At 40.5% G+C, this 203,635-nt stretch overlaps 1 protein-coding gene across 1 annotated transcript; it reads right to left on the bottom strand.

The window, feature by feature from the left end:
- Positions 1-35,968: 35,968 nt before the first annotated feature.
- Positions 35,969-168,090, bottom strand: galnt18b (UDP-N-acetyl-alpha-D-galactosamine:polypeptide N-acetylgalactosaminyltransferase 18b). Its single transcript, XM_049560129.1, has 11 exons — positions 167,070-168,090; positions 111,675-111,870; positions 104,588-104,754; positions 93,459-93,642; positions 90,632-90,829; positions 90,270-90,384; positions 59,992-60,177; positions 52,384-52,521; positions 47,456-47,551; positions 43,344-43,508; positions 35,969-37,061 (listed from the first exon to the last, which is right to left on the bottom strand). Exons 1-11 carry the CDS (start codon positions 167,305-167,307, stop codon positions 36,915-36,917), a joined length of 1,830 nt encoding a protein of 609 aa, XP_049416086.1. The 5' UTR covers positions 167,308-168,090; the 3' UTR covers positions 35,969-36,914.
- Positions 168,091-203,635: the final 35,545 nt, after the last annotated feature.

The raw sequence follows: 203,635 nt of genomic DNA, 5'->3' as shown, positions 1-203,635 counted from the left end.
TTATCCTGAGGGGAGTCATCAGTCATGCATCCACTAATGAGTAAATATGAAGAACATGGAGCAGCTTTTATAGACTTGTCTTTTTTTTGTACTCTGCGGGATTTGACATTCATATTTCTGCTCACCTCGCTGTGGTTTTCTGTTGAAAAGGAGATGGTGTTTCTGTTTATCAGCAGAATTTAAAGCAGAGAAAATAAACAGCTAAATATACTGTTCATACATTATACATTCATCCTCTGAGGTAGCGCACAACAGGTGAGTGTGTGCTGCATGGTCGGACATAGTAACTGCTTTAATCATATAAATATTGATTCGTTGTATTGGCATTTATTCTGCCTCGCAATAGAAGCCACTCAGCATTAACTAATATACTGAACCAGGCAGAAGTTTTTGAAAAAGCGCTGAGATTTCAGGCTGTTGAAAGGGTCGGACCATCACTCAACTCACTCAGTGTTGGAAGGTCTTTTCACCAAATTGCTGAATATTCATTATCCATACAGAGCACACTGGAGTCATCAATATTACTGATGCTGGTTTATGGCAGGATGGAAATAGCCCTGGATTTTGACATGACAAAATTTATGCTTCGTTACACACCATTTCCCTTTCAGGCCACTTTTGGAAAATTAGTGTAGAAATTGTACAGTAGCTGCTGTGCGTCATAAGACTGCTTATAGCGTGCGTGAAGATGTATTTATGTTAATCTGTATCAAATCATAGAAATTATGTTAATTCTCTAAGATCCTTAAACACATATAATCATATAATTTATTAAATATATGAAAGGATTTTCATTGAGATTAGGATTATTGGTTTTGTTGCAGTTTATGTGATCCTTTTCTCTGAATTATGTCTGAAGAATGACTCGAATAATGTCGGATAAATGTCTAACAATGCAGTGTTTTTTCTATTTATTGCCTCTCTTTCTCTGTCTTTCCTTTGTCCTATCAGCCACCCTGCTTCTCTGTGCAGGTTGAGATGTATTGACACTGATAGCTAACACCCACATAGTACAGACTTGAGTTTTGTTCCTGGAGTGCGTTACACGTGTTGACAGATGTCTCCCAGCATAGACTCAGACAGGAATAGATCCCAGTAGAGAGGAGTGACAGGGTGAGGACTCAGCTGAGCAGCTGGGAGACAAACTCCATTCATGCTGAGGTAATGTGACCAGGCCTGAGACCGTCTGCTCAGCACAGGGAGAGCTGAGCCGAGATGCTGCCTGCCTATCTCTCTAACTATCTGTCTGTCCTGCTACTCAAGTCTGCTCTGGGAAGCACTGAAGTCCTGTCTGCAGTCTCACTCTGTCAGCACAGATCAGAGTCATTGTAGTCATGCCTGAAATTTACCTGCAGCCTCAGTGGTTTATCTGCACAGCCCATCCTGAGAGCATCAACACAAGGGGGGAATTCAAATGTACCTTTTGCCTCTGCGTAACAAACACCCAGCCTGTTTCACAGCTTCTACAGTTTGAAATATAGTCTTGAGCATTGGCTCTTTCGCAGCCCTTTCAGATGCAGGGACAATTACACGACTTTTAAATTGAGGTGGTTAAAGAGGGACCAAGAACCAGTCGGGGGGGCCTCGTGGGAATTTTTTTTTAATAAGAAATAAATACAGCATATCATATAAACGGCTCTAAAGTGATGTAATATATGAGCTGAGTTTGTCATCAGCAAGTGGAGGGAATGATTGACAGTGTGTCACCTTGGTGAGATGCCTGCCAAGCCGCAGACCACCGTTAGAGACCAGCAAACAAAACCAGTTGTGATTTGGTGAGTCATTGCTGTGTTCCCAGCGACTTTTTTGCTTTTCATTTAGCAACCTACATCTCTTTTTCCAGTGGCTTTTCAGCCCCCAAACGTGGTACTTTTTTTAGATACCTATCCCTGTGTTTTTGAAGCAGCTTTTTGGGCAGTTTTTTACCAAGACATCGCTGCTTTTTTGGCTAAGATAGTGACCTGAATAACACCAATATTTTTTACAGAGACATTACTACTTTTCTTGATGGGATTGTACCCACCAAACAGGGTATTTTAAAACCAAAACATCATTTCCTAACTACAACCAAGTGGTTGTTGTGCCTAAAACTAATCACACATTAACCTCAGTGTAAAGTTGCAGTGTATTTGCAACACAATAACCTGCAAAGATAATGTATCTGTGGTTTGCAGAAACATTTAATGGCAACATTTTTTATACCGATTGGATTAGAATATGAATTATTATGAATACCAATCAAAAAACATCACATAGGCCTTGATTATTCATTTAACTTGTTTATTTTCAATACAAAAATTGCAGTATGTGTGTGTGTGTGTGTGTGTGTGTGTGTGTGTGTGTATTTATGTGTGTTCTCTGGCAGATCAGGCAGGAACTGACAGCGCTCTGATCCAATGGCGTTGGGCCACCCTGTGTCACCCCTTTAGAGATGCTCCTAGTCAGATGGGCTGAAGTGACCCTTCGCTGACATCATTCATCATGTTCCAAATACATTCTTATGAATAGATTATAAACTGGATGTTTTCTCTCTCTAATAATAATTTAAGGCTGGATTTTGAATATACCGTTCCGTACAACTGAACTGTAAATGATTGCTTAATTAAGCCAGATCTGCATTTATCGGAGTGGCACGTTTCAACTGCTAATTCTTTAATTTCAGCTAATTATCTAAACTCTTCATCCATACTTTTACTATTTCAGCTTTTCTGCTCATTCGTGAGCTAGTTTTCATGCTGTCTTTATTGCAACACATGGTGTTAGTATGTAACAACTGTCTCAAGGTTGCAGTGCACTGATTAGATATAATAAAGATAGGCATCACACCAATTTGTAATCCTATTTATTTATCTTTCTTTCTTCTTCTTTTTATTTTTTTAGACCAAATCATTTCTGTGTTTTATTTGAGTTGATTAGTTGAGCTTTCAAGATATCACACAACGCTGCTGGGTACATGTACCCCATGGTTGAAATCAGTGTAGTAGACTATATAGTAAAACACCTCATTTAGAAAAAGTCTCTATATCTGCAACCACACATGACATGTGTGCTGTACAACCACCTCCCAGCTTCATGAGAATTTGATTTTCTGTCATCACTAAATGCACGATAAAGGCCAGACTCCTTAGGTTGGCACATAGGAAATAATCAATATCAAAGAATAAAGGAGACTCAATCAATTCCACGTCTTCGGGCTCAGAAGAATCAGGGGCCAAAACCTTTCATTTTTATTCAGTGTCATGGGAAGAGGTTGAATATTTACCTGCAAAGTGCAAAGTCAACATTATACAACTTAAGATGTGACTGACTGGGAGGTTTTTCAAGTTAGACTAAAATTATTAATTAAATTTAGGGATTAAAACAGTTTTGAGGTAGGATGATTAATTCCAGTATCAGCAATTGCTCCTGGAAGAACTATATTTCTGTAATCTCAGAACCTCAACTGCATTTGAGCCTGAAACAAAATATATGCAAAGACAATGTATCTGCATGAACATACAGACACAGTCATCGTGGGAAAAAGTGTGCGAAGGGGATCAAAAAGAAAAAAAAGAAAGGAAAATACTGTAAAAAAAAAAAAAAAAAAAAAACATCCCCCAAACATTATTATTTTTGCATCCAAGATGATGTTATATTATTAGAGGTTAGTACTATCATTCCTCAGTATGGTACTGTAGTATCTGATCCTGTTACTGCTTCCACATCTTTTTCACCAACATGGAATGGGTTCAATTCCAGTTCGCTCACCTAATTTTAAACCATTCTTAACATTTTGACCAAAAATAAATTGGTTCAGACGCTGACAAGTTGGTTCCCAGCTGGAACCGGATAGTTGCAGGTTTTCTTACATATTCTACAGATTGGAGAGAAAGGATGGAGTCTTGTACATAATAGTCTTTTACATGTTCCTATCAATTATAGTTGGTCCATGCTCGTTCTTTAGATTAAAAACGAATATCTGTAATGACAGAACAAAGGCTCACAGTTAATCAGTGCAACCTGTCATCTTGCTGTTACTGTTTATTGTTAGTGCATTGTGAAACATTGACAATCCATCCTTATTTACAGTGGCTCTGTTCAAATCTGGCGGAGAGGCAAGCTGGTCTACTAGATAGCAGCAAGGTTCAAAGAATCCTGAGTGTATCTGGTTCAAGAACAAGAGCTACATTGGTGGAAGATACTCAGGGACAAATATCTCGTCAATTCTATGGAACTAAACATACTGGATCTGGTACTGAATCGGCCTATCTGGCACAGGCACAGGGTCCCAAAGTGTCAGGGTGTCACTCAAATTAAAATATAATGACCAGGAAGAGACTCAGAATGCCCACAAAAGATGTAAGTGAACTGCAAAGAGACACAAAATGACTACAAAAGGGGTAAAACAGCCTTTATGTAACACCAAACGACTACAAAGAGATATAATACCACAAAAATTCAATTCCTTTTCAGTTTTATTTATAAAGCCCAATATCACAAATCACAATATGCCTCAGAGGGTTTTACAGCATACAACATCCCTCTGTCCTTGGACCTTCACAGTGGATGAGGATCCAAGGACAACGCCCAAGGTCCAACGATGCTTAATGACTACAAAGAGATGCAAAACCATCACAAAGCTTGAGTGTCTTGTTTCTGTATAGGAGAGGTGGTGGGGCCTTTTGCATCTGTGTGTGCCCAGGGGCCCATTGTCTCACAATCCTCCCATGGTCAGTTCATTAAACAATGGACTAAACTCTCTGCCAAATACTAGAGCTAAGTACTTTGAGGTAAACTGGATCAATAAGAATATATGACAGCTAAAAATAATCACATCTACTGTAGTAACTCCAACCCCCATTTGTCATTGCACTGCAGAGAGAGTGTACTGCATTTGGATACTTGTGCAGAAATATATCGTTAGTCCCACAAATGAAATCTATTTTTCATTCTAGATATGATGTGATCTTATTCTCAAGTAACTCTAGTCGTTAACATTGCCGTTGATATATTTATATTCATGTATGATTACAGCATGCATAGCAATTAAGAACATCTTGTTTAGTGAGATGTAAACTAAGAGCTGCTAATAAAACTCTTGCGGTTATAATAACACGTCATGTGAAGTTACAAATGAACCCTTGATGAGGAACATACAGCATCCTTTAGATCAGCGGTAATACTGTGTGCTTGCCTCACAATGGCACTGTCATAGAGGCAAGATTTTGTGTCACTTTTGATAGCTATCAAGTAAACGCTCCAGACTCTGCCTTACTCACCCTTTTGAGTTCAGTTAGCACAGCACACTGTGTGACAGGATGTGAAGTTGTTCCTAGGCACTGTGTTGTGCTGTTGGTGTGGTATGGCACTGACTTGTCATACCACTTGTGGTCTGACTTTGTGGATGTTCTACGCCTGCAGACATCTACGCAGTGTAGCAGGAAGAAAAAGAGAGACTGCTGTCTGTATTTTTTTTTTTTATGAAACACTTCTGCTGTGAAGGATGTGTGTGTTTGGGTACGAGGGAAATGTTAGAAAGAAGTCATTTTTCACAGCATTTAAAAACAACAGCAAATCCTGAGCTATAAATGTTGCATGGTTGTCTGAACAGTGCAGACCATTGCCCTGCAGTACTCAATACACGCAAAATATCATAGCTAGAACACTATAGGCCTAATGGACCATCATGCTGTTGTTCAGAGAGAAAAAATGGACAAAATGGTCTTCTGGCTTTTCCAGCACACTGATACTTAAAATCCTTTGGAGACAAAATTAACTTTAATTCCATTTGATCTTTAAACATGCTTTGCTTTTCATATTCTCAGCAAATCCCAGGAAAAGACCAAAACCAGCAATCAATTGATAGTTTTGTCTCCAGCCAGAGCCTGATATAACTTGCTCCTCTGTGCTCCATTGTTGTACAAAAAAACCTAAATGAGCCACACTGTTGCAATGGGTGACATATTCTGTCATTACAATGAACATGTGCACTGTATTTTGATCCAATGTCACATACACCATTCTGCTGCCGTAAGTACTCACTAGTACACAGAATATATGGGAGAATATAGTCACCAACAAACACACTTTTAGTCCTGTTTGAGAGTCGTTCACTAAAAAACACAGTGCCCAACTGTTTGAGGAAATTATTTGGCCTTTTTAAAGATTTTCTCTTCGGTAGGAACAAATGGGCTTGAAGCATAGTAGCTACCATGACGTCATCCATTGGTTTGTGAAGCCTTGAGTTCAGCATTTTGGCTTTGCCATTTTGTATTTTGGAGCCAGAAGTGACCATATTTGGGTGAGAGTCTGGAGCTGTGGAGGTGCAAGAGGTGGATCTGACCAAGAAGCTGAGACACGATGGGCAGACGGCCTGTCACTCAAAGCAGCCGGCCCTTAATTATGTGCAAATTTAAGCTTTAATAAAAAGTAAATATGTGAGTTATATAAAAAAGGGAGGAGGGCATTAGCTATAGAGACCAAAACTGTTTTTGTAACAGGCTGTAAACATGTTTTTTTCAGCTGTAAAGTTGGGCATTGAACATGGGGGTCTATGGGGATTGACTTGCTTCTGGCACCAGCCTCAAGTGGCCTTTCAAAGAACTGCAGTTTTTGGCACTTCCATGTTGGCTTCATTTTTCAGCCCCAGGGTTAGCCACTTAGCTTGAAGCTGAGTGCCACAGACCAGGCCGTTCTCATTCACTGTTTGTACTTATAACTTCAAAAAGTAATGAGGTGTAATTCATACATTACCCATGTAATTGTGAGCCAGGTGGCTGCGGTCACGTATCCTGTGCGCTGCGGTCTGTCCTCTGTCATATGACTTTCGGGAGTGGAGGGGGAGGTCAGGTTACAGAGTGTAAAGAGCAACAAAGTCCACTAAGGAAGGAAGGACTGGTCAAACAAACACAGGATTCTGACCCAGGAGACCAGGGTTTTTGTCTTTTGTGAGACAAAAAGTCAGTGTTGAGTTATTTTAAGTTTTATGCATGAAGTCACATTTCATGATTCTTTTCCTAGACCTAACCTAACCGGTAGGGGGACTAATTCATAAGATATCAAGTGAAAGTCATGTGTTGGAAAGTCAGAAATTATGGTGACAGGGACTAAGACATTGTTGTTTATTGACAATAATAAAAATACAATCATAAAAAAAACTGAAGGCTTATCTTTTGACAAACTTGAGACACAGGGGCTGTCATGCTGGGGACGAAGAAAGATTTGGGTTGGATAGGACAAATGGGAATCTATTCAGTAACTTTATTATTACTCATATTTATTTAACACCTCCTGCACATTCAGCCAACCACCTTCATTTTCAACACTGGCTTGTTTATAAATAAAGTACAATAAATGGAACAAAGAAAGGATCGCTGACACGCAGACAACAAATCTCGAGCTGAGAAACAGCTCAACATAAAAGTGCATCTCTTAGGAAGATCTTGCTCTTTGTGATATTAAAAATAAACTCATATCACACTAAACCCGCCTCCCTCTGGTGGTGCTGAAGCGTGTTCACCAGGAGGGGGTAAATCTACTGGGACGTTTTGGCTCATGGATAATCAAACCCTTTTTACTGCACAGTGAAACTAATGTAACTGAAACAATAGTGCACAAACATTTTGCTGCAGTTGTGTGAAAAGTGCCTCTCATTTGGACACGACACCCACTTCTCTCTTGGTGAGCAGTTGTGTGAATAAATGTCTTCCTTTTTTCTCACTAAACATAACTTTTTTCTTCCTGAACATAACAGTATGGCACGATGCTTGCAATCCTGTCAGTTTTATTTCTACTTAACACCCTCTTGCTGCTCTGTGATTTTCTTCTCTTGATCTGGTGCTTCAAGCAGGGGGGAGGCAGCAGTTTCCAACAACAGAACTCCAGGTGTTGGATATTTAGGTAATGGCAGTTTATGCAATATGTCTGACAAGCAGATGGTTGAGTGACGTTTGATATCTGCATGTTGCACTAAATGCATATATTTTCATTCAGGGTAAAAGAAACCATGTCACCTTGAAATCTTCCTGTGCACATGCTGACACTGTAGCTCCATCTGAATACACCAGCTGTCCTTGGAAATTTCTTTAAAAATGTCAAGGCCACTCACTCATATGTTTTTAATTTTAATAGTATTTTCTCATATTTTCACATTTTATCTGTGGACTTCTTTCCTTATGTAACCATATGGCCTTCAGAAATTTGAATATATAAAAATCTGGGAAGCAAAAATAGAATGAAAATACACCCTCTGCCTCTCCTGTTGCCTTTCTATCCTAAGCCCCTCCCATCTGACGACCACAGGCATATGCACGCGCTTCATACAGTGACCCAGTTTTCTCCATATATTGATTTATATAATCTCATTTCATTGTGGTGCATTCACTCACCCCCTCCTTACCTCATTTCTCTGTCTGTTTATCAGACCACAAATAAGACACAAATTAGCTAGCTTCGCTACCTGCTAAGGAAAGTGGGCACTAGCTCTGGAGACTAAGCTGCGCTCAGTGTCTGTAGCAGCTTGAATTCAGCCAGCGCAAACCTCCCAACACCAGGTGTCACAGTGGGCTTGAGGCCAGCAGCAGTGTCAGGTCTGATCTGTGTAACAGCAGCAACAGAAAGTTTGCTGATTCGGTGGGGAATAGAGGCAGTCGGGTCTCCCAGAGCTGGGGGTTGCACTGGTTGGATTCGTGTTCCTGCAGCCACTGCATCCCTGAGGCTAAAATCAACCCTCGTAGTTGTCCCTCCATTGTGACATTAGAAAGTGCCATAACGTCTTTAACGTTTTGTTTACTTCCTGGATTTTTCCCGCATGGAAATTCTGACCAGTCAAGAGCAGCTTTCTGGTCCGCTTGTAAATGCTTCCATGAGAACACAAACCAACTCTAGTAACTCAACTTTGTAACAAAATTAGTCCCTGATTCAGACCAAAGCAAGCGAACTCTAGGTCTGAAAGCACCCTTAGACTCTTTTTTTTTTTTTTTTTATAAGTCTGTCTTTCTTTTTTGGATTTCTGGAATAGTAACTTTCACTGCAAGGCTCATCATCATTGAATCAGACTTTCACGGAAAGAAGGGATGTGCATATGCATCTGCATTTATAGAACAGCAAATAGGCATGGCTTCTCTCTCTGAAGTGGCCTGTGATTGGCCAGTCTTCCATCAAAAGCGTGAAAACAGAGCCAAGAGGAGGTGCAGAAGTCTGGTGTTCTCTCTGTTAACTTGAACTACAGTACACTCAAAGTTTATCATGGGATGTTGCCCAGTGATGCCAAAATTAAACTACCTACCTGAGCTTTACAAGGAGACATCTTAGTTTTAGGAATTTAAAGGTGTCTTGGAAATGTAAAGAATGCACAATGTAATCAGAGCAATTAAGCTGGTGACTTGTGCTAAGTGCTTAAGTCTCCATAACCTCTCAGATAAACTCCATGTTTACTCCAGTCTGTCCCCAAAGAAATTCTAATTACTTGCACAAATATGAATATTCAGAGAAACAGTGATGCCAAACTTATCTAGAAGAAATGTATGCAACACTGTAACAGTAACAGAATTATGAAGGAAACTGTTAAATTTCTATATAGCCTACCTAAAAGCACTCAACAGCAACATTTGTTTTGTCCCTAAGGAGAGAGTTCATATGAGCAAGAGGCTTTAGGATCCTGTATAGTGAGTAAACAATCTTTACGACATAACTAACAGACCAACTGTGTATTCTGAGAAGATTGCAGGCAACAATGATCCGAGACCTTTTTTATTTTCCAATGAGATACGTTTTACTCCCCCCCCAATGGGCCAACTAATGTGCGATTTGTGTGGAGTTTGGTCAGAAGCTGCGACCTAATGTGAAACTGGTTCAGCACCTCCCACTCATTTTGCTGTTGTGACTGAATCAGCCTCCTTCGATTAGGAGCCCACCAGTCTCCCTGAGTCTGTTGTGCTCCATTAAATCTTTAATGATCCTCTCCAGTCTGAATTAAGAATCCAATATAACTGTCAAAAACAGATGTTTATCTGCATGATACTGGGTGAACAGAGTGGAAAAATGAGCCAATCATTTTTCACCAAAAGCAGCATTAGACAGGAACATGGAGATGATATACTTCATTATTCCAGTGTGTCCCAGTTTTATTTATTCCTGAGTTAGGATGTTGCCATGCTTCTATGTGGTGGAAATTAACTAAATACATTTACTGAGGTACTGTACTTACAGGTCCGATATGTAGGATTTAGTGTCATCTGGAACTGAAACTTCTCCTGTGTGCCTAGTGCGTAGAAGAACTACTGTGGCCAACGTGAAAACACAAATAGCCCTATCCAGAGCCAGTGTTTAGTTTGTCCTTTCTGGGTCAACGTATTCTCATCCCATCTCATCAAATACCACTGCTTCGTCAGCAGACCTAACAGTAACGGTAAAAGCACATGGTTAGATATAAAATATATGTTTATATAAAACATCATGGCTTAGCTTAAAATAAGTACGGTAACTAATATAATGTCACATGTCACATGTCTCTACCATAGCATGTTACACATACTAGCACACTATGTTGTTATTCGAATAACTCCATTGACTTTTGGTTTCACAGGCGAAACAAACAGTGGGCTCCTGGGTAAAAGTCTAGTGTTTGTTTGAACCACACATTGGTGGGTCGTCCACTAATTGGAAGATCGGTGATTTGATCCCTGGCTCCGCATGTCAGAGTATCCTTGGGCAAGATACTGAACCCCAGATTGCTCTCGATGGCTGTTCTTTCAGTCTGTAAGTGCATGTGAATGGTAGCAGCTAGGTAGCCTCAGCCACCAGTGTGTGAATGAGTGAATGTGACATGAAGTGTAAAAGCGCTTTGAGTAGTCAGGAGACCAGTAAAGTGCTATACAAGTACAATCTATTCACCATTTTACTGTCCAACTCCCCTCCCACAATATAGGGACCTTCTGGCTCTTTATACTATAGTAGTTGCTGATGGTGTTACAAACTGCTGCTGGCAGGTGCATTTCATAACACTGCCAAAGGTGCCACTGTGCGTTGGTATGTAACGCACAGTGGCAGTATTTGAAGAGTTGAGAATGAGAACTGGTTGTCTGGGCTGCTGTAGAACAACGTGGCAGACTCCATAGGAAAGGACCCCCTTTGTTTGTCATATGCCTACAAAGTTGCGTGGTGATCCGTGAAACCCCTGAGATGTTATACACCTTTATGTGATGAGCCACGCCCTCCGCAATATTCATTGCCTTATAGAAGCTCAGTTTTAGTAAGTTTTCCAACTTTTGCCAAGAGGGAACTTTAGATATTGGTCCCTAGATTATGTTCACCGAGTTTCATGCAGGTCGGTCAAACTTCCTAGGAAGAGATTGATTTTAAGTGTTTTTCAAAAAATTCAAAATGGCGGAAAATCTATATAACCGGAAGTTATGGGTTCTTAGGCAGATTTGTTCCTCATGAGGAGAGGCATCTCTGTGCAAAGTTTCATGTCTCTACGACATACGCGGCATGAGATATGCCCATTGAAAGTATGCAATTTCAATTGGTTGCTATAGCGACCCCCTTTGGCCAATTGATGTAATATTGCTTCATTCACATCCTCCCATGACCCTCTACCACTGTGCCAAATTTCACATGGATTGACCAAGTCAGTGAGGAGAAAAACGTGGGACACACACACACACACACACACACACACACACACACACACACACACACAGAGTTTTCGTCGTTATATAGTAAAGATACGCCCCTACATTTCAGAGGGAAACATAAATTTTAACCCACTAAATTTCAATCAGGAGAGACTCATATTGAGTGAACGAATATTCATTTAAATGTGCACAAAAGTATGAGAAATGTCAACAGTCTTTGGCAATTAGACCCCATTGTAATGTATAGTCTAAGAAAGGTGGTGAAGCCATAGTAGAACAGAGAACCCTCCTATGGAGTCTAGATGCTGCTGGTGGTGATGATGAGATGAAGAGGGTGCTGAGGATCTGGATGTGATGAGGAGCTCAACCTGGGCTCTGGATATGATGACTGAAGGTGAATGGGGGTGAAGAAGAGTGTGACAAGTTTGTCTGAAATGACAGCTGACAGCAGCAGAGAGGAAAACATCTAAAGTTTGACAGCAGTAACATGATCAGCTGATTGGAGGAAGTGGGGGGAGTGAGATTGAGAGAATTGTGAATGAAAGCAGCATAAAGATAGTCTTTCTGATTGAACGTAGGCTATTTATCTGACAGCTATAGTCGCTGGCTACTTTTCAAATCAAGATTTTACTTAAAAAAAACTTTTGAAGTGGAAGGAGCAACCCGCTGGATAATGGCTATGCTGTCTAACCTGAAGCTTGAAATTGTTATATGGTGTGGAGAAGGTGGACCCAAACACAGGAGACAGCAAACCACAGGAGTTCACTCTTCATTCCAGGAAACAGCAACTGAACATTTCACCACCAAATCAAGGATCCCACCAAGACTGAACTGAAAACCAGGACCTAAATAGAAACTAGTCTGACGAAGTGATGAAGTGCAGGTGAAGAAAAAGCGTGGAGAAGCTCAGGTGATGGGAATAAAGTGATGAGGCAGAGGAAGAGGCAGGGAGCTGATAGGTTGGGAAAAACAAGCTCAGGGAAGGACTAATGAGGCTAATGCAGGGCAGGTGTGTGGCTGGGTAAATGAAGAATAGGCACAAACTGGGGGAGTAACAACAGGTTAGTGAAATTAATCAGGGCGGGGCTGACAAAGACCAAGGTGGGAAAACACACAAAGAGGCCGTTTGCATGTACACGGTGATTTTGATAAACAGAGACATCTTCCTTCGTTTGTGCCGTGTCGTTGACACGCAAACGTAGATTTCTCCTCTGAAAACGAGTCTTTCTAAAAACTCCGGCCAGAGTGGAGATTTTGGAAAACTCCGGTTGCGCGTTTGCATGTAAACTGAGTTAAACGGAGATAAACGGAGTTCTAGGCAGCCGACGTCACAGTATGCGCCGGAACTTGCGCCTGTGTCAGAAGTGTGACCTATGTTGCTATGGTGACAATGGATACATGGAAGGCTTGAGCTTCTCGTTACACTGCTACCTACAGGTTTGGCATGCTCTTGTGTATATATACATGGGTAAGTGTAAACGAAGAATTTTTTGAAAACTGAGACGTTGAAATGTCCGTTTATGAAAATAGCCGGCAATGTGTAAACGGCCTCAAAGACAGGAAATAAAAGCCGACATTACACATAAGGAGTGAATCTACAAAATAAAACAGTAAGCAGCTTAAACATGACTGAATATGAAACAAGGAAGAAACACAACAAACAAAGTCCTAGAGATAAGACTACAAACGTAAAAGCCCTGGATCATGACAGAAATAATCAGATATACACTACGGGGGTTCTTAAAATAATTTTGACATTCTTTGACTTCTACAAAGGTACAGGAATCAGTAATGACACTATCATTTCCCGACCCTTCACACACACCTGGATATTTGTGACATTTTGGGCCTGGATGTGATGCTTCTGCTTAACCTCTCATTATGACGCATCCAGTCATAAAACTAAGCATTTCCAAAGGTCAAAAATCATAAAACAGACACCAATCTTGCATTTGTAGCTCATCTGGCCCAAAAGTTAGAGCCAAAATGTTTCTGGGTGGCAGCCATGTTGGATTTTGCCACCATTGTCATCAGAATGCCAATCTGCGATGCCCCAATATTCAGATGTCTTCTAAATTAAGCTATAAAAGTACAGAATTTGGTGCTTTTATCACAAAATCACACAACTAATATGGTCTTTCATTGTGTACACTATGGCATGTTACACATTCCTCTATAAAGCAGAACTGGTTTAACATCACCACGGGACAGCACAGGGTAGGAGATATTCAGTGTGGTCTCCTTTTTGCAACTTTGTGTAAACTGTGAAATTTAATTTAAGAAAAAGCAACATATGCTGATAAAATGCAAACTCTTCTAGCTTGTGACCTCTTTTCATAACCACTGTGTCTGGTTAGTCTGATTAAGGCTCCTTGTCATGTTTCAGATGTCTATGAGCCTGTTAGCAGCTTCTCCAAAGAGACATTTTTCCTCTAAACTTCTAATATGGATTCATTTTAAGAGCAGTTTTGGGCCCCGAAGAAATCAAGTTCATATTTCAAAAACAAATCAAAGATTAGTGAAAAATTCATAATATGAATACAAATTTGGGTATCAGAACTCTGCTTTAAATGCAGGACTTTAATGGAATATTTTAGCACTGTTATAGTGGTACTTTTACTTGAGTGAAACATCTGAATACTTCTTTTAGCACTGGCTGTTATAGTTGGGCATTTTAGTGTGGCATGCTAATTATGGACTGTATTAACAAAGTGGCCACTAAGAAGAACAAGGTGATATGAGAGGCTATGAAAAGAATATCCTCATCCATCTTACCTTTATTTTCGCTTGACAGTAAGTGACTCCATGCTGAAAGGAGGAACTTATCTTTGTCTCACTGCGTAGCTTCTGCCTCACTAGAGACAATTTCCAATCAGCCCATTCAAGACACAAAGCTGCAACAGTTTGCAGTCTTTATAACAGATTAGACACACTGCATCACATCAGTCTTCTACTGGCACTCTGTTTAACTCAGTTACAGCCAACATCATAAAGCACACTTAATATATCATTGTTCCTGCTGTTCATCTAAGAGTCATTATGTTACTGCACCTTTAGGTTTTGTGCTTGAAACTCACACCCTCGCTCTCACCAGTGATCGTGGCTAATGAGCAAGTCACTGACTGCAGGATCATTTTGCAGTGTTGTCTGTATAAACTAGATTTATATACATCTAATTATTTTTTATCAAATATATATTGTAGGAAACATCATAATTGCTGCTTGGATTATGCAGAGGCAATATTTTACATGGAGGCCACATTTTCATACTGCACATTAGTTGTAGGGAGGTGGGGGTGGTGGATGATAGGCATACACAGCACAGGATTTAATTGCCTTGTAGCACTCAGTGATGCCCCAGGCAGTGCTGCAACACTGGAAAATGGAGCAGGTCAAAGTGCTGATATTTAAAGCTATTAGATATGCCTGTATATGTGGTCATTACATTTAGCTCAATTGCTATTTGACACGTTTACATGCCATGAATGCAATATTAGTAATCTACAAACCACATGCTTGGTCTTTGATTGCTTCACATCCAGAGACTATTAAAAGTTACTTAATACATTTACTGAAGTGACATGAAAGGTTAAACGTCTAATTTTAGTGAGTAGGAACTTTTCCAGTGTTTAAGTTTAACTTAAAGGTCCAGTGTTTAAGATTTAGTGGCATCTAGTGGTGAGGTTGCAGAACTGAATCTTCTCATGTGTGCCAAGGTGAATTGAAAAAATTAATGTGTCTATTGAAAGCAAGTGTTTGGTTTGTCTGTTCTGGGCTACTGTAAAAACAACACATTCTCACTCTGACCTCGTCACATAGCGACGCTTGGTCATGGACCTTCCATGTCCAGATACGACATGCAAGGTACCCTGGGTGCGTTGGTTGTTGATGTTCTGGGACGTCAAGTTTTGTTTGTTTTTTTTTTTTGTTTTTTTTTTTTTGTTACAGATATTTTTTAGGGCATTTTTGCCTTTAATTGATAGGAAAGCTCAAGGTGAAGGGGGGAGAGAGAGAGAGGGGGATGACATGCAGCAAAGGGCCACAGGTTGGAATTGAACCCGGGCCGCTGTGGCAACAGCCTTGTACATGGGAGGCCTGCTTTATCCACGAAGCCACCGACACCCGTCATGTCAAGTTATGCCTGTTACATGCATTGTCTTCTGCTTTCACAGGAAATTTACTGTTTACACACGGTCCCTTTCAAAATAAAAGCACTACATCAGTACAACAATGCAACAACTAACACACGTGGTTAGGTTTAGGAAAAAAGAACAGAGTTTGGCTTTAGAATCTTGCAGAACGAACACCGCTTTCCCAGGTGAGAGTCCGTTTTTGTTGGACCCATCCATCACCCCTCCCACCTGCCGCTCTCTGACTTTTGCTGCTTAACTTTCGTCCTTGGCTGGCAGAGTTATGTTAAACTATGACAGCGACCGGCTGCGGATCATGCAGTATCATCGCCAGTGTTTGACGCCCCATGTCACTGCCCAAAGCTGGATTTTGATGACCTCTGAGTGAGACTGGGTTGGGAGAAACAACATGGCGGACTTTGCAAGAAAGGACCTGCTTTGTATGTAGATATAAACGACTCATTCTAAGGTAACACAAACACATTTCTGATTTTCAGGTGATTATAAACTAATGAAAACATAGCTATGAACACTATATGCCATTTTTGCCAATGAATGCCCATAAATCCTACACACTGGACCTTTAAAGTCCCTTAAAATAACCTGAACTTGAAAAAGTGTTTTTCTATAACATTAAACAGTCATTATCTAACCAAGCAATAATTACATAAATGGTAAGGAACAAAACATTGTCATTGTCATCATGACTGTGTGGGTGATGTTTAATCATACTTGATTGACAGCAGCCTGCCAACACAAGCAAACAACTGCAACTGCCATCATATTTTTCAAAATATGTGTCTGTCTATTTTCTAGTCATTGCTTCAGGTGAGGGGCGACAGGGGTGAGAGGAAACCCAGCAGGTATAATCCCTATAGTCTGCCCCGTTGTCTTCTTCCACCAGGGGGGTGTGCTTATTTGGAGCTCAAACCACTATGGCTGGGTTATCTCAGTGTGGAAGAGCAGTGGCTGGATGCCAAGGTCCCCTGAAATTGCGAATTCTTCATCCTGTCTCTCAGAGTATGACCAGCTCCCCTTCATCTCACTCGAGGTGCTTGTATAGGTGATGGTCGTAACGAGATATCAGTCAGTAAATCAAGAGCTTTGATTTGTGGTTTAGCTCTTTCTTCACTCCCAAGGTCTGATACCAAGGTGTGTGGTGCTTTAGTTGCAAAACTGTCATACAGCGCGGCTATCAATCACGCGATTCTTCTCGCGCTCGTTCATGACCCTGAGTGACCCCCTCATGCTGTGCCAAATACATCCCAAATGAGCAACCTCACCTGTGAGTCAAAGAGTAGCTGCAGTGTTTATTGTGCAGGAGATCGAAGAAGTTGAAGCACAGTTCTGCTCTCTGCAGTCTGATATGTGCACACAACATTGACCATTCATCATGTAACAGACACTGTACCTCTGTGCATGTGTGTGTGTGTGTGTGTGTGTGTGTGTGTGTGTGTGCAGCTGTGTGCATACTGTACTGTACACATATACTTGTGGGTGTTTATCGGTGTTCCCCTCATGTTTTTTTTACTAACCGAGTTCATTAGCATTTCAAACAGTTTCAGCATCTAAAAATCTGTCACATCTCTTCTTTCAGAAAAACAAGATCAGAGTTGCTCACCCCGGTGTCTCATGGCACTGAGGTCATTTGTTTTTATTGAGGATGGCAGAGTGAGAGGCATATTAAAGAAGTGATTGTTAACGGACTGCGCTCTGCTTTGCTTTTGCTGTTTGAGTTCTCCCAAATGACTCTCTGGCCCTGTTTTATAAACGGGGCCAGAGAGTCATTCAAAGTGTCCAAATCTGCTTTCTGGCTAATGATCAATCTGTGCACACCTCTTCCTTTGAACCTCGTATTTTCAAATCTCCCGTCTGCATTCCTGCATTGTAATTACATTTTGTTTCATACATCCTGTGTGCAGTGAAACAAACTGGCCAAATTAAGAAATACTGGTCACATAAGACTTTCTTACTTTTGGGATATTTACTGATTTTATTTGAGGATATTTAACTTATCATTTTTGGATACTCTACTTTTTCTACTTTTTGGGGGGTATTTTATCAGATATTGCCAGATATTGATAGATTTTTTTTGTTGCTATTTTATAATTTTGTTATGGATATTTTTCAGCTATGTTTCTAATATATTTTTTGGATATTTTACATATTTGCCTCTGGATATTTTACCAATAATTTGCTTCCAAAGTTGCAATACAGAACTTTAAAGCCTTGACTTAGTAAAGGTACAGTATACTATGCAGGATTGTCAGAGACTGTTTGGATTCACGGCAGCACAGGTTAACATTAGTTAGCATTGTCTCCTCACAGCAAGAGGGTTCCTAGTTCGAATCAAGGGTGAGGGATCCTTCCATGTTGAGTTTGCATGTTCTCCCCGTGTCAGCATGGGTTTTCTCCGGGTACTCCAGCTTCCTCCCACAGTCCAAAGACAAGCAGGTCAGTTGGTGACTCTAAATCGCCCGTAGGTGTAAATGTGAATGTGAATGGTTGTTTGTCTCTATGTGTCAGCCCCGTGATAGTCTGGCGACCTGTCCAGGGTGTACCTTGCCTCTCGCCTAATGTCAGCTGGGATAGGCCTGGGCACGACCGTGACCACCAACAGGACAGGCGGTTGGGAAAATGAATGAATGTGTAGATTCACTTTCATTTCATCTTACTATATTTGCATTTGTTTTTTGGCGCCGTGTTTCTCAGATGGCGCCGTGTTTCTCAGATGGCGCCGTGTTTCTCAGATGCCTGCCGCTGATGTGTGGCACCTGGTTGCTACTTTTAGAAAGGCGACTGTCCATTGTTGACGGCCCAAAATTCCGAAGCCCTGTTAGTTAAAAAAATGTCCCATTGGACCGAATGCCCATTTCTCCAAATATACACACTAGCTGCTGTTAGACAACCCAATTAGCAGAAAAAAGCTACATTGTAAGTTTCTGTAAACCATGTATACGTTACATTTGTACATTATTTTGTAGAGAATATGTTCAAACTTTACATTTCTCAACAAGGCTGGGATGAATGCGTGGTTATGTTCAAGCATAAAAACCATTTGGTTATAAGTAAAGGTCATGTACTGAATTAAAACACCGATGTCTGGCGGCACAAAGACTGCAGAGAAAGAGGCGGGTGAAACAGCTCACAGTGTTTATTTTTGGAACAACAATAGGTTGTTGGAGAAATGAGCTTTCAGTCCAATGGGACATTTTTCGGACTAATGGGGCTTTGGAATGTTGGGCACAACAATGGCAATGGAACAATGGCAAAGCAACTTTATAAAGCCCGACCTCACCTGAGCGCGATGGTGGTGCACACCCATAAACATCTCAGGCATAGAAAATAAGAAGGAATTGAGGGAATACAGGCAGAGGGCAGAGTCTTTGCAGACAGATACACCACCACACTCTTCTAGTGGGTCATAAATGATGATTTATTTCTGTATATTGTTTTTTGGAAAATCCCGCATAGAGTATCTTTAAGATTCCACTGCAGCAGAAGCAAAGGCACTTTAAAATATGCCGAAATACTGTGTTTAACTATTTTAATTTACATCTTGTAAACTTTGGAAACATTCATACATTACTTTAAATGAAAATGGGCTCCAGTGGTAAAGGGGATCTAAACATACAATTCATTTTCACTGCGGTCAACAAAAATGAAGACTAAAGGCTTCATTTTGGATACATGAAAGCCTCCTGTTCAATTTCTGGCTGCTGTTTGCGATTATGTAGTGTCTGCTTCACAAAAGCAGCAGCTAATTACACAATTAGTGCCTGGGACTATCCTCAGCAAATGCAGGAGAGCTCAAAGGCACATTTCACTGGTGGATTTGTGCAGATCAGCAACTTCAGAGGAGAATTAAAACGTGGGTTAGTGATTATGAAACAGAAATGAGTAACAACATTCAAAAACATTTACCAAGGCCACAATTAAGTAGTTTGAGCATCTTTTACGCGTGAAATTCTAACAATAACTGGCAGTTATAAAATTAACGCAGTAGGAGTCGCTGACTGAAGTTCAAAGGGAATGATAAAGAGATTAATGGCATAAAAAAGGGAAAGGCTGCTTCACACAGAGCTCTTGGTGGCATTTAATCTAACCTGTCGACAACAGCTGATCTCTGTGTGAACCCTGTAGCTGTACATAATACACCTGGTCTTTCCTTTTGTTTGAGAAACGTGTCCCGCCACACTGATGTGCCGACAAACGTGTTCTTGACGCTTCTTCATTCACTTTCCAATTAGGAAAAAACTCAGCTGCATGACAACATTGACTTATCTGACCTAATCTCCCTCTCACACTGATTCCTCCCACTGAGACACCTGTCACACTCTCCCCTCCTCTCTTCTCCCCAGAGTTCAGCTCACAAATCCTCACTTGTAATCGTCATTGACTTCATTGATCCATCAGCTGTCACCTGTAAGTCTCCTGCTCACTCCTCTGGCAACTTTTATGGTCACTAATGATCTGCTTGCTGATTCCCAAGTCGGTGTTGTGGCCAAGCAAAGATAACATTGTTTTATCTTTCAAAGGAATAGTTTGTCATTTTGGGAAATTTGCTTGTTTGCTTCCGCGCCAAGCATTAGATGGGACAATCAATACCAAATATGAAGCTACGGCCAGCAGATGGTATCTTAGCTAAGCATTTGGGTCATGTAATAGGCTATTTTCTCACTCTGAGCAGTTGCCACTTGCCCGGGAGCCAACTGAGACTCCAGTAAGTTACTGGTCCCAGCCAAGAAATAGTCTGCCGCATAACCCACCGAAAAATGGTGAATTGTTCACCTCAATTTTTGTATAAATTAGACAAATGAGACATCATGTTTTAAGAAATGGGCTTTAGAGGTGCAGGTAGATGGATTTTGTAATCTTTGGACAGAGCCAGGCTAGCTGGTTCCCTCTGTTTCCTGCATTTAGCAGATAATTGGCTTCAGCTTACTTACCAATCTCAGGACCCATCAGTTGTGGAGTAGTCCAGGAATCAGTTCTAAAACCCAGAAATAAGTTATCATTTTAGCACCCTTAGTTCCCCCCTCTGAAAGTCAATAGGTTTTTAGTTAGTAACTAAAATAATGTCTGTGATTAACACAGGTTTCAGAGATTTTCACGTTTTGTTCTATGACACAAAATATGTCAGTAAATACCCTACTCGTGAATTCAAAGCTTGTAGGTGTTTTATAAAAGGAGATTGCTAACAAAGGGCTAAATGAGAGTAGAGAACATCATCTCTCCAAACACGGCTTTACAGCCTTGTTCTGGTGGTGACATTTGAGTCAACTGCAGTGTAATTTGTTTATAGCCCAATGCTTTTTACTTCTTGCAATTTGCATTTACACTTAAATAATAAAAGTGGTGTTCATTTATAAAGGTTATCTTGATACACAAAATTATAAATGCTTGTTTGCCACAGAGCTTATTTTCTGCAACAATCCAAGTTGAAAAATCCCACTGGCCCTTCAACAAGGGTCCCACGTTGAAAATGCCATCCCTGGAGCATTCTATTGTCTGATGACAAAACGTCTGGGGGCAAAGGCCAGTGTTTCAGGAGATCTGGTGCTGCCAATGGATATCCGGGCCAGAACTTCCTCTTCTGTCCACCGATCATTTCAGTGAATCTCTATGAAAAGATATCAGCATATGAATGCAGATCAATTTTAATAAAGGTAATATGAAGCTAAAGCATCATCAGACGACAGCTGATGGGTTCCAAGACAGTGATGGGCGAAGCAATTCTTTAGATGTTACTCACTAGAATCAGTTCATTAAAAAGATTTATTCAAAAAAATTGTTCACTGAATCGTTCAGTGCTTGGCGGGAGGAGTCCTGACTGTGTACTGTGTTCTGGAAGTGATTCAGTTCAGTACGTTCACTCAACGCAACAGAGTTGTTCTTTTGAACGATTCATTTGTGAACGACACAACAGTATTCCAAGATTTCATTTCGGTCAATGCATTCAGCCTCTCCACACAGACTGATTATCTGCCACTCACATGTGATTGGTCTATTTGGACTACAAATTGACAAACAGAAACAAGAAATCTTCCCAAAATCTTATATTGCTGCCTACAGATTCACACATGCAGATGCCTGTTTATAGAGAGCACAGACGTGACGGCAGCACAACGGTGCAGTGGTTAGCATTGTTGCTTCACAGCAAGAGGGTTCTTGGTTTGAACCCAGGGTGGGGGAACTCTTCTGTGCAGTTGTTGCATGTGTCAGCGTGGGTTTTCTCTGGTAGTCATAGTCAGGTTAATTGGTGACTCTAAATTGGCCGTAGGTGTGAATGTGAGTGTGAATGGCTGTCTGTCTCTATGTGTCAGCCCTGTGATAGTCTGGTGACCTGTCCAGGGTGTACCCTGCCTCTCACCCAATGCCAGCTGGGATAGGCTTCAGCCCCCCTGCGACTCCTAACTGTATAAGCGGCTACGGAAATGAAGAGTGTACAGAAGTGAGTGTGGTATCGGTCTTCTTATCTAACTATTGTGTTTCCTTAAAGTGTTAAACTTTTCCTTTAAGTTCTAACTGTGCCGATCACACCACATCTCCAAAAATATGTGTCGCCCAGACTGACAATATCTGCAATGTAAGAGCAATCTTTCGTTCAATCTCTCAAAACAAATGTAACCACTGTTTTGTTAGTGAAGCCGTGAAACAGAAAATTGGTTTTTAAAAGTCTGTATAATCCAGAGACAGGTGGTCAGGGGTTACTGTTTTGTGATTACATCGTGGAGTGAAGTGAGACGTTCAAGAAGTAAATATCACTAAACTGTTAGAAGCCTATATTTCAGAGTTTCAATATGGCAAGCAATCTGTGTTCCGAGGCTCATCTAATTGAGTTCTGTAAGGACATTCAGAAATAGGCTATTGATGGATTTTCTCCTGCAGTATATACTGTGGATTACAGCTTATTGCATTGTGTGTACCCTTGATAAGTTCAGAGCCAGGTGGCCATTGAAATGAGCCTCTCTCCTTCTAAAGCACATACCATTAGATCGTTGCTCTCCATCTGCTTGACAGATGCCGTTTGCCAGAAATTATTAATTTTGCATCTAGGTCAGCATGAGCTTTGTACATCAAACACAGGATAACATGAAAATTAGTTTAAAAGGGAGAGATACGAAGGATTTCTTCTACCTTAATTGAGCTAATGTCTCAAATGCAGTATTTCTCTTTAGCTTAAGTTGTGTCTGATTATTCAGACTCATCTAATGCAGATGACTCCTTTCAGTCTGCAGCAGATATCAGTGTGTATTATTTCTTTAATCAATTGGTTAGTTCTTTGGTTTGTAAAGTAGAGCAAAGAACTACTGCACACTGTCCTCTACACTTGGAAAAATCAGAAATTTATTGGGAACGTTTCAGTGCAGAGACCTTCATCAGGTTTATTTTATGATGCACCGACAAATTCCCAATAAATTTCTGATCATTGCATGTGCCAAAGACAGTCTGCAGAAGTTATGGCTCTATTATCATCGGCCTGTGGTCCTCTTCTTTGCACCTGTCGACCTACAGTTGTGCAAAAGTTTTGCTTTTTGTCAGAAAATAGTGGAAAATGCCCAGAACATACATAATGTACATACATAATGTAGTCCCCTATGGTTCAGGCCCCATCCAAAGTTCTGATACACAACTTTATATGCATTTAAAAAAAACAAAAAACAAAAAACAAACTTAATCTAATCTTTGCGTTTTTGTGAAATATTGGACATTTCAGAAAAACATCCAATATTGAGTTCAATACTGAGCAGTTGAATGAAACAATCTGTTCAGTCTGGAAGAGTAAATCTGGGCATACACTGTACAATTTCAGCCTGTTTTAGAAATGTTGTTTAATTCCAACTCCCACTGTACAAGTAAATTGTCTGATGTAAAGCCAAAGCTCACAATTTATGTGTTCACACTGTGCAATCCGATCGTTGAGCCACAACCTGAGTTTCACACTGTACGTGTAAAATAGACAATAAAACGGTCTGTTGGCCGCGTTGGACAATTGTCAAAAAAGATTTGTTTGAAAGCTCAGGGGTTGTGGGCAGGTAGAATTTGGTTTGCCAGCAGAGGTAAGGTTCACATTAATGTAGAGACAGACATCCTAAGAAGAGTTTAAAGGTCCATTTCTGCAAAAATGGGTCAGTCTAAGTTTTGATTTTCTCACTCTCTAGGTCTCTCATACATGCACAAGTTGGCAGGTGAGCAGCACCAACAAAAGTTGGGTAAAGGAGTGAGAAAAAAGACACTGACTTTTGGGAATCGACTCATGGCTCTGCTTCAGCTGTGTGAGAGCCTGACGACAGCCAACCAAAGTTTCTGACATGTCAGAAATTCACCTGAACTTCCCACGGCCGGTTGGGAGCAGTTGATCAGGCCATGTCTCCCCACTGTACCCTGCATGGCAAACAACGCCCCCACAAAGCTGAAATTCGGTATGAGTCGTGTGGCTCAAAAATCAGGTCAGAAACAAATCATATAGTGTATGCTCAGCTGAAGGAGACAAAACCCAAAGAAGCAAACCATTCATTTATTCATTATCTGAAAGTGCTTATCCTGCAACAGGGTCAAGGGGGGCTGGAGCCCATCCCAGCTGACATTGGGTGAGAGGCGTGGTACACCCTGGACAGGTCGCCAGACTATCACAGGTCTGACACATAGAGACAGACAACTATTCACGCTCACATTCACACCTACGTACGAGCAATTTAGGGTCAAGTTGCAGACTACTTTTCTTTTCAAATAAATGTACTGAAATACTCAAGTATCTCAAATTTGTACTAAAGAACTGTACATACTTAAGAAAATCTACTTAGTTATTTTCCACCCCTGCCAGTTACACCCAGACAGACAGGTTTATTGACAGATTGTATGCCTGGTGCAGTGAAGCAGTCAATCTGCATTCAGGAGTAGGATTTCAGAATAGCACACACTTGAAGGTGACAGTCACACGTCTTCAGGATTCAAGTGAGTCCAAAAAACAGATGACACGTCAACTCTGATGTCTGTAATCTGCATTAAACCACAAATCTTGAATACACATGCCGTGCAGAGCTCTTTGTGTTGACTTAGACAAACTGAAATCTTTGGGAGAGATATAAATCCAGTGGAAGAACAGAAGTGGGATAATCTTTAGCTGTGGAAGCCTTCGTGATCAATTCGTCTGTTCGGGAGGATCTTGTATCAAATGCAGCTCTGTGTGCAGGAGGACAAGAATAGAAATGGAGTTTTGCTCCGATGCTCACAAGATGTCTTTCTCAGCAGTGCTGCAGGAGTGGAGGGGCAGAGGCTCGATCCAGATTGCAGTGATTAGACATTGTTGGAGTGTGTCTTCGATGTGAGTTCGTGGGCTGCAGCCTTTTTTACTCATTAAGATGAAAGTCGATGTCTGAAATTCCTCAGGCCAACGGTCAGAGAGTGGGCTGTTGTTGTCACAGCAAAAAGGACCATAAATATGTGTCTGATCTAACCTAATATGTGTGACACGTACAGATTGAATCAGCCTTTGAAGTGTGATCAGATCTTCAGAGCAGGTTTCCCGGCTTTGCTCTGATTAACTTTTGAAGGATCTACTTGCAAAAAAATTATTTTGATTGCAGTTTATTTGTAGATTTTAGTTCAAATTTATTGATTTGATGTCACAAATGTGTGCAGACAGACACATTGACATAAATAGTATACAGTAGAGGCGAAGAAAAAAAATACAATAATTAAATACATTTTAGAAAAAATTAGATTTTCATCATATATTTAGCAGCTTTCAACTTAGTAAATCAAGATCACAATCTGTGAATTGGTAGCATCTGAAACCTGCTTCAAAGGAAGAATAATAGACACAAAGACTTCTCACAGAGGCAGACAGATTTAGCTTCAGGGAGAAGTTACTCAAAGCTAAAAGCAAATAGAGTGCAAATAATACAGTCAATACCCATTTTCACTGTCTAATCGGATTTATAAGCTTCCTCTTGGAGCCTCATCCATCACTGTCAGAAGCCAGTTAAATTAAAATGGATAAAATGTCACTATATATACATCCACTCACTTGTTAACACTTATTGAATATAGTACAGAAAAAGTATAGCAAGATCCCAGCTGCTCAGGCAATGAGCCGGATGGCGTTACGAAATATGTGTTTTTGATTCAGATGACTGGCAGAGATACAAAAACTGAACTGTGTGTAAATATTCAGGCTCAGTCTTTTTACTTCTGAAAACAAAGTGACTATTAATGAGCTGTTGTATTAGACAGGGAAAGGGAAAATATAACTCAAATTCATGTAAGTAAAGGGTTTTAATGTGCATTATGTGTCATGTGAAATGTGTCAATCATAGTGCTGAACCCACAGAAAATCATCACTTGACTCTTCAGTTCCTCTCAGCTCTACAGACCTTTATTCTTTATGTTCACTCTCCCGGCTCTCATCAGCATCAATTTCAGCGGCAAAAAAACGCTAAAACTCCCGCCATATGCAACCTGCTGAGCACTTAACAGCAAAAAGACAAAGTCAGTGACTTGCTGGTGAATATAGTGGAGCATTTAGCCTCTAATGAGACAGATATTTCTGTCAGGGGTTGGTAGAGACCAAAGCAGAGCTAAAAGAAGAATGTTACAGAATGTCACTATTCAACAGGTGACCAGAAACACAACTCTGCTGAATGTTAATGTCGCTCCGTACAACTGCTGGATACTAAATTTGCTAAGATCAAAAAATTGCCATATGTAATGTTGTGCTTACAACTTGTTCTTGGTGAAAACTCAGTCAGATGGAGAGAACACACAGGAGGCAGAGTAAGTTCAAATAAAGCACGGCCTTTACTGTTCAAAAAGGTAAGTCACAAACAAGGAGTCCAAAAGGCTAACAAAACAAACAAGGAGTAAGCAAAAATCCTTAAATCCAAAACAGGCTAAGTTAAAAAAATAAAAAATAAAAAAAAATGCTGGGAGTCAAACACAGAGATTGCTTGAAGGCTATAGCAAGAAGGAACAAAGACAATCTGGCAGAGACATGAGGAGCTGGTTACACAGGGATGGCTGAGAGGATAATCAGGCGCAGGTGAGTAGGTGGCAGCAGGTGTGGTTAATGAAAGGAAAACACAGGAAACTGCACTGACACAAGAGGTTAGAACTTCAAAATAAAACAGGAAATATAACAAAATCCAGAATGTAACAGTTCTGCCCCCACATTTTTTGGTGATTGATGCAACTTCAAAGCTGAAGTAGTAAATCACTTATTAAAGGGATACTTTGCCAGTCCACACAGTGTGAGGAGTGTGTGCAGATGTTTTAAGAAGTATTTTACTGCTGGAAAGATTGTCTTTTCATAAAGCTGGGTTGTCTCTGCAGTAAAAAAAAACAGTAAAAACAGTTTAATTACAGTAAAACCATAAGCTTAACTAAGTTTATGAAAAGATCTTAGGTGAGAAACAGACAATGCAGTAACAGAATCTTGTTTCATATTTGATCAGCACTGCCTGGTTTTACCTTCTTGAGCTGAGATGTTTCCGCCTCTCTTCATGATACAAGAAACAGTATGGCACCACTTCCTGTTCACAAACTTGTATACAGCCAAACAGTGCACTGAAATATGTTTTTGAAAACATTTTAGGCAAGAAACAAGCAATACAGTAACATAGCTCTTGTTTATTTTTGAGAGAGGAGCGTCTCTTCCTCTTGATCTGCTAATATACTCTTTGTGTCCGTGGTGGCAGGCGTATGCAAAATGCAGATGTACAATCTGCAGTTTGAGCAACAGCCCAGAGCCAGCGAAAATCTGCAGGATGGGATTTGAGTTGAGAGATGAGCAGGGAGATCTTGGCATCCGTGAGATGAAGATCATTTACACATATTACCCTCATAGTTATGATACAAAGCTGGTTGAAAAACAGCAAAGCATTCCTTTAATTATCCATCTTATAGGTTAAGTGAGCAACTTCAAGTACACTGTTTGGGCACATAATATAGTTATTTCAGCTGTAGTCTGTAGTTATGAATCCATTTTCACATTTAACAGTATTAAATAAACGGAGGAGTAGTATCTTAAAGTATCTAGTGCAATCTAATTTTATGTATTTGAAATAGTATAAATTTTGCTGCAATTTCTAGGACTTTATTTTGAATTATAAGTACCAGCAACTGGTTTACTTACAGAACAGTAAAAATTTTGTGCACTAAAAAATGTCTTCCTGGGTAATTTCAGATGATTTGCCCCTCACTTTCAACCTTTTCATGATGACTTCAAGCCTCCCCATGCGCTTCATTTCTACTGTAGCAAATCCCTTATCATTCCCATTACGCTCTTTTACCTCACATAGAGCACAGACAGATACGCAGAAAAAAACAAATAGATTTGTCAGCGTGTTCATTTGCATAGGTCAAAGCATTCAAGCGTGACATAAATAGAGCAAAGATTAAAGTTACATCTGCATCTGCGGGCAATTACATCCTGTCAGGTCTTTTCAGCTAATGTGCTCACCTATGCTCCGATGCCTGGGGATATCTCAGAATATGCAGTTTAGACTTGTAGCCATGGCAACGCAGTTACAACTCAGATTCACTCTCACATAAAACAATTAACAGTGACATTTATCCACATGTGAAGCATTTTGGCTGCGCGGTGAACATGAATTTCACACCCACATGCATTGTTCTGGCAAATCTGTTTTTCTGCTTAAACCCTCTTCCCTCTAACACTGTTGTCTTCACGTGGATTGAAAATGAAGAGTCATTTCATCTTTGGCAGGGTTTATGTTTATTTTCAACCGAGAAGTAGCTGCTTAGACTATTCCCAGTTTCTTTTTCTGTGTGTCGTCCCATATGCCCTGCAGGTACTGACAGCTTCCCCTCAGCTACCTGTGGCTCACCTGCAGGAGAGAGAACAGAGAAAACCTCCTCTCTGGATCCTGAGGGGCGTTCAGATATTCTCACTTCTGACAAGCTGCTTCCTTTTGCCATATGGTATTCAAAACTCTGCTGATTCCCCTGATCACACCAAGACTTCTGCCAGGAATATATTCCTCAATGTTTTATGTCTCCGTGTCGGGGGCAGAAAATAATGACAAGACATGATAGGTTGCCTCTCAGAGCATTCTGCCACAAGAGACAAAAGATGAATAATAGAGGTAGAGAGAGATACAGAAACACAAGGAGAAAGAGAGAGAAAGGTGGGGGGTGACTTAGATTTTATTTTAAGGAATAGCTCGACATTTTGGGAATTCGCTCATTTGCTTTTTTTTGTCTAGAATTCCTCAAGTGGTTGTTCAAAGAACTGCAGTTTTTGCCACTTCCGCGTTGGATTCATTTTTCCGTCCCCAAGGTCGCCACTTGTGTTTGATGCTCAAAATTTCATGGGGGAGGACCCCTAACTTCATTTCATACTTGTCTCTCCCAACGATGAAACAAAACCTACGCACCTCTGCCCAACAGCACAAAAATCAGCCTGCTATGAAGCCATGAACGTGACCTTAGATTTTGTGTTTTACAAAGCAAAATTGAGAAAGAAAATATTGGCATTGAAACACTTGCATTTAAAAAAAAACTCCCACTGAAAATTAAACACAGGCATTCAAAAAAATCCAAGCTTCCAGTGAAGAATCAATGAAACACATTCATTTTTTTGTATTCCGATGTATTTTTCAATGTCAGTCTTTGTATGTTTTTCCTTTGATTCACTCTGTTTCAGTGAGTTTTTTATTTTTTTACACTGACAGTTTTTTCAGTGACAGTGGTTTTTAGTTTTCAATTCTCTGTCACCATTTCGGTGTGAACTAGAGGGATTTGAGGGAAGCGGACAAGGAGAGTGTGATTTCCATACGATCTGCATGTTGAGGAGAGGATGTCAATCTTCCTGTTTCAGCTGTACGATCTGCAGACTCTGATATCAATGTACACCCTTAAGCCAATGACTCCTGAGTATATCATTATTTACCATAACTAAATTCATGGTAATTTGGCACTGTTACCAATTTTTCTACTCATTCAGTTACAATCAATCAATCAATCAATCAATTTTATTTATAAAGCCCAATATCACAAATCACAATTTTCCTCACAGGGCTTTACAGCATACGACATCCCTCTGTCCTTATAACCCTCGCAGCGGATAAGGAACCCCCCCCCAAAAAAAAACCCTTTAACAGGGAAAAAAACCGGTAGAAACCTCAGGAAGAGCAACTGAGGAGGGATCCCTCTTCCAGGATGGACAGACGTGCAATAGATGTCGTACAGACCAGATCAGCATAATAAATTAACAGTAATCCGTATGACACAATAAGACAGAAAGAGAGACAGAGACAGAAAGATGCAGGACAGATGGTAATGACAGTAGCTTACAACAACATTATTGAAAGTAATAATATTATAGTTATAGTTCTGGCTACTATGGTACAATATGTTGACAGCATATATTAGTATCTGGAGTATTCATGTGTGACAATAGTCGTGTATAATAACAGTAGAAGTATGACAAATGACTAATGATGGCAGCAGCAGCAGGAGGCATCTGGCAGGACCACGGCAGCAGCACAACCACACACGTCACGCTGTCCAGGCACCGCTGCAATATGAGTTAATCTGAGAGACAATGGAGCACAAAGGCTCCGGAGAAGAAGCCGAGTTAGTGACATCCAGAATGGCCGAGTTAGCAAGATGCAGTAATAGGATACCAGAGAGAGAGAGAGAGAGAGAGAGAGAGAGAGAGAGAGAGAGAGAAGGAGAGAAGGTGCCCGGTGTATTATAGGGGGTCCTCCGGCAGACTAGGCCTAAGTCAGCTTAACTAGGGGCTGGTACAGGGCAAGCCTGAGCCAGCCCTAACTATAAGCTTTATCAAAGAGGAAAGTCTTAAGTCTAGTCTTAAATGTGGAGATGGTGTCTGCCTCCCGGACCGTAACAGGAAGATGATTCCACAGGAGAGGAGGCTGATAGCTGAAGGCTCTGGCTCCTGATCTACTTTTGGAGACTGTAGGGACCACGAGTAACCCTGCGTTCTCAGAGCGCAGAGTTCTGGTGGGATAATAAAGCACTATGAGCTCTCTAAGATATGACGGAGCTTGACCATTTAGAGCTTTATAAGTTAACAGTAGGATTTTAAATTCAATTCTGGATTTTACAGGGAGCCAGTGCAGAGAAGCTAAAACAGGAGAAATATGATCACGTTTCTTAGTTCCTGTTAGTACACGTGCTGCTGCATTCTGAATTAGCTGGAGAGTTTTTAAGGACTTACTAGAGCTACCTGATAATAGAGAGTTACAGTAATCCAGCCTTGAGGTAACAAAAGTATGGACCAATTTTTCTGCATCTTTTTGGGTCAGGATAGCCTAATTTTCGCAATATTACGCAGATGAAAAAATGCAGTCCGTGAGGTTTGTTTTAAATGAGAATTAAAAGACAAATCTTGATCAAATAATACTCCGAGGTTTCTTACGGTAGTGCTAGAGGCCAGAGCAATGCGATCTAGAGAAACTATGTCATCAGATAAAGAGTCTCTGAGTTGTTTGGGGCCAAGAACAATAACTTCAGTTTTGTCTGAATTTAACATCAGGAAGTCGGTGCTCATCCAAGTTTTTATGTCTTTAAGGCAATTATGGAGTTTAGTTAATTGATTACTTTCTTCTGGCTTCATCTATCACTATCAAAGAGGTGCATAATTTGTCTTTAAGTCTTCCCTTGTACCTACACATTTCTCATGGTATAGGTGCCCAGTAAGCAGGGCTATAATTATCTATGTAACACTGGGGAGACCATTTACCAGAGGTGTGGACTCGAGTCACAAACTTGATGACTTTCAACTCGACTTGAGAAAATCAAAAGGACTTGCAACTAGACCTGGACTTTAACACTAATGATTCATGACTTGACTTGGGCTTGAGCTGTTTCACTTGAAAATACTTGATACCTTCCCCCAAGCCCAGAGATTTGAAAGTATGTTCAGGTTGGTTGTTGTATACGGCATCAAAGTACTCTAATCTACTCTTTTATATTTACGATATACAATTATATACATTTACATTTACAAAATATTACAAGACAGGACAGAAACATATAATTTCATTCTGTTGTGGTGATGGTTAATAGTGCTATATGCTACAACAGCACAATGTCAGCACTACCTTTTTTAAGATTAACCTCTTGAGACCTGTACTTTTGGTTGGTATGCATTTTTAGTTTGTCCTAGCTATTTGGGATCAGTAGGACCTGATAAGTATAAAAAAATAAGCACTGTCAACAATAATAATGTCCCAGTGTCCTTGAATGAGACGATAATAAAGTCCCAATGTCTTCAAACGAATACTTCCTCAATAACAGCGTCTTAGTTTGTTACTGTTGCTAGAATTGGTCAAATTTGTTGCCATATCAAACTACAAACATTATTAATCATAAATAAACAAGTTTAACCATAAAATGTGATCAGGGTTTGGACCTTGTCCACTTTTGTGTTGGGATTGGCTGCAGGCTGACTTGGCAGAGATGGCTGCCATCTTGTTTTTAGATGGATTAGTGTATTGTGCGCTTACTACCACTAGATGACTCAAAATAATGTCCACAAATGAGGACAACAGGTTTAAGTTTTCAGTAGAATAAAGCACAAGGTCAAATAAACCCAAAATGTGATGTCCTCATAAGGACACAGGCTCTCAGGAGGCTGAGCTCAGTTGCACTTGTTCTTGTAAATTTTATGACTTGTTTAGGACTTGAAACTTTAAGTTTAGAACTTGGGACTTGACTCAGAACTTCAGACTTCAGTGCAAAGACTTGAGACTTCCTTGTGACTTGCATGACAATAACTTGGTCCCACCTCTGCCATTTATGGAATTTCTCCTATATATATATCTCCTATATATAGGAATTTTTCCTCTCTCTCTCTCTCTCTCTCTCTCTCTCTCTATATATATATATATTTTCTCTCTCTCTCTCTATATATATATTTTCTATATATATATATATATATATATATATATATTTTCTATATATATATATATATAGAGAGAGAGAGAGAGAGAGAGAGAGAGAGAGAGGAAAAAATATATATATATATATATGGATATATATATATATATATATATATATATATATATATATATATATATAGGGGGCATGTGTACCCCCCAGTAAATATTATAATTACTGCCTAAGTATTTTACTGATACCCCAGTGTTCTTAATAATTACACTAAAGTTTGAATGCAGTCATTTGAAGTTTCACCTGAGCTACACACAGCTATTCTTCTATAACCAAATGTTTTAACAGCATGTTTGTACTAGAGTTTTATACCAAAGTCCCACTAATGAAACTCTGAAATTAGTGTAGCAGAGCCAGAAGAATTAAAATAATTTAACAAAGAACAACCACAAAGCTGTTGGGATTTAATGAGAAATTGTTTCCCACAAAAAATACACACTGCCCTTTGGTTCATGTTGTTATTGCACACTTTAGTTATATAAAAGCCCAAATCAGATCAGCATGTTTTTGGAAACTTTAAATTGAAGAAGCACTCTCCATAACATTAATACCTGTCTATTGTGACAAACTAATATGAATAAAATGTTTATGACAGTTGCTCCAGACAGGCAGAAAATAACCTGTTAAAGTCTTTAATTCTCATATCAAGGCAAATGTGTTTTTGCAAATGCTCAATCTCACAGAGAAGACAGACACATTATCACCCCGGCTTCATCGAAATCAGGCCAGCACTTTTCTGAGAGATTGTACGTGACTCATGCTCAGATGGAGACAGCTCCACAGCTCCATCACTGTGGGATACAGTTGGATGTATCTTTTATTCCACATTTACAGGCAATCTAATCTCTGCAGTGTACTCTGTGCCAAACTAAAAAAAAAAAAAACTATTTCAAGTCATTCTGTGGCACAAGATGACATGCTAAATCAACAAGGGTATGATAAATGTATGTATGATAATAGAATATTAAGCAAATGTACACACATGCATTCCCGATCTACAGTCATTTTAAAGATAAAAGCAATGTTGGGAAGGCGCACCAGCAGGCTATCAGGACGAGAGGTCATCTAAAAGAGGATGTAAGAAATGTGCATGGGAATACTGTTTTGTTGAATTGCTTTCATTCAAAACTTTGAGCATGCAGAGGCGCTCTTATTGCATATATTAAGGCGTGTTAGTCAGGGAGGTCCTTTTGATGAAAGTGGGTTTCCATGTATATTTAATGCCATGGTTTGCCGAGCTCTGCTTGAGTGTGGATGGTAATGAGGACTGGCATGTTGAAAACAGGCTGTGCCACTCGTCTCCTCCCCAGGTGCACACAACAGTCAGAGCAGAAAGCGGCCCCGTTTCTCAGCTTCTGCCCCTGCATTTGTCATTACAAACTGACGACAACACTTCCATGACTCTGTATTTTCTAAAACTGTGTGTGTGCACATGCACATCAGTCTGTGCCGTTCATTAAAAGGTCCCCTTTTAAAAGGCCAAATCTATGGTGGCCCCAAGAGTTCAGCACACTGCAACTAAAGAAAACACATGCAAATAGACAAAAGAAATGCAAATTGAGAAAACATACTCAAAACAAAATGCCCTGCAGATATGGGAACACAACTCCAGGCAACAACGAAACACAGAAACACATAAGTCAGAAATTTTATTATCTCAGGATAAACCCCTTGAGATTTATCATCTCGTTTTGAAGGAGGTCCCAAACAAACTCAACCCATCAAACAAATGAAACAGAACAGTACAGGACACAATAATATATAACACAACAATGACAAAACAAGCAACCAGCAAGCAATCATACAAACTAGATAGCAAGAAAAACACACTAGAGACAAAGGAAAAGGATCAGTCTGAAAGAGCAGCGATAGCAATTCTGCAACAATGTATCCTCGTGCAACAGTTTATATGATATCTAACAGTAGATAATAATGGATGTAGCTACAATGACATCACCCATTGGTTATTGGACTCCCATTTTGGAGCCTCAATTCTGGCATTTTGGCAGTCACCATTTTGGATTTTTTTGGAGCCACAAGTGACCACGTTTTGGCGAGAGGCTGGAGCTGCAGGCGAGGGATCGAAGCTGTGGACACTATATAAAAATCCCCCCCCCCCCCCTGTTTTTTGTACAAGGCTGTAAACACGTTTATCTCTGCTGTAAAGTTGGGCATTTGAACATGGGAGTCTATGGGGATTGACTGGCTTCTGGAGCCAGCCTCGAGTCGCCATTAGAGGAACTGCATTTCTGACACTTGCCTGTTAGCTTCATTTTTCAACCCCGCAGGTTACCACTTACATCTAATGAATTGGTGCCCCACGAATGGTGTCGTTGCGGAACATAAAGTTATGCAGGTTAGGTTGACCCTGGCCGCAGGAGATTTCTGTTCGCATGATACTGTTTAAATACATCTAAACAGAAACCATAATAGTGAGAGCATTCATTCTTTTTGCAGCAGAGAGCTAATGCTTCTGTCTTCCCCGTCACTGCATCATGACCTTACGTCATCTTACCTTACTTGCCATGCAAACGTGATATGATAAATATGGCGATATTTCCCCGTGAAGGCTGCAGGAGATTGTTGTTTGCATAATCCTGGATATATATATCAATCTGAAATAAAAACCATAATAGCTAGAACATTCATTCTTTTTGTAGTGGAGAGCTAAGGCTTCTGTCTTCCATATCATCATTGTATGCTTATTTGCATATGGTGCAAACCCAAGTGAAAACGTGCAAAACCACACGCAACTTTGTGTCTCTTCTCATAAAAAATGAGCATATCTCAAAAACTAAATAATGTATATAGTTCAAATGGGCTATGGAGCATTAGGAAATATTATGTTTATGGTTCTACATTTGATCAACATTTTTTGTGTTTTTATTTTGTAAAATCTAATGAAAAAACATGTTTGGTTTTTGCATTACTTTTACTGACACATTTTCAATACTTTTGTCAATTGTTGTGGTTTACTGACATACATAACCTTACAGCTTAGGTTGTACAGATCTTAGGGAGATGAGGCATTTGAAGATACTCACAAGAAATTAAATCACAGTAAGCTAAAATACCAATGTAGGCACTGGCGGACAATTTTTATTGCAGACTTCAAAGGGTTAAAACAACTTAAATTTCACTTAGTTTCACACAGTCCCGAACACTGGTCTCCTGGGGGAAAGTCCTGTGTTGGTTGTCCCATCCACCATCTCAACCTGCCTCCCTATGCGGACTTTTGCTCTTTATACTACCTGCTTGCAAGATTGCAGTCTTCCCGATTACGTGGGTTATACACGAATTGTGGTGCAATAATTTCTTAGGTGTATGTATGAAGAGTGCATGAGAACAGCCTAACTGGAACCATAGAAACTTGTTTGATAACTCAGTTGCTGCATTTCTTTGGTTGTGTTTCTGACTTTGCTGCTCATTTTGTTCCGTTGTATTCATGTTGTTAAATGCTGAAGAGGTTTTCTACACCTGCTTGTGTTTTGTCATTATGTTTCCAATGCATAGAACTCTCAGGGCCACCATTCACATCCAAAACAATCAATCAATCTTTTTGGGATTAATAGCAGATACCAGTCATTTTAATTTCAACAACAGCACAACCCTTTTTGTTCATTTTATCACAGACTGTGCCACAACAAAAGAAAAAAAAGCACTTACACTCAGTAGTTTACATCAGTTATTTTACTGTTATTATATTACAAATAATCAAAATATTTACATGTAGAAAATAAAATGTCATTTTCAGATTTATTCCAACATTTTCCCACAACTGTACAGCTGAATCGCATAATAAACCTACAAACCTGAGACACTAAAATAAAATAATTACAGCAGGGACAGGTTCAGAAAGCTTGCTACACGGTAGCAGTTATGAACAAAGTACAAAAACATATTGGACCCATTACATCTTTAAAGTCAACAAAAATCTGACCATACTGTATTTACCACAAAATATACTAAATATACTACCTTGTCAAATCTGCAAAATACCCGCCAACTATGGCTGATCCTGTAGGCAAAATAAAATGTTTAACATTTACGATGTGATGTCATCTCAGCTCTTCGGAGGACATCGTGGTGCTCGAAATGATTGTGTTCAACCATGCACCGCTCTTCTGTTGGAATCCTGCTTCTTATCCTTTCACACACACACTCACATGCGCGCACAAAAGAAACAACTCCATCTATTCACTCCAGTGTTCCCTTCAGCAGTTGATCATAAGGAGCTGCTAAACAGCACGTTTGTGATGAACCATTTCTGTCCCGTGCATTTCTGCAGAGCCAGTTGGTAGCCAAACTCATTGTCACTGCTCGCTACAAGCTCTAGGCATCTCTTTGATTTCCTGTTCTGAATGGATCCTCCCTGAAAAGATAAAAGCAGGCTGGTGAAAATTGTGCCAGGCTCCAGAAGAACAATTTGTGTGCACAATATAACTTGCCTCCTTTAAACCCACACTGCTGTGAATGGATGCGAAATGTGTGCTGCTGAAGCGCCCTGAGCTCTGGGCGTTTTGGCTGAATCACACTATCCTCATTGGGCCCACCAGATAGCATCAACATGGTTTCAAGGCAAAAACAACATTGCAATTGCCAGTGTAGTCATTAGCGCTCTTCCTAGCATGGCCAAGATTTTGAGAGAATACGCCGAAGAAAAGAGAAAACGAGACAAAAACATCTGGCGTTGAGGTGAAGAGAAATTGAAAAAAAAAAAAAAAAAGAGAGAGACAAATCAAGTTCACAAAACCCTCACAGTTTCAGAGCCACTCCAATATTGTTTAAATCAATCATTTGATTTATTGGCAATTGAGAAATGTGCCTGGAGGACAAGTGGAACCTTTAGTGCAAGAAGAAGTATGGTCCAGCAATTTACAAATTTTAATACGACAGCTGTTGCCAGAGTCTGAACAGAGTGAGCACATCAGCTCCGCAAAAATATTCCAGCATGTCCCGATGAAACGAGGCAGGATTTTCTCATTACAGTGTCAGGGCAGACCAAGGGCAAGAGACTGAGGAGGAGGCCTTCAACAGTCAATACAGAGTGGAGAGAGCTGCGAGGAGTGAGCTCTTTCCAATACTATAAGAGAAGTTCAGACAGACGTGGGGGGGAAAAAGACCTAAAGATTGGACAGGTTGTACAGACTGAACTAAATTATTCTTTCTGTATTTTTACAAGAGCTTGGCCCTGCCTGTGAGGTCACAGAGACATTTTATTTTATAGATAACAGATTGGTAATAACTGCTGAAAGTGGGCATTTATGGACCACTATGTGGTGGTGTCCTGAGCCAACCCATAAAAGCAGTGAATGGGGCAATCAATGCATTTCTTAAAGAGGAGATGAAACACTGAACAGTGTGATTGTGGTTCATTTAATTCTTACTTTAGGCAAGACATAGCGCTGCAATCAAAGTCATATTCACATAGATTTGCTAGAAAACTAGACAGTATGTCTCTTTTTCACCGGTGCAGCCACCTTTCAATGAGCTAGCGAGAACATTTTGTCTCCATAAGATTGTTTGCCAGTCGGAGTTGTTGAGGTAGAGTTGGTAACCTTGGTACAATACAATATGTTTTTTCCTCTGATAAATGTTTTATTCTCCAACAATATGTGTTTTTCATCTCCCTGTGTTCTGTTTTCCCATATGATTTCTCTTTCACACACGCAGCACACAACAGAAGATTGACAGAAGTGTTCTCACCTACTGGAAATACTCAGCTTGGTTTAGGTGAGGGGTGATGTCTGTGTAGTGTGTGCAGGAGGCAGGACATGAGACACACATGTAGCCAGTTCATAATTTGGTCATAAACAACTAAGTCTCTTGCTGTTCCATGAATTCGTCCATGTTGACGATTTTGGCTTTGGCCCTTACTGACAGAGGTTCCTGAATTTTATCATCTCAGTTACACATTTTTATTGCCATCTTTGTGTAAATGACACTTCTTCTTCCCCTGTGGATGTTTGTTTTCTTCTGGTTTTGTACCAGCTGCATGACAGAAAGGTCATTAAAGTGACTGAGTAAAACTTCTGCTTTATGATCATCATTAACCAGCCGAACATCATAAGCCAATTCTGTTGCTGAGGAGGGAGCTCGTCTTTGGTGTCTCCACGTCAAGGATAAAAGCCTAATATCAACACTGAGGAGACGATGGGCTCAGAAATTCAAAACCGAACTGGCACCACCAGCTGTGTAACCTGACACGCACAGGGAAACGGGACAGGTTCAAGTAGTGCTCAGCCTCGACAGTTCTTCTGATGATGAGTCACACTGTTGGTTTATTTTACCGCTGCTTTGTGATGCTGAACATGCCAACATTTGACTTGGCTTCCAGGCAGGAATGATGTTGATCATGATATAAGGTAGCATGTGGACGTGCCCACTGTGTTAGGCTCAGCATCTCACATTGTTGTTGTGGTCTGACAACTTGTTGGAGACAGTAGACGAGATATTACACGTGTGTGTGCGTCACCTCACATTGCCTTTGTCTCAGCCAAAAAGTTGCACTGAAAACACTGCAAAGACGACAGCTAATGGCCAACTCGCATGCACATTCTGCACCTCTGTGAGTCACGTCTTGCCTCAGGTAAAAATCTAACAAACAACATTCATATTGTTCAGTGATCAGCTACATCAAGCCAGATTTGTTTAAGATGCTCTGAATCCCCCTCTGGGTACACCAGCTTTCAGCAGAGTTGTAAATAATTGAACAACAGCGATTATACGATTAATATATTCTATGATGTTACAACATTTCAACCATCTCCATGACAACTGAACAACTCCCCCTGACGAGGAAGGCCACAAGTTGTCGCTGAAAGCTTCATTCAACAATATTAAAATGATTTTGTTAAGCTGCTGTTGGAGGGTCAACCTCAAAGCTCAATCAAGACCTTCATATATTAATTTTGATTTCTGCCTTTTAGGTTTTTAAGTGTAGAGCAGAGGTTAGTAGCCAAACTAGGACACATTTTAACACACTTAAAAAAATGTTTAGACATTTTGACACAGGCAGAAGTTTTCCAAGGCTGGATGAGATCCTCTCAGTGTTCGATGCAGGAGAGCACCTCAGCCTGCCAAAGCTTACAAAGAAACATTAAACCACCTGTTATTCAGAAATGACCTCACACTCTCGGTTGGTGCGTCCTTGGTTCTGAGTGCTGTTTCGCCCCCGGCGTACCTGCAGGTGTAGTTATTACTGCTGTTATTAATGTAAAACATTTTGTAAAATTTCATGTAAGAAACCTCTGTCAAAAAATGTTGACCTTTGAGAATAAATAAAAATGCTTTTACTTTTTTAGCCTGACCGGGATGCTCCTTCGTTGATGGTGTTACAGATTGAGTGACCCACAGTAGAGTATGTTCTGTGTGTTGAAAAAACTACAGCACATATGTATATTATACCAGACAAAGCCAGGTGACATCTAACAGTCTTATGCGACAATGTGTTTCAAATACAGTGTTTTTTGCTCCGAGAATGATGTTTACTGAGTTATCTGGGTAACTTCGCTGAGTAAAACTAGCCTGATAATAATAATAAGACTGAACTGTCTTTTTGTTTCACTTAAATTCTAACATATGATCTGAGTCAGTTAGAGCAACCCAGCCAACATTTGTATTTGAGGCCCAAGTGGGTAGTAAATGAGCTGAAAAATAGGCTGTATATGGGACTGTCCACAGGTTTCATAATGGCCCCATGCCAATTGCCCACTTGGTTAAAACCACCCATGTGGGCAGCTGGCATGGGGCCATCATGGAAGTCATGGACAGTCCCACGTAGGGCCCATTTTTCAGTTCATTTACGACCCACATGGGCCTCACATACAAATGTTGGCTGGGAAATGACATATTGGTCCTGCTGATTTCATATTCTACATAAAAAAGCTTCAGAAGCAGCTGCTATGAGCAGTTAAAGGGTAACTGATATAATTCAACCTGGATCCTCTTTTCCCATGTTTCTACGTTAACGTGGATAATGGAAACAATAGTTTTTAAACTGGTCCAGTAATGAGTGAGTCAACTGCAGCCGGCAGCTGTGCTACAGGCTGCGATGTAACACTCTGGGCATGTGTGCATCCCCTCAAAGTGCTTGTTTTATTGGCACAGACAGGCTCAGATTAATAATTAATGAGTGTCTGACACTGCACAGATAAACTTTTTGTTTAATCAGAAACAGCCCTGAAATCGGTATTGTTGAAACCACCAGGTTCCATTCAAAAAAGTGTAATTTTAGTGTGTACAGAGCCGGCATGTTTTCACAACTTTTTTTCAAAAACCAACCAAATCACCCGGTGAATATTGAGACAGTCAAAAAATGAACCATGGTGATTTTTGTGAGTTTTACTTTGTTTTTGTTTACTTTGAATGAAGTCTCTTTTACAATGATAAAATCATGGTTAATTAAAATGGAGTCTGGTGGGTTTGGCAACAAAGAGAACCTTATACAACGATGTCTGTCTCTGTAGGGATCCGTTCCATACTGTTGTCAGACACTTAAAATAACACATGCCGCGTATTTTTTTTGAGGCGCAACCGCTGTGCTCTGAGATACAGTAAATCTAGTTCAACTTTTGGAACACAGCAGAGCACACCGAATGTCATGTGATGAGGAACAACCAATCACAGCTGACAGATATCTTTCCTTTCTTCTGTAAATAACAGTGGTAAATATAGAAAAGTTGATCATTTTGGTGCAGAGCCGCCAAAGCTTTTCGTCTGTCCCACTTACAAACAGTAACAGGAAGAAAATCAGCTCTGCACTCAGAATTTCAGGTAAACAGGTTATGGTACCGTGCTTGCTGAGGTTGTTTAGCAACCTCAGATGGAACCTGCCACCATGCTCTTGAAAGCTGGCTCAAAAAAGGCACAAAAATAGCGCCCAGCACCCGACCTCGCGTTTCAAGGCGGTTTAAGACACGGCATGTGGACAGCCCCTAAACCTTTCAGTGTAAACAAAACAAGCCCTTATACTGGATGTTAACTGACAGTCTGCACAGGTTGCTCCAAGTTGACAATTACCAAAGTTATCCTTTAAATTTGTTACTTTTCGTTAGTCAGCTTACAACAACGTGTACAGCTGTATTTTAATCAATAGTTGTAGCTATTTTTCTGTCTCTTGCACAGAGATGACGACTTCCCTATTCCTAATCCTTCTCACAAAGGTCTGATTGGCCGATTGTTGTTGGAGGAAACATCAGTCCATTAGCGCAACAACAGATGTATTTGAATAACTGAACAAACCGAAGATGTGGGTGGAGATCAGAGGCCTGGAACGAGGCCAATCTCAAACCCAGAATCCCTGCACATCAGGAACAGAGAGTGATAAAAAGAGCCGCTGGGTTTCACTCATCCAAGTTCTCTGTATAATGTCTTGGTTCTGCTGCTTAAATCAACCTCCACGAGTTGGCTAATGAATGTATATGTGAGCACATACCATGTGGGAAGGTTGTTATTTGATTCAGGATGCTATGGTTTGCAAGGGTTTTCATTATATTTTACTATGCTATATACTGAACAATCAGTATTTGTTACAGAAAAATAAAAGGCATCACCCACACATGGCCACGAAACACACAAGCAGAACAAACCATACAGTCCCGCCCACTGAACATATGCTCGCTTTTCTAATCAGCACCTACCAACATGTGTCAAATCTTTACATGCAAGCACACAAAGTCAAGGCTTATCGAGATCACTTTTTAGTGGATAAAAAGAGGTCTGTGCAGTGAAGGAAGTGAAGGCATTTTGCATAGCTTACAGGGAATAGATTAAGAATTTCTTCAGTTTATCTGGTTTTGTGCAACATTTGAACTAAGAATAAAGACCAACAACAACCCTGTTCTCTCTAATTTGTACAGTGCTCCTTTTCCTAAAGTTGCTATGGCTGCATCAAGGCAATCTATTTCTGTTTGAGCCTGACATTTTGCACACGTGCAGTCAAAACTGTGTCAATAATTGATGCCATATTTCAGAGACATGATACACTCCAGCCTTGCTGATACGTCCCCATCCTGCTTACTAAATTATACAGAGTTAACTAAAATAACCACTTAAAGTTCAGTGTGAGGATATGTGGCGTATGAGCTCAAGCATGTAAAAACCTTTTCACACTTTGTGTCCATCACTCTGTAAAACCACATGCACCTGTAGTGCCGGTCCAGCAGTGACATCGTTAGAAAGAATATTGCACTTGCTATACCAAGTATCTGATATGAAGCACATTTGGGATGTTACACATGTTTGGCTGAAAGAGGAGCATAAATTATAATTAACACTGTACTGACAGCGTGGCAGACAACAATATGAGGTCTTTTGAACCCAAATCAAAGCATGCAGTAAATCCAATTCACCCGCCGTCACGGGGCATTTTGTGAGGTGGCTGCTCGTTCTGTTAAAACACAGTTTGCATGCGCAGCTAATGCAGAAAGACAATCATTAAGTTTCAATGACTCTGCATGTCTAAATGAGTTACAGAACTGAGGGGAAACTCCGGTCAAACAGTAAATTAAACCACTGATTAAAAGCTGCCTCCACAGTTGGTTTGTTGCTGCTGACACACTCAACAAATTACCTTAACTGAGGCTGAGTATAAGCCGAATGTTAACCTTGTGTTTTCTGACCGTGTGTGGGGGCTGTGTTTATGGGTCATCACCTGAGTGAAGAGCCAGTGGAGCTTCATGCGTTTGGCTGCGGCGTAGCTGCACTCGATGAGGCGCGGCCTGCTATTCACGTCCACCAGGCACTTGTTGTCGTCGTCGTCAACGGTGGGGCTGAGGAGCCCGATGTGGAGCTGCTGAGTACTGGTGTAGTACACATTCTGCAAGACACACCACATCCCGCCATGAGTGAACTGTGTAGCGCTGTATGTTCAGACTGCTGTGGTTGACATTTAGATAATGGTCCTTCCAGAGCTGTATGTGAACATACAGGTAATAAACTATGCAGCAAATGAGGCTTGCTCTTGGGTTGTCTTGCGGTATGAAAGACACATTTACATACACTAAATATGCATATTTATACGGCCATGCTGGCTGAATGGAGGACGAGGAAAGACAAGGCAAGGCACACAAAAGAAGCTCATTATTAATTCAGGATTGGGGAGAAAACCCGAATAATTGTGCCCTCTCTGATGGTTTCCCTCCTAACTACTTTTTTGCTCATATTTAGCTGACAAAAACTGAAAATCATTTGCAGGAATAAAGCAGGAGTAGAATGTTTTATATTCAGAATGAAAAAGGCTCAGTGGCGTAAGGATGAGAGTGAGGAGGGACGACAGAGTGGGAATTTGTGGATTGTATTTACAGATAGACTCAGCACTGCTCAGAATCTGTTGATGTAATGCTGCCTTTAGTTTGGCGTAGTGCACACAGAGTGATAAATGATGTCGGAAGGAATAAGGATGGTCTTTATATGATAATATTACATTGTTAATTTGTGCCTCTTACAGAAGTTGAATGTAACTGAGTACTTCTGCGCTGTATTTAAAGGGACAGCTCACCCAAAAATCAACATACCTGTGGTGCTATTAATCAATTTGGATTGTTTTGGTGTGAGCTGTCAAGTGCTGGATTTTTCCAGAAATGACCTGGTTACTCAAGATATCCACAGACCTTAATGTGAGCAGGTACATGGAGGAGCTATTTTCTTTACACCAAACTGCACCAGCCAACCATATCACAATGCAGAATTGTGCATCTACTGCCAGCTGACCTAGCACCACTGAACTAGCTAATGTTACATCTCAGCCGAGGAGGACTCCATTTATGTTTACATCTCGCGCTATCACGAGCACGAGCCTCTCTTCCATGAGTAGACACACACTTGCCTCTGTGTGGTTACACCAGGGACAGGCAACCTGGGGCTCTAGCAAAAAATGATATGGAAATTAACAATGGGTATTTTTTTTAACATTGTAATTTTCATGGTGGTGCATTGTCGCCTCACAACAAGAGGGTTCTGGGTGGGGGATTGTGTGGACATATCTGTTTGCTTTTACCACTAACCCTGCAAGAGTTAAGTACCAAACAATTATAAACAACCCACTTCAGAGTAGCCACCTCAACACAAAAGCACTACAAGTAGGATGAAAATATGTAATTTTGATTTTGAGGTGAACTATCCCTTTAAAGATACACTCTGCAAGAGTTTCCTTAAAAAACAATGTATAGGCTCATATAAAAGTGATCTCTCTCCATCATCACTAATGACTCACTAGAAGTGTGTGAGGTTGGGACTTAATATAAAGGTAGTAGGCAGGTGCCAGACTGTGAGCAGCATGCGTCCAAGAAGAAGCTACGAAAATAGCAGAAACAGTATAGCAAAGTACAGCAAACGAGAGTGAATCTGGTGTTGGCTTTAACTTTCACTCTTCCTGGTGACACCATTGACAAACAGCAACCTGCTCAGTACTGGGGTATAGTTCTTACTTGTACCATGTATATAATAAACTACTGAAAACAATATATTGATAAAGGTTAAACCATTTTCACCAAACTTGTTGTGACACCTGAAAGAAAATTATTGTCAAGCTGGAGCTCCTTAAGATGTCTATGATTTGGTAGCAGCAGGAGACCCCTTTAAATGTCTCAAATGGTTTTCAGGTTTCAGAAAAAGAAGAGATTGCAATGAAAACAAACTTGTGTAACAGAACTTTGTGTTCCCCATTAATCATGGTCATGATGATATACTTACTTACTATACTCCACTTCACTAAGCTACAACAGAATATGCTGCTAATACATCCATGCATAGTATTAACAGTTTAATAATGTCACATAAAATGATTCATCAGTTGGAGGCGGCCTGACTGACACAGAGTACTATATTTTGAAAAACTTTTGCCGACAATTTGTTTTACTCATGTAGAATTTTCAGTGAAGGGCTTGTTGTTTTTACATTGTTGCACTGGTGCTTTTATTGAAGGATCTGAGTACTTCCACCCCTTGCAGCTCAAAACAAATAAAAACCAAATTGAAGAGAGGACACATAAATTGGTTTGCAGAATCCAAACGGTGAAGAGGCGTAACAAGAGTACGGGGGAGTTAAGATTCATATCAGAGCAGACAATTAAACAGAGACTCTGTCTGTGGAAGTCTATACATTTCATAAGTGGGAACAGACTAAAGATCGACTGTGACTCAGCACCTTCATTAGCTGTTATATTTTCTTTTATTAAAACAATGAAAAAAAAAATCTGGGCCATAGCTGCTTCTGCATGCCTTAACTTTTTCTCTTACTCTTTCTTATTCTTATCGCCCAACAGCCTCCTGCCACCTTCACACCAGACGTTAAACAGTCTGACGAGTGTGAATTTTTTAGATGTGCTGCTCATTTTTGGAGCAGCGCAGACTGCCAGACCGTATGTGGCTGTGCTTTCTATTGTTGCTGTGCTTAAGTCGGTATGTTTTATTACTGCTTGAGCTGAGGCGCTGTACTGTATGTTTGCTGACAACACGCTCTTGTAAAGTCAGTCACGTGTTGGATTGTAAGCTTTGTAATACCCTCTCCTTTCATGTGTGGCTGTGCAATTTTCTTTCAGCACAGTGATGTACTGCATTTACCGTGGCACCCCTCGGATACAAAGTCTACCTCGCCCAAAAGCTACTCTGACTGACTACAGCAAACATTTGCTATGTATATGTGTCATTATAGAGGCAATCCGGGGTCTAATTCCTGCTGATGATGTAACACTGAAACATAAAAATAGAGCAGACTAGATTTGTCTTGCAGAGGAGATTCCTAATCTCATTAGGAACGCTGGTGCTACTCCAATCCTTTGTTTGAAATGCCTGGATTTATGAGAGATTTATAGCATATAACAGATTTATAATTAGCAAGTTTTAAAGTTATCTAGGTCTCAGAGAAGGCTGTAGAAGTTGGGTTTTTTAAGGAAAAAGATTAGAAGATTACACAGATTTCTCCTGAATCAGTTTTAATTTGCAGTGCGGTGCAAATATCAATACGAGGCGTAATGAGTGTGAAACGTCCGATAGATTCATTTGAATTGAGAGGGATAATGTGAGATCAGGCCTTGCTCTATAAGACAAGTTTACAACTGTCACGGCAAGGTTAAACAATCTCTGAAAACAATCTGCTCAGACATAATGGGATGGAGCAATCGATAGGAGCTGGAAGAGGCTGGAGAAAGTAAATGATAATCAAGCTGTGCTAACATTTGAAGACACTTAAATTCCCTATTATTTGGGCTGAGATATGTCCCGAACAAGTAGGCCAGAGATACGCTTTTAAAGACGTTGACTGATGAAAAACAGAAGCGGGGGGTTGAAATAATCCTGAGGTCTAATAGGCTGTGTGCGAGAAAGCAAACCTTTTGACATTAAAGTGAAGAAAACCGGAGACGGAGACAAATGTTCATGTCCAATCTAACTTAATCAAAAAAACAGAATTTTTCACCGTGTTTCGTCAATAACATGGCATTTTACCCTGAGCTGGACTCAGTTAGGACATGTCAGCCCTAAATGGAGGTGCATGAAAAATGGACACAAGTTTAATATGTATTTAAAAACACTGAGGAGAGTTTCTGTAAAGGGCAAAATAGAAAACCTGATCCTGTTTTATGAGGTAAAGCCGCTGAGCTTGATCCAATCTGAAGGCAGAGGAAAGTTATTTTTCTTTAAGATGGAGGAGCTTTTATTGAGTCAGAAAAACCCAAGATGGAAATAAAATATAGAGGTGATATATTAAATCTGGCTTTGTGCTGCACCCTGTATGAAACAGTGGTGCGGAGAGATGGAGGGCTCTAACCTGAGGTGTCATCCCGTGACAGAGATACAGGATGGGGACGTTGTCATTGTCGGGTCCCTGGTCCAGACACAGATCATTCTTCAGGGAGTTTTTCAGCTGGCAGACAAAGACAAACACACACATAAACACACAAAGAAACAAAAGATATGAACTGTCTGGGGCTAAAATCATGCATACACAGACTTATTCAGATATGATTTGTTTTTGTTCTGATGCCCTCTGCCCCTGTGAGTGTTTATGCTGCTATCAAAAATGGCTTCTAACTTTTAAGAATATACACTCAGCAAGGTGCAGACAAGGGTGAGCTTCAATTCAAGTCCATCACAATTAAGATATGTTGCAAAACTCTTCCACAGTACAGTTTATTCCTACTAAAGGTGGAGCACTTTCAAAGGGTTTTTATATTTGCTCTCAAAACAAGTTATTTTTTCAGATTAATTAGACATTTTGGATGAGCTATAGGCCCTTAAAAACAGTTTTCTTAATCAGCGTCTTGCTATAAATAATTATTTCACACATAAACACACTGATGACTGCTAAAGTTCTAACAGTTAGTTATTTCACATGATAGACACGTCCATGCAGTCCTGACACAGCAGATTAACTCAGTTTTTGATCCATAAAGTCTCACTAAATAATACCTTAAGATATATTTGCAAGAAAGATTTTAATTTCCAGGGGCTTTAAGACAGACTTTGAAATTAGTTAGTTATCCATAAATAAAGAGATTTTGGTATATGCTGAGTTTTGAAAATTTTGTGAGGTTGAAAGAATGCAGAATTTGTAGCTTTGAAATTAAAAATGCATATTCAGCCTTTTTACCCTAAGATGAAGGACTCTGCTAAAAGATTATCCTAAGAAGATGTCTGTAATACACAGGTGCCGACTTGTGTTTAACACTGAGGGGGCAAAAAATTCAAGTCTGATGTCGTCATGTCATGAAGAGACCGTGTACGCTTACAGAGTTTGGGCTGTTAGTTACTCGTAACTCATAATTATCGCTATAATAGCTTGTAGGTGTTGGGAAGGGCTCTTTTCAACACGTAAATATCAACACTCGTGTTCTCTGTTGGACCTTAGTGCTATACACTGAAGGCATTCTTTTTATACTGGTGACCCTCTTTACAGCCATTTGAAGGCTGTGGGTATCTGTTCCATCTGCAGTCTCCAACTAGAGCTATGTTGCGCACTGTTGTACTGCAATTACGCATGGCGGATCCGCTGCTTATATTTTGTACAACCAGCATCAGGTGGTTGTAAAGTAACCACAGGCCCCCAGTGCTTATGAGCGCATCAAATATGTCGTTTTGATGAACCATTCTACAGTTTCTTCTTCACATGAACGTGTGTGTTGAAGACAGGACGCATTGAGAACAGTTTGCAAAGCGCCACGAAAAATTGTAATTGTCTTAAAGGGATAGTGCACCCAAAAATGAAAATTCAGCCATTATCTACTCACCCATATGCCGATGGAGGCTCAGGTGAAGTTTTAGAGTCCTCACAACACTTGCAGAGATCCAAGTGGAGAGGGGGTAGCAACACAACTCCACCTAATGGAGGCTTATGGCTCTCCAGATTCAAACGTCCACAAACACATAATTGAAACCACAAAATATCTCCATACTGCTCCACTGTAGTGATCCAAGTGTCCTGAAGCCCCGACATAAAAAGTTGTTTGGAAAAACGTCACACATGAGCACAGTGCACAGAGAGGCAGTTAGAGCTACAGGCTACAGTGAGGCTAAAAACAGAGATCAAATGACGTTTTTCCAAACAACTTTTTATGTCAGGGCTTCAGGACACTTGGATCACTACGGACGAGCAATATGGAGATATTTTGTGGATTCAGTTATGTGTTTTTGGACGTTTTAATCTGGAGAGCCATAAGCCTCCATTAGGTGGAGTTGTGTTGCTACCCACTCTCCCCTTGGATCTCCGGAAGGGATGTGAGGACTCTAAAACTTCCCCTGAGCCTCCCTCAGCATATGGGTGAGTAGATAATGGCTGAATTTTCATTATTGGGTGCACTATCCCTTTAAAACTTCTCACTCTACTTAGAAATCTGTCAGAGCTGTCTGTTGTTGTCAGTCTTTCACCATCCCAAACACCAGTTAAGCGGGTTAATTTCTGCCTGCTGTCTCTTTTCAAATGAGGCTGACCAAAATGTCACCTGGAGCTCAACATTTTTAATTATAGCACAGGCAGATATGAGGCTGTGATTAGCAACATGATGTGATAGAGATTGTTCCGGTTCAACATTCAAGTTTAAAAATGTCCATCCCATGTCTCAGACAACAATACGTTCCCTGAGAAAAACTCTCTGCAGTATTCCCCAACACTCTGTGAATCATGACGGCCCTGTAATTAAACGAGTGTAATACGCCATGATTGTCACAGCTTTTTATCATCCACCTATAATACTGTGTTCTTTCAGATCCCACCCTGAGCCCTAGTGTGCCACAGGTGCGCAAAGGAAGCCTGACCACTGAATTGCCACAGGTGTGTCTGGCGCGCTCCTGATACACTTGGCAGGGCGCACCTGACTGTGATGTCGCCACATGGTTCATGATAGTAGACCCTGTGGTGTCTTCTTGTGTGCACATAAAGCGGGAGGACAAAACGTCTCGTCCCCCCTATTCTGGCACAGTAGCGCCATGCTGTAATATATATTCTGTATTTATGGTCATTTATATGTCTTGGAAAATTCTGTTGTAAGAGTAAATACAGTATTTCATAATTTAAAAACTATACTATACGATAATGTCTTGTATGATAAGTATTGATGGTGTTCCGTTTGCACTGGTACATCGATCATTACAGTTTTTGCCTGTTGGGCTACTTCATACGCTGGGGACTGAACTGAGCTGTATATTTCACATATTTTCCCACTGATGTGTTTCCTTTTTGTTTGTGCTGTGTAATGGTTTATGTTGCTTGCTTTCTTCTCCCTTTCTTTTGCAGTGGAACTGAACTACCACGCTGCACCAAACCAATTACCATCACCTCCACTGTGTGGCAATAACAATAAAGTATCTAAGTATCTATAAGTCCCATAGATGATTAATTGACTGTATAATTACAGGGAAGCTGAGAACAACCTTGGACAACCCCCGGTGAAGGAAAATTGGCTGAAAATATTTGGTGAGGTGAATTAACGGTTGCTTACCGAACTGTGAATAATGGTATGAGATAATTCCTGCGTGGTGACCAGTCCACCGATAAAATCATCTACTGCCAAAACACAGTGAGAGTGAGGAAGCTGCTCCACCTACCACCTGCTCTCTTCATCTCTGCAGTACATTATTTCATCTACAGGGGAAACTATTATCCAAACATTAAGCACTGCCTGCTGCGGTGCTCGAAAATGCATCTACATGGTTGTGTGAGTTTGGACAGGCATTATAAACCCAAAAAGAGAAAGGAGAAAGATGTTTATATCCCACAGTAGCCATCCAATATCAGCCTGGCATATACTCTTAGACTCACATAAAGAGAAGAGAAATATGAAAGGATATTTACAGAAAATATAGAAGAGGGCTGAGCTGGTTGAAACATCTGAAAAAGTCATATAATGACATCCTCTTAAATTCATTTTTGTTTTATCAAAATGTAAATTAGACACGTTACACTTGATGAATATGAATCAGAGGCCCAGAGGGTTATTCATGCACATCATGACAAAGGTCCGCCTGATTGTGAGATACAAACTACACTGCAGGGAGCTCCAGGGATGGTGGTTTGCGTGGGGGAGTGAATTAGGTAAAGATGTGAGATCAGAAGAACACAGCTAGAGGATGATTCAGCTCCCCAATGGCTCAGGAGATGTCTACTTCTCTCTGATAATCAGTAAATCCACAGGCAGCGCATGGTCCCGTGCAACAGCTCCGGTCTACCCGTGTAGAAGTAGTAAATATGCAACAGTGACACCTGTGGTGACGACATTAGATTGAAATAAAACAGCATTTAAAGCACCTTAAGTTTCTGTTATGTGATGTGTTGCTGAATTAGGTGTATAATATCCTTCAGATTTGATTGCACTGCTCTAACACGGACATGGCTCAGCGAATACGGAGCGATACAGAGCTGTAGAGGACAGCTGGCTTCCACCCGCACCTCCCATCACCCGCATTTAGATCAGGAGGAGCAGGACGGGGGAGAAATGAATAAATTAGACCTCAAACACATACTCTGGAAATGTCAACAAAGTTTTATGCTGACAAAAATAATTTCTATCCATGCAAGTGGCCAGGAATGTAACGACTGCTTAAACCACCGCAGCTGACTAACCCATCAAATGCATGTCGCAAATATAGAATAATGAGGTCAACTAACTCACAGAAATGAATGTAATGAGGTCGGCCTATTTCCTCGCTATATCCATCCACCATTTGTCAGTTTGTAATATAAAAATCATCCATACAACATGGAAAGCGGTACCATAATACTGCAGTCTATGTCACTGTGTATTAGGGTGCACCGCAGTGATGTGAGGTGGGAGGACCGTGGAAGTAAAGCTGTTTGAGAACAACTAGGAATGGGCAAATAGAAACACTGCCAGCCCTGTTGGCTGTCACTTTTTCTGGCTTCTCTCACTAATAAAATTCTGCAGCAAAGCCCTCAAGTGGGATAGACTACATCTATATTTAAAGTAAGCCTCAATTAATCTATATACGTATCTATTTTCACAGCATTAATCTAACAGAGGACTTTTTTTTTAGTAACTTCTGAAGTGAGGAGGAAAGAATAAAAGTTGCTGCAGCAAACCTGCTCTTTGTAAACTGTTTGTGCTCCTGACAGCAGCCATCCGCATCCCAACACAAGGGATTAAAATGATTTGCTCAGCCACGGGTTAGACTTGTTTTGGCTTCTGCAGAAGCTGAATTGCATTTGTGATGAAGAGGGAGGCGGCGGCGGCAGCGGCAGCTTACCACTCCGTATGCGATTGTGTCGCTGTACATCCTCATCTCGGGGTAGATGTTGACCAAGTACCATCGGAAAGTTTTGCACTGCAGCCTCTTCCTCAGAGCCTTCCTCTCAGAGATATCACCGATATCAATTCCTGGGTCCTGGGTTCAAGCAAACACAAACACACACACACACACACACACACACACACACACACACACACACACACACACACACACGCAGAAGTACACACATGCAACAAAGCATAAAACTGATTAACTGCAGCTAGTGGAGAAGCAAATCAGATAATGGGCCATTGAGAAGTATGTGCAGCCATTTGTTGTGTGTTTGAAAAGCTTTTGTAGGATTTAGATTTTTTCCTGTTCTGACTACTGTACTGTTCCAGCTGCCACACTCAGAGCCACTCTCATGTTACCAGTGATGGAAAGTAATAGAGTACATTTACACTTAACTGTGAGACATTTGGAGGTACTTGTACATTACATTATTGAGCAGGTACCATCGTAACGTTTTACACTGCAGCCTCTTCCTCAGAGCCTCGACTTCACTTCCTTTCAGAGGCAAATGTTCCTTTTACTTCACCACATTTTTCTGATGGCTGCAGTTACTTTTAAGACAAAGGGCCCTGTTTGAATGAATTATAGCTCAGGGTCTAAAGTGCATGGTGTAAATACATTTAGGATGGTCCCAACTCGACTTTTGCTAGTTAAATGGTGCATAATCTGGGTTCAAAATCATGTGTAAGGGATTGTATTTAGTCCCTCAATTAATCATAGGTGTGTTTCGGGTGTTACATGAATTCAACCAATACGAGGGTCGTGTCCTGTTCCCTTTAAAAGCCACGTGCACCTGCACCAGGAGCACTTCTATTCCCACGGCGGATTCAGCAACTGGAGAAGTGGGCGGTTTTCTGCTGAGAGTAATGTAGTATGAGCAGTAATGTCACTGCAGCAAATATTGTGGGATATTTTAGCATTCATTCATTCATTTTCCGTAACCGGTTATCCTGTTGGGGGTCGCTGGGGGGCCGGAGCCTATCCCAGCTGTCATGGGGTGAGAGGCAGGGTATAGCCTGGACAGGTCGCCAGACTATCGCAGGGCTAAGACATAGATATATAGATATAGACACCTATGACTTATTTAGAGTCACCAATTAACCTGCATGTCTTTGGATTGTGGGAAGAAGACGGAGCACCTGGAGGAAACCCACGGTGACACAGGGAGAACACGCAAACTCCACATAAAAGGGCTCCCCCACCCCGGGGTCCAAACCAGGAACCCTCTTCCTGTGAGGCAACAATGCTAACCACTAACCATTGTACCACAATATATTTCAGCAGCACAACTAAAAATTGTTTTACTAAACTTGACAGAGGAAACACAACTAAACCTTTAGCTTCTAATACATTTGTATACATGAAGTTAAGCTGCTTCTTGTGCTTAAATGTGCAGAGCGTCTCTCTTACTGGGGAGCTGCAACTTATTCACATTTTATAGAATGTAAATAATATTTTCCTCATGAGTGATTCATTATTTTACTTCCATCCGCATGTCCCTGAATGTGTAACGGGCAGAGTGTAAGTGCATTGTGAACCCACCTATGTAGGTGCATGTCACTATCTGAATAATTCATTTATTTATTCATTCATTCATGTTCTGTAACCGCTTATCCTGTTGGGGGTCGTGGGGGACTGGAGCCTTTCCCAGCTGACATTGGGTGGGAGGCAGGGTACACCCTGGACAGGTCACTAGACTGTAGCAGGGCTGACACATAGAGACAGACAACCATTCACACTCATGGCCAATTTAGAGTCACCAATTAACCTGCATGTCTTTGGACTGTGGGAGGAAGCCGGAGTATCTTAAGCTGACACAGGGAGAACATGCAAACTCCACACATAAGGTCCCACACCTCAGGGTTTGAACCCCCACCCCTTGCTGTGAGGTGACAATGCTAACCACTGCACCACCCTGCCACCATAATCTCAATAATGCACCCTTTAAATAGCAGGAAAATTCTCTTTTTGTTGGCCAGTGGCACAGTCACTTTCTGCTGCCTTTACAATAGCAACAGTGCACCTGATAACACCACATTATAAGACCTACATGCCCACAGATGTACAGATGAGCTCAAGTACATTTGCTACTTACACAACGTGGGTAGTGCTGGTTGTGAAAATGACAACTGCATCGGTCTGAAACTAACACTGACAACTGCGCTGTGCTCTGCACCGTGTTACACCAGGTGTAAGACAGGGCCCTGAGACTGTGCATAGAACATCATGATAGGTTTATAAAATACATCTGTAAGATTAAAACCAGTGGCTCCCGACATATTTGACAAGCAATTTTTTTAAGATGTCTATGAGCAGTTCAACTAAAGAGACGTTTCACCTCTAATCTTTTTATGTCTTGGTTTGTGTATCAGAACTTCGTTTCCTCTTATTTCCTCTCCCTTTTTATTCATCTCATGACCCTTTAGATTTATTTTGTGACCCTTTGGAGGTGCCCACAGTTGGAAACCACTGAACTAAACCCTCTAACTGTACTTAAAGTAGATAAATAAGCTCCACCTTGAGCAGCTACAACAGTAGAAGTATTACTTTTTGAATTATTTTTTCGATACTTTAAATACATTTAGCTGTTAATGTGCTTTAAGTATGAATCTAAATGCAGTATTTTTGACTGTGTCTTATTGCTACTTTCACCTAAATCAAGGATCTAAGGAATTAAGTAGCACTTCTTCCACCATTGCATGTTATCATCTGCCTTTCATGTTGTCCTCTGCATCTCACCGAATGTCACTGATGCCTCTTTAATAACTCTAAAGGTGAAGTGGGACCAAATGGTGCTCAGAAACATCAAAAAGTAAACTCAGATGGACTTCATGTGAACACTGGCACCGTGTTTATATTCACACTCTCAGAGGTAAATTAACACTGACAATTTTTCTGTGTAGTTAATTCAGGGGGCTAAAGCTGGGGCTAAATTTCATGCTTCTTGAGTACAGACTCTGTTAAACGCCTCATTATTGACTGAATGAATTGCCTGCAGATGTTCATCTATTCATAACGTGGATTTACATATTCAAACAGATTATGCAGGAGGAGGGAAAAAAAAAAAGCTTCAGTGAGCAAACATTTGACTTCGCCTTTGAGGGATGCTACATTTAACATAAGACGACATAGTGCGGTTATTTACTTTAATTTACTGCATCCAGTTCAAGATCAAATGAAAATCAGTACCCAATATAACACGTACACAAGCATAAAAACTCAGCGTGCAGATACATGTTTGGTATCAGTTAGATTCTTGTGATTCTGCAAACTGTGAGACATTTTGTACTTTATGAGTTGTTGACACTGCAGATGTCTTTACTCAACATCTCACATAAACCAATAAAGCACCATAGATTAAAAAGAATAAACTGCATCTCTGCTGAAAGAAAAACACATAATTGAATAAAATTAATTAAGTACATCTTTCTTGTCTCTGCACTACATTATTTCTCTCTGTAATATTAATCATTTTGCTCCCAAGTCGTAGCTGTAATCCAGATAATTTCTTTAATTTCTCTTTTAAAATCTTATTCTCGTCCTTTGTATCGAATTTTCTCGGTGCTAATGTCTCCATTCGGACCATCTTATTGAATCATATTTAGTATTTATTTATTCTGTGTCACGTATTTAATTCAGGCCATTCTGTAAGTAACAAGAAATCATTTCATTTGAGCCTTCAGGAGGTGTCAGGGGCCTGATTCAACTAAACATCTGCGGTGGGAGGAGCGCAGCCGATAGCAGATGACACTCAACCCCGTGACATTTAGATTAGGTGGCTGCAGAAAGGAGCTGCCTGTTGGTGCTGTAGATTTATGATGGTATCATCTGTAGTCATATTTATGGGTTTGAGCATCACTTTCTTTTTTTTTTTTTTTTTTTACATCTGACTTGGATTACTGTGTGAATGCTCCCTTTGGATGATGACGCAAAAAGCTGCAACAGCAAATCCTGTGTATAGGTAACATGGTGCTGTCTTTCAATGAAGCCTGCAGCCAGTTTACAGCTGACATCTGACATTTCAAAAAAATGGGACACATGTACATACAGAGGATGGTGCTCAAAAGGCTTAGAGTTCATGCAGTTCAGCGTACACTGTTTCACCTCAGCTGTCTATAAAACTGTGGAGCTGAAAGAACCTCATGATGACGGGTGGCTTATGATGCATTTCTGCTTTATGAAAAACTATTTTGTAACTTTGTGCAGTGGTGGATGAAGTACCTGAGAGCCACACTTCAGTAAATGTACAAATATTTCACTAGAATATGACGCTGGCAGAAGTTAAAGTCACCTATTAGAATATTACTTGAGTGAAACTCTCAAAGTCTCTCATATTTACTGATATGTTATTAAATGTATTTAAAGGAGCAGTGTGTGGGACTTAGTGGCATCTAGCTTGAGGACTGCAGATTGTAACCAGCTAAAACGTCGACAGTGTGCCAATTATGAACTCCCGGTTAGGATTCCTTCAGTTTTCATTATTCAGGAGGTTTTTTACCAGGAGCCAAATTATCCGCAGAGGTCTCCTCCTCCCCAAACCAATCAGATCATGTGATTAAAACCAATAAAAACTGATGGGCCGCTAGCCCAGCACCTGCTCGTATGCACTCACTTCTTTTCTTTGATAACTTAAGATCCAGAAGTTCAGAAGGTTTTTACGGGGAGCCAAATTATCCGCAGATGAGTCTGTGGATATTCTCATTTATCCAGGTCAATTCCATTTTGGCAACAGTTAAATCGTAACAACAGCAACAGTTAAATCGTAGGCAACTGGACTTTGATTTTGATTTTTTTTTATATCCGCAGATGTCAAGTGGACCTGATGATTTAAACTGGTAAAATCACTGAATAAAGCAGTGTCATGTTAAAAATCATTGTTTTTCTGATGCGTTTTTTGTGGAGGGGCTGCCAACTATGATTGGTGATGCAAAAACGTGGACGGCCATATGCCAGTGTTTGATTTGTCCATGCTGGGCTACTGTAGAAACATGGCTGAGAAACATGGTGGACTCTGTGGACAAGGACCACATCCATGCGTACATATAAATGTCTCATTCTAAGGTAACAAAAACACAGTGGTACTTATTTTCAGTTGATTGCAAACTAAAGGCATTTTACTTATTAAATCATATTCTACTTCTGCAAATATGTCCCCCTAAACCCTACACACTGGACCTTTAACATGTACACCACAATAAAAATGAAGCCTACATTACACTTGAGGTCTTCTTCACAACTAACGCAGCAACACCTGTAGGCTAGTTCAGGCAGTCAACTCAAGCTGCACTGATTCACACACACATGTCATATGTCACTCTCCATATGTCATCTACAAAACACACCCTCCCAATTTGGTGGTCTATTTAAGCTGCAAAATCTTCCCAGCTCTCTCTTTGCACTGTCTACGCTGCTGCTGCCCTGCATCAGTCTGCTGCTTGCTCTCACAGCCCCACCTCCACCCCAGCACCCACCTGCAGGCTCCGGCGAGAGGGGGAATATTTAATCATCACTCCCCAATACCTCATGTTAACATATCTGCGGGAACCATGAGGCCGGAGTCTAGATGCCAACTCTAACTATGCTCTGCTTTTGACATAAACATTTAACACATCAGTTGTCTGACTGAAATAGGATTTAAAGAAACCCTTTGACCTCCAGGGCTGACACACTGCAGTAGAGCAGTCACCACGCAGTTACACTGTCACAAATCTTTATCTCCTCGAATCATTACTCACCCTCTCTGCTGTGGGACTCCACTCTCTGCTTCCATCATGAAGTCAGTCTCATCGCCGAGTGGAATTCTACTCACATAGTCGCTAGCATCTAGCATTAGATCTGACATGCAGCCTGGACTTGACTGGAAATCGAAACTTAACTGCGGCTTTGAGAGCACTTGTTAACAGCCACCCTTCTGTGATTAACCTATTATCTAAATTGCAAGCTAGTACCACTGGTGTGCCAAACCTACCCATTTTTTTTTGTAGTAACAAAGCATAAAAAATGCCCAGGGAAAATGTGCCTTGGTAGAAGTATACATTTTATTTTGGAAGTATAGTAGGGTAAAAGTTTAAGTATTTTTACTTTGTTACATTACACCACTTAATTTGGGTGTATAGTTTCCCCTTCAGTTACACAGGTGGTTTGCAGTTTTGACCATTTGTCAGCAAAAAATAACCATACATTTTTAATTGAACAGATTGCTTTAATGTAATAAACAGATTTTTACCCAGATTTTATGACTCCACACATCCAAATATGTCGTACTCCCAGAAGACACTGCAGTAAAAAAGTCCTTTAGAAGCAAGCACAGCTCATAATACTCATCCATTATTACAGAGTTAAAATAAAAATGGCAAATACTGAGGGAATCTGTTAGTGGCATAGTGGTTACCATGCATGCCACATACCTTAAATGTCTCCGTTTCCTGTCAGCATATCTAATATAACCCATCCACTAAAGGCCAAATGCCAAATATATTTACATAAAAAAATGGCAAAGCCAAATGAGCTGCTCATTATACACCAAAGTCCCTCAAAGTGATAAAATAAAAGTTGAACTACTGAGTGATTGTGCTGCAAATGGTTCTGAGTTTCTCTGTGTTCATGAAAATTTCATCAGACTTCCACCTTTTTGTCAGAGATAAACACAGTCACATATTTCTAATGAATAAGAATTATAATAATAACACCTTTGTACTGTAGATAACTACACACAGATAATTGCTTGTATTGTGACACCATTGTGAAACCGTTGAGGGCAGACTGCGACAATGTGCCCCTGTGCACAGACGTGCACAGATATGTCACCTCCTTTTTCTTTATCTTTGGTGGTTTTGTGCCTCTTTGTGGTCATTTTGTTTGTCTCTGAGGTAGTTTGTGTCTCTTTTGGTCGCCATGTGACTCTTTGTTGTTGTTCCATTTTTTGTAGGTATTTTGTGTCTGTTTACAGTTCCTTTGCATCTCTTGGTCATTCTGAATCTCTTCCCGATCAGTACATGTTAATTTGAGCGACACGTAACCTTCTCTATTTTACATAGCCTTGATTCAGTATACCACGCATCTCTATGGTTCATTACAAATGCAACTTCACTTATTCATCACTGCATTCCTTATGATTTGGTGGGTTGGACATCATCGACTTTGCTTTTTAATGTACTCCAGGGTTTAACATATCTGGGGAAAACTGCATTCTCCTACTCTGCACCTTGGGTACGGAACAATCTTCAAAAAGATCTAAAATTAGAAACACTTATATCCATTGACGGATTTAAGGCCTCATAAAGAATGCGTTAAAGAGACGTGCTTGTTTTTCTTGAGAGGCCACTATGTTTGAATAATTATTGTTTTAGTGTTGAGTTTTGTATTTTATGTTGTATTTTTTGCATTTTAAATGTGTTTTGACTGGCTGCTACCTTGGCCAGATCTCTCTTTTCAAAAGAGATTTTCAATCTCAATGGGACTTCCTGGTTAAATATAGGTTAAATAAATAAAAATAATGACGGGCCCCTGACACTTTGGGCCCTGCGCCTGTTCAGTACAACACAATCAACTCACCTCCACGGGAATATTCCAGGCCATGTAGACGTGGCTTTTAAACTCATCCATCCAAACTTCTGCAACCCTGAGGGCGTTTCGCCGCACGTGAGACGTCAGATCCTCGGTGTAGGGTTTATGAGCACGCTCTATGTGGGCGATGCGAGCACAAGGCAGGACCTCCACGCTGCCGCCACACTGCCACACCTGGTTTAGACATTACAAATGCAAAGAAAAGAGAAATCTGTCATTCATCTGCAGTCACAGGAAATCATAAAGTCACAATACACAAACACAGCCTTCAAGATTTGAAACCACAGCTGTACTAAAGTCTGCACAGATGTTGCTGTGACATACTGTTGCACCTCATGTTCATGCTAGCTAAAAGTTAGGCTTCCCACAGAGCACTGAAATAATGTTTGAAGTTTACTTTAGAAAGTTAAAAGTTTCAGGAAAGCCTAATTCCTTCTGCTGCTGCTGCTGTTCTATATTTCTCATCAGTCATTATACATGATTCTACCATCAGACTAAAAAACAGACTGTATCTCAGGTTGGAGAGCACCTGGGAGGATCTCCACTCAGTCGGTGCAGTGGGCCCACACTAGCATCACTTCCAGGCTGCTTAAAGCACGTTTTGGCCAACAAGCAGAAGCCCTTCATCATCACCTCTGCAGCCTCCTGTATCCTTGACAGTGAGGAGGGAGTCCCCGTGGTGGAAAACGTTAATGTCCCAGCGCCCAGGAGGAGCAGCCCAAGTCCTTGATGACTAAAAGCCGGTGGCACTAACTCCACACATACAGTAATGAAGACCTTTGGGAGGCTCGAGACCGTAATGCAGGGATCTCTGCAAACTCTTCCCGACTGTGATACCTCTATCCAGCAAATGGTGACAATAAAAGGCCCCGCAATGAGGACTAAAAGGAACTGCTGTTAAAAATGTTTTGTGTGCATGCAATGACACTTTCTGTAATAGTTCATTATTTTCTCAGATCACTTAAATATGTGTAAACACTGCATGCAGCAAAGAACAGAGAAACCCAGGCTTCATATTGTGCATTTTTTCCAAATGCTGCTTACACACTTAATCACATCAATAGGCTTTACCATACTTTCCCTTATACATTTTAACATGTAATCAAGCATTAAATGCGTTGTTTATGGTTATTTATGCAATTCTTTCATGTATTCTTTAACAGCCCTAATCACCCATATCAGCTATTAACATTTCAATTTATTTTGTCATCTTTTGATTAACATTGATACATCAAAAAGGATGTGACTTTCTGAGTTACAAAAACTTTGAGGAGAACTCTGTGAGAATCAAAGCCTGGGGGGAAATGAATTAGGAAATGAATTAAACTGTACAATGCTGCTGATTAGTATCTGAAAAATCTGAATGGTATCGCAAAGCAATTCAAAAACTCAGCAGAGGCAATGAAGATGTGCTCTCCTGTTTACAAGCTCACATTTGTATGGGGTCATCAAAGGAGATGTCACCACCAGAGCCTGTCGAGGATCCTCAGAAACCACTTAAATATGCTGAGCTTAACATTAGTGCAGGACAGCCGGCGTTTCAGTGTGAATAAGGCTGAAATCATCTCGCTGTGCTGTTATGCGAGGATCAAAAAGCGCAGCTGACATCATTCTTGTGTTGAAGTTAAATGTGTCTTTCCATCAAAAAACCTTTTGCCGAAGAACGAGCACAGTGCTTGGTGCAGATAAGCATCATTACGAATGATGTGACAAACTGTGGATGTGATTGGGACACTAATAATAGTACTCCCTCTGTGGCCACTGAGCTGCCTGTCAAGCAGATGTAGCCATGACCTGTTGTTGTGCTGTCCATGACAGTTATTCAAGAGAGAGTTGCCTTTTCAGTCTTTTTATTAACTATTAATTAAAAAAAAATCTAATTCAAAAGGTGTTTTTCAATTTCCTTTACAACAGTAAACCTTGACCCTGATTGAGGTCCCAGAGTTAGAATACACAGCTGGTAATTAGCTGAGCATTCTGCACATAATGGTCGAACACACTATGTCTTTACACACATACACACACTTATTCAATGAGCTGTGTTGTTAACAACGTGTGCAGTATTTCTATACAGAGATTTCTCTGGGCGGTAATTGATCAAAAGTAATCAATATAACAACTCAGACTGTGAAGTTATACCAGAACATCTTGTATGATTTATTTTCCCGGTTTTAAGATGGACAAAAACTTGAGCTCGTCATCTCAGTCTGAGTGGATATTCTATAAGTAATGCTGAATAAAAGGCTCATGTTGTAGTTGACTTTAATGCCTGAAGAGAAACTGGTGAATTGCGGCAGCCGTGGTGGTGTCCAGGCGTCACAGTGAAACTCCCCATTACTGACTGATAATCATGCCCAGTTCCCAAAAGCCTATCAGTGAGCTCATTTTATCATGGAAAAATACGAAGGAACTCAAAGGCCAGACATGCCAATATACAAATCAACACACTCATCGAACCAAAGAATTCCTGCCATGGTTGGTACAGTTGGTGATGTCGACCAATTAATTTAACTGAATAGACAATCAACAGAATATTCACAGCCAACTATATTTCTAAAGATATTTTTGGGGCTTTTTGTCTTTATTTAATAGGACAGATTTAGCATGAAGGGGGAAGAAAGAGTGGGAATGACATGCTGCAAAGGTCCGTGGGTTGGAATCAAGCCCCTGGCCACTGTAGCAAGAACACAGCCTTTGTACATGGGGTACTTGCTCTACCAGGTGAGCTAGTGGATGCCCCCAAAGCCAATTATTTTGATTTGGCTAACTGACTGAAAGTTTTATCACATTTATTAAAGTCCGTCATTGGTTCATCGTCTGTTGGTCAAACAAACCAGTCAGCGCTAGCTGCTCTGTGAGGCTTTACTGAGGCACAGTGTTGCTTGAAGCTAAATGCTATGGTCAGAATGCTAACATGCTAACAATGACAGAGGTAAAATACAAACACTCAGCAGGTATGCTCAGGTTTACCATTTGCATACCTGCCATTTGCAAACCATGGCACTAGATCAAAAGTCAGGAGCTCACCAAAGCTATTAGTGTTCATCCTAAGGAGGACATGAATGCTTGTATCAAATTTCATGGCAATCTATCCTTACGCTGTTGTCATTTCACTCAATACCACAAACAAACCTCATGGTGGAATTAGAGTAAAGTCACAGGATCACCACAGTCATTAGGATTCATGCTCTGGGCACCATGCATATCTGTCCCAAATTCCGTGGCAAACCATCCCACAGTTGCTGAGATATTTAAATCTGGACCAAAGTGACAGACAGACCCACCCTGTCATTTCTAGAGCGGTGCTGCCATCTTGGATAAAAATCAGCAGACTGATGGACAACAAAAATAATCAGCTGCAGTCTTATCCTTCTGAACCTGACTAAAATTGAAAAAGTTGAAAATGGCGCAGTGAAGAGTTCGTTGCCTGAGTCCAGACCTTTGAATCCGCCCACCCATCTGGCGCTGTAACATAAAACAGTGGCTTTTCGGTTGATGATCCACTGATCGTACACCAGATTGTTTCAGTGTTTCCCAGTGAAGATGTCCTAACCTGCTCTGTGCATCAGCGAACAGGCCAAGCGATGTGTTGCTTGTTTGAATAACTACTTGCCCTGGCTTTATTTAGGCAAAGCTTTGCGCACCTCCAACCTATTTTCAGAGCAACACCAAGCTGTTGCTTAGGCTCGCTCAAGGCTCAATAGGCGTGTGGGTGTCGCTTGTAGCAAATGGTTAATGGTCTTGCACTTGTGTAGCGCCTTTCTGTTTCTTACCACTCCTTAGCCACAGTACATCTGGAAACCTTTCCACCCTCCTTCTGCCAGAGTTCGCTTGCTCACTGTATGTTAGGAAGAGGTGTTACGATTAGCCAATCAGTGCCACAGGTGTCAAGCTGTTATCAAGCCACATGCCAATAAGGGATTATAACAACTATGGTGACTGCTGAAGACAAGTCAGATGCTGCTATAGACCCTTTTACTGTTAGTAAACAGTATGACACTTTGGTGGGTGGGGCTTAGCTGGAGGCGAAACAATTCTTCACAGACATTAGCTAGCACTATCTAGCAAGTTCTGTTGGCTTGTGTTCGACAATGGAGGAAGATGATGCGGGTCGTGCATTAAGAAATACTCATTCCGAGTACTGGAGTGCACTCTGAGCACTCTGTCTGGGGAGCCGAAGCAGCAGAGCGCCAAGTGGAGTGAATGTGTGATTACTAAAGCGTTTGTTAATTAATGTAGAAATGTAAAGCTCCGTTTCGTCGACCAACAGGGATCTCATTTTCGTGTAGAGTGTCAGACTGAATTTATGAACACGCCGCGTCAGGTCACTCACTCTCTGGGATCGCGAGTGCTACTTGAATAAGTAAACACCGACCAACGGGACCAGACTGGTCGACCTGTGTGCTGTCACTCAGTAGATAGACGATTTAACAGGATTGCTGAAGGTGGGATGGCTTCATGGTTAATTACTATGTCAATCTTACAAAGGAGACGACACTTGAACAGTTTCCTCCAGTTTGTTTTGCTATCGAAGCTCCCGTTAGCTTATACGCTAAAAAATTGGCGTTATGGAGAAATCCTATATTCCTCTTAATACCTTCCCAATGTCTGATGAGGTGGACATGATAATCCTTAATACACATAACATTAATCTTCCCTACAACAGTAAATACTTTTTCCCCTAACCTGATATGAAGTGTGCGCTGCATATGTGAGCATTTTTAGTGATGACCTCTGTCCAGTTCTCACATCTTATGGCATTTAACCATAGATGTCTTTGTTTTTGTTGGCGAGTCATGTTTTGCCTCCAGCTAGTAAAAAGACGTCACTGTGACGTTGGTACTAAAAGGGTCTACTGAGACTCGTCTAAATCAACATGTCTTGTCCATATAGTTCGACATCATAGTTTGTTTTACCTTGCTCTGCTTCACTCTTTAAACCCAGGGAAAACCAGTGTGCTTGCATTGCTACAAATCAATGTTGACTTAAAATGACATTAGATTCAGGAGCATGTATGGGTCTCTATTGGTTAGGGGAAATCAAATCCCTCTCTATCACAGAAAATAATTAGAGAGGAGGCAATGTCAGACTGAAGATAGAAAGCAGAGCGTAACGAGTTGACAACTCTGACTGATATCAGGCAAAAACATTGGAACAACTGTGCCATCACATTTTAAAAGCCACAGTCAATTACAGCTTGTATGCAACCTCGGCCCCAAAATAATTCTGCCTTCGTTCTTCAGCGTCAACTCTCCTTTCTGACAATGAAACAAATGCCTCCGTATTTTTGCCTGTGGGACGCCCCCCTGCAGTTAACCACTAATTGTGTGCTGCTTTTTTTCCAAATTAATCACAAGAAATGGGTCATTACTGTCAACACACAAGTCTGGCTCTTCCATTACTACGGAGGGCTGTGTCGTTATTCCCTTCAAAATACAACACATTTATACAGTTGGATATTCCTAATAGCGCACTCCCCTTGCAACCCGCCATCTAATTTGCATGCCTGACTCATACAATCTGTTTTCCAGTGCCCTGCTGAAGCGGAAAGCACGGTTCAACAGCGACTGCAACAAAAAATACTACACAACACTCTGCTCCGAGATGGTGGTATGATGTTGTACGAGAGACTCCACCTCCACACTGTCAGAAAGTTGTAAAACAGCAAATTAGATTTACAAAACTTCCGACACTTGGTCCATGTCATTTAAAGGGGTTGTTTCGTACCTCACTCACACTGCGGCACAAACAAATCCAATCACCACTCCACCACTTTTGTTCTACTTTATGCTATTAAGAGTCAGGTCCTCACTCCACCCAGTCTCCCTGACTCCACAGCGATGGAACAATCTCTGTCAGGACAGCACAACCACTCCCTTCCCTTGTAAACTTTAAAAACTCATCTCCTCAAGAAATGCCTCACGTCCCCCTGCTTCCTCTTGTATCACAACCCTTTTGGTGCCACATCCTCCTGTAAATATGCTCCTGTCTCAATCTGATCTCGTTGTCCTCCCTCTAATTTCTTTCTGTAGAACTTCTCTGGCACACAAGACGTCTCACATTACAGCAGTGTTTGCTTAGATCTATTATCACGGCACCATCAGCCTGAGCCTAAGCTAATTTTTACTGCTGCCCTCATCATAATTTACTTTGGATAAGAGCAAGAGCTAAATACCTTTAATGTAAATGTAATGCGAGTGGAAGTGCTCTCTTCATTTTTCTGACTACAGCGGGGCCAGTTACCAAGCAGAGCGTCTCGTGGCTTAAAGTGGATTTTGATGGGGGTTCACAAAATCTTTGAGTACATGAGGCATAATAATGATGCGGTTTTATGGCGCAGCAATATGTCAAATGAAATTACAGAAGATTCACTCACAAGCTTAATGATTAGATTGTCAATCTACTTAATAATTTCATGAACTTTTTGCAACCTCTTGTATGGTTCGCTGCCTCAAAATACTCCACACAAAATCTATCTTTAGAGTGTCGAGCGCTCACGCCCTGCGGGCTTGAAAGGCGGCTGTAACATGTTTGTGTTTTTTCGTCTCAGCTAAGAAAAGCAGCTGTTTCAAGTCGTGTCAGTTACAACAGACTCCAAAATTCTCAGAGCCAGAAAAAGGATCAAGGCGTACATAAAATGTTTCAAACTACTCCTGCAGCATGAAACATTCCTCTATTGCTCATTCATGTCCTCGCTATTGTTCATCTGGAGAAACACAAAGCTTCTCTGGTATGCTATTTCCCTCTTCAAAGTTCTGTGGTGCTAAATTTACGCTTTTACACCAATATTACCCAATTATCACTATGCGCAATTATCATGGAGAAACTGTGATTGTCAAATCATAGCTTAGCAACTGTAACTAGGCACAGCAGGTGTGTGAAGCTCTGGATGTCTCTACATGTTCAGAAGTGTACATGGGGCTGTGGTAAGAGCTCATTCACTAGAGACCTGTACAATCTCTATGCCAGGTTTGATACTCTCAACTGCTTCACTGAGTGAGAGAGATTGCTTGGGAGCCTACAAACCATTCGGGGCTGCCACACTGACGATCAGATTGTATTTCGTGGATTGAAGGGTGATCAACGAATAGTCTTTACTGTGCGGATACTGATTTAATAAAGTGATCTTAACTAACAGAACTAAGATGTTATAAAAATCTGCAGCTTACTGACACTGCCATCACTCACAGAGCACTGACCATAGCACACTGCCCCCGCCACCCCCTCAACCCATGCTTCAGCCTCTTCCCCTCTGGCCACAGATACAGACAACAACTCTGCAGAAAAACTCGCTTTGGGAGGAGTTCTGTGCCCTCAGCCATTGCAGCTCTAAATAGCCTGGGCACACTGTAACAGACTTATATCTGAGTGTTACTCGTTTTGAGTGTTTGATTGCGAGCAGACTGTGAAAACAAATTTTTAGAGGACGACAAAGACTGAATCTGAGCCATTACTGCCTCACAAAAACTGAAAGCACAAATTTAATAAATATGCCAGCTTGAAAAGGTGTGTTTTCAGACGGGATCTGAAGGTGGAAAGAGAATCAATATCGTCAATGTGTTGTGGGAGAGAGTTACAAAAGGCAGGGGGCAGAAAGGCTGAAGGCTCCAGACCTGACCGTAGTCGAGAGGGCAGATGGTGAAGTGAGTTGGACGAAAGAGGAGGATCAGAGAGTACGAGAGGGTGTGTAGATATGAAGGAGCTCGGAGAGATACGAAGGTACTAGTTATGAAGGACCTTAAGGTGAGTGGCAGAATCTAGAAATCAATACGATACTAAACAGGGAGCCAGAGAAGCTGGTGAAGAACAGGAGTGATATCATCTGAAGGAGGTTTTGGTAATGATATGGGCAGCTGAATCCTGGACCAAATGAAGTTTATGAAGGCCACAGAGGACAGAACTGTAGTCAATACGGGATGCAATCAAGGTGTAAGTGAGATCAACGGTGATGTTCAGGTGTAAGTGACGGGTGATGATGATTAAAGCTGTGGTTGTAGTTTTATAAAAAAATATCTATATTCGCTGAAACTGTCTCTATATTGACACAGCACTAAATGAGACGGATAATCTGGGAAAAAAATCATATTCCTCTGCCCACTCTGTTGCCTTGCTGCACTTCCAATGGCCTTACTGAACATGAATGAATACAATCAATCAAAGCCGAGGAATCTCTGGAACAGCTGTCAATCATGTCAATCACTGCTCGTGAACTGCGGACAATCTAATAATAATAATATTAACTTTATTTATATAGTAGCTTTAAAACCAGAGGTTAAAAAGTGTTTTGATGGTCGATTTAAAAAAAGTCTACAAAAATGAGCTTTAAGTGATTCAAAAGAAGTCACTGATTCTGCAGGTCTTATCTCCTCAGGCAGGTCCCTCTATAGCCAAGGGGCCCCGACAGCAAAACCACAATCACATTTAGATTTAAGCCTTGACTTTGGAACTGCCAGAACGCCCTCTCCTGAAGATCTAAGACTGCCAACTGGCTCATGTGGGGTCAACACTTCTACTATGTAGCTTGGGGCAAGACCCACAGGAGCTTTAACAGTGATCAGTAAAATCTTGAAATCACTTCTAAGAGAAGAGGGAGCCAATGCAGAGAAGCCAGGACTGAGATGATGTTGTCTGTTAAAACCAGTAAGAAACCTGTAAAACTGTCAAACTGGGCAGCGCTGATCAACTATGAATCAACAAACACATTTTAGTGCACTGTTTAACTGTAAAATGAGAGAGTTGATCTGGCTGGTGGGTGGGTGGGGCTTGGTACTTCAGTCGACTGTTTCCAACATTGCAGCTGGATCACAAACTTTCTCATTTTACAGCTAAACAGTACACTAAATTATGTTTCTGAAAACATCTGAGGTAAGAAATAGGCAATGCAGTAACAGAATCTTGATTCACATTTGATCAGCGCTGCCTAGTTTGACAGTCTGACTGCATCATTTTTTCACAGACTATTTGTCTTGTGTACTTCTTTCAGAATAAAGTGAGAGTTTCAGCAAATATGACACAAAGTTATTTTCAAAAAAGTTATCAACTGCAGTTTGAATATGCAGTGCCTAACATCAAGCACATTTCAAGGTAGTTTTGACTTGTTTGAAAGTTTTAAAGTCAGCTTAAATCTGCAAACCAGCCCACAGCAATAATGTTAATTAGCTGGCTGGTTAAAATCAATCAATTTTGAGTGGTAAATCTGTCACTTTTATCATGAGCTGGGTTACCGTCCACACGCAGTACAAATTTTAACCAAATTTTCAGAAAATCGGCCAAAGAAAATGCAAATTTATGAGCTTTTCCATCCACTACTATTATGTGAATATTGGGAGATGATTCATTGAGATAAACAGGAGGTGGCACTAATTCTCCAGTCAGGTGCCACTACAGAAGAGGGTGCAACGGCATAATGTAATTAACAGAGCGCCCTTCAAATCTCGCATGAAGGAAAACAATGGATGTATTATTCCAGAGAGCAAACTGGACAGGGACATAGAGAGTTTTGAACAATTAATATCACAGCTCTGTGATAGTTTTGGTGACAGCCCTGTGTGCATACATAAGAGACAAATACAATGACAATATGTCATAAGTTTATGTCATAAATAATTCACTGAGTCTGTTTCTATCGCACTTAGTTGCATTTACCTTTATCAATACACCAACTTTTTCACCTCCCCCGGGTGAAATAAAAAAAAAAAAAACTTGCGATATTTTCAAGATTTTTTTTGGTGTTTCCAGTCAGATGGACAGGTGGATCAAATGCACCTGTTGTTTACAGCATAATCCTGCATGCGAGACTGTTCAACAGGCAGAGCATCAGTAACTAAGGCGGGTGGAGCTTATTGAATTGTCACCCCCTAATCATCATCTGATAGCTCATTATTCTCTTGAGATATTTCTGCCCATTATTACGGCATTACAGAAATTAAACCCTAATCTTATTAAGTTTTATTGAGTCAGTCCCTCTGTATTTACCACATTTTGTCCAAATATTACTAATTCTTATGATATTATCCCATTATCAACTGAGCTGTAAAGTGCTACTCTTACAAATACACTCCTAAGCACTATCTTGCAGTCCCAATATACAATGAAAAGCAAGAGAGGTACAGTATATATATAAGTTCCCAGACCCTCTCTGATAGAGCACTATGGGATGCTGCGTCTCAATCAGGCTGGTGAACAAACTCGAGACACCAGAGGATTCAAGAAAGACGATATGGTCTCATTCCAGCTGGGCGGAGTGAGATCTGAAGAAGCATGAGTTCATGCATCAGTCATGCCATGAGTCATCACAGCGAGCTGGAGGTAGGGATATGATGAGGTAGGGTGCATTTCCAGCATGATGCCCCTTAATAAAAACGGATAGATATTTAAATACCACTAGATGGAAGCTTGTGATAGAAGCACAGCACATTTTCTTTTCTGAATACAGGTTTTTATCAGGATACCACAAGTAAAAGGACAAAGATTATGTTTGATTTTTTTAAGTCTGCTTAGTCACAACTTCTACAAGCAGTCAGTATGTTTGAATATGACAATATAAATGGTGGTTAAATACAGGAGTCTAATGAAAAATGGCCAGCAAACTGTGTCGCAATGATGTTATAAGCATCCTGATGCTGATGATAATTGTCAAACAGAAGAGAAAACATATACGTCTGCAGCCTCCTGACAGGATGAGCAAAATTTTGGCACCATTTATCACTCTGTTTTATGCTGTTGTAGGAATTTTCTTTTTTTTCATTTCATACCTTTCTGTGTATCTGAAGCTATCTGCTTTCATCTCTCTGTACCACCTCTTCTGTCCCCCCCACAAGCCCTAACTGGCTTTTAAAAAAACACCCTCATATTTCCCACTGCATTCATTTCACATTTCCTCAGTATTTTGTGATGATAAAACCCCTCACATCAAAGCAACGACTTACTTTTAAGGTAAAGCTGAGCTTCCTCTTTTGCTGCCCAGAGCACAGAGTTGAAGCAGTGCAGACAATTGGCATAGAGTTTCCACTGTATGTGTATCAACTCGCTCTGTCTGCTGTCTGAAAAGGAGGAGTGCATTCCCCATCCTCTCCACAGAAACGCTGAACCATTTACAGACAATCCTAAATCAACTGGAAGAGGAAGAAAGGCTTAATACATCTCCACCACAGTCCTTCAGCCTCCGGAAACACACGGTCAGGGCAGCACAGAGTCACACAAGTGATGTATTTCTAGCATGAAAAAGAAGAAGAATCCTGATATGAATCATCGCCCATCATGTGCTGCCAGTTTTATACAATGGTCTCATGTTTGGATTAAAGTTTTAACGGCAGTCTGGTCCAAAAAACCTACAATAATCAACAGATTGTAAGTCGAATTGAATGTCAGTGTTCAAGCTGTTTCACACTAAGCCTAGATTTCATTTTTTAAAAATTTTTTATATTCAACTGGATAGATTAAGTGTGAAAGGGGGAGACAGAGAGGGGATGACTCGCAGCAAAGTCCTGCAGGCAGGAATCAAACCCACGGCCGCTACGGCAAGGACAATGGCCAGTTTCCCGGTGTGGCGCAGGGTGGCACAGGGTGGCAAACCCCGCGCATAGCTAGTTTCGAGCAGCGCAACCCGAGGCGCGCTCAGTTTGGCAGTTTGGCAGACCGAGGTGCGCTGAGATGGGTGTGGCAGCACAGCAGGGGAAGGTCTCGACAGATCCAGCTTGGCGCAGTGACAGTTTCCTGCCAAAAGGCTTCGCCAAAGGTGCGCTAAAAGCTCGCCAGCTGAAACCATGTCTACTGTCAGCGCAGGCGGAGCACAGCCAGTGCAGTGGAAGTTTGGCTGACTGGCGGACAGTGCGCACACATCACTAAAACCTCACAGGCAGGTTTCCAGAATGTCAGGCACATTAACAATGCAATAAATACCCAAAAAAAACACTATTCAATGCAACTATCTGCAATCAGCACATAAATGTATCTCTATATCGACTGTCCCGTCACATCTGATGTCAGATCAAAAGGGATTGGCACCGTTTGGCACGTTTGGCACGCGTAATGGAAACCCAACCTGATTTGATTAATCAATCAATCAATCATTAATACTTTGCTGCAAACTAATGAGTTCACATCCCTCTCAGCCAACCACAAACAGCCACAGCATCAGATAGGGAGTATATATTCAGCATCTGTCATCTTAGAAAAGTCAAAAGAAAAGAAACAGAGTGAGACTGTGAGAGAGAAAGAGAGAGAGCGCGCACGAGAGAAATGCAACACTGATTTACAATTGTGGTGACCTCCTCCCAGGCTACCTTTGCATTATCAGCCCGTGGAGGTCTGCTCGCAGTTCCATATATTAGGACACTGCGAGCAGACCTCCCGGACCAAAACATCAGTTTCCTCCTGGGAGAATTTTGGCCGTCTGACGCTGCCACTCTCTTCTGCTGTGGCGAATTGAGTAAACTCTCATTACGCCTTCGCGCGGCGCATTTAAGGGCGAGGAGAGGGGCTCATTTGATTGACTTCTCTCCTCCCTCTTTCCGACTTGCGCAGGTAGGAGGGACAGAGGTGGGAAAGAGGAGTAGCTGCGCCAGTGCGCACGGTGTGCCAAACTTGCAAAATCCGCCTGGCCACACCCAGTTGGCAAAGCGCAGGTGCGCTGCGCCTCCGCCTCCCCCGGTCTGCGAAACTAGAGGCCAATGCCTTTATCTATGGGATACCAGCCCTACCCACTGAGCTACTGGGCGCCCCAAGCCCGGAAATGTGCACAGGAATTTATAAAAAATGATTTTGTGGGTTGTTATCATAGACTGTACAAAAATATGGACGTAGTCACTGTGACGTCACCCATTGGTTTCTGAGGAGTGGGTTTGAAGCTCAAAGTAGTTAGCCACCCATGATGGCGCCATCTGTCACTCAAAGAGACCATGCCCTTAATTATGCGCAACTTTAAGCCTTAATAAAATGTAAACTGATGAGTTATAAAAAAATTCACCCCCCGTGAAAGGGGAAATTAGCTATAGAGACCAAAACCGTGTTTTGTACCAGGCTGTAAACAGCATTTTAACATGGAGGTCTATGGGGATTGACTCGCTTTTGGAGCCTGCCTCAAGTGGCCATTCAAAGAACTGCACCTTTTGGCACTTCCGCATCAGCTTCACTCGTCATTCCTGGAGGTTGCCACTTGGTTGCTATGAACGCTTGCACACCCCTGCGTCACATTTGTTGAAAATGGAAATATGTTCGACCAGTGAAATCATTTGTTTTTTTAAAGTTGTAATACCCTCAGGTCACACCTGCACTGCTTCCAAATGGGGAATGTCTTATCACTTTCTGCATCAGCTGGGATGCAATGAAGATGCTAATGTAGCTTGCTAACCTTATGGTGACAGTCCCCAACAAACAGAAGCACACGGCTAATTATTTTGTAGAATAATGTCATCGACACACCAGGTGCTAGTCTGTCCTTAATCAAACAATCCTTCCTCCATGGTTGGCATTATGTAGTGTGCCATACAGCTGTTATATCACAATGGTAGTGAGGACTTAAATCCCTAAGAAGGACAAGCAGGTCATGATTTCGATGGAAGGGTGATTGTTTGTCAGATGAGAGGTTTGATGTTTGGAGCTGCCGAATGGTGTAGAATCTTTGTAACTGCAGGGAGAGTATGTTTTTCGGTTTAAGACTTTGGGGCAATGGTTTGTAGTTTTGGGGTTAACATTCTCTGACTGGATAGTTTTTGTTGTGTGGATTGAACACAGGCACTATTTAGAAACCCGAAATGGAACACGGCAACGCAGATAATTCGCTGAGCACCCCGTGTGCATGGTTGTCATACTTTATTTCGCACTGCATGTTCGCATCTCACTTGTGAGAAACGCCTTTCAATATCTCGCAAGGCTAAAACATGCAGCACAACAACTAAATATGAGAAGTGTTTCTTCCCACATTACTCTTATGTGTATCTCAATTAAATCTGGCATGTGATGTGAGAAACATCAAATTCCTGAAAACAAAAACTGCTAAAAATGAATGTATTACACTTTGATATACAAAATAACATTTACATATTATCCCTTATTCTGAAATGTAGAACTAAACAGGGTGGCCATAGACTTGTACTATACATGCATACACAAGCCACCACCTACTGTATGTACATAATGTACCTTATTATATTTTCCATGAAATATTTAGTCCAGAAAAGTTCTCTTCACACTCCCACATACTCTCACCCTCTCTGTGACCCTGTACACAGTTTACAGCAACATTTTGACCTGTACATTTATATGTTTTTTGTCAATTTGTTGTCTATTTATAAACCATATTTTCCTAAAAGTCTGCACATAACAGCAATTTTGTTTGGTTATTCCTGCCTAGCTTTGTTGTCCTTATCTAAGCTGTATGTCTCTGTGCATCTTCTTGTACTTTGCTCTTAGCACTGTGCGCACATAATAATAATAATAATGCATCTTATTTGGGTGCCTTTCAAAGCACTCAAGGACACCTTTCAAGATAGAAACAGCAATGCAACCATAGATCATAAAGTCAGACAGTTCAGTAATATGCAATAAGAAGTCAATAAAATAACTAGACATAAATCATAATTATAAAGATCAGGTATAAAATCATCATCATAAAGTCATCATCGGCGCACGTCTCAGTATGTGTGTTATATGAAAGGTTCCAGTGTGTAGGATTGAATGGCATTTAGTGGTGAGGGTGCAGACTTGGAACTTTTCCAGTGTGCCAAGAGTGCAGGAGAAGTACAGTAGCTGACTGTGCCCTGCCTAGAGCCAATGTTTGATTTGTCTATTCTAGGCTACTGTGTAAACAATGTGGTGGACTCCTTAGGACAGGACCCACTCTGTATGTAGATATAAACGGCTCATTGTAAGCTAACAAAAACACAACAGTTCTTATTTTCAATATAAACTAATTAAAACAATTATGAATATTATGTACCATGTCAGCCCCCAAATCCTACACACTGGACCTTTCAAAGCCACTGGAGTCAAATTCCATGAGTGACTCAACAAACATGGCCAAAAACAGCTGATTCTGAACTAAACTGAAAATGAGAGCTAACAGCTAATGTCCTGTTATTTTTAACTATACTGTTGTTCTGTAGGCAACAGGACAGACAACACAAGTCTGTATTCTATGTAATAAATGATGACATCGAAGTTAAAATTATTCTACAGACTTGATGAGACTATGAGAAGCAGGTGGCGAGCGTCCCTCATGCTTACAGTGGCTGTTAATTAAACCACAAAGATAAACAGTAATTTAACTGAACAATACATTTTCAAATCCACTCACTCACAGCTGCAGCATGTGCTTCATCTGAGAACTCTCTTCTTCCTTGATATCATCATTTTCACAGCTCATCGCTGTTCTCCAGTGGTGCCCAGGTTCCAAATATTGCAAGAACATCTGTAAAGTCTTGTCATGTTTTAATAGTTTTTCTGGAACAGTTAAGTACCAGGGGCCTGTGTTTAAAAGCCTTAGAGCCATGACTATAACAAATAGATTAAGCCAGCAGTCCTACCAGTTTGTTTCCAGGACTGCAGCAACTAACACCATCTGTACACCTAAACTACAGCCAAAACAATAAGTTGATTTACTGATTCGTTTTTTCACAGAAAATAAACCTGCAACAATTTCAAAATGTATTAGAATTTTTCAGTCAAAATGCCAAAATTCACTGGTTGCAGGTTCTCAAATTTGACGATTTGCGGTTTTGCTTTGTCTTATATGATAGTAAACTACATATTGGGCCTATGGGTTTTACATTGCTGGTTGGACAAAACAAACCAAACATAAAAAGAGATGTCACAGCATCTTGTAAAAGACATTTTCACTGTTTTCTGATATTTTCTAAGCTGAAGGACAACTCTATTAATCATGAAAATTATCACCATGGATAATGAAGATAATAATTAGTTGCAGCCCTGTTATAAACTTTGTCAGAAATGCTTCTCAGTTCTTCTGTACAACACTTTAGTTCAACAAAAAAATCGCTCAACAATCACTATGTTTGCCCTAACATTTGGTGCAGATAATCACGGTCCCCATATGACATTGTTTCTGACTACAGAGTTTTTGTAAGTAATTGTTTCAATGCCAGGAGCAACAAAAACAAATTTCATTCATCTCTAATGTATTTGGGTGGAGGCCTCTGAGACAGAAATCTCAAAACCAAGACCAATTAAACCAAAACTATTTCCACGGCTCGATACCTCTAGGACTAAGTGAGAAGATTTTTTTTTTTTTAAATTTGGCTAACTAACCCTCTAAATCCTAAAAAATCCCAGTGCTGACTGTTAAAGTGGCATGGGAAATGAAGACAGGCTGCCAGTGTTGAGGGTAAATGTTCTACATGCCCGTCTACCACCACCACCATCCTTTTTTATTTTCGCTGACCCTCACTTGGCTCTGAACGCTGCCCTTGAACATAAATCGCTAATGAAGAATAAATGCATATAAATGCAATTTGTAGGAGACAGGGCTGCAGTAATCCATGCAGACAGCCATGTGGAGAGTCATAGCTTTGAATTATTAATGTACCACTTACCATCACATCTCATCTAACTAGAAACATGGAGTTTTCTAGAAGGGAGGAGATGCCGATGAGTTTCTTGATTTGTTGTTTGTACCGTCTCATTATCCAAGGACTATTATTTTCGCCTAACTAGCCTTATTCTTGTCTTCTTATTTTTGGATTATATCTTTAGAAATCTGACTCCTGCTGCGCTCCTTTATAGTTACAGGCAACCAGAGTTTTACAAGCTCAGACTGACACAATTCAGAATTTGCAATAATTTATGTTAAAAAAACATGAAATTCTCTGAGATTTAAAGTCCGGTGTAGGATCTAAAGGCATAGCTGTGAAGCTGCAGAACTGAAACTTCTCACATGTGCCAGCATGTGCCAAGCGTGTAGGAAAATAATGGTGGCCAACACCAAAATGCAAATAGCCCTATTTAGAGCCAGTGTTTGGTTTGTCCATTCTGGGCTACTGTGGACCAACATGGCGGACTCCGTGGGACAGGAAACGCTCGGCATGTAGATGTTAACGATTCATTCTAAGATAATGAAAAAACAATGATTCTTATTTTCAGGTGATTACAAACTAATGAAAACATATTCGAAGAGTAACTACATCTCCAAACCACTTTTGTGCAAAGTATATTGTGTTATAAAAATAAATACTGGTGATTACAACCCGGCTGATTGTTACGGTTGAATTTTGCTAGTGACTGATCTGGTGGCATGTAAATGGTGGCAGCTTTTGTCACCAACGAAACCCTGCTGTCCCCGCCCCCTTGTATAAAAGCACAGTGTCTGGACTACGGTGAGTAGTGGATTAAGCAGACTGCGTGGATAGTCACTCAGTCAGTGACTTCATTTTGGTATTTGTTAGTGGCCAGAATGGGTTGGGCACTGTTGCTTGGAAATTAGGCGCCAGTGGTTACATGTGTAGTGCCTTCTGGACTGTAATCTCCTGCCTAGAGCTGGAGTTTGCAATACTCATTTTCCACTAAAGTGCCCTTGCTGAGAAGCAACACAGCGCCAAACCTTGCTCTCCCAGTGTCGGCAACAGGACCACAGTCACAGCAGTTGCACATGCTGCCAGCAACTCCACTGCATCTTGACCTAATGTACAAATGCCTTGTTTTTAGTAAGCACTGTACTGGCAGTGACATGGCTGCCTAGCTAATGTTACATGATAAGAAATGGCTCTAGCAACGTTTGCTTACATTACTAAACTTAGGCTATCTTGATAGCTAACCTAGGGTGCTGTTGTGTCATGTTACATATGGGCACACAATGCCCAATGTTATTTAGCTGCCTTATGAGGTCAGTCCAAGCGGCAACTTCCGGGGGCCGAAAAAAGAAGCGTGCCAAAAACTGCAGTTCTTTAAATGGCCACTTGAGGCTGGCTCCAATAGTGAGCCAATCCCCATAGACCCCCATGTTAAAATGCCCAACTTTACATCTGAAATGAACATGTTTAACACTTGGTACAAAAAGCTGTTTCTATCTCTAAAGCTAATTTCCCCCTTCATGACAACTGTAGAGGAGTTGAAGTTTTATTTAACTCAACTGTTTACAATTTATTTAGGCTTAAAGTTACAATTATTTAAGGGCGGGGCCACTTTGTGGGACAGATCGTACAGAAAGCATCACCACAGTCCTCCACAGTGCCAGCCTTTTGCCAAAATGTGGTCACATCTGGTTTCAACAAAACAAGATGTTGACAGCTGAAATGCCTACCTTGAGGCCTCAAAATGGGAGTCCACAAACCAATTTACAGTAGCTTCATCCATTATTTTTTACAGTCTCTGGGTCAGAGACTAACCTAGCTAATCAGTCCATTTGCGTGTGTGTGTTTGTGTTTGTTTTTGTGTGTGTGCGATGGGGTGGGAAGGGCTGTGGTCGAGAGGTGGCACGACAGGGTGCCTGGGTGTGTCTTAGCCCCCCTCTCAGCCCTGCCTATGTTGGCACTTTTTCAGGTTCCAGGGAAGAGGCACTAACACAGAAATTCTGGGGTTTGGTTACTCTTTAAAAATACTACATAGCATTTCTGCCAATAGATGTCTCTAAATCCTACATACTGGACCTCTAAATTTCAAGATCAGATATTTCACACATATATTCTCTAGTCCAAACCTTGCCTAAAACTCCACAGAGAAGTGAGTTGTTTTCTTCCAAAATGCTGCTGTGATTGCTGCTGAAGCAACACCATAAAAAATTAATTCTGCAGTCTTAATGACAGGTATTTTCTGGCACGTCTGCACTGGAAAAATCCCACCAGTTGCAACCACATGAGAGGCGCTTATTACCAAGTAACCAAAGTAAAAAGCCTGCAGTCTGAGCAGCCGCAAGCTCACTGAGAACAAAATATATTTTTGACTAGGGATTTATTTTCAATCTAAGCATCTTCATTCTGCATCACAACTGTTATCATCGACACAAAGGAGTGTGAAGCCAACAGGTTGGCATATTAGACACAACTTCCTGCACACATGATGACACCTTCTGGGGTGAAACATTTCACACACTCATCAAGCGAGTTCTCCAACATTTATTAGCACCTTATACATGAGAAGATGAGATATTTTTTCAATAAAGCATTTATGAAAACACTCATTTTCAAAGAGTCCAATTTGTAGCTACATCTTCTACTTGTACTCGGCTCTGCAAGGCCTTCTGCAAGATGTTTATTTGAGGTGATGAATATGTAAATCAAGGCATATCCACTTTCATATCACAATACAATAAATAAAACTGTATGCAGGGTAGAAGGAACCCATGAATAATAATTTATCAGAGGGAGATAGATAAAGAAAGGTTGCCTGCGGAAAAATATGAATTTAGAGACTCTGGACAAAAAGCTCAGACAGAAGTGTGAAAACAAAATAGGGGTTAATATTGCACAAAGCCCACACTGCACCCAAAACCTGAGGCAGCAGGTTTGCCATCTACAAGATCTGTCAAATGTGATCCTCCTCTCCATGGGGATCCATGTTCAAGCTTTAGTATTCACTCTGTGCTACTGAATCTCCCATCCAGAGCAAGTGGGGGCTTGAAAAACTCCGCTACCACGGCTCATCCACTCTGCTGCAGCTGCACTGTGTTCACCCTCATCCGGTCCTGCGATATCACTCCCCTCCTGCCCAGGGCAACACGACCGTAAAGGAAACCACAATCCCTCTTTGCTCTTCTCTTCCTCCGTTTCTCAAGCCGGTCTTAACTTTTCTCCACAATGCTGAAATTGTTTCCCCAGGCCGGCTAAAACAGCTGAGCTCTCAACATCAGCTCCATCTTTTCAACAAATCAATCAACTCCAGAACGGTTTCATGACTAAAGGGTGTAATTTCACGTGGATTTAAAGAAGCTGCAAATTAGCTGCTACAGTGTAATATGTAACAGAACGAGAGAATTATAATATAATTAAATTAAACCACAGTGCCATTTGATGTACTACATCTAATAAAATCTATATTGTATAATATCTAGATATATTTAAGTCTTTTTAGTCCGACTTCAGAAATGTTTATATGATAAAAATATTCACGTTGCTCATCCTGTAATGATAGCTTTGTCTGTAGTAGAGGTGATAATGTACATGATGATTGTAGAGATGGAAGAAGGTTGTCCCAAAGACATGGTCCTCTGTATTTAAATTAATATCGAGAAGAGAAGTTCGACAATATAAAAGATAAAGGTCCTTCGAGTGTCTTGTGGAATATGAGTGAATGTCTGTGAAAGACTTAAAAAGTTCGAAAAAACACTCTGCAAGTCATGAGTGAGACGTACATATTCATACATGAATACACTAGTCTGGTATATATTCACATTAAAACTTGATAAAAGTTGATATTTTCTAAAGTAATAACAAGCCACACGTTTGTGCAGCACTCGTCCGAAAACAAAGGTTGATAACATGTTTTAAAAGCAACACAAGCGAGGAAATAATAGGTACAAATGTAATTTAGGTTAATGGAGTGATGTGCGGTTTTAAAAGTTTAGTTAATGTGTTCTGGAGCTCCGCCATGAAACGCCCTATAGGTAATTAAAAATAATTTTAAAGTCAGGTCTGAAACAAATGAGGCAGAGTAATGAAGCAGCTCAGTAAGTGGCCTGTTGTTTGTGAGAAGTCTGGCAGCTCATAGCTGTTTACTGTTAATACTGTTAACATAATTAAAATAATGTTTCTTTTCATTATATGATAGGAAATACTGTCGTCATATTACAGGCGCCCTCCTGGTCACTGTGAACTGATGTTAAGATTTAATTATGTGTTACTATCTGATTTTTTTATTGCATGAAGCTCTGGTATTCCTTATGATTGTACCAGAGGGCTACATTACCATTCACATTACCTCTGTCAGACAAAGGACTTTCTCATTGATTGTCCTGTTGGTCTGAGATTACGCAGCGGGATTCAATAGCTTTTCAGCAGTGCAGGGTTCATGAAACTCAATCAGTGCTTTTCTACAATTACAGACAGAGTCATTACGGTGCAACTTTTGGTGGTTGTCCTATTTGATTAAACAGAACTCTAATCTTTTATGCCTTGTAAAGGATCTAAAACAGCACATTTTATTACAGCAGTATGGTTTTCTGACTGTATCTTTATACATATCAGATCAACAAACGACAGCTTCATCAATCATTTATTCACAGTTACTGTTAATGCTGAGTGAACTTGTTCTGCTTTAGGTTCATCAGCTTGTAATGCGCTTTACAAAGAAGGTAATTGCAAACAATTTACTGTAATTATAGTTTTTCTCGATTGCTAAAACACGCTTAATGAAACAGGGATCCATTTGATCTTCATCATCACCTTGTTAGCACAGCACAAGTCTTCTCTTGCAAATGTGTGAACACATTTTCATTTGCCTCACTCATTTTTCACACCCTTTTCTAAAACACTCAGCACAGATCTCACAGAAGGACCCAAAACTTTTTTTTTCTGTTATCTGTGTTACACAAAAGCAACGATATCTATTCACAGCTGATATAAATTATGTGTCCAATTATGAATCTCTGATGCACCTGTGTGAAACTCCTTTGCACAGCTTTTAAATCAGCAAGCAGCCCTAATGTGTCTAAAGACGCCACTTCTATGTTGCTATTTGCGAGCAAGACGTCAAAGGCATGTAAGGAGAGTAAGAGGCTGTGGCGGAGGGGCCTGAGGATGAGGAGTTTGCATGCATGGTGAAGGAGTCACAGCAGGAGGAGAAACTAGAGCTTTAAGTTGCTTTAATCTTATTTTCATTTACAGTGTTCAGCATTTCTGAGTTTGAAAAGTATGAAAACCAGACTAGGTCAAAACCTTTATATACATGGCTGTGGAGGTCCAGCCAAAAAGAATGACATGGACAAATCTGATGCAACAATATTTTTTAGCTGTTACTGAGTATTCCTGAGTGTGAAATACTTTTGGTTATTTGGAAGAGAGAATGCAGAGCAAACACTCAACCACAATAAATCTGTAAGTCTGTCTCGTCTAGGTGCTTACTGGAGGTCTTACATTTCATGGCAAGACCTGCACACAAGAATAAAATGAACCAAGAAAACTTTTTTCTTCAGTATTGTATTTCAACAAATCTTCTGTTTTCTCAAAAAAGAGCTTGGTGCAGAGTACAGCAGGGTTTGTTATCGCTAGTAGGATCATCTTTGGAGAACAGAATACAATTCATTCTGTGATATGCTTACTTGCCTTTTTGGGGGGACAAATATACATAAAGTATCAACAAATGGCACAGGCATAGCACAAACTAAGGCTGAACCAGTTCAAATGTACAGACTGAAAGAATAAATTCATTTGACCACAAGTTGTGTTGTTTGGTAGAAACATTTGCTTTTGTTGCATGTCGTAATGTTTTGTGAGTATTAGATTATTTTGCAAACAAAAATGTGTCCCTTTGGCCAGCAACTCCCAGTTTGTGTGTGTGTGTGTGTGTGTGTGTGTGTGTGTGTGTGTGTGTGTGTGTGTGTGTGTGTGTGTGTGAACTGTTTTGAAAATTTAGCTTCTGAATGGACACATTTGTTCAAGTAAATGAGAAAAACTGTGAGATAAATTAGAATAAGGAGTTGGAGGAAGGTACATCAGGTCTTAGATGGTTTGACTGAATATCTGCCTCCATCTGAGCGAGGATATGTAGACCTGATTTCTTGGTGTGCTGCGATTCAGATTCTTTCTTTCTTTCTTTTTTTTTTTTTAATTGTTTTTAGTTGCTACATGTTGTTTGTCTGCAACTTAGTTTAACAGCCCGGGCTATTATTTGCTCAGCGGGCCTTAATTTGGGACAGGCGTCTGTATGGGACAGGCCTTTAATTCCTTTCACACAAATCTGTTGCTTAGCAAAGATCTGGAAATACAATCAGTTTCGTTAACCCTTTAAAACCTGAGCCAATTGGCCTGGTCCCTGTAAAGAACACACTTAAAAAGGCAACAAGCAACTTGACCCAAGAATTTAGAAATGACCCAAAAATTAGCACAAAATTTGGAAAAATTACAGGAAAATTTCCTGTAAAATAATAATTAAAAAAATAAAAACAACAACAACAAAAAACAAACAAACAAAGAAATGAACCTGAAAAAAGGTGTTGAAGGTGAGATTTTTTTTTCTAAATCATAATTTTAATTATTTTAAATGCATTTTCCTGGCCATTTTTTCCTTTTTTTACCCCAAATATTTTCCCCCCTTCTCTTACCTTTTTTCTGGTTATTTTTCTTGTTATGTTTTACTGTTTTCTTGCAATTTGCAGGACATTTCTAGCCAAATTACTCGTTGCCTTTTGCATGGTTTCAAAAGAAATCAAACCAATGTGCTCACGTTTCAAAGGTTTAAATGCTTGTAAAAGGCATCTGAATGTAGCACAAGATAACTGCTGTCTATCCAGGTTTCAAAGGGTTAATGTGCTGCTGCCTGTTGTGGATAAGATGCTCTTGTAAGGGAGATTTTTAATCTCAATGAGGAAGAAAAATTTAAATAAAAATAAAGAAATAAATAAATACAGAGGCTCACGTTAAGTGACCATGTTTTTAAAAGCTAACACTGATACATTTTGCATAGTTTAGACATTTACATGTTCTCCATCATGTTCTACCACTGTTGTGACATGTTGTAGGTTGAATCAGAGCTAATTAAGTAATAGGTTTTCTATATATGTGCACTCAATCATACTTATATGCCCACCTCATACATATATAACACTTTTTATCAAAATTTAAAAGTGATATAAGCAGATATAATTCATTTGTTCAGAGCAACACATCAACTTCTTATGTGTGGAAACATTTTTAATTGGTAGCTGATGGCATTGTGTAAGCTGTCAAGGTCTGATTCATGATTATAAACTGTATTTTTAAATATCATAGCAGAATAATGTATCACTGTTAGAACCTGGTCTTTTGTGCTATCTGTGCTCCTCATCTTGCTACTTAAAATGCTCATACAGATAATAACACACCTTGTTTATAATGAATACAAATTGCAAGCTGGATATGTGGTTAAAATCTAATGTGTAAATCATTGTTATGACAGTAATGGTGTTTTATTGCCACTTCCATAAATACTGTGCACAAAGCCTGTCTCATAATTGTTTTTCATAGCCCTCAATGATCCTCATTTCTCAACACAACCTCCCTGGCACTGGTTGAGAGTGATGATGTCTGCTTTGGTGATTTTGTGATGCCTTGTTCCATGCTGGCTTCACTGGCACTACACCCGGTATTCACAGGTGTTTTGGGAAATCATTTGTATTATAATTCTGTTTCAGGGTCCTGTCCAATTTGCTGTTTTTTCCACCGTGAAGTCTGACCTGAAGGATCGCTTCACAAAAAATATATATCTTAGGTTTTCTGCACATTCATCCAAAAAAACCCAAAACAAATCAACACATTGTGACCTGAAGCTCAAACAAACAGACAGTACCATAACTCTGCATTCTGTTTTATAGTGGACAAGGACCACACTTCCCAGGATTATCAATTTATTGCCACAGATGGCATCATCATAAATTCCCAACATTCACAAGGTCTCTTTGGGATAAATGCTCAGGACTGAAACAGGAAGTAAAGCTCGTGAAGTGCAGTACTACGCTCTCCCCTGCACACATTATCTGTGAGCTGATTTATGTGTCGTCCACATGATGTTTCCATTACTGTAATGGCAGAGTTGAACAAATGCATGTACTGTCAGTGACTACGTTAACACGCACGAAATATTACAGTTTATGCCCTTATTTCAAAAAAGACAATATTCTTACTTTACATAGCTAATGAAAATGAATATAGCACTAATACTCCTTTTCACATGCAGCCATGCATACTCCGATTAACATGCCCTAAAAGGCCGTACACAGACCATGTTTTTGCGTGCTAAAATTCATTATTTTCAATGAGGACGCCTGGCAGATGTGCTCAAATGCCAGATCGACGTTGTTGCGGCACTCAGGCGTTCACGAGCATCTATTTTCAGGGCACGACGGCTGCACCCTGAGATAAACCGAGTTCAGCTTTTGTGACGCTAGGGCCACACCGCCCGCGGAAGCGCCGCGAATAGCCTCGAAGCGCCGAGAAGAGAAGGCAGTTTCCTTTCGGCGCCCATGTTAACCGACTGTGTCGTCCACACTGGCCGCGCCGCGCCGCGCCGGGAAGCTCCGCGGCAGGCTCACAATTTGCAGCGATCAGTTCGGCGTCTGGTCTATTTTCTGCGCGAGCTGCGAGGGAATCTGACAAGCCAGGCAGTGAAAAACAAGAGCTGGGAGCAGAATCGCTTGTTGACGGCGTGGAGAAATGCGCGTCTGATGTGAACGGAAGTGCTCCGGCACGTGCGAGAATTTCGATGCGCTGCGCTTCCGCGGGCAGTGTGGCCCTGGCGTAATGCAGCAGTGCACACCACAAGTCATGTGATGAGGACCAACCAATCACAGCCGATGTATATCTTTCCCTTCTTCATGAATATTGGCTTGTGGTAAATATGGAAAAGTTGATCATTTTGGTGCAGAGCTCCCAGAGCTTTTCATCTGACCCACGGACAATATGCCCACACACAAACAGTGCCTGAAGGAAGATCAGCTCTGCACTCAGGATTTCAGGTAAATAGACTATGATACAGTGCTTGTTAAGGTTGCTTAGCAACCTCAGACACAACCTACCGCTGCGCTCTTAAAAGCTGCCTCAAAAAAGGCACAAAAGTAGTGGCCAGCGCCTGACCTCGGATTTTCCAGGTGGTTAAAGACGCGGCATGTGTTCGGCCCCTAACATGTCATTTAGCATGTCAAAATATGACAAAGGTAGACCAGTTGGAGCCACTTGTTTTTTGCTTCTTTGCATCCAAAATGGATTTTTTCAGTGTTTTCCACGGCTGGTGGACCTGTTGGACAGTGCAAACACAGCCTCCCTTTTTCATTGCTCCAACCACCTTCTTGAAAAGGTTGGTATTACCATATTTGTGCATATCCAAAAACCTGTTGATATTCAAGTCTTTGATAATGTTTGTACCTCAGCCTTGCAAATTGTTGGATTGTTGGTTTGTGTACAAAGAACAGAGCTGATGGTGAAGCTGACAGAGAAGCAACTGGAACTGTCTGAACCTACGTTATCAAAAAGACCTAATTCTGAATATCCAAACGGAGCAAAATCAAATTCAGAATACTGTCAAACTGGGAATAATAGTGGAATATTAGTGTGTATAAGCATAGTCAGACCTCAGATATTTTGGTTGATCACGGTTTAAATTTCCCCCCTTTTCCCTCAGACATAAATGTGAAAGTTTCTCAGTCTCAAATCAATTGGTTAAGACAGCTTTGGGGGAAACAAGCATGAACTGCTTTGTCTGACCTTCACAGGCTAAAACCATCAATCCAGATTCATCTCTAGGAAAGTGTACGAATTCCACATTCATAAATATTTGCTCCCACAAAAATAAAGTTACAGCACTTTATGAAGCACAGGAAAAACAACACTGTAACACTGTGTTGATGTGTATACTTCAAATTAAAAGACTCAGGAATTTCTAATGTCCTGTTCATGATTTAGTGCAACAACACATCCACCAGTACAGATGCACATCAGGATGTAAAGGACACAGGCACATCAAATAAATGAAACTTTTATACCATTATGCCTCATCAGACTGATAATTATGTACATCATGATCGAAATATTCAGCGTCCACTTTGTGACCAAATGTGAACAGAGAGCAGCGGTTCGTTTCACCCTCACACTACCCAGGACATCCCTTTCAAGCTTCAGCCAAAGCCTGTAGCTGCTGGCCTGCTTTGAGTGTGTCTCTGAGGATCCGTCAGCAGCCAGTCTGTGTGCTGCCAGGTGGTCTGGAGGCATGACCAATACATTGCAGACAGACAGACAGATAGACAGACAGACAGACCCTGCTGGGGCTCTATGGGACTGCTAATCTGGGGCCAAGCCAGGGTCCTCCAGTCTTGTAGCTCTCAGCTCACAGTGTCACCCTCTCTTTCAAAAGCATTACTGAACTCTAAACTACATTAACCTCCAGGCAAGGACGAGTTCCTTCAGTCAAACACAACCAAGCAAGTAAACAACATGGAGTGAAACACTGAAGTCAAGACTAAGATACAGAGCAATGAAGCAGAATGAATCATCACACTGTTTATACACAGGGCTGTGGCCCTGGCTTATAATATATGTGATAAAATCATCAATGTGTCCAGCTATAAAGCAATCAGTGGGGCTATTATCAGGCCCAGGAATTCTAAAAGCATGTAATTTCTGGAGGAAAATGACTTACGGGACTAATCTCCCTTCTTTACTGATGATTGCATCTCTGTCATTAGCGAGGATGGATATTTCCACATTCAGCACCCTGTCGCAAACTTGTCTCCATTTCCTTCTCACAGTGCAATCTAGCCAGAGTGGAGCTGAGGAGGAGTTGTCCCCTGCTTCTAGCTGTTATTGAACAGGCTGATAGCTGCATTAATGATCTTTGTACAGTAGATGTATGCTATCATTAAGTGTCCCCATGGAGAGCTGTTCATTCTCTGGCCCATCTGCCTGTGGTACCAATGTGAACACCACATTGAATGATTTCCATCCAAGCTGCAAGCTCCTGGGCTGAAAAGTGACGCCAGTGCGGACGTGCCAAAACCTGCAGTTCCTCGTATGGCCACTCAAGGCTGACTTCAAAAGAGAGTCCATCCACAGACACTCTCATGTTCAAATGCTCAACTTCACGTGTGTAATCAACTGTAGGAGTGTGAATGTTTATATTAAGTCACTACTTAAATGTTATTAAGGCTTAAATACTGTGCATAATTAGGGCATGTCTGCTTTGAGTGACAGGTGGGTGCCATCTGATGTCAAGTAAGTTGCTACCACAGTGACAATACTGTTTGTTAGAGAGTAGGCGTAGCCATAGCTGTGGCCATTTAATTGTGTTTTCAATTCATAAAAGCAATTTAAAACATTTTGGGTTTATTCCAGTGTTTGGTTGTACTAAATGTAGGAACATATGGGATCATTCAAATCATTGATTAAATGTTGCCACCCTATCTAGTCAGCGCAAAGTCCAACACATTTCAGCCAAGTGTTTTCTTACTTTCAGATGAGTCGACTATTCTAAGTTTAAACTTCTGTTTAAACGTCAGAGAAATTAGTAGTTGAGAACATCCTGAACTAAACAACCCTCTATGGAGGCTGATGATTTGTTTCCTCTTAGCACATTTAGTTTCAATGGTATTTACCTTTTTTTGGCTTGCAAAAATTAGCAGTAACATTACCACAATTATCATAAACTGTAAATGCACTGTGCTAACCAAGCTAGCAGCTAGCGTGAAGGTTTACTCCACCCTCTTGTCCAAATTTGGTCACTTCTCATTTCTTCTGGCTCCAAATATCCAAGATAGAATTGGTCAAAATGCCAAACCTTTAAAATGGGAGTCCACAAACCAAATGGTTACGTCACTGTGTTGTCATCCATTATTTATATACAGTCAATGTTCCCTTCAAAGTCAGAGCTGTTCATGGTGCAGGTGTACAAATTAAGGATAGCATGGTGAGAGGAATGCGACACAAGTACCGACACAGTACGTCGATCTGCTCTGAACAATGTCGCCGTTCTCTTCACACATCACTGCTAACAGTAACAATGACTTTGAGTCCTACGACTCCCACACGTGCCTCAGTGGGATCATCGGGGGATGAAGGTGATCATTCAGACTTAAGAATTAATTTGTAGTGGTTATTTATTCTAGCTGCCACTACACAAGAGAGAGCACAAAGTCACAGTGTGTTCTGGGTACATTTGCTAAAGGATCATCTCTTCAACTGTGTTTACTTGTTCCTATCTAAGCATGTGACTGTCATTACATTAGTCACCCTGTATGGTGATATTCTGTATTTCTTTACTGTCGACAGATTCCATGATTAGACCAAAACCAACCAATGAACTAATCTTAGTAACAAATGTGTGGCCAAAGCCTGAAATGTGTATCATCTGTTTCACATACACTGTCTTACTAGAGCCTTAAATATGTATTAATCCACGGCTGAAAATAGTCCCAAACAAATGCTGTATTCACTGCTGAGTAATGTCTGCTCAAAACTACCGTGCCCAGCTGTTTTAAAAAGTCACTCAGTATTTTTGAGAATGAAACTTTATACTTGTAAGGTATATATATTTTTAAATCAGTATGTGGTGCAGCTTCCTTTACAAAGTATGGAGTGTTGCATGGAGCATGCATACACTGGGGCGTGCTAATTGTTCATAGCAACACGCCTTTAACTTCGACTCTTTTGCTTAACGTCATCATTTGACGTTACCTTGGAGATACAAATTGCCATTCCCCGAGCTCGCCAGAGATGGATGTTCACCCAGAGAGTTCAGCTGTTGTTACTTTGCAATGTATGGAGTTTTGAATTTTAAATAATGACTGCATTCATTGTAGATTCTATCAGCGGGATCCACAACAGTAAAATTACATGTCAAATCTCTGTCATGTCATTTCCATAGGTATGTCTTCTGTTGGTGATCTTTCTGATTATTTTGTCGACTGAAACAATTCTGTTTCCTTTTATTACTATCTATTCCACTGGTCATCAGTCACTTAAATGCGCTGTCATCAATCACTGCAGCTTCTATCAGCTGTCAGTGAACTGTCACCTTTCTGCAGCTCAGTCGATGTGACGTACTTTCCTCTGTGCAGAGGATTGTGGGTCAGAATAGCCAGAAAATCATGCTGGCTTGCATACTGCGAAATATGACCAGATGCAGTAAGACATGCTGGTGCTATTATTGGCATATTACGTTTGACATTCTATGTACTGGCAGTGACTAAATCTTTTTCTGGCATACTAAACAGTATGGCTGTATGGGCACTGGAATGTACAGGCATTGCTGGTTTACTATAGTCATAATGGAGCTCTGAGGATAAATTGCATTCAACTAAATTATTATATCATCCGTTCTTCAGCAGTTTGCAGAACACTGACCTTTCATGAAAATAAAAACACAAGCTGGCTGGATATCCGAAATCGGTCAGAGCTCTACTTCTCATCTTTACCAACAATCACTCCACCTGTAAACCATTTTTAAATACACAGACGACATCGCTTGCAGCCAAATGACACTTTTTCACTGAGTTAAGTATTTTACGTAAGGAGAGGACTATGAGGCTCTCAGTGACCTTGCTCCCAACAGCCATTAAGTGTCATTATCATAGTTAATTTTCCACACATTACCTGGATGAACAATGGCCCATGGCCTCAGGGGGTGACATTATTACTCACCCTGATGCCCAGCTCCACATTCTCTCCCCCGTACACCTCCATCCCTTCATCCAGCAAACCGATCTCCTCGAAGTACAGCCTATCCACCACGAAGCAGCCAATCAGGGCTGGGCTCCTGGGGGGATCAAAGATAATTAAGATCACTTTTGTTTGTCTTTTGCAAGTAATGTTAGCTTCACACTGTTGCTATAGTAACAGCAGGGAAAGGAAGAGAGATGTGACCTTGCACAACATATAATTTGTTCCTGAATGCTGTATGAATTACCTCTTTAGTAGGGGTTGACATTTCTTATTTAATTTCAGATAAAAAATATCATATAATCATTTGATTTAGGCTATCAAGACATGTGGTGCTCACTTACTGGATGGGTGCACTCTTGTTGCCCCTGTGCCACCAAGACTTGGGTGGGTTAAGGTAGCGACACCACAGCTCCCAGTCAAAGCCCTGGGCCGACAGCGGATACTCTTCAATCTCAAATGTGTCGTACTTGATGTTATCAAATGATGGGGAGATGATGCGGGTTCTGTCTTCTTTAATTCTCTGCAGGATGGGTTCAGCCCTTCAAATACGTAAAGAGAAAGTCATTTTACCGAGTGTTTGTTTTGACAGGCTATCTCCATTACCTTTGTGATTATGTCTGTCATGTAAGGGCACTTTTTAAAAACCAATTTCATAATTTCACGATTAATTCAATCCAATTTAATAGTCTGACAAACCATTATTTCCCATCTGATTACTTGATGGATTTTTTATTTTTTTTTTAAATCAAAATATGAGGCGATAAAATGTTATGTTAATGCGTTTGCAAACACTACACAAAAACTACAAAATACATTCACAGTACAAGGTCATTTAATGTAAGTGTGGCAAAAGAAATCACAATGTTTTATGCTCCCCACAAAATACATGTCGCCTTGATGACAAAACAGTTTGTGACATTTTTGTCACTTTGGAATTAATTTCAAAGAATCTGCCTGCCAGCACCCTGAAGCTCTCTATGTGATACATGCTAGCCGTTTCCCCCTGTTTCAAATCTTAATGATAAGCTACGACAGTGTTCACACACATTTTTACCAATGAATTTTTAAAACTTTCCCATAATTTTTCCATAGTACTTTACCCAGTATCATTAAATATGCACTCCTGAGGCATTTCTGAATAAGCAAACTGCTGGTGCTTGTGGCCTTTACATGTATGCTCAGTTCAGGCCAAAGATTCGCAAAAAGACGAGTCGAAACTTGCAACTACTTGCACTGCGCCGTTCTGCAACTTTCTAGAACACTGCCGGTTCACACCAATGCAACTAGATGAGACGGTGTATCATCTCGATGCAACAACTCTCCATTCCGTTCTGATTTCCAGCTTTCCAGGCTTATGTTTTTGGCTGAATATAGTCTGTTAAATATGAATTAGGATGGTGATAGTGAGATACTGGCTACAGCTGCATTTGTAGTAGTGATGAAACGGCGAAAAACATTAACTAAATGAGCATCAGATGGACTGTATTCATAACAAAAACACCACATGACGTAAATATCCAGCGCCAATTAATCAGTCAATAAGAATGTGTGTGAGGGGCATAGGCACATACAGGGAGCAGCAGCAGCGACCCACTGTGCGATAGCAGCATACTGTGAGGATGGAAACAGAGGGCTGTAGAAACAGGTGATAAGCTTTACGTTCTAAAATCAGCTGCCGGCGATGTGACCAGCTGAGTTGCAGGTGACACCATCAGCCGGCTCGAGTCGAGCTCAGATGGCCAATTCACACCGCTGCAACTTTTCTCTGCAACGTTCTAAAATGGTTACGTCTTGTTACAAAACTTTGGTCTGAACTGGGCGTTACTTGCCTTTACTTTTTCCTGCTGCCAACTTACAGCATATGCCAATGGCAAGATCGACACTGTCATGACCCTGGGTTTTGCTTTTAGTTTGTTTCCCATTTTATTTTGAAAGTCAAGCTTCTCATTTGTCATGCCTTGTTTTTCTTCTTGTCCCTTTGCCTTGCTTTCACCTGTCCCTTGTTTAAAAACTTGTTTGCTTGTGTATTTAGTATGTGTGTTTTCCCTGTTTCAGCATCAGGTCGTCTCTTTTTGTTCCCTGATTCATTATTCCCAGTGTAGTGTGTTTTCTGCTTGTGGTCCTCGTCCAATCCTGGTGTGTACCTATAGTTTTTTTGTATTTATGCTCACTCTTGGATTTTGTTTCAGCAACTACTTCAGTTTTTGTTGCCAGTCATGTTTTTTGTATTGGAACCAGCTTTTGCATTAAAGCCTGCCTTTTGTTCATCTTGCCTGCCTGTCTGGAGTGCTGCATATGTGATCCCTTTTGAACTAAAATGTGACAAGCTCGGGTACTTTGCAAAGAGTCAAGACCACGCCCCTTTTTGGGGATTAAAAAACCCAAAGACCCTGTAGATGTCAATGCAATTGATGTGTTTAGATTATAGTTGTGACAAGTTTGTGTGCATTTATTTCTTGTTAAACAGGTTTGTTTCATGGACGTGTCTAATAATTGTTTTGTGGCCTTGTATATTTGAGTATTGCTGGCTAAGTGCTGTCTGTACATAACCAACCTATCCAAATCCTACAGTTTGATGAAGTTGAAGACAACAGTGTGATGCTGCTGTACTGTATGACTGTACTGCAACAGCCTCCCACTCAAGCTAACAGTAGCTATCTATCAAAAGTAACTGTCTCCAGCATCATTTAGCTGTTGACCACACTCACAGTGAATATTCAGAATGTTATGTGCCTCAGATTTCAGTGTGAAAGCCTTGGTTGAGCTGCTACACAAAGGCTTTTTGGCATTGTCCTGTTTCTGTCCTTACAGTATGTGTTTCTGTCCCACTAAGGGGGTCGTGGCCTTGATGACAGGATGATGATATGACAGGATGGCCGTCTGGTCTATGCATATTGTGTGATATTTAGCAGTCATGCAACACAGCACTAGATATTAAATAAGCAATACAAGGAAAATTTTAGTCTATAAATATATTTACTGTTCATGATATGAATGGTTTGGTCATAGAGACAGAATACAGTCACACAGAAAGAGATCCAAGCTACAGTCTTTGATTTTTAATGAAATAATCTTCAGTAAACCCACACAGAGTGATATGACTCAAGAACCAGCGCTCTCGTATTGGGATGTGCTAACCTCATGCCGCACTCGTTGTGAGTGACTCACCAGCCAACATTGAACTCGACGTGGGCATCAAACAGGGCAACAACTGGGGCAGTGGCAGCCCTCCACCCGCTCACTCTGGACCGGATCAGACCCTCCTGCTTGGCATGACGCACCATCTTAATGAATCCTGGCCGCTGGCTGTTAGTCTCAGACACAAAATCCTGCAGCTTCTCCTTTAGCTCGTCTGCAAAACACACACACATGAATTTTCCGTCAATATCTAGAGTTTGTGAAGATCCCGCATGAGATAGGTGAGTAAATGCTGGTGTGTGAGCAAACTTCCACCCACAAGACGTCGTCACGTCCTCGTCCAGTGGGCAGTATTTCATTGGTAGGAGGCCAAAACTACTCACTGCTTCACTGCTTTGATCACTGGACCAGAGAGGCAGCAGCTTGAGCCAGCGCTGCAGACCTCCATGGGGCTTACCAGTCATAACGGGATATTGCAATATTGAAGACTTAGCCTGCAATGCTTTTCAAAACACGGTGGGGAGGAGATGGAGGCAGTCCGTCCGGTTTAATGTTTGGCTTCAAAGTTTACCTCCGTTATTACCTGAGCTATATATTTTACAATGAGTCATACCCTGCAGGATGAAAGAGTCAGGGCTACTTATAAGACCAATAATCATAGAAATCCGCATAAGTTATAAGTGGGGACAATATTTCTGCAAATTTACTCAAAATTATAGCGATGTTAAGGTCTACCCCTTTATGAGTAAAATTTCAAGGTAACACAGATCACCGTTTCTTTAAAAAAGGCCAAGCTTCGGAGACGGCTTTGAAATGTCAGAAAGTGAGTGCATAAAACTGAAATTTTAGCACAACTATACTGTATTATCAACCGAATAAAGCTGGAAAAAAAATAAAACTTTCATCAGCACTGTGCTTCATCAATCCTTGTATAAATCCACTTTGGCCGTGTTCTCACTATTTCGCTTTTAACTGCTGGTACCTTTCAAGTTTAAAGGGAATGTGAAGCAGTTGCAAGCCGACAGAAAGCGGCTGCCGTGAAATCATGCTGTGTCTGGCTTCTTTAGAGAGAGCCTGAGTTGATATATAAAGTCGTGAAACAGTTTGATTTTTCAACCCAACAACACCGGGGAAAAAAAAGTTCTTTCAGAGGAGAGGTTCGTCTCGTCTCATCATGAAGTTTACGAAGACACTGGCTGTATTGTTTCCGTTTATATCTGTGTCTCTGATCAACTGCAAAAAACCTAATCAAAGTGTTTCCCAAACACCTACACATTCTGTACAGTCCCACCGCACACTTGGCACGGCAACATCCTGCTTCAGCACTGATTTATTTGAATGTGAACTGTAATTTCTAAATGTTTTTCAGCAGCCTTATTTTCCTCCTACTTTGCAAACACCTGGCACCTGTTCGCCGTAAACAAGCCTCACAGCACATATCAATCAGTGCATCTGCAACAGTGAATTTCAATATGAAATGCAAAAATGTATAATACGAATTATTTCACCTCACATCTTTTCCATCAGCAGTCCCTTCAGAGGTGGGGAAAGCAGTAATTATCTTCACCCATATGTGGGCTGTCTAATGTTTTGTCTGTAATTTTTGTTTTTCTAATTTACAGGTATACAAAGCAACAGTGTCGCCAGAGCAGGCACACTGTACTGTACACCACAGTCACATATAATAGTATTTCCTTTAGATATATATATAACCTGCTTATGGTATCTTGATTCAGTAAAAAAGTAAACATTAATAAAAAGTGAATTTGCAACTTTCTAGTGTTTTTTTCTTCTCTGGAATATGAGAAAATTAACTGTAACACATATGAATGAGTCATGAATCGATACACTATTGAACAAACACCATTCTTATTTTCATGTCAAGGACAACGTTATAGCTGTGGAGCTTGTTGAGTTCTCTTGGTAACAGAATTATGTTTACATTCACAGTGTGCACCCCTCAGGCCTAACAAATGTGTTGAATGCATTTCCTTCTGCTTAAAATATTTTAAATTGTGCATTTATTTACATTCATGTTTGCTACCAAGCAGATTCACTGCCATGTCGGTGCAGTACTACTGTTATTTGCAACTGTTCACACTGGAATAGCGTCAAAACGAATGCGCACCTTGTTGACTGCATGCTCACTTTGTGCATGAGTACAATATAACAAAATGGAGACCAGAGGACTGTACCACGAAGCAAGTTCAACAAAACCAGGCTTTCTTGGCCTTTGCTGGCTCAACTCTACAGCCCCAGTCAGAGATAACAGTTACCATGAAGGTGGTCATTAACTTGCTCTGTTAACCAGGCTGTCTTCCTCATGCTCACATAAAGCAAGTCAAATGATGCGTTCAGTGCATACCACCTACTTCTACCTTTGTGGAACATTAAAAAAAAAAATATTACAGTAAAAAGCAACACTACTGATTCAATTAAGGCGAGAGAGAGATGCTAGCAGAAAATTACTAATTGTGTAAATTCGCCACTTAATATTATGTTACCACTCCGTTTATTTATAACATGACAGCTGTAAACTGTACACCTGCAGTGTACATGCAGCAGATTTAAACATCATGCTCAACAAATGAAGCTCCAGTGAGAGTTCAGTCAGGAAGACAATACATTTCATGCTCAGGCTGTAAGTTTCTTTCTCACCCTGCCATTCACTACTTGCACATATGCTCACTCACTATCTCTAGGTGTCATAGGTAAGTCAATTGAGTCATCAGCTGATACACAATCAATCAATAGCACAGCGACACACCTCTGTCAGCCTATCATCTTACTGCTCCTCATTTTAACAATGGGTCCTTCTCTGCTGTAGTTCTTTCTTGCTGCAGTTGTGAACACCTTCTCCCTCCCCATCGCCACTTAGTCTTTATGGATTCATCAGCCTCATATGCCTCAGCAGTCAGCAGCCTCAGAGTCATCAGCCACCAGCAGTGTCTGGACTCCATGGGGGGGATTTATCTTGTTGCTGCTCAGATGTCCCTCAGTCACAAAATATCTCCCTCTGGTGTCCAAGCGCCAAAGACTTCTGTTTAATCAGCACAAATCATCTCTTAATCTGTACACTCATATTCTGTATTAAACATTATCTTTACTTTACTCCTCTGTCTCTCCTGACTAAACTGCATTTATGTCTGAAACTATCCTATAATAAAGTTTTTGGGCAAATCAAAGTGAAATGAACATTATTGATTGACAATTATTTGTGATAAAAACCATGAAACTCATCAATTTATTTATCAGTGTTCTATTAGCTGTGATATACCGACAGTGTAATGTGGACTTCAGTGAAGAAGGACCAAGCATAAAAACATAATACAAAGTGGTAACATTATGGTTCATAGAGTGGAACTATATACCGCATTTCATATGCAAATACACATCACACTGATCAATAATATAGTGAACTATGAATGTATGCTACCTGTAGGGGTTATTCTTGGTCCGATGTAACCACTATGGTGGCTGAGCAAAAATATATCTGACTCGACACATCCAAAAAATCCATTGTCTGCAAAAATGTTTTCCAAAAAAAAAAACCCAACAACAACAACAACAAATGAATATTTATTATAAACAAAAAAATGAACAATCAAAAGATGTAAATTTAACTTTAAATAAGGATTCTAAAGATAAAGTAAGGATTCTATAGAAATTAAAGCAAGGACAGTGTCTGTATTAGGCCTTGAGGATGTGAGGTCAAAGATTTTTTTTTTTACTTGCTCTGGCCACACCCTCCAGGTAGCCTCCCTCTGCTTTATATTCAGCCATCCACAGCCACTAAATGGGGTCAACTCAGAAAACGGAAATGGGTTAGAGTTTGCAGACAATAATTTTGGCTCCTGCACTATATGTGATGATTTTATAGAAGGCTTCTTTTTTCAATAAGTTGGATAAAGTGCACATATTTTCTCAGTTGAGAATCAGTATTGCTCATATATCAGCATTTACTATAGAGTGACGCTACTCAATGGAGCTGTGAAAGGTACTTTTTAGCCTATTTCAAGCCAAAATCTGGCCCCAACCAAGTTAGATCTGTAGCATAATTTACCATAGTGATCTAGCCACCTTTGTAGGAAAACTCTGGCTTTAGAATCAACATACCTCACTGACCCCATCATCACACTTTATGGTACAGCCCCCTGCTTGTAAAAACACTGCTCCACAGAGCTTCTAATGGTCAGAGTAATCTAAAGTTGCAATATTTTCTTACCATAACCCAAAACTCCTGAATTTGTTCAATTATCTTGATTTTTCTTAACTGTTCCTTGGGCCAGAACTGACCTCATGAGTCAGCTAGGGAAATTAATACAAATATTTTAAATGGACTCTGTTTTAAAAAAGATATTAGAGTGAGTGATTCACTTGTTATTACAGTGGGTGCTGGTGGTCCGTGAAACTTTCCCACCATGCAGGCAATAAACAAGTCTGGAGCAGAATAATACTCATACTGTGCGCACCACATGGAACATGAAATTATATAATACATTAATGTTAAGTGTGATACTATCTCCTTGAGAGGAGCCAGCAGTGGTCGGTTTTCTATCCTTCCAGGTTAACTGCAAACAGCAGACATCCCAGGTGTACATCTGCTCCTGATTAGATATCCAGAACTTAAAGCAGAGGGACTCTGGATCATCAAACCAGGGCTGTGAAACGCTCACTTGTACTAACTCAATTTTTAGCATATGTAACGGAAACATTTCCTCACTTTGTTCTCTTAATTGCAGCTAAAGGAAAGCTAACATAGTTACTCATGTGAGCAGCTGCTGGTGACGTTCCACCAGATTACTGTATCTGTAGTAATTTTCAATCCATCAATAATTAAGACGTTCTGATGTGTGTGTGAATTGAAAATAAGAATGATGATGTGTTATGCCTCATAACAAATCATAATAAAGCACACTTCATTACACCAGGAATGGCTGATGGCCAACAGTCATCAATCTTTCAGGATGCTGAAGCTCAGCTGGAAAGCAATGGGCTTTGGGATGGAGTTGGACTGGAACAACAAACAAACAGGTTTCTAACAACACTGAGCAGCCAGGCAGTAAATCCAGCTACATATTCAAAATGTTCAAAGCTTTTACTCACAAGATAAAAAGCAGAGCTAATGGTGAGCTGCAGAATGGTGAATACACTGTTTAGCTCACCTTTATCACAGCCTCAGTGCGATATAACAAAATAACATTTCATGAAACTGTGTGTTTTGTGAATCCACAAAAACACACTGTGAGAGCTTTCTGTGTTCAAAACATGTCTTCAAAGTGTAACATGGCTTCAAAATCCACTTGTTCCACTTTCATTACGTGTGCACAGAATATTAATTGTGTCATACATATACTGTAGTTTGGTGCATAACCAGAAAAAAGACATGAATTAATGAGCGGGGTTTTGGCATTTGCTTCCTTTGTATTACCTTTTGCTGCTTCATTACTGTGTGTTAATTTTTATCTGAACTGGTAGAGGAAAAAGCACTCACATCTTGTATTTACTTTAGTAAAATTACAAAGTATAAGCATCAAAATATACTTAACCTCTTGTGGTCAAGGGTATAACTGACCGTTTTTGACTACTTTTGATTGTACCTTGTCTTGTTTGGTGGCTTTTGTTTCAGCACAACTTCACCTTTGCAACTTCAGTTATTTTTTTCATTTTGACATACTGTATTAACACATTGGACCTAAAATCGCACAAAAAACACCACTAATAAGAGAGGGGGTGTCATGTTTTTTTTTTTTGCTTGCAAGCACTTTCTGCCTACTGTTCCTGCAAAACATGCACCAAATGTGATGACAATATTTAAGAAAAAGCATGGCGTAAATTATTTATCATAAGTCTGGTTTTACTAGGCCTATCAACACAATTTAAAACTGGTATATAGTTTGAAATTCGCACTTTCGACACAAGTTGAGCGAGGCTGCGCCTTGCTGCTACGTCATCTTAAATTGGCCATGTGATTTGGTCGCACCGACGCGTCCGTGTACTCCAGAGGGTTAAAGATTTAAAAGTAACCGTAGTCATGATGCAGAACAGCCTATTTCATAATGTATATAATATTGTTGTATGATAATTATCAATGCAGTGATGCAGTGGTTTGTGGTCCAAAAGTGGGTCGTGGGTCCATTCTGAATGGACCACAAGTGACTAACAAACGTGTTAAGTTTGTAAAAAAACACGTTATTAAGTACAATAAATTTCCAGCTTTTATTTTGAAGGGCCGTTTGCGGAGGAAGCTAATCGACAGCTACTTGACAGACACAGCAAACTATCTCAACAACATGGCCAAATCTAAGTATGACACTGAGTATATCAACTGCATGGGCCTTGAACTAATGACTAGGGAGAAATCTGGACCCCATGGCTGGACCAGTTGGGAACCACAACATTAATGTGTACATCATTTAGATGGTGCAGCTGCTAAAGGTGGAGCTAATTTATATTACTTTACCCCAATCAATTTATCTTTTTTAACCTATAATAATACATCATCATTTATGTGTTGATTATATTTTATAATATTAATCCGACTCTGCAAATTAACCTAAGTTTTCAAATTAATATACTAAAGTAAAAAAATTTGCCTCGTAATTGTCGTGGATTAGAAGTACAATATGAATTAGCAGAAAATGGAAATACTCAAGTAAAGCACAAGAACCTAAATTGTACTTGGATGCTTTGCACCACTGAGTCTGCACTGAGCTTGCCTGTGTCTCAAATACTGTATGTTCTCTTCATGCATGTTCAAACCAAACACCATTCATCACCACACAGGCGTTACTGCTTGCGCAGCAGATGGCAAATCGGCATGGACACAGGTCTCAGAGTTGCTTTGTAGTTTGCACTACACCACTTGGCAATTTCTCACTACACAACTCTGTGGCTGTTAAAATCTGTGTTTAAAATATCCAACTGATACTCACTCTTCTTCCAAGAATTCAGCAGCCTTGTATCCATCCCTGGATCCATTCCTTTATCCTGACATACTGTATATACAAGACTCCCTGGTGTTACAGCTTATAGAAATCACGTCTGGGCCAAACTGAACACTATAAGATGATGATTATTCTTTTTATTTAAATCTCATGCAGATTACAATCTAATTGACATGTTTATATTTATTAAGTAATATATATGGTAATGAACAGTCAGCTTTACTGAATCTATATTGACTGTTTCAAAACACAGTATAGCTGTTTCAGTGTGTGGGCATTACATGACCGAAAATGATCAATCCATTTCACAAGGGTGGTCCTGCTCAATGTTTATACCATGTGTATTTTTCTCCTTTAATAAAGACATGAAAGTAGAAGTAAATGTCTTTAATGTGACACAGTTTTCACCATAAATTGGTGCATAAAAAATCACCAGAATACAGGAAATTAAGTGTTTGATGCCCAAAAATTTTTGGCAAAGGACCTCCAACCACCCCCTGTTTCATCTGCTTCCCTTAACTAGGGCTGAAATGAAACCCTTGCCCTTGCTTGCAGAGTTTGCGTAGAAAACATGAGGTAGCCTGAGGATCACTGGGCCTAGCTGCTGCATCTCATTGCCTCGTTTCTGGTGGTTTGTCATAAATTTCGAGGAGACTTTGTTTTAAGTGAGAGAAAATTACTTTCTATTTTCTGTCGAGATTTCAGCGTGCACGCAGCAGCAGCCTCGGGTAGCTAGCTGGAAGCAGACAGGTTACTGCAAGGCAAAGTATCATGGGAATAAAGTAAAAATATATATATATATACGGAATTACTGTGGTTTTTAAAATTTTATTTCATGCGTTATGTATGAAAAGACCCAAATTGAACACCGTAAGCAGACTATTTATGTGCTATAATTAATTATTACTGTATTGTGGATAATTTAAAGAAAACAAATGATTCTGTCCAAAGCTTTACATCCATGTAAAAGTGGTTGATCACTGTAAACATGATCATTATGTGCAGTTTCCACTGTATTGCTTAAGTTTAAGCATAGAATCATAAGTCCTCTGACAGCCTGTCTAATAAGTGAGCCCTTCTCAAAATCCCACTCTTACAAAGACCAGCCTTTCTCGGGCCACAGCTTGGGACATTATCCAATTAAGGAGGAATCAGCTAGGTCAATTTGCCCTTCTCTCCCTTGATGGCCACACATCCTCCTGCATGCTAATGCGCCTCGGAGGTGAGTTGTGACAGTGGTGGATGACTAATGTAAAGCCGCGGATGCCTGAGGGGTTAGCTGTGGATGATGACCCCTTCAACAATCTCAGCAGCATCACGGGTCAACAGGCTAACAACATTTAGCACAGATAAGATTCACAGTCGTGGTGATAATGATAACACCAGGCCTATCAGACGCAGTGTGACAGAGTGCTCAGGCAAACGGGGTGAAATGCCATCAGCAAAATGTCAACGCGTGACTTGGGTCCCTGAAGGAGCTAAAGGCAACTACTCTCCAGCTCTCAATTACATGATGAAATATGAATGTTTATGGGATGTGATGTGATAATCCAGAAGGAGCAAACTTTTGGGGTTTTCAGCCTTACATTTTTTACCAGATAACTTTGGATATATCCAACTTTCTGGTCAATAATATCCAGAGGGGGAGTCATCATTCTTATCCCAGAGTGTTGCGATTAAATTACAGAGACATACTACAGTGATCTATATTCGTTTTCAGCAGGCCACAGGCCATGCTACATGTTTTGCATTATTGACTTTGGTAAAAACATTCTTCCCAATGCCAGTATTTCCCATGTTGATCGCCCCTAATAGCTGTCTCAGTCCTCGTTACCAGCAGCCCATTTAAAAGTGCATTGCCTATAAATGACCTTGGCACAGTATCATTACCTTTTTATAGCCTGCTTTCTGCCTTTGTAATGTAGTTAAGTCTTACACTGTAAATTACCACGTCCACTTTTCACAGGTGACTTCAAGTCTATTGCTTGTGCTTTGCATGGCAGTCTAACGTCACCCATCAGTGATCTCACAAATCAGTCATCTCAGTAATAACAAGCGAACAGAGCTCAGCAGTTGGCCAGCATATATACTGGATATCCTTTCAACCTGACACTGTTTGCACTACATCCAATGCATGCAGATGTAAGAATTAGGTTTGCAAATGCAGACAAGATATGTACAAACACTTCATCACCTTGCTGGATTGTTATCTGCCTCGGGGCATATTCCCTGGCTTTGCAGCTAATTAGTGTTATTCATCTATCGGTTAAATCCAGTGAACACAGCACCTAATTAAAAACATTGAAGGAGTCTGGAGGGCCAGAGGAGCAGTAAATATCACAGATTTCTCCACACATGAGGCAATGATATGTAAACTTACACACAGACCCTCCTTAATCTAAGGCTCACTCCACATTAGTTATCCACACTATGCCTGGAAAGCATTCTGTTCTCGTGTTGCACATGTGAAGTTTACAAATGTTAATGGTGCTGTAGGTCTGTTTACTGCTGAAACTTGTAGTGTATTTGAAACAACTTGTTCTTTATTACAGACACAAGTGGATAATAACAGACTTTTAATTTCTAGCCAACACCAGTCAATTTTTGCAGCTAAAATGAAATCTTTCGCAGTCTCTGGACTTTTTGGTGTTTCCTGCTGACATGTTATAAAACAAGCATGTATGAGGGGTCTTAAATATGTAAGATATGCACTTAATGGTTACAAACATAATAGCATGCTACACGAAAGAGCCCCAGTTGTCCCAGTCAAACAGTCAGCACCCTGACCAGTTACTGTTCCAAGTAGTAATTATAGAAATAATGGAACAGTGTTGTTCTTGTTATGCAGTGTAGAGCTAGTTAGTCCACGTATTATAAGTATGATGAAAAAAATGTTAGATTGCTTTTTATGTTCTAACATCATTCTGTTTGGCTGCTTAGCATACACTTTGTATCTTTAAGTTACAAGAGAAAAAGCCTTTAGGATGAGGACAAAGGGAAGCGTTTAGCCAATGTATTGCTATCTTGTGTAACGTTGCTTAATTTCCCCAGTCCAATACAGATCAGAACAGAACTGCTGACATCAGCCATACACTCTGATAGCATCCAGGACTGGCCTCAAAGCTGTGGGGGAATACTAGACTCACTGTACTCCGGCCATCACAGTATTCCTGCCAATTGACCTTTTGATGTAAATGATTTAAATAAATGCGTCCAGGTCATGAATCAAATATATATCTGTGCCATAATTTTTCCTTCCTCATCTTTTGATTTCCCAAGAACTATCTACTTCATTCATTTGAGAGAAATCAGGGAGTTTCCAATCTGCACCCACGAATGCACAAGCATGGTGGAAGGGGAAGATTTTGTGCCTGGAAGCTCTGGGGGGTCGGGCAGGAGAGAATGTGTTGGTGAAATACAGTTTTTTTTTTAAGGGCGATTCTCATCACAATAAACCTTAATAAAAACAAAAAATCTTAAATGGTTATACAGTGTTAATAAAGTTATTCCTTAAATTATACACTTTACAAGTTTAAAGGTAACGTCACTCTATACTGTCTAACTACACAAGAATTCATAAAAAATATAATGCTTTTAGAGCTCTAGAAATGCCTACTGTCTGGGATACTGTGAGTTGAAAACAGTGTGACAGGAACACAGTAAGTGTTCAGTGTAGTCCGGTGACCATGTCTGTGGTAGTTTTTTCAGGATAACTCTTGATTGATCGGTCCAAAAGGCGTAACTCAAACTTGTTTTGGCTAAGCCTGTGTGTGCATGTATCAAGGCACCAAAGTGACCAAAACACAGTGAATCTCATTGATGTGCTTGTCGTGAATCTTTAACCCTCAAAATGATAGTAATGGATGCTCCTTAGTCTTTGAGGTAATGCTGGCTTAGATTACCATTATATGTAACAAGATAATTTGCTGGACCTGCTTACAATGGCTGCTTACTAATGAGCAGATAGATTTTACACTTTTGCTCTTGTGTTTTTGATTTTAGAAGGCTAAAAAAAAAGAGACCACCCCTGAAACTATTTAAATGCAGAGTACCTCTGTTACCACAGCCCCATGCACACCACTTCATCATGTTAAGAAATCCACAGCCTGACAGGCCTGCCGTGTCTAGTTGCTAAGCTACAATAACTTGCCATTTGGGGGGGAGGGGTTTAACGAGCGGTCAATTGCTGTATCAGAAAATGATGCTGCTTACTGTTATTGCTGTTGTCGTCCACCAGGATGATCTCTTTGAGCAGGTGGGGGGGCGTCCTGTTGATGGCAGAGTGAATGGACCGCAGGATGACGGAAAAGGCTTCATTCACAAAAATGAACACAATGCTCACTTGAGGGAGGTTTAAAGGATAAGTGAGGTTCCTGCACCTGTGGAGGACAAATAAAAATCCCTCGGTGAGGCAATGTTTAGACCTTGTCTAAAGGATTAACAGATACATTTGACATTGATTGCTAAAGAGCAGGGTAATGGCAGATCTCATGCCAACCCAGCTACTTGGCAGGCTATATCAGGACCCTGTTTTCATGAATCAAGGTATAAATGTAGGAACTGGCACCAGTTCATGTCCAGCAGATTTTTGGAAATTTAACAAGAAGAGTGCTACCGCAACAGTGGTGCACCTGCAATGCAGTTCGATCCATTTAGGAGGAATAAATAATTGGTCGTGTGGTAGGGTCTGACATCAATCAATCCTATCTCTTTGTCCTTTAGAGCATTGTTTCCTGCCACCACATGCTGACATTTTAATTGTGAATAAGGAGTCCAACCTCTTCTCCCAAGAGGAAACTGATGCCTGTTCCAACAAAATCCAGAGAGAAGCTGCAGGTAATGTCCCTTTTAGTTTAATTTAAAGGGATAGTTTGGATTTTTTGGATTTGTGAGGTACTTACCCATAGTCAGTGTATTAGCTGCAGTAGATGGCGGTCAGCACGCCCCCAGATTTGGGAAGCAGACAGACGTACAAAGCTTATAAGCTGAGCAATATACTGCTGTGGACAGGGGTAACAGCAAAATGTATTTTAGCTACCCTAAAAAATCTACATCAGTTTAAGTGTACATTATATTTGCAATATTTTGACTGTTTTACTTTCCCTTTCTGACAGGAAACTGAATCCATTATCATTTCAAAGCCACCAGACTCCTTTGACAACAAGATTAGGTCAAAACCAGGGCCGCATATGAAACCCTTAAGAGCTCTTAATTTGAATCAAGGGCTTTTAATTTAAAACAGGAATTGGCAGCATTCACTCAGTCACGGACCTTCGCTTATACAGTGCTGGCCCTGCTGTTGTGGTTCAGCCAAAAAAATTCATGTTAAAATGAAGAACAATACACTGAGATGCAGTCACACAGCAGAAGGGACCTGCTTTCTCTGGAGCTGTACCCATTGATCAAGCTCCCTTTTGCTCCATTTAACACAACTCTCACCTCTCCAGCTCTGGACCAGCTCTGGTACGTGACCGGTGGAGGCTGAGGCCACTACTGTAGCATTCAACAGATTGGAATGAATGAACAGCAGTCGTAAACACAACAGCTCTATATAGAGAAGTATAACGGAGGTCAAAGAACAGTACGGCTGTGCACAAGCGAGACATCTATAGACCAGAGCACCAGAGCAAGACCACCAACCAATTATTTTTAACTCTCCTACACTGTGACATTGCAGTGGACAAATATGAGGCCAAACATTAACTTTATCATTCCTTATATATTTCACATGATGCGCTCTATCTGTAACAATCCACTTCATAGATAGCTGAATGCTGACTTATCCCCTTTTTTCAGGGCTTCTGGACCAAAGGACAAAGGTGGCTGATTGTGGACTAACATGTAGGTATGGATGAGTCATGTAGCTGCTCCAGCTACAGCTATAGGCCTACCTACTTGAAACAAATGCCCAGCTGAGGATGCTGATACAGGACGGTCAGTGTCCACGGGTCTGTTCACACCTATTTATTTTGAAAGAGCAACGGCCAGTGGGGAAACACTAACGCCCATGTCATCACCTACTCCGACCAATGGTGTGACTCACTCACTCACAACTGTCAATTTGTATGTTATTGTGTGACTTTGGTGTTTAAAAGGATCAATTTGGATTAATTAAAGTCACACAATAACACATACAAACTAAATGATTGAGGCAGCCGCAGACCGGCAGCTCACGTGTTCTGTAAAGTCAAATTAAGTGGGATTTATACTTGTGCGTCAGCTCTGTGCACAGTGTACCCTGTAGTCTACGCCACTGTGAGCATTTATACTTGTGCAGTGGTGTGTCTGTGTCACTCTGCAGTTACACCTCCAAAACAACAAACAAGTGCTGTAAAGTTTAGTTGATTCAAAACACACCCAAAACACACATTAAACATGGCTTAACAGTTTCAAACACAAGTACACAAATCGGCTTCACTATAATTAGCAGAATTCCCAGACAAAGCATTTGGCTTTTTGCTGGACACATTTTCCCCATAAATACAACATGCTGATGTGTTTAGCACAAGCCTATGGCATTTTACATTGTATAAACTAGCCTAGCTGCTAGCAAACTTTTTTTTTGAAAGCAGGGACAACAGAAACATTTAACAAATACAACGTTACAAAATTTGGCTCCATTACAGCTCACAACGTTCACCAACAAAAAAGTCTTATATTAAACACATTTTCCAAACAAATATAACATGCTAACATTTTTAGCACAAGCCTACAGCATTTTACATTGTATAAATTAGCTTAGCGGCGAGCGGAGATTTCCAGCCAGGATAAAATGCTATTTTGTGGAGGCTTTTTGTCTTCAAAATTCATTATTATTATTTTTTTTATCTATAAAATTAAAGTAAATAAACGCTTTGTTTCTACTGAGGGAAATGGTTTCAGCTTACAAAAACAGATAGGAGGTTTACGTCACCGCAATGTGTAGGTATATTTCTGGGGAGGTGCACATCAGCCTACGGCGTTGATTTGATGCAGAACTATAAACCCTGCTTTAATGTTTTTGTAAAAGGAGTCTGGTGGCTTTGAAAAGTTTCCTTCAGTTTCCTGTTTTTATATAGTGTACACTTAAACTAATTGGTTATTTTAGGAGGCTAAAATACATCTTGCTGTTGATCACTCCACAACAGTACATCACTTAGCCTCTGTGGGGGAACTCCAGCTTGCCTCTCCAAACATGCCATCTGACATCTACTGTAGGTAATGTACTGACTATGGACCTCATATAACCCCACTTCAAATACTTTAGAAGACAGTTACCTTAATGACAGTATGTAGAACTTGGTAAAAAAAAATCAGTGGCAAGCTCCCTGTAACAATCCTCTTAACATGACCATTATATTATAAAAAATGAATTGTGCAGGGAATTGTGACATCTTACCTGTTTCCAGTCCTGCCTGTTAAATTTACTGTAACAAAATCCCATTGTTGGTACCCCATCATGCTGCCAAAAGCCTGTTGTATTTACAGAACGGCGTGGTTTGGGCACTGCTTTTGGGAAATGTGTGCATAATGTGTGTGATTAATGTTTCCCCCAGAACATTTTTGGGTGAGGGTACAGGTCCAGTATGAGGGCGAATATTCTCAAGCGGGTTCAGTCATGTGCAGTGGACAAAATGCCCTCAAGATCTTTGCGCTGTGTAAACTTTCACACCAGGATGTCACCTTGCACACTCCTGTAACATGTAAACATGAAAGCTGTGCTGAAAACCCAGTCACAGCCAATCGATGTGATGTGAACACTTCCCTGTAAAGATGTTAGGTGTATTGATTTTGCAGGATTGTGGTGCTTTTTGTCCAGGACTTAATCAAAGTGCCCACAGAGTACAAATAGCTGCACAAGGCTTTGAAATTTGCATGTGGCCCTTAATTTACAGGCCGCAGATAGAAACATGTACTTTGTCCTGCCACCTTCAGATAGCCGTGGGGGCTTGAGACAGATATTGGTACAGTAAGAGTCACCCATTAATCAAGCCTACGACAAGCAGGGTTTTCTCAGCAGCAGCATTTTCGCTGAACGCTGTGGGCAGATTGGTTTTCAATTAGAGGCACTTAGTGTTTGAGAGCCAACAACAATGTGTTTTTCAAGTGCCTCGTGAGTTCTTTTGTTTATTACAGTAAAGTGAACCGTCTGCAGAGCTTAAAAAGAGCACAGAACACCAGGGTAGACGAGGTTGACAGATATGAGGATACAGACCAGAGCTGAAATGACTGTTAATCGTTTGATAGAAAATTAATGTTAATGGTTTTGAAATTCTGTCTTTATAATTGTAAACCCAATCTTTTCATTTTTGACTCTTGGTCAGATAAAACAAGCAATCTGAACACTACACTTTAGGCTCTGAGGAATTACAATAGACATGTGAAAGATTAATCATTACTTAAAATTAGTAGTTGCAGCACTGTGACAATGTAACTTGATTAATCATTGAGATTTTGCCATGCTACTATGGTGGCTTTAATCTCGGTGCATTAAAACACTGTGCTTGCAAATCACTGAGCAAAACTGATGATTGTCAACACTGGATTCTAACTGGTCTAGTGTGGCAATGCAATGTCTGTCAGCTGGTTATCAAGCACTTTGGCCCAGGCTGAAATATCTCAATGACTGTTGGATGGATTGCCACGAAGCTTTGTGGAGACATTCATGGTTCTCAGAGGATAAATCCTTATGACTCTGGTGATCCCCTGACTTTTCATGAGGTTCACATTTGGGATTTTGAGTGAAATGTCTCAAAAAGTTGGATGGATTGCAATGAAGTTTGCACATTTTCACTTTGACGTTCTCCTGCGAATTCATCTAGCACCATCATCAGGTCTTAATTACATCTGACAGTTTGGGTTTTAACCACATAAATGCAAAACTCCCATCAGCCACAGATGTACTTTGTGTTTGTTGCTAATGTCCCCTTAGATCAGTACCTCTGCCTCTAGTTAATGTTCTTCATTTGTTTGTTTGTTTGTCTGTCAGTTATTGGTATTTTTAGCGCAATATCTCAAAAAGTTAAGATTAGATTTTAACATGGGCAACCCTAACCCAGTTATGGAAGGGCCAGCTTTGATGCTGAGGGAACAGAGGACTGACCCAAGTCCCCAGGAACAGCACCGGGCTTTGAAGCCAATTTAACATGGTCGCCATATGTGAAATTATAGTGCCAAAGTCCATCATGCGATGACATGGTGACATGGGGCCCAAAAATACTTCTTCCCTTAGACCTACATTGTGAAAGCAATGTAAATCAGTGGATACAATTTTTGAGTGTTAAAACCACAACAAAAACTTGTTTCACTATCAGGACTTGATAACATTTCTAAGGAGCTGCACGATTAAATGGTTTTATCCCCATTAAAGTTAGTGGAGGGCTGAACCACAAGTCAGGCTTGATTGGTGGAAGATAGCGGCTCAGTTGCTTTAATTCTAAAGTGTGCCTGCTCCATGAGTCCACGATGCAAACAATCTGGGTAATTTCATACCGTGGATATCAAGCTGTTTGGCTTCATGCACCACGCAGAAATTAACGTGGTCCTGCCTCCAATGCTGTATCCACGTTGTATCAAGGTTGGCATGCTAATATGCAAAACTAAGGTGGTGAACATGTTATTAACATTATACCTGTTTAACATCAGCATATCTGCATCCTTATTGTGAGCATGTTAGCCCACTGATATTGGCGTTTAGCTTACAGCACAGCCTCACAGTGCCTCTAGCATGGCTATAGACTAAGGTGACCAGATTTCAGAAATGAAAACTGGGCACATTTCCAGTTCAGCAGGTGACATATCATTATAATATCAAATGTTAATATCTGTCAAATAAAAAGGACAGTTGGGGTTTTATATATGTGTATATGTGTGTGTGTGTGTGTATATACATACATATATATATATATATATATATATATATATATATATATATATATATATATATATATATATATATATATATATATATATATATATATATATGTATACTGTTTATATTCTAATCTAATTTACATATTCTGATTATCAATTTATACTTCTTCTGTGTGTGCAGTGTGGAGGAGGCTACAACTGCATTTCATTATGCAATCCTGTATTGTATAATGACACAAATAAGTCACTGAATCCTTAATCAGCATACTTGCCAACCTCCAGACATCATAATTACCGTGAGTTCACTTAAAAATCTGAAAACTTGAAAACGTCCTCAAGTTAATTTTGTGAATTGATGTGACAGCAACAGTAACTTTATTTTACAGCATGCTTTTCCAACCAGCAGTTATGGCATTAATGCCAGCTGGGCGGACAAAAGCTCTGTCTATCATGACTTAGTAGTACTATACTGAAGGTGTTTTCTTTACACTGGTGACTCTCTTTACAGCGATCTGAAGGCAGCAGGTATCTGTTCCATGATGTTGTGCAATTATACACGGCAGATCCACTGGTTACAGTTTGTGCAAACTGTTGTAGACTGACTACAGAACCCCCTGTGTTTATATGCACATCAAACGTATCATTTTGATTCATTGTTCGACACACTGTCCTCTGCAAATCAGCAGGTGTGTTGGAGACTGACACATTAAAAAGTTTTCACACAGCTCCACAAAAAAAATTGTGAATCACTTAAAGCTTCTCACTCTGATTATAACTTCCTAAGGGTTGTTCTTTTGTGCCCAAGAGCGACACAGGTGTGCTAGCACCACAGGTGCGTCAAGGGAGCCTGGCCACAAAATTACCAAAAGTGTGTTTAGCACACTTGTGGTGCACTTGGCAGGGCACATCTGTTGCGATCTGTCCACACTGCTGGATTCAAGAGCCCACGATGCCCTCTTGTACACACAAAGCAGCAAATAACTATCAATTTGTGGAGGTAAGGGGATAAAAAACAAACGCTGTGCTAGTTTTTCTCTGAGTGAGAAAATGAACGTGAGTTGGCAGCCTTGCAGTTGAAAACAGGGACATTTTTGGAGACAGCTCCAGCCGGGGACAGGCCAATGTGTTACTTAATACCGCAGTGTTTTGACACTGTCATATACATATACAGTAGCACCCTAACTATTTATTTGCAAGTGAAATCACCAAGAGTTGCAAGTGAGGAGAAAAATCTGCTGCACACAATTGAACTGCCACTTTTGCAGCACAAAGAATTTGGACACATAACTCAATTTGTAATTCAGATGCATCAGAAAACAGCAGTGAAATAAACAATTCACTCAAACACAGGATACTTTATAGATCTATATCAACAGCTAGCACATAGTGTAGAGTGGTACCACATAAAAATGACAGTGTTTGGGCACTGTTCTACCTGCAGTCTTACCCATCAGGCCTGAGGTCTGGTATTGGTCTGTCTAAAGAGAGACGATCACTGAGGTAGCCGTTATATCCATAGTACTGGAACATCTTCAATGCCATCCGCCGGTTGTCCGGGCCGAGCTCCTGACCCCAGTGAGCGAACAGCGACGAGTCAGAGAATGATGTGTCCGCCTGACCATCCTCTCCCCTCCCTGGAGTCTCTAGGAGGCATAGGAAGACAAATAGCATGAATATTTGTCTTGGCCAAAGCTTCTCAAGCCACTACTGAGGTTGCGCGTAAGGTGACATTTAATGGATGTGGAGAAATGATTGCGCTAATATAATCACTGTGATAAATGCTGCTTTCCCTTGTGCTGTAATGTACTATGTTAGCAGGTGAAGGGTGGCCTGTTATTTCCAGAGACTGATTGGCTGTCCTTCAACAGAAACACAGTGAGTTCATACTGTTTGCATGATGAGATGCTCTGGTGTCCTTGAAACAAGAGAGTCAGTCCCTACCAGCAGCTGGTGGGATGTTCTGTAGCTGACCTTGCTCTTTGACCTACGCAGAGGGGAAAAAGTGAAACAAATTTCCCTAAAGATATTGCTAGTGCACGGCACACAAGCTTCCTTTAATATTTAATTAAGTGCTAACGTGTGATCATCTTTGGAAAAAACAAACTTTTCTCTGCGAGTGTTCTTATACTGCAGACGACTGTAGAGCGACTTAGTGTTTAAACGGCTGAAAACTGAAGGGTTCAGAATGAGTGCAGTCCTGACTCATTCTATAGCTGAGCAGCAGTGACAACACTGAGAGCTGAGAGACATCTAACAAACACACACACTTAGTGTGACAAACAGTATATTACTGCTTGTGGTCCTTGTTGATGGACTCGGTTCATGTCCAGACTCCATAAAACACCAGCGGCATCTGTTAAAAATTCTGTCCTGCTTCCAAGAGGTTTTAATGCACTTCAGAGCAAACTTCTGAGTGTGCTTAACAGTCAGGGAGCTTTACCCACAGGCGAGTGGTTTAAATGCCAAAAAAATAGAGTATATAAAGGAGATAAAAGTAAAGTGATATCATCTTGAAGCATACACAACAAAAGTTTTCCAACTGCACTTGCATGATTGCAGCCTGCAGCTGTGAAATTTCAGTGATTGTGTCCGCCTCTGCAGCGAAAATAAAAACATGTTAACAGTGCAAAATCTTTCCCAGGTTTTCTATTTGACAAAGACATTTTATTCAGTTCTTGTCCATGATGGAACATTATGCAGGGATTCAGCAGCATGCCACAGTCAGGTCTGAATATTGCAGTGCTTACGTGTTATTGCATGGCACAGTAATATCTATGATCTGTGGATAATGTGGGGGTGTGGGTGAGAGGCTGGTGGCAGCCCAGTGAAGTTGAGAAAAATCTGGGATATTATTTCATGTGAACTGAGATTAGTGACAAAGACTGTAAACTGTATAATGGGTTATAACAGTACCATGGATGGATTACTTGGGCCCTGGGCACATGCAAAATGTCACTTAAGTTAATACGTACTGAACAGAAAGGGAAGCAAAAACACAACAAAGAGATGCAACTGAACTGCAAAGAGAGGCAAAATAGCTACGAAAGGGGAAAAACAAACACAAATTAACACAAGACGACCAAAAAGAGACACAAAATGACTATAAAGAGAAACGAAACAACCTAACAAGACACAAAATTACCTACAAAACCCACAAAATTACCTCAAAGACACACGAAAAAAAAGAAAATACTACAAAAGGGGGCAAAACAACCAAAAAGAGACACAAAATGACTACAAAGAGAAACGAAACAACCTAACATGACACAAAATTACCTAAAAAAAAAAAACAACCAAAAAAGAGACACAAAATGACTACAAAAGGGAAACAAAACAACCTATAAAGACACAAAATTACCTCAAAGACACACACACATAAAAAAAAAGCTACAAAATGGGGCAAAACAACCAAAAAGAGATGGAAAATGACTACAAAAGGGAAACAAAACAACCTATAAAGACACAAAATTACCTAAAAAACCCACAGAATTACCTCAAAGACACACACAAAAAAAGAAAACACCACAAAATGGGACAGAACAATGACAAAGAGAAACAAAATGACCATAAAAAAACCAAAATGCATGTTTCCAGTCCTGTGTAGGAGAGGTAGTGGGCCTTTTACATATCTGTACTCAATCATATTGCAAACAGAGGGTTTCTAAGAAGAAAAGAAACAAAAACAGGAAATGATTGACTTCATAATAATGTATAAAAAAAGAAAATACTACAAAATGGGGCAAACCAAACAACCAAAAAGAGATGGAAAATGACTACAAAAGGGAAACAAAATAACCTGTTAAGACACAAAATTACCTCAAAAACCCACAAAATTACCTCAAAGACACACAAAAAAAGAAAATACTACAAAATGGAGCAAAACAACCAAAAAGAGATGCAAAATGACTACAAAAGGGAAACAAAACAACCTATAAAGACACAAAGTTACCTAAAACAAACACAAAATTATCTCAAAGACACACACACAAAAAAGAAAACACCACAAAATGAGACAGAACAATGACAAAGAGACACAAAATGATCAAAAAAGAAACAAAATGCATGTTTCCAGTCCTGTGTAGGAGAGGTAGTGGGCCTTTTACATATCTGTACTCAATCATATTGCAAACAGAGGGTTTCTAAGAACAAAAAAACAAAAACAGGAAATGACTGACTTCATAATAATGTATTTAATTGACAAGGTCTGAGTACAGCTGAATTCCATGTCATGGATAATAATTGCATATTGTTAATTATATGTTCAAATTAGCAGGAAATGAAATCTAATAAAAAAATGGTGCTGGTATCATCTGTTAATAATTTCATTAAAAGAGAAGGCAGCAGTCCCCTGCAGCATATTGAGGTTTTACCAAAAAAAAAAAAAGGGAACAATTTTCATTATAAAGCTTCAGTATTTCAGGTTACTGCAGACTGACATAATGAACAGTTTTGTTTTCTTGTTCAAAGTAAAATGAAATGCAAGCCAGGAGAAGAGTGATAAGAATGGTGTCTCCTTTTAATTAACACTATTTGTCATAACTGTGTTTTCTGCTGTTTCTGTTGAAGCTATAAATTAATATGTCCCTCAAGTTTCAGAACACAATAAGGCAAATAAATGAAAACTGAAATCCTTTTTTAAAATCTCAGACATTAAATGAAATAGTGAGGAATGAACATAAACCAAGAAGCCTCAAAGACTCAGAGAAAAAAAGAAAAGGCTTTCAGTCCTCGGTGACACTGCGAGCAAAAGACAAGGTTAAGCGTGTGTGTGTGTGTGTGTGTGTGTGTGTGTGAGAGTGTGTGTCTGTGTATGCACAATGCATGTGTTTTAAGCAGATTGGCGAAGGTTAATATTCATGAGCAGATTGCTTTAACATACAAGTGACAAACAGTCAGCCACGCTAGAACTAAGACAACAATATGGAGGCAGGTGTGAAGGGATTACATTATGAACCAAAACAAAAAGAACTGCCTCTGAAAAGGCTTCAGCTCCCAGTAAATGTCTCAGGAAGGTGAACAAAACTATTGCACCGGTAGGTACAGTTTGTATCCTGTAAAATTAGAACTTGCAGTACCTCTCTTACACATGTGGTTTTAAGGAGGACATGCTGGACTCACTAACCTTTACACAAGTACAAAATGAAGATTTTAATAGCCTTGAGACATTTGGTAAAAAGCAAAAAAGCCAGAGCTGAAATGAGGTTTATTTGCATTCCTTGTGGCATGCCGACAGGGGCTGAACATGAACCAGTAAGGATCTGACATTCTGTCTGCTGACGGATGAAGTCAAGCCCAAAATGGCCCAAATTATACAATGAATATATATTATGATGCATTTTGTATGTTGGCTACCTGGGCTTTTGCTTTCCTTTGCAGAGTTGGATGAGATGGATCTCCCTAATCTGTACTGAGCTGGTTAGCTTAGCCTAGCACAAAGACTGGAAATGAGGGGAAACTGCTAGCTTGGCGCTGACCTGCCAGTAAATCTAAATCTGCTAACCATCTAAGTCTTGGCAAAAAACAAACACTGCTAAGTGTAAAGCACAGTTCAGACCAAAGATTCATGACGAGACGAGTTGAAACATGCAACAACTTGCAATGCGCCATTCTGCAACTTTCTAAAAACCTGATGGTTCACATCAATGCTACTAGACGAGACGGTGTATCATCTCTATGCAACAACTCTCCGTACCTCCGCTCTGTTTGCAGCTTTTCAGGCTTATTTTGTGGCTGAATATAATGTGTAGCTTGTTAAAATATGAATGAGGACAGTGATAATGAGATACTGGCTACAGTTGCATACAACAATATAAGTAAGCAGCACCAATTAAACAGTCAATGAGAATAGGCATGTGGGGGGAACATAAGCACATACAGCAAGCAGCGAGCAGCAGCAGTGACCCACCGTCCTATATCGGCACACATGAAGATGGGAACAGTGGGCTCGGCAGGGATGGAGCACCTGCTGCAGTGAGTGAACACACCATCTACGGTTATTCTGACTCAACCAGGGGACTTCACAACAAGCTGATTGGCTGTTGAAACGGGTGACTGGCTTTACGTTCTAAAACCAGCTGCTGGCGATTTGACCAGCAGAGTTGCAGAGTGTTTGGTCTGAACTGAGCTTTGTAGTTATCAATCTAGCTGAAAGGATTTAATGCAGGCCGACTTTACGGCATTACTTTGGCCCTTGGTAAGCACTACAGCAAATCATTACCAGTTCATGGTTGACCCCGTGTTGGCTCTAAAAGGCTCTTAACTGTTAGCGCTAAATAGTGAGTTACTGTGTAAAATGTTACTAATGTATTCAATGGGAGATTTTGCCAAAGCACACTGCCTTATTTCCTATGATAATGTATGCATTTAATAATGACAGCTTCAGCTGCGGCTAAGTAATGATGCTAATTAAGAGCTACCTGAGTGACCAAAGTCTTTTAACACCAAATGTGGTACCACGTGTCTACCGCATTGTAAGCTACACACACAGCTATGTCTTTTACATACCACAATGACATAGCTGTATTTTAAAAAAGTACCCAGTGAAACATTAACAAATCAAAAAGTCAGGCAACATCCAAGTTGAGAGAACAGTGCACAGTGAACGGTTCGAGCCTGAGGCAGAATAACTTCAACCCCTCACATTCAACGCACAGTCGTTAAAAGTTTCACTGCTGTGAAGCAGAGGGGAAGTGTCTCAGCTCTTGATAAGACAACACTGTGATTAGACTAAGGACAGGATAAAAGTTCTGAAAGTCTTTCAATCCTGGCAAGTACGCCTGAAGGCCCATTCATTGCACTGCTGCTAGTGGTGATTAATTAAGCCTACAGAGACTGTTTCCTCAGCGGTAAGTCCCTATAGCAGCAGTTAGGGCAGGTTGCTGTTGTTTGGACAGGGTAACCTTGGCAACATAGTCTGTTTGGTGTGTTGTCTGTTGCACATAGAGATGATTGACAAACAAGCTTGCACAACCTTTCTGTAATGGGTTCAAATTAATCACGAAATACGTCACATGATTTGCTTTTCATCGACAAGGTCATGTGACTTACTGTAACCTTGCTGTTTGGAGAGTGGTTTCCTCTTGAGTATGCATTCAATCAACTAACCTTGGTGCTAACTCAAGTAAAGCACAGCCAAATACCTGAGGCAAAAACCAGTGTGTATGTGTGTGCGTATGTGTGTAGACAGGTAAAGTATTCCCACAGCTTCCCAGCAGCACTCCAGGCGTGTGTGGAGTGCAGCACTAAGTGTGCTTCGACAGCAAAGCAACTGAGTTATAGCTGTCTGCTCGCACAGTCACAGGAGGAGGAGAGGCAGGAGGAAAGATATGCGCATGCAACATGTGCACACCGAATACACTAAACCGCTGGAGACCAAAGTTAGACACTTAACAAAGAAGTCACTGAAAGAGAACAATACACCTCCAGGATAAACATGAACTTACTTTTAAGAGGCGCAGCAGCACATGTTAAATTATTGAATTTGATCCCATAAAAGATAGTTCACTGTGATGAAATGGCCCCACTATGTACAAAGATTTTATCAAATTATATTTATTCACCCACTCCTGTCTGTGGAGAGGAAAATGTTTTGAATTTCAAACACAAATCATTATCATTTTTAGAGATAGCTCTCTTTCATGCAAGTCACTGTGGTACAGATGTAGACTTTTGATAAAACTGCCGTAGGCCTGATTTTTTTCACCTGCCTCTCTACACTCTAAACTTTGTCGTGCGCTGGGAGCAAAGAGGGAAGCATTTGGCCGTTGTAACAATTTTAGTGAAAATCAATAAAAGGGTAAGATCTCGGTTCAGAGATCTTTACTGTGTAACAGATGCTGTCAAATGGACAACTACAGTGAGTTTTCAAAGAGCAGTTAATTCTTAAATGCATACCTCAGGTCTTCAGAGTCTTTAGGGATGTGCTTATTAATTCATTTTAATCAATTAGAGCCTCCACTTCTGCTACTCCTCGAACTATATGGTTTTAACGATTCTCTTGTGTGAAACTTGTGTGTTGTTATATTTTTTAGGATTTTAGAGATCTGAAAGAGTGTTGCTCAGTAGCAGGTGATAAACAGGTAATGCTGCCCATGTGTTGCATAATATGTGCACAACATCCAGCCCATTCACCAGAAGAAATTGTTTGCATGGTACGTTTCTGCAAACCATGAATATGCTGCGTCTGCATGTTTCGTACGTATCGTATCAACATTTTCAAGGAGATGTAGGATTTAAGTTGTCTTTGTCATCTGGAGATAGAGGGGCTGGCTGGCTGATGGCATGTCACCTAGACGAGTTATCTGTCAAGCTGGAAATCACCGTTTGAGACCAGCGAACAACAAAATGGGCTGTGATTTAGCGAGTTGTGTTTTCAGCAGCTTTTTAGCCATTTCCTGCTGTGACAGTAGCACAAAAGTGGTTATTTTTTACAGAGACTGCTCCTACAGCAGGGATTGTGCCACCAATTCCAGGTATTATAAGCCAAAACATGATCTTTTCTGTTACCAAACGGTTTTTGTGCCTCAGCCTTACTGCAGGTCAGCCATATCATTGTTGAAATGCAAACTTTCAACGTATCCACTACATAATAATGTGCAAATGTAAAGTATTTGTAGTTTGCAGAAGTGTACAATGCCAACATTCTGCAATATGTCTATAAACAGAAAAAATATTTTGCAACAGAGAAAGGCCCATTGTCATTGATAGTACTTAAGTTTACAGTACAAGTATTTTTTTTTCCATTGTTTTAAATTATATTTACTGAGTCTCTAAAGACCAGGTATGTTTGGGGGAAAAAAACATTAATATAAGTGTTCATGTAAAGAGTCATATTGTTTGTATCGCTCTGAGGCTTAGGGTGACCAGATCCCAACAGACCAAATGTGAGACAAAGAGTATGCTTGTGTGGGACTCGTTTCCAATGTGTGTATATATATCTTTTTTTAATACAATGTTTAACTTAAAATAAGAAAATATAATTCTATTCTGCCTCACATGTACTGTGTCTCTTCCCTGATCATATCATCATACTGTATCATATTCTACCTAAATTTGCATATCCTGTAACTTTGTGGTGTCTCGCAGTTTTCCCCCGTTGGGTGTAGCGTACACTAAGGTGACAGATTCACCTGCTCTTGACCCATGTGTGCGCTCTTTGATTGACATCAAACACACGACCGTGATGAAAGCGTTCCCTGCTTTCTTCACAGCCACTGGATAAAAGCCAGATTTTAGAAGATCGTCTGTCCCGCAGTGGTTTGACTTTCGAAAACTGGAGCCAATCAAAATGGGGGACATTGACTCAAAATGTGCAGCACTGGACAAGAGTTAAAAACACTGTGAAGTCAAGTATAACGTGGGACAATTGGCTTTGCATGTTGCCATACTTCTCAGCAAGCCAAATTAAGTTCACTTCTGTGTTTTGCCTCAATAATTTAGAGAGTACTTGTATCCTGACTGAACTCTCACAGAGATACAGAGCAACAAACTCCTACATGGAGGGAGAGACACTTTAGGCAGATACTGTTGAAGCCACAGGTATTTAACTACAAACTAAAACTGACATGTGAATATTGTTTTAATCAGATGAAGAACCCTGTTTGACCTTGACACCAGACAACCATTTAAAAACAAGTCTGTAGTTCTTTGTTCCGCAGATTTCACTGTCTGTAAATACCCTCCAATTACAGCAGACAGTTTGCAACTGATCCTCAGTCATTGTGTCATTTTACATCCAAAATAATGAGAGCAGAGCATGAAGCCACAACATCAAACGTTGTGGTGCAGTCAGAATATTCATTGTATATTCAGTCTGACACCAACTCAGAGGGAGGAGAAGACCTTAATGTAGACTTCAGTCTGTAAGGGAAAAAAAAAAAACAGGTCTCATCATCCACATGAAAATTTCAAGACACACCGGTGTTTCTACAACTTGATATCAAAGAAGCTGTCAGCTAAAAGAGATCAAGTATTTTAGAAACTTTTCACGTTCCAGGCGGAGTTTGACAATAGTGCAGAAAATCTCCTGCATGCTGCCACAGTCACATTCACCATTTTTTCCAAATGCATTTCGTACAGAGCAGCTCAAGACTACACATCTGAATAACAACTTCTGCTGTCGATCTTCGAGCTTCTTTTAATGTCCTCTCAACTTAGAGAAAGTTTTATTAAATCACTTGTTATCTTACTTGAATAAAAATGTAATTTATTTAATATTTAAGTTGCTCCAATACAATTTTATCCCCAGTGGGCTTGGGCAGTATAAATGTATGACAGTACACCAAGATATTTAGAAGTCCTGAAGGTATCATTGTCAATACCATCAAAGTTTCAGACACTCTTCTTTCTATTAAACTGATAGAGAGATGCTGTATTGAGCTGATGCAGTGCACAGCACACACCACCAGAGGTCAGTCTCTACTGGTGGAACAGCAGCTGAGCTGATAAAGATGGCGCCTGCAAGTGGTGGGGATAACGTTACAGGGCAAGTAAAAAAAAGCCTCTCCGGGAAAACTGCCAAATATAGGTTAACTGTATCTTGACATGACTTCTTTCAACTACAAAACAGTTTGATTTTATTCAACGTCTCCGTTCAGCTCACTGATGTGTCTGTATCTGCCATTGCAACAAATGAAGCTCTAGCGAAAGTTAGGACAACAAAACGTTTTATGCTCAGGCTCGAAGTTTCTTTCTCACCCTGCCATTCACTCCTTGCACATATGCTCACTCACTATCTCTGTCTGGGTGGGTCAATTGAGTCATCAGCTAATCTTCAGTTGATTCACAATCAACCAATAGCACAACGACACACCTTCTCTGTCAGCCTATCATCTTACTGCTCTCTCATTTAAATATGGTTCTTTCTTTCTTAATCAGCACAAATCATCTATTACTTTGTACACTCATATTCTGTATTAAATATTATCTCTGCTTTATTCTTCTGTCTGTCCTGATTTAAGTGGCATTGGGTCCATCAGCAAGAAGGGTGCTTATTTCTTATCTACTCATTATTCTGTGGGCCATGAGTATTTAAACCCTGCAAGACTTGTCTACGAAGACTATTTGCATATTAGAAACACATCATAGTAGGCTAGACGATTAAAATTTATGCTACAGTAAGTTCTATCTGTTTTCTCTCTTTTTGTTTTCACCGTAAACCCTGGTGAAATGTCATGAGGCTACAGTATGAAAAAAGCAGATACCGCCCAAGGCTAATCCCCAACAACACATACCAAGTAGATTGCTCAAGTTTAGCTATGAACACTCTTAGCGAAGGTCACAATAAGTGTTAAATCTATTGCATTGATATCTACCTTCAGTGGAATTGTAATGTGATGACATGAACAGGTGTGATTCTGAGCAAATTTAACTATAAACTGAAAAAAAGGAATACCTGAAGACCTTCGTGAGATGTAATGCATAACGTTGGAACACAGATCAACTGCATGTACATTGATATAGCTGAAAAATGCTCTTTTTAAAATTGTTATATTGATTTCAACCACATCACCCAGCCCTAAGCCCACTTACTGTCACAGCTCAGTAAAGGGCTGGTAAGCACTCGACATGACCTTCTCTATCATTTAGGCCCTCATGCTCCACAGCACATACTACATGTGTATTTCACTGAGGTTCTGTCATCTGTGCAACACTTTTCAGGCTGTGTGTTCTTCCCCTAGGTCGCAAGATTGAAAAAAAAAAGTGTTTACAAGTTATAAATAAGTGCAAGCTAAAATGGTCTATTTGGTCTTCTAAACACTATTAGTTCCCTCAAAAATAATCAAGCCTGCAAAGAAGTTGGATTAAAATCTAGTCATCTGTGAATGGGACATCTAGAAGGAGTAAATTAAAGTAAGTGGTAAGTCCGCATTACTGAGTAGAAGGAAAGAAACATCTCCGACATGCAAGGTGGAACGACTTACAATAGATATCTGCCACCATAACTCACTCCAAAGCACACTCCTGGAGCCTCATTAAAGGGCTGAACCTAAAGTGAGTGAAGGTGTGTAATTATCATTAAGCACATTTTCATCTGGCTGTCTTAATGCATATTCTAAACCTGAATATGAAGAATCCTCGACTGACACTAAAAAGAAGTTTATATATATACATATATACATATATATATATATATATATATATATATATATATATATATATATATATAATGCTTTATATTGCAAAAGCCTCCTTTGAAAACAGCGCAGCATGACATGGCTCCACTTCCATATGTTGCCTTCTCTTCAGAGTACTCACATAAATGTACTTCATAGAAAAATACACCATTTGCATTTTGTAACAGCTTAACACAGATGGCTTCTCTCCCACCTCTCTAAAATACACTTTAAATGTGTAGCTTATGTTTTTTTCCAACTTGACATATTTGCAGGTGAAGAGACAGGTTCAACTGTCCAGAAATGCGGTTGTGATAAAACTGCTCTTATCTTACAGCGACATAGAGAAGGTGAGTCACTCTTTCATCTCGCTTTGTTCCTGCCTTCACCATTTTAGCTGCAGGTGTAGGAAATATTGCTGGTAGGCTCCTAACTGAAGCTAAAAGACACAATCATACTACTCCTGTTTTATCATCTCTGCCCTGGTTGTCTCTGAGGTTTGGAATCAATTTTAAAATTTTAATTGATTACGACATCGCCAGGTTCCAAATCATAGCTCAGGTTCTCCAACAGCCAGCCCCTGAGGGTCTTAGATCTCTGAGGAAACAACCTCCCCACTCGTCTAGACTAAAGACTGAGGGGAACTGGCCCTTCAGTGCTCTTTTTCCAAACACAGACATTTATATAACTGCCTTTCATCCTTTTATCTGTGTATGCTGCAGCTATTCTTATTATTATTGCACACTAGAGATGGAAAAAATTGATTTGTTGATAGGGTATGAGCATACTTGGATGCTAGTATTCATCAAACCAGAAGAGACAGAATGAATGCATAGACGGAGAGGTAGATATCCAAGAAAGAGTGACAAGGTATGAAGAGCTGGACAGTACCGGGCCCTGATATAATCCAAAGAAACAAACAGCACTCCATGAATGCCTGGCAGCACAAATGAACCAGGTGCTGATGGATGGGACCCATTTAAAGTGGCTGACGCAAGGAAGGACAGTCCTGATCATGAAGGCTCCCCAGAAGGGCACGGTCCCATCTAACCACCAGCCAATAACCTGCCTCTGTACAACATGGAAGCTCCTGTCAGACATCATAACGGCTAAGATGAATAGGCCCATGGCCCAATATATGAGCAACTCCCAGGTAGTAATACCAGGGGAGCTAAGCACCAGAGGCTGGTCAATAGAACTGTCATCCAAGACTGCAAGACCTGGCAGACCAACCTGTGCACGGCCTGGACTGACCACAAGAAAGCCTATGACTCAGTGCCGCACACATGGATACTGGAATGCTTAGAAATGTACAACATCAACAGGATACTAAGAGCTTTCATCAAGAACTCAATGCGGCTATGGAAAAAAACTCTGGAGGCCAACTCAAAGCCAACTGCACAAGTTACCATCAAGTGCGGCATATACCAAGGGGATGCACTGTCCCTGCTACGGTTCTGCATAGGCCAGGTCCCCCTCAGCCAGATCATCACAGAGTGGCTACCAGAGGATGCGCTAGTCATTTTGACCAACAGGGTCGTAAAAATCCGGTCATAATCTATTTTTACTGGTCATTTTAATTTTCGTTTTTAAATGATAATAAAGATATTCAAAGACATTTAGTTTTGAATCGTTCGTTTTTAATAAATCCAACAAGCAAGTTATAAAGTGTGGATTAATAAGGACATGAACGAAAACATGAACAGACATCCACACACCGCAGTGCTTCAGTTCGGCGTCTGGTCTACATGCGAGCCGCGAGCGCTTCTGTCAAGCTGGATAGAGCGGATTGTACAAAACAGGAAGTCGGACACAGAAAAGACGAGAGAATCCAGCCAATTTTCAAAATAAAATAACAACAGCATGCACTGAGGAACGTGAGGGAATACCATGTTTATAGTTTAAAATAACACAACAGTGCATAATCCAACACATTTTTCAATACCCTAATCACTTCATTACAATTTTAATTTTGTGTCACTGAGCCTACAGACTACATAAATAAAATGGTCAGAACAATATGCCCTATTCATTCAGTGTTAATCCAACACGCTCAATACATGGACATGCAATGACAAATTGTCATTAACTTATTACGTTGTAAAAAACAATTAAAATATGGACTTACCCATGTTTAAAATGAGCTGTTGAAGTGAAAAACGAGTACTGACGGGAACAGACGAGTGGAGTCGATGTTTAACCGGCGCGGAGAGCGCAGGAGAAATGCGCTGCCTGTGTGGACAGTCAGGCCGTTATGTTAACAATGCTACATGAAGCAGATGAATGACTTTTTCTCTGCAGTGTGAAAACGGCAGCCACTTAAACCACTGACTGTGCACTCTGCCACCAAGTGGGCAGGGGTGGTAATTGCAACCGGTCAAACGACCGACGGCCTTCAGATTTTCCGGTCATTGTTGTAAAAAAACGGTCAAGGACCGAGAATATCCGGTTAACGCAACCCCTGGTGGCTACAGATACTGGTTCTGAAGTGGAGCAACCATCAGTCACCTCCTGTACATGGATGACATCAAGCTGTACGCCAGGAATGAGTAAGACATTGACTCACTGATCTACAGCAGTAACATCAGAATGTCATTCAGACTAAGACAGGGAAGATGATCAGAACGGAGGGGGTTGAACTATCAGAAGGCAGCATTGCAGATGTTCAGGACAGCAATAAATACCTTGGGGTCCCACAGGCAAATGGGAACCATGAGGAGGCCACAAGGAAGTCAGCCACAGCCTATACCTACACAGAGTAAGGCAGGTCCTGAAAGTCTACTGAACAGAAAGAACAAAGTCTGAGCCATTAACACGTACGCCCTGCCAGGGACAACAACTCAAACTGCCAGGCCTCTGGTAGAGGACCCGAGCTTGAGCACCACCCCCCCATGGGATAGGAGAGTCCACACTGAGACATTATTTTTTGGTAATGTCACAAAGTATTTACAATATTTACAATACATTTATAATCATCAGTAATGTGGATATAATGACTAAGTGGTAAAGGGCAACTAAAACCACAGCTACAACAGTCTGGTAAGCTCAAAAAACTGCATCGCTTTATTGTAATACAGCCTTTAAAACCAGGAAAAGACAACACTTAGGACATTATGATGTCCAAAATCATACAATATCTATTCTCATATCATAACATTGATATAGTAGAGTATCGATATATTACCCAGCCCTATGTGTAATGTGAAAGATGTTGTTTACAACAACAATCCCCACAGAGAATTGTCACTCTGCAATTATGACTCTGCAGTTCCTCTGAGATTTACAGAGTGTTTTAGTGTCAGCTCACTGTTTTGGTTTTCTGGCCCATAAATTTAATGTTTTGTTTGACTCTTTCCGCTCTCATCCACCCTTCAGTGAAAAAGCTCAGATAAGTCTACTTGTACGTGTTCAACCGGATCTTACGTAGAACAAGGGAGAGTTACGTTTCTGAAATTATTGGAAACCGCAGTAACAACTCGCGTGACTTATTTGCAACAGTGAACAGATTAACAAACCCTCCAGCTCAACTGCCATTGGAACTGATCTCCACATCTAAGTGTAATGAGTTTGAAATATTCTTTTGCGACAAGGTTCAGACCATTAAAAATGCCATCAATTCCACAACACCAATAACAACCCTGCAGCCACCTAGACACTTAGAGCTGACTCATTTTGCACCTGTAACTGACAAAACTGTCCAAGAGATCATCACCAGTCTGAGTTTGTCTACATGCTGCCTCGATGTGTTACCCACTAGATTTCTAAAGTCTGTGCTGAGCAGTTTGTTACCACCACTCGCTCACATAGTTAACATGTCACTACAATCTGGAACATTCCCAAAGGCCTTGAAAACTGCGGTCATAAAGCCTCTCTAAAAAAGAGCAGTCTTGATGCCACAGTACTGAACAACTACCGGCCCATTTCAAATCTGCCGTTTTTAGGCAAAGTCCTTGAGAAAGTTGTTTACCAACAGCTTACTGACTTTCTCCTAAAGAACAAGTCCTTTGATGTTTTCCAGTCAGGTTTTAGACCCCATCACAGCACTGAGACCACTCTCATTAAGGTGACAAATGACATCCGCCTCAACACTGACGCAAGCAAAGTCTCAGTTTTAGTCCTGCTAGATCTGAGTGCTGCTTTTGACACTGTCGATCATGAGATCCTTTCACAGAGACTAGAGGACTGGGTGGGCATCTCTGGCACTGCCCTAAATTGGTTGAAGTCCTATCTAGAAGACAGGAAGTACTTTGTTGAAATTGGTAACTGTGTCTCAGACCACATGGCCTTGACCTGTGGGGTGCCCCAAGGGTCAATCCTGGGACCCCTTCTGTTCAATCTCTACATACTGCCTTTAGGCCAGTTAATACAAAGTAATAATGTGTCCTACCACAATTATGCAGACGACACTCAGATCTATGTCTCACTGACAGCAGGTGAATATGGACCAGTGGATTCACTCTGTCACTGCATCCAACAGGTCAGTGTGTGGATGCAAAACAACTTTCTCCAGCTAAATTCAGACAAGACTGAAGTCATCGTATTTGGTCCACAGAAACAAAGAGAAAGTGTCAGCAGTCACCTCCAGTCTCTTTCTCTAAAACCTACAAATCAGGCTAGAAATCTCGTGGTAATAATGGACTCAGACTTGAACTTTAACAGCCACATCAAATCAATAACATCAGCAGCTTTTTACCATCTAAAAAACATTGCCAAAATCAAAGGTATAGTGTCTAAACCTGACTTGGAGAGACTTATCCATGCATTTGTCTCTAGTAGGTTAGACTACTGTAACGGCCTGCTCACTGGCCTCTCCAAACGGGCTGTAAGACAGCTGCAGTACATCCAGAATGCTGGTGCTCGGGTCCTGACCAGAACCAGGAAGTACGAGCACATTAGTCCTGTGCTCAGGTCTCTACACTGGCTTCCTGTGGCTCAGAGAATAGACTTTAAAGCAGCTCTGCTTGTGTACAAGTCTCTCCACGGCCTAGCACCAAAGTACATCTCTGACATGTTAGTGCCATATGAACCATCTCGGACTCTGAGGACCTCAGGGACCGGCCTCCTGCTGGTGCCCAGAATCAAGACTAAACATGGGGAATCGGGATTCATGCTACCTGCCCAGCACAAACAGCACACAAATAACCCGTTTCCAACAACATGGAATAGGTTCTGTTTTAATTACACCTACTTTAGAACTGTTCGGAACATTTAAACCAAAAATAAATTGGTTCAGAGCCCCCAAAGCTGGTTCCCAGATGGAACCAAAAAATATCAGGGTTTTCCTGGGCTAAAGTGCGTACAATGACAACATCAGTGTGCTTGTTGTATTCTACAGGTTGGAGAGAGAGGGTGGAGTCTTATACATATTAGTCTTCTATGTTCTCTTAACATTAATACAGTAGTTGGTACATGTTTGTCTTTTTGGATTTAAAAAAAAAAAAAAATGTGATAACAGAACTAAAGCTCAGAGGTAATCAATGAGATCCGACATTTGTTTACTGCCATTGTGCATTGTGCACAACCCCTTTGTTGATGATGCATTCTTGATTACAATGGTTCCGCTCAAAACTGGTGGAATTGTGGGCCAGTTCGCTGTAGCACCAAGGTTCCAGGAACCCTGAATAGGACCAGTTCAAAAACCAGAGGTAATTTGGTGGAAAAGGGGTAAAACTCACCAACTAGCTAATGAACACTGTGAAGCATTTAGTCACTAAGAGCCACATATTTACCTCAGGAGTTGGTGGAGAGCAAAATAGAGCAAAAACAGAGTAAATATTCAACTTGAATTCATCGGTTGCCTGGAATCACGACTCCGAATGAATGCTAATGTTGCTCTGTGTCTGCTGGGTGCGTAAATATGTAACCATTATCTTGCATCTTTTTGCGCTGCCCCCAAGTGGCCAAAAAAATCAATTAATGCAGGTTTATTTAACTGATACTCACTCGTGAAATAGTTGATGAGAGGAGGAAAAAGGATAATAACCTGTGAGTGAGGTGTATTGTAGAGGTATGTGTGGGTCACTTATAAAATGACTCAACACTTAAAACAATTTTGCTCATCAGCTGAAAGTACAGTCACTGTTTTTACGGTGCACAGTGCTCTTGACATCCCGAGCCCCATTGGTCTAGCTATGCACTCACGTAAAAGTGTATCATGAAGAAGATACTTGTGTCTGCAGAACACAGCGGCTTTTACACACTGACTGTGGTCAGCTGTGCATACAGCACAGTTACAGTTTATACTATATTATTAGTCCTCTCTTAGTACTCCGTGTGACAGTAAATACATCTAATAATCAATTAGGCTGTGCACTGGGTGGGAGGCTGAGCCCACCACTGTATAGGTACAGTATGGGCCTCTGCGGCTGGCTCTGGAGGAGGGGGAAATTCTCTCATTAGGACGCATCAGTAGCTGGCACGTCATACTGGCATTTCCTCTTGAAAGAGGAGAGGGTGTGTGGCTTTGTTTTTCTTTGTTTATTCCCATGAGGGGATATGCAGTGGCAGAATTTAGGAGGAGGGTCATGTTTACTTGCAGCGGCCTTTGTCATCTCTAACCCTTTTGTTCATTTCTCCTCATTAAAGTGTTGAGATCACTCGTGCCCTTCAGAAGGGTACAAAGGCTTTCTTTGTGCTTTTTCCTCCTTTAGGAGAATTCTCCTCTAGAAATTCACTGTCATTATCGCTGAGAAATTTGGAGCAACTAGCTGCAATACTTTCCTTCTTTTGAACAACAGCAGATATTATGAGACAGCACCGATGTTATTTGATATCAAGCTCTGGACATTTTGCTCCTGCACCACATTTCTCATTCCCACTGTTCAACTTGAAAAGCTGGATTTGTTATTCCATTAAATTCAGTCATCTGAGATGCCTTTTCTGTAGGCTCCTATCAGATCTGACTTTCTCAGCACTGAGCCTGTGAAAAAAAAAAGTGCTTCTTCACTGTATCTCTTCACTTTATATCTTGCAAGTTTTATCTATGCCCCGCGCTTAACATCATTTGTCCTTTACGGGGGGTTGTTTTCTTTATGAAGTAGTGTCTGGGGTGTAGCCTCCTCTCAGAAAAGCACACACCAGTGTAGGATATAAATCAAAAATATTTCAGTGCTCACCTGAGAGCAGAAAAATAAACTGATGTGGCCCAAGGCGTGGAAAAGTACAGAGTGAAGAACGCCATTAATCTATCGCTTAGGGCATCTATCTTTCTGAGCCAATACCAATTATTTACTGGCAATGATGTTTTAAAGTATAACCCCTAGAATTTTTCAACCAAGACCATTTTTTCCTATATTTTCCCATCACTGATTTTCTCCTTTGAGTTTCAGAGCGCTCAATAAGCGGCCACACACCCTGGCAATTTAGAGTTACATTGAGAATCCATCGATAAATGTCAGTTCTGAATGGGGATTAAAAAATTGACTTTGAATCGTGATCACAGTGAGATTTTCAGTTAGTTAAAAAAGTCAGAAAACAAAAAGAACATCCTGAAACATTCATGAATACAAGAAAGAGAACAGAGGTCTTAAAATATTTCAGCATCCCTTATGAACTGTACAGAATGGCAAGTCATGTAGTTGTTCAATCCCAGAGTGCAGCTAATCACAAAGAACCACAGTTCTTTGTTAACCCTAACCCCCCAACTGCGATTTGAACTACCTGAGTTTCCCTGAGGTCACTGACCTCTGATAAATCCAATACATATTGGGTCACTGGCCATGTGACCAGTGTAGGAACAGTCATATAGAAATTCATGTTTGTTTTCCCCATACATCCATGATTTCTCCACATTATACTTCACTGCACAGGAATAGATTACTGACCATGCAGTGTCGGAGCGGCCTGGTGAAACTACAGACGGCTGTTGTAATAGTACCACTGCTGCATTAGGCTGCTCAGTTGCCAGCCAGTACAGCCTGACTGCCAGATGCCTCCTGATGGGGACAGCTGGCCTACATGCATTGTAGTGAGGCATCAACAGAGATACTGGAATGTAGCCCTGGACATCCTTAAGTTTTGGAGGAACTGTTCCTCCTTGAAACCCTCCACATGACAGCCCCACCACTCCTAACTTTTCTCCCAGCTGCACCCACACCTCTGTCTCCATGGAACTACCAGCAATAGCTGCTAAAAGGGCGAGTAGACTGAAACCCTTTTTGACAGCAGGTTATCATGTATACAAATGCCCATTCGTCCGAAGGGCCATTTCTTCACTATACACTCTTCCAAACAAAAGCGCATAGCTCCCTGTTATTCAAACTGATGGACATCAGACTTTCCTACTGGCAATCATTTGGGAAATGACACTTGTTGTTTCAACGCACGTGTGTGATGTTACTGGTTGCATGTGAGTGGTCTCAGAGCAGAGATCCGTTCACACTGATGTCAGATATGAGTCACTTCAAACATGGATATGAAAAGACTAGACAGAGATCAGACATGGGGAAATGATTGGAACTGAGTAAAAGTCAAAGTCAGTAAGACACTTTGTCCAGGAACCATGAATGTCTGTAAAATCATTTCTGTCAATCCATGTAGTTCTCATCCCAACCTATCAAATACTGCCGCTTTGTCAGTGGATCATCACATCTAAATATGATGTGCAACCCACCTGCATCTGTTTTGGACATTTACATACAGCGTGCCAATTTCTGCTTGTTACATGCATACAGCCTTTTTCGAAATACACTAATAGTTTGAGGTTTATTTCCTTCTCTTTAGGCAACAAATGCAAGTGGTTAGGTTTGCAAAAAACATTATGGTTTTGCTTAAAATTAACACAGGAAATGGGCTCCCAGGTAAAATTCTGCAGTCTGTTTGACCCCACCCTATAGAGACTTTCTTGCACTTTATATTATGGTAGTTGCCAGGGGAATTATAATCTGCCACCACCCAGAGCATAACGTACTGCTGCGAAGGGTGCCTCTGTGTGTCCATGTCTAATGCCAGAACCTACTGACAAAGACGAAGATGGGATTTGACGAATTTGGCTGTTTCCCTGCTGTGCCTACAACTGATGCACCCGGTGCGTATCATACAGCAGGGATAGGTGCCTCGGAGTTAGGAGTGAGAACAGGCAGGTAGCAGATGATGAGGAATTTGTGAAGATAAGTGACAACATGGTGCTAAAGAAGAAGTCAGAGGACCACCAAGTAGAATTAGTCCTCTGGGGACCATGAAGGTCTGAAGAAAATTTTGTTGAGATATTTCAGTCTTCACCAAACTAACCCTCTGACATTGTCATCCTAGAAACAGATGTTGCTAAAAACCAAAATGTTTGTGTCTGCATGTGTGTGTGTGTGTGTGTGTGTGTGTGTGTGTGTGTGTGTGTGTGTGTGTGACACAGCAAAAATGTTAAAACCATGAACAGACAGCTTTTGTATCTTTGCCATCTCTGAATTTTGCTCAAAATGGTGATCAGATTTAAATTCAGAAGGAAATAGTTCCCTCTCCTGAGCCATCAGATTAAGGCTTTAACAAACACTTGACTGAGGAACAGTTTATAAATCAAAATCACAGCAGACTTGGCAGCCAATATATCTTATTAAATTATACATTGTGTTCAAGGATCGTGATGTGTGCACCAACTTTACAGAGCAATAAGTCAAGGTCTGTCAGTGATTGTTATATTATCATGAATTATTTTGGCTTTGGTGAAAGAACTAGACATATTCTGCAGAGGCCCAACTGAGTTCTTAAGGAATTTCTTTTCTTCCATTTTTAACTATTTGAAGCCCTTCTAGCAATGTAAATAATTCCAGCCAAGCTGTACAAAAATGTTCACCTACAATGGTGCCACGCCATGAAGAGATTTCTTTTAATGAAAAGGAAAAGATCTTCAGAAGCTTGAAAGTTTCTGACATACTGTGTTTAATATTTAACTGACAAGTAGTAACAGAATCTTTAAAACACTGTCGAGTTGTTCTTCTTCTTACCCGCTGCATGTAGAAACAGAAGTCTCTGCTCTATATTAATGAAGTCTACATGGATTTGGATGGCAGACGTAGACACCCAGTATTTTATTTTATGTTTCTTTTTTGATCATGGCCTCTGTGGACAGTTGGTATGGGGCATGTATCAATTATTCAGGTGGAGAACTCCCTTGAATTTTCACTTGGGGAGTTTTGAGGAAAATAAGGCACAGGTCACTTAACAACCAGAGCTATTGTGAAAGCCTCTATTCAAAAGCTGCTCATCTCCTGGGGTTTGTGCTGATAGAAGCGCTGACAAACGGTACACGGCATATGAATATGTACCATTCACACTCTTTACACCGCCGTGAATAGGAAGTGAATAAGAGATGATTGAGTTTTCTGTTGTTACGTGTTTGGTTGCTCAGTCTGGTGCAATTACTGAGCTGCTATAACTTGCTATGTTTAAATGCACTTAAGTAATCAGATTACAGTCAGCTTCCTGCAATAATGTGATTCCTGAAACAGCATGTACTATACGAGAAACTCGGCTTCCATAATTAGGTTAGGGCATCAGAGGAACCTGATATCCCCAAGCCATGTATAAGCATAACCAGGTTTCTAATCGGCTTTTTAAATGTGCATTTGCCTGATTCATACTAGGGTTGACCCAAGTGCTTCAAAGCTTCGATTGTTGCCAAAATCAGCATTTGAATGCTCTGTATAGCCCATGGCCCACAAATTAAGAAATAGTTATCCAACAATATTCCACTTGCATCAATATTAGTTACTTATAGTCATTCTCAGACAAGGACATTTAGACTTAGTGAAAGCTTTGTGAATCCGACTCACTCTGATCTGATGTCAGTCAAGAGAAGTCCAGCACTACTCAAACTGGGACAGACTGACCACACGACAGGCTTACATACTGTATATGCTAGCAAGATCTATAAAAAGTCAAAACATCAATTAATAGAGGATATTTATCACTGGAGCTTCGATGCCCCGAAACAGGTAATGCGACTGCCCTGTGATTAAGATCATAAGATGACGAAGACGAAAACTGAGAGTAACCTCCTGACACCCAAACAGATGACTACTTGTACAGTTCAGACACATTACAGAGTTACATTTTTACTACTAATTTACAACGGCAAATAAATTTGAAAGAAATATGCAGCACCTAGATTCCATCTTTTAGCAACAGGTTGCAAAATGTTCATACTGAATGTGTTTGCAAACGGTTCCCTGCAATGTCTTTTGCTCATAGCAACTAAAGCATTATTAAATTTTCTGGAGTTCTGTTTAGGCACACACAGCAAATCAACAGCGCCTTCAGTTAGAATGCATTGTGTTTACTTCATCAATATTTAACCAGAAGCACAGTATTTCCTCAAGGTTAAACAAAGGATGAGATGAACCTCAGTCTCTGGTGGCAAAATCCTGCACTTTGTACTCCCATCATCCAACTTGACCACCTCTCAACAATTTATGTGCAGTGTACAGAATTGAAGCACATTCTTCTCTTGTGGAAAAAACAAAACAAAATGTTGCACTGAGCATAAAAACCAGGCGGTATTTATGTTTCCCATAACAATTAATTGGGAAAACAAATTAATGGTATATCACATGAAAGAGAGATAAAACAAGAGGCAACACTTTGGGTCTAATCTAATCTCTAATCCAATCTGTAAGAGTACCCTGGTTTCTGATGTGCACATAAACACTATGACTGTTTAAAGGCTGTTCTTGGGAAACAACTCAGTCCTTAAAGGAGCAGTGTAGGAGTGAGGAATTCATTGGAATCTAGTGGTGAGAATTGCAGACTGCAACCACCTGAAACTTCTCCTGATTAGAAGTCTGTCAGTGTTCATTGTTCAAGAGGTTCTGCAGAGGTATTTTTCTCCTCAAATAAGCAAACAAACAAACTGTGATTTAAACCAATAAAAACACTAAATAATGCAGTTTCACATTAAAAAAAAAAAAAAAAAAATCAGCATTTTTCTGACACTCTGCTCATGTTGCAGAGGGGCTGCTAACCTACAGGGGTTGACGTGAAAACTCAAATGGTCTTATTGAGAGCCAGTGTTTGGTTTGTCCATTCTGGGCTACTGTAGAAACATAGCAGTGCAACATGACTATCTCCACAGACAAGGACCCACTCCCTATGTAAGATATAAGCGTCTCATTTCAAGGTCACAAAAACATGACAAATCTTTTTTTAAGATTTAAATTCTAAATCTCGCCTTATCTGCTGGCACATTTGATCTTCTGTTGCAGTTAGCCATTTTACAATCTTAATTGGACGCAGGATCTCAAATCCTTAGCTGTAAACTGGTAACATCAATTTCTAAACTAAGATAGGATGACATTTCATTGATCTTGTTGAGGACATTTCAGGTAGAGTTAGCAATCCTGGAAAAAGCTAAATATCTGAACCAACACCTAAACATATTCGCCCTTCCTATCAGTCCTGTCTCTTGCTCCCACTGCCTCTCTTCATACATCCATGGCCTTTCCCCTGTCCTATGGAGAAACACTAACGCCCTGTTGCTGAGTGGCTGGAATAGTGTTGTGGTGAGTTTGGCATTCTGGCCTGTGCCATCTTTTTTTCAGAGCTAGAAGTGACCATATTTGGACAAATATTTTTTGTACCTGCAAGCCTTAATAAAAATGTAAGCCGCTATATACAGTGATATATGTGTATACAATGTTGAAATCAGCTATAGGCTGTAAACATGTTTCTTTCTGATGTAAAGTTGGGCAACATATGAGTGTACAAGTACTGACTCACGGCTAGAGCCAGCCTCGAGTGGCTGTTCAAGGAACTGCAGTTTTTGGCACTTTCGTGTTTGCTTCATTTTTCAGTCCCACAGTTTGCCGTTTGGGTCCGTGCCTCTGTTTGTTGTGTATGACCATTGGATTTTTTTTTCAGCACACACACATAACAGACAGCTGGTGGACTGTGAGTAGATATCTGCTGAATTTCACAGAGTGTATTTGATTAGAATCACTGACTAAACCTTTAAGAAATATGTATTGATTGCCATGTTGCCACAAATCAGCTGCACTTTCCTGCTTGATGACTGCCTTACACACGGAAAACGTCTCCCTCAAAGGATAGAACGGGAGCTTTCTGTCTCACCTGCTGCGAAATTAGGACTTCAGCTGACACAAAACCCCCAAGACACATGAAACCGCTTGTTTGCAATTTGTTTTGATGACTTATAACAAGCAGAATGTTCTTGTGAATTTCTGAAAAATCAAAGCTGGAAAAAAAAAACAAAACATCTCTGTAACAAAAAAGAATGAGACGTCTGAGTCAATCTTGTGGGTTAAAACCAGCAGAGCTAATAGTAATATTATTGTGGTTGGAAACGCTGACATGAAAGTGAAGCAGAGAAAGTGAGACAAATGCAGGGGAGTAGAAAATGGGCTCGTGGGGTAGATAGACTCAGACGAATAATGGCTGAAGCTCTTAAGGTTTGATAACCGACTTTCCATTCTCAACATCTGCAAGTTAGCCGAAGGCCTGGACAACGATATCAATCAAGATTTCTCAATTTCTCTTCAGAGGAGGAGAAATGACCCGTGGGTCAAACTGCAGAGCTGCCTGTGGAGGACCGATAAAAACCAGACTGAAATGTGACAAAGCTGTTGTCACATCCTGGAGCCACAAAATTCTACAAAAAAATATATAAATAAAATAAAATACTCAGACATTTAATTGACGATACATTTAGTAAGATTGCTCCTCGGTTTTCATGTCACACTGTTGATGCATTACTGGAATTAGAAGTGGCATCTCATCACGGAGAAGCAGATCATTTAAATCACCTATTTTCAACAAAGGCCAAATGCACTCTGGTCTCCACTCCAACCCAACACTGAATCAACTCGTGCTGTCTTGTATACTCATGGCCTCGCTCAGCACCTGATGCTCGATATTTTGAACAGGCACAACATGAATGCATTGATGTTTATCTTATCAAAGGTCTTCTGTGTCGGCCATTTCCCACAACACTGATCTGGAACAAGATAAGAATCATTTTATATGCAGCTTTGATAACAACTCTTTTTTTAATCTATATCTCTGACATGATTGTATCTGTTATTTTACAGCCACATTTGGTTTTCAGCTCAGTCAGCGTCCTTATTTGTTGTTTGCCCTTCTTCATAATGGAGAGATTTTTTTAATGAGACCTTTGAGGTTTCTTTTTTATCTCAGCTGTGTTTTTTTCCCTCTCCTTCTGTCTGTTTTTATCACTTTCATGTAGAAATAAACATGGCATCCTGTAAATTCCGAGGTGTGGGAATAAAATGCAGAGTGATCGATTGAACAGAATCAAAGTATACGGCGGAAATTAAACATGTAACAGGAAGAAAGCCTTTTCACAATAGGTACAGTTTATATTGAATGCTTTAAAGGTGACAGCATTGCTATACTGCATGCTGTTAAAGCACAACAATAGACAGCTTTTCATTTCATCCAGTTACTACACTGGCTTCACTCACTTCTTTTGCCTATTCTGTTTTCGTGAAGGTGCTCACGTCAATAAATCAGACGGTGCAGTGATTGGCTGGGGAAAAAAAATCTTGACACTTGATTGAGAACAACTTTAAAACAATGCTCCCAGGTCGATGGGTATGACAATGTCTGTACAACCATGAATTGCTGATTTGTTGGTGGAGAAAGGCATTGATACAGTGCGAATAAATGCAACATAAACAGACGATGTAAAAACCCTACAAACTCTGCACAAGCATAAAGGACAAAGTGATCGCTACAGATTCAATTTTTATTTGTTGTCATCACATTATTGACTGTGAAACACAAATACAGGGAGTTGTTTGTAGTCCAAACGCCACCTGAAGAATACAAAGAAGAGATAAAACAGTAAAAAAATAACTCATCTAAAATGAAAACCAAAGAAACTGGAATCCTAAAATCAAATTTGACACAAAATAAAATGCATTTCATTATCATTGGTGTCATTCATATAAAACCTCACAGCCCAGATGCAAGTGTGAACTGGCATGCTCATTCATGAGGAAATGGAGAAAAATAGCCCGAGGCTGTCTCCATTTGCAAAAGCAGCTGGCTAAATGTGTTGCACCTCTCACATCACTCGTTAAAGGTGAAGAAACAAGCTAAAGGCCAGTAATGAGGCTTATCAAGCTCCGAGTGGAAAAAAAGCTGCCGGTGATAAACAAACGAGTGAAACACCACAAACACCACAGCGGTTGTGAGTCAACTACAAAACAGTTTCTTTTATTTGGTGTTAAAGGCCATGTTGAAGGTGAAGTGACATTTGAATTCATACCACTGTTTTTGTAAGAAAATATAATGATCCTGCAGCCTTTTCAAAAATTGGTTTAAATATATTTTTACAGAGAATGTAACAGTTTTTGGACGTATTTGAAATTTGAGAGCTGACGTGCTGGTAATACACTGTCACTATCATTTTGCGCTACTGATGGGAACATGTCATATCCCTGTATAGCTTGCAAACACTAATATAATACCTTCCCCCCACACACTTTTTCACCACGCACATAGCGCTAGTTTTGTTCCCTTTACAGGATCAACATTTGCGACCCATCCTGCTGTTCAGTTTGTGTTCCACTCAAAACGTGGAGGCCAGTTAGCCTAGCCTCCAAACATTTCCACTAAAGTTTATTCTTTCAGGGTGCTTCCAGACCTAGAGTTTACTTGCTTTGGTCCGAATCAGGGACTTAACTTGTTACAAAGTTGCATACTTGCCTAGAGTTGGTTTGTGTTCTCACGGCAGCATTTACAAGCGGACCAGGTAAAATGCCTTGCATGAGAAAGCTGCTCTTGATTGGTCAGAATTAAGTAAGTAAACAAAACGTTGAAGAAGAGTACACTTGCAAGATAAATGTGACACTTTCTAATGTCACAATGGACTATGCAGGTTGATTTTAGCGCTGGTCATCATGGACTATATTGCTGTCATTGTTCATTTTAGTCAAACCATACAGTTTGAAAATGAGGCGCGGCTCCAACTAGAAAACAATGTTTTGATGCATTGGATGTGCTGAATGTGCATATTAAGGCAGTACAGGAGGAGGTGCACATTAATAATCCTCCAGGACTGTAACATGCTCATGTTTAACACAAACAATGCGTAATGTGACTGTAGTTGGTTCAGATCGAGGTCGGAGCACGTTCTCAGCACAAACAAACTGCACCGAGTTCGTTTGTAACCAGACCGGAACCACCTCTTCAAGAAGGTCTCGGTCCAATTGTTTTGGTGCGCACCCAAGTGAGATTACTGTGTTCACACCTGCCCAAACAAACCGCGCTTAGGGGGCAAACAAACTTGAGTTTGATAGAACCAAACCAAACAGGGCAGGTGTGAAAGCACTATTATTTTCACAGTTTAGCTAGTGTTAGCTGCCCATCTTTTATTGATCAATTGTGGCAAATGGTCAGCAGTGTTGGGAAGGTTACTGGAAGGTTTTTTTAAAATGTAATACATTACAGATTACAAGTTAGCCTTTTAAAAATCTAACATTTAATGTAACTATTTTAATTACTTAAAGTAATGTAACTTATTACATTTGATCACTTTTTAATTTGATCTAAATATAAGCTTGATACCAAACACAATGTATTCTTCTCAGTAACTGTAATTGATTACAATTACTTTATTTTGCAATTTAATTTCATGTAACTAGTTACTCCTTAACACTGATGTGCAGAATGTTAAAACTCAAAGCAATGGCCAGTCTTGTAACCTCAGCACTCTTTATATTACTAAGGAAGCCTTTTTGGACAGAGATTGCACTACAGTCGCTACGAAGTGCCTTCTTTAAGCCGCCTTTGCATTTTAACACAGGACCAAACAACAGCAGCATCATGCAGCTCCAGTGTGGGATTTTAGACAGCATGCAGGCATCCTGGGAGCAAAAGAGGCGTGGCAGGAGTGACATTTCACACAACAGCATCTGCCTCTACTGTGACAAGTAACATATGTATCAGTAGCGCTTTCTAAACAACGACACAACATGACAATGATTCTTCAACCTACTCTGTTATATGGCGCCCAATCTCGTCCTCTGCTCAGAGGGTAAGGAGCTCCCAGACCTCATTGTTTTCCCAATTTGCTGACATTTTTGTTCGTCTTTGAGTTAGCTGCTAACTGCTTCTAGCGGCTTTTTCAATCTCCTGCCAGTGGGTCGCATGCATAACACGTCATCAAAAGTTCACAACCGTCCTATCCCTGGGCCCGTCCTACTGGATGTTCCTTTTACACAAACGCCAATTCAATGCTGTTGCTACCTCCACTTTAAGGCAAGACAACTCTGTCCCCTAATTTGCAATTGCACCTTTTACATAGAATGGCAAGGTGGCATAGTGTTGCCAGATTCATGCCTTGAACAGGCCATGTATAAGGGGTTAGGAAGTCAAATCACAACACGGAGTAATGTACAAAGTCATGACATCTTGTATTGAAAACTCAAATCACAGATGGACTTCAAACAGTTAACATCGCTGCTACCTAGCTGGTTAGATGCTGATTTGACTGTTGGAGTTAAAGATACTGTATGTATTAATAATTTTTGTTATTGCCCACTCATACAAATACTGCGAAAATTAAATTACCATTACCACATTGTCAGATAGTATAAAAGAAACACGAATGTCAGGGGTGCTATTGTGCAGAAAAATAAACCTAACTTAGTATAAAAGTCAGACCAACACCAGAGATAAATACACTGATTTTTTTTTTTGTTGTTGTTGATGCCTCTCTTTTCACAAACACAGAAAGGGTAGCTGGATGTTTTGGCTGTGTGCAGCTCCAGGCAACGTACGAGCGAGCTGTTTCAGCACACCACCCAAAATGAAACCACCGACCATCAGTAAATGTTCTTCCCAGTAGGCACCAATAAGCAGCGTTTCAGCCTGCAGAGCCACAGCGATCACTGAGAAGTCCAGCGAGTCCATGTGTTGAACCTGCAGGCGGCTGATTCAGAGGCACTGGCAGAGCCAAACCTCAGCACGGAAATATGGAAGTTTAGTTGCTGTGCGTTTCAGTTCTGTAATCAGAGCAGAGCAGATGTGCTCTTGCGTTTCATTTTCCATCACTTTGAAAAAAGCCTTGTTTTACACCCTGCTCTGTACTCACACTATCATGAGTCATGACGTGAGGAGGAATTTTATCTAACATTAATTCCTATAACAATACAATGAGATATATAATTAGCCCAAAAAACTCTGTGCCGTGTTGCAAAAAGTGAAACAGCCCACTCCTTATCACGGCACAGCAGATGCCCCACAACAGCACAAGTCAGTTTTTTGCACAGTGTTGGTTTGCACCTCAGAACAGGCAGACTGAATGGCTGCTGGCTGGGTGCTGATGGCAGCCACTGCCCTCTGTACCCAACTGACAAAGCACTGCCTGACGGCTGTATCCCCCTATCATGTTTTGTCAGAAGATCCAGACACTTTCCAAAACTTTTTAGACTCCAGTCTTATGACAGATTAGTTTTACTTATTAAACAAACTGCGATCTTCCAATTCAAGAACAAGTTTTGTTATTTTCATGCATTTGTTAATTAGATAACAAAAACATGAATCATCTCCTCTCCTATTACTAGAAAATGTGACAAATACACAAGAGCCAAATTAACCTGTGACTACAAACACTACACAGTACACACATTTCTGTCAGTATCCAATCCATCACGTCTACATTCAGAGGACTACAGATGGTGACTGAAAGTGTTGTAAAGAAATGATTCTGGGGCTGTGATGCACCGACTGCTGTTCTCATCAGTGTGCAATTCAGCTGAGACACCCCCAATGCAAATACAAACCAAGCTCCTCACAATGGGTTGGATCTACTTTTATGTAAAGAATTTGCATTCTAGAGGCATTCGTGAATATTTGATGGCGCTTGCACCAGGAAGAGGCACATACGGGGAGTGGGGATGCTGGTGCAGAACTTTATGCCTCAACTGCTTCACAATATGACCAGAATCAGTTGTACACTCACAGTGTTGTTAATTTAAAAGTCCAGTGTGCAGGATTTAGGGGGATATGTTGGCAGAAATGGAAGGCAATATAACAAGTATGTTTTCTTTAGAAAATAAGAATCGTTGTGTCTTTGTTGTCTTAGAATGAGCTGTAAAGGCGTAAGGGTAGCGCCCAGAGTCCAACCGTTTTCCATTTGGTTAAAGACGCGGCATGTGTACGGCCTCTAATTTACCGGGCTGGTACCTGTGGTTATTAGACAGGCTAGTTAATAACATGTCGGGCTTGAGAAGGTGAAGGACGAACCCAAGGTGATATGTAAACTTATCTTCATTGGTCAACTACAAACACGACGTATCATCTGAAACATGGAAGTAGCTACATGCCCATTAGCCACTTAGCACAATCATTACTGCTTTGCCGACAGCATCATTAACAGGTGGCTCGCTCAGTGTGTGACGTGCACTTGTAGATAAAATATAGGCCTATATTAATGAAGGTTCATTAGTACGGTTTTGTATTTCTCTGTAATGTAGCACAGTGTTAACAATGTTACTGATACTATTCTTTCTCACGCCTTGAACTCAAACTATTGCTAACTGTTGTTTTTTGTTTTATCTTGAACTAGAAGCAAACATATAGAAATCAGAGACAAAGGTGTGATAGTATTTTTAAAGGCGCTATTGTGGAAAAAGACTTGCTTTTGAAACAAACAACGAACATTTATTATTAATCATCGATTTAGCTGATAATGACAAATACTGTTAATCATCTTCTCTGCAGAATATGAAATACATTGTTTAAAAGTCTATCTCAATCTCCTCTGGGTTGGTGTCTCGGAGCGAGGGCTCATGGGACTGAATGATGTACACAACGTGGCCCAGCTTCTCACCCGGCAGCTTGTTGATGTCGTGGCTGAGTTGACGCTTCTCATCATACGACATGAGTGCTGTCTCTTCCTCTTCATCCGAGTCAAAATGACTCACTATAGCGCAAGTTCCCAGAGCCAGAGGTGACACATTTAAAAAGCTTTTTTTGTGAAATCCAAAGATACTAGAATAGATGGAATGGGAAATCTTCACATTTGAATGTCAGGAACCAGCATTCTTCTGCATTTTCCCATGAAAAATTACTCTCATCATTAACCGATTTTCATAATTGTTGCTTATCAATTTCCTGTTGACAGGCTTATTGATTAATGAGTCGTGTCGCCTGTAATACACCACAGCAAGCAAGTTCAACACAAGTGGAAAAACTCCTCCTACAGAAGCTTCACTCTCAGTTTGTCACGACCGTGAGGCATCTGACACCCGATGTGTCAGAAACAGCAGAGGACAACTGACTCATGTAGAAACTGGTTCTCTACAGATACTTAAAATGCTCTGTGACAGCAACTGTACAAAGTCTTACATTTAATCCTGTGAGGAAAAGGTTGAGCGGTTTGCGAACTCGGGAAATAAAACATTTTTACTACCTCCTTATTTCAGGAACATGATCTAAAGTCTTTCTCAGTGATTTAAACTCCATCAGAGCCATAAAAACTTCAGGAGCAGCGGAGGTGGATCTCACTTTGATGCTTACGTAAGGACTTTCAGAAGAAGAATCTTACTACTTATACTAATATGACACTTTCCACAAGTGGCACCTTTTCTTTGTACATACTAATCATCATGAAGTGCTAATCGTATTTAGCCACTGTAATCTGTCTGTAATCCATGTCAAACAAGAATTATAATCATATCATATTCATTAAAGAACGTTCTTCAAAATGTATTCTAATCTGGGTTTTTAAATTTCAAGTCAAATCTTTTATTAAATACTGTTCAATCTTTTCTCTTGGCTTCTGTCCAAATGTCCATGAAGGCAGTCTGAGAGCAATTTGTTCCTTCTGTCCATTTGGTCGAGAAAAACCTTGATCTTCTAATGGTTAGAGTCATAAGGGGAAAAAAAACAAGGAAACTTTCCACTTTAAATCATTAAAAGACCATGACTCAACTCCAGCCTGTGCAGAGTGCATTAGCTCTATGTCAGAACAATTTCATGACAATTCAACAGCCTCTCTTTTTACCATGTTCCTAATTCTGATATAATATGTTGTAACATATGATAATGAGTTTTTCTCTGACAACAGCTCGAGCATTATACTGGGTGTAAATGACAGATTGACTAAATTCGGTGAAATTTAAGATGAAATGTTTTTAGATGGAAAGTAGAAATAGTAATTAAAAAAATAAAAGATTATACAATGTCTGCCCAAAGCCCAACTCAGACTTGAAGAAATAATTAAACATGGACTTCATGTGATTAACAACAATATTTACTAAGTCTTCAGCACCTCATTTGTGATCTGAAGCTCACTGCCTGTCAGCAGTGACGAGTGCCTCTGTCTTCATTTTCTCTGCCAGGCGTAAACCCAGAGGGGATTATATGTTTGGTAGGGTTGGGTACAGAAACCTAGTGCCAAAATGGCCCTGGTTCCTTTATGACTGGTACCTACCAGGCTGAGTCACTACAGATTTTGGTGCCAGATTGTGTGCGTAGCAAGTGTGTGGTCAAAACAGAGAGAGTGTGTGTAATGGCGACGGTTGACAGTGAGGCTGCAGCGACTGGAGCAGAGAGTGAGGTTAAATGTTACAGTGCAACGTGAGGACGGTTTAGGCTAAAAAGCTGCACCTCCTCAAGACCTGCATATTGTTTCCCCTTCATTCCACTACTGTCATTCATACATGCTGGACCCTGCACACCCTGTTCCCCACCTACATGACCCCAGACACGCCTGGCAGAATTATTGAATTAATCATGACATGCATGAAGCATATGTCTTAAACGACCACTGATGCTGCTGCACCTCTGGAAAAACAAAAAACAGCAGCAGACAAAAACATCAAATCATGACGAGCAATGAGGAGACCGAAATTAATACATGAAACAAACAGAAATGCCGTGTTGCCATCATGTTTTTAACATTTCTTTTTGTTTCTTTGAGGTTTGACTGTGCTTTATTTTTCTGCAGCTGACTGGAGATACAGTGCCACCAACTCCTTACATCCGCAAAGCAGAAACGCACATTAATTGGCATTCTCTTTGGCAGATGTTCTGGAAGTTTGTTCAAAGTTTGTAATAAATCTTGATGTAAACTCTATTCACACAGCTTGGTGCTCCAGTTCATCCTTGTTGGTCCATGAGAAAACCAATAATATCCAGTTTCCATGGGCTGGTTTTAGTGATTTAAAAAAAGAAAGAGAACCCTGTGTTTAAGAAACTGCCTGGTGAGACTGCTGAGGCTGACACAGTGTCACGTGATGAATGGCTTGAGGACCAGTGGGGACAGATGAGACAAGAATACACGGAGGAAAACATTCAGAATACCAATGAGAGCGGAATCTGTTTTCAAACACCACCTGACCGCGCCCTGACCTTTAAATCTGACAATAAAAAAAGGAGGGAAAGAAATCTAAGGACAGGATCTCCGCTCTCTTTGCCTGTCCTGCCGCCGGGGAAAAGGAGGAACTTTGTCACTGGCAAAAGTCAGGACCCCCGCTGCTTCAAAAATGTTCGCACACTGCCTGTCTGTTACAAAGCCAAAGCCAATGCCACTGCATGGATGACTGGGAATCACTTTGTAAGGTGTGGAGTGGGATCACAACACAGACATCCAAGTTGAGAGCAAAACCTTCATTCTTCAGCCCTGTGACCAGGGGATCACCACAACAGCTAAAGCTGATGTGAGAGCCTACACAATAAGAAACACTGGAAGAGAGGAGGTGGTGTCACCAGAGGAACCAAAAACTGTTGATCTACCTGCCAAGATCAGCATCGAGGAGTTGGACTGCAAGTGATGACAGCACCCCTTCACGGAGCCTGTTACTGACAAGGACTTCATCACAGAGGTGAGTGAGCGCTTTGGTACGGGTACCAATGCTGCCGGCAGTGAGGAGAGGAAAGTAGTACAAGGAAGAAGAGAAGATAGCTTGTTTGCTGAATGTAGGTTTCAGCAACTTGACCTTTTACATCATTTTGCAAAAGATGTGAACAAAACCACGATCTGGGCAACAGTATACAAATGTGTGCATTGTGAAATGACGGTGTAGTGCGAACACACAAACAGAGGTAACCTTATACTTTTGATGTTGTTATTGTTACAATTTTTATTTTTGACTAAAATCTGAATATTTTATGAGTATGTTTGTTTCCAAACTTTGCTACAAGCCTGACATTGATGGCCTACAGTTTATTTTCAGGCCTGTTAAAAACACTGAGATGCATTAAAACCAGTGCCAAGCTGTGGCATAGCCTGTTTGCACAACTGACGTTACTGAATTTTTAAACGGCACAACACTGTTTTAGGCTATAATTAAACTGTACAAAATTATAAACATAACTCTTTTTTTGCTTCCATTTTTTCACAAGTTGAAAAGATCTTGTGCTGTTGGGTCACAAACTCAACAAAAACCTGTGTTAGTGAGCACCGCTCCTTTGCCTAGATTATCCATCCACCTGAGAGGTGTGGCTGATCAAGATGCTGATTAAACAGCATCTTCACTACACCTGTGTGCCTTGGGACGGTCACAGTAAAAGACCACTCTAAAATGTGCAGTTTTATCCTGAAAAAGGAAAGTTATTAGGCACTCTGAACAACTAGGGCTACAGATATGCACGGAGAACACTTCTTCAAAGTACCAGACACCATCAAAGGTTAGCAGCTGCCCACTCTGGTGGCGAGCATTGACGGGCATTCAAATGAGCTTTGCTGAGACGTTTCCTGACGATTTGTGCAGAAATTCTTCGGTTGTGCAAACCAATTGTTGCATCAGCTATCGGGTGGCTGGTCTCAGACTAACTTGCAGGTGAAGATGCTGGATGTGGAGGTCCTGAGCTGGTGTGGTTATACGTGGTCTGCAGTTGTGAGGCTGGTTATATGTAGGAGTGGGCGTTACAACGACTATGTATGATACATTAATTTATTTTAAAGCAAGCTATGCATTTAGACAACACTGTTTACATCAATATAGGGTAAAGTTGTGTTACATGACACACACCAGTGTGCATCTCTCCTCTGTCACGCTTCTCTAGCAACACTTTTTAGAGCTGTAACCGGATGTGCACCTCCCCAGAAATGTAACTTAACGTTGCGGCAACACAGACCTCCTGTCAGTGGAAACAAAGCTTTAATCTACTTTAATTTCACAGATAAGAAAAAATAAATTGTGAAGACAATACAGCCTCCACAAAATAGCATTTTAAGTCTCGTGTGTGATTTATCCTGGCTTCACATGAGCAGAGGAAATCTACGCTAGTCGCTAGGCTAATTTATACAATGTAAAATGCCATAGTCTTGTGCTAAAAACATTAGCATGTTGTATTTGTGGGGAAAATGTGTCCAGACAAAGACAAGGTGCTTTGTCTGGGAATTATGTGAACTAAAGTGAAGCCGGTATGTGTACATGTGTTTGAAATTGTCTCTATTAAGCCATGTTTGATGTGTGTTTTAGGTGTGTTTTGAATCAACTAAATTTTACAGCACTTCACAGAAACCCCGCCACTCACTAGTGTTTTGGATGTGTAACTGTTGTGCAGCTGCATACTTTCAAACAGGAATAAAATCCCTGTCTTTGCATTATATTTTGATCACAGTCTGTTTTTAAAAAACATATAGCCCACGTTGTGGGAAATACCAAGATATATATTGTGTATTGCTAGTAAGCTTGTAAGGATATATGAATTTTTGTCCATATCGCCCAGCCCTCATTAGATGTTCTGCTAAATTCATGGAAATGACATCAGAGATGGCTTATGGAAATGTCACAGCTCTAACAGGTGAATATTCCTGCAGTCAGCATGCCCATGGCACGCTCCTGTAAAACTCCTGCACATTTTAGAGTGGCCTTTTATTATGACCAGTCCAAGTCACACCTGTGTAGCAATGATGCTGTTTAATCAGCATCTTGATCTGCCACACCTGACAGGCAGATGGATTATCTTGGAAAAGGAGAAGAGCTCACTAACATGGATTTTGGAAGTCTTTTGTGCGCATAAAAAAGTCATAGAGTCTTAAAGTCTTAGTCTTATCTTTAACTTAAACCCGTGAAAAATGGGTGAAAAAAGTGTTGCATTCATAAATATTTGTTCAGTGTATATTTTGTACTACAGTAATCTACATTTGATATGCAGTGCTGTACTATATTATTTGAATTATACACAGTACACACAGTACAGTGATTTCATTTGTGTAGTAAGTGTTCAAGTGTTTGAAACATCTGTGCCGTATTTTTAAACAGTCGATAAAATTCAGTAAATAGCAAAGCTGTCCATTTCATTACTTTATATTCATGAATTAAACATACAAATGTCAATTAGATGGTAATCTGCACAAGAAATAAAGACAAAAATCAGTTATGATTATTCACTTATGGTGATCAATTTGACCCGGACAGTCCTAACAGTTTCCACTGTTTTTAGTCCATGCAATATTAAAATCACTCAACCTCATCCAGAGGCATAAATCCTGTCCTGTTCATTTTTTATTTTACAGATTAACAAACCCGGCAGATTTACAGGGGATGAAGAACACACACAGACAACCTCTGCAATTATTACAAATCACAAAAGGACCCCAGGTAACACTTGTGAGTGAGCAGAGCTTCAGTGTGATAAACTGCAGAGATTAAAATTGATATTGGCAGTGCGTTCAAGGATCTTTGGACATCTGAGGTTTGAAAGTCCCTCCAGAGCAACCTTTTTAGTGGAAGAAATATACCATCCATGCCCGTTGTTGCTCTTTTTGGGATCTGCAATGCAATGCTTCATGGCGGGTAACTACAGTCGGAGTTTCTTCTGTATCAGTGATGGATTAATGATGAGTGAAGGCTGGGAAAATGTATTTTGATAGAAGATCTCAATTAAAGTTAGCGTTGATGAATCTCATTTCGAGGCCACGATAATTCACTTCTGTCTCATCCAGTCTCACCCTGTAATCCATCTGCACCCCCCCCCCCCCCCATCAAAAACTCACATCAGCACCAGCCGACTCAATAAAGACAGATCGAATGCTGACGGCTGAAGTCCACTGTCTTATAGATAGAAGAACTAGGAGTCAAAAACACGCAGTTTCAGTCTGATGAATGAAAAATATTTCTGTTAACACAACTCATATAATCACATTTAAGAGGTTGGTGAGAATTACACTTAATTTATTGACTTTTTTGGTTTGGGTGTGAACAGATTGGCTTTGTGTGCTGACTACACATGAAACTTCATTTTCATACTAGTAATTTAATGTATAAAGTATTTCTTAAACATGGCTTAAAGACAGTTAAACATGCAATGTTGTGAAGAAGCTGTTCACGGCATGTGTGCGTACTTGCTCTAAAGTGCTACTATGGAAAACATAAGAGGAAATTTCAAGATCAGGGCACACTTTTCTTCAAAATTTTCCTCACTTTTGCAGATTAGTGCTATTTGTGTGAGGACAAAAGCGCACCTATGACGGCCATGTATGCGTGCAAGCACATGGGTAAGCAGTGGCTTGTTTCTAAGGTTATGTAAGTTTACATAGACTATGTTGGTCAAGTATAACTGACCACACAATCAAATGTTAGACAGTCTTTATTAGAAGTTGCATAACATTGAGAACATTATGCAGCAGTGAACTGAACATTGAGCAAAGTTGTATTAGGCAATACCATGGATGCAGTAGGTCATAATTAGTGTAGCATGAAGCAATATAGGTGAATGAACACAAGTAGTCTGTGTTCTAAATGACTTCATTTACTTACTTGAGCTGAGCAAAAGAAGCTGCACTTGGAACATCCATTCTGAGGAGAAGTTGCAGTGCAGGCAGAGGTCAAGCTCATCTAATAGGCTATTAGACTATGAAAACGTAGCTTTCCTGCAGGCACTGTGGATGCAGCAGCCGGCCAAGTTTAACAGGCTGGCTTTGTAAAGTTTCTCTGCAAATGCATCACAAATAAAGAAACTGTCAGAGGAGTGATATATTTTATATTTAGTGAGCTATAAACTGAGAGGATATAATTTATTGTACTGTGTCGCTCAAGGGCTGCTGGCAGCTAACAGCAACTTTCGAGGTTTAATGTTTTGTTGCATGTTACTTAATGCACGAGCTGAAGTCATGAATCAATCAAAACGCTGTCAATGTCAGTATGAAAACTTTGGCCAGTCCATGTGTTTTTATTGGCTCTCTTGCGTGACATACGCTTTAGTGATGATTGGATCTTCAAACACTTAGAAAAATGTGATGAATATCAACCAGATTATGCGAACTGTGAATATTCTATCTCTTTATTTGGAGAGAAAAAACAGGGCACAGCATTATCCCATTGCGCTCTGGCAGCACTACACACAATGCTTTTGTAAAATTATGAATTTGATTAGTCGGTCAACAGAAAATAAATCAGTTAATTGTCATTTTCCAAAGCAAAAATAGAGAATCAGAATCACCTTGGGCTTTGGGAATTTATGACGGCCATTCTTAACTAATTTCTGAAATGTTACAGACAAATCCATTGATTGATTGGCCAATAAAACTAGTCTGCAGATTAGTCAATAACTTAGTTAGGAGCAGTGTGTGTGTGTGTGTGTGTGTGTGTGTGTGTAATCACTGATGTAGGTGATGTTAACACACAGTGTGCTGATGTACATAAAGTGACCATTCTGTCCCATCAGGCTCTTATGGGAAATAAAGTGTGTTGGGTATGGTAGTAAAGAGATTCTGGTTTGCATTAATTCTATATCGTTAAAATCCATTTGCTGGATTATCAGTCTGATAATGGCTTTTTACTGCAAATTCAATGTTTTGAACTGCTGACCCAGAGTGGGGATGTCAAGCGGGTGAAGAAGCACTTTGGGGAACTCCTGAATCCAGCCATCATGTCCTCTGCGGAGGTGACAGACCTTGAAGACTCGGGGGAACTCTTGCCATGTCCCTGGCAGAGGTCGCTGAGGTAGTCAAAAGGCTCCCCAGTGGCAAAGCGCCAGGTGTGGATAAGATTTGCCCTGAGATGCTGAAGACTCTGGACACTTCGTCTTGGCTGACGCATTTTCAGTGTTGCATGGAAGTCAGGTACGGTGCCTGTGGAGTTGCAGACCGGGAAGTGGTTCCCATTTTTAAAAAAGGGGACCAGAGGGCGTGTTACAATTGTAGGGGTATCACACTGCTCAGCCTCCCTCGGAAAGTTTATTCCAGGGTGCTGGAAAGGAGGATCCGACTGATTGTTGAACCTCTGATTCAGGAGCAGATTCTGTCCTGGTCGTGGAACAGTGGACCAGCCCTTTAATCTTGCAGGGCTGCAAGATTGCAGGGTCATGTGAGTTTGCCCATCCAGGTTACAAGTGCTTTGTGGACTTGGAGAAGGCTCACAAATGTGTCCCATGCTGAGTCTTGTGAGGGTACTGTGGGGAGACAGAGTGCCGGGGTCCCCGTTATGAGCCATTCGCTCCTTGTATAACCAAAGTGAGAGCTGTGTCCACATACTTGGCACAAAGTCAAACACGTTCTCAGTGGGTGTTGACCTCCACCAGGGTTGTCCCTTGTCTCTTCAAATTATATGTTTTATTTAACTAACATTCCAAAAATCCAAAGCTTCTCTAAAATCTGCAGTTTTCTCTTAAAAAAAGGACATTTATTAGGATTTAACAGGGCTAATGAAAATCTCTGCATTCAAACCACTATCTATAAAATGCACCTGTGTTTGTTGTCTGTATCTTACGCCAGCCCATACCATAACCCCACCGTCATCATGAGACAATCTGTTCACAACACTGGCGTTAGCAAACTGCTCACCCACATGACAGTATACACACTGTCTGCCCTTTGCCTGGGATAATGTGAACTGGGATTAATTTGTAAAGAGAACACTTCTCCAAAGTGCCAGATGCCATCAAAGATGAGCAGATGCCACTCAAGTTGGTTACCATGACAAACTGCAGTCAAGACCCTGGTAAGGATGATGAGCATGCAGATGAGTTTCCCTGAGATGGTTCCTGCAGAAATTCTTGAGTTTTGCAAACTAATCGTTGCATCGGCTCTTCAGGTGGCTGGTCTCAGATGGATGTGAATGTCCTGAGCTGGTGTGGTTACACACAGGTTGGATATACTGCCAAATTCATGTAAGTGACATCGGAGACTGCTTATGATATATATATATTTAGTTCACAACAACAGCTCTGGTGAACATTCCCTCAGTCAGCAAAGGCTACACTCCCTCAAAACTGTGGCATTGTGCTGTGTGATCAAACTGCACATTTTAGAGTGGCCTTTTATCATGACCAATCTGAGGCACACCTGTGTAGTCGTGATGCTGTTAAATCAGCATCTCGATCTGCCACACCTGTCAGGTGGATGGATTATCTTGGAAAAGGCGACGTGCTCAGTAACATGGATTTTAAGAGACCTAAGTCTTTTGTGTGCAGAAAAACACCTTCAACTCATACCTGTGTAAAATGGGAGCCAAAAAAAAAGTTTATTTTATGAATTTTGTTTGTGTACTGTATTTGTTAGCATATTTCATTCACTCGTGTCACCTCTGAGTTTTTTATACAGTACAGGCCAAAAGTTTGGACACACCTTCTCATTCAATGCGTTTTCTTTATTTTCATGACTATTTACATTGTAGATTCTCACTGAAGGCATCAAAACGAGCAGAACCACACGGCCGGGCTCCACCGGCTGCAAACCTACGTCACGTCAGCGTAGCGTCGCGGCGTATTCATTTGGGCTCCACTGACTGTGTACGGAAGCGACACATAGAGACGCTAGCGGGGTTGTTTACTGTTTGCCAAGCCGAGAGGCTGCATGTAGGCTGCATGAAATGTTAAAGCATTTTCCACCTAAGTTATTACATATATTTGAGTTATCTACAAGTTTACTGTACTGTTTGTCATCTACTCGCTTTCAAATGTCCACCACGGACATTTACACAATGTCACGGATAAACATGGGTAAATGCATGGAAAAAATCATCACATATCACCTCTGATAATGGTTTATTCATTTAAAAAGAGAGAGTTGTCACGCGACAGACGGGGGTTGTCGTGCCGCTCCCGTTGCCACTGGAGCCGCTGTAATTGATTAACAGGGTGACGAGCTGCTACGGGACTCGCGCTGCAGTTAACACTACTAACAGCGTGAGTTAATGTCTCTGCACATGTTGAGCTTCCAGCTATGTTAATACAGACACAGGCTAATAAAACAGCTAATATAACATGATGAGTTAGAGTTGTTCGAACCACTTTTGGACTTGTTTGCCCACATATTTGTACCGAGAGGTCTTTGGATCCGTTCTGCTACTACGTCTGCTTCTTGTTCTTCTTCTTCTGGTGGACCAGGTGTGTTAAGTACATCTTTACGATGCATACTGCCACCTATTGCACCGGAATTGTAACGACAAGCTACATTCGCAGACACTGAGTCCCATTATAATGTGTTTATGAGCGAGGTCGAACACGTAGCGCCAAAAGCAGAAAAATTTATATGTGGCGGAGATAATTTATTCGTGGCGCACCGCCACAGATAAATGAATGTATGGGAAACACTGCTGTGTTACTTGTTTTATTTTGGTAACCATTGTCTTGTCTCATTTCAGACCCCACGTCCTGTCAAGTTTCTCTCCTTTGTGATTACTTTCACCTGTGTCTCATTGTCTCCCTGGTCTTAGTTTATTTAAGTCCCTGTCTAACCCTCCTTTGTTGCCAGATTGTTTTTACCTTAAGGTGAGAGTTTCAGCGTTTCTCTAGTGTTCCCTGCGAGTGTGTTTTTGACCACCCTTTTGCCTTACTGATCACCCATGCACTGACCTTGAACTTTTATCCGAGTCTGTGAGTCTGCTTTAAGTCCTTCTCCAGTTTGTGCTTGACAACAACTTTTGCCATCAAAAACGATTAAATGAATTTGAACTTGTGCTGACAGATAAGATCATGTAATCACAACTGGCCGTAACCTAGGAGTGATCATGACAGTCCACAGTCGTTCATACAGCAGATGAAAACACTTTGCACATAATGGCATGGGTGTGTTTGAACCAGAGCACCCTTCCTCACTTTGTGCCAGTAGATATGAGAGAGAAAGTGCAGAGGAGGAGTGAGAAAAACAACTCAAAAACAACTGCTGACAAATCTAGAAAGCGTGGAGCCACAAAGCTTTTTCCATTAGTCCCTTCTGCTGCTGCCTTTTACTGGAGCTTCATGAGTTTTCCCCTTCTGGTCAAAAAACATTGAACGCAGCTGTAAGTTTTCCCCATGAACATTTAAAGTGTTTCTCTAACCGACTCAGAGCTCTGAAGTTCACATCAGTACATCACTGTGTATCAATGCATGGAGATAAATGGCTTGTTGTCAGCTTGGGATGTAAATCTCATACAGTCACAGATAAACCAGATTTCAGTCTCACTTACAAGGGCTGTTTTCCTTTTTTTTGTTGTGGCTGCAAAAAAACCGCTGGGGAAAAAACTACACTGAGAACATTTGCTATAGTGAACTGATCTATTTAGTAGAAAATTGTCAGGGGACGACCTTTGAATCGACACTCTTGTAACAGGCTCTTACACGTCTAATTTATTCTCTTCGTGATGACTCTGCCCTCTGGAGTCAGAATAATTAATTGTTTTCATTACCAAACATTCTTTAGTGCATTCATATCCCAGCATTTCAATAACTTCTCGATTTATTGGAATTACCACCCAGAAGATCTCCCCGTTTTATATTCCCACTCCTCACCCCAGACTCTCACTCTATCCCTCTCTCACACTGTCTGCATCCCTGCCTACAGGCTGCAAGCTGCAAGTGCTGACAGATGAATCAGACTCGTAATAAATCTACAGCAGAATGTTTATAGAGGCCATGGTTGCATTTATTTCTTATTTATCAGTTATGAAGAACAGTAAAGGCTGCTCTCTTTAGTCTGTTTCAACAGATGCCAAGGCCTGATAAGCGCTATAACTGCACAGTGATGAATTCACAAAAACCTTTAAGGGCTTTGGTCTATTATAAGCACTCAGATTTGCATACAGCTCTGTGTCTCTCTTAATGTGCCCAGTGTCCTACCTGGCTGCTTATTGAATAAGTCATGAAATTCTGCCAAACTCGCAAGAAGGAAATATTCCCTCAACAAATGTTTTTATTTAATCACGTTATCTTTTAACAGCGGAGCCAGACTGATAAATCAGCCGACTGATATGAGCTGATGTGAGCTTGACACAAATAGATGCTGATATGTCAAATATGTGAAACTGCAACATAGAAAAGGTAAATAAATATTTATAGTAATTCAGAATCCTAGTTTGTCCACTAGAGAGCACTGAGAAGTTTATGTTTTCAACTTTAAAATACCCCACATTCTAAAATTAAGCCAAAATGAATGACGGTCTGTCTCAGTTGTACTTTGTGTTAGGGCTACTCAATTGATCGAATTTTAATCTAGATTACGATTTGGGCTTTCAACGATTATGAAAACAAAATAATCAACATAAAACAATTATGCGCTTCTTGTCAGTTTACTCTCGTTGTCAAGCCGCGCATGCGCAATACTGCCCCCTCCTCTCCTGTTTTCACTCCACGAGCCAGTCAAGTAGGTGAAATCGAATAATGAGAGGGGCAGGTGATCGCAGAAGATTTCAAAAACGGCGTGCGGAAAATGGCAGAGGGAGAGCGAGAGAGGTTGGTCTGTGTGTGTGTGTGTGTGTGTGTGTGTGTGTGTGTGTGTGTGTGTGTGTGTGTGTTTGTGCGCGCGCGCATCAGGGCCGAACTCCGCCGTGCGCGATACAGAGAGCAGAAGAGAATTGTAAACGCGCGACCATTTTTAAAACGTCCTTTACTAACTTTTGCGGTGTTTGACCTTGCGGGGATGTAGCCATTTTTCTGCCATGGTTCGCGTCCTGTAGGCGATATTTTTGTGGGCGTGTTACACCAAAACCTGTTTCCCCCCGGCAATATTTTTGCAAGCGCACCGTTGCTGTGGCACCGCCAAGAAAGATTGTGATTGGTTGAAAGAAGTACAAGCAGCCGGGGCGTTTTTTTCTCCAATCTCAAAGTGAGAGTCGGCCCAGCCAGACCTTTCTTTTCTTGAGAAAGGTCTGGTGAGCGAGACTAGTTGCATCCTGTCAATCCGCAAACACAGAGCAAACAAAGAAAGAGAAAGGGAGAGAAAGAAAAACTTTTCTAACACTGAGACTGAAGCTATTTTGGGTGCAGTGGAGTTGAGAAAAACGTTTTACTTTCTTCTGTTAGTAGTAGTTTGGCAAGGACAGGTAAATCAACAGCCTGTGGAAGTAGGTAACCGATGCCATTAACTGTCCTCTGTTGTAAGAACCATTCAAGAAGTTAAACAAAAACGGCTCTATTTGAAACCTGATGCAAAAAAGCTAAGTAAACACACAAAAAAATTACAGCAGCTACAGCAGGAGGCTCTTCCCAGCCACAGCTGCAGACGAGCGCATTGCTTGCATCATCAGAGAAACCTCTCTGTCAGGGGAGACGGCGACATGCCTCCACAGGACCAGTCAACAGCAAACTCAGAAAGTGTGGCAATGTACGTGTTATATTCAGTGCTAATTTGCTGTACATTCTGACAGCCATCAGTGATAGCTTGGTGTTTGGTCAGCAATGTGGGTCTCACATTCTCACCTCTCAAACAGAAAATACATATGTAGAGTTTTCTCTCCTGGTTGATTTAAGTGGGAACGGGATGCCAGAAATGTAGAAAACACATGTATTAAAGCAATATAAATAACTAATTCACATTTTAAGTAACCTAATGTGAAGCTGAAATCTGCTAATTGCCAACTTATTTAGCTAAATGTGTTATATTTCTTATCTTTTGCCATGTTTAACTGAGGTGTTTCCAAGGCACCTGTGTACTGTGAACATAACGGAGCACAATATGAATTAAATTATAATTTCTAATAATGACAAGCAACATTTCTTATTTACACAAGCGCTACGCTCAGTCAGGAGCAGCAGCAGATTTTGTAAGTGCCTTCGAAAAAGATCGGAGCTACTAATGTATCGATGAATGCCGAACTGTTTACACACAAATTCGTTCTGCTCATGTTTCATGAATGAGACCCATTGTGTGTATCCTTGAGATCTCGCAAACCAGTTGCATGTCCTTCCTTAAAAAATGTGTTTTGTTTGTCAAAATCTGAGGCTTCATCGAGGCTGGAGAGGCATTCAAAGCGGGTGAGCTCTCTTCACACCCGCTCTGGCTGCCTCTCCAGCCCCGGTAAAGCCTCCAGCATGCGCCCCAGGCCTTGGCTTGACTCTTGGCTGCCTGGCTTTATCGCACAGCTCCTAAGCAGCCTCCAGCAACCCCCGCTGACCCAGACTGTGCTCTGCTCCTCCGCCAGAGAACCAGAGGGAGAGTGGGAGGGCGGTGGGGTTCGAGCCCACGGCCCAGGGCCCTCTGTTGGCTTTCCCCTAGTGTCCACATACCCTTGGATGTGGAGCTGTGTACTTTGTCTTTTTTCCCGGGCAATTTGTGCCGCTGCTCTCCGAAAGTCTGTTTGCTATGATTGGACAAATGACCTGACTATTCACTCTGCCATCAATGTTTGTAAAAGTATTCTAAAGTTGGTATTGTTTACATTTATGTTTTCTAGCTTGTGTTACCACCATCATTGATCAGTGAAAAAGTGTCAAACCATTGGTAGGACTGTGTATCACAATTTCCGCATCAACAGCAACAATACCAAGAAAGGATCAGTTTCTCTTTTCTCTGTTGTACCAATTTGTATTACAAGAATAGATCTGTCTTTGTAAACAATGTTCGTTGTCGTGAACACATCTAGTGTATGTACACTGCTTCTCTAAGGCCATGTTGTGTGCACATAAACAACAAAAGCATCGGGCAGCACACCTTGACTAGTTTTATCTGACACATAACTGCAGTGATGGCTGAAAGAAAGAGGGGAAAAAACACGATAAGGAGAACTTGGAGCTGCAACAGAAAAGACAGGAGGAGGAGGAGGAGGGAAATGCCTCAGCATCCAGACCCTCTGACACAGAAGCAGAGTTCACCGGCAGAGTCTTTTCGGAGAGGATCTGGCAAGAAGTATCCAGGTATATATTGATGATATGTCACTCTACTCAGATCTTCAACATTGGTTAATGTTGCATTTTCAAACTGTATTTGGTTACATAAGGCACCCAATAATAAAAAAGTATCGGTATCAGCGATTCCGACCCTGTATTACTTGTTATCAGATCGAAACGAGATTTTGTAGTATTGCTCATCCCTAACATACACGTCTGTTCTAATTAACATGTTAGCATTGTTGAATAAGCCTTTAGCCTGTGGACATTAGCATTTAGCTCAAAGCAGCGCTGTGCCTCAGTGAAGCCTCACAGAGTGTCTAGCATGGCTGTTGCATTGTTCAACACTAAAATATCAATTTTGGTATTGTCCTCAAAAGTCCTGTTGATCCATCTCTAATTCACAGTTTGCAATTTTTCATCTATAAAGTGCAAAAAGTTCCACATTAACGTTGCTTAAAAACATGTATGAAATCAATTAAGAGGCAGAAAGTTGCCAGGTAGTCTTATTCTTCTAAAAAGAGACTGAATTCATCGCCTGAAGCATCTTGGTGCCTTCAAATGGAATTCGTCAGCTTGTGGTTACGACATGGGAACCCATGTACATGATGTGTTTGGTGCTGCTAGGCAACAGCAACATGGAGGCTACTGCCCGCATCTCAAAGCCACGGAGGGTAACGATTTAGCATGCTAGTTACTGGGTTATGTTAAAGGGGTTTTTTTTGGGGAGTTTTTCCTTATCTGCTGCGAGGGTCCTCAGGACAGAGGGATGTCATATGCTGTAAAGCCCTGTGAGGCAAACTGTGATTTGTGATTTTGGGCTTTATAAATAAAATTGAATTGAATTGAATTGAATTGAATTAACGCAGGAAATGCAATGGTAGTATGACGAAGGAAAAAGATGAGACCAAAGGGAGAATACATGACAACGAATGACTCTGTACAACTAAGTTTAGAATATATTAACCATCCACCTAAACATTAACATCCATGCCCTGTGCCATTTCTGAAAACAGCAACAAATGTCACAACTCATAACTCAGAGCCTCCAGAAAATTTCCACTTACAGGTTCATGAATATCACAGGAGGGGGGCATTCAAAAGTAGCCTACTCTTCATGTGAACATGGTAAACACGACCCCATTTCAATGCAGCAAAACCTATATGACATTATGTAAATATATGTATGCTTGGCCACTTTATTAGGTACACATATATGACTTTATGCAATCCAGTAAAAGCTGGTAAAACAATAATGACTGAACTTATTACTAAGGTTGTAGTTGGTTAGTTGCACTGGACTGAATTACAACACACACACACACATCAACACCACTGCAAATACCACCTGAATAACAGTTAGTTTGCGCTGGTCAATGTAACAATATAATATCAATATCGCGATACGACATTAGATATCGTCTAACGTATTGGATATGGTATTATCTAGGGATGCACCAAGATGAAAATTTGTGGCAGAAGCTGAAGCTGAATAAAATTAAACACTTGGCCGAATACCGAGTACCGAATACCGTTGTCTAGTTTTTCATTAGTTTTTGCAGATGAACACCCTCCAGGTTAGCGTTGTCACAGTACCAAAATTGGGACCCACGGTACGATACCAGTGAAAGTATCACAGTTCTGAGTAGTATCACAATACCACAGCGAAAATGAGGCAGATGTGCCTTTTGTCATTTACAAAAAGATAAATCATTTTTCTATAATACATCAATGATATTTCAATGGAATAAATTACTTATTGACTTATTCATACTTCAAAAACAGCATCAATAAGTGATTAACATAGGGGGATTGAAATAAAATAAATAAATAAAATAAAAATCAACCAGTCACCCTCCTCCCCTGACAAGTAAAGAGCAGTCCCTCATAAGTAAAGAACAGTCCCTAAAGTGCGCTGAGGTTTGTGGACTGTTACCTGCCACAAAGAGAAAAATGTGAACGGCTCGTTTCTCCTCTGACACGTCACATACCTGTGTGCAGCCACGGCTCGGCTGTCCAGGTACTTTTGGGCAATCATGATGCCAAGCAGAGGACATTATTGGAGCCGGACCTCTCCGTCGCCGGTAAGCCTTATGTTGCGCCGTGAAGCACTATGGCTGCCGTATTTGACAGGAATACATTCCTGTCTGTGTCTGTGACCCCCGTTCAACCCACAACCGGCAGGATTTGCCTTTCGTTTCTGCTGCTGGTTGAAATCTGTACTTGCACAGCGGATATTCGGTGCATCCCTAGTATTATCCTAAGTATTGTCCTTTCCAGGTTTTAAAGGCTGCATCACAGTAACGTGATGTCATTTTCTGAACTTAACAGACTGTTCTAGCTGTTCAATTATTTGCCTTACATCCACATTACTGATGATTATTTGTCATATATCTTATCTTATTATTTATTTTTGTGAAAGCACAAAAAGTCAACCCTACAATATTACTGCAATACCAATATTTAGATATATGGTCAAAAATATTGTGATATTTGATTTTCTCCATATCGCCCAGTCCGACACATAGTTTAATACAGTGGTTCCCAACTGGTCGGTTGCAGTCTAAAAGTGGGTCGTGGATTTGTAAAAAACTCTAAATAAAATTCTTTGTTTTTAAGTACAGTGAATTTCCACCATACAGCTTTTATTTTGAAGTGCTGTTTCCTGCTGTAGAGTGAATGACTAACAGACAGCTACTTGACAGAGACAGCAAACTAGCTCAACAACGTGTCCAAACACAAGTATGACGCTGAAAATATGTGTGGACCTTGAAGTAATGACTAAGGAGAAATGTGGACCCTGTGGCTGGACCAGTTGGGAACCACTGGTTTAATAAATACCTTTCTGACAGCATCAAAACTGAACATTATTTTTGTAAAAGTAGAATTTATGGCTGAAGTGTTGTCTTGGATTGCATTGTATGTTACTGGTGTACCTAATGAAGTGACCGCTGACAGTATAAAATAAATATTTCTTGAACATTGTTATTTGGCAGCTTGGAGTATTTCACTGCAGACCTTCCCTCACTCTGCACGCAGCAGTAGTTTTCAGCTGTTCCTGCTGTTCCCCAATCACCTGCCAGCACACCTGCCCCTCATTCACCTTAATTAGCCACTCAGTTTACGCTCACTAACTCTTCTGACTGATTGTATTGTGCCACTACTGAAGCAAGACCCAGTCAATTAACTACTAAGAGAAGGGCATCCTTAATTTCTTTTTAAGTTTTGGTAAATATCTCCTGTCAACACAGCACACGCACAGAGTCACATAATGCTCGTCTTTTACATTTGAAAGTAGAATTATAAAATAATCATCACTGATAAATAACCCCACCATCATGCTGCATCTGTAAGTAAAAAAAAAAAAAAAAAAAGGAGCTCTCGAGCTGCCAAATGAAAGTGTGCTGCAGAGGAAGTTACACAACATGAAACATCAACACTGAAAGCAAACACTCAACACTCTCTGCACATGAAGCCCATTTTTAAAACATTTCCACCTATTTCTGTCGGCAGTGGAGATATTCAAGTCGATACATACTGACTATGCTTTGATATAACTTTATATTTAATATAGTTCTAATACCTTCAGTACACCCACTTAGACATCTTATATGTACTTACTTACTTACTTACTTACTTACATGTAAGTGGTAAAAAAGCAAAAAAGAAAATTGGAAAAAAAGATTATTTATGTTATAAGAAACAAGGTTGCCTTCATCCAAAACTGTGTCAAAGAGTCTTTTAACTGTTCTTTCTCCCGAAGGACTGAGCACTTTCAAAGGCGCTGGAAGTATGTGTGAGGGTAACTTGTACTTCCCCAAGCCGCATACCACAGCCTGCATGCACAAGCATGCACGCAAACACCTGCACACGTCCATGTATTCATGCGTTCAAATTTCACTCACTCATTCTACAGCTGCACTCACTGTCGCTCTGGAAAATCACATCAGATAAATATCCAAATGTAACTGTCCTCTGAGCATCGGCGGCGACGCTGATTTACGGAGCTTCTCAATTGACTTGACGGGTGGATTAGCTTGAAGCCATCTTGGGAACTGTCGCTATCATTTGCAGCTAAATCAGCGCTGTGTTAATGACTGCCTCACGCAGGCCTCGTGGCCATTCAATCAGACGACATGCTGGTAATACACATCCTTAGAGGTCGAAGTAACCCAGGAAACAAGCTGCTTTTTCATGAACAACATCCTAATAAAACAGCATGTCACTTTCATGCACATATGTTACACGGTTTGCTGAGACTCTAACAATATAAACCCTGCACTGACAATATAATTACCAGAATTAAATATATAGTTTTAATTGCTATTGCTCTGTTGACATAAACAACTGTTATGAAAGAGGGATTTTTAACAATAACTGTACAACTGAGACATCAGTGGTTGGCAGATTAATGGAATAGTTGACTGAAAGAAAATGAATCAGTAACTACTGTGATAAGTGATTAACATTTTGAGTCATTTTTCATGCTAGGATGCCACACATTTTTTGGTGTGAGCTTCTAAATTGTGACAATGTGCCGTTTTTGTTTCTACATACAACAGTTAATTGAATATCTCTGAGTTTCGAACTGTTAGTCGGACAAAACAACAAGCAAATTACAAGACATCACAGTGGGCTTTGAGAAATCATTCCATAGACTATCAAGACAGTGATTGGCAGATTGTGAAATAATGAAAATGATTGTTAGTTGCGACCCTGTTCCCTTCAATTCAGTACAGTTTAATGTGTCTCTACACGGATAATTGTATACGACAGCTCATCACCAGGGTCAACAAACTCACACCTCAAAAGATAAGCTGCCGATAGCAAAGCAAAAACAAACACGACTATATGTGGAAAGGCGTAGATTTGGGGGGAGATGCAGGGGACACATCCAATTCAATATTTAGAACATGTACACACACACCCAATAAAAACTTATAAGACTTTTGACAGAATTATAAACATTTAGCCCATAAACTGATGTGAAAAATGCCGAAATTCATTCATTTTTCGTAACCACTTATCTTGGGGCTGGAGCCTGTCCCAGCTGATACTGGGCGAGAGGCGGGGTACACCCTGGACAGGTCACCAGACTATCGCAGCGCTGTCACATAGAGGCAGACAACCATTCGCGCTCACATTCACACTTACGGGCAACTTAGAGTCACCTTTTAACCTGGCCTGCATGTCTTTGGATTGTGGGAGGAAGCCGGACCCAGGGAAAACCCACCCAAGCAACCCACCCACCCTTCCTTCGAACCAGGAACCCTCTTGCTGTAAGGCGACAATGTTAACCACTGCATCACCATGCAGCCATACCCATATTAGTGCGTGAAAAATCACCAGAATGAAGGAAATTAAATGTTTTATGCTCAAAAGATTCTGGCCAAATCCCACTGTTTCATGAAAGGCCCAAAAGCATGTTAACATAAGCACAGCTATGTTACTGTACTGTACTGTAATTAATTGCTGAAAGTACTTGACTAAAGTTTTTTGCATTCTAAAGTAAGAGCTCTCCTGGAGATGGTCACTGGTGCAGTAACATTTAGAGGGTGCAGCAAACAGCCCTCATAGTGGGCATGTGTGAACCTGCTCAGTCCAACTTCCCAATAAATTCTCCTCGGCTGACTGTGCTTAATACAACAAAGAGCTCAAAGTGCTGTTGCCACGTTGCTTTGTCCTGGTAACAGACCACTTAACTTCATCGCACAGTCAGAGTAGTGGAATTTTTCTTTCTCATCCGCGAGTGTGACGCTGACACTGGAGGAGACATTTTCTCTGACTCCACAGTGAGTCAGCTGCAGTAAATGTTTCACTCTCACGTGCAATAACGCTCTGTGGTGAGGGAGCTCATGTTGGTCTTATAGTGCACTAAAACTAAGTGCATGTGGTTGAGTGAAGAGTGCACCAGGACCCTTTAAGTGTGCAAGTCACAGCGCTGAGCTACAGAATGCAAGGGGCAGAACATACAATTTCTGCACTTGTCTCACAACGTGATATAGGAGGAAGATGTATTTTTAGAGATGTCGTAAGTGCACTAATGACTCTCTGGCTCTGCCCGAAGCTCTCTGACTGTTGACGCCGTTGGCCACTTACAGGCTCGGATTATGGCTCTCTGTTTGCAGCAAATGCATTCAGAGTAATTATCAGGGAAATCCAGACAATATGGCTCGTACTTAAAGTGACAGGTCATTTTGTTGGAACAGTTTTTACTGTTGCAAATGTGCACCAATATGACATCAACAGTCGCTTCCAGCATGAGCCCCAACAGCTTCTGCTGTCAACAGCAGCGTTGCTCCCAAACCCATAAAACAACATGCCTGGAGACTTACTGTATTTATTAGTCTTAACATGACTACAAATACTCAAAACAGCCAGTAATGATGCTGGCTGACTGTGCATGAGCTCATAAGAGAAGGAAAGCAAAAAAGTAAAAATGTTTGATATGCATGACTTTTTTTTCTTTTTTTTTCACTAACTACAGAATGACTGTCCTAGTTTTAAAACTGGCATAAAAAGACAATGAGCCACAGCTTGTTTCTAAAGGATGACTCCAACATTATGGGAGATGAGTAGGTTGATGTCACTCTGATGTCTTTACAGTAAAATGTAGCTACAGTCATCAGCCGTAGTACTTAAAGTGACAGGTAGTTTGGTAGATTTGGGTCGATTTTTGGTCTGGTGTACGAGCTTAAATCACTATGATTTTATACAAACCAGCATGTCATTATGACATGTTCTGGCTAATTAAAGAGTACCCTACATCAGCAACCTGTGCCGACGGCATCAGGGCGCTACATCCAACTTGTGCTGCATTGGTAAATAGCAATATGACAACGTGATTAACAAAATATTATGTTTATAAATTGACTAACGGAGCCACTAGTGTCTGACAGGACGTGAGCTGAGCACCGCCAGCAACATGAAGGAGATTAAATTTCAGTAGAGGGGGACGTGTGCAGCATGTTGTGTTTGTTTGTTTGTTGGCGGAGTTAGTCTCTGAAGAAAACTAAGACTGTGCCAATATGGCAACATTTTGGATTTTAAGCTGATGAAAGATGACGTCCTAAGTGGCTGCGGGCAGACGCCCTGTTTCTATTCCTGTTGCTCAGTTTGAAAGCGCCGCAGTGGACAAGGAACAGGTGATGGAAGAACTAAAATGAATAATTACTTGTACAGAACCTCCTTATTTCAGTACAAAAACCAAAATAAGGTGACATCTGGCCAAAGGAAGACCATCAGAAAGCTCAACGTTCTTGGTAAATGACTATTGGTGATAGCAACTAGGGATGCACCGATCCGATATCTGGATCGAATATCGACCCAGATATCATCAAAATAGATGGATCGGGTATTGGAAAATGCAACCTATACCTGAGGTGATCCTTTCCCTTTAAATCTAATACGACACAAGCTATGTCATACGTCATGGAGCGAAGGAGAGAATCTGCTGTGTGGAGGTATTTCACACTTTTTCCAACTGCTGTTGCACAATTGTTTATTTTTGTTAAAAATAAATAGTTCACCATTGCATTAATCTGTTTCATCTTGTTTCATTTTATCTTAGGAAAGAACTGTGTCGTCATCAATGCCTGATGCCTCTAGTCTTTTCTGTTCTACATGTAAAGGTATATAGCTTTTTAGGTCAACCATGGTATCGGGTCGGTATCTGGTATCGGCTGACACTCAGCATCAGGATCGGTATCAAAGCTGAAAAAGGTGGATCGGTGCATCTCTAATAGCAACCTTTAGGCTACTTGCTGTTGGCTGTATTGTGTGTCATGTTCAGTAAATATCAGTGTTTTTTGTTTAGAAAGTACAAACATAGGAAGACAACAAACAAGTAGGCAACTCAACTTTCTCTTTTGAGTGGTTACATCTCCAGACTGATCTCGAGTGCACAGTTGGTAGGTAGGCCTGTGAGTGCATTTATAATAGACTCAATGTGGACAGAGAGCTCCGATGTTACACAATGCAATGTGACAGTCGGACACTCATTTGCTGTTAGGACACGGTGTTATTATTATCTGATCTGGAGCAACTGTTGATTCAAGTTCGACACCTTGCATTAAAATTTGGTGTACCAGTCCGGTCCAGTCTGGCCCCTAATATCAAACTGGTTTGAGCATTTACACATCTGGCCCAAATAGCCTAGATCAGCATTAAGAAAGGAAATGGGATTAATCAGTTAGCTTGGCTCTCTCCAAAGGTGAGATATCCACCTACCAGCACCTCTGAACCGTCCTAATTAACACATTATATCTTGTTCATTTAATCCGTACAAACCAAAGTGTAAAAAGCCAAGCTGTGGTTTTACAGGTTACGTGCGAGACTGTTCCTGGCCGTGTGCAGTGACTTCCGAGATACCATGTGTTAATTAGTGAGCTTTAGAGGTGCTGCAGGCTGACTTTTTTTTATGAGTAATCTCTTTATATAATTGTCTTTACTGTTAGATGAAGGCTTTGTAAAGTGAAAAAAAAAAAAATCACTGTAGAAATGTTCCCAGGCCACGCCGATGTTTTTTAAGCACAAATCTAGCATGAAATGATCTTTTCTGTCAGAGTAATAGAAATAGTTGAAACATGCACTCTGGTGGTAAGTCACCTGAACAGAGCTCCGCCCTGCAGATGCCTATGGGTGCCAAGCTGAAATGGAGACCTGCCTCCAGGAAGAATGTTTACCCGAGCTTAGCACAGACAGAGCTGTTATTGCTCAAAGCAGCATGAGTAGATTTTCCGTCTGCATTTCACTTCTGCACCAGCTCTGTGCCATTTCAGATTGGGACCTGCCCAAAATGAGCCCCCCTGTGATGACAAGAATAGCTCTTTTAAAGACACAGAGGGGAGAGAAATTAACTGTGTGTGATCAAGTGTAAAGTAACTGTACACCAGGAGCAGAGGAAGGAATTTGAGAGAAGGGATTCCAGACATTCCTAAAAGTAAGGAACAAGTTAATGTGGAAGGAGCAAATTTTCATACATATTCCCAATTAACTTGGGTAAAATGAGAGGCAACCAAACGATGAATGTATGCACAGATCAGAAAATCAGCCATGGAATCTGAACAATACACTGTGCTGCACCTGTATTTTAATGTGGGATTTTTCTATTGCCGGCACTTCATTGGATTCGGGCTCTAACTAAGGATCCATAATGTTGTGTCACACTACATTTTCAGGTGGAGCGCTGTCCAAGATATGAGGCGCTTCATGTTGTCTACTTTTCTGAATAATATGCAGCTGGTTTCTGCAATATCAACATTTAAATTACCATTAATAAAAAAAGGCATGAGCATGAATTTAACAGTGTGAATGAATGATGCATGAGTCTGTAAATCAGGAGAGCAATGCTGTGTACTTTAAATTGCACTCAATAGCAAGACTTTATCTAATCTATATCCATTTATGGCAGAGTTATTGTAATATATTCTTAAATTGAAGCTTAGATGTAAGTATTTAGATATTATGTAGTGTCATTCTTCTATATGTTGCCTCACTGTAGCTACTGATCCTTTTCATGGAGACATGCAGCTTTTCTTACACTCCTTTGTCCTCTATCACACCCTCCAAATAACCTGATCTTTTACAGACAAAAGAAGTTCCTGCTCTATTGATTTCCAAAAAAACAGACAATGCAAACACACCTTGCTGTGAATTCGCACTGAAAGTGAAGCTATTCGCCCATTAAAACTTTACTCTGATGGAGCACCAGATGGTGTAGGTGCAGGTAAAGTCGTGCAGGGAGCACGGTAAGTCAAAAATGATGGAGGTTTTACCTTGTATGTGTTGGTTGACCACATTCTCCAACCGATCGAGCCTCTCCATGATCCGGAGAGTGTCCCCTCTTTTGTCACCCTCTAACTTTCTCTCCGGTAAAGGCATGGGAACTTTGATGTAAATGTTGGCGATGTAATTAGTAACCCATCCGACATAGAGCAGGCAAACAATGTTGGTCATGCCGCTCAGTATCACGCATGTGGACACCAAAGTTTTGGTTCTCCTGGTGCAAGCCATGCCGACATCCCCTCCATACAGCCTGCAGTATCCCGTCAAACCGGAGGACAGGGCGACAGCCGCCCGCAAAAAACCTGGAATAATGAAGTTATTTCCAGCGGCTGTGCTGCGATGCGATGTCCGAGGCGCGCGGCTTTTACTTCAAAAGTGGCGTGCGGGTTTTGCGGAGCTGTGAAACACGGGTTAATGTCAAATATCTACAGGTGAAGGTCCCCCCTCGTGCTTCATTGTGAACCTCCTTCGGCTCCAGTTGCATGTGAGGATCAAGGAAACAGGAGAGACACCGAGCATCCTGCTGCAGCCAATGGGAGGGATGGTGAGGACTGACAGCCTCCGTGCTGTACGCGTCCCCGCTGCGCACTGATTCACTGTGAAAGTGGATCTGACCGGACTATTTCCATAGGCCGGGACACAAAGTGGTATAACCTATTTCTGTCCAAACAGCGACATATTTGCACCACACCGACCTTAAACTGCTCATTTTGATGTGTGATGTCCTTTCCTCGAGCAGTGAGAGAAATCCAGCTGAAATCTCTAATGGGAGTTGTTGGTTCTGTCTTTCACAGTGTCACACACGAGTAGATCACACTTTGGGAGTTACTGCGATGAGATCTTTCCAGGAGTACATGTCTGGTTGCAATACTGGATCAAGCCACGAGATAGAGACAACGGGGCCTCCAGGAGAAATCAAGGTGTGGCGGGGTCATGATATAGGTCTGGCTCTGGTCCAGCTCACTATGAGGAGGATGCAGGATGCAGAGAGGAGGCTGCACTCATCTCACACGCTGCTGTAATCAGACCAGTGCAGGGAAAGATACTAATTACAGCAGAGCTGCTCAAAGGGCAAACACTGCAGATAAACTGAGCATGAAGACCCGCAGCACTTTAACTAAGTGAGACAAATTTTCGACCAAACAGCAAATCAAATGTTGATCAGGAACAGTTTTGAGGCAAGTAGGCCTCTCTGTAGCCCCCCGTTTTGTGGCATGAGGTGATTACTGGATGTTAAATGGTGGAATTTTTCTGTTTGGAGGTGATTTGCATATTTTATGCAGCCATTGTGAGGAAGGTTTTACTCATGTTCACTCTCAAAATACCATGCACTGATTCACAGGCCTGGATTTCATGGGGGCAATGGGGATATATTACCCTCAATATTTATAACATGTGCATTTGTTTTCCATAATAAAACATGAGAGTAGCAAAGGACTTTTATTTTTGACAGAATTAAAGACATACACATCATAAATTCATGTGGAAACTGCGCACATGGGTGTATCAACATTAACCAGAATGCAGGAAATGTAGTGTTTGACACTGGCAGAAGACCCCCAAACCCCTGTTTCATATGTGTCCATCTCAATACTGGAACAAAACCCACACCCTTGCACTGATTTTATATCTGCAGGAGTGCACTGTAATATGTTTGTGGCAGCCGAGCCTCTGCATTTTGTCTGTCTGACAGCTGCTCCTTATTTTTCTTTTCTGTATCCGAGGCTGGTTAACTTATTTTTTGCATGCCGTTCTGCGTCTCTTAAAGAACATCAAATAATCTTATTCATTTATTGCATTTGTCTGTAGCTGCAGCTCCCTTAACTCCCTTTAAATGCCCATTAAAAAAACAACAGGACTCAGTACTGAAAGAGTGTCCAGGCTTTCACTACACTTTCACCAAAAATTCTTGATCGTATTTTGACAGTGTTTTCCAGTATCATCTTTGCCAGACGATTATTTGCTAATAACAGCCTTTGTCATCCAATCTGGCAGACAGCTACAGCACAGCAGGCTGCCAAAGTGAAAGTATCATTTTCGATGATGGAAGAAATTAATGTTACATCAATACGTTTTATTAATGGAGTAAAAAGCACTATTATGACACTTGGTTTCCCATATTTCTTCCTGGATGACTGCGGCATGTTTGTGAAGTGTGACAGGGAAGGAAAACAACACAAACACTGACAAACTTCTTTGTTTACAATCACTGAGCAAAATACAACTGAATCATCGTCTCTGTGGCTGACTGTCATACACCTTGATTATAGACACAGAACAAAATGAATCAGCTGGGAATAAGCTGCCATTTACAAAAAATACCTCTAATTTAAACCTGATTATTTGAAACTTTAGTGCACATCTATGGCTTCACATTAAAAACATGCACCGGCATCAATAATTGGCTCTAATTAAATTTGTCAGGCAAAGAGCACCAGTGTTCATTCACCCTTTCCTCCATATATCCAGATCTAATGACAGACCACCTCCTCTGTCCTGTCTGCTCAGCAGCAGCCATTTATGGCTGTGAGATGATCAATGCAGGAGCCTGCTGCCCATTCATCTCAGCTAAGAGACCTGCCAGAGTGCAAAAAGGTATTTTCTTTAGTTTGCAATGTGAAGGGTTTTTCTATTTGCTAGTTACATTGATGTGATGAAAAAGTGTTCTCTCGCCTTTTTTTTTGCTCGTTTAATTTCATCTTAACCCACGAGATTCTATTGAAAGTCAATAAACTGTGGGGGTTTTTGCCCTCCAGTTGCAGCTGATGGTACAAAGTGAAGCTCCAATATAAAATGTTGTAATGCTGACTGTGGACTTGGATGTGGTTTACAGTTATGTAAGTCTGCTACAGCTGAAACTACAAGTCATTTAAATGTTCATAATCAATTAAATGTTTAAATAGTGTAGGTTATTTTTCTCAAACACTTTGTAGTTTGAGCTGGAGTCTGTTTCAGTTCTTTTGGACTGTTGGTTGGACATTTTGACGGCATCAGTCTTTGTTTGACAAATGTTTTCGTGTTTAGTTATTCTGCCACTTATTTTCTTATTCATGTATTAGTATATAAAATGGCAGAAAATTGTCAGAAATTTCCTTCACTCTTGGTCAGATGACAAGCATATTCAGTTTGTAACAATATAAAACAGAGAAAAGCAGCATATACTCATATTTAAGAGTTGGAACCAGAGAGTCATTGGATTTTTTTTTCTTCAAATTTACTTAAATAATTAATAATTAATCATCAGAATATTGGCCACAAATTTCATGTCCACTGACTAATGCGTCAATCAACTAATCGCTTTTCTCTAGAATATTGTGATGAGGACTTTATTGGCGAAGTGATTAAGAAAGAAAATTCAAGCATATCAGTACCATGATACATCAGATATTTAACCAGCCAAATATTCAACCCGACACTAGTTTTCTTTGTGGATCATATTTCCACTTTCAGATCACCTAAAATATACTTTTGAAATGTGAACTGGGGAAATGTTTCATTAAAATCTGAGAAACATTTAATTATTTTAATCAAATCTTGTGATAATGCCTTCCACTGACTTCAAATGGCCTGCGTGACGCTTCTCAGACTGCAAACTGTGCACTGTGTAGAGATGAATACAATTAAAGTGGATTGAAATTATAATGAGAAAATTATATCTCGGCTAAGTCACCAGACAGTCACATTGAAGGACCGATACAAAGATTAGCTTGTTTTCTCTCTGACAGTGTGGTGATGCATGAGTGTCATTGGTGAGTAGTTTCAGCTCTGGTTTCACTTTGTTCATGTTATTTATGACCCTCGTCTCTGTTTAAAGGGCAGCACTGTAAAACGAAGCCTGTCCTTGCGAGTTGCAATCGCTGGATGTTGTCATGAAGACGACCTCAAAGTCGTGTACACATATAATTGACAAGCTATAAACACCTGCAGGTGTTGGACCTGCAACTTCTATTGATTTCTTTTAAATTGGAGCCAGGCGCAGGGACACTTTGAGGTTGGTATTAGGGACCTGCGATCCTCCCACTGTGTGATCCACCCGGCCAAGCAGCTGTCACATTTAGTCTAAATGAATGCTCTTCTTGTGGGCTGATTAATTACTGTGTGTGAGAGGTTATCCTGTAATCATCACTGTGAGGTCCCTGAGACAAAGACACTAACCACTGTAGGTTCCTCAGCTGTGGAGACAGGGACCATTAATCATCAAACCACGCACTCGACATGTAAGGATTAGTCCTTGACAATGCAGAAAAGATAAGTAAATAATTGTGATAAATTTTACATCAACCTCTCCTGAAGTGATGCCTTTAATTAGCTGCTATAAATTATACAGTGTTGTCCACACTGAGGCGGAGGACAGACACTGAATCTCCAACAGCTTGAAAGGGTGCTGTTCTGAGGCTGACCCCCTGATTGTCTCACAAATCCCCCCATTAAATGGTAAAAATGGTAGACACAAATCCACCGTTCATATGGTGTGGGAGGCTGACCCTTTACTCCGAGCTCTCCGTGGGCGGGGGGCCAACAAGAAAAAGGAAATTTCCCCGGAGACGCAGGATCACTTTCAACTAATTCATGTTTAACTGGCTCACACTGCCGATTGTTGTACAGCAGCCCAAGGAGAGTCAATTAATTTGAGTTTCAAAAAATCTTTATACCCTTGAAATAAATATAAAGTCACTTTGGTGCCAGGTGTGGAGCTGCTCTCCAGTTTGTTCGTTTTTTTAATTGTTATTTAAAGTATTTTACTCTGCAGGTTACTGAGAAGAAAGTGGATGAGCTCTCGCTTGGTATTCTTTTGTTTTTTAACAAACTGAGTGAAGAACTCAAGAAGAGCCTTGAATTCTAGGAGAAAAGATACAAATCCAGGATTTGGCATACATTAGAATTCACCTGCAGGACTGTATTACACCATGCTGTATAATATATACATGCAGACGTGCATGCATCAATGCACCCATATAATCTACACGTGTACACAGAGACACAAAGGTGTGTGTTTCAATACTGGGGGACACAGGTAATGAAATCGGGGGTGTTGGGTGGGAAGATTTTGAGCATCAAACACTTAATTTGCTGCACTGTAGTGTTTTTTTCTGCACTGATTTGAGCCTTTGCTGCATCAATTTCATTCCCTCTGTTACTTTAATGTTTTTACTGAGGGAGAACAAATGCACTTGTTTTCAATTTTGAGATACTGGTACTGCCTCCCTGCTGAAATCTACACCTGTGCAGAGTCATGTATTATACACGTACAGATTTACCCCCCAAAACATTTTACATGCTGCCTTTTAACAACGTCTCTGCAGTTCAAACGTTGGTTTAATGAATGAAAACTACATTCATAATGTCACATGGCAGAAACAGATCAGTATGTGTGTGGAAAAATTGCAAATTTTATTCTTAGAATTTATCATCACACATAAAACATTTACTGAAGAATGAATTGGTGCAGTTCTCTTTATGGAGATTACATCTGTCCTATCAGTCTCCATCTGACTTTTTATCACCTGCACCTTGCTTAAAAACTTGAGTGGCTTCAAGTAATATCACCAGTCATCCCTGCCAACTGCTGGAAGGCAAAAAATCTGATTAAAAGAGTCTTCTTCTGACTCTACCCTGAACTGTTTTGAATATTTGTACTTTTAAATAAGCTGACATATTAAGGTGAGTCGCTGCCATGTGGACACCGGGATAGTGAGATGAGAATTGCATTAAGATCAAACTCATTTATTTATAGAGCCTTTCATCACAAGTATGTCTCAGAGGACTTCACAGAGCGAAGGCGAGAAGAAACCTATCTGGATCTGTCCTATCATCATCATTCACATGACAAAGTGAAGTGCTGTAATACATGATGAAACAAGCGAAATGCAAGGCAGCAAACAAAGAACAAGACTCAGAATAGCCTTACACGTCTAATTAATGTACAAGAGGTGGACACAATATGAGAGGTACCTGAAGGATCTAATGCAATCCATTTCAACAAGTCTGCAATAAAAGCCACCATCATGAATAGTACAGTATTATTTTTGTATATTCTCTATATCTGAGGCTGGATGAGAGAGAGGAGCTGACTCTGGTAAATTACACCTGCTGGTGTTTGTATCGGACTGAATTATATTATACAGTGTTCAGTGGAGCTGCTGGGGACAAAATACAATGAATACATTACAATTTCACACATTTGCTGCCCAGGTGCCAGAAGAAAATTTTGGCATTGTACGTCTCTGCAAACCACAGCTTCGTAACATTTGCATGTTTCATACTTATCAGCATTTCCAAAGGGAAGTACTTCTGTGTGTATTGAAGCTGACTTTGTCACCGGGAGGTGGAGCGAATGGATGATGGCGTGACACCAAGACAGCTGCCAAGCTGAAGACCACTGCAGACCACTGTTCAAAACCAATAAACAACAAAACTGGTTGTTTATTAGCTGTTGCTAATGAACAACCAGTTTTGTTGTTTGTGTTTCAAGCAGCAGTTTTGTCATCACACAGGGTGGTTTATAGCAACAGTGACAATTGTGCAGGAATTATGATCTTTTTCTAACCATAACTAAGTAGTCTTTAGTTCTAAACATAACACGCTTTAACCACAGCAATGTTAAAACGTGAAGTTTCAACCTATCTGCTGCATAATAATGTTACATATCTGTGATTTGCAGAAAAATACAATGCCAACATTTACTCTGGCAATTGACGCTTTGCTAAGTCCCGCCCCCGAATGCAGACTGGCCGATCATAACATAGCATCAGACCGGCTCAGACCAGGGTCCGACAACAACACAGCTGCGCTCCATTTACTCTAATGCAGTCGTTTCAGATTTCCTTCAATTTAAGGCTGGTTTTGTCATTGTGTATTAATGATACTCCTTACCTGGAGAGGTGATTTCTTCCCTGTTCCAAAACCAAAATCAAACCCTGAAAAGTGTAGGGGTAGCTAGCTAGCTACTGAAGATATAGCCTACTGAATGTATACACATGCTGCTTTTGCATTTTCATGATTGTAACACTGAAAAAAAGACCGACCCTGCTGTACAGGGACCAGTGAAGGGAAGCAGGAAAACTTTGCTGATATTCAACCAGCTGTGTGTTATCGCATTATGCGCAGATGAATATTGTTTGACGTGTTGCTGTACAGGAACCAGGGAAGAGAAGCAGGGGAACTTGATTCGACTTCCCCCCTGGAGATCCCTGCCCATCTGGCTGTGGAGGTCCAGGTGCTGGCAGCGGCATGGGAGCAAAGCCAAACACCATTCATCTGCACACACTGCGATGCCACACAGCTGGTTCAATATCAGCAAAGTTTCCCTTTATTTTCATTGTCTTGTGTGGCGATCAGCAGTGATGTGGTGGTTCACTTTTACACTGTGATCTATAGCCTATAGTTGAGCTTTAGCTTCTAACTATCTTTGTCTTTTTAACCTGTTGTTGCTGCTGAGTCAGTTTGACATCCTGGATATATTCTTCAAACACAGACTGTAGACCCCTCTGTCTGCTTCTCTCTGGAATCACTGTTTCATTTGTCCAAAAATATGATGATATTTCTTCAGGGAGTGCAGTTAGTTACAGTGTGGGCTCCATGCTTACCCCAACCACCACCACCACCAACAACCATCACAAAGGGGCGGGCCTGAGTGAAAGGTCAGTTGGGTTGTTAGCTGGTATTTATTGTATCACATACAAGTGCCCAGCCTACATGTACTTATAAGACACCAAAAATACTATTGCAGCTGTGAAACATTTGTCAGACATGAACATAGTTTATTACACGTAACATCACACTGCAAAGAGCTCTGTCTTCTGCTGTGTTTCCTTCCTGAATCACAGCTTGCAATTCTTGTAATGATTCATCCAGAAAAACTCAGAAATTAAGGACATTTTACAAAAAAGAGAAGCCCTTAAATCATCCTATAATGAGCAATAAAACATGAAATGGACATCATCATCATCATGGTAATGTACCTGAACAGAAGTGTGCGCACTGAGCTCTTTGACTTTGGCTAAATTCTGCATCACATAAATGTTGCATGACTGTTGTACAAGATTGCGTTAGGCTGCGCAGGTTATTTATGATATTGTGCCCACATGGTGTCGACCTGACACCATCAACCTTGAACCTGCAAGAAAAACCGACTTTGCTTTGTGTCAGTCAAAGCTGTTTCCACCTGGTGAAATCTCATTTGAAGTATAGCATCCTTTCTCTTAGAATGTTTTTAATAATCTTGTCTCTCCGTGCATTTTCACATCAGCGCTCTGAGTGTTAATAACATGTGCTCTGCAGGCCGTCTGTGAAGTGCAGCAACTCATCTTTTCAAATAAAATCAACAAAAATGAGAAGCCACAGGTCTGAGGCTTACTGCCTTAATGGACAAAGGAAACAAAACATGTGTGTCTTTAATTTTGGCAACTAGCCTATTAGCAGAGTAAATGAGCTCAGAAAATGGTTGAAATGAAAAGCCAAACCCAGAGGGTTGGTTTTAACTCTCTCAGCTGGGGAGAAACAATTCTGCAAGATGAAGGCATTCAAGTGGGGTTTTTTTATGTAGAAAAATGAACTGATTTATCAGAAAGTGACGGCAGGGGGTTTGAGGAAAAGCAGCAGTCAGGTTTGGCAGAATATTTAAGAAGAAATGTAGGTGAACTCACCTGGGATTTTAGAGGAAATTGAGTTTACAAGCTCAGTTTGGTGCCCTGAAAATTAAGTTAGGGGGGGCTTTCTCTATTTAAGCAGGAAGAGTCAAGTAAGGTTATCACCATCTGTGCCTAAAGTAGGAGACAATTAAGAAAAGGAAGCCGCAAAACAGCATAACTGCTGTCTTTGTATTTCTTATCACCTTCCAGTATCATTGAACATGCTCACACTGAAGAAGGGAGAAAACAGAGAGAGAAACAAGAAGATGAGATTAAACCAGAAGCAGGGCCACTAACATGATGGCAGGCCAATGTTGACAAGGATTAGCCTCCAAATACAGTGTAGCTGCAGCTATGCTCCTCCGTAAACATCCCTTTATCTGATGTTTTTATGCAGAAAGTCTCTGTATGTCATGTAAACAGTACTGTACATATTAATGATGTGTATATTGCACAGATAATTTAAGATCAGTAATTTATGTTCCAATGCAAATATGTCTTAAACTGGGTGTCTGACTGCCTTCAATCCAAACAGCTGATATTAGCGAAACCATTTTTAAACTGTATTAGATTGTGTTCACCTTCCTTTTGAAAGAGATAAGTCAAAAATGGTTTTCCACAATTTTCTCTTTCCCTTTCCACCAATTTCCCTTACTTGAGGAAAGGAATGACAGTGCAAGTTATTTGGCCTGTCATTTGAGCCCTGGTAATTATTCCTACTTTACCCCAACTATGATGCCCCTGTGGCAGGCCCCCAGGAAGTGTCCAGGGCTTTGACGCCAATTTTTCATAGTGGCCACACAGTGGTACTGCAATTTCTGGCGTCCGTCACATAATGCCCTGCGGCCCAAAAGGAATTTTTCCCATAGGGAAAGAGATGTCTCTAAATCTGTGAAGAAATTTTATTGAGCAACACAACCCCTGCAAAATGACTTGTCTCACTATCAGGATTTGATCCATTCAGTCTGATAACATTTGGAAAGCCTAAAAGAGCCGCAAAATCACTTTATCTTCATTCAAGTTAGCAGAGCGCTACACCAGAAGTTAACCATTCAGCCGGTAGAAGTAAGAGGCTCAGCTGCACTCAGCCTCTGTAAATCTCAAGTGCGCCGTCAGGGTTTGAATGTGATGTTCTGTTTCCTGTTTTATTTTGAAAGTCTGTTGCTTATCTCCCCATGTCTTGTCAAGTTTCCCACCTCACTGATTGTCTGATTGCTTTCACCTGTGTCTCATTATCTCCCCTGTCAGGGTGTATATAAGTCTGTGTCTTCCCTTTGTTCTCTGCTAGATTGTCTTGTCCTTCATGTGAGCGTTCCGGTGTTCTTCCTGGTGTGTATTCCTTGTGAGATTTACCTTTTTCATTTTTGGGCCAGTGAGTTTTTGCTTGTTGATTTGGTTACCTCTGCCTGTGCTGACTGCCTTTTGTATACTCACCCTGACTGTATTAAAAACCCTTTCTTTTTTTGTGTCATAGTTGTCAAAAATTTAAATCCCACGTTTTTATTCGTGCATAGTAAGCCGAGGTATTTTTTTGCAGCTAGATGCATTTTTGATCACACTGCAGGATTTGAGTCTGGTGGCCTTTTACTTAGTGACTAAAGAGCAGAGCAGAAATGAACTCATCATCACTGACCATTATAATAGTGGAGACTAATGCCCGGCATAAAATCTCTTTTCTTTGCCCTACTTTCTCCATTTTAGCTCCAGATTCTTTTCATCTCTCATGCAGGAATGAAGTGAAATGGCCAACCTCAGCAGAGTAAAGCAGTATCCAGTACTTGACATCATGCATATAGATATATCACACAAAATGAGCAAGCCTCTACAGTAGGTTGAGGCTGTGGGTGAAGATGAGTAAATCCTTTCATGCTCATGGCATTGTCTGGCATCATGAGGGCTTGGATGATTTTTAAGTCAATTAAGACATCTTTTTGCCCACATCCAGTCACCATAGAATTAATATTCTTTGTATATTTGCTTTTCATACCATAATATACAGAATGGTTTCTTTTTGTCATTACCACAGTAAATGAACAAAGTAAGTCTCTTTATCCCCGAACACTTATTTCTCTTAAAATTGTGTGTGTCCTCTCTCTTTATTGTACTCACCCTTGGGCGCTTTAAATTTAATCCTGATAATACGAGCTTTGTAGAAAAAAATTAATCTGTTTTAAATCCCTTTGTTTATAAGCCTTTAAGCCAGGAATGATTTGCTATTCTTAACAAGCCTAAACATTTCATGCTCAACCTCAATTTGTCTGAATATAAAAAAAACCCCTCCTAAAATATAAGGTGCAACAAGCAGAAAATCATGGAGCAAATCCACTTAAACAATTTTGACTGATATTAGAGATGACACGTCTTTGCTGTGGGTGACTGACTTAATAATGAGTTCAACACTTTTGAGTCAGAAAAAGTCTTTTAGCAGTTGTGACCAAACGTGTTCCTGGATGTGTGTCATTGTAGAGAGAGATAAAAGCGGATATTCTGTCTCAGGGGATTTAATAAAATAATATGTGATGCGAAAACAACACCTTTGATTTCTGAACAAATGAGGTCACAATCAATCAATCATCAAAGTCCTCCAGGAAAGAACTGCTGCTGTATGTTAAACAGGAGATATTCATTTTGTCAGTGGGGTTTTAATCATCAGTTTCTGCTCAGAAATACGTCACAACACTATTTTTTGCATGTAGCTGAAATCTTAAAAATCCAACCTGAAACTCAGGCTGTGTCACAGCAAAGGCAAAGACGCACCGTGCACTAATATAGAACGAGAGCGACGAGTCTTTGAAAAATGATCAGATGGTGGCATGGCCAAACACAGCTCATACTGCTGACTGCACAGCTTACAAAAATAAATCAAAGTCTTTCATACTGTAAAAACATGTGGTGGACTGGTGCTGATGCATGTTAAACAGTTGACGCTGAAACAAAACCCGCAGCCTGAATGAGCACATTATAGTCAAGTATCAGTTTATCAACTTTGAGAACAGACTGTCAATCTGGATTCAGAGGCAAATGTGAGTTTTTATTGACTTATAAGCTGTAAAGTGGCAGCTGTAAAATAAACAATACACAGTACTTTAAACAAACGACAGCAGTGTAATGAGCAGTAAATGAAGCCTCATAGAGTAAAACATTTACTGTTTATTATTGTTAAAAGAGAGTAAGTAGACATAATGTCGAACGTTGTTATATTTATATTGGTCTGGTAATTTGTATTTATTGTTTTCTGTCAAATGTTGTTTCTCTCGGGGCGTCGGTGGCTTAGTGGTAGAGCAAGCGCCCCATGTACGGGGCTGTTGCCGCAGCGGCCCGGGTTCGAATCCAGCCCGTGGCCCTTTGCTGCATGTCACTCCCTCTCTCTCTCCCCCTTTCTCGCTTGTCTGTCCTATCAAATAAAGGCTAAAAATGCCCAAAAAATATCAATTAAAAAAAAAAAAAAAGTTTCTCTGTGGCGGTTGTTGCTGCCAATGTTGGTCAGGACGACCATGAAAAATACTGTTTCCTTCTAAAGGAGGAGGTTTAATTAAAAAAAATCAATTAAATTTATGAGAGAAATAGCACATTTCACCACAGAGTTTTAAAGACACTCACTCATGTTACGATGGACGACATGACAGCTCCACAAGAGTGAAGCAAAAACATCTCAATCGCCCCCTGGTGGCTGGCTGCAGTATAGGTCCTAAACCCCACCCGTCCATGTTAATAGATGAAACATGAATCAAACTAAGGATCAAAGTGGTTTCTGCCATTTTGTGTTGTTCCTATTACGCTGGAGTCTGTTCAAGGGTTTGTCTTCCTGATAAGTTTGTTTTAATTAGTCATTTGATGCTATAAAAAAGGGGTATGAAGTCATTATTGACAGCTGGTGTGCTCGCCATTAATGGTGCTGCTCATGATCCATTGGACAGGTGTTTGGGTGGGAACGCAATACTGTAGAGATTGCTACAGTGCAGACTTTGGCTTCGAATGATGTCACCAGTGCAAGCTGGAAGCAGCCATCTTCAGGTTATTTTGGCTTCAGTTTTGTACAGTAGGAAGTGAATGCGTTGTCCATCTTTATTCAGTCATCATTTCTAACCATTTCTGTAAACTGTACTACATATTTAAGTTTTACAATGTGGCTCAGTTTATGTGACACTAATGCAACTCACATCCCCTCCGCAGAGCCTGTAGCACACAGCAAAGAGCAGTTAAATACCATAGCATCATCAATGTGTGTGGACAGAGCTGGTGTCTGTGTGTACTCACACAATTAAAAGTACACGTTGTCTTCACTGCAGCAAGAGCAGAAGTTAAACCACTGGAAAAGTTTCAGCTGGTGTTAAAGTTCAACTGAAATCACATTTAGTTAGTTAAAGAAGGATTTCAGTGCTGGAAAGATGGTCTTTTCATAAAACAAGGCTGTCTATGCAGTAGAAAGATGATTTAGAAAAGGGCTGTAGTAGAAAACCTATAGAAAGCAGTGCGCTACATCAGACCAATAAACATTCCCGCTCGTGGGTAACATACCTCAAGCTTGGCAGTTTTTCCACAGGAAACAATATGGCTGCTTGGTAACAAACAATCTTGAATTACAGTCAACAGTTAGCAAAAATCTGTTTCTGAAACAATTATCAACACTGCTTAGTTTTACCATTTGGTTTCAGTTTTTTCAGCCTCCGTTTTTACAGTACAGGAAAAAGTATGGCAACCACCTATTGTTCACAAATTCTTCTATTACAGCCAAACAGTGCACTAAAATATGTTTCCGGAAACATTTTAGGTGAGAAATGGACAATATAGTAACAGAATCTTATATTTGATCAGCACTGCCTAGTTTCACAGTTTGGTTTGACTTTGGTCTGAGTTTGATAGAGAGAAAGGGACAGGTCTCTCTCTCTATCTGCTTCTATGCTCTTTGTATCCGTTGTGGTGTGCATACAAAAATGCAGAGGTACACTCTGTAATTTGAGCAACAGCTCTAGAGCTGGCAGAAATCCGCTGGATGACGCATAACACGAGAGATGAGCAGGTGGTAAGATGGAGAAAAGTTTATCCCAGTTCATCTACACATACCACCCACATTGTCATGATACTAAGCTGGTTGAAAATCAGCACAGTATCCCTTTAAGCTGTCAGACGGGTTTCTGAAATGCATTCTTAAAGGGTTTTTAATATCAAAAGGAAGAGAAAAGGTGTTTGGGGAAATATCAGAAATGCTCCTGGCGGACTGTGTCAGTGTCTGTGTTTGATTGACAGCAGCTGGCAGGCTGCCAGAGTGTTGGTGTTAAACCGTGAGGAACAAGAGACAAAGTGCAAAAAAAAACTTGTGCTGTAGCTATATGTCATGTGCAGACACCGTGCTGATAGTGGCACTGCAGTACTACAGAATCTCACTCAAGGACATAGGTTTATTTCAACACTTGGGGGACACATATGAAATGGGAGGATTTGGGGTCCTTTTCCAGGAAATGTTGATTTTCCTGCAGTCTGGTGAATATAATGCAGCAATTTGTGCCTTTATGCATCAGTTTATAGCTCGAATATCTTTAATTTTATTCTCCTGCTTTCACATTTTTATTGGGGGAGACAAATGCATATGTTCTAAATACTGAGGGGGATATGTCCCCTGTGTTTCCCCCGTATTTATGCCAATGATCTAAATGGTCCCAAATTACACCGTTTACGTACGTTTACATGCTGTTCAATGTGCTGCAGCTGGGCAGCTAATTAGCTATCTAGCCTGCGAGCTGATGTTGGCAGTGCACTTTTGTTTGGTGTCTCGTTCAACAAGCTAAGGCGCAGGACAAGATGTGTGTTCATGTTTGTGAGTTAGATAAGGAGAGTTTAGCAAGAAAGCTAACATGGATCTTGTTTGCAGTGTGTAGCGCTTGTGTTTTATGGCAGAACAAGGGATTAACAGAGCAGATACAGTATGTACACTGTGGCAGGTGAAAATAATAATGCTATTAAACTTTAGATGGACTTTCAGTTGCTGTTTAGAGAAACATTATCCCACAGATGAACGCTGATGAAGGCAAATGAGTTACTTTTCTAAAAGCAGGCAGTTTTGTAGCAGCAAGGATGTAGAGCTCAGCATTTTGTTTATTCAGATGTGAAACAGAGCCAAGTGTTTACACAGACCTCAAAGTGTAAGAGACAGGACAAGAACATATACGATTGGATGACATGCAACACATGACTACAATATGAGACGACTTGCCCGAATGCCTGTGAGGCTCTATTAACACTTGGTCTTGTCATGAAGTACGGTGATGAGGTAAATCCAGGTGAAAGTCATTATCGTTAGTCTTGATTAAACTGATTTCTTTATTAAATCTGTACGAATCAGGAGGGAGGAGATGTAAATGAAAGGAGGCAGAAGTCAGAGGGGTGTGAGATCTGCTGGACTTTTTGTGAATATTTCGTAGCGAAGAGCTCTTTTATAATAGAATCTGCTCCCTTTCACTCCACTGTTAGATCTATTTATTTCAAATCCCCAAAGGAAAAACAACACTGACTGAGGGAACAAAAGAACAGGCACAAAACGCGAGCTAAAACGCACTTGAAGGGATCATATTGAGGAAGTGAGAGCACCTGACAAAAGTACTTGACACTTGATACTTACTGTGCTTCAGCCCACTATAGTTGATACAGAGATAAAGGACAAACAGCAGGTTTATCTATATAAAAAATGTCACTGTCGTGTTTATGTTGCCTTATAAATTTTAATAGGCAGTTTCCGTAGTAGGTGGCTTTATACACAACACACACACACGCACGCACACACACACAGTGAAGCATTATTGACCTATACATTTTGTGAAGAAGATACGCTTACATCTGGTTACACCCTGCATGCCCTCAGTGCTGTGAAATGGTCTCTGGTGTACAGTCTGCACTTTACTTTCATACATCAGTAGAATCTGATTTACACTTCAAAGCAACACAGCAAGGGACAGGGGGGGTGGGAGGTGGGGGGTTTGGGGAGAAGTCGGTGAGGGAGGAAGCGGGAGAGAGAGAGAGAGAGAGAGAGAGAGAGAAAGAGAGAAAGAGAGATTGAGTGGCCGTTGGCTTAGTTTTGATTTGATTTTCATTAAGCAAGAGAACATAAAAGCAAAATCAATTAAAGTGTGAAACTTTGTTCCCCGTGGTCACTGCAGGTTAGTGTGTCTCTGCCATCAGGTTGAGCAGAGCTCTCCACACCCAGCTGGTAGAGTTACAGATCCAGGCGCAGCTTTGATTAGCGACTCCATCTCCAGCTTCCAATCACACCACTCCTGTTCCTTTCCTTCGTTTCCTTTGTTGCTCAGGGGGGAGCATGAGCAACTAACCTCTGCCTCAGCTAGAGCTGTAAACTGAGAACGCACCGCTTCCTTTTATTAGACACTGCTATGAAGCCTGTGAACTGCCTGCTTTGTCGGTATATAAAACACAACTAAGACTGAGCTCGGAGATGATAAGGTGCTGCTTAGTGTACTTAAAATAGCTCTGACCTCACTCTAATAGCTTAAAATAGCAGGCACCATTTACTTAATATTAAACTGGATCACGAGCAGCATCCAACACGTACGCTCACACACCGTGCACCGCTGTCTCTGGAGATTCTAAATTGCATGGTTGCAGGGTAAAATTCACATGAATAACCTAATTGTGCTTTGTTTTTTTGGTGCTTTTATTTAACAATACACTGATGACCAAACTGATGAAAAAAGTCTAATTATCAGAACCAGAATCAGCTTTATTGGCCAAGTGTGTGTGCACCATAGAAATAAAATGTGTACAGACATCAAACTGTTTGCCATGGTCATTGAACTAGTACAATAAAAACATGTTGTTAGTTGTTATGGTGACAACACACGTCAGTGGGACCATAAACTGTGTCACACTCACTTGAATGAGATTGCCATTTTCACCTATTCTTACACACATCTTCCTGACTAAAGAGAAAACACAGCCGCTCACCAATCCAAGTTTCTCTCTTTCACTGAACTAACGCTGATGTTGTAAGAGTAGCATAACTCATTTGGAGATCTCAGTGTGCAGCCAGTGCATGTGTGTTAAGGTGCGGTAGAGCAAGCACGAGAGAGACCGATCGAAGCAGAGCAGAGTTCAAGTTCAGTGGTGAAGATATCAAGAGTGAATGTACAGTTTGTAGTTTGTGCGCTAATAAATTCTGCAGTTCGACAAGACCAGCAGAAACTTCACGTGTCTTTTTTACCGACTGCTGAGTAGAGCCACAGTGGTTGCTCTGGAGTGAGTATTGACTCCGACCTTGGAGAAACCAAAGTCTCCCCTGTGCTCTCTGACCACGTTCTGAAAGCTGAGGCTGGAAAAGCTAACATTAACATTAGCTGAACGGCCTTGTTAACTCAATGTAAAACACACTTTATTTAAACAGACAGAAACAAATCAAACACTGTTGTTGATAGTCTTTTTAGTCATATAGTTAGTGAGTCCACTGTTCCAACAGTCACCAACTCTGGTTTTGTTGAAATAAATCCTTAATTCACCAATTTAGATGAAAAAAAAAAAAGCTTAATCTGACATTACACACATGTATCCCTGCGGTTTCTCAATGCCTCTTAGTTGTCTGATGTGCAGCGGCTCTCACTACTTCCTCTGAGGCAGCTTGTGTAGAACATAGACAGTATATAAAGATGGATGACATGACAGCTCCCCGAAAATGAAGCCAAAATATCTTGACTGCCCCCTGGTGGCTGGCTGCAGTACAGGTCATAGAGCCCTCCCTCTCCATGTTAGTGGATGGGACATAGGCCAAACTAAGAACTTAAAATACACAATAGATAAATCTTTCCCATAGATGGTTTCTGTCACTGAAGGTAGTTTTTTATCACACTGATGTATGTTCAAGTGTTTGTTTTCCTGATAAGGTTGGTTTTAATTAGTAAAACAACAACAAACTTTGTTTACTGCAAACAAAGTGGCAAATGTTATCTTGGAGGACATCATTGCACTTGGTTGACTATTTTTCTGTTATCTTAGATGTAAATATTGCATGTTTCTTTCAGATAAAACACATTTTTGACTTGTGAATGAGTCAATGGAATTTCTTGCAATAATGAAAAAATACTGGCAATTATGTCCGCCTGGCACAAACCACATGTTTTGGACAGCTGTGAAGTGACAGAATGTCCCACCATCATGGTTCTTATATTACCAGATTCCAGAGAGTCTCCCCTCTTCATATATGGCAGAATATGTCTACTTCCAACTTGCTATGGTGAGATACATGTAAAAATGTAAGAATTTAGTTACACGGATTTGTTTTTTCATTGATATAAAAAATAACATAAAATACAGGCACATAGTAGGACATGAAATGATGGCAAATCTGGTTAGCCCACATTGTCCTGAAAAAAACAAGATATAGCATGTGTATGTAGCCTTTATAATGACTGTGATATGAGCTTAAAAGTAAAGGCAGTAAAAATGCCTAGGGCCCATAGGGTTAACATCAGTGTTAGCTGGATTGCCTTGTTAACTCATCATAAATCACACTTCATTCAAACAGACAGAAACAAAACAAAACTCGCCAGAACCATCCTTGTTAGTCATCTGTTTAGCGAGTCCACTGTTCCAGCAGCCACCAACTTTGGTTTGGTCAAAATAAATCCTTCATTCACTAAGTTAGATGTAAAAATATGCAGGATCTGATGTTACACCCCTGTTTATCACTACTCAGCGCTCCTGATGGCTGCTCCATTGGTGTGTGAAAGTGTGTGAATGGTTACTGAGTAGCAGGTGGCACCATTTATGGTAGCTTTCTCCACCAGTGTGTGAATGTGTGTGTTAATGGGTGAATGTGACATGTAGTGTAGAAACCGCTTTGAGTGGTCAGAAGACTAGATCAATATCATGTTCCAATAAACATGCAATTAATGGCAACAAAAGAAACTGGAAAATAACGGTTATGGAAACATTTTAATAGTAAAGGATTTCTTAATTGAAAAGGTAATGTTACAACACCAATACTTGTTTGGTCATTCCTGCAAAACCTCACCTTAGTGAGTCTGGATCTTGCCACAATTTGGTTTGTTTATGCAGAAGTTTATATGAAAGTTAGCCTGCTACAACTCTGCAATTTGGCTGCCATGCTGATCATCGTGCAACTCTGATTTAAAAATGTCTGCTCTACTGTCATTCTATTGCTATGGTGCACACTTGACTTTGTCCCTTCTTTGTTGTCAGTGTACATACACAAAGCTATAAACAAGGACAGCAAAGCTAAACACAAACACTTGACTACTAACATTTGACAGGTAGGTGCAAATACACATCTAAAAGGTTGCATATATTAGTTTACTGTACATACATATATAAACAACAACACAGTGAAGTTTGTAAACAGTCGGACAATTTGTGCAGATGGTGCTGGAACAAATGTGGCATGTTGCCTACAGACACAAGTAGATATGACAGTATACTTTGTACAGCATGCTTGGATTAAGTTTGTGTTTGTGAATGCGTCACGACTTTTTGGACTTTTTCAAATTATATGCAGTTGACCAAAAAGTTCCCTCATAAACACTAAAGCCTGCGGAAGACAGCATTACTCCATAAATCCTGGACAGACTGTTGGAAGAAGCTTTATAGCCACACACCAACTTTGTTCTTTTATTCGCTAATTCAGCATCAGCCTCTAATATACAGTAAACCATTCAAGCTTGACAAAAAATGTGGGACCATATGCTGCCTGACAGATGTTCTGCAGAAATGAGATGGATAAGACAAGAGTGCTCATTTGGATCAAGTGTAATTGGGAGAGAAACTTTTCTGACTGAAGTCATCCTTTGGACCATCAGAGGAAACAGGAAGACAACAAAGAGGTGTTCGTAGTTATTTATAGCAAAAAACAAACACATTCTTTTCCTTACATGTTCACACAACCCCGTTAATTGCAATTAGTGTTCAGCTTTAAGTTTATGATCAGGGAGGTTGAAACTGTAAGCCAGCAGGAACATTCAATAACAAGCCTTGCTCTTCATTTGTCTTAATCCTGCGGTCTAATAAGAATCTTCAGGTGAAGTTATGTCTGACCTGCTCAGGCATGAATAGCTTAATTCAATCTTGGCGTTTTACACTTGTATCCTGTTTTATACCCACAGCTTCTCCCCAGCCTCCTGCCAAAGGAATTACTCCCAAACTGATAAACAAGGTCTGCATACAAAAAAATGACAGAATCAAAATAATCAATTATTACATAATCTACATATAAAATTATTTCATATATTATATTATGTTTTAACAGGTAGTAGCAGGTCACAGACAGAAGAACTAAGGCCTCAGTTGTTTCAGCAACAGTATATGTTTATGTTCAGGTGACAAAGTAGCATTAAACAGAAATGGATCATGCTCATATGTCACCCCCATTCACTTACACTAATTTAATTAAAACAATCCAAAGATGTGGCCCAGAGAGGGGACTGTTGCTGCACTCTATGTACAGTACAGATCTCAGCCAATATTCTCTCTCCCTGTACACTGCTTTGCATCTTGGGTCTCTTTCCTGAGAATATAAATAACCAAAGTCTAAGTTAAAACTGCTGAGTGTTTGTATCCTACCGGAAAAATATTGTTTTGTTCTTCAGTGGAAAAAAATCTAAAGCACCAAATCAATGGTTGATCAATGGCGCTCGGCTTGAGGTGTTCAAAGCACCAAAAAATATATTTGAAAAACTCAACAGCCTTGTTTCTATACAGAATTCCTGACCCGGTTACTCAAGATAATCCACAGATCTTGTTACGAGCAGTTTCATGTAGGAACTATTTTCTTTTTATCAAACCACACCCACCAACCATAACACAGCACAGTTCTCAGTCTGACCTCATCACATATCGACGTTCGGTTATGGACTTTCCACGTCCAGATATGATGTGAAAGATACCCTGGGTAGGTTGGTTGTTGAGGTTCTGGGACACTGTTTCAAGTTCTGCCTGTTACATGCCTTGTCTTCTTTCAAAATACACTTCTGTTTTACAGGAAAATCACCATTTACATACAGTCTCTTTCAAAATAAAGGCACTACGTCAGTGCAATACTGTGAATTGACGTAGTTTTTCCTGCAGCAACTAACGCACGTGGTAGGGTTTAAGCAACAAAAGCATGTGGTTGGGTTTAGGACAAAAGAACAGAGTTTGGCTTTATAAACTCACTGGATGTGAACACCACTCTCTCAGGTGAAAGTCTGTGTTGGACCCATCCACCAACCCCTCTCACACACCCCACTGAGACTTTAGCCGCCTTAACTTTCAATCTTGTTCCACTTCTCTCCAACACTCACACCAAAACAATCTAGATTGATAAATAGCACTACAGACAAGAGGAAAAGTATGTATTTTAGATTTTAGGGTGATCTGTGCCTTTAAAGGCCACCTACAGACATTCCCAAAAATATGGGGACACTTGATGAACTACTTGGAAACCAAGTTACTTAACAATCTGATATGTTGATATGTTTGATTTTTAATGCTTTTGGGAGCTACAAAAAAATGATGTCCTGCTGCTTGTTGTTTGATTTGGAGCACTTGTTGGGACAGAGGTCAAAACTTTTCTGTACCTATTAATATCCACTAAAATAGACCTCTTTCACAGCAGACGTGCCGTAGCAGGAAAAGCACAGGTATGATTAATGACATAAAAACAAGTGCATTACATTTAGGTGAGCTGGCTCCAGGGTCCTGGTACTGCACATGCTGGCTCACTGAGGTTTATTGGGACATTTAATGGAACTGAACCATTGTCAACAAAATTTGTTTCACCTGTGTTTTTATTGCTATGACAAGGAAAAATGACTGCTGTGAAAAATGTCTACCTCGCTTGCACTGTGCATTGTGGCCCCGAAATGGGAAGTTCTTGTGTGCTAATTTATAGAGGAGTAAATATAAAATACACACACACAGACGACAAAATAATATTGCCTGAAAGCTTATGCCCATAGAGGCAATATTTAATGTAGTTCATCAGGGTAGTTGTGAATATCAACTGTTAGATATTCAGTTTTATATTTCAGCTTTGTCATGGTAGAAACTTTTGCACTCAGTGTATCCTAATTCTCACATATAAAAACAAACTTTAGTGTGAAACTCTTGTAGCAAGGTCAGCTGTGTTGTCTCCATTCAGAGTTTCTCTTTACAGATAATCAGTTGTGTTACAACAACCATGGCCCGAAATTGAGGTAGTCCAACTTTACTGGTGTTTAATAAGACAACTCAAGGAGAAATAACAAAACATTTTAAGTCCTTAGTTGACTGAGGAGGCTTTTCTTGGAAACTATGTAAAGTCCTTGTGAATTCTCTCTGTAGTGTGAAGACAAACAAGTGCTGGTGCAAGCCTCAGTAACATGTGTTTCCAGGGACATCTAAACTCGCTGTCTGAACCTGTGAGCTCCCATGACTCACAGCTTTATGTGTTGCAGCTGAAACATCAGCAGTGTCAAAACAGCCTTCTTTTCTATTTCAGCCACAAAGCGTGAAAGAAGAAAAAAAAACACATTTCCTGCTGTAAACACTCTGCTGCTCTATTACCAAGGTGTTATCTGCTGATAATGTGTGCAGAGATCTGTAGACTGCAAACATCTGTTCACCTGTAAATCAGTCAGTGGTCATATTACCTTAAGTCCAAACTAACCCACTAACTATTATTATTTTGATTAAAATGCATTAAATCTGGGGTAATGTACAATACCTCTATACCTTTCATTTGTTTTGCCAGTTATATTGTCATGGAAAATTTGCAGAAATGCTACATATGTGCAGTCACTGAGAGGTGGGCACCCAAAGCTACAAAGCTCTCGCTCACATCCTGTTAGTCCTGTCTATGGTTAGGTTTAGGCAACAAAAGCACTTCAGTGAATGAAAATTGAGGTTTCAGTTAACCCTAGGTGACCTGCCGGAGCACCAGCAATCTTGGCCGACATTACTGTTTTTAAGAGGTTTTAGCGAGATGAGCACGCCATGGTAGCTTTTCAGGAAGAAACCAAATAACACTCTAAAGTCAGGCCACATTTTGGAGGGAAAACCAGCATCCCCACTCTCACAGGTGTCTCTTGACCTCTCACCTCAAGATATCTGAGTGACAATGGGCTCTAAAGTGTTTCAAGTCTCTCAAGTGTTTGGCATGCAGTTTTCTTGCATGTAGTATAATGTGTAATTTTTTTCCTAATCATACTTAAGACTCTTGTATTTTCAATTAGCTCAATTTTATTCATGTGTGATGATGTTAGTCCCCATTGTAGCCAGTTCATTGGAGCAAGACCATTTTTTAATGGACCTCAAAATGACCAACTGTGACCTCTAAGATAATCACAGCCTCATGAAACTTCACAGCCACAAGTAGAGACCTTGGGCATTCAGAAGATCTTTGGCTTTCATAGGTATATTAACAATTAGGGGGTTTCTCAGCAGTTTCCAGAATAGAAGTGCTCACCATTGAATTGCAAAACAATGTGTGTTCTATGGTGTTCCTCAAGGTCTTGGCGTCTTAATGTGGTATTTCAGAGGGATTTTTTTGAACATTTTTATAATTTCTTGAGTGGCCAAAAGTGCTTAAATTTAGCACCAAATCTTTGTAACAAATGGTTTCAACCCAAAAATTGCTGCAACAGCTTATGAGACATAAGTATTGGAAATGGCAATCAAATGCTGTTAGCACAATGTTCATGTTCATAAGTGCATAAACAAAACACAATGTTTTTCTGCTTATTTATGACTAGAAAAGCTTGACACACAGTGCTGAGCTGCATGTCAAATTAATCTCAGTTCCCAGCAAGTTCCCAGCTCTCAGTTGATGTGTACTGCTTCTAGGTGGCATATACTGCTGACCTTAAGATCCCCTGTCCTCCTTAAAAAGACAAATATGGGTCTATAGTGGGTCTTAAAGAGTTAAATGTTGATCACGATGTGTCTCATCCTTCAAATGTCTGCAGATTTTTCCTGTGTTAAAGCAAGACGATCTTTCACTGACCTTAACTAAGTGCTGTGAATGCAGAAACATTAAAAACAGATATCATACTGCAAGAGCAGAAACCAAACAAAAAATATGTTGCCAGTGAACATGTTGCAGATACAGTCAGTGGGAACATTTTGCAGCTTTGCAGATATGCTCATTAAAAACATTTCTTAATTGTGTTGATAAGGAATGTCATTCAGGTGGCATTATGTTCCCATCTTAATGTATTTACTGTTTTAGCACAGTAGGATATGAATGAGTGTATTTTTGGTATTTTGTAGGTTTTGTTGTTACGGCATGCACCTGAGCTGCACCACAAATTGCACCAGATACAATTTTCAATCTAGGAGGTGTTCTAGTATAAATCTACCCATTATATCTATTTTTCTAATCTATATTCAATCCCTGACTGAGAATCTTATCACAGAGAAGCCTCATTTCACATTGTCGAGAGTGAATACAAGATTGGTCTTTTCTGTAGGAGGGACTGTATAAAAAGAAACAAGCTTTGAAATTATTCACATGCTGCATGCTGCAATATCAGATTGCCACTTTCCCAAATTATAGACCTTTTCTGATCCTTGGAGCAATTGCTGAAGATATCACTGGCTGGTTACGGCTTAAAAAAATAAATAAATAAAGGACAAAAGAAAATTGCATGACATTACAGAAACGGAGATGCAGGAGCACCACAAAGGCATTCGTGTTAGACAAACTAACTGATACCGTCCTTGAGGCATACTGAGCAGTAAAATTAAATTGGCTCCCTCAAACAACAGCATCAAATCCCAATGCCTATGTTTGCAAATGGGATGTAATGGTGCCTGCTTGGTATACACGCTGAGCTGGCTAAATAGTTTCTCCCCCTGAGCTCCCCGCTGGGTCACTGCGGGTGTCTCACACAGCATCAGCACGTTCAGTAGCATCATCAATGAAACCTGCAACCCACAGGCCGGCACTGTTTAACAGCCTGTCCGTCTTTACTCCTTCTGATCAGAGAGCTAATGGCCTCCGCAGGAAGGAGTCGAAGGCATTTTGCTGAGCAAAGTGGAAATTTTTAGTTTCCTGTGACCAATCAATGGAATCTCTACAGTCACTGGTGCCGCCATTAAACTGAAAGGAATCGGGTTAGTCAGGTGACGGTTTCATTTTGGGACTAAATTAAATCTGGTCTGCTGGTGCACAAAGTAGGAGAAGTTCCTGCTAGTGGGATACACCAACTTCTGGGAACAGATGGTGAAGAGGACGGCTTTGTGTTTCATGGAGGAGCCTTCATAAGATGCTACAGGATGCCTCAAACAACAAAGAACATATATAAGAAATCATTCATCCCACTGGCAATTGGCTGCTCAATTCTTGGAGATTAATTTTCTTAAAGGAGACCTACTTGTCCTTATTTTCTCTCCTAAGGCATCAGTGTCGAATGTTCATGCTAAACATGGCCTAAGTTTCAATTAATGAGGTAAATGTATATAAAAGTAATCCCTGTAAGTAAAACCATTAGGCTACAGGCCGTTCTGAATACTCTGTTTGCAATGTTTTTCTACTTTGGAGACAAGCTGAGGTCAGCTCATGATTTATATTTCATAGCCTACACTGCTACATGTAGCTACATGCTAGCATCAGAGAAATATGTAATTTAAGTTTGCCAGTGTTTTTAATTGGCAAACCCCATGCTAGATTGTAATTGGTTTTATTGTTTGTTTGTTTTTATGGTAGGAAGTGCCGCTATACTCTGTTTCAGTCGATCCCCGGCTGCAATGACAGTGCAGACAAAGACACACATGAGAGAAATTTGCCTTCAGGCAAACAGGAGCTAAAGCGGTACCTTCTCAGACAGAGGGTGAATATAGGTGTTCCAGCACAGGCAGTATGAGGAAAATAAAGTGTTGTTTGAACACTGAAGCATGTAAATACGCCTTAGTAGAAAAACAAAATGTAAGTATAAACCTAAAAAATAGGTTCCCTTTAAAGTGACTTTAATAAATGTTTTTATAGTAACAATAGATCATCTGACCACTTGTGTGTGAAAGGGGTTGCTGATAATTAATCTACACAGATTTTTTTTAATCCAGTTTTGCATCTTTCCTTAGCTCTACAGGGCCTTATTGTATCTTTTACCAAGCAGCAGTCACAAGGGCTGAAAAAAGAAGCCAAAACTGAAGTGTCAAAAATTGTAGTTCTTTGAATGACCACTTGAGGCTGGCTCCAGAAGCCATTCAATCACTGTATGCACCTATGTTAAAATGCCCAACTTTACATTTATTACAGTTTAAAATTACACATAATTAAGGGCAGGCCTCTTTGAGTGACAGGCCATCTTCCAGCTCCAAAAAACCAAGATGGTAATGGCCAAAATGCTGAGCTGGAGGCTTCAAAACCGCCGTCCAATGGGCCACAAACCACTGAATGATGTCACAGTAGCTACATCCATTATTTTATACAGGTTATGCTTTCAGCCCAAAAACTAGCACAGGTTTAGCTGCAGCCAGCAGCCATTTCCTGCAAAGAAGCTCTAAAATACTATTGTGCACTACCTGCTCAACATTAAACAGCAGACAGACACAGTTAGTGACAAGCTGGTGAACATAATGAAGCACTTGGCAGCTTAAGGGTCCGATAGTTCTCTCAGGAGCTGGTTGAGACCAAAACAGAGCCAAAAGAGAGTGAAATATTAAACTTTCAATCACACATCTTTAATTACATGTATGATAATATCTCTCTGCATCTGCCTGACATATTAATAGGGAACTGTTCTCTGTGCTTTGTGTGTTTTAATGTTTTAATGAGCTGCCAGATAGGCTGAGGACAATTGTATGCTTTTGCGGGCAAGCAATTTATATTCTACTCTATTCTGATTAGGAATTCTGTCTTTCATATTGCACTATCAAACATATCAAAGTCACATTAGTGGGTCATACATGAGCAGATGGTTATCAGGTTATTCTTAAAAATAACTTTTTTCTCTCACTGTCCATTTATGGACGGTGCCAGGAGATTTAAAAAAAAATCTTCTTTGACATCTTAATTGCAGGAAGACATCCATGGCTCTAAGATTAGTACACGCTGCAGCCTGAGCATGAAAAACATGCGAACGTGGTTTTTTGCTTTTTATAAACCAAACATAAAAAGATGTGAGTGTTGTCGGTTGTGCAGCAACTTCAAGGCCCCAAACATTCAGCTGTGTTTAGCAAACAGCAGAAAACAGGATGGGATGCAAACAGTCTGTGTACCAGTTGTGATTAAAACAGCATAATAATTATAAAGCTATAACTTAGTCTGACACTACAATCTTTCACTTAAGGTCTTTACATGCACAGTCTTCTTCTCTGGTTTTGCCTCATTACTGTGTGTTTAATTATGTCTCTTATCATACTCTGAAACTCCTGTCCTGACTGCTTGTTAAGGCAACTTTTTAAAGCTAGCTGACAGCAGATTTTAAAGACTACAAATAAATCTAAAACATACATGAGGATGACACGTGATAATGCTGGTCTTTGGATGTCCATTTGTTGATTGTTCTCATTCTGTGTGTATCAATCGGATCTACAGTCAGCTAGCAGATGTATTGGAATCACTGGACAGTGACCTTGAGGAGTGCATCTTATCAACCTAATTAATTCATTACTGTTCCTCCAAGACCCATAAATCAACTTGTCACTCTCGTACTGCCAACAGATGTAGAGGACAGTAGACAATCTATTATGTTCATGTATAAGTGCTGATACAAAACACCATTATGTTGTTGTGGATGGAAGGACACGGGAGCCTGATAAGCAGAAGGATTTTCAGTTTCTTTCAGCAGCATAATTTGCTGAGAGGTGATTGTACATTGATTTACACTGTCGCCTAATATATAATATAATTTAGATCAAGTGATAAAAACTAACCCTTAAGTGATTTGCTGCAACTAGTTTTCACCTTATTATGAAATAAGATCAATAATTCCCCCATCTACCACACACGTACATGAAGAGAATTTCAAGACAGTGCACTGCAGTACTCATGTTACAGATGGTGATGGAGGCCTAAGCTTTCAGTCTTTTATGTTTTATTTGCACAGTTTTAAAAAAGAAATATGAGACAGAGGAAAAGTAAATAGGAAAAACACATGTGCAGGTGAGGTAGAAACCCACTACAGCCTTATCGGAAAATCTCACCTCTGACTTGACAAAATCAAAAAAGACTTGCAACTCAACTTGGACTTGGATTGATACCTTCCCCCTAGCTAATTTGGAAAGAGTAGGTCACAGACATCGTTTTATCCTCTATTGGAAAAACGATGTCATTTTTGAGGTACTGGTCACTGGTGCTGTATGCTATGAAAGTACAATGTCAGCACTAGTTTTTAAGATTAAGTTCAGTCCCACTTGTTTTAATAAATAAATACATAGTTTTTAAAAGTATTCATAATTTTTGTTGATGTAATATATTATTACTTTGTTGTTAAAATAGCATTAGAGCACATTATGACTTGTTCAGCATTTGAAATTCGGTGTTAAGGGCTTGAGACTTGACTTGGGATTGGTTATCCTTGGTTTTGGACTTGACTCAGCACTGCCCTTAAGTGCACTTGACACTTACTTGTGACTTGCAAATCAATGACCTGGTTCCACCTCTGACTTCACTTAAAAAACAGAAAAAAAAAGTATATAACTACATAAAATCGGTGATGCAAAACAGTAAGATGCATATCTTTTACGTGACTAATCACATTGGACATTAATTAGTATTAGCTACTAATGAAAAAAGAGCACTATGTTGAAACAAAACAAAATCAGTTTATTCATTTTTAGATTCTGGATATTGATGTAGATCACACAATACATTCCCATATACACAATATACTCTGTAGGCTGTATTCAATGTATTATCACGATTGTAAGCCCATATATTGGGCCACAATAAAAGCAGAATATCCTTAATCTTTAAATATGTTCCAGAACAATAGTAAACTGTGATAATAAGGCAACAACTGTGAGGACGAAGAAGAAAAAAGAAGGAGAAGAAGAATAAGGCAAGGCAAATATTTCTTCATATGGCACATTTCAGCATCAATGCAATTCAAGGGACTCTGCATAAAACATCAAAAGCATCAAGACAAGGTGCAAAACAAACATATCATAAAGGGACATTTAAAAGCTATTCATTTAAAGAACTAGAGACTAGAGAAACAGTTTAAATATACTGAGATAGGTATGAAATACAAGAGCAAAAGTTACAGTGCAGTGTAAGAAATGAATAAATATTTAATTTAATAAAAGGCAACAGCAAAGAAAAGTCTTCAACCTTGATTTAAAAGAACTGTGAGTTGCAGCAGCCCTGCAGTTTCCTGGGAGTTTGTTTGAAATATATGGTGTATATGAACTAAATGCTGCTTTTCCATGATCAGGTTTGACTCTAGGGACAAAAAGCAAACCTGTCGCAGAAGACCTGAGACGTCTGGATTGTTCATACTGTAGCAGAAGATCAGACATGTATTTGGGCCCTTAAACATTTAGAGTCGATTCTCTGACAGACAGGAAGCCAGTGTAAAGACCTCAGAATTGGAGTGATGTGATTCACTTTCTTTGTCTTAGTGAAGACATTGAACAGCAGCGTTCTGACTCAGCTGCAGCTGTCTGATTGATTTTTTAGGGAAACCTGTAAAGACACTCTTACAGTAGTCGAGTCTACTGAAGATAAATGAATGGAGTTTAAGTTTTTCCAAATCCTACTGAGACATCAGTCATTTTATCCTTGATATGTTCTTAAGGTGACAGTAGACTGACTTTGTAATTGTCTTAATGTGGTTATTGAAATTCTGGTCTGAGTCCACGACTCATGGTCTGTGGCTTTTAATATTGCCAACTGAAGCTGAGTACTGACTTTTGATTGTTCCTCCTTGGCTCCAAAAACAATTGTCTCATCTTTTCTATGTTTAATTGAAGAAAAGTGTGGCACATCCAATTGTTGATTTGTTCAGTGCACCCAGCCAGAGCTTGTATTGGACCATAGTCCCCTGGTGACATGGTTATCTAAATGTGTGTGTCATCTGAATAACTGTGGTAACATATTTTGATGTTTTCCATAATCTGAGCCAATGAAAGCATGTGGATGCTAATCAGAAGAGGCCCCAACATAGAGCCTTAGGGATCTCCACATGTCACTTTTGTCCACTCAGATGTGTCACTATTCCTCCCTGTCCTTTAAGTAGGAATCAAACCACTGTCGTACTGTTCCCTAAAATCCCACCCAGTTTTCCATTTGGTCTAGTGATATATTGCAGTCAACTGTCTCAAATGCAGCTCTGTGATCCGGTAATACTAAGACTGAAATTCTGCTCCTGTCTGTGTTTAAGTAGATGTCACTGAAGACCTTAACAAAAACAACCTCAGTGCTGTTGTGTGGTCAAAAACCTGACTTGAAGACAATATAGCAGTTATTTAGTGCCGTGCAGTTGTTCAGCTGGTGAAAAACAGCTTTTCAATGACTTTACTTAAAAACAGGAGGCTTGAGACGGGCCTTTTATTGTTCAGTAGTGACGTGTTCAGATTATCCTTTTGGTACCAAGAGTGGCTTGATGACTGCAGTTTTTAGGGCCCTTTGGAAGACACCTGAGAGAAGAGACTCATTTACTATTTGTAGAATTAGAAGAAAAACAACAATAATAACAACAACAACAACTACAAAATGAACAAGAGCAGGACGAATATCTGGATAATAGAAGGGTTTATTTTTTGTAAGCAGCTTCATCTGGATAAAACACTGTGTGTGAGAATTTACTCTAGCACTTATCAGCCCACACACTGTCACAAGGCCTTTCTGTGTTATCATGTTCACACATAAAACCACAATACACTTAATCTTTTCACAAACAATGATACTCCTTAATAGGAAGATAAAATCAAAATTAAAAGGTTTATCATTAAAAAAAAAAAAAAAACACTGAATATCTGGAACAGAACAAAACAGCTGTTTGTATTTATTTTTAGTCTTACAGTGTCTCACAGGATCTTGTGTTACCAGTATTCCTGTGAGCTCTGATACTCCACCAGGGCTGTTCATGCAATATGTTACCGCCCAGTACCCTGTGTCTGACCGACCAGTGTTTTGTTCAGGTGAGGACCTCTCTGAACCTCGCAGTCTCACTTACCTGACTGCACCCCCCACCCACGCACCCTCTTTAATCCTCTAAGTGTCGGGTATTAAAGCTCCGTACTTTAACAAAGGATGTCCTTCAAGCTTTGTGCTGAATGACTGAGTTCAGGATGTGATTTTCGCAATGTAAAGGTTATTGGAAAAGGCATACATTGTTATCAGCACTCGAACAACTGAACAAACTAATAACTCACACCTGTATGCTCAGATGAGAGGGGGAAAAACCTGTGGGATACATTTTAAATACTTGCCTCTGGCCACTGAAATTACGTATGCATGGCTCTCATGTCTAATGGTATTGGAGGGTTGCTTTTTATACCATTTTTCAAATATTAAAATTCATAATTTCACACATGCTGGTTGCCTCGATCCTTCAATTTTCCCTTTACTGCACATCCTCTCATATACAGTTGTTTATTCTTCTTACTAGCTAAACCAATTTGTCAGAGAAACCAAATTAAAGTTTCAAATTGTTTTTGATAAAGAAACAAGCGCGCAGAGGGGAACGCTGGATCTGATGGTAGAGCAAGCACAGTTGTCGTCTGCCTACACTGGTAATGACTCCTGTAGCAGCTGGCTACCCTCCATATAATGGGCTCAGTCAACCACTGATGCAAGAAATCACAAATTCTCAAACTTTCTTCCATTCCTTGTTGCCACAACATGAGAGCGATACAGAGAGAAAGGCTCTTAATACTTCATTGCAGATATACAGTACACATGTATTCTGTGAGTTTGCAGTGACACTGATACCAAGTCGATGTAGCAACAAATTCATAGATCATGCAGCCTTGGGATCTGGGATTTATTACCTGGTTCAGATGTCACCTTACTGAAGCATCCGTCCAGTGAGTTCTCACTGTAAACCAGTTAATAGTGAATGGAAATAATTTAGTTTAAGTTCAAGAGAACCACAGGTGACAACTGTATGAAGGCCTTCCTGACCTGCATGCCCACCCACCCTCTCCCTTTTATCCCCTTCCTCTCTCATCTCTTGCAGGGTCACCTGGGAGTCTGCAGATCTGAAAAAGCCATGCTCAACCAGCCTGTAGCCTTCCCCACACTGCTCCACCATTCACTACTCATATGTCTCATATTAAATCAAAATCGTCATATATATTCACCCAGCCCAGTCGCTGCAATAACATGTTGACACTGTATGACTCTGCAAACCATGGATAAGTAACATTTGTACATTCCACGCATATGATGTAGCTCAGATGTGAGCTGAGTTTCTCATCAGGGGATGGTGGATGGCATGACACCCAGGGGAGATAGCTGCCAAGTAGCAGACAACAGCAGACTCATGTTTGAAACCAACAGAAGTAGGTGGTTTTTTTGTTGTTGGTTGGTTTTGTGCCTAAATCTAAACACACATTACACAGAGCCTTGACATAAAACTGACAATATTGTAAAGAAAATTTTACAGAAACGCAATGTTTTTACTTATCTGCTATATGAAATGTACAAATGTAACATACCGTAAAACTTCAATTAAAAGCCTAGTCCTAATTAAACATCCAGTCCCTTTTACTAGCCTGGTGTAGCTACACATTTTGGCGCATAAAGGCCTGTCTCAATTAAAGGCCTGGTCTGGTCACCTAGCCGTTCATTTTTTTTTTTTTTTTTTTATAGAAGAACCCTTTGGATGTATAAAAGTGTGTTGTTAGCTACCTCACATTATGTGTCCATTCCTCAATTACCCTGTAAGTTATTCATATTCTTTTAGTCTGTAAGGGTCCTTAGAACAAAAGCATCAAAGGGGTTTTTCATAAAAAAGAATCCAAGTTGTGAGTATTGTTTTAACAGGATAGAGTGTGTTGTGTCAGTATGCTGGGTGTCAGAATCTAGCTAGCTAGCTAAATCAAATGAATGATTCATAACTAATATATTATCTAAAGCATTTTCATACTGGTTTAAAGACACAATGTGCTTGTATTTTCCAATCCTTGCTGAGCAACAGTTTGGTATGAAAGGAATTAAAAGCCTGTCCCATATAGACACCTGTCCCTGATATAGGCCCATTGATTCAGTGATTTACACAAATAATAGCCTGGGCTACTAATTGAAGTTTAACAGTATCCATGGTTTGCAGGGACATAAAATGCTAACATTTGCTCTGGTATTGGGTTGATTTACCTCCGTTAATGGTCTTGTCTTTACTCATGAAGTGTCATGGATGGTACAAGTCACACCTTATGAAAGGATTGCAAAGAAGATCTCTGTACATAATGTGTGCAACCCTGGTCTTACTCCCAACTCCTTGAGTACTGACATTTGGTCAGTGCCCCTTGGCGTCAGATACTGAAGCACTGAGGCACCCTTTAACAGCAGTATACAGTAAGACACATCACGCAGTGACATGCTTTTTGACGCTCCAAGCAACTGCTGTAATATAAAGAGAGAAAAAGTCATGATGTATGTGACATATGTCATGGGATGTTATTTTATGTTAGTAACAGAAGTATTCCATTAAACCCAAACCATGCTTTTTTTCTAAACCTGACCTTGTGCTTTTGTTGCCTATCCTTAAGGAAGTAAACCATAAAATAGTTGTTTTTTTTACCTACTTTTTAAGTTTATGTTGAAAAGATGTGGTATGCATTTAAACAGTGGAAAGTGTATGTTTTATCATATATACAGAAAAGACAGAATTTACCAAGCGTTAAAACCTGGAGCATCATAGTTTGATGTGGGGGACTTTTTCTGTGCTTTAAACACAACAGGGTCAGAACAGAGCACTTTGTCTCTACACTGAATAAAGACAAAACAAAGTCACAGACTGAAAGCTGTCAGGACTACTAATAACTTTTCATAAATACTGCACGCTCCACTGCAGCCTGCTGTTGCTGCAAAAACACGTTCAAGCAAACAAAGCAATAAAGTCGACAGTGAATGATACTCGGTATACTCCAGTGTGAGAGCCTGATTATGCTCCAAGGCAAACAATGCAGGGTTGTGGGCACATGATACAAATCTTGTTTAGCAGAAGCATGTCAGTCAAGCTGATGTGTATGGTGTGTGGGCAGGGCATAACAGAACAACGAGGTTGTGTTTTGTTTTCTTAAATGGCTGCACCACAGTATGTGTGAAGAAGCTAAACAGTGCTAAATCCAACAGTCCAAGATTCATTTAAAGCTGTTTTCATGCTCAGAGGGAATCAAACTTTGCAGATTATGCCAACATTTTTTTTTTCTAAATAACAAACAGTAAGGGAAGCGAGAAGAGATGATTTAGAAGTCGTGTCATCCACTGTTTCCTGACAACATCTGTCTTACACCAACTGACTAACTATGCAAAACTGTACGATATAATGTTCCACGCATGGCATGCCTCTGTTCTACAAATCACATCAATCAGCTTGTACATCTGCTTCTCTGCTTGAAATGTGTCATCTGCTAAGTGAGAGAGAAAGTAAGATGAATTAATGATGATGTGCAACAGTGGCAACCGAAGATGAAAGCCTGACAAGACTGCTCCCTCATTGTGATTTTCTCACTTTGAAAGTTTAAAAGTTGTGCCTCAACTTTTCCTTCATGTTTTTGGTGAAAAGAATACAGATTGTTTTTCAGTAAATAATGATAAACGACCCACTTTTTCCCATCTTGAATAAAAATAATCATGTTATAGATAGCTGTCTTGTAAAAGCTTTAACACTGACTTTTAATTATTGATATCATTTTTTACTAATGAGTAGCCTGAGAACCAGACGCATCTGAAAGCTCATGTTTTATTTGCTCTGGCAGATGTGTCTGCATTCAAACAGATTCCCAGCCAACCTGGTCCATGTCTGGTCAATCACAATCGTTTATCTAATATGGGGCAGTTTGATACGATGACTGACACCTTGCAGAGCCTTAGCGCTTGATGCAAAATATGTGATTTTGCCAGGGACACAGTAGCGAGCTCTGGTTCAGGAGTTAGAGCGGGTCCTCCACTTCATTTCGAAGTATCCTTAAGCAAGATACTGAACCCCATATTGCTCCCAATGGCTGTTCCATTGATATGTGAGTGTGTTAAAGCTGTGTAGCAGATGGCACGTTGTACCGTAGCCTTGGTCACGAGTGTGTGAATGTGTGTGAATGGGTGAATGTGACTTGTAATGTAAAAAGTGCTTTGAGTGGCTGGAAGACTAGTAAGGTGCTATACAAGTGCAGGTCAAGGTCCATGAACCTAGCTTTAATAAAGAAGAGTGCTGTTTCTGATTGCAAGAATGGCACCATTCACAGACACACTGATGCTATCACAGCTCATCTCTGCATGCTGTAGTCTGTTTACATTTGTCCGTCACTCAGCGCTACATCACATGTTTCGTTGCTTTTATCGATTGTGGGTCTATCCACTTGTGTCCAGAGACAGTTTGTATTATGAGAATCATAAACAACAGTGAGGCTCCATAGTTTGAACCAAGACAGCAAAGTTTATTACTCCTTTCGAACTTGACAAAGGCACCACCAGATCCCCTCCTCCCGTTCTTACCTTTCACAGTAAAAGCCCCAGACATATACACTATGTAACTGTTGACCAGAGGAGCACAAATTCAGAGCATTTTGTTAAAAGGAAATTCTACAACAACTTATCGTAAACAGACTGCTCTGGGTCAAATAGGATCTTGGTAATTGGTACAAATGTGCATCGCTGCCAGGTGATCTGTTCCCATTAAAACCTTTTATTGAACAACTGTTGCGACTGTCGCAAAGTCGCATCACTGCTGCTATCAATAGTGTGGATGGGAAATGTTTGCAGGCAAGTATTGTGTAATGTAATGTTGTTTAGTCATCACGCCCCCGAGGCCTTTACTTGCATTTGTGAATTGTTGTGGCGATGCCAGGCTAACTAATCAGCATTGTCAGCAAGTTTACTGTATTCTGTAAGTTCAGCAGCAGAGCGTGATTGCTGTGTGACTCCTTGTCTTATTTACAGTAATTTTCTCCCTCAGGCCATGCTTTTTGTTTATTTATTTATTTATATTTTTTGCCTGCTCTATATTTGGAAAGCAAATAATCCCAAGCTATTTCCCCCCCAAACACCTCATTTGTACCCTGCAGCCCACACTACATTATATAGTCATTTTGCCACAGTGTAGGTAGAGCTTTGTTGATGTGTTCTTGTTTATATCAGCTACAGTAAATAAATAAATAAATAAATAAATAAATAAAATACACTTACACAGGTTTTCATTCAATCCCAGGGAACTGTTCTCTGGATCATCCAAAATCACTTAAAAAGGAGCACTTGTTATATAATGTATAATATATGCTTCACTCAGACGTACAGTGTAAACATAAGCTGGAGCAAGCAGACACAGAGCACTTACAGTGATCCTGCACAAACACAGTGCTGTTGAGCACGATCCAAACCCCCCACCCTCCTGTTTTAGTTTTATACCCCAAGTTTGTTCTTGTTTCCTGTTTGTCCAGCTCACCTGGGAGGTTTTGCAGTTCTTAAGTGAGTGTTGGCCATGTTGCAGTTCAGTGCAGTTTGATACAATATAATGGTGTAAAATGCGATGTGATTCAAAATATTTAAAAAATATTTTTGTTTTTTGGTGCTTTGCCGCTGGTTAGATTAAGGAATATTAAATTGAGCCAGTTATGTGGGAGGGAGGGAGATATACAGTATAATGGAAAAAATTAAATGTTTCTTTTACATTTTTGAAAACCATATCCCATTTCTCCTTTTAGCCGTGCAGATATGCTCATTTTTTAAAGATTTTTTTTTTTAATCCAAAAAACAGATGCAACTGTGATAAAATCCATTTTCTGGGGGCAGTTTGTGGGGAAGTAATTTGTCATGATGCACAGCACTGACAGGCTGATGATAATAA

The sequence above is a fragment of the Epinephelus fuscoguttatus genome, linkage group LG2 (genome assembly GCF_011397635.1).
Source record: "Epinephelus fuscoguttatus linkage group LG2, E.fuscoguttatus.final_Chr_v1".
Classification (NCBI taxonomy): Eukaryota; Metazoa; Chordata; class Actinopteri; order Perciformes; family Serranidae; genus Epinephelus; species Epinephelus fuscoguttatus.
This window is presented reverse-complemented; position numbering and strand designations above follow the sequence as displayed.

Excerpts from the sequence above, each read along its gene's own strand:
- galnt18b (XM_049560129.1), bottom strand. The coding sequence starts at position 167,307 with ATGGCTTGCACCAGGAGAACCAAAACTTTGGTGTCCACATGCGTGATA. Across the intron at positions 52,522-59,991 it reads CCTGGAATATTCCCGTGGAG|GACCCAGGAATTGATATCGG; the intron begins GTGAGTTGATTG and ends GCTTGAACCCAG. Across the intron at positions 37,062-43,343 it reads TCCACTGGCTCTTCACTCAG|GGAGGATCCATTCAGAACAG; the intron begins GTGATGACCCAT and ends TTATCTTTTCAG.